The sequence below is a fragment of the Gobio gobio genome (genome assembly GCF_949357685.1).
Source record: "Gobio gobio genome assembly, chromosome: 25".
In the NCBI taxonomy this organism is placed as follows: domain Eukaryota; kingdom Metazoa; phylum Chordata; class Actinopteri; order Cypriniformes; family Gobionidae; genus Gobio; species Gobio gobio.
Genome location: NC_137121.1, coordinates 25020761 through 25297224, shown reverse-complemented (window position 1 = coordinate 25297224; position 276464 = coordinate 25020761). Strand labels below are relative to the sequence as shown.

Genomic DNA, 276464 nt, shown 5'->3' with positions numbered 1-276464 from the left:
CAATCACAAGAAAAACACTAAATCTGACTGTTCCATTTCTTGCTGCACTTATTAATGGTTATATTACAGAATTTCACAGACAGAAGTGTTTGATTAGCATTACAGTTACCAATATTGAAGACAAGAAAATTATGAAATGTCTGTTGGTCTTTTCTAAAAGCTGGCAAATTAAAAATGTGTTTGCTTTACAGAAACTAATGAATGTATGACATTATATTGTGTTCATGGGCATTTGTCAGAGGTGATTTCTGTCTATTATGAGACTGTCTCCACCCTAAAAATACCACGTACCACTAACAATAAATAGCAAGCAGCAAATCATATCACTACCGTTCAAACGTTGAGTCGGAAAGATTCTCTTATGCACACTTAGGCTGTGTTCACACTTGATGTGTTTTTTGACAAGTAAAAAAAAAAAAAAAAAAGTTAAAAAAAAGCTGGCAGCATTTGGTTCAAAATAGCAGCCGAGGGCGTCTTTTTTTTTGTTGCTATAACAACAGCTGCAACAAGAAAAATGTAACTGAATTACTTTTTGTACTTTTTGAATTAGTAATGCAGAGATACAAAATGTTGAGAAAGAGAAAGTTGGCTCTTGCATTGGCTTTTGAAGTTAACGGGGAGGAGAATGTCGGTTCACAACGACGTTTGTGGGTGCACAACATTATATGGGGAAGAAAACAGTATGGTTGCTTACAATAATTCAGTCCAGGAGCTCCGGTTGAATGATGCACGGTTTGCTCCGACAATAGCACAATTAGTCGATCTACCGGCACCGTCTCCATTTTTCTTGTTGTTATGGAAACGAGTCAGGTCTTTCTACTCTCTTGTCATTGATCAGCTGTCAAAAAGGCGGTTTTAGCAGAAAAATTTAACTTTTTCAACTTGAAAAGACGCTCTGAGCTGCAGAAAAAGACGTCCTTATGCTGTATTTGTTTGATTAAAAATACAGTAAAAACAGTAATATTGTGAAATGTTTCTACAATTTTAAATAACGTTTTCTATTTAAATAATTTTTAAATGTAATTTAGTATTGAATTTTCAGCATCATTACTCCAGTCTTCAGTGTCACATGATCCTTCAGAAATCATTTTAATAGGATGATTTGCTGCACAAAAAAACATTTCTTATTATTATCAGTGTTTGAAACAGTTGTGCTGCTTCATATTTTTATGGAAACCGTGATACATACAGGATTCTTTTTTTAATAGAAAGTTCAAAAGAACAGCATTTACAGTGGGGCAAAAAAGTATTTAGTCAGCCACCAATTGTGCAAGTTCTCCCACTTAAAAAGATGAGAGAGGCCTGTAATTGTCATCATAGGTACACTTCAACTATGAGACAGAATGAGAAAAAAAAAATCCAGAAAATTACATTTATTTGCAAATTATGGTGGAAAATAAGTATTTGGTCACCTACAAAAAAGCAAGATCTCTGGCTCTCACAGACCTGTAACTTCTTCTTTAAGAGGCTCCTCTGTCCTCCACTTGTTACCTGTATTAATGGCACCTGTTTGAACTCGTTATCAGTATAAAAGACCTGTCCACAACCTCAAACAGTCAGACTCCAAAGAGCTGTCAAAGGACACCAGAAACAAAATTGTAGACCTGCACCAGGCTGAAGACTGAATCTGCAATAGGTAAGCAGCTTGGTGTGAAGAAATCAACTGTGGGAGCAATTATTAGAAAATGGAAGACATACAAGACCACTGATAATCTCCCTCGATCTGGGGCTCCACACAAGATCTCACCCCGTGGGGTCAAAATGATCACAAGAACGGTGAGCAAAAATCCCAGAACCACACGGGGGGACCTAGTGAATGACCTGCAGAGAGCTGGGACCAAAGTAACAAAGGCTACCATCAGTAACACACTACGCCGCCAGGGACTCAAATCCTGCAGGGCCAGATGTGTCCCCCTGCTTAAGCTGTATATGTCCCGGCCCATCTGAAGTTTGCTAGAGAGCATTTGGATGATCCAGAAGAGGATTGTGAGAATGTCATATGGTCAAATGAAACCAAAATAGAACTTTTTGGTAAAAAACTGAACTTGTCGTGTTTGGAGGAGAAAGAATGCTGAGTTGCATCCAAAGAACACCACACCTACTGTGAAGCATGGGGGTGGAAACATCATGCTTTGGGGCTGTTTTTCTGCAAAGGGACCAGGACGACTGATCCGTGTAAAGGAAAGAATGAATGGGGCCATGTATCATGAGATTTTGAGTAAAAACCTCCTTCCATCAGCAAGGGCATTGAAGATGAAACGTGGCTGGGTCTTTCAGCATGACAATGATCCCAAACACACCGCCCGGGCAACGAAGGAGTGGCTTCGTAAGAAGCATTTCAAGGTCCTGGAGTGGCCTAGCCAGTCTCCAGATCTCAACCCCATAGAAAATCTTTGGAGGGAGCTGAAAATCCGTGTTTCCCAGCGACAGCCCCAAAACATCACTGCTCTAGAGGAGATCTGCATGAAGGAATGGGCCAAACTACCAGCAACAGAGTGTAAAAACCTTGTGGAGACTTACAGAAAACGTTTGACCTCTGTCATTGCCAACAAAGGGTATATAACAAAGTATCGAGATTAACTTGTTATTGACCAAATACTTATTTTCCACCATAATTTGCAAATAAAATCTTTAAAAATCAGACAATGTGCTTTTCTGGATTTTTCTCATTCTGTCTCTTATAGTTGAAGTGTACCTATGATGAAAATTACAGGTCTCTCTCATCTTTTTAAGTGGGAGAACTTGCACAATTTTTGCCCCACTGTATTTGAAATGTACTTTTTGTGCAATATTATAAATGTCTTTCCTATCACACCTTTAAATCAGTTTTATGCATCCTTGCTGAATATCTATTTCTTTCAAAAAACAAACAAACAAACATTCTTACTAACCCCAAACGTTTGAACGATAGTTTAAAATGAGAAGCATATAAATGCTGCACACAAGAAGACTCGTCAGGAGTTTCACATCATCAATCCGTGACACGTTCAGTGACTGTGAGCTACATTTACATGCAGGATTGAAATGGTGGCTAGCAAACAAAAACAATCTCTAATTTTGATCATGACTTGTCTAGAAAAGAAAACGGGGGAAAAAAGATGATGATGTGTGGAGTAAGTGGTGGTTTGTTGTTGCCTCACTAGTTGTGTCTTCAGGTTCTGCACTCCTATTGGTTTTCCTATTGCTTTCCTGTAGCTCAAAAGGTAGAGTGTGGCGCTAGCAATGCCAAGGTCATGGGTCCGATTCCCAGGGAAAGCAAGTGTACCTTGAATGCAATGTAAGTCGCTTTGGATAAAAGCGTCTGCCAAATGCAATAGGTTATTGGGGTTATTGGTTTTTGATTTGGCAGCCAATCTTCCTACACTGCCAAAATTGTCAATAAAATATGATCGCAACAGTCATTAAAGCTACACTATGTAACTTTTCCGTCCACTAGAGGTCGCCTGTTCAAAACAAAGGCGTAGTTTGATGACGGCACGTTTGAGCGCAGAATCTTGGGACATGTGGTCTTCACCTCACAGCCTGTGGAAAAGAGTCAGGATAGGACTCGGGCAGAAATCATGTTCATGGATGCGATTATTAACATTACTGTAGTATGAAGCAGAGCAGGAGCGAGTGTTGTGGAGCTGAGCAAGGCCGCAGGAGGGATTGAAGAGCGGGACTGTTATTATGGCATAGTCGCTGGCGGGACTTTTATTATGACACGGTCGCCGGCGGCACTTCCTCTTCTCCAGTGCGGAGTGTGAGGTAACGCAGCTCTGTTTATCGTATTAGATATATCTGAGTGTGTTGAAAAGGAAGTTATGACGTTCGCTCGGCGGCTGCTATGACACTTGTTCACACTGCAGTGAGAGTAAAGTGTTTCACTGAATAAAACCGGAGACCGAGGGTGACGCAGATATGACGCAATCGACAGGCGACTCCCTCACACGCATAGCTCACACGTCCCGGTTCCTCGGTTAAAATAGCAATTTCTCACGATTTACAAATAGTTGAAAACATTTGGGATATTCTAAGTACTCAACTGAACAAAATATATAACACTGGCCTAGTGGTTTCTGGATGTTTTACTGCAAAAATCCTACATAGTTCACCTTTAATCGGCTGACGGTGAACATGTCAAACTAGGAATCAAAGACTTCAGAGTTTGTCCTAGGAACTGATGAATCTTTTAGGATTCTCAAAATTTGACTCAGATGGTCAAATCATGGCCGACAGTGTGTAGTTGTGAAAATACTGAAAATAGTTCCCATTCATATGCAATCAATGCTTTCAGTACAGACAGACATTAACAGACTGAAAGATACATTGTTTATTAATCCCATGTGGAATCACAAGAGTCTATTTTATATATTATTATATTTTCTGAAAACAAAAAATGAATTGGATATAAATAATAGACAGATGTTGACACTTTTTTAAATTGTTGTCCTCAGTAGAAAGTAATTATGGGTTTCTCCCACACAAGAAAATTGTGTAAATTTGTAAATCTTAATTATGACATAAAAGGTTGAAATTATGACACTAGCGCTTTGAATTTACTTTGATCGTTTAAAAATATGTTCTATTTAGTATGAATATGGGTAGCATGAAGAAAATTTGGATGTACTACATCTGCCATGTTCTTATGGTCACGAGACCTTACCAGCGTCAGTCACGTCCCTTCACTTCCATTCATAAATCCTCTCCGTGGCCTCATGAGATGGTAAAGTGTCCTGTTAATGCGCACTTCATAATATCACCGGAAGTAGTAGGTCATCTGGGTAATTCTCACCTACTGTTTTATTGAATACCAGTATGTATTTGGACTTTTGGCGTACCGTTTTAGCATACTATATAATAGGGAAGTATTCGATTTCAGACACAAGTCATTTCAGCAGAAGTCATAAGATGAAAAGTCAAAACTATGACAAAAAAAGTAAAAACTATGACATAAAAAAACTCTTTGAGCTTCCAATCTCACTGACAGGTCTAATTTAACATTTATACTTAGATTAATCTACTGGATTAAAATAATCAGTCCTTAAAGGGGTACTTCACCGCTGGAAAGATGAATGTGTATTTAAATTGGGTCATTTATGTAGTAGAAATGTGAAATTATTTTAGAAGTTGGTGCCTTCTAGACTGAGAAAAGCCAGAAAACGTATTTTTGGCTCATATGGAACATGAACATTTTAGTAACTAACATTAACCAAGGTTAATAACAGCTGAAAAAAATTAACTGAGTTAGGTCATGTTAGTTAATGCATTGACTAATGTTAACAAATGAGACCTTATCGTAAAGTGTTACCAATATGTGTAATATAAAAATATTTTTATTGTAAAGTTCCAAAACATGCAAAAAATGTTTGTCCAAGTATGCAGAGCAGTAGATGTGTTTTCTCAACAGATGTCAGTCTGGTGGGTGTGTTTGTGTATTTCTGTGACATAAATGATCCAGTGTTCAGTAACAGGACAGATAACTTACCTCTTGCTCTCTGGCATAGTCTTCCTGATCAAACTCCTCTTCCTCCTGCTGGGTCTGCAAAGCAGCACTGTCAAAGTCAATGGACATCCTGCTGACCTGAGAGGAGAAATGACACACCTGAGACAGGAAATGACAGCAATCTGTTCACTTACACTTCATTTAACCAGTCTAACTGATAAAAACCGAGACCAACTGCTTTCCTATATGTGCGTGTACGTATGTAGCATCATAAAACATTGTTAATGATACATAGACATTATATAAAGTTTCTCTGCGACCCATGATACGTTATTCGCAGCAGTAGCTCGTTCATTTAGCACTAGTTTATAGGAACTTCCGTATACAAACGGTATGTGTTCTTAAATAGTCTCTGCTTACCTTTAAAGCCTTTCAAGAGTCGCCACTGAGCTACATTAACACAATAATCCCAAATGAAGAGCTTCTATGAGGAACATTACAGTGTCTCGGTGAGCTCACGAGCTCAGTATTGATATGAAATTACACGAGTATGATAAATAAACGGTCAGCGAATGTCTGTCCAGCCGTTACAGATGGTAAAACTAGTTTATTCCGGGTTAAAAGCGATATTACAGTAAATATATTGATAACAGTGTATGTCCATTGAAACATGGCGCTCTAAACAGCGGCAAAAGTCCTGGGTTCTGAATGGCTGACGGGAGGGACGACGTCATGTGAACGTTACAGCCAATGGTTACGGCATATCATGTGTCAACCAAAATAACAGCTCTTTTTGACAAATGTGTTTTCTCAATCACGGTAATGAAATAATCATAATAATAATGACGTTACTTACGGAATATCACGTGTCAACCCAAAAAACAACGAAAAACGTTTTTTGACAGAAATGTATTTTCGGTAATGTAATCTTAATCATAATAATAATAATGACGTTGCTTACGGCATATCATGTCAACCCCCCAAAAAACACCACTTTTTGACAGAAATGTATTTTCTCAATCACGGTAATGTAATAATCATAATAAAAATAATAATAAATAATAATAACGTTACTATTTTTTTTCTTTTTTAAGGTGCGTATACAATTTATAAGGTCTATGGTGCGTGCAATATTTATAATAATAACATTAAATAATAAATAAAGTTATTGGAAAGTTCCAAAACATGCAAAAGTAAGTGAAATCCCGTATTTTGTTTATACATTTATTAGTTCTGGGGAAAAATTATTTGTGATCATTCGCATCCAAAATAAAAGTTTGTGTTTACATAATATATGTGTGTGTACTGTGTATAATTATTATATATATTATATATTAAAAACACACACGTACATATTTAAGATATGTTTGCATGTATATCTGTATATATAATTTGTCTTATTTATATATAATTTTTTTATTATAAAAAGATTTCTTAAATATATACATTCATGTGTGTGTATTTATATATACATAATTATACACAGTACACACATATATTATGTAAAATAAACACAAACTTTTATTTTGGATGCGATTAATCACAATTAATATTTCCCCAGCACTAAAAATAATATAGATAATGAATATCAATATGGTTTATGTGTATAATTATTTTATATACTTTAATAAATACTCATATTATATATTGTTTACAAACATTGTGTAAAATATAAGTTTTATTTGGGCGTATAGTGTATTTCTGTGATCTGATCAGTGTTGCCACAGTTACTTTGAAAAAGTAACTTAGTTACTTTACAGATTACTTGATTTTAAAAGTAACTAAGTTACTTTACAGATTACTTGATTTTTAAAGTAACTAAGTTAGATTACAAGTTACTTTATTAGTTACATTCATCAGTTGCCGACAACACCTCTGCAGCCTCAACATAGAAATGACAACCGTTTTTGCCAACACTTTATTGGAAAGTGCATTTTTAATAGTAACGTCAACAATGTATCTCCTGAAATTGTATCTCCAAAAAAAATATTTTGACTAATTTTATAAAATCTAAACATGTTAATGAAAAGGTACAAATTACTTTGTGTTCTTATTAAATACATTTATGAAAAACAATTTAAATTTATTTTTTTAATTTATATTTATATATGAATATAAATAATTATATGGGCCTACACAAATAATATAAAATTACAAGATTTATAGTTTATTGTAAACCTGATGTGCAGCTCTGTAAAGGGACAACAATTATATGATCGATACGTGAGAACAATATATTTTTTAATAATCTTTAAGTGCACAAAACTATGAAAATATATGAAACGCTTCAAAACGGAGCGGCAACAAAGCGCTTATGCGCATCCCGTGTGCAGAATGATGCGCTTAAAGCAACATGGAATCAGAGGGCGCAGTGCAGCGCGAGTGCACATTGAAAAGTTCACGGCATAAAGAGAAGATGAGCGTTGAGCGCACAAATCCTAGTCTACTATGTATATCGGTCCAAACATTCACTGATTATTTGTTTCTTCACAGTTTTAAATTCCGGTTATTGTGCGTGTGATGCTAATTAATAGTCCTTGTGTTGTCACCTGGGTAGCTCGAGCACAACATCTTTCAGAAACCGCTAGATAAACTCCAGCAAGATAAATTATTTTATCAACATATCAAGTATTATAACGGGAATATTTCATATGGAGTGAGCTTTACCGAGCAGCTGCTGACTGGAACCGAACGCGACGCGCAGTTTTGCTGAACGGAGAATGATTGAGCTACAGCGGAGGAAAGACATACATTCAGCTATGGAATGGCTTTAGATGACTTTGTAGGCTGCTAGCAAATAATAATATGTGAATAATGATTGCTGAAGGATAATGTGACAATATATATTTCTGATGATTATTTATGATCACGACATGCCTAATCTGAGCAAGTGACTGCCTGTCTTGAGACGGAGTGGCTGCCTCGTAATTCTCCTCTATGCAGGAAAACCCCTGCTGAGACTCAACAAGAAAGCAAAAATATATATTTTTAGTAAGGAAAATGACAAAAATAGTAACGCACAGTGACTTGGATAAGTTACTTTAATCTGATTACTGGTTTGGAAATAGTAACGCGTTAGATTACTCGTTACTGGAAAAAGTGGTCAGATTAGGGTAACGCGTTACTAAGTAACGCGTTACTGGCATCACTGGATCTGATTAATAATTAATCTGTAAATTCAGCTGTTTTTTTTAAATCAGATGAAATATTGTCTGTATGTGAAAGCTGTATAATGTTGTTCTGTGTTCTTGAGATACATTTCATTGCTTATCACCACATAAAATCATAAACCATTAAGACACATTTTCCGCTGAAGCAACAAATGCATTCTTTATTTTTGTTGTTGAAAAGTGAAACAGAAGAGCTCAGACAGCATTAAAGTTTCAACAGATCTGTAAAGTTTGGTGAGGAATTCTAGCAATGACTGCACTTTCGATACGCATGTGCTGCGGTGCAACTGCATAAAACTCAAATGAACCTTATGCAAACCAGGTAAAACATGCTGACTCTAACAAGAGACAGTTCAACAGATAAATGACTCGATTTCACACAGCACATCTTCACGCTTTCCATTTAAAAACAAACATATGCCTTTTAAATGTCTGCCAAGTGCCAATATGTGTTATTGAAGTAACATTTTTTCAGATGGTGCAAACATATTCATATTAGAGACCAAACAAATCAGTACAGCAGACATCCTGAGGGAACTTCTGCTTTGTTAAAGGGACAGTTCACCCAAAAATGAAGTCATCATTTACTCAACCTCAGGTTGTTCCAAACCTGTATGAGTTTCTTTGTTCTGCTGAACACAAAAGAAGATATTTGGAAGAATGTTGGACAGTTGATGGGTCCCATTGCCTTCCAATGGGTGCCGTCAATCTTCTTTTGTGCTCAGCTGAAGAAAGAAACTCATACAGGTTTGGAGTAAATGATGACAACAATTTTATGTATGGGTGAACTGTCCCTTCAAGGACATTTAAAACTGACTTAAGTGATTACAGCTGTAAAAATACAAACTAGCCAAATGACGCTCCCCCTTCATGTCAATCTGTAATCGGGGGAGTAAAGGGCTTGAAAGTAGTTAGTCACTGACAGCCTCGAATCGACCGGCTGCCTGATGGGTGAATTTGTTCTCCAGGATCGTCAGTGTCAAATCAAGCCAGTTTGCTCACAATGGCCTGGTTGAGAGAGTTCAGCTGATTGGTCCATCTGTCCAGAGCAGTGTATCGGGCTCCGCCTCTTTTCTGGTGATCGAGCTCCAACAGCTGATTGACCTGGTCAATTCTACCGTTGATTGTGCTGAAAGAAAGACATCAGATTTAGACACTATTTGCGAACTAATTTGTACATTTACTTTCTTTTTTAAAATCTATACTCGGTTAAACTTACTTATCTAAAATACACTGCACAAGCAAGCTTTCCACATCTGAAACATCAATATTCAATTCCTAAAGCAAAACAGGGACATGTTATAAGCATGTTACAATTCATACAATTGCATAATATATGACAAATAAAACAATATAATACATTATTATATTATAATACATTATATAACAGCATAATATAATACTGCCTAATCTAATATACACAGATCAGGCATAACATTATGACTAATATTGTTGGTCCCCTTTTGCTGCCCTGACCCGTCGAGGCATGAACTCCACTAGACCCCTGAAGGTGTGCTGTGGTGTCTGGCAATAAGATGTTAGCAGCAGATCTTTTAAGTCCTGGAAGTTGTGAGGTGGGGCCTCCATGGATCGGACTTGTTTGTTCAGCACATCTCACAGATGCTCGATTGGATTGAGATCTGGGGAATTTGAGGCCAAGTCAACACCTCAAACTCGTTGTTGTGCTCCTCAAAGCATTCCTGAACCATTTTTGCTTTGTGTCAGGACGCATTATCCTGTGAAAGAGCCACAGCCACCAGGGAATACCGTTTCCATGAAAGGGTGTACATGGTCTGCAACAATGCTTAGGTAGGTGTTATGTGTCAAAGTAACATCCACATGAATGGCAGGACCCAAAGGTTTCCCAGCAGAACATTTCCCAAAGCATCACACTGCCTCTGCCGGCTTGCCTTCTTCCCATAGTGCATCCTGGTGCCATGTGTTCCCCAGGTAAGCCCAGTAGTGCAGTTCTGATGCTCACGATGTTCTAGTCGTCTAACCATCACAATTTGGCCGTTGTCAAACTTGCTCAAATCCTTGTTTGCCCATTTTTCCTGCTTCTAACACATCAACTTTGAGGACAAAATGTTCACTTGCTGCCTAATATATCCCACCCACTAACAGGTGCCGTGATGAAGAGATAATCAGTGTTATTCACTTCACCTGTCATAATGTTATGCCTGATCGGTGTAATATTGCATTCTAAAATATAGCATAATATAATAATACTGCACAATTTAATATAATATAGCATAATATAATATTGCATAATAATGTGATAAATATATAAAAAAGATTTACCTTTGAAATAAATGGTATGTGTATCCTAGTGTAAGGCTTAATCAATTTGATGAGCACTTGCGTTCTTATGTTCCGTAACAATTCTGAAGGTAAAAGGAAAAATAAAAATAAATATGTACTTATAGATTCCACATGTGATGTATGAGGTTTATGAAATAAGTAGAATATGTACAAGGAAGCCAAAGCCACCCCAAACTGACCCTCGATATGTTCTCTGATGAAGGGGTCGTCCATTATGTTGCTGTGATTCGTCTTTAGGATTTTCTCAAATTCTGTGATGTCATTGTTCTGGTAGGAACTAGAAACAAATTTTTTTTTGACTGCATTTATTTTATATAGCGCTTTTAACACACTCTACGGCCACAATTTATACGTAATTAATACAACGAAATGAAAAATTCAAAATAGAGTTAAATAGAACAGGACCGAATAAATTAAGAAATGAAAAGTACGTACGTACCTTACTAGGTTTGTCATTGCTAGGATTTCAGGATCATTTTTGTAAGGTTTTGCCTAAACCACATAGAAAGAATCAGGTTTTTTTTGTTATATTATAGACCACAAGATTTTACTTTCTTATGAACAGGCCCAGACAGAATCTACAGTGTTATGCTTTTCTGCACTGATTTGAGGGGAAAATAAGTTGCTTTTCATATTGAAATGACGCTACGTGAAACAGAGTACAACATGCTTATTGGTCAATGGAAGCAAATTCACCCAAATATGTAATAAATGAACAGGCACGGATAAAGAATGTGTAGAATTGTGTAATTGATGGTTAGATTCCATGTGGGCCTGTGCATGACTACCACCGTATACCTCTTGAGAATCAAATGGGTTGATTCCAGACTTCATCAGCATGTTGGCCAAGACCAGGTACTTCAGACAAGTGGTTCGCCTGGGGCTTCCAGACTCGTCATAGTTTTTGAACGCCTCGAAAAAGTCTGTATGTGCCTTCTCGAACTCGCCCTCCCTCAGGTGCATTTTACCGCCACATTCTAAAGGGAACAGGTCACAAATAAAAAAATTTATGAAAAAAATTTGAAAAAATTTGAAAAAAGTTATACACAAAACAAAAAGCCAAACCAAATCGGTTACCAAATTGTACATAAACTAAAACAAACTTTCCAATTATACACAAAACAAAATGAAACAAATCAACAAACAGTCTTACTATACACAACAACAAAAAAACCTTTCCAATTGTACACAAAAAACAAAATAAAACCAAACAAACTTTCTTATACACAAAACAAATCTATCGAATTGTACACAAAACGGAAAAAAGCAAACCACCTTTCCAATTGTACACAAAAACTAAAAAAAACTAAAAGCCAAACCAAATCGGTTTCCAATTGTACATAAACTAAAACAAACAATCTTTCCAATTATACACAAAACGAAAAATCAACAAACATTCTTATTATACATTTAAAAAAAAACTTTCCAATTGTACACAAAAAAATAAATAACAAAACCAAACAAACATTCTTATACACAAAACAAATCCATCGAATTGTACACAAAACTGAAAAAAGCAAACAACCTTTTCAATTGTACACAAACAAAATCTTTCCAATTGTACACAAAAAACAAAATAACAAAACCAAACAAACATTCTTATACACAAAACAAAACCCAAATCTATCGAATTGTACACAAAACGGAAAAAAAAGCAAACAAACACTCATTCTTAAAACCAAAACAAAAAACTCTTTCCAATTGTATACCAAAAACTAAATAACACAAAACAAAAACAAACATTCTTATGCAAACTAAAAACTTTACAATTGTACACAAAAACAAACAAACATTCTTATTATACACAAAACAAAAACAAACTTTCCAGTTGTACACAAAAAATGATCTAAAACAAAAACAAACAAACATTCTTATTCTTAAAACCAAAACAAAATCTTTACAATTGTACACAGAAAGAACAAAATTATTATTATACACAAAACAAACAAAAACAAACTAACTTTCCAATTGCACAAAATTAATACATAAAAACAAAAACTAATTATACATAAAACAAAAACGCATGTCTTCATCAAAAAAGTCGATTAAAAGAGTGTAAATACCTCTGATGACTCCCATGATGAGAGGGTGCGGGATGGCTGATTTAATGTGTAACGACTGCTCATAGAGGGCTTTCAGTTTCTTGTTGTTTTTCTGTGCCGTGTACATCTGGATCTCCAAAGCATAGATCTCCAGCAGCTGAGTGCCCTTCTTCAAGTCGTCCTCTCCGTCATCCGTCTAATTAAGAACATCAATCTGTTTCAGAACCGCACACAAGACATCTGAAGCAGGTTCTCTCATTGATGCGACACTGATCATTTACTCTACCTGACATGACTGGTGCAGTTGCCTGAGGATTTTCTGGAGCTTTCCAAACTCTTCTCTTTCCAGGTACAACTTTCCCAACTACATGAAACAGAGGAGCAGAAGTTAGCAATATTCTTGAATTACCGCTGGACTTATCGTCAATATTAACGGGCATTGCATTAACAGAATTATTATCATAGTATTGTGAACATCTATAATATAAAACAGATTATTTAAATACACAATGCACAGCCACAGAACAAACCTTGGTGTTAGTTTTAAACCAAAGTCTGTCATTTTTGGCATCTTTTAAAGCTTCCAGTGTGGTCTCATAAAACTCTTGTAGCAAGTCCATCTGGAAACAAAAGTGAAAAGATAAATATTACCTCATTATCTTTAATAACAATGAGCTTTAATTTTTATATATATATATATAGTGTGTATGTGTGTGTTTGTATATATATATTAGGGCTGTCACAATATCAGATTTTGCAAACCACGGTTTATCGTGGCCAAAAGAATACACACTAACGATTTATTGCGATATTTATAGAAACAAAAAACAATGTTATCAGTCAAATTCATTTGTGTTTTGCTTTCTATTTTTAGCCAATGAATCACACTATTACATACAACAGTTACAACAACTGAGACTCTGGCTTTCTCTGGCTTCTTTGACACTGCCTAAGAAATAGGAGAGAGAGAGAGAGAAAATACTGTCAAGTTCAACAGTATTATAAATAAGCTTTAAACACAACTAATACCTTAACCTGTTAACTTGCGTCCCCCATTAGGAACCCAAATCCTAGAAATGGCATACCCAAATTAAAATACATAGCTCAAGAAGCCTTTGTAGAATATCCTGGCTCTTCCAAGCTTTATAATGGGAGTGAATGGCGGTCCAGATTTTGAAGTCCAAGAAAGTGCATCCATCCATCATAAAAGTAATTCATACGGCTCCGGGGGGTTAATAAAGGCCTTCTGAAGCGAAGTGATGGGTTTACACAAGCCGATTTACACCAAAAGAGTAATCTCTTATATCGAAATCCTCAGAAATTTCTCTTTAAAAATTCTCTATTCTTCTGATTCGTGACTGGTGATTTGTTTTGCTCTTTTCTCTGCACAACCGCATTCGTCAATACGTCAGGTCAGAGGTCACTCTTCCGTCAGAACTAGACTCATGTACGGCCGTTACCGGAAGCCAGTGATTAGCGTTAATAAAGTTATAAAAATAGATATTTTTCTTAAACTCATCTCTTCGCTTCTGAAGACCTTTATTAACCCCCCCGGAGCCGTGTGGATTACTATTATGATGGATGGATGCACTTTTCTGGACTTTAAAATCAGGAACGCCATTCACTGCCATTATAAAGCTGGGAAGAGCCAGGCTATTTATAGATATAACTCTGACAGTCTTTGGGTGAAAGAAGAGAGTCATATACACCTAGCATGGCTTGAGGGTGAGTAAATTATGGGATAATTTTCATTTTTGGGTGAACTATCTCTTTAATTAACACAATATCGATATTTCATGTTTTGAATATCACGATTATCGTCAATAGCGGTATATTGTGACACCCCTAATATATATATAACTGAACACAGCAGTTTAAAATGTATTAAATACCTGTTTGGAGGTTGAGATATAATCTAGAATAGAGTTGATGGATTTCTCAGAGTAATTTCTGGTGACAGCACTCCTAATATATGTCAAAAGCTGTTTGTACCGGTTCATCATTTCAGGAAAATTTGTCTGTAAAAAGAAGGGGAAAAAAACGATTCAAATAATCAGATTTTATACTAGTGTATCATTCATTTTTATAGTATTATTTTACATTTAATTTGCTATAAAGAAAAGTTAGACAATACAGAAAATAAGAATAATATTACTTATTAAATCTTACATCATAATATATCAGAATCCAACCCTCTACAATGCGAGTAAATCACTCGCATATGCGACTAAACCTTCACTCTGGGCGACTAAATAATGTCTATCATTAGCCATTGGCTAATAAATTCTCAGATTTGATTCGCCATTGTGTGTGTTAGAGGCTAAGTATAAGTTTAGGATGGATATATATTTTACTCGCTGAACACTCTGACTGAGCTCTTGAGTTTTTCCCTCCATCAAGAGAACTACTATTTCAATTCAGCTCAATAGACGCGAGGGTACCTGTACTTGGCGTACCGTAAACTTTAGTGTGAAGACGCACGACACGCCGCTCGCACACGCAAGGAGAGAGAGAGCGAGAGTCTTACATACCACGTTGAATTGACACGTTACATGTAAAAGAGATTCTTTGTTGTATTTTAATGTCAAAATAACGCAGCTTTTAAGAACAAGCAGAAGATATGCCCGTTTCTCCGGTATGTGGGCGGAACTAATACGCAAATTGCTTATCTATTACTATCTTTTTTTTTTTTTTTACAGAAACACTGGACCAACAATATCTTAAGCACCACCACAAGTCCTAAATTCAAATATATGCATTCATATATAACCAAGGTTTAGTTCTAAAAAATTACTAAGGCTCTATCATTAAATAGTACTTGATTATCATATCATCATAATATAATGCTGGGAAGACTGATGTTAAGAGTATACATTCAGATATTTAAAAAGCTGTGCCATTTTACGAAGATAAGCTGATTTGGTGGAATCATATATCAGTCTGGGTAGTAAACTAAAAACAAAATACCAGCCAGCGGCGATTCTATTGCCAAGGAGTGCGTAGAGGGTTGGAATCAGAATATATAACTGAATTAAATATGACTTAAAATGTATTATTATACAATATAATCTGCAACTATAGTTACACACCAGTTTGAAGTTGATCTTAATCATCTGTTTCAATGCTTTGAAGCCCCATTCTCCTTTCTCACCCTCCAGTTCCAGCACCTGCAAAACAGAAAACCGTGATTATTACACATATCCAAAGGTGCAGGACGGATCCAGAGACACCGAAAGCGTCCAACCTTCTGAAAGCTGCTCAGGGCTGCTTTAGGATCATCTTCTTTGAGGGCTTTGGAGTTGTAGTACTGATTCTCCAAATCCACATTCGGTTCAGAGTTGCTGTCCTCAGAGTATTCCTGAAGTGAACCCAAACAAATGGCAATTTAACAAGTCTTTGCCTGAAGGAACATCTTGAAGGATATTGTATAGCTTAATTGTGCATGATTATGTTATGCTTATGACAACAGCATAACAGCAATTATGTTAAGAGTATTTACAACTGTACATCTTGTATACGCAATAATCTATTTTACATCAAACTGAAATCAGATATCATGCAGTTTCATAACTAGCAGCTATAACGTTAATTTGGTCAACTTCACATGGAAGTTACCAATACAGAACATAAGAGGTTCTCCATCAGGAATTGGGTTTGTAAATACATCGCATTTATTACACAACTTCAAATGGAACAACTTAAAGAAGGCTGTCATATTTGTTGACTACATCTTTGCAGTGTTAGCAAACTAGCCACCTGCTAAACAACTCCATTGTGAAATTAAGTCCGTATAAACACGCTAAACAAAATGTATTGCTGTCGCTACGTCTGCTTAGCATCGGATTACATGCATTTACAGTTGCGTTTATTTTAGGCAGCCTTACCAAGTCATAATCCTCTTCATCATCGCACATGAAATCATCTTCCATGTCAGACATTTTGACCGGAGAGAGAGACTCTTACCCACAATGCACCCCGGCAACGCGTTATGACATCACGTCGCGTGCGCGCGCAGCTCCGATTCCTTCCGAGTTTTTCCGAATCCAGCGAATGAGGAATCCGTGTCGGTTTCTTCCGTGTTGTTTAGGCGCATGATTCCGGGTATGACAGTCAGCTGACGGCAGGGTGTCAGTCCACTCCTGCACAGCGTACTTACTGCGAAACAAAGATTAAAACAGTATAATGGCCGCAATTCCGCCGAGAATAAAGGTGCTGCTCAGTGGAAATGAAAGGTAAGTTGCGACTGTTCGGAAAACTTCGGTTGTGTATGAATGGAGTCAACTCGTCACGTCGATTTAAATCCTTTTTTTTTCGTTTTAACTTTTCGCTTTTGTTTGCGTTAGACATACACTTTCCCCTCTTTTTTGATAGGTTGCAGAAACTGAAAGAAGCTTTTCATGGAAAATATGGACGAGCGCCTCTCTTCTACGCTCGTGCTCCAGGGAGGGTGAATTTGATTGGTGGGTTGCAAGCGGCGTGTAAACATAACAAACAGACATACAGTCAACACTGCATTTTATGTTTGATCATAAATCTGATAATTTCCAGGTGAGCATATAGATTATTGTGGCTATGCTGTCCTTCCCATGGCGATAGAGCAGAATATTCTCGCTGCAGTTTCTGTCAGTGACTCCCAAACCATCCAGCTGGCCAACACTAACCCCAAATACAGGTGAGTAACTGTGTTCTTCATATCCAGTTCTTCACAAGTTAACCACTCACGTTTGGTCAACAAATATTATTAATACATTAATTCAATTACCCATTCACTTAATCCTTCACTCACTCATTCTTATTCACTCACTCAGTCACTCACTAATTGTATTAATTCATTCATTTACTCATTCACTTATTCATTCACTCATTCATGATTCACTCATTCATTCATTCACTCAGCCATCATTCACTCACTCAATTCATTCATTCATTAATTTAACTCACTCACTCACTCACTCACTCACTCACTCACTCAATGACTCATTTAATTAATTCACTCGTTTATTAATTCATTCACTCATTTATTAATTCATTCACTCACTCATTAATTCATTCACTCATCCATTATTCACTCACTCATCCATTATTCACTCGCCCATTCATTCACTCACTCACTGACTCATTTCATTAATTCACTCACTTACTCATTCATTCATTCATTCACTCACTCACTGACTCATTTAATTCATTCATTCACTCACTCACTCACTCACTCACTCACTCACTCAATGACTCACTCACTCAATGACTCATTTAATTAATTCACTCGTTTATTAATTCATTCACTCATTTATTAATTCATTCACTCATCCATTATTCACTCACTCAATTTATTCACTCGCCCATTCATTCACTCACTCACTGACTCATTTAATGAATTCACTCACTCACTCACTCACTCAATTCATTCACACACTCACTGACTCATTTAATTAATTCACTCAATTAATTCACTCACTCACTCATTCACACACTCACTGACTCATTTAATTCACTCACTCATTCACACACTCACTGATTCATTTAATTCACTCACTCACTCACTCATTCACACACTCACTGACTCATTTAATTCACTCACTCAATTCATTCACTCACTCACTCATTCACACACTCACTGACTCATTTAATTCACTCACTCAATTCATTCACTCACTCACTCATTCACACACTCACTGACTCATTTAATTCACTCACTCAATTCATTCACTCACTCACTCATTCACACACTCACTGACTCATTTAATTCATTCACTCAATTCATTCACTCACTCACTCACTCACTCACTCATTCACACACTCACTGATTCATTTAATTCACTCACTCACTCACTCATTCACTCACTCACTCACTCACTCACTCACTCATTCACTCACTGACTCATTTAATTCACTCACTCAATTAATTCACTCACTCACTCATTCACTCACTGACTCATTTAATTCATTCACACACTCACTGACTCATTTAATTAATTAATTCACTCACTGACCCATTTAATTCACTCACTCATTTAATAATTAATTCACTCACTCAATTCATTCACTCATTCACACACTCACTGACTCATTTAATTCATTCACTCAATTCATTCACTCACTCACTCACTCACTCACTCATTCACACACTCACTGATTCATTTAATTCACTCACTCATTCACTCACTCACTCACTCACTCACTCACTCACTCACTCACTCACTCACTCACTCACTCACTCACTCACTCACTCATTCATTCATTCATTCACTCACTGACTCATTTAATTCACTCACTCAATTAATTCACTCACTCACTCATTCACTCACTGACTCATTTAATTCATTCACACACTCACTGACTCATTTAATTAATTAATTCACTCACTGACCCATTTAATTCACTCACTCATTTAATAATTAATTCACTCACTCAATTAATTCACTCATTCACACACTCACTGACTCATTTAATTCATTCACTCAATTCGTTCACTCACTCACTCACTCACTCATTCATTCATTCACTCACTGACTCATTTAATTCACTCACTCAATTCGTTCACTCACTCACTCACTCATTCATTCATTCACTCACTGACTCATTTAATTCACTCACTCACTCATTCACACACTCACTGACTCATTTAATTCACTCACTCAATTCGTTCACTCACTCACTCACTCATTCATTCATTCACTCACTGACTCATTTAATTCACTCACTCACTCATTCACACACTCACTGACTCATTTAATTCATTCACTCAATTCGTTCACTCACTCACTCACTCACTCATTCATTCATTCACTCACTGACTCATTTAATTCACTCACTCACTCATTCACACACTCACTGACTCATTTAATTAATTAATTCACTCACTCAATTCATTCACTGACTCATTTAATTAATTAATTCACTCACTCAATTCATTCACTCACTCATTTATTAATTATTCACTCACTCAATTCATTCACTCACTCGTTTATTAATTAATTCACTCACTCAGTAATTTACTCATTCACTCAATCACTGACTCTTTATTAATTCACTCAGTAATTTACTCATTCACTCACTCTTTATTAATTCACTCAGTAATTTACTCATTCACTCACTCTTTATTAATTCACTCAGTAATTTACTCATTCACTCACTCTTTATTAATTCACTCAGTAATTTACTCATTCACTCACTCTTTATTAATTCACTTGGTAATTTACTCATTCACTCACTCATTTATATATTCACTCACTCCCTTATTCACTCACTCTTTATTAATTCACTCAGTAATTTACTCATTCACTCACTCTTTATTAATTAACTCAGTAATTTACTCATTCACTCACTCATGTATTAATTCACTCACTCCCTCATTCACTCACTCTTTATTAATTCACTCAGTAATTTACTCATTCACTCACTCTTTATTAATTCACTCAGTAATTTACTCATTCACTCACTCTTTATTAATTAACTCAGTAATTTACTCATTCACTCACTCATGTATTAATTCACTCACTCCCTCATTCACTCACTCTTTATTAATTCACTCAGTAATTTACTCATTCACTCACTCATTTATTCATTCACTCACTCTTTATTAATTCACTCAGTAATTTACTCATTCACTCACTCATGTATTAATTCACTCACTCCCTCATTCACTCACTCTTTATTAATTCACTCAGTAATTTACTCATTCACTCACTCATTTATTCATTCACTCACTCTTTATTAATTCACTCAGTAATTTACTCATTCACTCACTCATTTATTCATTCACTCACTCCCTCATTCACTCACTCTTTATTAATTCACTCAGTAATTTACTCATTCACTCACTCTTTATTAATTCACTCAGTAATTTACTCATTCACTCACTCTTTATTAATTCACTCAGTAATTTACTCATTCATTTATTCACTCCCTCACTCTTTATTAATTAACTCAGTAATTTACTCATTCACTCATTCATTTATTCACTCCCTCACTCTTTATTAATTCACTCAGTAATTTACTCATTCACTCACTCATTTATTTATTCACTCACTCCCTCATTCACTCACTCTTTATTAATTCACTCAGTAATTTACTCTTTCATTCACTCACTCTCTCCCTCATTCATTATTCACTCACTCTTTATTAATTCACTCAGTAATTTACTCTTTCATTCACTCACTCTCTCCCTCATTCATTATTCACTCACTCTTTATTAATTCACTCAGTAATTTACTCATTCATTCACTCACTCTCTCCCTCATTCATTATTCACTCACTCTTTATTAATTCACTCAGTAATTTACTCATTCATTCACTCACTCTCTCCCTCATTCATTATTCACTCACTCTTTATTAATTCACTCAGTAATTTACTCATTCATTCACTCACTCTCTCCCTCATTCATTATTTATTCACTCACTCATGTATGAATTCATACATTAATCACTCACTCACTTATTAATTTGTTCATTCATTCACTCACTCATTTCTTTCTTTCATTCTTTCAGTGATTTCACTGTGTCTGTGGATGGCATCACCATTGACAGAGATAATCCTCAATGGCACTATTACTTCCTCTGTGGAGTGAGAGGAATCCAGGTGGGGTGTTTATTAATATCACATATTGCATGCTTGCATTATAATCATAGTCATTTGACCCTTGACCTTGTGTATGCAGGAGCACTTGAGCTTGTCTTCATTGGCAGGGATGTGTTGTGTGGTAGATGGGACTATCCCGGCCAGCTCAGGGCTTTCCAGCTCCAGTGCCCTGGTGTGCTGTGCCGGTCTGGTCACTATGGAGGCTAATCAGAAGTCTCTTTCTAAGGTAGTCCTTAATGTAAATCCTCTAACGTGCATTACATACAACTGCTGCTTATCATAGATGCTCTTGCTTCGATTTCATTTCAGGTGACTCTCGCAGAGACGTGTGCCAAGTGTGAGCGTTATATTGGCACTGAGGGGGGAGGGATGGATCAGTCCATTTCTTTCCTGGCAGAGGAGGGAAAAGTAAGACGTGTATTTCATATTTGTTCTAACAATATACGTGGTACTTAATTCATTTTTTGGTATAAGGGTCGATGGCTTTGTGTGTGTGTGTGTGTGTATGTGTGTGTGTGTGTGATTGCATCTAATTTATTCAAATATACATTAAAAAAGCAGTTCATAATACAATGAACAAATATACATTTTCTATGATGAACATATTACATTTATTTATAATATATTGTTGGGGGAATAGTCAAGTTTTCAGGGTTTTGCATCTTGATATTATAATGCCTCATTAAAGGAACACGCCACTTTTTTGGAAAATAGGCTCATTTTCCAACTCCCCTAGAGTTAAACAGTTGAGTTTTACCGTTTTCGAATCCATTCAGCCGATCTCTGGGTCTGGCAGTAGCACTTTTAGCATAGCTTAGCATAGATCATTGAATCTGATTAGACCGTTAGCATCTCGCTCAAAAATGACCAAAGAGTTTCAATTTTTTTTCCTATTTAAAACTTGACTCTTCTGTAGTTACACCGTGTACTAAGACCGACGGGAAATTAAAAGTTGTGATTTTCTAGGCCGATATGGCTAGGAACTATTCTCTCATTCTGGCGTAATAATCCTTGGGTACAGCAGGCGCAATGATATTACGCAGCGCCTGAAAATAGTCCCCAACACGCTCTCTGTGCAAGCAGGTTGTCACAGTGCTGTGTAATATCATTGCGCTGCTGCACTCATGTTACGGCACAAATTTCCTTGATTATTACGCCGGAATGAGAGAATAGTTCCTAGCCATACCGGCCTAGAAAATCACAACTTTTCATTTCCCGTCGGTCTTAGTACACGATGTAACTACAGAAGAGTCAAGTTTTAAATAGGAAAAATATCTAAACTCTTTGGTCATTTTTTTGAGCGAGATGCTAACGGTCTAATCAGATTCAATGATCTATGCTAAGCTATGCTAAAAGTGCTACCGCCAGACCCAGAGATCGGCTGAATGGATTTAAAAACGGTAAAACTCAACTGTTTAACTCTAGGGGAGTTGGAAAATGAGCCTATTTCCCAAAAAAGTGGAGCGTTCCTTTAAAACGATAAAGTAAAAAAAAAAAATAATTTTAAGCTGTTACTTGTTAAAAATGTCATATAGTACAACCACCCAAATAACTTGGCGTTTATGAATGAAAAAGTAGTGATATTTGTTTAAAATTGTTTTACTTTTGAAAATAAAGAAATCATAATAATTAAATATAATATTTAAATATAATATATTTAAAAATATTTTTATATGAAATAATGATTAAAATGTGTACACTTACATGTATTAAAGGTGTAAGGAAAATGTGTTTTTACTTTTATTATGTTTGGTTACACCACATGATATTTTTCTTTTGCATTTTTTTATGCAAATAGTACATTTCTAAGGCACACATGTTTTAAGGTAGAATTTAAAAATTTTTTTTTTATATTTTCTTATTTGTTATTGACACATTTGTTATCAGACTGTCAAAACTGTTTGTGTTTAACACTGTGCAACTACATTACAAATGTGTTTTTGATGATTTAGCTCAATTTTACATTTGTTTTCCTCTCAAGGCAAAGCTGATCGAGTTTAATCCGCTGCGAGCCACAGACGTGAGGTTGCCCGACGGGGCGTTCTTTGTAATCGCCAACTGTTGTGTGGAGATGAACAAGGCGGCCTCATCTCACTTCAACATGAGGGTGGTGGAGTGCCGCATTGCCACAAAGGTCTGAACGTCAGGGATGCATCCAGAATAATGGTTTAGTCTTTATAATATAAGAATTTTTGCAAAGTATACTACAGTTAAAAGTTTGGGGTTGTTAAGATATTTTTTAATGCTTTTGAAAATTCATTCTACTCACCAATATTGTGAAATGTTTTTACAATTTAAAATAATTATGGCTGAATAAGCTGAATTTTCAGCATCTGCAAAACTTGGGTTGTTTGGTCATAAGACCCCAGAGGTAGCTTAAAGGCTGCGAGTATATTTAACTTTATTTACAGTAGGTGGCACTGCAACCAAATGTATGTGATATGATTTTCAGGGCCACAATAAGATCTCAAATAATGACTCACTTTTTGATCTGCCTTTAATTTTGTTGAAATTGACCCCAAAATTGGCACCTGATTTAAATCAACCAATCTATAGATTTAAATACAGAAGCAGTTAAATAATAATTAGGCTTTGGTGATTGGCCACTAATAATTATTGGTAATGCACCAGGCACTCACACACATTCTCAAAAGTTTCCATCATAATTTCAGACCTTTGCATTAGTATATTGATGGTAGATCATGTGGATGTTGAATGGTCCGGTGTGCAGATGCTGGCTAAAGCGCGAGGTGCGGACTGGCAGCGTCTGCTGAAGCTGGGCGACCTGCAGAAGGAGCTGCAGGCGAGTCTGGAGGAGATGCTGGAGCTGCTGGAGGAGGTGCTGCACCCTGAGCCGTACAGCAGAGAGGAGATCTGCACCACTCTGGGCATCAGCGCCCAACAGCTGTGTCAAGACATCCTCAGCGCCAACACACAACAAGGTGAGAGACCGGCTGAAGACAACAGGAGGTCAAAACCACTCTGTTTACTTTCTTGATAAATGTTCTGGTCTTACTCGTTATTCATTCTTAGTTCATGCTAACTAATGTTGTGAACTAATATAACAAATTAAACCTTATTGTATAAAGTGTTACCAATTTTCATATTTAAAAAATCATATTTATATTAGCAAATATTCTAAATAATAATATGGTTACACTTTACAATAGAGTGCAACAATTGAGAATCTATTAATTTCCTTCATTGGGAAATAGATTTTTAACGATAACTTATAACCTACTGTGACTTCTGAGATTGTTAAAATTGTATATGCTTTTGTTGAAGCCATCTGTTTGCATTTTCAACTTAATTTTAAAACAATCATGTTTAACAGCAGAATCTGTGGTGGAAAAACTACATTACCCATGATTCTGCAAGGAAATCTCCACCAATCAGAGAGCCTCTCAATCCCCTCTCAGCTATGAAAATACTTGCATATTTTGCAATACGTTTAAATATAGTGCTTCTATGGTCAACTCTATAATGAGTAGTTTTATATTTCACAACCATTTTTAATTTGATTGTCATTTGCAATGCTTCATGGGATTGTAGTTCTTTTCTTCACTAAAGCCGTTCACAAGTTCAGTCTTGTCCCTTTTGTCTTTTATCAAATATAATTTTGTTCAAATAAAAGTTCGTAATGTTGTGCTTCACCTAGTAGCTGGTTGGCTTGGTTCATGGCTTAAAACGCTTTAACAGAGACTTTAAAAAAAATCCCAATGGGAAAAATGTATGTAAAAAATACTTCTGGAGCCGACACTGCTGAAAAAGCGGGCGCTAAAGCATAAATACTTGTCAATTTTAGCATTTACTAATAAATTATTAAAATCAAAAGTTGTTAACTAACGGGGCCTTATTGTAAAGTGTTACCAATATTATATATTATTGCTGAGACCAATTGAGATTTTGCACTACATCCTCTTCTGTTTGTTCCTCAGCGACTCAGTTTAAATTGTACCAGCGTGCCAGACACGTGTACGGCGAGGCTGCCCGCGTCCTGCAGTTTAAGGCCGTGTGCGACTCTTCCCCTGCCAACTCCGTTTCTCAGCTGGGCGACCTGATGAACCGAAGCCATGCCAGCTGCAGAGACCTGTACGAGTGCAGCTGCCCTGAGCTGGACCAGCTGGTGGACATATGTCTGTGAGTGAAAGCGCAGTCAGCTGATCATGATAATATTACACATTATACACTAATGGATACAATGGACAAAACATTTCTGTGGGGTTTTTCTTTTCACATACACTACTGGTCAAAGTTTGGATATATATATATATATATATATACAGTGAGGAAAATAATAGTATTTGAACACCCTGCTATTTTGCAAGTTCTCCCACTTAGAAATCATGGAGGGATCTGAAATTGTCATCGTAGGTGCATGTCCACTGTGAGAGTCATAATCTAAAAATAAAAATACAGAAATCACAATGTATGATTTTTTAACTATTTATTTGTATGATACAGCTGCAAATAAGTATTTGAACACCTGTCTATCAGCTAGAATTCTGACCCTCAAAGACCTGTTAGTCTGCCTTTAAAATGTCCACCTCCACTCCATTTATTATCCTAAATTAGACGCACCTGTTTGAGGTCGTTAGCTGCATAAAGACACCTGTCCACCCCATACAATCAGTAAGAATCCAACTACTAACATGGCCAAGACCAAAGAGCTGTCCAAAGACACTAGAGACAAAATTGTACACCTCCACAAGGCTGGAAAGGGCTACTGGGAAATTGCCAAGCAGCTTGGTGAAAAAAGGTCCACTGTTGGAGCAATCATTAGAAAATGGAAGAAGCTAAACATGACTGTCAATCTCCCTCGGACTGGAGCTCCATGCAAGATCTCACCTCGTGGGGTCTCAATGATCCTAAGAAAGGTGAGAAATCAGCCCAGAACTACACGGGAGGAGCTGGTCAATGACCTGAAAAGAGCTCGGACCACCGTTTCCAAGGTTACTGTTGGTAATACACTAAGACGTCATGGTTTGAAATCATGCATGGCACGGAAGGTTCCCCTGCTTAAACCAGCACATGTCCAGGCCCGTCTTAAGTTTGCCAATGACCATTTGGATGATCCAGAGGAGTCATGGGAGAAAGTCATGTGGTCAAATGAGACCAAAATAGAACTTTTTGGTCATAATTCCACTAAACGTGTTTGGAGGAAGAAGAATAATGAGCACCATCCCAAGAACACCATCCCTACTGTGAAGCATGGGGGTGGTAGCATCATGCTTTGGGGGTGTTTTTCTGCACATGGGACAGGGTGACTGCACTGTATTAAGGAGAGGATGACCGGGGCCATGTGTTGCCAGATTTTGGGGAACAACCTCCTTCCCTCAGTTAGAGCATTGAAGATGGGTCGAGGCTGGGTCTTCCAACATGACAATGACCTGAAGCACACAGCCAGAATAACCAAGGAGTGGCTCTGTAAGAAGCATATCACGGTTCTGGGGTGGCCTAGCCAGTCTCCAAACCTAAACCCAATAGAGAATCTTTGGAGGGAGCTCAAACTCCGTGTTTCTCAGCGACAGGCCAGAAACCTGACTGATCTAGAGAAGATCTGTGTGGAGGAGTGGGCCAAAATCCCTCCTGCAGTGCAAACCTGGTGAAAAACTACAGGAAATGTTTGACCTCTGTAATTGCAAACAAAGGCTACTGTACCAAATATTAACATTGATTTTCTCAGGTGTTCAAACACTTATTTGCAGCTGTATCATACAAATAAATAGTTAAAAAATCATACATTGTGATTTCTGGATTTTTTCTCTCACAGTGGACATGCACCTACGATGACAATTTCAGACCCCTCCATGATTTCTAAGTGGGAGAACTTGCAAAATAGCAGGGTGTTCAAATACTTATTTTCCTCACTGTATATATATATACATCTAGTGCCTTCTCAAGGAAATAGGCCTAATCCATATTACATGCAAATATAACAAAATCTGACATTAAAAAGTGTGAATATATGTATATTGTTATAATGTTACATCATTATAAATGTTACATTTTAGCCAGGTTACATGTTAAATATTTATATTTCAAATAAATGCTGTTCTTTCAAACTTTCTATTCATCAAAGAATCCTGAAAAAAATGCACAGAAATATATAGTTTCCACGGAAATATTAAGCAGCACAACTGTTTTCAACATTGATAATAATCATAAATGTTTCTTGAGCATCAAATCATCATATTAGAATGATTTCTGAAGGATCATGTGACACTGAAGCCTGGAGTAATGATGCTGAAAATTCACCTTTGATCACAGGAATAAATTATGTTTGAACATAAAACAGTTTTAAATGAATTTTTTGTTTTGTTTTATTTTATTGATTTATTTTATAATTCTATTATAATTTTGTATTATTATTTAATGACTGATTTAAAAAAAATTTTTTTTTAATGTATCTTTGGTGAGCATAAGAGACTTCTTTCTAAAACATTAAATTACATTAAACAATTAGACAGTTAATTAACTTTTGACCAGTAGTGCATTTCTCATGTGACGCCGAAGTAGTTTAAACAGAATGAGTCACACCTCTGAGCGTCTGTGCCAAACGAATGGAAATTGCCCAAGTCTGTAATGAATTGGAGTTTTAGCTAAACATCTTCCTCCTCCTTTCACAGGCAGGCGGGCGCCGTGGGGTCGAGGTTAACTGGAGCTGGATGGGGAGGTTGCACGGTTTCCATGGTACCCGGGGAACGGATAGATTCTTTTCTCCAAACCGTGAGAGAACGTTATTACGTCCCTGACGCCCGTCGATCCGCTCTGGAAAAGCAGAGTTTATTTGTGACAAAGCCGGGAGGAGGGGCGGCAATTTTCATAGAGGAATGAAAAGTAGCGGGGCAATCTTCTCTCATTTTAGCCACACAATCAAGCCTGTGGCCTCAGAAACAGGAGGTTGTGCGTAAAATGGCAAATCCGATGAAAGGGAAACAAGACTTTATTAAGTCCGAATGGGCATTTTCACTCTGTACGTTTTGAAAGAATGAAGAAATCAGCATTCTGATCATTTTATACCCGGTTTGAGGTTGTCAGGGCACTAATGTACCAAAAATCACTCCAAACATTCCTACTTTGAAAGCGTCATTCAAGATCAATATTCAACTGGTTACATTTAATAAAAACATCTCAATGCTTCCAAGCCTCATCATTTACTTTTTTCATTTATTAATAAACAAGTCATTAGTGGTGTTTAGTTTACTATGGTAAGCAGTAAACATCACTATTACTGTTGCTCATGCTTACGTTTAGGGATTCAAACAAACTTGAACTTAAACTGAAAAGGTGCTTTTAGATTTACCTGGCGAAATCATTTCAATAGGAATCTACGAACAGGTATGTGGATTCGCCGCATTGACAATAGACAATTGACCTTTTTTGCTCATGAAATTTCCCGAAATTTTCACAAATGTGACCTTGCATCTTTAGACACAGACTGCATCAAAGCAGAACTACCACCTAGCAACACCCTGGCAACCGCTCAAAACACCTCACCAACTGCTTAAGGGGGGGGGGGTCTAATGCTATTTCATGCATTCTGATGAGCTGGACGCATGACAGAGTATTTCTGTGCCAAATACACTCCTTCAGGATTCAAATTCATTTCGGAAAGTTCGTTTCGTTTTGAGTATGGCCCTGTATGATGTCATAAAGGGCGGAATTCCTTGTATGGGCACTTCTTCCAGATAAGTGCGTGTACACATCAACCAGCGGTGCGTTTCCCGAAAGCATCAATAGTCGACTATGGTCGCAAGTTCTGTCGTTATCAGCATAGTTCAACGAGTCTGTGTTTCCAAAAACCATAGTTGTGTGCACAGTTTCTTGTTTGCATAACATGTGGACTTAGGGTGCGTTCACACTTGTAGTTCGGTTCGTTTGGTCCAGACCAAAAAACAAAAACAAAGTATATAGTCCTGGTCCGCTTGGCGTTCACACTGGCATTTTTAACAGCGAACCTAAAGTTACCGTACCAAAGGCATAGGGATACGGTCACAACCTGATTGGTTGGCTTTTAAGACGTATATTGCACGACGGAGCTTGCTTGCCGAACATTCAAAACAATGCTGTGTGCTGGATTAAACGGCATCATTTTATGCGTGTACATATGGTTTTATTTTTAACATCTGAGAACTCACAAAGAGCTCATAAAATGTTCAAAACATTCAAAACAGCAGCAGGATTTCCTCTGTTGTATGCAGAAACGAAGATCTGCATATATTGATGAGGCACTTTACCTCCTCGTTGCCACTACTCATTTTGGATACACCGATCTTTCCGCATCGTCAAATCAGCTGACTTGTAGCGTCGCATCTTGTGACATCACGTCCTGTTTTTGGTTCGTTTACATGTCTTTGGTCCGTGTTGCGTTCATATATCAATCGAACCACACCAGAGTTCGTTTGGAAGCGGACCGAGACCCGTCTTTTTAGCAGTCTCGGTCAGCTTGTTTGGTGCGCACCAGGGTTCGGATGGCAGCGTTCACATATGTTCAAATGAACCACACTAATCGAGCAATCGCACCAGGGTTCGTTTTAATCGAACCAAACATTACAAGTGTGAACGCACCCTTAATAAATCCTTAACCTTGAGCAAAATAAGCAAGCTGACATTCAGTACAATCTATATTACATTTACATTTATGCATTTAGCAGACGCTTTTATCCAAAGCGACTTACAACTTGGGGGTACACGAAGCGATTGGTCATGAAGAGTCGAGTAAGCGCAACAAGTGCCTGAAATACTGAGACCGTGTACATTGCTCAGTGTAGCACAGGCTAGAGTAGGGAGGGAAAAAAGGGGGAGAAAGAGGAAAGGAACGTTTTTTTTAAGTGGTCACGGAAGAGCTGAGTTTTAGTTGACTTTTGAATGTTGTCAATGATTCTGCGTTTCGGATTGGCGTTGGGAAGATCGTTCCACCAGCTGGGAACGTTGAATTAAATTGTTCTGGAAAGGGATTTTTTGCCTCTCTGTGATGGTACCACAAGCCGTCGCTCCTTAGCTGAGCGAAGGCTTCTGGTGGAAAGCCTGGTACTTCTGGTACTTATTATCTATATCTTTTATTTCGAATACATACAAATGTCATTTACGTCTTTTAGTTTGTCAAGAGATTTAAAGCACCGTTTTTAAAGCGTGCGCATGTGCGTATGTGCTCTAGTATGTAAGGACGGACCAATGATTGAATCTGGAAATAAGGCAAAAAAAAATGTAATTTGTCCTCAGATGCCATGTTCATAATTTATAGCAAAAAATCTAGCATTAATTCAACCTTAAAAGGATTCATTAAAATAAGTTCTTACTCCACCACCTACGTGACATCATTTACCAACGCGGTTGAACGACAAATTTGCGACAATACGGTTTGAGGAAACAGTCGTCAGTAGCTAGTGGATTTCTTCACTATGGTAGTTAAGCAGTGAGTTACGTTGTTGTACGGGAAACGCACCCCAGACCGAGAGCAAGAGCGCGTCCATCAACGAGCTTCGTTCGGGTTATGGAAGCCGTCGGCAGCGCTGTCATTTTGTTTTTAGACCACAAAATCAACAATGTCACTAAAGAAGTGTGTTTCTGGTTGTGAGGGAAAGATAACTATGTTCAGCTTCCCAAATAACCCAGTGTTAAGGAAACAGTGGATGCAGTTTGTTTTTCCGGAGCAGCAACGGAGTTCTGCAAGTGTGTTTGTTTGTTTGTTGTGAATGAAACTGCATCAAATGTCTGTGTTTTGTTGGCATTCGGTGTTGTAAGTGCATATAATGTGAACAACATGAACGTGTAGGGAATCCAAAGTTATCCAGGGATAATGCCATGATGTAGTGTGTGTGTATGCTCGTGACTCTTTAGCTCCGCCCTCTGCACGCCTGCACAAGCTCGGCTGTTTTCGGAAAGAATCGGTACAGCGTATCTGTCTTTTATAAATCTGATAAAACTAAAGACTCTTCTGAGATATGAAGGATGCAGTACTACTCTATAGGTACTCGAGATTTACATGAGATTGGCAGAAAACAATCGGCAAACAATCCATTTTTAAATAAATTAAACAATGGCCATTTAATGCATATCATATAAAAAATGACAATGACTTGTATAAAATTCCATGCATTTAAATAAAAACAATAAACAATCTGCATGGTCTTTGTGACAAAATTGCACAGCAGGAAAATCTAATACATTCGCCATATATATATATATATATTTAACATAACATTAAATTAACATCAACTGTACATTCATAAAAAGGAAATGTTGCACGACGCCCCTCGTCGAATAAATTATTTTATAAAATATTATCTACGTTAAAGTAGGCAATGAGGGCAATGAACAGCTAATATGCCTGAAAAAAAGTAATACCAAAAAAACAATGGTGATACATTCGACACGACAAACAGAACTAAAAGTACTTCCTTTGATGAAAGGAAAAACAAAAAGGCACAAAAATTCCTTCGGTAAAGGATCGTTTGAAAGAAATGCCCACTTTATAGACCTTTGTAGTAGATAGATGTGGAATTCTAGAAGTTTAAACGTGTAAATGCTTCAGTCTATCGCTTGATGGAAGGCACGACTCAATACTCAGTATAAACTCATGCAAAAGCACTAACTACGGTGTGAATTATGGACAAGTGTGGAATGTTTGTACACTTTCTTTGAAGAGGTATATTTAAAAAGAAAATTTGGCATTTTAAAAGCTAGAGCTTGCTTTGCAATGCAAACGTACGATTAACAGCCAATGCATTGATTTCGCACATTCCTAATTGTTACTACTCATCCAGTAGCACGATGCATTTGGGCGCACTTTAGTAAACTGTTGGTATCGATGCAACTTCCAGGTCTTTAAAACATATCCGTATTAAATATGCACTGCAGATGGCTGTATCTGTGTTTATAACAAAACAAGAGGTATTATTTCACACACTTGCACATATTTGCTTCCTTATGCCTTGTTAGTCTTGTCATTTGTGTTTAAACGTGTGCAGGCTTAACGTTTCAGAGGCCTAAAACATTCGCAGATGCATAAAGGGAAGTTCTTAGAACTCGAAAAATACAAAAACGGTGCCTTTCCGAGAAACCGTTTGAATCTGTGCCAGAAGAGGTGAGACTACAAAATGAGTCTGAGGTTAATTTTTCAAATTCAATGAACGGGTGCCTTGACAGATTTGCATGAGAGTGAAAATTAGGTGAAGGAAATCTGTGCTTCATTGTGCTGGCTCTTTGGAGTCTCCTGTGCATGTGTGGCCATCTCTGGGAGCCCAGAGTGTGTCTGACCAGAATCCATTATCATTTTCTCACATTAAAGATGGGCGCTTTCTTCTGTAGAGGAAGAAATACGGCCCTTTATCTGTCCTCAAAGTCTTCCACTGTTACCTCTTGATTCTGGACACTTTCCCTCCTAAATCCAGAGGTGGTTGAGGTGGTCTCTGCCGCATTGGTGGCGTTGTTCGCCCTTCTGTTTTTCCCCAGGCTGGTGTCGGCAGGGCCTCTCGTGGGGGAGGACAGCGGGTATGTGGAAGTAGAGGATGTGGGTACCTTCATGTTCTTGCCGGAGGTGATGAGTTCTCCGTATCCCTGCTGGTGGGCGAAAGCGTACGCCGAGCGCCGAGAACTCGTCCTGCGGACTCTCCTGAGGTTCTGCTCTTGAGGACCCTGCCGTCTAGTGGCCTGCTGAAGTAAACGCACCTGCGGGAGAGCAAACGGTTTCAACAGCTCATTAGGATGTACACTACCCCTCAAAAGTTCGATTTTTCTCTTTTTAAAGGGATAGTTCACCCAAAAATGAAAATGACCCCATGATTTACTCACCCTCAAGCCATCCTAGGTGTATATGACTTTCTTCTTTCAGACGAAAACGAACTGAGTTATATTAAAAATGTCCTGGCTCTTCAAAGCTTTATAATGAGAGTGAATGGCTGTTACTGTTTTGAAGTCCATAAAAGTGCGTCTATCCATCATATAACTGCTCCAAACGGCTTCGGGGGGTTATTAAAGGCCTTCTGAAGTGAAGCGATGGGTTTGTGTAGGAAAAATATCCATATTTAAAACTTTATTGACTAAAATAACTAGCTTCCGGCGGTCAGCGGTACACAAGTCGGCCTGCGCTAAAAGAGTAACCCCTGACGCGATGTACAGGAGCATCGCAAGCTTTGACGCGTCTCGCGGATAGGGCTGGGCAACAAACTCAAGCCCCCTTCTCTTATATCGAAAAATTCTTGTTTTAGACTCTAATTCATGACTGGTGTTTTGTTTTGCTCTATCCTCTGCGCTTCTGCGTTCATCAATACGCATGCGTCAAGGGTTCAAGGTGCAAGTCGACTTGCGTACCGCTGACCGCCGGAAGCTAGTTATTTTAGTCTATAAAGTTTTAAATATGGACATTTTTCTTACACAAATTTGTTTCGCTTCAGAAGGCCTTTATTAACCCCCCGGGAGCCGTGTGGAACAGTTATATGATGGATAGATGCACTTTTATGGACTTCAAAAATGATCCAACAGTCACTGCCATTATAAAGCTCGGAAGAACCAGGACTTTTTTAATATAACTCAGATTTTGTTTGACTGAAAGAAGAATGTCATACACCTAGGATGACTTGAGGGTGAGTAAATCATGGGATAATTTTCATTTTTGGGTGAACTATCCCTTTAAGAAAGAAATTAATACTCAGCAAGGTTGCATTAAATTGATCAAAAGTGTCAATAAAGACATTTGTAATGTAACATATTTCTATTTCAAATAAATGCTATTCTTTAACACGTGATGTTTTATTAACAAATTTCGGGAAGAGCACGTTCAGACAATTAAACCTAATTAAACAAGTGGAGCACATTAAGTTAATCAATTTAATCAATGATAAGAAGTGTATATATACAGCAGATTTACCTTCTTTCGTTGACAGTATTTTAGCATCCCTCCACCACCCCATCTCCTCACTTTGATTGAATAAACTCTTATTAGACGTCAACACAATCCATAATACCTTGCAGTCTAGTTCTAGACTATCTCTATCACGGGGTGGATACTCTGGGATCGGGCCAAAAATGACAAGCCCAGGGCTCAAAATATGAAGCAGCACAACTGTTTTCGACCATCAAATCAGCATATTAGAATGACTTCTGAAGGATTGTTAAACTGAGCACTAAAGGAATACAAAATGAAAAGTGGTGATTGTGACTTTTTATCTCAGAATTGCGAGTTATAAAGTCAGAATTACGAGATATAAACTCGCAATTGTGAAATAAAAAGTTGCACTGTTTTTTTTGGTTCTAGTTTCCATAGAAAACAGTTCTTTTAAATTGTAAAAATATTTTACAATATTACTACTTTTGTTGTATTTTTGATCAAATATATGCAGCCTTGTTGAGCAGAAGAGTCTCAAAAACATTTAAAAGATCTTCACGACCCCAAGTTTTTGAACAGTAGTGTATTCACTCTTTCATAAGGACATATTCATAATTTTTTTCTTCCCACAAGACATGTGCATGCAGTAACCTTGTCAGTCTGTGTGGGATAGAGGTCAGCCTTGATGAATCGGACCGCCACCATGGGCATTATACACACGACTGTGGTGAGGAGGATGACCAGCCACACAATCTTCTGATTCAGAGAGTTACGTGCTGTACCTACAATCAAACAAAAAAGTGTTTAACTTCAGTCATTTGAAAAAGCTGTTTTGTTGTACACAGGACGGTGGCCACCATGTTGAGATCACATGATCAGTTGAAGACTACTAGCTAATGTCTGACTCTGGGTCGGAGAATGATAACTAAATGCTGAGAATATGGTTTTCACAATGGAATCTAAATGTGATGCTATGAATGATCCACACCAGTAGATGTCAGTATGAAGTCCAAGACCAACTGCTTTGGTTGTTTAGGAATTAAAATACATATATACACCGATTCGGCATAACATTATGACCGGTGAAGTGAATAACACTGATTATCTCTTCATCACGGCACCTGTTAGTGGGTGGGATATATTAGGCAGCAAGTGAACATTTTGTCCTCAAAGTTGATGTGTTAGAAGCAGACAAATGGGCAAGCATACGGATTTGAGGGCCAAATTGTTATGGCATCTTCAAAACTGCAGCTCTTGCGGGGTGTTCCCGGTCTGCAGTGGTCAGTATCTATCAAAAGTGGTCCAAGGAAGGAGCAGTGGTGAACCGCTGAAAGGGTCATGGGCGGCCAAGGCTCATTGATGCCCGTGGGGAGCAAAGGCTGGCCCGTGTGGTCCGATCAAACAGACGAGCTACTGTAGCTCAAATTGCTCAAGAAGTTAATGCTGGTTCTGATAGAAAGGTGTCCGAATACACAGTGCATCACAGTTTGTTGCATATGCGCATAGTGCAGACCAGTCAGGGTGCCCATGCTGACCCCTGTCCACCACTGAAAGAGCCAACAGTGGGCATGTGAGCATCAGAACTGGATTACGGAGCATGGCCTGGTCTGATGAATCACGGTTTCTTTTACATCACGTGGATGGCCGGGTGCATGTGCGTCGCTTACACGGGGAACACATGGCACCAGGATGCACTATGGGAAGAAGGCAAGCCGGCGAAGGCAGTGTGATGCTGGGAAATCTTGGGTCCTGCCATTCATGTGGATGTTACACGTACCACCTACCTAAGCATTGTTCCAGACCATGTTCACCCTTTCATGGAAACGGTATTCACTGGTGGCTGTGGCCTCTTTCACAGGATAATGCGTCCTGACTCAAAGCAAAAATGGTTCAGGAATGGTTTGAGGAGCACGAGTTTGAGGTGTTGACTTGGCCCCCAAATTCCCCAGATCTCAATCCAATCGAGCATCTGTGGGATGTGCTGAACAAACAAGTCCGATCCATGGAGGCCCCACCTCACAACTTACAGGACTTAAAGGATCTGTTACTAACATCTTATTGTCAGATACCACAGCACACCTTCAGGGGTCTAGTGCAGTCCATGCATCGACGGGTCAGGGCTGTTTTGACAGCAAAAGGGGGACCAACACAATATTAGGTCATAATGTTATGCCTGATCGGTGTATACGACTAAACAATAAATAAATATTTAGCACATCTCTTAATGCATTTAAATTCTTACCTATGTAAGGAAACTGGTTCGGGAATATGGTAAAAATGCCGTCACTGTGCAATGCAAAAAGGATTGCAAAGTAAACAGCTAGACTGCCCCATATAAAGAAATGGTTCACAGCGGTCCAGTAGTTGGTGTCAAGCCCAATCTGAAACAAATGATTTGCATTATGATTTTTTCATGTCAATTAAGTAAATTTCTCTTTTTTAATATGTAATGTGGGTAAATGTGCTTGGATGTCATGAAAATAATGTAAAACATTTTAATGATACATTTATTAAAGCACCTTTATTAAACAAAATAAAAATGTTTAGTTCTTAAATTCATCTGTGTTAAAGTTAAGGTTAAAATCTATCTTGTAGAATGCTCAGTCGAGAGAAATTCAATTAAATGAGAAAAAAGAAAAACAGTAACTTTTCGTAGTTTATTTCTGAAGTAGTTATTTTAATGGACACAGCTGTTAAATTGGCTCACCTGTATACTGACCACAATGACCAAAGAGGTTGCTATGGTGACGGCGAAAGCCTGCTGATCAGAGATGTGTGCGCCGTCATCCCGCACAGCGGTCATGAAGGCTCCATATGGGATGAAGAAGAGGATAAAAGAGGTGCAGACCCCCTGCAGCGTACAGGTGAAGAACTTTCTCTTGTTGAAGAGCTGGTTCAGCTGCCCAGGCCTGTACAAGTTTGGATAGCGTAAACTGTACTGCTCGTTGACATCCTGCAAAACCAACAAACTTCATGTTAAAAGGCCAAGATTGCGATTATGTTTGGTGCTGCTACACAATGCAGCTTTCAAGACCAAAAACTGACATCTAGACCAGGCTTACCTGATCAAACAGGCCCATGGCCAGAACAGGAAGTGAGGTATAGACAATGTTGAAGAGTGTGATGAACCACTGGTCATATACCGTCTGCAATGACAAAAACACACACACAATCATATATATATAGGCTGAAATATATATATACAGGCTGAAATATTTACCTGGGCAGAGAATCCACAGAGGAATCCGTACCAGAAATGAACCAGTGTGAAGGCAAAGTTCTTGTAAAAGAAGTAACAGAGGAAGTTGCACATGCGGTGGTAGGACCAGCGCCCGTGGACGAGCAGGAGACGGTGCAGGAAGCGGAACTGGGCAAAGGAATAATCAGAGGCCAACACCGCCTGCATGCCCTCCTGTCCGCTGATGCCCACACCAATGTGGGCCGCTGGGGGAGAGCAGAGACCGTAAGCACACATCTTTACAGATCAAAAAGCCCAGCATATTTCCATAGCAACCACTCCATTAGACCAGCAGTGCATCTACATTGAATATTTCAGCCCTGTGGCGTATACATATCACAAGCACCTGATCATACTGAGCATTAAGAATAAGACAGACAGACAGACAGATAGATAGACAGACAGATAGATAGACAGACAGATAGATAGATAGACAGACAGATAGATAGACAGACAGACAGACAGACAGATAGATAGACAGACAGATAGATTGACAGACAGATAGACAAATAGATAGATTTACATAGATTTACATCATACTGAGCATTAAGAATAAGATAGACAGACAGACAGACATACAGACAGACAGACAGATAAACAGACAGACATATAGATTGACAGACAGACAGATAGACAAACAGACAAATAGATAGATTGATAGAAAGAGACAGATAGATTTACAGATAGACAAACAGACAGATAGACAGATAGATAGATAGATAGATAGATAGATAGATAGATAGATAGATAGATAGATAGATAGATAGATAGATAGATAGATAGATAGATAGATAGATAGATAGATAGATAGATAGATAGATAGATAGATAGATAGATAGATAGATAGATAGATAGATAGATAGATAGAAAGAAAGATAGATAGACGGACAGACAGATAGACAAACAGACAAATAGATAGATTGACAGACAGAGAGATAGACAGACAGACAGATAGATATACAAACAGATAGATATATAGATAGATAGATAGATAGATAGATAGATAGATAGACAGACAGACAGACAGACAGACAGACAGATAGATTGACAGACAGACAGATAGACAAACAGACAAATAGATAGACAGACAGACAGATAGATATACAAACAGACAGATAGATAGATAGATAGATAGATAGATAGATAGATAGATAGATAGATAGATAGATAGATAGATAGATAGATAGATAGATAGATAGATAGATAGATAGATAGATAGATAGATAGATAGATAGATAGATAGATAGATAGATAGATAGATAGAAAGATAGATAGACGGACAGACAGATAGACAAACAGACAAATAGATAGATTGACAGACAGAGAGATAGACAGACAGACAGATAGATAGACAGACAGACAGACAGACAGACAGACAGACAGACAGACAGACAGACAGACAGACAGACAGACAGATAGATAGATAGATAGATAGATAGATAGATAGATAGATAGATAGATAGATAGATAGATAGATAGATAGATAGATAGATAGATAGATAGATAGATGATAGATAGATAGATAGATAGATAGATAGATAGATAGATAGATAGATAGATAGATAGATAGATAGATAGATAGATAGATAGATAGATAGAAAGATAGATAGACGGACAGACAGATAGACAAACAGACAAATAGATAGATTGACAGACAGAGAGATAGACAGACAGACAGACAGACAGACAGATAGATAGATAGATAGATAGACAGACAGACAGACAGACAGATATATAGATAGATAGATAGATAGATAGATAGATAGATAGATAGATAGATAGATAGATAGATAGATAGATAGATAGATAGATAGATAGATAGATAGATAGATAGATAGATAGATAGATAGATAGATAGATAGATAGATAGATAGATAGATAGATAGATAGATAGATAGATAGATAGATAGATAGATAGATAGATCTTACTCTTGATCATACTGACGTCATTGGCTCCGTCTCCGATGGCGAGAGTGACGGCTCGCTTGTGTCTCTTTATGAGCTCAACCACCAGAGCTTTCTGCAGTGGAGTGACCCGACAGCAGATGACTGTCTTACACAGACACGCCACGTCCACCAGGATCTGCTCCAGGTCTGCCTCCAAGGCATGAGCCTTCATGTTAGATCAATACACACAAACCTTACATTTACTGCCATTTATACGCTGTCAGCATGTGTTGGCGGAATCGTTTCAATTAAGTTAATTTATGAGAGTCTGGAGTCAATGTCATTGGCCTCAAGGACAGTTATCCAAGCAAACCCAATTCCAGCCACTCTCTACCTTAAAAACGAATATTTTTCAGTTCTTTTTGAAGACAACGACCATCGTTAGGAGCTTAGCAACACATTATTAAGCAATTTAGTCAAATCCTCTTCAGGACCCAGACCGAGGCCCTTACCAAACTGTGTCCGTTGATGATTAAAGCGTACTCTGCGATGATGGTCTCTTCAAAGACGGAGTCACTTGAGTACAATTCTGTCTTTTCCGTGTCAAGGCCACTGCTGAATTTCTCTCTGCTGGGTCCCACGATTCTCTCTTTAGCAGTCCTTTCCACAAAGCATCAGAAAATGATATTTTATTGTACAATAACGAACATGGTTCATTTGAAAAAATGAGTTGGTTTATGAGTCAAATGTTACCTGAGCTCCTGTTGAACCTCGAGCATGGTGTGACCTGAGATTATAAACACCTCGTTCATGTCGTCTCTGAGCATGTTACACGAGTAGCCGATGTTCATCGCCGTCTCTGCAACCACAGCAGGAGCGAGTCTTCGTTATATTGTGTCAGACAGTGAGCATGTGTCTCAATTACGTTTGAGCAGTCTTCGATGAATGCTATAGGTTCTCATTAGCACTGCTTACCTAGCTTGTCTCCGGTGAGCACCCAGATCTTGATGTTGGCCAAGGTCAGACAGGCAATCGTCTCTGGAACTCCTTCTTGAAGTTTGTCCTCTATGGCTGTAGCACCAAGCAGCTTCAGGGAAATGATAGACATTGTTTCAAAAGCAAACGCAGTATGAACATTGTTGTGAATAACTGAATGATTCATCTGGGATTTGTATTTTCTATAGATAGATAGATTTACCATCATGCCCTGCTCTATTTCTTCATACAAATCCCCAAGTTTTTCTTCTCTGTTATCCAGTGTCGTGCTGGCGAACAGCAGTTTCTTCATCCATTCATCAAACACGTCTTCATCCAGGTCTTTGTACGCCAGTGCTAATGTTCTCAGACCCTCCCCGGCAAACTCCTACCACAGAGAAACAGAGGAAACTCATTTAGAAGAGGGATATATTTATCTCTCACCATGAAACTCAGTCAATTATAATTATATCAAATATTTCTTCTGAGATAATAAGGAGCCCGCTACGCAGTTCTTCCCATCTTTGATCTGATTGCTATCGTTATCCATTAGCTTCTAAAAGCATGCTATTTTTACCCCACTAGCATAGCTTCTCCTGTGACGCGAGTCTTATTGCTCTTAAGCCGTAAATGAGACATGAATAATAGACAGCGTCTCATAATAAGTACAAGCCCATAGGCTGCTTTTAGACTGGCCAGTCGAGCTCTAGACAATAGCGTTATTGTTTCTTTGAATATGGTTTGAGTGGTTGTTTTCATCGATAATATTCAGAGGCTAAAAACTGGATTTTTACCCTTTACCTTATGGTGTTTGCAATAGAAGTACCTTTGTCAAAGTAGCTAATATCAATGCTGACAATAATGTGCAGGCAAGGACTTTAATGAATCACACTGCTTGGAGCCATCAAATGTGTTTGTATAAAGTGTTTTCCATCTGAAAAGCCTACAAGAAACTTAATGGAATAAATCGGAATAAAATAAAGCCCATCTCTACTTAGACCGAGCTTTTAGCCCTGGAGAAAATGAGCCTCGTTTGTATTGATTGCGCCGCTCTGACACTCATGGTGTGCATTTGCTGTAATTTGTCAAGCGGAACGGTGCGTCTACATCTCTAAGTGTCGCGATTCTCAAGCGCTTCAATAGTCAAGCCCTAGAATGGAGTAGAAACAAACACAGAATGAAAACACTTAAAAAATACAAGAATATGCATATTCTGAAGCTTACAATTATTTAGATTTCTAGTGATGCCTGAATTAGGCCAAAGTTTGGTAACAATATCAGTATCAGACGGTAATACCGTGGTACTTCGATACTTTGATATGTGGCACTTGTTTTAGCCTAAACGTACAAAGAATGTAATGTAAATGAAATGGTAAAAGAACATGGAACATGAAATTATGGAGCAACAAACATGGTATCATCACGATAAAGGCCCAAAATATGGGCATAAAGCAACATATTACCATGGTAAACCTCCAACAACATGGTTCAACCATGGTACTACTCTACATCAAAATAACATGCCTAAAAACATGGTATTTCCATTGTACTTTCCCCAAAACAAGGTCTTGCCATGGTGTTGCATCCAAATAAATGAACATAGAACATAGTCTTACAATGGTATCATATCATATATGTAAATAACATGGCAGTACCATGTTAAATTCCCAACAACAAGATTTTACTATGGTACTGCATCCAAATGACATGGTATTACTACTGTATAGTAAATGTCAAAAAACATGGTATCACCATATCAAATGTCCCAAAACACTATCTTCGGTTCAGTGTCACATTCCAAAAAACATGGTATCATTATGGTAAATGCTCAACAACATGGTTTTACAATGGTATTTGCTTCAAATAATGTGGTATTATCACAGCACATGAGCAAAAACATGGTTTTACCATGGTGCTGCATTCAAATAGCATGGTATTACAACAGCACATGCCCCCAAAACAGTGGTTTAAATATGGTTTATGCCCCAAAACATGGTTTTACAATGGTATTGCATTCAAAAAACATATTACCATGGTAAATGCCCAACAACATGGTTTTACAATGGTACTACATCTAAATAATAACATCTTATTACTATAGTAAGTGCCTAAAAACATGGTATTTCCATGGTACCTGCCCCAAAACATGGTGTTGCATCCAAATAATTGCCCAGATCATAGTCTTTCTATGGTACCATTTGTAAATAACATGGTAAAAATCCACAACAACAGTTTTACTATGGTGCTGCATCCAAATGACGATTGCATATGCCTCAAAACATCTTTCCATATTGCATCCAAAAAACATGGCATTAGCATGGTAAATGCTAAACAACATGGGTTTACAACGGTTCTGGTAATGCATCCAAATAGGCTAACATAGTACCACAAAACATGTGGAGGAAACAAGATTAGAGCTATTTTCATCACAAATGCCCCAAAACACGGTTTTACCATGGTATATTCCATCCATATTACAAGGTATTAACATAGTAAATGCCCGACGACATTGTTTTACCATGGTACTACATCCAAATATCGTGGTATTATTATAGTAAATGCCAAAAAACATGGTATTACCATGGCAAATGCCCCAAAACACTGTCTTACTTTGGTATCACATCCAAAAAACATGATATTATTATGGTAAATGCCCTAAACCATGATCTTACCATGGTATTGCATCTAACTCACATGGTATTACCATGGTACTCACAAAAAACATGTGGCACAATAATTTTGGGCATGTATTGTGATGATAAAATCCAAAGAAACAGTAATATCATGGTACTCTTTGGTACATTTTTGTTGGTGGTAGCACACCATAGTACTTTACTGGGGTAGCCTAGAAATCTAGACTCACCCTAGCGGCAGCAAATCTAATTTACAGTCAGGGTAGTCTAGCAACTCTCCGTTGACTTGCGAGTTGCCAATGGTGGGTTCCCAGACATCTTGATGTGGGTCTGGCTTGTCAGGCTAATACAGGGGATCAGCATCCACAACATAGGGACCAGCTAAGCTGATGTTTTCTACAGGGAAGGATTGCTTGCTTCGCAATAGAGACTTACATTAAGGTGCTCTGAGGTAGTAAACATAAGCTCTTCATTAGACGGGTCCAGCCTGTCGAAGACAATTGTGTCGGCTCCTTTTGAGTAAAGCTTTAACTGCCCCTTTGGGTTCCTCACTGCGGAAGAGACAGGAAATGAGAGTGCTACTTCTAAATGTCCAAGTATACAATAAAACAGTTTCAACAGACCAGCCGACTATTGATTCCTCTACGTGAATGAATGAATTATGCATACAGACCCATAAGAGAGAGAATTATGTCAGGGAGGATTCATCGCTTTTGTGAAATATTATAAGCAGCAGACAATACAAGATTGTGACTAAGATTACATAATTTTTTTTTTTTTTTAAATATATATATTTTTGCATTTTTTATTATTTTACTTAAAATGTCATATTCTTGAAGATTTAAAAAAAAAAAAACAGAACTAACCAATGACGCTCATTCTCTTCCGAACGTTGTTGAAGTCTAAAATGGCCAGTAGCTGATAGGTGACCGCCTGACCCATCTCATATAAAGTGATGGTTTCTGGCGTTCGGGACCGGAATACAAAGCCAAAGTTGCGTGCAGCAGTAACCAGGGCTCCTTCATCCGGAGATTGTGCCTGATACACCAGCTCACCTTTAACATGGAATCATTTCAGAGGCATTTCAATCAAATTCCACTCAGAATCTCTTCTGCTGCATATACACTATATTGCCAAACGTTTTGGGACGCCTGCCTTTACATGCACATGAACTTTAAAAACATCCCATTCTTAATCCGTAGGGTTTAATATGGAGTTATCCCACCCTTTGCCGCTGTAACAGCTTCAACTCTTCTGGGAAGGCTTTCTACAAGGTTTAGGAGTGTGTTTATGCAAATTTTTGACCATTCTTCTAGAAGCGCATTTGTGAGGTCAGGCACTGATGTTGGACGAGAAGGCCTGGCTCACAGTCTCCGCTCTAATTCATCCCAAAGGTGTTCTGTCGGGTTGAGGTCAGGACTCTGTGCAGGCCAGTCAAGTTCCTCCACACCAAACTCGCTCATCCATGTCTTTATGGACCTTGCTTTGTGCACTGGTGCGCAGTCATGTTGGAACAGGAAGGGGCCATCCCCAAACTGTCCCCGCAAAGTTGGGAGCATGAAATTGTCCAAAATGTCTTGGGTATGCTGAAGAATTAAGAGTTCCTTTCACTGGAACTAGGGGGCCAAGCCCAACCCCTAAAAAACAATGCAAGTACCCTGCCAGTAGTTCTCCTGCCAACCGCCAAACCCAAACTCGTCCATCGGATTGCCAGACAGAGAAGCGTGATTCGTCACTCCAGAGAACACGTCTCCACTGCTCTAGAGTCCAGTGGCGTCGTGCTTTACACCACTGCATCCGACGCTTTGCATTGCACTTAGTGATGTAAGGCTTGGAAACCCATTCCATGAAGCTCTCTCTGCACTGTTCTTGAGCTAATCTGAAGGCCACACGAAGTTTGGAGGTCTGTAGCTATTGACTCACAGAAAGTTGGCGAGTTCTGCGCACTGTGCACCTCAGCATGCGCTGACCCCGCTCTGTGATTTTACGGGGCCTATCACTTCGTGGCTGAGTTTCTGTTGTTCCCAATTGCTTCCACTTTATTATAATACCACTAACAGTTGACTTTGAAATATTTAGTAGTGAGGAAATTTCATGAATGGACTTATTGCACAGATGGCAGCCTATCACGGTACCACGCTTGAATTCACTGAGCTCCTGAGAGCCTGTTTGTAGAAGCGTCTGCATGCCCAGGTGCTTGAGTTTATACACCTGTGGCCATGGATGTGATTGGAACACCTGAACTCAATGATTTGGAGGGGTGTCCCAATACTTTTGGCAATATAGTGCTACTGGGATATAAAGGTGTTTGTGGTCCAGTTTACCCTCATTTCTCTCTTCTGGCATGACGGTGTGGCAAAGTGCTAACAGACGGAAAAAATCCTGCACCAGAGGCTCTTCCAGCTTGATGGCCTCGACCAAACTGCTGTCATGGTAACGGAATTTCCGGTCCATCAGTGGGTTGAAGGAGAAATCTACGCATGGTGTTTTCTACAAGAGTCAGAGACAAGTGTGACTGCCAAATATGCTTTTTTGTTTATTATATTTTAGAATATATATATATATATGTATTGGGTAGGATTAAGGGATGGATTAAGGGATGTAGAATATGGTCATGCAGAATAGCATTAATATGTGCTTTATAAAATGCTAATAAAATATGTTAGTAATATGAACAGCCGAATGCATAATTTTCCTGTTATCACTGTAAAGCTGACTTTGAAACAATCTATATTGTATAAAGCGCTATATAAATAAAGGTGACTTGACTAATAAGCAACTAGTTAACAGTGAATATTTGTTCCCTAATCTAAAGTGTTACCAAACATTTAAATATAACAATATGAGTAAAGTTTGATGATGCTTGACAAAGCCAGGTCTGAAAGTTTAAAATAACTCAGAGAAAGATGTTACTAGCATGTTTTAGCATGTTGCTAGCATGAATTGGTAGGTTGTTAGCATGATTAGCATGTTACTAGCATGAATTTGCATGTTATTAACACGTTTTAACATTTTGCTAACATGTTTTAACAAATTTCTAACATGAATTAGCATGTTTTTGTCTTTTAAAGCTTTGCTAGTGATAGCTTAAGTACTCTATAAGTCTTTGTGGCAAGCAGTCGAGGCTGAGGGACCGTGAGAACGGGGCGAGGCCGGTGGCATGAGTGATAATGAGCGCCAGCAGCACACCGCACCGGTCTCGTGTCTCACGGAGGAGCTCGGATGCATAAATGGAGGATCAACAACAGTGAAGGACGAGAGAGGACCAGGCCTGGATTTTATGTTGTGTTTTGTTTATGTTTTATTATGTGTGGGCGGCAGTCGTCCATGAGGAGGCTGTCGTTTTTACTTTCAGTTTGTTTATCTATTTATTATGGTGCTTAAACGTTCGCCAGTTCCCGCCTCCTTCTTCCCATAACAACATATCTTGCTACAGTCTTATTGTGCAAAAGTTTTGACACCCCCCCTCAATGAAAGTCTATGCGACTTTTCATAGATTTGATCATCCGTTTAATGAAAATTGTGAGTCGGATCAGTTAGAAAAGAATTAGCACACTGAGTCAGAACAGTCTGAAAGTCTGAGCCGAGTTTGGTGGTTGTAGCTGGAAAACTAAATTATTTTTAAAGTAATATTTTATGCAATTTTTAATGTTTTAATTTTAATAATAATTCATTTAGAAATAATTTTAATAAACAACTGGTTCCATTACCTCTGTAATATCCACTTTATGCCCAGACTCATCATAAACGTCACCTAGACAAACAAAATTACAGCTATTAATAAATATACCCACATGTGTCTATAAGTGTGGATGTATAACAGAAGGCGTTTAATCGTACCGTAGGTCTTCCCATTGATGGAACACTTATTGAAAACCATGATGTTCTGGGTCAGGGTGCCTGTTTTGTCAGAGAAGATGAACTCCACCTGGCCCAGCTCCTCGTTGAGGGTGGTGGTCCGCGCCTCGGCGGGAGTGTCCTTACGGCTGTAGTACATTCGTCTGTCCCAGTTTATAAAGTAACTGTGGCCCAGCCGCAAAACTTCTACGCTGTAATACAGTAAGTTTCATGGTAATGACTAAGTCTACTTTTTTTGTCCTTAAAGGTGCAGTAAGTGATTTCTGAGAAACGCTGTTGAAAAATTAAATCAACACCGAAACAAACTAATTTTGTGAATATTTGCTAGATGTCTGTTCTGTGTGTGTGCTGAAAAATTGTGTTTTACATAGTCCTGGCTATGTAAATAGAAGAATAAAAGTTACTCCGAATGATCCACAGAGCACCAAAACACTTTTGTAGCCAATCAGCAGTAGGGGGCGTGTCCACTCATGATGGGGAAGGAGAGAGTGAGCAAGAGGGAGATTTGTGGAAAGACTGTGGAAAGAGAGATGGATGACATATTACCAAAGAGGAAAAGGTCAGAGGAATATAATTGGAAGAATGGTTATGATCAGGCAAGATCTAGGACGTGTTAATATTGGAAAAGCTTTCCAGCGCTGGAGAGACGTTAGAGAGGTCTGAAAACGGACGGTAAGGTTGCGTTGTTTCTGCTCGATACATGAGTAACATTGGTTTTTGCTTTTTCACAGAACCGTGATATGCTGTTGTTCTGGAATCACAACTGATTCATCCATAAGGCTCTGATGAGGCAGCTGTTAGTGGTTGCCCGCGTTTCCTAGTGTGTTCCTTGTTTTGGGGTGGAGAGGTGTGTTTGTTTGGGTGTCGATTGCAAATATCAACAGTGTCTCTCAGAAATCACTTACTGCACCTTTAATTTATTTATCTGTCAGAATTTGTTTTTGTCTGTACATTTTTGTATAAAAAACAGATACAAATTCAAATTCAAATTCAAACAAAGTTAAGGTTATGACAAAAAGTTAAAATAATAAAAAAAAAAACATAAAAAGTCTCAATTCACAACTTGGCCCTTGTCAAACTCGCTCAAATCCTTACGCTTGCCCATTTGTCTGCTTCTAACTTTGAGGACAAAATGTTCACTTGCTGCCTAATATATCCCACCCACTAACAGGTGCCGTGATGAAGAGATAATCAGTGTTATTCACTTCACCGGTCATAATGTTATGCCTGATCAGTGTACAGTCCTAATTATAAAATTAAAAATCATAAACATTACATACTAAGTCATAATTCTGACATAAAAAAAGTCAAAATTAGGGCAAAAAGTAACAACTGCGAAATAAAAAGCTGATAAAAATTCATAATTAGGACATAAAAAGTCAACTTTCGACTTCAGGACCCGTTTTGACATTGAAATGAAATGTCCAAATTATCCGTAATTAACCATATGTCATAATTATGGTTTCCTTAAGTGGTGGAAATGGCTTCCATACATAGCACGTAAACAATGTCTGAATTTTTGCCAACATTTTTTACAGTAAACAATGGTAGTACTGTGCTGAGTTGCCACTTCATGTTCAATGTAAAATCCAGGTCCTGAAGCGAAACCAGTTTGCCACCACATTGCATGATCGGACCTACCTAACATAAAGTGAGATGGGTACAACAGTGTTAAGGATGATAACGTAGGACCAGAAGGTGAGGAAGCCAGAGAAGACTGCATTGATCGTGAGTTGCTTCCACTGAAGATACGCCCAAAAGTTGCTGCCTACACTCTGCTCCCAAATGGTGTTTCCGATGGCCAGGATGATCCCCATACAGATGAGAAACCCAAAGATCTGGAAAACCAGGAAATATGTCTTATGGATTTGGAATGGCATGAGAGTGAGTAATTGACAGAATTTTCTAAGAAACTCTCACTTTAACACATGCAAAGCGTTTGACAATAACAAAATGAACTGCCCTTTTGAAAGGCTGGCGGCGTGAGTAAGTGAGATGCCACATGTCGATCAGTCCCAGCATGCTGCACACACTCACCCACAGCACTAAGGTGTTCATCAGTTTGTCGATGCTTGTCCTTTTGAACTTCGTCCCCCCACAGTTTTGCATGAGCTTGGTTTGGAGTCCTGACGGAGAAGGAGAAAACCCAGAAGACTCAGAACTCAGACTCAGAGTTCATCTCAGGACAGATCATGGTGTGCGTTAGGAGCTAAGCATAGATAATAACATTAATTACAAGATGAGGCATAAGAACTAGGCAGTCAATATGTCCCTGAGGAACATCTACTCAAGATAGCTAATCAATCGTCTGTGAAAATGCCATTCGGCCAGGACAATTACAGGAGGACTAGTGAAGGGAAACGCACCAGCGAAGATAACCAAGCCGAAGCACCACTCGGTGTTCCGGAGCACACAGCCTCTCAGGAGCAGTTTCTCGTTGTCCAGTGGGTACTTGTTATCTTTCCAGTATAGAGTCCCTGTGAACTTGTCCAGTTTGTTGTTGGGAGGCTCGCAGATGACTTCCCCTGGGAGACACGTTCAAAGACAACATGTAACATTAAGATGAAGCTGGGGTTAATTCAGAAGCAAGTACTGTTTGGTTATTTTTGGTTTATCAATAGCTTTGACTTCTTGAGTCGTCATTTGTCAAACTTATCATTTGACAATCTCACCTATAAGATAATGACACTGCAGATTATCTAACACCGTTGATTCACCAAAAAGAATCACGTAACATAGCAAGTCTTCTAGATTTTAGAAATATAAAAAAACAACAACAGCAATTAGTGCTGTCAGCTCGATTAATCGTGATTAATCGTGATTAATCGAATCTAACATACAATTTTGAATATACTGTATAAATATATATCGGTCAAAAGTTTGAAACACTATTTTTTATGTTTTTGAAAGAAGTCTCATTTGATCAAAAATACAGAAAAACATGTAATATTGTGAAATATTATTACAATTTAAAATAATGGTTTTCTAATGTAATATATTTTAAAATGTCATTTATTATTGAATTTTCAGCATCATTACTCCAGGCTCACATGATCCTTCACAAATCATTATAATATGATTATTCTTCAATGTTGGAAAAAGCTTAATATTTTTTGCAACCTGTGATACTTTTTTCAGGATTCATTGATGAATAAAAAGTAAAAAAGAACAGGATTTATTCAAAATAGAAATCTTTTCTAACAGTATAAATCTTTAATGTCACTTTTTATCAATTAAACACATCCTAGCTGAATAAAAGTATTAATTTTTTTGACCCCAAACTTATGGACGGTAGTGTTTATTGTTACAAAATATTTATATTTTCTATATAATAAATCATCATATTAATATTATTTCTGAAGGATCATGTGACACTGAAAACTGGAGTAATAGAAATAAATTATATATTTTAAAATATATTAAAAATAGAAAACCATTATGTAAAATATAATAATATCTCATAATATTAAAGGTTTTTTTCTGTATTCGTGATCAAATAAATGCAGGCTTGATGAACATAATAGACTTCTTAAAAAAAAAAAAAAAAAATATATATATATATATACAGTCAGGTCCATATATATTGGGACATCGACACAATTCTAATCTTTTTGGCTCTATACACCACCACAATGGATTTGAAATGAAACGACCAAGATGTGCTTTAACTGCAGACTTTTAGCTTTAATTTGAGGGTATTTACATCCAAATCAGGTGAACGGTGTAGGAATTACAACAGTTTGTATATGTGCCTCCCACTTTTTAAGGGACCAAAAGTAATGGGACAGATTAACAATCATAAATCAAACTTTCACTTTTTAATACTTGGTTGCAAATCCTTTGCAGTCAATTACAGCCTGAAGTCTGGAACGCATAGACATCACCAGACGATGGGTTTCATCCCTGGTGATGCTCTGCCAGGCCGCTACTGCAACAGTCTTCAGTTCCTGCTTGTTCTTGGGGCATTTTCCCTTCAGTCTTGTCTTCAGCAAGTGAAATGCATGTTCAATCGTATTCAGGTCAGGTGATTGACTTGGCCATTGCATAACATTCCACTTCTTTCCCCTAAAAAACTTGATGCTTCGCGTCGTGACCGCATCACCACCTCGGGTGTGCATTATCATTCTAATAATTGAACGGCCCGTCGTCAATTATTCCTTACGTGTTGGTTTAGTTTTGTGTCCTCAGTGCATGTGTTTTTCCTGTCTTCCTAGAGTTCATCTCAATCGGGTCCCTAGTTCAGTACTGATGGGGTACTGATGATGGAGTCAGACATATCAATCGCAGAATCTTTCCAGATTATGCTTCAAATGCTCCCTGTTCAGATTAGTTAATGTTCCGTTCTTACTTCTGTTTTAAAGTGGTGGTTCTATTTCTGCATGTTGATCTCTCTCCTGTGTGTTTGTTAATTAGAGTTGTTTATCAAAGTTTTACTGCTGCAACTAGATCCTGCTTGAACGCATTCTTGCTGCAACCATACCGTGACAGTTGTAGTAAATCTGGCCCCAAAGCTCTAAATATTATCCAATGGTTTTTTTGTGTTTTTTTGTGATGATTTGTAAAATGAAAAGCTTTGTGGCAAACAAGCACTTTTATTTTAAAAAAGACATGAAATTACCACTATTTGAGGAGCACTTTGACATTTCCACTCCCCTTTCCTAATATATGGAAAAAGGAAGTCAAAGTCTCAAACAAATAGTTTTCTTCAAATTGTGACTGAAATGCATAGAAAACAAGTTAAGAGAGCTTTTTTTATTATCACTGAAGCTGTCTCAGTTCAGTGTGATTGTGATACTATAGAAGAACAATAGTACATTTAATAAGAGTAGAATATTGACATTTAGAAATATTTCGATTTTTTGCACATCACTGTTGCTAATAAAAGTTAATTTTATCTGCATATCAATTCAAGCTCAGTGCTTTACTGTTAAATTTCCAATAAACAAACATGTAGTTTTATTAGTAACTACACTTAACAAAACAATGCAAAACAATAGTAATTTTATTATTAAATTAACTTTAATTTTCCTCCAGCTCCACCAAATCAGGTGCTGGTGCCACTGCTCTCAGATGTTAGTCTGGAGCCCTGTAGGTGATTCCTTACTGGCCCTCCTTTCTCTTCTTTAGATAAGGGATTTTTGTTGTTTGTACAATCACTAAATTAAAGGCACAGCATAAAAGCCATATCATTTGAACTATGATTCATCTTTGTATTACAAACAATATGGAATGAGTGTGTTCAAATCCCTAATCCTAGTTAGAAGCATTGGCAATAGTGCTAAAGCAATCACTGAATTTTTTTTTTTTTTCCAATTTCACCAATGCAGTGGCTACACTGTAGATTAACTTAAATTAAATCCAAGTGAAAACACTACAAATCTCATTACAGGCGCTCCTTGACAGCTTCGAAAGAAATGCGTGAGCATACCCACGGTCCCGCGAGAGAAAGCCACAGAGATCAATCTAATCAATGTGACACATGCAATAAGTGTTTATGTTTACTCGTGTTGACTCAAGTTCATTTCTGTTGATGGTGCACTAATCGTGTGTTTGAATAAAAGCTTTACCATTAAAGTCTGCAAGCTTCATAGCATCGTCCCCGAGGTCTGAGGTTACAGTCAAGGCTTGGCGCACCTTCAGGTTGGTTTCTCTGTTGGGAAGAGTCGATAGAATGAAAGAAGCTCATGTTCGTGTCATGCTCTCACTGCTGTACAGTCACAAAAAAAATCGAATTTGAGATGCTTGTTTTGGATGTTGAACACGCCCAAAGGGAAGTGAAGCACGCAATATTAGCACGCATTTCACAGAAAACATCTCACCCATCTAGCTCTGCAGTCTCGATATAGCACAGTCCATAGGGCTCACTGCTGGAGAGGAGGAGAAGGTCAGCCTGTAGACAGAAGCCGTGCGAAACTCATAAATCATGTGCTGGATTAGTCCACTCCACTCTTTACACTACAGTGCTATCATCTACTAAAGTCCGCAGATAATGCAGGTCATAATGGGATCGTCAAAATCTTTTTCTGTCAATTTGACGGTTTAGTTGTTGTATTTAGGTGCCAAGACTTTTTTATTTTTTTATTACGCTTCTGGCTGGCTGTCTATGGCAGCCAATAGAACCATATGGTAAAGAAATTGTGAAATTTGGTGCAGTGTTTGTGAAGGTCTAAACATTCCTGATGGCAATTTTGAGATCTGCATCTGCAACCCTGTGGCGCCAACAACGGTACAAACTTCCAACTACATTTCTGCAAATAACTTTTGAACTTTTAACTGGGGGATTCAATAAACTTCTAAGGGGTCCTTAACTCTTTCACTACCATTGACGGATATTTCCGTCATTTATGAGACAACGCTTCCACGCTTTGAAATGTCCGGCTTTCCGTGTTTTCACTGTTATACGGTAGGGGGTGCTATTACACATCTTCTGCAAGAGTACTGAATCTCCTGATCAAAACACATGTGAAGAAGATGCAGAAACAAGCGATAGCATGTGTAAGAAGATGCATATGTAAAATAACGCGATCTCCAACATTAAACAGCATATAAATCAAAACTGCCTATTGTTACTGAATGAAATGTTGACCCAGGACGAGTTATAGGACTGTGCAAGCATTAGGGGTGTTGATGGACTCGATCTACTCCATCTGTGTTTTGATTTAGTCTTTGACAAAAATGCGTTTTCTCAGCTTTTTGTTCAAAATGTTGCTTTTTTTATGAAACGTACCCATTTTCAAGTGTTGATAAAAAAAGAATGCTAGAATAAAACAGGTTTAAAATAAAAAAGAAGTGAGGCTGATCTTTCTTTTGCTATATTACATGTTCAGATATTCATACAACAAGATATATGGGGGCCATGAAATTTTTGTGAAAATGACAAAAAATGCTGGCAGGGGCTGGCAACTTTAAAAAAAAAACGCTGGCAGGGAAAGAGTTAAGATTACTTAAAGGGTTAGTTCACCCAAAAATGAAAATAATGTCTTTTATTACTCACTCTCATGCCGTTCCACACCCGTACGACCTCCAAAACCCCCCAAAATATCAACTTATATAGTGATAACACTGCTTCATGATGCTTCGGAGCGTTATGAATCAGTGTGTCGAATCAGCGGTTCAGAGCGGGATTTCAGCAGTTTGGCACACAATCCGAAACATGATTCAACGCGTGATTCATAACACTCCCAAGCTTCATGAAGCAGAGTTTTGAAATCGGCCATCACTATATAAGTCAATATTTTGGGGGGTTTTGGCGCACCAAAAATATTCTCGTCACTTTATAATATTAATATTGAACCACTGTACTCACATGAACTGATTTAAATCTGTGTTTAGTACATTAATGGATCTTGAGAGAGGAAATGTCATTGCTGGCTATGCAGGCCTCACTGAGCCATCGGATTTCAACACAAATATCTTGATTTGTGTTCCGAAGATGAACGGAGGTCTTACAGGTGTAGAACGGCATGAAGTTGAGTAATAAATGACATTATTTTCATTTTTGGGTGACCTAACCCTTTACATTTTTCAAATTAAACAAAACAAACACATTTAATAAGCTAAAACCACAGAGAATCAATGTTTTTTATTTTAATTCACACCCAACTTTTGGAATTCTACAATTGAAATATTCCAATTTTATCACAATTAGTTAAGTTATTTTAATCTATGGACACTACAAATTTCTGTAAATTAAAAAATTAACACTCTCACAAAAACACAATTTCTGCCTGTGACAATATTTTAGATTTTAGGGGGGAATTACATATATATAAGTGATTTATTTTTATTTAATTAATTATTATTTTAGTTGTTAGTGTTTTATTTTTATACATTGTGCTTTATTTTATTTATATAGACAAAATAATATAAATAGTATACATTTTAATATTGGCCATTTTTCAGCTATAGGTCATAACATGAAAGCAATTATGGACTTATTGCATCAGCCAGAATTGCTAAATTATGTTTTTCGTTAACATCCAACTTTTTAAAACAAAAACAAAACAGATGATCTTCAGACCAGTTTTTATAATTATAATTAATGATTTCATTCCAACAGGAAAAAAAAAAAAAAATGAATTTGACCTGGAAGCGAGTCTGGATCTTGACCATAGATTCAATCAGTATCAGAATAATTTTTGCCAATTAGTTTATAAATAAAGGTTAAACCTGCTCATAAGCCTTGAACCGATTGGCATAAAATAATATGTCTGATGTTGTTCGACTCTATGGATCATGATTAGTACAATGCACATGATGTAATTGCCACATCTGCTATATTTATTATATGTCCCATATTAAAGTTAGCCTGTTTGGCTGTAGAGTATTAGCAAAAGATTCAAACTTACAGCAACAAACTGATTGTTCTCAAGTTTGATGATATCACCCACTCTTACATTCATCCATTTTTCATTTTGCAGTCTGAAAGAGAGATATTTCATTGTGTTTGTTCGGCAACAAATCGTTATTCATTTCCTAAGCATCTCTTAAAGCATTTACAGTTCAATAACTGTATCTCAACAGTAAGATATGCTGCAGAAAATGTTGATATGTGGCATAAATGCACTTACTTTCCTTTGATGAGTACCTGAGACTGCCGGGTGTTGACTTGTTGATCACTTTTATGGCGGAACTAAAAATCCAAAACAGATCAATGACATTAAACATCAGTTTAGTTTATTTCAGGCAGCACATAAACAGTGGCCTGCTGTTGTGAATGCGGTATTCACAGCTGTAATGATAAAAAGATTAGATTAGACAAGAATAGATTCTCACATAGTCATCCGTAGCATCTTTGACAGCTGTGATAGTAAGCACCAACACCAAAGGCACAATGGTGGTGAACCACGAAAGAGAGGAGATTTCTGGAATTAACTAGAACACACAGCAGAGGATTAGTGTTGGGTTACATTGAAGAGATAGTTCACCCCAAAATGAAAAATCTGTCATTATTTATTCACCCTCAGGTCGTTCCAAACCTGAAAGGCTTGCTTTCTTCTGCAGAACACAAAAGATGATATTTTGGACAGTTTTTGTCCATACAGTGAAAGCCCAAACCAACAATGGGCCAAACTGACTTTCATTTTATGGCAAAAAAGTCATTTTTCAAAATATTTTCTTTTGTGTTGTACAGAAGAAAGAAAGTCATACAGGTTTGGAACAACTTTTTCAGTGGCCATTTCTTTGAGTAATGTAGAACCAAATCCATGACATTCAAAATCAAACCATTTTATAAATAAGGCCCGCAGATTTATCGTCAGTCATTTCACAAGTCATCTTAAAAGGCCTGCAAACCTGCAGTATCAGCAGAACAAGGAAGTATGCGTTCGCAAAACGTTGAAACTGCTCGAACAAGTTAATGGGCAGGAAGGTGAAAACGTTGTATTTTGCCGTCTTGATGCGATTGTCCTGGGAAAGAATCATAGAAAAGGAAATTATTCTAACCTTGAAGTTTAATTCTAACTGACAATTACAATACAAGAAAAGTTTCTTTTAAAAGCACATTTTAAAACAACATAAGTTGACCGAAGTGCTTTAAAGTTTCGGGGTGGTAAGATTTTGTAATGTTTTTGAGCATTTTGAACATTTGAAGTCTCTTCTGCTCGCCAAGGCTCATCATTTAATTGATCAAAAATACATTAAAAAACAGTAATATTGTGAAATAGTATTACAATTTAAAATAACTGTTTTCTATTGTAATATATTTTAAAATGCAATTTATTCCTGTGATTAAAGCTGAATTTTCAGCATCACTACTCCAGGCTTCAGTGTCACACGATCCTTTAGAAATCATGTGCTGATTTGCTGATCACCACCGTTTTCAACATTGATTGTTTTAAACACTGCTTAATATTTTTACAATATTCTCTAGTGAATAGAAGTAGTAAACCACTTACACTGCAGTTCAAAAGTTTTTTTTTAATGTTTTTAGAAGAAGTCTCTAATGCTCACCAAGGCTGCATTTATTTGATTAAAAATACCAAACAGTAATATTATGAAATATTATTTGTTTTCTATTTGAATATATTATAAAATGTAATTTATTCCTGTGATCAAAGCTGCATTTTCAGCATCATTACTTGTAATATGTAATCATTACATTCTAATATGATTTGATGCATTTCTGATTATTAGTTTTTTTTTTTTTTATTCTTTGATGAATAGAAAGTTTAAAAGAACAGTATTTATCTGAAATAGAAAGCTTTTGCAACATTGTACTAACGTTCAAAAGTTTTGGGTCAGTAAAATTTTTTTTCTTCTTTTTTTGTGAACGAACTTAAAGAAATTAATACATTTATTAAGCAAGGATGCATTAAATTGATCAAAAGTGACAGTAAAGACATTTATAATGTTACAAAAGATTCTATTTCAAATAAATGCTGTTCTTTTGAACGTTCTATTCATCAAATAATCCTGAAAAAAAATGTTTTACAAAACTGCAAGTCTCTGCAAGTATTCTCGTAAACACATACGGTTATGTCTTAAATGAATGTAAACAGTTAAGAAAGAAATTGGATGTGTATCATTATATTGGATCCGTGCATTTGGTCTTCAATTGACAGCAGCCTAAAATATCTGCTGATGTATAAGTCATGAATGCTAATCAAACAATAAAACACAGCTTTAAAATAGATTAATCTATATTTAATCTATACAGTGAACACTATAGTGTTATTTTACATTTAGGCATAATTATTACATGTCTGTACCTGAATACACTACAGTTAGACCTCACCCCCCATATATATATATATATATATATATATGATTAAAATGATCGAATTTCATAAAAAAAAGTCTAATATTAATACAATTATACAAAAGTAAGCTAATTTAAAATAAGAAATACATAATTTTTAAAAAGCATTTTCTGCTTCAGCCCAGAAATATATTTAGGTGCATCCCTACTAACAATGAATAATTGTATTTTTATTAACTAACATTAAGAAAGATTAATAAATACCGTGGCAAATGTGTTGCACATTAATGCGTAAACTAATGGGACCTCATTGTCAAGTGTTACCAATAAAATACATTTATAGACTTACAGCATAATTGAACCTCTCATTGTACTCCCGGTCGTTGGCTCGAACATGTCGTTCCTCCTCTAGAGTTGAACAGAAGTTTGGTTTAGTAAATTATTGGAAAGAAACACCTGAGGCACCATCAAGTACGTTTCCATAGAAAGCCACAACAGACGTGAACTTTCAAAACAACATGCACTAACACCCAAAACCAACGTGTATCTCCATGTCAGTCTGGATCAGTGTCCAGTTTGTCCACTAAAAAGATACTCCTCAATCTCCTCTTACTTACTTACTGGAAGTGAGAGAGGAGCCATAAATGGGCTCGATATTTTCCAAAGCCACTAACAGCGTTGTCTCAAGAGCGATGGCTATGACATCATCAGTGAAATATCACTCAGTAAAAAAAGAAAGAGTGTAAGTGAGAACCAATCATTGATTCAAGAAGTTTCCATAGAAGTGATCCAGCTCTTCAGCCATGTTTATCATCTTGCCCCTCCCAGTCCCACAAGTCCTTGAAGCTCTACCTTGTCCAGGTGATTTCGAGCGTGGGTTCCAACCTCCTCTCCATGGTGCTAACATCCATAGCCATCGCAGCGCCATTGCCTGCTTGCAATGTCATTCTTTGAGCGGCACAAACAAACGTTCAAGCATTAGATCAAACCCTAACCTCAGTGCAAATCAAATTACTGAGTCATTAACAAGAGTGAGGTGTCTGCTTTCTGTTGGGCAGCCAGTTCATGGAATGCGGCAGACCTACACTTGTCTGTGAGTGCGCGAGATTGAGACGTGTTTTTTCTCAGTCCCGCCTGTGGAATTTCATCGCCTGCAGGGTTTATGCTTATTAGCATAAAACTACTCCTAATCATTTACTAGCTCTGCACTGAGGAGTTAGGGACACGCACAGTTCTTGCCTTTGGAAGACCCAGAAGAATATTTTATTGCTCCGAAGTTGCTCTTTAATTTTTTGCTAATTAAAACTGTTTTAGACATAATGAACAACACTGTGGAGAAATATCATTAAAGTCAGCATGAAGTTGCGATAGACTCTTTTTCCCTGTTGTGACGTACACCGATTAGGCATACAATTATGTGACTAACACTGATTATCTCTTCATCACGGCACCTGTTCGTGGGTGGGATATATTAGGCAGCAAGTGAACATTTTGTCCTCAGAGTTGATGAGAATCAGGAAAAATGGTCAAGCGTAAGGATTTGAGCGAGTTTGACAAGGGCCAAATTGTAAGAGCATCTCCAAAACTGCAGCTCTTGTGGGGTGTTCCCGGTCTGCAGTGGTCAGTATCTATCAAAAGTGGCCCAAGGAAGGAACAGTGGTGAACCGGCGACAGGGTCATGGGCGGCCAAAGCTCATTGAAAAAAAGGGTAAAGCAATAAATTCGATCTAAATAAATAAGATATATATTTATTTTTAATATTAGGTAGTTAATAATCTATTAAATCAATGAAATTAGATTAAAATACTTTTTTTAATGATTAATATAAATAAATACAAATTAGATTAAAATTAAACAAATAAGCAAGAAATAAATAATACATAACAATACATTACTACACTGAGTATAACAAAAATAATAATGTAACTGAAACAAATTTTATATTTATAATATCATTTTTTTGTGTATAAATTTTACTTTCATGAGTGTATATAAAATACCTCACACAGGGATGATCATATTTGGGGGTCCGTGGCATCTAAAAGATTGAAAACCCCTGGTTTAATGCACAACAACACTGAGGTGCAAATAGTATTTGCCTCTATTTATCAAGTATGGGTAACTGCAGCTTGGAGTAATGGGCGTACTGAACGGTATGGGCGTGCCACACGATTTCTCATTGGTCGCGAAAGCTGCGTGTTCTTTTTTTATACCCTTTATCGCTATTGGCCTGTAGATTAAAAGGCAATACATCAAACTTAATCCTATAAGACCAAATTCCATTCTTTTAACGTAAAAACAACGTTAATGATATTAAGAACATTAAAAAAAAAAAAAAAACTTTCAAAAGTATCTTCAGAACCTCTGCATGGCGCGGATTACTGACGTCCTCACCGCGAGCTTAGGTCTAAGTTTATCAACCACCAAAATTAATGATAAAAAATTATTATTCTTTGTTAACGTTAATTTCAACATTTACAAATACACATTAAAATCATTTACTCTGAACATGTACAGCTGTATTTTTTTTTTTTTTTACTAACAAAGATTAATAAATACTGTATCAAATGTATTGCTCACAGTTAATTAATACATTCATGTTAAATGAAACAATGTTTTGCCTAATAGAGAAATAAATAAACAAAAAATAGATAATGACATTAACCAATTTAGCAAACAGACTCTATCCACTAAAGCTCTATCCACTAAAACATTTATTGCAATTACTAAAGCTGCAAGATATAACCGCAAAGGAAATACATGTATTTTAACAAGCTATTGTAATATAGGAAACTGTTCGGCACGCCCATTACTCCAAGCTGCAGATACCCCTGTCACTGTAAAATCCAACAGGGATTCTAACTAACACTTTTTAGTTAACTTAATGTCTTAATTTAATAGTAAAATCTAGTAATCTGTACTATTCACATACTAGTCATTGTTTACTCAGAAAACCCAAGTTAAGATTAATTGATTGTTTGAGTGCCATTTTGTCAAGCAAAAAACAAACACCATCATGGTGATCAGTGTTCACTTTGGTTGAGCACTTGGAACATTCATATTATTTTAACTCTCTTTCTATTGAGGCAGCGATGCAACAAGAAATCAGTTATTTGGTTTCAAAGGAAGAGAAGTAATAAATAGGTTGCTTTTAAAAGTTGACCTAGCTATTTTGATTTAGGCCACCTTTTAAAATGAACCTGTAATATTTCCCTTTTTCATATAATGATCGTTTACAATTTTATTGCTAACACTTACATCATAAACCCCTGTGAAACCAATTTGGGTTGATATATAATCCCTCTGTATTTGTAACAATATCTTCCAGTTGACCATGCTTGAGTCACACACAGATTTCAAAATTCAGCATGCACAACACAACAATGGTAACAACAATGGTAGCTATACTAAGTCAAGAGTAAATCTAAAGTAAACGATCAAGTACTCTCTACAGTTCTTTTTTAGCTACTAGAACTCTTCTGTAAGTGAACTATACTAACTAAGCATTTGTTAGCACAACATACTATTCCTATTTCACTTCACTTGTTTTTTTTAAGGCAATCGGTTTGCATGCTTTTTTTAAGTATTAGATTTTACAGTGTATAAATATCATCTAACTAGCAGATCTCATATGTTTATGGTCTGTGGCTGAAGATGTTGGACCTACTGTTCTACCGCAGGCGGATTTACTGTACAATGTTCTTTGTGTTACTGTAACATCATGATGACGTGAAACATAATCTCAATCGATCGAAATTTGGGGATCTGGGCTGGAGTCCAGTTTATATTTTGCTGAGGGTCACATTATATCATGGCCCGAGATGAACTGCACTGCGGTCACTCCAGACTTCCTCAAGTACTGAACTCCCAGCCATACGTGCTGAACAGGAACTGTTCCCAAGACTTCCGTGATCAAACAGACCATTTTTGCCTGGTGGACTATTCCTATTACATTGAAGACGGGACCCGAAACACTAGAGACCTAAATATCTTACAATCTTTGGGTGGAGCATTAAGGAAACAGCAAGAACACCTTGGAAACTGCATAGCAACAAGCTATAAACAACTCAAAACACCTTGGAAACATAGTATATGAGAGTATAGCAAAACATTTTTTACGTGGGAAAAAAATAGTTTCGGTTTTTTTTTTACCAGACCACAGGATTTAGCAGACTCGTTGTACACAACTTCAAGAAAATCACTTCTGCATTTTTTTGTTGGAAAAAATAACACTCAACCCTTTACCAGAATAGCCTGGTAAGTAATTTCTGCATAATGAATTGGTTCATTGCCTGCTACAGCTTTGTGAAACATGAGAAGTGTTTCCTCATTTAGCTCAGGTGCTACAACCACCATCATCATTAATAATTGAACAGATTCCACACCCAGAGATGCACCAGCTCATTTGCACCAGCGCACAAATGACACATATGGCAAAAAGTCACATACAACTTCCTTAAACTCTAAAAACGAAAAGTTCTTCATTGGTTCAGGTTCTTGAGTTAAAGTCCCAATGAAATCAAAATGGAAGTTTTTTGGCTTTTAGTATGAATATGTCTTACTGTTATCTATAAGCTAGTGTGCTCCAAAACAATGACAACATTCACATTTAAGAGACATAAGTGTTCAAATCTTACAATCTTACAGGATCAATGGTTCTGATGACATCACTCTGACATCAGATTTTCTGTCCAATCAAGCGCTCTCTAGAATCTGAAGCATCACACCCCCTACATTATTAAGCTGTGGCTAAAATCGATCCCTTATTCACACATTTGCTATTTTCTACATGGTGAATGGCACATAGTGCACTAGATAGGGGACAGGGAACGATTCAGACAGTGTAAATATGCTTTCCATTGGGGCGAATTTCACATCTGCTCTGGTCCAGAGACACGATAGTCGACACAGACCAGGAAACATATCGGACACATTTGAATTCTGCTGTATTTTAAAGCGATATGGAGGAGATTAGGAGGAGAAAACTGCGGCTTTAACAAGCTCAACGGCTCTGGCCGAGCTGTGATATAAACTGAATTCTATTGGCTATTTTTAAAAGGGGGAGGAGCTATTACATATGTCCAGCTCTGTCTTCCTATTTCAGTGGAAATGATCAAAAATATGAAAAATCCTGGCACACACACACACACACACACACACTACACCATGGCATTATCCCTGGATAACTTCCGATTCACTAAACGTTCATGTTGTTCCCATTTTATGCACTTACTCACCGATTGCCAACAAAACACAGACATTTGATACAGTTTCATTCACCGCCTGCGGTTTCGACTCATGACCGGGAACAAACAAACACACTTGCAGAACTCCGTTGCTGCTCCGGAAAAACAAACTGCATCCACTGTTTCCTTAAAGCTACACTGTGTGATATTTTCCCCCATCTAGTGGTGAAAAGGTATATGACCATCCAGAGAATATTAGTTTCTGTTCCTCTCAATTCCGATTTCGTTTTAACTCCTACGGTGGCCGATTTAGTCCAAGATTAACATGGCTTCCAGTTCAACCTCGTCCACATTCGACACAATGCCATCAAGTGTTAAAACGCGAAGCTTGAATTCACAGGTATGTCCCTCTTTGGCTTATGTACTTTCAAAATGGAGGGGCAACATGGCGACCTGCATTTGAACCCCTCACCCGTATGTATTTTCAATGGCATATTATAAATTTACGAGAATACTTTATTACTTGAAAGAAGTAAATATACATTAATGAGCACATATATTTGTGAAAGAACTAAGTGTTTTTAGCTAAGAATAAACTAAAAAAGTTACACAGTGTAGCTTTAACGCTGGGTTATTTGGGAAGCTGAACATAGTTATCTTTCCCTCACAACCAGAAACACACTTCTTTAGTGACATTGTTGATTTTGTGGTCTAAAAACAAAATGACAGCGCTGCCGACGGCTTCCATAACCCGAACGAAGCTCTTTGATGGACGTGCTCTTGCGCTCGCTCTGGTTGATGTGCGCACGTGCTCATCTGGGAGAAGTGGCCATACAAGGATTCCCGCCCTTTATGACATCATACAGGGCCATAGAGACAGAGCGACATGCGTCATAATCTGAAGGCCACGCCCACCGGGGGACGACGACAACCGAACGCTCTCCATTGACTTTGCATTGCGTGAAGCGGCATCCTTGTCATTTCGGACTTATAACAAAAAACTGCACAATGTCTAAAAGCGGATATGTGACAAAGTGTACAGCAAACAAGCTAAACAACACCCACAACCAAAAACCCAGTAGTTTTTATAAGCTATTGACCCAAAAAACGAGCGTTTAAGGACAAAAAAGTGGATACAGGCCATTGAGACAGAGCGCGACACGTTATATTACACTGAGAAGTACACACACTGCAGGGGAACATAATCAGAGACAGGAAATATGACATATAAAACTGACATTTGGATATTTGACTTAACAGTGACAACATATTTACTGCACATATAGGTATACTGAGGCATACTGAGTGTCAGGATCCCAAAATGTACCCATTCTTGCAGCTGAAGTATCATGTATTACTGCCTGTATCCACTTTTGTCTCCTTAAACTCTCGGTTTTTTGGGTCGACAGCTTATAAAAAACTTATTTCTGTGTTTTTTATCTTGTTTGCTGTACACTTTGTCACATATCAGCATTGTTCTGTTTTTTGTTATAAGTCCAAAATGACAAGGAGGCGGCTTCACGCAATGCAAAGTCAATGGAGAGCGTTGGATTGCCCCCCCCCCCCAGTGTGGGCGTGGCCTAAATACGCTCTGTCTCTATACATGAAAAAAACGTTCCGAAACGTATTAGCATCCTGAAGGAGTCTTTGTCATACGTCCAACTCGTTTTTTGAAATTGTGGCCATGTTTAGCATGAGTATCTAACTCTTTAACAGAGTCAGAATGCCTGAAATAGCATTAGACCCCCCCCCCCCCCCCCCAACATGTACATCTGCTACAAAATTTATTTTTCTGACGCTAACAGGCTAAAGTCACAGAAATGTTGGTTATAATTTATTTGTAAAAGTTGAGGATGAAGTTTCGCCCTCATGAATTTGCATAAGGGCTTCTTGACAAACATTCAACAATTATGGAAATTACAGTACGAGTGTGTTGCACTACACCAAGCATGCAGAAAATGTTTAACTGACCTCAGTGACTAATACATGGAGGCGTGTGTATTCTTCCTGTTTGTGTAGTTCATCACTCACACACTGATGAAAACTCATGCAACATTCTTACAACACTGGCTTCCCAACCTTCCACTTTCAACATTGGCGTATTACAACAGCTAAGCTCGACACAAAAGTGAAAATCAGAAGTAAAATACCTGCAGGTCTGACGCTCATGTCCCCGCAGTTATGAGTACTAGCGTGTAAGTGATCTCCATCCAGACAGACAGATCATGTTTTTAAAAAGATAGAAAAACTGAACTGCCTCTGCCGCCCAAGGGCAAGAAACGATCTGTGGTTTTTTAGAAGGTCAAGGCAAAACCTTGCGTCATTGGCAGATCCGTTTACCTTTTCCTACCCGTAATCACACACACAGTCGCACATAAACACGTAGTGGCCGTCACGTCAGCATCCCTATAGCAGCAAAGCGTCTACTTTATCTCTGTGGACCAGCACATGAGAGAATAAAGGAGCAGTGAGTGATGTCACAGGAAGAGGACGCTTTGTCCCTTCTTTTTAAAGCACTAATTAACTATTTCTGACGACTAAAACGAGTTTGATTTGTTTGTGTGCAAGTGAAACCAAGAGCAGCAGCAACAATCACACAAGGGGGTGTCATCAAGGTTTCTAGGCAACAAGACCTAAGAAGAGCAGACATGGCATAGTTGAATTATGTGGCTAACAATAAACATATTAAATGCAGAAATTAAGAATTGACTAAGAGAACAGTTCTTTTGTTCCACAGAATTTTGATCTGCAAAACACTGTAATTATCTGGTTGTTCGTGGCGTCTACGGTTGATCATGTGACTAGGTCTCAATTTAGGTTACTGGTAACCAGGTATTTTAGGGTCCAAATTGCGCTATTAACTAGTAGCTTACTAACATGCATATCCATAGGATGGCTGTTTAGTAATACTTATAAAGTAATACTTATAAAGCTCCCCCGAGAAAATGTTTATTTCTCTGATCTACATATGTGCATTTTAAGATGTTCTGAAGGCCAACAAATTAGATAACAGTAGCTTGAAAACCATGTCATTGGGCAGTAGATTATTTGTCTTTCTTATCTCCACATCTCTCTCTTTTCTCTGTTTTTATCTTGCCCAGTCTCTTCCCCTTCTAACGCTGAGCTTTAACTGATATAGTTTTTCCATTTTCGTCAGAGAAGAAAGTAAATATGGTTTACATATTAACATACTGATATTTATATGTTTTATGAATACTTTTCTTAGACACGTTAATTTATTGTTTATTAAAGTTAAGTTTATTAAATTAATTCACAAAATAAATACATTCATTACTTATCTTATGCCCAAAAAAAAAAGCTGAGCTTTTTTATTTATTTACTGAAGGCTACAAATGGAATAATATTAATTTACAATATGTACACATTCATTATTAGGCCTAATCTTATGCCTAATCTGAAGAAAACGGTTTTGTTAATATTTCTTAATTACATTATGAATCACATTGGCCTATTTTCAATTCAAATTGGCGAAATTAGACAAAAGTATTCATTTGCCTGAATATTTTTGTCTTTTGTTTAACCTTTCTGACTTAAAGAAGCAGAGTCTTAGCTTACATTTCTCTCACTTGACGTTGAGTCGTGCTGCTAAAATTCACGTTTAGCCTCAGCAGATTCTGTGAACATAAAGCCAGCCTACTCTGATTTGATTGGTTTTCGGAAGCCCCCCTAAAAAGGGTCTAGAACCGCCCCTGCTGGTAACCTAAAGAGAAGTAACTGTTAAAGTAGTACGGATAAAGAGAAGTAACTGCCCAAGAGAAAGCATCAAATAAAACAAATAAAAAATTATATATATATCTCACACACACACACACACAGACACACACACACACACACACACACACACACACACACACACACACACACACACACACACACACACACACACACACACACACACACACACACACACACACACACACACACACACAGGGAAAAGGTGTTAAGATTATTACTATATGAGACACAAAACCAGTCATAAGTCACACATAAGTATATTTGTGGAAATAGCCAACAATACGTCATTGTATGGGTCAAAATGATCAATTTTTCCTTAATGCCAAACATATTATGTAAAGATCATGTTCCATGAAGATATTTTGTACATTTCCTACTGTAAATATATCAAAATGTAATATTTAACTTTAAAGGCGATTTTCTCAATATTTAGATTTTTTTGCACCCTCAGATTCTAGATTTTCAAATAGTTGCATCGCGGCCAAATATTGTCCAATCCTAACAAACCATACATCAATGGAAAGCTTATTTGTGTATAAATCTCAATTTTTTAAAACGGACCCTTATGACTGGTTTTGTGGTCCAGGGTCACGTGTATATTAAAATTACTATATTTTTTGTGACAATTAAGCCCAAAATCTCATTAGTCTAATACATTTTACATTTCAGTTTTTTGGGAATTTCCATTGTTCTCAATAATGATTCTCATTAGATTCCCTGTAATACTGTAATTAAAAGAAACTGTAAAAAAAAGTGATAATGAGATCATGAGTTTTTTTGCATTATGGTAATTTACTTAATTGTATTAAAAATAATGTCAAAATGTGTTATGCTTCTTTTAAAGGGGTGGTAAACCACGATTTCACTATTCTAACTTTAGCTAGCGTGTAATGTTGCTGCTTGAGCATAAACAACATCTGCAAAGTTACAACGTTCAAAGTTTAAAGCAAAGGGAGATATTTGCTTTTAAAGAAATCAGTTTCTAAGAACTACAGCAAACGGCCAGTAGGCGACTACACACTTTCCTCCAGGGTTGGTGACATCATCAGGCTCAATATTTACATAAACCCCTCCTCCGAGAATATTAAATAAGGGGGGGTGAGGCCATTTTGTATCGCGGCGCTGTTGTGGTTAGTAGGCTGGAGTGTTGTTGCCGCGATGCCGAGGAAACGCTGTTATTTTCATCCGGATTGCAGGTCTGGGGCACTTGCTCTGTTCAGCCTTCCTTGGGACGGGGGTGCGTTGCAGAGTGTTTAACATACAGCATGTTATATGCACGTGTGTATGAGACAGCGGGGAACAGGCACGCGCGGGGCTTCCTGCAGCACATCTCACGGAGGAAAACATCCACCGTCTTCGCGATTTCAATGCCGGATTTGCTGCGTGAAAAAAACACTGCCGGTGCGTGGATGCATGACGCGCGCGCTGCACATTTCACGGAGGACAACACAAACTTCCACAAACTTCGCGAGTTCAATACAGGATATGCACAACGGCTTGTCCTGAAAGCTGGATTTACAAACAGAAGCTGTTTACGGGCCACAACCTGTAAGTCTGATTTATTTTTCATCGATGTGTTTTCCTGTAATAGGTTGTAGCAAGGAAGTAAACAGATGACAACGCTGTTCTGCAAACCAGTCTGTTAAACGCTCATTCATACTTAACGTTATCCGACGAACACCTAACGTTACAAACACTAACGTTAAAATCTCAACAGCGAACCTGGCATTAGTGTAAATGATTCTTTGATTAGAGCTTTTATGTATTGTTTATCTACAGGCACGCTAAACATGGTTCTGTGTGTGATTTGGCTAACTTACTAGTTAAAGCCAGTGCTTAGTGTTCGTTTTGGGTTAGTTCTTGCGACAGATATTTGGCTATAATCGTTCTAAAAATACAAAAGTTAAAGTGCCATTCAGTAGCGATTACAGATCCGCAGTCTTTACTCTCGAGGACTGAACAGGTTCTGCTCGATCATCTTCACTCAAATGTTCTGGGTCTGATTCGGGCTCATATGGTTTTATTGACGCCGTTGTTTCTAATACTGACCAAAGCACAGCCTCCGGTAAAGGTAAGGGGCGTGACGTTTCCGACAAACGTGCACTAGGCGGTTAGCGAATCACAACACACTGGGCCAGCTAACCAATCTGAGCCCACTGCGTATTTTTGAGGGACTGGCTTCATACAACCCGGAAAGCATCAGACCGTTTTACAAGGAGGGACAGAGCAGTGTAGAATAAAGGTCAAATATATGAAAAATAAGGCAATTTTTTTTAAAACGAAGCATGAACACATGTTACAGTGCACCCCACAAACACAGCCAAGCCTTCAAAAGAATGTGTTTTACCACCCCTTTAATAATTCCTCAACAGTTACTTCAAAAGAAATATAAAATGTAAAATATATAAGTATATAACGGATAAAACTGATAAGCTACTGTATCATCAATAAACTGAATCAGTTCTCGACAGGAACAACACATAAAAATAAATTAATATTCACTGGACAATTATGGTTTTAAAGAAATAGTTCACCCAACAATGAAAATGATCCCAAAAGCCATCTTAGGTGTATATGACTTTCTTCTTTCAGACAAACACAGTTAAATAGTATTCTGGCTTTTGAAGCTCCAAAAAGTGCATCCTTCCATCATAAAAGTGCTCCACATGGCTCCGGGGGGTTAATAAAGGCCTTCTGAAGTGAAGCAATGGGTTTTTGTAAGAAAAATATCCATATTTAAAACTTTATATACTATAATCGCTCGTTTCCGCCAACGACCGTATGCACGAATGCTCTGACATTGTTCTTTAAAAATTCTCGTATTAGACCTCTAATTTCGTGACGTTAGCCGTTTTTGAGCATCGGTCGGCCTAGTATTTTTGGTATTCTGCACCGTTGGCTCTAGTCGGACGCCGTTGAGGTTTTTTGGGCCGATTCAGCATGTTGGGCTGTCAGTGTGAGAGAGAACTCTGATTGGCTGTTCAGCTTAGCCATTGAGTCAGTGTATGCTGTTATAATTTTATGTCATCTTACCTGAGCATTCAAATGTACGAATATTTTCATAATAACATGAGCCGATGGAATGAAGAAAGTGATCAGTGTGATTGACATTCAAAATGGTGAGCGAGGGCTGCTTTATTACAGTGCTAGTTTCGGTTTCCCTTTTGAATGACGAAAATAGACTATATATATATATATATATATACACACACACACAAAGGGAAAAGGTGTTAAGGTTATTAATATATGTGGCCTTTGACCACAAAAACAGTCATAAGTCGCACGGGTATATTTGTGGCAATAGCCAACAATACATTGTATGGATCAAAATGATCGAGTTTTCTTTTATGACAAAAATCATTAGGATATTATGTAAAGATCATGTTCCATGAAGATATTTTGAAAATTTTCTACCGTAAATATATCAAAATTTCTTATTAGTAGAAATATGCATTGCTATGGACTTCATTTGGACAACTTTAAAGGCGATTTTCTCAATATTTCGATTTTTTTGCACCCTCAGATTCCAGATTTTCATAGATCATAACAAATCATACAAACCAAAAGCTTATTTATGCATAACTCTCAATTTAAAAAAAAAAAGACCTTTATGACTGGTTTTGTGGTCCAGGGTCACGTGTATATTAATATGACGATTTTTTTATGATGGGTGAATTATGGAATCATTTTAATTTTTGGGTGAAGTATCCCTTTAAAGGAACACACCACTTTTTTAAAAAATAAGCTAATTTTCCAACTCGCCTAGAGTTGAGTTTTACCGTTTTTGAATCCATTCAGCCAATCTCCGGGTCTGACAGTAGAACTTTTAGCATAGCTTAGCATAGATCAATGAATCTGATTAGACCGTAAGCATCACGCTCAAAAATGACCAAAGACCTAGCCATATCGGCGTAGAAAATCGCAACTTTTGATTTTCCGTCGGTCTTAGTAAACGATGTAACTACAGAAGAGTCAAGTTTTAAATATGAAAAATATCGAAACTCTTCTGTCATTTTTTTTGAGTGAGATGCTAACGGTCTAATCAGATTCAATGATCTATGCTAAGCTATGCTAAGAGTGCTACTGCCAGACCCGGAGATCGGCTGAATGGATTCAAAAACAGTAAAACTCAACTGTTTAACTCTAGGGGAGCTGGAAAATGAGCCTATTTTCCAAAAAAGTCCTGGAATGACTTGAATACATACAACATTTCTTAACATGAATGCCAGTATACACTGCCGTTTCAAAAAGTTTTTGATCAGTAAGATTTTTAAAGTCTCTAATGCTCACCAAGGCTGCATTTATTTTATTAAAAATACAACAACAACAAAAAAGTCATATTGTGAAATATTATTAAAATATAAAATAACTGTTTTTTTATTGTAATATATTTTAAAATATAATTTATTCCTGTGATTGAAGCTGAATTTTCAGCATCATTACTACAGTCTTCAGTGTCACATGATCCTTCACAAATCATTCTGATATGACGATTTGCTGCTCAAGAAACATTTGTGATTATTATCAACCGTTTTTTTTAGGATTCTTTGATGAATAGAAAGTTTAAAATAACCATATTTATCTGAAATAGAAAGCTTTTGCAACATTGTACTACCGTTCAAAAGTTTTTGGGTCAGTAAAATTGTTTATTAATTTTTTTGGGAAAGAACTTAAAGAAATTAATAAATGTATGCGTTACATTTATCAAAAGTGACAGTGAAGACATTTATAATGTTACAAAATATTTTATTTCAAATAAATGCTGTTCTATTCATCAAAGAATCCTAAAAAAATGTTTTACACAACTGTTTGCAACATTGATAATAATCATAAATGTTTCTTGAGCAGCAAATCATCATATCAGAATGATTTCTGAAGGATCATGTGACACTGAAGACTGGAGAAATGATGCTCAGCTTTGCATAAATGACATTTTAAAATATATTACAATAGAAAACAGTTATTTTACATTTGAATAATATTTCACAATATTACTGTTTTTTGTATTTTTAATTAAAGAAATGCAGCCTTGGTGAGCAGAAGAGACTCCAAAACTTTTGACCGGCAGTGTATGTGCTTTTAAATATGCAAGATTGCTTGTCCAGCTGTACTAACCAATGTGAACGTCCTTCTTCCAAACTGCCATAACATCAGGCCATCTCCGACGGGTCCTAAGGGTTTCACTGAAAAACATGAAGCCAGTGTGAGTCATTTACCCCATCACACACAATCAGATAAGATCATATTATTAATAGTGATTTTATACAGAGAGGCAGATAAACAGTGACATCTACAAACAAAACACTTTCCTGTAAAGCCATATTGTAATTCATAAAGGCTTGTTTACTTGGATTGCAGTTGATAAGTCACACACACACCAGAGTGTAATTGTCTTTTAAAGTAACACACAGTTCTAGCTTTTTTTAATGTCTGAAGCACACAGCTTGTCTTCCCGCACATCGTCCTAATGAGAACCCAAAGGAGCTGCAGCCAGGAAACCCGTCAGGTCTCTGGGAACACACGCCGTCCACCGGGAACACTGCAGGGATGCTGAAGCTCGCATGCAGTAAACACAGGTGATCCTGAGAAGAGCTGCAAGGCTGCAGTGTCCTGCCATATGGTGGCTTTGCATGACAACGATTTATAGAAAAGGCTTCTATAGGTGGGACATTATACTGAACGTCGATGTGAAAGGCTTCCCTGTTTCGGTGTGAAAATAAACGTAGCATGGAATACCCCAGCACTGCATGTCTCCCTTTTTAACACACCTGATACTGTATATATCATCAGCGCAGCGATAAAAGCTCCAAGACCTGAACTGTAATAAGAAAGACTTCCAAAATATGCCATGTTTGATCACATTTTCCCACTGAAATCAACACTGAAAGTTTGTAAGCAGGACATACTGACTACAGTCCAATATAAAAGTGACTGTAGACTCTCATATACTGACAATCATATCCTCTATACCTATCAATAAATCCGCAAGGGAATGAAAGTATAGAGTATAGAATTAGAAATTATGGAATTAAAATTATATAGGCTAAGAAATATGGATCCAAATATGGTAAAATAATAATTTTACCTAAATTATTTGTTAATTAATTGAGTATATATATGCAATAATTATATTTTAATTAATAATAACAATTATTAATTAATTATTATATAATTATTACACATTATAAGCATATTACAAGATATATTTGAAATAATATAAAATGCTCTTTAAACGTAGTATACTATATAAGTATATATAATACATATATTTTAAATAATAATAATATATTATTATTATAGTTACACATTACAATCATATTAAACTATATATATATATATATATATATATATATATATATATATATATATATATATATATATATATATATATATATATATATATATTTAATCATAGCTAATAATAGTAATTATTTTAATTATTGCATCACCCACATATTAAGCATAAATATGCTTTCTATTTTATATTTATATCTAGTATATAATTTATGTAATATATATAAAATATATTTTATTATATTTTAAAATATTTGTACTGTTTAATTTATGGTAGTGATTTTACAGTAGATTTAATACACTATCTATTACCATTATTCAATGTCCAAATAGATGAATTAACCAGACCCAAGGTAAAATATCTCATCTGTAACCTCAGTTGTACCTTACAGCTCAATAATGGAAAGCCTATAGTCAATTAGTCAACCTTAAGTGGCACAATGATGTAAAATCAGACCGATATTGCAATAAATGGACATTGTATATATAAAATCTGCTACAGAATGCAATAATAAGCCAGTATTATCTCCCTGAATGACACGCGTGCCCGTCAGACAGTCATATATGCTGTAACGCGCATAACTGCGGTTGGTGAAGTACACCTCATTCAACAACAGCACTCTATCAGGATCTATTATTCACAACACACAATGTACAACATGCAGCGCTTACCGGAAACATGCTCCATCCATTCATTTATGGCTCTGCTACGGAGACAGGGCTATAAGAAATTAGGCACGGAAAACACAAGACAGGTCCTCAAAATCTCCCTCCTGCTCTCTCGCGCTCTCGCTCTCTCAACCACACACGAGCGCGCGCGCGCGCACGCATAGATCGTTTTGCGGAAGGTTACAGCTTTTGATCAAAACGTAAACAAGCCGTCAATATATATATATATTGAAGACCGAAACAATTAAGCTGATTGTTTAATGATAATACTACCAATATATATATATTTATTTTTTATTATTATTATTTTTTTTTTAAACAAGCAGCCAAAACATTTCGGTCTTCTTCCAATATAACGGTTATTTCAGTTAATGGCGCAATATTCGAATCACGATCTCTTCATACATGCAGTTATGAATAAGGATAACATATTGTTTGTGTGTTATCACAATGTTTGCACACTTTTTACCTTAAAATGACTGTAAACCAAACCCCAAACAACAGTGTGTAGACAGTAATAACATGTACATAACTATAAATAAATGATTTATTTGTCAACATACCCACTCAAGTTGCATTACAGTGCTTAAGCACCCCCGTAGAACTGGGCCTGTTTGAACAATTTAAAATGTCGGTGGAGAAAGGCATATAGTTAATCATAACATTAATTATACATCATAAATACATCATATAGGCCTAATTCGCCCGCTGTATTGTTAAATCTACCCAATTTTTCATAACAGAAAAATATAACCTGGCTTCTCTTGAGGCTTCAGATGATAGTTAATGATATGCTAAAGCCTGCCCGCACGTTGATGTGATTGGTTACAAGATGCTTTGTGACGTCAGAAACGCCAGTGATTTCCCCATTGACAATCATCTTTATGCTAAGTTTGAATAAAAAAAACTTGAAGCATAACAATTGATTGGTGAATGAAAAAAAATCCCCATTGTTTGTCTATTCATGTCTTTTAATTTCAACTTTTAATGTTCTGGTGTCCTCTACAGAGCAGAGGATACAGCATATAACATAGGATTAAAAATATATATATATATATATTCTAATTTCACAACACCTTTTTTTCTGGTTCTCATGAAGATGATACGTTAAATTGCTATTAACACATTAAAGTTGAATACGGAAGGCGGTCTGACGGAAGCTAGATATTTTACTTTCTAAAGTTTTAAATATGGATATTTTTCTTACACAAAACCATCGATTCACTTCAGAAGGCCTTTATTAACCCCCTGGAGCCGTGTGAAGCACTTTTAAGACTTTTATGCTTTTGAGCTTCAAATTTTGGGCTCCCATTCACTGTGCCATTATAAAGCTTGGAAGAGCCAGGGGACATTTTTTAATGTAACTCTGATTGTATTCGTCTGAAAGAAAAATATAGGCCGACACCTAGGATGGCTTGTTGAGGGTGAGTAGCCTAAATCATGGGGTAATTTTCATTTTTGGGTAAACTATCCCTTTAATACCATAATACCAACCTACATTAGGTGTGATGCATTAATCAGGGTCTTTTTAAAACTTGTTTTGGTTATCTGTGTAAAAATAGAACTTGTATAGACAAATTGGCCTGGTTTCACATTCAGGGATTAAGATTTAGACTAGGCCTCAGTTCAAGGACATTTGAGTAGCTTTTATAAACATGCCTTAGAAAACCATTAATGTGCATCTCGAGACAAAACAATGACACTGACATATTGCTGTAATTCAGTCAGTAATAATGAGGTAACAGTTAACGTTTGATGATAATAATGCAGCAGTTTTGATGGAAATACAGTGGCGTCCCCCACTGGTCGACTACATCATGACATTAACTTTCGTTTGCTACGTGCGTAGAAAGTTCATACAGTACTACCAGTACCTTAAACCGGTCATAGATTGAGCGCTATAAAATAATATTGATCCTGAATGCAGATTTACGGCAGGCACAGATTACATCACCACGCAACGTTACTGACTGTCGAATAATAAAGTCCACGCGTCAAACTGAGCTGAACCAGGAAAACAAACCGCAGCGATACTGTATGTGTATTATTGACAGTTACACGAGCTACAGGTCTGCCACTGACACATCGCCTTGTCTCTGGTAAGAGCTTATTTCACCCGGGTTCAATGTTTGATATGTGTAAATAAGGATTTACTAGTTTACCGTGTATAGGAATTATTTGCATTGTTGTGTCCTGACTTGTACACAAACAGCTCTCTGTTAGCAATTTGACTACGCATGTAGGCTATACAGGTGACTTGAAGTGTAAAAATAATAACTGCAGACGTCCAATTGATGTAATCAGCATATATATCTTGCATTTTCATTCTTAAATGTTATTGATGGGAATTTAAAACAAAAAGGCTCTGTATTGTCAGTGATAGGCTAATGTAATGTTTTTATATAGCCTACTGTACTCTATATGTCTGCAAAATATACTGTCAAGATAGGCTGTCCACTAAATATTTAGAAACAATGATGATGTCCAAAATGCCCTGGAAGGCAGGTTTTGAGACATAAAAACTGCTGTCTAGGTAGACTGCAAGTTGCAATGATGCCCAAAATGCTGTCTAGGTAGACTGCAAGTTGCAATGATGCCCAAAATGTTGTCTAGGTAGGCAGCTTAATAGTTTTTGAGCCACATCCACATAAAATGCCAGGTATCATGACTCAGCTTTAGTTTAACTGTCAGATCTGTTGGGCAGGAATGATAGCAAATATGTTTTTTTATTATGTGACTTCACACAGACGTGAGAACTCTCTCTCTCGTTCTACACACAAAGGACAGCTTTGACAATAACAAGGCGAGTAGATGCTTGCACAATCTCTAAATGTAGCCTATTTTCATTCTTTACATTTTTAAAGATTGAATTACAGTAGCAATTGTAGGCTATTTCAAGAAGACTAGTAGTTACACAATAGTCTGGGAACATAAACTACAAAAAGGGAAGTTTTGAGAACCCGTTATAGCACAACCTTGCTAGTTTTAATGCTTTTAAAGTGTTATGTACAGAGCCTCGATAACATGGCTACAATTTAACTAAATTCAAACAAGGGAACAAATGAATAAAACAAGGCTATGAATTAATACGTCATGGCAACTAATTTTTGAATGGGGCTCTGGATTTATGTGCTGGCTATAATGAATATTTTCACTGGGAACTATTATTTTGTGTGAACAAGATATTGGACCAAAACTACATCAAAATTGGATCAAAATATATATATATATAAAAAATTTTCTTCCTGATTACTATTTTTATTTTTTATTTAATATATTTAAATATATTACGCTGTAATTTGTTCATCTGTGGGGTTTTGTTTTGGTTAATTGTGGTTGACCAAATTAGTTGTCTAACTGTGGTTAAAGCCAAAAGCCAAAGTCAAGGCAAAGTCTGGTCTGCCACTCATAACCACAACACCTTAAGTTGTAAAAAAAAAAAAAAAAAAAAAAAGACATTAATACTTTTATTCAAAAAGGATGTGTTAAATTGATAAAAAGTGATATAAAGATTTTTATTGTTTGAAATTGTGATAGTAAAGTTATATTTCTTTCTTTTTTTCATATAAATTCTGTTCTTTTTAACTTTCTATTCATCAAAGAATCCTGAAAAAGTGTCACAGGTTATAAAAAATATTAAGCGGCAGAACTGTTTCCAACATTGATAATAATCATCATATCAGAATGATTTCTGAAGGATCATGTGACACTGAAGAGTGTAGTAATGATGCTGAAAATTCAGCTTTAATCACAGAAATAAATTACATTTTAAAATATATTCAAATAGAAAACTATTCTTTTAATTTCTAATAATATTTCACTATATTACTGTTTTATTCTGTATTTCTGCATATACAACGTAAATGTATCTATATCCATTCTTTATTATGCACTGTGGTCATTGCAAAGATAGTTTTTGGCTGTAACTTGTTTGCATATTCCCCTCCTCTGGCTTTCTTACAAAAGTGCTCAGCATGGCAGGCGTTCTACACCCACAGATGCTGCTGTTGTCCAGGCAATACTGCAGAGTCGTCTCGGTCATTAACTCACAGATTCACACCGGCTCTGCGCTGGCCGCTAAAGACCACTACAAAGTTCTCGTGCTCGGTGGAGGGAGCGGTGGCATAGCGATGGCCGCACGCCTGAAAAGAAAGGTTGGCGCGGAAAACGTGGCCATCGTGGAGCCTAGTGAGGTATAATGCAGCAGAGCATTTTTAGTTGAACTGCCGCTTTAAGAGACCACCGTGTGTCTGGTTGTTCTTGAGGCGTCATGTACGTCACATACTGGGATTCAGGTTTAACAAGTTCCTATTAGTGCATGTTCCCTGTATGAACATGTACACTACGGTTCAAAAGCTTTGGGGTCTACAGGACTTTTTTGTTGTTTTTAAAGAAATTAATACTTTTATTCAGCAAGGACACATTAAATTGAACATAATTTTATAATATTACAATATAGATGTCTATTTCAAAATAATGCTGTTCTTTCGAGCTTTCTATTCAAAGAGTCCTGAAAAAATATAACATTTCCACAAAATATAACATTGATAATAATAATAAATATAGCTGCGAGCAGCAATTACCAGGGTTTAAGCTCTTTAAGGCCTTTAAGCACATTTGTAAATAGGTATTATGTCTTATTTAGCAAGCATGTAGCCACTTAGATTAGATCATAGATGAAAAAGTCCATTTACAGCCAATACAGGCAATTTACTAAGGAAATATAGTAGTTTTAAAGTTTTAACAGTTATCGAGGTTGAGCCAAAAACCTAGGACTAGTTCGCGAAAAGAAGGTTTTTGAAATAATCTCCAATATTTAATGAACAGTTCGATTGACAGCGGTGATTCTAGAGGCAAAATTGCTCAGAATGAGGATGGTGTGAATGTCGTGTGCGTGTGCGAAAAATTGTGTGATAAACAACACTTTACGCATGTGAAAAACACGAAGGTGGATGATTTTTGACACGCCTCTAGGGCCAGTAGCTCTTCACTGCAGAACACGAGATCCAGGGGGCGGGGTCGGATCCAGATCCAGGGGGTGGAGTTGTGGTAGGTTTAGGGTTGGGGTAGGTGTAGCCTCAGACGTCACGTCACGACACTTAACTGGAAACACTTTTTTGAAGTCGTCATCTGGTTGTTCGGTTGTTGACGGGTGTCGTGATCTTTAACGGTCCACCTGGAAACAAATGCTGTGACACAACCTTCTGGAAGAAAGCCGTCGTGTTTACAACTGTGACAATGAGCGCTTACCAGGATCAACTAAACAAAAGAAGACTATGTAAAGTTTGCGGCTCCATTGTTGCAGTAATATAGCAAAGTATATAAAGTGGGAGGAGTTGGATCTAGATCCGCCCCCTGGATCTTGTGTTCTGCAGTGTTCTCTTTCTAGGGCTGTGAGTCAAACAGTCCCAGAGAGTTTTGTTTCGATCGGCCTGTTAACCTTGTCTTACAGCTGCTCGAACTTCATTGGCCGATGGTGGACGTGTTGTTCGAGGTATGCGAATGGCCTCGTAGACAATCGCGGCACTTTGGATAAAGACACCACATGCCTGTTTTCAAGTCAATCTGTCTGACTGTTACGTAGCTATAGCCCTTTTTGTGTTTTTTCATTTTATAGTGCCACCAAGTGGTCAATCGCTGTGATTTTTTTTCATGTGAATACTGAATTTAGTGAAAGTATCTCATTCTATTTAAAAGTTAAAGGTGAACTATGTAAGATTTTTGCAGTAAAATATCCAAAAACCACTAGGCCAGTGTTATATATTTTGTTCAGTTGAGTACTTAGAATATCCCAAATGTTTCCAACTATTTGTAAATCGTGAGAAATTGCTATTTTAACCAAGGAACCGGGACGTGTGAGCTATGCGTTTCTAGGGAGTCGCCTGTCGATTGCGTCATATCTGCGTTCCCCTCGGTTTCCGGTTTTATTTAGCAGAAACGCTTTACTCTCACTGTAGTGTGAACAAGTGTCATAGCAGCTGCCGAGTGAACGTCATAACTTCCTTTTCAACACATTCAGATATATCTCATACGATAAACAGAGTTGCGTTACCTCATACTCATGACTGGAAAAGAGGAAGTGGTGCCGGCGACCGTGTCATAATAAAAGCCGGCGACTATGCCATAATAACAGTCCCGCTCTTCAATCGCTCCTGCGGCTTTGCTCAGCTCCACAACACTCGGTCCTGCTCTGCTTCATACTACAGTAATGTTAATAATCGCATCCATGAACATGATTTCTGCCCGAGTCCTATCCTGACTCTTTTCCACAGGCTGTGAAGTGAAGACCACATGTCCCAAGATTCTGTGCTCAAACGTGGCGTCATTAAACTACGCCTTTGTTTTGAACAGGCGACCTCTAGTGGACGGAAAAGTTACATAGTGTAGCTGTAAAGCCATTTTAGTAAAAGTGGCCCTGCTCAACTCAAAACATTTTTGCGTCCCTTAGCGACCGTGAATTGAATTGTTTTTTTTTCGATAATTATTAATATTTATACAACAGAGAATCTTTCTGCACTGGTTTTTTTCAGGTCAGGCGAAACCTAGGAGTAGTAAACCTACTAAACTAAACCTACTAGCAAAAATACCTGAAAATTTTGCCTGAGTGACGATCAAATCAGAGACATGTCAACGATATAAAACACTTGAGTCTGCGACAAATGGTTTAGGAGTTATAAACCATTACCGTACACACTTTTGTGTTAAGAATTGTGTTAACTCAAAGTGTTAAGTCTCTACAACTTACGGTTTGGTCTGCCCGATCACTTTTAGGGGTGAATGTTGGTCTTCGGGGATACTAACAATTACAATAGGGTTTCAGCAATATGCACTTGAACCTCTAATAAATGTTTCTTGATCACCAAATCATCATATTAGAATGATTTCTGAAGGATCATGTTACACTGAAGACTGGAGTAATGATGCTGGAAATTCAGCTTTGATCACAGGAATAAATGGTTTATTTCAAATTGTTATAATATTTCCCAATATAACTGTTTTTACTGTACGGTTAATCAAATATATGCATAAGAGACTTTCAAAAACATACAAAAATCTTACCGACCCCAAACTTTTGAACTTCAAAGGCTTGTTATTTTAAAACAAATGATAAACTTTGTGCTGTTTCCTCAATACTCAGCATGACATTTCGTGCATTTTTGACTCCAGAAGCATTACTATCAGCCTATATGGACGTTAGTTGGAGCAGGGGCTAAAACGGTTGCTTCCTCTGAACGATCAACAGAGAGTGTGATACCATCAGGTGTGACTTGGGTCAAGTCCAAAGTGGCAGAATTTGACCCTGAGAACAACACTGTTCGCACAGACTCTGGGAAAAAGGTATGGAATAATATTTGAGTTGATAGTTATGCAATGAACGTGTCTCACAGTGTTGTGAAAAAGCAGTGCTTTTCCGCATATGATTAGTATATAAAAGTGTCTGTTTGACAAGGGCTAGCTCTGAAAGCTGGGGATTTTTGTGGCGTCATTGTGATCCTGCATAAGTTTACATTGCACTTTTATTGAACCGTGAAGGTGTCATTATAAAATAATCGGAGTAGAACATAAACATGTTGCAAAACCAAAAGGGATGTTATATTACCAGTGTTAAATTGCAAGATGATTTAGAATGCGCACTTAAATCAAACTAAACCTAGCTTTAGTATGTTTTACTAATTATATGTAATTAATGTTTTTTCCCTCTCAGATTTCCTATGATTATTTGATTGTAGCTCTTGGGCTTGAGCTGCACTATGAAAAGGTATGTTATGAATGTCATTCATATAGACTGAATTGCTAGTTTTCTTGATGTGTAACCTTTACTGTAGTGCTTATTTTGATTGAGAGTAGTTTTATTATTAACATAGTTTGGGTGTGGTGTCACTGCCACATCAGTCCAGAGGAAGTTTCTAATCTTTATGTCATGTTAATTACATTTGTCTGTCAGGCTTGATATCTAAGTTCAAGTACAATTTCAACCTTTGGATTTTTTAAGTCATACCTGATATATGTAAATTAAAATGAAACTGTACCTGTCGTCACATGGAATAAAATAACTCTGGATTACTAAACTCAGGGCTAAAAACGAACCTGGGTTAACAATTTAAAGTGGTACGTTAGATAGTATTTTCTCAAAGCATCAATCCATTTGAATTCCTTCTGCTTATTACAGATCAAGGGCCTGCCAGAAGGGTTTGAACATCCCAAAATCGGCTCAAACTACTCTGTGGAAACAGTGGAAAAGACGTGGCATGCCTTGAGAAACTTTAAGGAGGGCAATGCTTTGTTCACCTTCCCAAACACTCCCGTCAAATGTGCAGGAGCTCCTCAGAAAATCATGTATCTCTCGGATTCCTTCCTGAGAAAGGTTTAACTCTTCATCTACGCATTGTGTTGTAAATCCCATTGTACATTAATCATCACCTTTTATTAATACACCTACAGAAATATTATGCTATTACAATATTTTTGGACATGTATCATGGTAACACCATGTATTTTGGTACATGTATCATGGCAATACCATGTTTAGTGGGCATGCACAAGGATAATATCAAGTTTTTGGGCATATATGATAAAGTAACAACAGGTAACACCCAAGTTTTTTGGACATGTACCATCATGGTAATACCATGTTTTGTGGTCACAAACAAGGGTAATACCATGTTTTTGGGGGCATATCAGGGTAAAACCGTGTATTTTAGTTCATGTATTATGGCAATAGCATGTTCTGTGGACACAAATAAGGATAAGAAGACGTTTTTGGGCATATATCATATAGTAACAAGTATTTTGGACATTGGATTTAATACGTTTTGTGGACACAAACGAGGGTAATACCATGTTTTTGGGGGGCATATCATGTTAACACTGTGTTTTACATGTACCATGGTACCGCCATGTTTAGTGGATATGCACAAGGATAATATCAAGTTTTTGGGCATATATGATATAGTAACAACAGGTAACACAAATATTTTGGACAGGTAACATGGTAATACCATGTTTTGTGGTCACAAACAAGGGTAATACCATGTTTTTGGGGGCATATCAGGGTAAACCCGTGTATTTTAGTACATGTATTATGGCAATACCATGTTCTGTGGACACAAATAAGGATATGCACAAGGATAATATGGGTTTTTGGGCATATATGATATAGTAACAACATGTTCTGTGGACATGAACAAGGGTAATACCTTGTTTTGGACCAAATATCATGGTAATACCATGTATTTTTTACATGTATCATGGCAATTCCATGTTATGTGGACATGAATAAGGATAATAACATGTTTTTGGGCCAAGTAAAACCCAAGTATTTCGGACATGTACCATTGTAATATCATGTTTTGTGGACACAAACAAGGGTAATACCATGTTTTGGGGCATGTATCATGGCAATACCATGTTTTTTATTATTCGAAGTAGCTGGAGAGTCATGTAAATACCATAGTAAATTAATATCATTCAGTACCATACGTTAACATTTAATACTATCATTGTCCAAATGACCAATATTACTCAAAGAACTGATGTTTTTAATCTTATGTTTTTTTAGACAGGAAAAAGGTCCAAGGCCAACATTATTTTCAACACCTCCTTACCAGTGCTGTTTGGGGTCAAGAAATATGCAGATGCCTTGTGGGAGATTGTGAAGAAACGGGACCTTAATGTAAACCTCAGGCAAAACCTCATCGAGGTCAGGGCAGACAAACAGGAAGCTGTTTTTGAGAATCTGGACAAACCTGGGGAGACAGAGGTTTTCGAGGTAGCCATTGTTAAATTTAAAACATCTTCAGTTCTGGTAGAGGTACACTCACCTAAAGGATTATTAGGAACACCTGTTAAATTTCTCATTAATGCAATTATCTAATCAACCAATCACATGGCAGTTGTTTCAATGCATTTAGGGGTGTGGTCCTGGTCAAGACAATCTCCTGAACTCCAAACTGAATGTCAGAATGGGAAAGAAAGGTGATTTAAGCAATTATGAGCATGGCATGGTTGTTGGTGCCAGACAGGCCGGTCTGAGTATTTCACAATCTGCTCAGTTACTGGGATTTTCACACACAACCATTTCTAGGGTTTACAAAGAATGGTGTGAAAAGGGAAAAACATCCAGTATGCGGCAGTCCTGTGGGCGAAAATGCCTTGTTGATGCTAGAGGTCAGAGGAGAATGGGCCGACTGATTCAAGCTGATAGAAGAGCAACTTTGACTGAAATAACCACTCGTTACAACCGAGGTATGCAGCAAAGCATTTGTGAAGCCACAACACACACAACCTTGAGGCGAATGGGCTACAACAGCAGAAGACCCCACCGGGTACCACTCATCTCCACTACAAATAAGAAAAAGAGGCTACAATTTGCACAAGCTCACCAAAATTGGACAGTTGAAGACCGGAAAAATGTTGCCTGGTCTGATGAGTCTTGAGTTCTGTTGTAGAGTCAGAATTTGGCGTAAACAGAATGAGAACATGGATCCATCATGCCTTGTTACCACTGTGCAGGCTGGTGGTGGTGGTGTAATGGTGTGGGGGATGTTTTCTTGGCACACTTTAGGCCCCTTAGTGCCAATTGGGCATCGTTTAAATGCCACGGCCTACCTGAGCATTGTTTCTGACCATGTCCATCCCTTTATGACCACCATGTACCCATCCTCTGATGGCTACTTCCAGCAGGATAATGCACCATGTCACAAAGCTCGAATCATTTCAAATTAGTTTCTTGAACATGACAATGAGTTCACTGTACTAAAATGGCCCCCACAGTCACCAGATCTCAACCCAATAGAGCATCTTTGGGATGTGGTGGAACGGGAGCTTCGTGCCCTGGATGTGCATCCCACAAATCTCCATCAACTGCAAGATGCTATCCTATCAATATGAGCCAACATTTCTAAAGAATGCTTTCAGCACCTTGTTGAATCAATGCCACGTAGAATTAAGGCAGTTCTGAAGGCGAAAGGGGGTCAAACACAGTATTAGTATGGTGTTCCTAATAATCCTTTAGGTGAGTGTATATTGAGTGTGTCATGTACCCTTCATCTTGGTCATAGTACGAGATGATCCACGTTACCCCTCCGATGGGACCACCTGCAGCGCTGAAAGGCTCCTCATTGGACGATGCGAGCGGCTGGCTGGATATAAATAAGTACAACCTTCAGCATAAGACGTATGCCAATGTATTTGGTATCGGAGACTGCACCAATCTACCCACGTCCAAAACGGCGGCAGCAGTAGGTAAAACACCGAAAAAAAACTCTTCTTTAAATATATTTCTGGTTACACATATTTGTTGATGTGTAATGTGGTGTTCTCTGGGAAAAGTTGGAGATAAGTCCATGCTTTTCTTGTTAATTATCAGTACTCATCAGACAGATTCTAGAACCTGTTTTTCTCGTTTTCCCCCATTAATTAGTAGCTACTTGTGAGGTGATTTTCCATTCGTTTAGAGCCGATTTATGTAATTAACGCTGGTTTCACTGAAATGTAATTTTATTTTTCTGCAGCTGCACAGTCTGCAGTACTCGACCGAACTATCAGCAGAATTCTGAAGAAACAGATACCGGATAAGAAAGTAAGTATGTTTGAGGATAAACATTAATGTGATTTGCCACTGTAGAAGCGCTATACTTTTGCTCCCCCAACTCTATTTCCTGTGTTCCCCAAATGTGCACCACCAGGGGGCGCAGTGTTAAAATAAACAATGACATAACCATACTTCATACAGGCTCTGAGTCTGACATGGATCCAGTCCTAATATAGTGGTGCAGTGATGATGTATTTTTGTTGCATGACTTCAATGTCACCGTCACTAAGCTTTCAGCTCATTCAGTCTTTGTTTAAAAACATTTTCTCCTAAATGCTTGAGTTATAATAGTTGCTAAAGTGAGATTATAAACACAACGAGGCTGACTAGTGAGTAGATGAGTTTCCCTGTTCGGCTGATGACGTTTACTGTCCCAGACAACCTCTATAGTCACATTTAGCCACTTAGTAGCAACCGCCTTTTACAAGAAGATGGAGGGTATTACTGATGACATTTATATTGTTGAATAAAACATGAAAATATATTGAGCTTGTGTTCACCACATACCTTATTTCAGGCATTTAACCAAAAGCCCATTTACTTTGGGACGATGGAACCAGAAGTGCTAAAATGCTAAAACTATTTTTGGGCCACCAGAACAACATTCTATTGCTCTTTAATCCCTACTTTCTGTCCTCTACCATCCGAAAATAAAATAACGGGGGAAAGCACAAAAATAAAAAGATTTAAAATAATTCAGCGTGCTACATCTAATTCTAATGAAACATTTAAATATAAAAATCTAAATAAAAAAGTTGAGATTTTAAAAAAATAAAATTGTCATAAGTAGCTCCTAGACTTTGGTTGATGATCCAAACGCAGCTTCCAAAATCATAATCCATGTAACAGACAGTGGGTCAAAACCAAAGCAAACAATACAAACTAGTGATGGGCGCTTTTGAAACACTGCTTCATGAAGCTTCAAAACCTTAATGAATCAGTGGTTTGGAGCATGTATCAAACTGCCAAAGTCATGTGATTTCAGTAAACAAGGCTTCGCTTCGTCATAACTGTTTGGAAACGTTTCGAAACTTCAATGGTTCACCGCTGGGGGCGACCTCTGTGAACCAATGAATCATGCAGATTCACTGAGATCGCCCCCCAGATGCGAACCATTGAACAAGTCTCTATGGTTTTTACCTGATCTCTGATCAGTTTTATACATTTGTACACATTTTATTTTGACATTAGTATAATTAAAATTAATAGTAGTTAAAGGCACTACATGTTGGATTAACCCCTTAACTGTCACTGTCCCACAGATGGGATGCCCGGCGCTCTTTTTTTGATCGCGTTTTTTTCGTATCATATATTTTAGTAATTATCATAAATTAGGGATCATTTGAAAGCTTACAAACTCAAAACTCATCCTGTGAAAACCGTTTTGAAATCGGACATTGTGTTACCATGGAAACGTTACTCTAAATTATTCTAGCGGGCTCCTCCCCTAGTGGGCGGAGTCATGTTTCATATTACAACAATTATTTTAACTACTTTATAATCAAAATCTTTTCTAATCTTGACAAAACGCATATTGTCGGAAAGGTCTGAGTCTCAAGGGTCCATATTTGGGGACTGTTTTGTGATGGAAGTGATATTTGGACAGAATTTACAGGAAAATGCATCAAAAAAACAATCAATGGAATGTGAATGACACCCGGTGGCTGTGTTTGGTACAGCACCTCAACAAACTCATTTTTGTGATATCAACTTCAAATTTGGAACACAACTTGGTTAGACATATGGCTTTGATTTTATAGTAATTTTCGAGTAAATTCTTTTTTGTAAAATATATATTTTATATGAGATAAAAAATATTTAGTACAGTATTTTTCATTTACAGTAAATTTAAACTTCCATAACTATTTCATATTTTGCTTTCACATCAGCAATAATCTGCAGAGTGTCGTCTTTAAAACGAGACCAAACTTTGGTCCTATATTCCAAAGCATTCTTGAATTACAGCCCTTTAAGTTTGGATAGTGCATTTCCATGTGTATTCTCAAAAAGGGGGGTGACAGTTAAAGGGTTAAAATATCCAAAAACCACTAGAATAATGTTATATATTTTTCTTGACTTGTGTACTTACATTATCCAAGAATGTTTACATCCAGAGAAATAAGCAATTTAACCAGGACATGGACCGTGTGTCGCCTATCAATGATATCATACACGCATTACCCTCAATTTAATTTTGTAGAAACCATGGAAACACCAAAGACGCTTTAATATATTATGTGTTTTATTAAACAGGTGAGCAACTGTTTGGATACATTAATCGACAGAAAACTAATCATTGTTATATAGCTCAACACGGTCTTATTGTTTAAATCTTGTTTACCGTGAGTACCATGTTTTACCATGCCTAATATCGAGCTAGCTTACTGCAGTGTGCAACAAGTGTCTCATAGTAGCCGCCGAGCGAACACACAGAGAAGCATTATAATGTAACTTTCAACACACTCAAATGTATCTAATATGATAAAACATCGCTGCGTTACCCCACATACTCATGAGGGGAAGAAGCGACTGTGGCATAATAAAAGCTCTGCGAAATCAAGGGTTCATCAAGCTACGCCTTTGTTTTGAATGAGCGACCTCTAGTGGCGAAAAATTGTTTAGCTGAGCCATTCATGGAACAAACTAAACAACTAAACAACCCTGAAAATTGATAAAAGAACACATATTACACATATACTTGATATATAATCTTATTAGATGATTAGTTAATTGCATTTGATAGATTTTACTTTCAATAAAACATTTGCAATTGGTTTGTTAACAGTGTTATGATGCATGTTTGGCCTGAGCTTTTGTTGCATTTCCAATTTTATGACCAGCAGGGGTCACCAGCGTGTGGCGTTTCAAACACTTCGAAACAGAGAATCATTTTGCGAAACAATTGATTCGAAGCTTTGTTTCTCCCATCACTAATGCCAACAAGGGAACCAAGATAGTGCTCAGAATTGCAGTGTGACAACAAACAAGACTTCGCAATGAATGACTGAGTTAACTGGGGTTAGAGTAGTGCAGGTGTGACATCACTTTGTAGGCCAAAACATGGAAGCGAGTTAGCATTTTAGCACTTTCGGTTCCCTCGTCCGGAAGTCAATGGTTTTTTGAATGGGATTTTGTTTAAATGGCTGAAATAAGGTCTGTGGTGAGCAAAAGCTTAAAGGATTAGTTCACTTTTAAAGAAACTTTTGCTGATAATTTACTCACCCCCATGTCATCCAAGATGTCCATGTCTTTCTTTCTGCAGTTGAAAAGAAATTAAGGTTTTGGATGAAAACAGTCCAGGGGTTTAACTTCAGTGGGTTTTGGGCTCCAAATGACAGTTTCAGTGCAGCTTCAAAGGGCTTTAAACGATACCAGACGATGAATAAGGGTCTTATCTAGCGAAACGATCCGTTTCTGTGAGAAACCGTGCAGTATTTATGCTATTATTTTACCTCTTAACTGGAGAAACGCGATCGTCTCTGAGTTCCGCCATAACTTCCGGCAAGTAAGGTCAAATTTGATCGTGGTCATAGATATATTGATATTAGATGCCTCATTCTACTGATCCGTGCAGTCGCTAATGAGGCATCTACGTATACATCTATGACCACGATCAAATTTGACCTTACTTGCCGGAAGTTATGGCGGAGCTCAGAGATTAAACGTCGTCACGTGAACAGGTAAACTCAGTCCGCTTTCACTGCCTCATTATGCTCTTATAAACTATTCTAACTCAAACGTTTTGGGAAAATGTTTTGAGATAAAAACTGAAAGAGTTGATGAGTGATGGTGATGTTGAAGTCGAGCAACCGTGGTGTAGTCCGTTTATAGCCTACCTTTAGCTTTTTACTTCTGGCGACTGCATTCAGGCTTTAAATTGAATAAAAGTTGTATTCATTTGTGATAATTATCTTGATGAACAAAACGTGCAAGTATCAAAAACTGTTGTTGATCACAGAGCTTGTTTTTTGCGATAATCCAAAAGCCTATGGGAAAATTCTATTGGGTTTTTCTTGAGGGAACCAGTGGGATGCTAACTGCTGGTTGTGGGGTCATACCTGCAACAAGTTGGCATAATGAGCACAATGGGTTGTGGGAAATGTAGTCCATGATGAGATAACCAAGACAGAAGGAGTGCCCTCTGGTGGAAATCAAGGGCACTCCAGCTGGTGGATATAATGCGTAACATGGAACATTAAGTCCAGTGCATTGCATTGTGGGATAGAGTTATTCCACACAAAGTACTCAGTTGCTGCATCCGAAATCAAATACTTTCCTACAATACAAGTACGCCATAGTATTCGAAAAACCCTACTTCAGCCAAGATACTGCATACGATTGACACTTTACTATCCCATGAGGCCACTGGAGGGGATTTATGAATGAAAGTGAAGTGATGCAACTTATGCTGGTAGGTCACTTGACCATGACAACATGGCAGATGTAGTACGTCCAGATTACATTCATACTACCCATATTCATACTATATAGACTGTACTTTTTTAACAGTCGCCAAGTAAATTCAAATGTAGTCCCTACTCAAGACAGTACACAACTTTGTATGCAGAGAGTGTGTTGTATACTGAACAGATTGGCTAATGTTGTAGTCATGTAGTTGCATTCTTTGCATACTGAAAATATGCATACTATGCACATTATGCATGCCTATATTTTTTAAATACAAATACAAAACTCTCGTAGGGGAAAGAGAGTATAAACATACATGTAATTACAAATGTAGTCAAAATACAAAAGTTAATAACTAAACAGAAAACAACAACAGAACAAAAAAAGAAAAGAAAGGGGCTATTTATAAACACAAGTCATTGTCAAAAAGGCTATTTTTTACTTTCCCCCCCTTCTTTATTCTGACTTTATACACACAATTCTGGCTTTATACACACAATTCTGACTTTATACACACAATTCTGGCTTTATACACACAATTCTGGCTTTATACACACAATTCTGGCTTTATACACACAATTCTGACTTTATACACACAATTCTGACTTTATACACACAATTCTGGCTTTATACACACAATTCTGACTTTATACACACAATTCTGGCTTTATACACACAATTCTGACTTTATACACACAATTCTGGCTTTATACACATAATTCTGACTTTATACACACAATTCTGATTTTATATCACACAATTCAAATCTGACTATCACACAATTCTGACTTTATATCACACAATTCTGACTTTATACACACAATTCTGACTTTATACACACAATTCTGACTTTATACACACAGTTCAAATCGGACTATCACACAATTCTGACTTTATACACACAGTTCAAATCTGACTAACACACAATTCTGACTTTATACACACAATTCTGATTTTATATCACACAATTCAAATCTGACTATCACACAATTCTGACTTTATATCACACAATTCTGACTTTATACACACAATTCTGACTTTATACACACAATTCTGACTTTATACACACAATTCTGGCTTTATACACACAATTCTGACTTTATACACAGTTCAAATCGGACTGTCACACAATTCTGACTTTATACACAGTTCTGACTTTATACACACAATTCTGACTTTATACACACAATTCTGGCTTTATACCACACAATTCTGACTTTATACACACAATTCTGGCTTTATACCACACAATTCTGACTTTATACACACAATTCTGACTTTATACACAGTTCTGACTTTATACACACAATTCTGACTTTATACACACAATTCTGGCTTTATACCACACAATTCTGACTTTATACACAGTTCAAATCGGACTGTCACACAATTCTGACTTTATACACACAATTCTGACTTTATACACACAATTCTGGCTTTATACCACACAATTCAAATCTGACTATATTATGCATGCCTATTACAGAAATAGTAAACGTAGTATGGTGGTATGCTGTTCCAAAAATATCAATTTTTCTTATACAACTACACACAAAAGTAGCAAGCACATATACATAAATAGTGCATACATTGATAAATTAATTACATTATGGATAGCTATACTTATTGCTTACTAATTATTCATATTAAATGCTAATTGTTGTGTGCATGTTGTAGTATGATGGCTACACCTCGTGCCCTCTGGTTACAAGCTACAACACAGTCATCTTGGCAGAATTTGATTATGACGGGCAGCCGCTGGAGACGTTCCCTGTGGACCAGAGTAAAGAGAGCAGGATCATGTACCACATGAAAGCTGATGTCATGCCACATTTGTATTGGCATGGACTTCTCAAGTAAGTGCTGATCACGTACTGATCTCAACTTAACCTTTTGATTACAAGCCTGACATGTTTTTTCTCTTCCTTTTTTTGTTTTTCCTTCCTAAAATAAAGGGGAATTTGGGGAGGCCCAGGACCATACCGGACCATCATGCATTTGGGAATGAAATAGAATACACCTTTAAAGGGAACAGAGTAAAAATGTTTCCCGTTATTAACACATTTCTCTTTGTTGGTGCTTAACTTGCACAAGTGAATATCCAGAGATGTCTGCTTTAAATTATAGGTTGCTAGCTTTGTATAAATTCTAATTACAGTGCTAAAAAAAATGTGTATATGGCATAATCCATGTCCTTGTGATTTAAAAAAAATAACATTATACTTTTGAGTTGTCCATGAATAACCTTTTCATATCATTCAGAAGGCAATACATTTGATGAAAATATGAAAATAAAGAACAGGTTCTTTATGAAGTCTGTATTTTGACTCTTTAAATGTTGAGATAGACGGACGGACGGACGGACGGACGGACGGACGGACGGACGGACGGACGGACGGACGGACAGACAGACAGACAGACAGACAGACAGACAGACAGACAGACAGATAGACAGACAGATAGATAGATAGATAGATAGATAGATAGATAGATAGATAGATAGATAGATAGATAGATAGATAGATAGAACCCCAAATCAGAAAAAGTTGGGACAGTATGGAAAACGCAAAAAAAAGAAAAAAAGAAGTGATTTCTAAATTTACTTTGACTTGTATTTCATTGCAGACAATATGAACACAAAATATTTAATGTTTTGTCTGGTCAACTTCATGTCATTTGTAAATATGCATCCTTTCCTGTCATTCAGACCTGCAACACATTTCAAAAAAAGTTTTTTTTTGCGTTTTCCATACTGTCCCAACTTTTTCTGATTTGGGGTTGTAGATAGATAGATAGACAGACAAATAGATGGATGGATAGACTAACAGATAGATAGACAGATAGATGATAGATAGATATACAGACAGACAGACATACAGATAGTCAGACAGACAGACAGATAGATGATAGATAGATATACAGATAGATAGATACACAAACAAATAGACGGATAGATAGACAGACAGACAAATGGATAGATAGACAGACAGGTGGATAGACAGACAGACAAACAGATGGATGGATAGATAGATATACAGACAGACAGATGGATAGATAGACAGACAGACAGATAGATGGATATACAGACAGATGGATATACAGACAGACAGATATACAGACAGACAAATAGATGGATGGATAGACAGACAGGTGGATAGACAGACAGACAAACAGATGGATGGATAGATAGATATACAGACAGACAGATGGATAGATAGACAGACAGACAGATAGATGGATATACAGACAGATGGATATACAGACAGACAGATATACAGACAGACAAATAGATGGATAGATAGACAGACAGACAGATAGACACACAGACAGACAGATATACAGACAGACAAATAGATGGGTAGATAGACAGACAGATATGTATACAGACAGATGGATAGATAGACAGACAGATAGATAGACACACAGACAGACAGATATACAGACAGATGGATAGATAGACAGACAGACAAATAGATGGATGATAGATAAATAGATAGACAGACAGACAAATAGATGGATGATAGATATATAGATATACAGACAGATGGATAGATAGACAGACAGACAGATAGTCAGACACACAGACAGAAAGATAGACAGACAGATGGATAGATAGACAGTCAGACAGACAGATAGACACACAGACAGACAGATGGATAGATAGACAGACAGATAGATGATAGATAGATATACAGACAGATGGATAGATAGATAAACAGACAGATAGATAGATATACAGACAGATGAATAGATGGATAGATATATAGACAGACAGACAAATAGATAGATCAATTAATCTCAAAAGTGATCATGACAAAAAAGAGACTCAATATTCATTCCCCTATCCTGCAAGTTTGACAATCCTTCTTACCGCCGCCATCCTCCAGTATATATGCGCATGCGCGGCAGTCCACAGCATCATCCGGGTTCTTCGCAAGAATCCCTCTGAGAGGAGGCGGGAAATGGCGTCCCGAGCAGCTGTATCAAATCTATCTGCCGTTCTGTGACTCGCACTCCGCCAGAGAAGTGACCGATAGACACTCGCGCGGGCAGCTTCAGCCGCCGTGGCCAGATCCACAACCATCTCCGGATCGTGTCTTCGCGACCCCTGGCATGTAAGTGTTTAAACCGAACATATTTTGATCACATACAGGCAAAAATAAATATTTAACCCTACGCCACGGTCGCAGTGCTTTGAAATCTCGCGTCTTCACGACTCGCCCCCTCCTTATGTGAGAATATGTTCTTCATGCAGATGAAGACGGTGCAGCGATAATGTTTTATACGGCATTTATACATGTACTAATTTTTTTTTTAAAACGTCATAGGATCAATAAAAACGTATATTTTTCCGTGCGTGTTTACAGCTCAAAAAGGCTCGTGCGCTGGAGAGCGAGCTACGAGACGCAGAGCGCGGGTGTCGCGAGACAGCCAACAAGTCATCTGTTAGCGTTAGCCGCTGACGTTAAAACACCCTCGTGCTCAAATATCCCCATCAAAATAAAACGTGTTGTTAGGACGAAGAAAATTACGCGGGTAGCTCGTCTGTGGTATTGTTTTTCGGGCGACTGTTGTTGGCGATTTTTGTTTTGTTTTGATGTCAAAACCACTAACCGATTGGCTTGCTAACTTGCGCGCGACCATTTTTTGCTTAATAATGCAGCTTGAAAGCGCGAGCTGTGCGAACTGACAATCAAGTAGATGATGATTTTTGTCGCGTATTGTGTTGGTTCATAAATGTTAAACGTTTTACATCACGGAAATGTGCTAGAAATAATCGGCGGGCTAATGGCAAGCTACATTTGTTTAGATTCAACAAGCAAAGAAGGAGACATGATTCGCCCCCGCCCACTTCAGGCGCACTGGAGGAGCGCAGCTCGACACTTTCACTAGTTTGTTTCCACGGCACATACCAATGGTTTTATAACACACAAAATCATAAAAAAAAAAACCCGATTCTTCCATTTCTACATTTAATTCACATCATTATGACATTAGAATATAGTTGATTCCTGTTCGATTGCTGCTGTACTATGTCTATTCTTCTCCAATACACACACACACACACACACACACACACACACACACACACACACACACACACACACACACACACATTATAACAGTCAATTCCCACCAGCACACTCTGCTGTTTTTCAATCTGATTAAATATTTAAGATGCTGTGGTTTAATAGCTCGTTCTAAATATTTAAAATATAGAAAATATTTTATTATGAATCCTGGATGTATTCGAGCTAGCTTTTGGACTGTTATGACACATACATCTAAACCTGGGGTTCCCAATTTTTGTCAGTCAAACCCTGACAAACCTCGAACCCATGTTAAATATTTACCCCCTGAGATTTTAAGTGAATATAAATTCATGGTTTTCTGATGTCGGTTATTGGTCACATGACATGGAAGTAAATAGATAAAATAATTAATTTATTTTTTCCCTGAAGTATTTTATTTTTTACTTTGTAGCTGGACTTTAAAGTGGACTTAACTTGTATTTTTTTATTAATTTTATATTGTTTTAACTTAATTTACAAAAATGAAGACACATATGTTAGCCTACTGTTGTAAATTACAATTCTACTTTAAAATAAATCTACAAAAACTATTATCAACTCACAAAACCCTGTGGTTCCCTCACCAACTCCCAGAGGCTCGTGTATAATAAGCCTATACATTAAAGCTGATAAATAATGGATTATTTAATTAACGCTGTAGTAAAGTGCTTAAGTTTACTGTTGACCATCTTTAGTAGGGATGCACCGATAGGATTTTTTTTTTTTACTTAAATATTACTAATATTTGAATTGTATTACAATTTAAAAGGCATAATTTCAGTAAGGGGAAAAATGCAATGAGGAAAATATTAATGCATTAAAACCTTATTAAAAAAAAAAGTGCATAACGTTTATAAATCAAATTTAATTTTGTAAATTGCATAAGAAATTATGAATGAAACAGCATCATGTGTTTATGTGTAGTTTAATAAAAAGAGCCAAAGTGCCAATCATAGTTATTTTTGCATATAAAACCAAGAGTTGAAGTGGAATGGAAAAAAAGTCCCCAACATGTCGTCTCGAGAGTCGAGACATTGTGTTTTCAAATTTGAACTTCTTTAAACTTTACATGGCTTTCTAAACATGCGGCTCTCTGTTGCGAGACGGGAGTGCAACAATCAAAAATGTCCGTCTAGCGCATGTTTACATAGAAAACAATGGAAAAGCAGCGCAGAAAATGTGTTCTGTGTGAACGGCTTGTTCATGGTTTTGATGTAACCAAGATAGTCTTCGCACTGAGCTTCTCTATTTCTGCAATGATTTGAATGAACATGTTGATTCAACTGGATAGTCTTAAGAAAAACATTAAAGCGCAACAACGACTCTCACATCATCATTGCATCTCGTTCGCCACTGATAAAATTCAAATGCACCGCATTTTGCATTAGAATGTGTTTTTATTTTATTCAATGATTATTTTTAATTCAAATCATAAATTGACAGCCCTACGGTGCATCCCTACCTGACCTAGACAAATACACATCGCATAATTAATTGTCCTTTCCTGAATTCTTATTTCCTTTGAATGAAGTCATTTAATATTTTAAAAATCTAATAATTAATAATCAAATTGAATTCAATGCAAAATTGTAATTTTTTTTATCTATGTTTAAATGATCGCTGGTTGCCTACGCAAGCGACGCCACGAAACTTGGAGAACATGATTATGTGCTCGGACTCGGGTCCGAAAGTGAAGTAGGGATGTGACCATGAGGAAATTTTCCCACTGGTTAATCGACGTGTGACAACACCAGTAATACCGGTATCACTGGCGAGGGCTTTTAAACCGCTAAACGGCCGCTCGGGCATTGAAAATGCGCAATTTACTTTTGGTTTCAGGGCTCCAGAGTCGCATTTTGCGACTAAAATTTGAGTGTGCGATTGAATTTTACATCCAGTCGCACATGTGCGACCAGTAGATTTGCCTGCTGTCGGTACTGGAGAAATGAAGAAAATACACTTACTAATTATAATTGATAGACGTTATGTCTGGCAAATTCTATCTTTGCCAGCCGTTTCTATTTGAGAGAATATTAAACCATTTGTCCGTGATGCATTTTTGCTATTCGCAATCCAGAAGAGAGAGAAAGCGAGCGAGCACTGTCACGTGGAGCTCCAGCGAACACAACACGTCAGTCAGCTTTAATGAGTGACGATGGCCAAGAGAACTACACAAAAGTTTAGTCTGCTTAAACTTTAGGGATGTGCTGTGATATTAATCTAATTTTATTTTCGATTTTGGCTTCCAAGAATTATAAAAAGATGGTATGAGGTAAAACAAAAAGAACAAAAGAAGCTTTTTAAACATAATATATAATGACACTATTCATCATAAAATGTATACAGAGTAGGCCTAATTAGGAAAAGTTGTTTACTATAGTAGTTTAGTATGATTTACTTATTGATTTGTGTCAATAGTAAAGAAAATGAACTTGTATTTATCTGCAAAAGGTTCACATACAGGAGCTTTCAGCATAGTGTTAATGTATAACTAGTCGTCTATTTTGACGATACATGTGCATAAACAACGACTAAAGCTGCCAGAAGTTTTTGCCCAAACTTCAAAGACACATTTAAATTATTAAAGCTAGAGGCATATCTTAACTTTAATGTTACTTTAATCATGTAAACTACCTATATACAACAAGTTATTATGCATATGTGTTTGGAACAGAGCGGAACCAGGTCGCATTAACAGCAGATATATGCAGCCCATAATAAATAAAAGCACGAGACGTACTGGGGTCGGAGAAGAACCCAGGAAAATGTGACCCGTCTGTTGCAATACACGCGCCACGGTTCAGCTGCGCGAGAGAACACTGGCAGCAGGGTTGCCAGGTTTACACAACAAAACCCACCCATTCGTTACTCAAAACTAGCCCAAAACAAGCCCAATCGCGTTTCGGGGAGGTTCTCTGGTAAACATCGCGTTCGGGGGGTTAAATATGTGTGTTTTTTTGCTTCAACCCGCGGACATAAGCCACAGCCCGCGGCAACAGTGTAGAAGTATCCCAATTCCGCGGAAAAAAGCGGACTTGGCAACACTGACTGCAGTGTGAAAGCTCCCGCTCTCCACGCGCACAGCTTCTGCTCTGCCACCGCGCGCAGTGTGAAACCGGCGTTACAGAGCGAACAAAGCACAGTTTTATTCGGCTTCTGTTTAAAGTACTCCCACACTTTTGAATGTCGCGGTCTGGCTTTATATGATAAATGATCATTTTCACTATGCCCGGGAGCAGAAGCTGCCATTATTCTAGATCTTCTGTTTCATTCTAGAACGTAAATAATGTGCCGCCGACGCGTCGACGCATTTCACGCACGTCGACGTATTTTCGTAGTCGACGTCGTCGACGCGTCGTTGCAGCCCTATAGCAGACCTTCTGAATGCCTGCACACTGGTCCATTTACAAATAGATGTTTTATATTTTTGTTCAAACTTTGCGGTTTCTTTTGCTATAGATATTTTACTTTTCAGATTATAAAGCCATGTTATTTATGTTCTTAATTATGTTTTTTTTTTTATATATATAAAAAAAAAAGTATAATAAAAAGAACCGGTAACAATACCGTTAAAGTACCGGATCGGTAAGCAGTATCGGTAAGAGTAGTAATACCATTAAAACCTTAACGATACCCGTCCCTATTAGTAATACAGTGGAAATTAGTAGATTTGGTTAGCATGTTGATTTACGGTGTGCGCCCCTAAAAATTTCTGGTTGTGCCCCTAACATTTTCAGTTGGGGGCCACTGTGCTCCTAGTGAAAAAAGTTAGTCTGGAGCCCTGGGTTTAGAATTAGCGCCAATTCGGGGGCGGGTTGCTTGAATGGTGGGTTCATTAGCCTATTATTCTTATTGAGAAACAACACAACAACAAAACAGTACGATGACAAACTCGCTTAAATAGGCGCCTTTACATTTCGCTTTGAAACCAAATCTTACATCATCTTGTTAGTCAGCTCCTTGCTCTCAAGATGAAGGAAATCTGACTCCTGCTGCTGGTTTGTGTTGCTGATGACTCTCGTTCGGCTCACACTGTATTTAGTCACATTCAGCTTTTTAATTGTAGGGTCTGTTCTCTAACTGAACTAAATTTTTTTACTATAAAAAAAATAACTTGCCCATCGCGGCACCGGTGTTTGCATCCAGACAGTTAAGTCTTCAATAGTTTGTGCCATTGATTGGGTGATGATTTCCCCTCTTTTTGTGGCACTCTTAAAGACAGGCAGTTGGGTGCTGTGGAGACCTTTCTTGTCAACGGCAGCAGGGAAGAGATGTGATTGTTTTCCTTGAGTTGCCATGACTGATCTCCGGAATGGAATTTCCCAACAGCTGAATATCTCGCGTTCAGTGTTATGAATGTAGCCGTATTGAAATGTATGCAAATATGCGTGGTGCTGCTCTGCACCTTTTTCATAGGAGATGAACTGGTTTTGTCTTTTCCAGTCTTACATGTGACTTTTGGGACAATGAGGCTGAGAGTGCGTAAAGCATCTCAGCAGCGGAGCGCCACCCCGTCCGCCCGGACTGCCAAGACAAAGAGGAAGCACTCCGAGGTGGAACACACTTTGCCCTCCGAAGACGGCAAGATGCAGAAGCGAGACACGGGCATTTTCTCCACCATCAAACGGTTCATCAGGGGCAATGCTGTCAAGGTTAGGGTTTGAACTTGTGATTTGAGATGATTTTGTGGAGTCTGCGACACAAGTGCGCTTTGATTTCAGCTGCATTTCTTAATGTCAGGTGGAGACATGCACTCCTGCTAAGAGAAGCCGTGTAGACTGTGATTCGGACAGTAATCTGATCACATCCACTCCGACCGGTGGGAACCTGCCCAGCAGAGCAAACCCCAGAGCCCGCAGGAAAGGCCCTGTCAATGGAGGTAGGAGTGCTGACACTCACAGATAAACAGGCTACTCTTCTTTTAAGAGTTCTGTATGTAAACGACCTTCGTTGTGAACGGTTATGCAGGCTGTCAGCTTTCTATTGGTGTTGAATGTTTCTCGTTTTCTTCTGCTCAGATACCATGACAGGTCAGAGTATACCGGTGAAGCCCAATGGGAAGCTGGAGGTGCAGACAGAAACTCCGAGCAGTCCGCCCCGCACCACCCTCCTGGGAACCATCTTCTCTCCTGTTTTTAGCTTCTTCTCACCCGCCAACAAAAACGGTAAGAGCCTGTGATCGCACTTGTCAGCTGATAAATGTATGTGCCAAAATGGCACAAAGTTAGTCACCTTTTCAGTCCTTTTGATATACAGAAATGTGTAGCATGAAACATAAAATCGATGTTGAGCATATTTATTTTTATAAAAAAAAAAGATTGTTTGTTAACCTTGTTAACTGAATTCCTGAAATAAATGCTCTAAAAATGTGTAAGTTGCAATAACTCGACGACATCTTGAGACAGGCTCTTTAAAAATATATATTCTTTTTAAATACACGTATTAAAATAATCCACTTTAAAGAGCCTTAAGCTTGTAAAGCAGCGGACGACAACTGCAATACATAACGTTTATCATAAACAACATTATTGTGCATTGCTGTGCATGCGGTTATGTAAGGGATGATTTACATCCAGCCGGTTATCATCGCAGAATAAACCCCGACAGAGTGATCAGGAAGCAGAGGTGTCTTGCATCACACTGAAGGAGTTTATTCTGCTTATTGCACGGCTACTTGCCACATAAGTAAATAATTAGACTTGAAATATTGACACGTTGAAATATTTTATTAGCTCTTTAAATGCAAAGCTTCTGCGAAGAAAGCAGCTGTTAGGAAGTGGCAAGTTCAAACTAGACGGACATTTAAGGGAGACAGGACAGTCATTCCACTTATTACAAAGTATTTCACCACATAAGAGATGTTAGTTTGAGATTAAACCATTTTAAAATCATACCTGTTTATCTTTATAATTACAGTGTCGTCTAAAAACAATCGTCGTAAAATGGCAGCTGCTGCGTTTATATGAAAAAAGAGTGATATCTGGATGACATAATTAAAAAATTGTACACAAAATATTGATTTGAGTTGTAATATTTTATAAGCTCACCAAACACAATTTCCACGGAGAAAACATTCCTAGCAAGCGCAAAGAGCCTACTTCAGTTACCCGGATGAGCCTGTGTTATCAGTTTTTACCGGTTGTTATTGAGGAATAACATACCGCTGGACAGCGCGATCAGAATCAAGTCTTCCACAGCACGGCACGATTACTTGGCCTGGAGTTCTCAGCACGGTTGCTAACCATGCCGAACCGTGCTGGTAGAATGTGTGTAGTGACGTCGCCACCCGGGATTGGTCACTTAACTGTTGCCTGGCTACCAGTTTCTCTGTAGCTGGCTATTTGAGCGAAGTAAACACAAGTTAATAATAGAAATATCTGATCATCCTCAATAACGCAGTCACTATTTGCATCTCATACCGTCTGCAAACTCTGAGAGCTCTATTATCAGCCCCACAGTGGAAAATGAAACCATATCCGTACCGGCTGAGCTGGATTGGCACAGATCGGTTAAGCAACATGAACAGTTTGGCTCGACAGAGGAAAAGCAGCTATTGTTTTAGGAACATGAAGATGTCCACAAACCAGATGCAGACCATCAGAGAGGTCCCATTCAAATGTCCAAAGAAGCATGAAGGCCTTTTCTTGTCATAATGTAGAACTAAAATTCAAAGTGCAGCATTTCTGAAGTAAAACAGTTGTGCAGAATTGAGACTCTTCACTGCTGTCGAAAACCTGCTGCAAACTGAAAAATGTACCGTATACCAGTTAAATTTTCATTCCTGTTAAACTGAGTCTTCCTCATCCTCCAGCTACGACGGGCTCTGATTCCCCGGGCCAGGCAGTGGAAGCTGAGGAGATCGTGAAGCAGCTCGAAATGGAGCAGCTCGAGGAAACCCCGACCAGCACTACCACAGACGGCCGAGACCTGACCTTTGACCCTGCACTAAACCCTAGACAGCTGCCTCACGTAGACACAACGGTAGAGGAAGGCGAGATCATCACAGAGGCTGATATGCCTCCGCTAACTGGTGAGTGTCTGGCATGTTTTCCAGCTGTACCGCTGCCTGAAGGTGTCCATCCTCACGTATTCTCTCTTGGTTAGTTGTAGGATCCAACAGCAATTACCCGGATGTCCCGCCATCACCTCCTCCAGAGGGGACTTATGAAGAGGACTGGGAAGTGTTTGACCCGTGAGTCCAATTTCAACATGCTCGAAATCGGACTAACCTCAATATAGACATGCTTGTGTGCTAACTTGCCTCTGTCTTCCAGCTATTTCTTTATCAAACACGTGCCCCCCTTGACTGAAGAGCAGCTCACCCGTAAGCCTGCGCTCCCTCTGAAAACCAGGAGCACGCCCGAGTTCTCCCTCGTCCTGGATCTGGTAAGATCTGGCATTCATCTCTGATCTTAGTAGTTTGATGCAAGCTCTTTTTGATGCAAGGATTAATCCGTCGCTGTGGTTTTATTCCAGGATGAGACGTTGGTCCACTGCAGCCTCAATGAATTGGAAGATGCAGCTTTGACATTTCCTGTGCTTTTCCAAGACGTCATTTACCAGGTACAGGACAAGCATCTCAAACAATGAAGATTTCACAAGCTTTGCATGTAGCTCTGTTTGATTTTGCTTTTTTTATTCCTAAAGGTGTACGTCCGGTTACGACCATTCTTTAGAGAATTCCTGGAACGCATGTCTCAGATTTATGAGGTGAGTCGTTGTCATTTAGTTTTTTTCCAGTACCATAATGCAGTTGATTTATTTAATCTTTGAATAAACATTAAAAAATGTTGAGGTTGTTGTGAAGCACACGTGCAAAATCTCATTAAACAGTTGGGGTGTAACGATACATCATGGCAATATAAAAATGCAACAATATGTATCATTGATGTAAACTATGATTCGTGATATATTTGAGTTTTTGTCCAAGGCTTAGCTTACTAGGGTTGGGTACCGTTCACATTTTAACCTGGTACCGGTACCTTTTTTTGGTGCTTTAGGGATACATCAATAACTGTGCAGAAACTTTAAGTCATTTATAGGCCTGTCACGATAACACATTTTCCTGGACGATAAATTTGCCAAGAAATTATTGCGATAAACAATAATATTGTCGTTCTGAGACCATTTTCATCTAAAATAATGATAATGGCATAATAATGCAGGTACACCTTTTCAAAGATCAATAAACGTTTATTTCTAAAGACTATTTAACACTGAAAACGGAAAGCATTTTAAATATCCACAATAAATGAACAAAACAAATAAAGCAATGGACTCTGCCTGTTAACAAAAAAATGCACTTGAATAAACAGCTGGGAAAACTTTAAAGAATCTTTACATAACCCCATTATAATAAATGTTATTTTTACCTGTGTCTTCCCTGTTAGACATATACAGAAATGTAATAGTTATCAAGCACCTTTCTTAACTGCATAAATGAAATAGATTATTCATCATTAAAGCGACAATTTTTTGTTCGCTTTAGTTCTTTGATGAACATTAATGACAGGCATCATCAGTGCTCCTGTCACTTTAAGAACGGCCGCTGACTAACATGACGCGCTGTCCCGCGCATGTCATTTCCTCACAACTCTTTAAGTTAATTTAAAACGATATTCAACTAGACTCCTAATATGAGAATACTCAAAATTCTCTGTGGTGTTGTTATTGTTTGTTCAAGAGCAAAAGAGAACTCGATGTGAGCAGGAGACTGACGCGAGTCTGTCTACGCGTCGTGTGTGTGTGTCAGTGTCCCTCGATTAGCTGACATGAGACGCAGCTACACTGACACACACACACACACACAGACAGGACATTGACATACAGCACATTCTCTTGTGTCTTGTCGCGCTTAGAAGCAAGTGAAACTGAAAATAGGCTACGTTTTAGATGCTCAAAAACACCATCATCTTCATTAAAACGAATGTGACTAAATGCTGTTACCAGTGCTCAGGTAGGTCTCATATTGCGATCTTCGATCTTGAAATGAGCTGATATAATGCAGCTCATCAGTTGCTTTCATTGACGTGAACTCCGTTAAGTGTGCATATAGCTCAGGCCGGGAATTGAAGATTGGATTTATATTCATTTTGTAGAGAGGTAAGACAAACAGCATGTTTTTTTTTTCTCGATCAGCCCGTTTTGTTTGTGAGCGTCGTTGTCAGCAGCCTGCCTCAGCTTGTAAAAAAATGCCTTTTTAGGCTAAACGTTTTAATTAACATTGTGATGCTTGAAATGTCTCTTGCTTATAATAAAATCCATAGATATAGAACAAGTCCAGTGTATTTGAGAGGCTAAATTGATCAAACATGTGGTTAACTCACTGTCGGCTGCTGGCCGCTGTTACTTAAAAACAAAAAACTTTAATTTAAACAAAAAAATGCATCAAACATTTTTCTAAATTAACTTAATAAAGAAACAAAATATAACTACTTTGACATTAATGGCTGCAACAATGTGTAGGCCTAATAGGGAGGATAAAAAATAGGGAAAAAAACACTTCAGTCGGACGCGGGCTGAAAATTTTGATAAGCTGTCGGACACAGGCCGGGCCAGGGCCTCAGTGCTTGATAATAATAATAAAAAAACCTACTTTAGCTTTTCTTCTAACGCAAAATGTAGCCTATTTCCGATTAGTACTATAAAGCTTTGAAGCAATCAGTGTTGTAAAAAGCGCTAAATAAATGAAGGTGACTTGACATATCATGCATTGTTTTCAACCACATAATGTTTATTTTAGGTTTCAAACATTTAAATACACATAAGTAGGCCTACTAGTAAAACAATACATTTAGAGTTTGTAAAATAGGCCTAAACACTGGTGTCACTAGAAGTAGCAATAACAATCCGTTCAAAAATAATTTGCCGACGTTTTATTCATATCAGATACACATAGTGTAAGTAACTAAAAAGTTTACTCTATTCTTCTCCCAGTTCACCGGTCACTTACTTGCATGTATTTCGGGAGAAACTGATAAATTCATGCGAATCCGACTGACAGGACTCTGAACTGCGACGCAAACAAACATAGGCGCCCATCTCACATTATAGATCAAAATCAAGATCATTTATGAAGGTTTTTAAATGGCAAAACACACTCACTTACACATATTTGAGAATTGGATTATTAGATTTGATGACATGATAAACAAGTTTGTCAAGTTCGTCCGATATATCGGCTGATAGAGATATAGAGATATAGAGATATAGAGATATAGAGATATAGAGATATAGAGATATAGAGATATAGAGATATAGAGATATAGAGATATAGAGATATAGAGATATAGAGATATAGAGATATAGAGATATAGAGATATAGAGATATAGAGATATAGAGATATAGAGATATAGAGATATAGAGATATAGAGATATAGAGATATAGAGATATAGATTTATTTATAGAGATATATATATCTCTATATCTATCAGAAACGCATATAGATTTACATTAGGCCTAGTTATTCATGATCCCTCAGCCTCTCTAAAATAATGTGATAAAACAAACAAGTTTATTTTTAAACTGCATTATGGTCACAACAGAACAGAGCAACATAAAAATATATTAAAGTTCTGATAAATAAAATGTATAAAAACTATGAAACGCCAACACTCATAATGTGGTTGAGCGGTGTTTCGTCCGTTTTTATAATTTTGTCAAATATTCATTTATCGCCATCATAAATGCCGATACCAATAGTTTGGAAAAACTTTGTTGGGGCGATTGGGGACAGGTGGGGCTCGGAACCCTTCACTACCTCCAAAGTGGGGAATGGCAGAAAAAGTTTGAGAAACACTGATATAATGTAACGCTTGGCAAAAATGGATATAAAAACAGACGCTGGAAATTATCGCGCCCGGAAAAATTATCGAGCTCATTTTTTAAATTATTAAATGATTTATAGAAGTGTTATTGACATTTTGCCAGTAACTTTAGCGGTAAAAATGTCGAACAGGAATGGAGAAAGGTGACAAACCTAAACAGGCTAAAATTAGTTTGTTTTTCTTCTTAAAAGCCACAAAATCCGGCAAAACAACTCAAGCAAAGCCAACCTCTTTTGTTTTAAATAGTTGTGTGATGTATAAATAAATGTTGTTTATATTTATTTACCAAATTTACCGGCATGTATCCGTAACACTCCCGCTCTGCAATACTAGTAGTTTCGGGAGGTCTAACACAACCCCCCATTGTGCCTGAAAAAGTCAGCGTGTTCCTTTTAAATAGTCTTTTTGCTGTTTAATATGCACAGACACTAGTCTATATCACCAGATGCGTCTTCTGGGGCCGAAATTTGGTACCGATTGATTTAATGTGAATCGATACTTTCAAGGGCACCGACCGAATTGTGTCGGTACTACCAAGTACCGAGTTCGATACCCAACCCTACAGCTTAGTGTGTTTATAAGGTATAATTCACCCAAAATGTAAATTGTCATGTCATTTAACTTCAAAACACAAATGAACATATTTTTATAAAACCTAAGAGATTTCGGTCTCTCCATTTAAAGTCCATTCCTCTAAAAATGTCATCGTAAAAATAACTAATCAAGTGAGTGGTCTAATCTAATCTGAAGAAACACACTGGCTTTATATGATGAACAGATTTACAACGACGCACATACTGTAGTAAACACGGACGTTCAAATGATTGCGTGACGCACAAAAACAACATGACTGAGTAAATGCAGAATACATTTTTGGGTGAGCATTTACAGTTTGAGAATGAGAGTGTGATGTCACAATGTTCACTCCGCGTTGCATTTCGGGAAGGCGCCGCCATATTGGCAGGATATGCTATCCGTTGTCATGGTTACTTGTGCAGTTTCTTGGGAAAAAATGGAGGAGGAAGCGAAAGAGACTAAATAACTCCGCCAAACTGCTTGACATCAACATCGAAACGTACGACCTGCAACTCAGAATAGACGCTACCACCTCACATACCCTGACATCGTCAATTACCTGGTTTATGGTATCAGTGCCTACACAATGCAAGAGTTCTGATGCGGCTGGGTGCAAGACTTGCAAACCTTTATCAAACATTATTATTTTGATTTGATTGATTTTCATTTTGTTTCCTAAATGCCAAAGCCACCGGAGAAACGTTAATTAAACTTCACTGTTTAAGTCACTGATTTCAGCCCTTCAAAACCATTTCAGCCCAAAAACAAAAATTGAATTTTCGGTAGCTGAATATTCGGGGCATTCCTAGTCTTTGGTGTTTCACTTGCGTGTTCAGTCCTGTCATGCTTTTTTCTCGAGCCCTGATGAATATCCTGTCATTGATGTGGTCTACCGTTTTCACCCAAGACGGGCATTAATGACAAACTTGAATTATCTGCAGATTATTCTCTTCACTGCTTCCAAGAAGGTGTATGCCGACAAGCTGCTGAACATCCTGGATGCTAAAAAACAGTTGGTTAGGTCAGTTGCTTTAAATTATTATTGGATTTCGTCTCAAGTAGCTGCTGTCTCAAAATAAATATAAAAGGTGAAGTTTAATTGCATTAAATTGCAGCTGTGATGGGAACAAATGTCTGCGTTCTCCAGCTGTAAGATGTTTAGAGTGAGTATTAAGCTCAATGTCTTTCGTCTGGTATCTCAGGCACAGATTGTTCCGCGAGCACTGCGTATGCGTCCAAGGCAACTACATCAAAGACCTTAACATCCTCGGGAGGGATCTCTCCAAGACGGTTATCATCGACAACTCTCCTCAGGCTTTTGCCTACCAGGTTGGTGAAGCCGCCTTGAGTTTCACCTTCATTGATGTGCTCTGTGCGGAGTTATTAGTATGTAAAGCTCAGGATGTGCTTCTCTCGTTGCAGCTTTCCAATGGGATCCCCATTGAGAGTTGGTTTGTGGACAAGAATGACAATGAGCTCCTAAAGCTGGTGCCGTTTTTGGAGAAGCTGGTAGAACTGGTATGTGCGTCTTGTCTTTTGTGTGCTGCTTTTAATGATGAAGTATGTGGTTTTTTTTAGGTATTAAAATACTTTCTTCTTAGTTTAATGTGTAAAGACTTAAATTTAAAAAAAAACTAAATTAGGTTTTTTTAGGTTCTATTTTTGTTTTGTATAAATATTACATGCATTTTAATTTTAAATAAGATTTCATTGCAATTGAATTATGAATAATGGTAAAATTATAACATTGATAAAATTATTATTATTATTTTAACTCTCATGATGACACGCTTTAATAATGCAATGTTGGGTTTTATTTTTGATAATACCAGGGCTTTTTAATTTAGCTTTTTTTTTTCTTTGCCAGTATTTACAAGTATTGCTATCCATATTTAATATCATATATAATATCTGTAATCCTGTACCTTCATGAAGTGATGGGTTTTAATTATTGTTGTTTTTAATATTTAATATAAGTGTATTTTAAGATTTCTTTGCAATTTAATTCTGAGGAAATTTCTTATTAATATTTTAAAACTATGCTCTTTTCATTATTTTTCTCGCAAACTTTGTTGTATTTGACTTTATGATTGATTATCCGTACAGTTTTTCTAAGCCAATTTACAGAATAATTCTGTAATAATTCACATACCTTCATTATGTGGTTGGTTTTAAGTGTTTTAAAAAAAAATGTAAATGTACTTTTTATATGATGCATTATAATATTTTGGTGTGAAGACTGATTGATTTCAATTATTTTTAAACATCAGATGTAAATATTGATAAACTGGCTGTCATCTGTAATACCATAATTATCTGCGTCAGGTCAATTTCTGTATCTTTTGGGTTCAGGTGTCACGCACTTTAACTTCGGAATAATTGTACACTCATATCTAAGGTGTGGCGTATACCTGTGTTTTTGCTGACGCGTGTGTGTTTTTATTCAGAACGAGGATGTTCGGCCACACATAAGAGAGAGATTTCGCCTGCATGACCTTCTACCCCCAGACTGAATGTCAAAGAAAACGAACATTTCTTGCCAACTAGACTGTTTTTAAGCAGCGGGGAAAGGAAAATTTGCCACAAACTCTTTGCCATAAGGATTTCAACTACAGACTTGCCTACATGGGTGTTCTTTTATGTGGGGCGGGTGGGAGGGAGGGAGGGAGGGGGGGTATTGGGCTCTGGACTAATGTTTTAAAACAAATGACTTGATGTATGCATATGTTTTCTATACACACACACATTTATGGAGCCGAAGATGATTTCTGATCGGTCGTCCGTCTCTGCTCTGGAGTGGATTCGGACTTTAACGTAAAGCGCTGTGCGGAAGTGGACTCGCGTCACTCCTTTTGGTGCTCAAAGGGACCCTCTGCCCTTCCAGGCCACTGGCTAACTTCAACGAGAATGAGCGGTTGAATATAAATATATAGAACATGAAAATATACATTCAGCTATGTGTGTATATGTATATATAACATTTGTACATATATATTTTTTCCTGTCAAGTTTGTAAAACACAACTTGCCCTTTGGTTTTAATTCATTACGCATTCCTTTTTAGTTCAAGGTGTTTTTTCATAGACAAGCTGGCTTTTTATTAATTTTTTTACTCTAGATTTGATGTATATTTAATGGCCTCTCCGTTTCGCTCTAGCTTTCTGGTGAAGTGTAATCCGGTCACATGGAAAAGCATCTTTGCTCATTTGTAAATCTCGTCTTGTGGTTTCCAGTTACTGACCGCTTACTACCATTTATCCACGTCAGTCCTAATTTGAGGAATTTAACTTTTGTTCTTAGTTTGTTTTTATATACCAGTATAGATGAAATGTAAAATACTGTATGTGCTTTAAATTGCTTTTCTGTGGAAAAAAAAAATAATGCTTTGTCTCTTTCAGAAATGTCCGGTAATTGTAGCACCAGCACATGAACTAGCTTAAATCACTGCAATATTCCCTGTTTTTTTTTTTTCCCCGCAATCCTGCTTTGAAAACTGTTTTAGGAATGATCATGTACAGCTCTACCTACCTCTGAAGGGTAGACCTTCCGTTTCATTCAGTGTTACCCCAATGGTTTTTATTTCCATGGACATTAATACATGATTTTTATGTACCAGCACAATTGGAATTGGTTTTTCTTTGTCGTTTGGATGAAAGTATCACACGTGGCCTATTTTTTTTTTTTTTTTTGTCAGTTAAGCTCATCATAGTTACAACTCATGCTTTTTTTAAAATCAAATTTGGAGTTTAATAGCAATGTTTCAAGTTTTGGGGAAATTTGGTAATACAATCTGGCAGCTCTTGTCAATTTAGGTAAATATTTTCCTCACAAAATGGCAGCTTCTGTTTTGGAAGTATTTACTTTCTGTCAATGGATCACTCAAATAACTTCTTTTGTAATTGCAATGGATGAGACTCTTTGGATGGGATGGTTGTGTGTCTGGTTGCAAATGTCTGTGAAGGATAAGGCCTTTGTTAAAGATAGGTGTAAATTCAATGAATGTATTTCGGTAGCTTTTTCAGCACACTTGGAGCAACAAGAAAACATTCTTTAAATCTTTTCAGATTATGTATCATTTCATATGTATGTGTTTTTCCTGGAAGTTTTGGGTCCTGGACTTTGGTTTAATGAAGCTGACTATTAAAAATAACATCAGCGGTTAGTCACTGAAAACAGCATGCTGGAAGACTGAAATATTAAATTTGCTGTTTTTGCACATTAGCTGTTCAAGCGTTTCGGTCATTAAAAAAAAAAAAAATGTAAAGGTGGAATGTGAAGAGAATTTTTTTTTAGATATAGTTTAGATATAAGTTTTATGTAATAAAAAAAAACACTTTGATACAACTTTTGATGGGAAATTAAAATCATAATCTACAAATAGAATTGTATCTTTTTCTAGAAATGGAGAAAAAAAAAATTTGTGTGTATTTTTATGATAATATATAGTGTGTATGTACATATATAGTACCAGTCAAAGTTTTTGAAAGAAGTCCTTAGGCTCACCAAGGCTGAATTTATTTGATCAAAAATACAGAAAAAACTAATATTGTGAAATATTATTACAATGTAAAATAATGGTTTTATATTTTAATATACTTAAAAATACAATTTATTGATGTGATGCATCATGCAAAACGGAATATTTAGCATCATTAGGCCAGTCTTCAGTCACATGATCCTTCAGAAAAAAAAAAAATATATATATATATATATATATATATATATATATATATATATATATATAATTTAATCTTACAAAATCGAAATAAGTACAATAATTTGTTAAATAATGGTATAATTAATTAATTTATAGTTGTGTGTGTTTATTTCTAATATGGTAATTATATAGCATACCAAATATACATTTTATATTAAACTACATTCTGCTTTGGGCCTAAAATTCACATTTTGCCTATTTCAATTTTAAATCAAAATAAATAATTTCCCCCCATGTGCACACAGTGCTAAAATCATTACCATAGTATATTATTAGAAGTCTATTTGGATTATTTTTAAATATATAGTTAATATGCAATCTACTCTCGCCACCCTGTTATATTATGATACTTTGACTTACATTGCACATCATGCACTAAATATTTCATCAGCCTTTTAGTAAAAGTGTCTAATTTTAGCGTTTTATGTAATTTTTTTGTCAATATATCTTTGATATTATGTTGGACGATATTGGAAGAATAATATCAATCATGTATTATTTATTGTATGATATAAGCAACTACTTATTCTAATAACTGACAACAACAATAGCTTGTAACCATGGTGTTTCTGTTTTGACGGGTCCATGTTGAACGTTGTCTCAGTCCAGTCCTCCAGTCCAGCTGGCGGCGTTACATTATCTCTTGTGCTCTACATGATCCGTGAGTTTTCAGTGTAAAAGAAGAGGAGGCCTGTTTAATTTCTCGCCCTCTGGTTGCGAAGTTGTCGTCCGCTGAAAGTCGCTCGTTTGACACCGGGCTCATGTCGAAGGACGGCCGGCACGATGGGCGCCGTCGCGGCGCGGGTCAGCAGCACCGGTTCGGCCCGAGATCGGGTCAGAGCGGAGACGGCAGAGACAGATCGGCCAGTAACAGCTCTGGATCATCTCATGGAGGAGGGAAAGCCAGGAATACGCCCATCAACATCGCCCTAAAGGTAACAAGCAACGGCTGCCTCAAAACACACTGACCTGCCTACTTAGACAGCATTTTTGGGAAGCATTCTGGACGCTGTGAACGCGCCTGTGAAGCCCAAAGCTGCTGTATAGGTTGGCAGCTGTCAGTGATGGTGTTAGAGCCTTGCCCTTACTGAGTTACTATGGTAACAATGCTCTCCTTTCAAAATACCATAGTTGCTACAATACAAAACTGTAGTAAAGTTTTGATGATGCTGTCATTCTGAAAACTCATCATATCTTTAGTAGTCTGTTAAAGACTGTGTATTATGGTATTTTTTGTAAGAAAATGCTGTCTGGGAAGGTGGTAGTCATCATGTGTATGGGCGATGTAACGTACTCGTGGAGCTTCATTTGTGTAGTTATTCTTCACTTGGCTGTTTTAAGATACATTATGGATCTCTGTTTCCCAGATACACAACAGAAAGGCAGCCCAGTAACACACACAACACAATGCAACTTTTATGCCATGCCATATACATGTTATGTTGCATTACTGTCATAATGCAACATGACTGCATAACAGTCATGCAACACTATTTACATGGCAACATAACAGTAATAATGCAACATGACATTTATATCAATATGACAATAACATGGCACAACAACTTAACAGTAATGTAATGCAACATAACAGTTATATGACATAACACAACATAACATTAAAACGATAATATGTCATGGCTTCATAACAGTAATGCAACACAACATTTACATGACATAACAGTAGCACAGTACAACATACCATATTAACATGACAATAACATGACTACATTTCAATAACACAATGCAACACATTTACACAACATAACAGTAATTCAACACAACATTATATTAACATGACAATGACATGTCATGACTACATAACAGTAATGCAATGCAATATAACATTTACATGACAACATAACAGTAATGCAGCATAGCATTTATATGACATAACAGTATATTAGTAACAACACAACATAACAGTACATACTGTAACATTAACATGACCGCAAAACGGTGCATAACAGTAATACAGTGCAACATAACATTAACACTACGATATTATGACAACATAGCAGTGCATAACGGTAATACCAGTACAACGCAACAAAACGGTACATAACATTAACATGACTGCATAACATTACAGTAATATAACTCATCACATGAACACTGTATATAACATAACAACACTAAATTACATACAGTAATACAACTCAACATAGCATGACATAACAATAACACAAAGTAAAATAACATTACCATAACAGTACATGACAATAACATGATGACACAACTGTACATAATAGCAATACAATGCAACATAACATTTACATAACAAACATAGCAGTGCATAACATTACAGGAACACTCCACTTTTTTTGAAAATAGGCTAATTTTCCAACTCCCCTAGAGTTAAACACTGTTTTCGAATCCATTCAGCCGATCTCCGGGTCTGGCGGTAGCACTTTTAGCATAGCTTAGCATAGATCATTGAATCCGATTAGACCGTTAGCATCTCACTCAAAATATGACCAAAGAGTTTAGATATTTTTCCTATGCAATGATATTATGCAGCGCCTGAAAATAGTCCCCAACACGCTCCCTGTGAGAGCAGGTTGTCATGTCGCTGTGTAATATCATTGCGCCGCTGCACACATGGTACGGCTCAAAGTTCCTTGATTATTACGCCGGAATGAGAGTATAGTTCCTAGCCATATCGGCCTAGAAAATCGTAACTTTTCATTTTCTGTCGGTCTTAGTACACGATGTAACTACAGAAAAGTCAAGTTTTAAATAGGAAAAATATGGAAACTCTTTGGTCATTTTTTTGAGTGAGATGCTAACGGTCTAATCAGATTCAATGATCTATGCTAAGCTATGCTAAAAGTGCTACCGCCAGACCCAGAGATCGGCTGAATGGATTTAAAAACGGTAAAACTCAACTGTTTAACTCTAGGAGAGTTGGAAAATGAGCCTATTTTTTAAAAAAGTGGAGCGTTCCTTTAATAGAGTAACAGCAATACAACTCAACATAACATGACCTAACACATAACATTTAACATATCGCAAAATAACATTACCATAACAGTACATGACGTTAACATGAGAGAACATAACTGTACATAACAGTAAAAAAATGCCATTTACATAACATAACAGTAACACCACACAACTTAACAGTACATAATGGTAACATGGCAACATAACATTACAGTAATACAGCGCAACATAACATTAACATGCATTGAGATAATGCAACATTACACATGTTGCACACAGTGAAGTTGACTAGTTCTGCAACACCCTGAAGGTTTTTTTTTTTTTTTTTGCGATAATGACCGACTGACTTATTTAAATTGCACAGCTACTTGTGAAATAAATAAACACAAAGACATGAAATATTGCTTTGAGTTTAAATGGTTTCCTTGTGTGAAAACAAAGAGAGCACAGAGGCTCCAGGAACACCCTTCGGGCTGTAGACCTGCTCGACTTGTTTATTTTGTGATTTATGACCATCGGATGGTATTTTATTTTGCTTATTATAAAGTTGAATAACAAATAAAGACGTGATCATAAGACTGAGACCGCTCTTGAGCTCAGGCAGCAGTTTGTTGAATTCATTAATTCATAATTTTGTTTTTACAAAATGTAAATATAGAGGGTAAATGTAGAGAGTAAATATTTTCTGTGGAACCGGTTTGTCTGTTTTCGCTTATTCAGATAGAGATGGACGTGTGGACGATGGACGAGTGGTAGTTGACATGAATTTGATATTTGTCCTTTCAGACATGTAGAATACCAATTATAAGAAGCTATGGAATTTCATAATTGAGTGTTCCAGGACTGGAAAAGGTTTTAGTTAATGTTTACATAACTAGACTGAACAAAATCAGACAATTATGGGGGGTCCAAAAACCAGTCAGTGTCTGGTGTGACCACCATTTGCCTCACACCTGTGAGGTGGATGGATTATCTCGGCAAAGGAGAAGTGCTCACTAACACAGATTTAGACAGATTTGTGAACAATATTTGAGAGAAATGGGCCTTTTGTGTACATAGAAAAAGTCTTAGATCTTTGAGTTCAGCTCATGAAAAATGGGGGCAAAAACAAAAGTGTTGCGTTTATAATTTTGTTCAGTGTATTTTCTATTTTATTACATCACCATGTTCTTTTTTTAACATAAAAGTATGTATATTGAAACACACAGGCAAACCAAAAATTATTCAGACACTAGATATAATTTTTTTCTAGTGTGTGCAGGACACTATAGCTCATGTAAGTGAGGATAGCAAAATAAAGTAAACTGTGACATATACCCAAACATTCTTCATACAGTGGACCACCAGTAAAATTGATAAACATTTGGGACCAAAATTATTCAGACATTTTGACCTGACCAGTGTTTTTTTTCTTTAATTGCTAATGCCACCTTTTACTCCACAGACTGAACAAAATTTATGCATTGCTTGGTAATTGGTTGACCTAAATTGGTATTATTGGTATTAAATTGGTATTATCCACACGAAGCCAGAGCTTTCCCTATCCAATCTTTTTTTCCCCTCGTGTCAATAAATATCTGCGTACACACGAGAGCACTGAAACCGACTCAAAACGATGTAGTATACATGCCAGACCAGTATGTGGCGCTGTAATTCTGCTACAGAAATGCACTAAATATGGAGAAGAAGTGTTGTGGCTAGAAGGGATACAGCAATGCTAGGAAGTGAGGCAAAATCTCACGATAAAATAACAATAAATACATTTGCTACTTACCAGATTGTGTTTCATTAACGCCTACACCCAACCCTAAACCTACCCTCACAATAATGCAAATACAGTAATCCACCCTTCGCCGCAAGTTTGATTGACAGGTGATCTGACCAATCACATCGCCGAATCTGCCGGTTTGTCCGACAAAGCAGTCAGGAGAGTTAGTAGATTAACGTTGGTGGACTTGAACTTGGAAAAACGGTGTGTACTGATGTCTTTCCGCAGTTGAAACAACATTTCTTTTAGTGTTCATTCGTGTTTATTTCATGCTTATCAATGAACTACAAGGAAGAGAGAATCGGTTCACGAGCAGCTTTAACTGCGGCGCTACAGCGATCACGACACATTAAAGAGACACAAAACGCTATTTATTGTTTACATTTCTTAAAAAAAATGACAATTTCAAAGTTTAGACTTTGTTTCATATCAAAAGTAACTTGCTCTGTCCTGTCTATCGGCGTGTTGTCAGTGTCCTCTTTGCTCCGCTATGTATTTTCTCTACGTGAGAACGTGTGTGTGGTGTGAGAGCGCCATGGGTTGTCGTCGGACATAGCAACAGTAACTAAACGGGGCGGGTCTTTGCGAACGGTCAATTAATGATGCAATATTGATGTGCGCATGCCCAGTGCCCGTAGTTGTATCCCTTCTAGTCTTTACCGGTGTGGGACGTGGGGTGATGACATCACCGTTTCACAAAATATACTGATTGGCTGTACACACGAAAACGCAAGGGTGTCGTTTTCAGATTTTCATGCTCTCAAATCTCCGGCTCCAACTCTGAGTTCTTGTCATTTTATTACCATTTTATAAACTATAGTGAACAAACTGTGATAATGTGAGAAATGTTTGAAGGTGTCTGAATCAATTTTGGTTTGACTGTACATATTTCTGCAGTGTAAAAACCATGCAAAATTCAGCGTTTGTTTAATGTTTGAGAGCAGATTACCTGAGCAAGTTAGTTATAAAGTAACTGTGTTCTTCCAGTTACTAATTTCATTTCCAGATCAAAGGCAGAGCAGTTTATTTATTCAAAATTTCAAAAGTGGATGCTTTGGCGCCTTTTTCCCCATGGAGCATTTATCCATATTTTACCCTATTTACCCACTTCTGTCTAATACCTATTTAAATCATTTATTTAACCCTCTGGTCCTCTTCGGTCAAAAATGACCAAAACATTTTACGTTTTGAATTTTTTTTTTTTTGGCTTCATCAGAATGGGATGACACTTGGTGACTTTTGTCGCATTAGCTATGTGAACACACAAAAAAAATCATGGAGATGATTCGGTTATGTTAAAGGGTCAGAAAAAAAATAGTCATGCTTGTCTCCTTCGCGGTCAAAATTGACCGACATAGGAAATTAATGGGAAATACGCAAAAATACAAAAACACAGGGAATCTTTTGGTGATACAAACCACAAATCAGTCATGATCCAGAAAAAAAGTGCACAGCAATGTAGGGGTGACTCTAAAATATCAAGTGCAAAATAGACACAACCCCCCCCCCCCCCCCCCCCCCCCACACACACACACACACACACACACACACATATGAACTAGTGTGACTATAACACAGAGCACATGTTTGCAAATGTGTGAAACAAAATGAATAATACAGCCAGAATGCAGTAAAAAAACAAACAGCAAGGAAGAGGTTCGACTCTAAAACATCAAGCTTTCAAAACAGATGCACACACTCATGTAAACACACTCAGAGACACACACACAAACCACAATATAATACCCATATAAATGAACCGGAGTGGCTGTATCAATGTGGTAAAATTGAACCAAAATTCTCAAATAAGAGGTTAAAATAAGATCTATTATGCTATGATAAAACACACCTGTTCATTTTTGTTACATTGTTATTCAATTTTTATGTTATATGTTCAAAATGGTCTCCTCTCTGCTCCGATTTGAATGTAATGCATTTAATGCAAAAACTGACACTTCAAATCAACATGAAACAAACAATCTAAACCTTGACAAAAAGTAGTCTTTGAGAATGTCTAAGTATAAATCCAAATCCACAACTTAATATAAGCATTTATGTCTAAAAACACTAGATAATTTATAAGCCACTTTATATAGTTATATAGGAATCTAGTGGTCAAAGCAGGCCATTACATCCGTTTTTTTCTTTTTTTACTCCCACCAGATGGCACTAATCTACCTTCAAATTTTTTTATTTTGAATTGGGGGGGGGGTGACATTTTAAGGCTTCGGTCCGTTTTGACCAACAAGAAGCCAAGTGTGACCCTTAAACGAAGAGGACCAGAGGGTTAATTAGTATAGAAAAATTTGAATATTACATACCGACATTTTCAGTGTGGTCCTCAAATAGCTGTCATCCTCGCGCCGGTGTCTGTTCCACATCTCGTTGGCACATCTCTGTTTACATCTATATCCCCGGTGTGAGTTATGCACCGCTGAGCTCCAATCGGACGTTGAGTCTACAGCGTCTAATGCAGACGCGCTGACACACTCAGCCCTGCCGCCTCCAGCACATGCTGGACGAGTGGGCGGCCTGCCATGTGCACATGACTGCACAGAGAGAGAGGAGCTCTGCGCGATACTCTGCCAAGCTGTGGAGGGGGACCACACCACAACTAAGACAGCAACACAGTAGCAGCAGAGTCGCTGAGCAGTCGAGACGTTTTAAAGAAAGGCTGTCCCGATTGCCAGAAGAAGGAGTCCGTCCTGCTGATTGACAGAGGCATCCACTCGAGTCCGCAGGAGCCATGCTCAACCAGGGGGCTATTTTTGGTCCAGCTGTCAAATGACGAAGTCATGCCGTTCGTGCAGCAGAGATGCTGGTTAAGGGGGTGAACAGGTTGCCATAAGCAAATTCGATAGCATGTCAGGGCCGGATATGGATGAGGAACCTGCTTACAGACTCTGCTTCTACTCTGTACGTACCTTCTGTCCATCATTCTTTCTGTGTCCCTCGATTTGCTTCTGCATTTAGACGCGCTTGAAACTCTATCCTTGCAGTGGCTTGCAGTTCTCGGTATTGTTATTTGTCCTAAAAAAGCAGTTCTTTGTAGCCGGACATCCTTGTTTTGCAGTTCTGAAGTGCTTGGTTGAAGTGCTTTGGTCTAACCCTAATAACCTCGGGTGTGAAGGGGCCTGCTGGTGATTAGGTGATTCATCTCACGCATGCATAGAGCACTGACCTGAGATCAGATACTAACTTGGTTATTTTGTACCGACGAATGCCAAATCGGCTGCAACCCCCCCCCCCCCCAACCCTACTCCGAGGTGCACGACAAATGTAGACTTGGCCCTTCTGTTGCCAGTCAGCTGCCAGAAACCTGGGAAACCCAGAGTAAATATTTACCATCCAAACGTCCTGCTGACAGGCAACAAGTTAGTTTACTTGCATTTTTGTTCATTACAATATTTTTGTCCATTTCATCCTTATTTTCAGACCTCTAGAGAGTAAAGCTGTGTAATGAACGCTGTTGTCATTGGTTAAGTAGGTCAGTTGTGTATTTTAACCCTGAGGACATATAGAGAACGTGACAGGGGTGGGCAGGGGTATGCTGTTTATGCATGTGTAAAAACCAGTGAGCCTTATGAAATATTCCTCTCTGTGAGGGAATATGACAGACGGGACAGATTTGCGTTTCCATAACAGTGCGAAATGGCCAATGAACAACCAAATAATTAGCTACCGTATATGCAACATTTTCGTTTTTTTTAGAGTGTATCAGTGCAGTGTTGCTCACTATCCAGAGTAGCTAAATTGGGAGTGACAAGATTTTGAGATGCTGAAGGCACTGGTTTTAAAGTCCAACATGTAATTAAGTCAGCAAGTCAACAAATCATTCTTTTTAAAGGTGAGGTCTTGGGGACCCACTGTCCTGTAGAGTTTAGCTCCGTAGGATGAAGATCTACGTTTTAAAGAAAATTCCAGGTTCATTGCAATTTGCAAGTTAAAGGGATAGTTCAACCAAAAATGGAAATTACCCCATGATTTATCCATTCTAGGTGTAGTGTATATGACATTCTTCTTTCAGACGAATACAATTGGAGTTATATTAAAGGAAATGTGGCCAAAACTGGTACTGCAATCACTTTCAAATTACTGTAGAGCGGTGTCTCCCCTCTCCCCCTCCCCCTGACTCGATAGGCGAGAAGATAGGCTGCAGGAACGTAGGCTGCTACAAGGAGCTTCCAATGGCAAGTGACAAGTCCTACACAGTTTTTCTGATTCATAACGAGGTCTTTTAGGTTTCGTAAAGTTTTATTTTTTATCCAAAACGTTTGTAGCTGCAGCTGTGGTAACTAGAGCAGAGCTGGCAACCCGGATGCTGAAACACTACTGACTTCGTGATTGGTAGACAGGTGGAGGGTGGCGCTTCAGGCCAAAACACAACATGTCAACATCAGTTGAGGTCCGCAACTTCACTTTTAAATGACAATATCCTGGCCGGACTACTGTTGTCAGTGATATAAATATTTGAAATTAACATGATTTCTTAATGTTCTTAATGATTTTATGATTCATTGAAATACATTTCTTACATACAGTTCCTTTAACCCTCTGGGGTACTTAGGGTCAAAAATGACCCGAAGCGTTTTATAAATAAAAAAAAAAAAATTGTAGCTTCATCGGTATGGTCCCAAACTTGGTGGCTTTATTGGTACTTGGTATATGAACACCCCAAAAAATTGGGGACAGGATTTGAAAAGTCTAAGTGGTCGTATTAATTTCCTATGGGGGTCATTTTTGACCCGAAGGTCCTGAGTGTGACTTTTTTTTTTTACGACCACTTAGACTTTTCAAATCCTGTGTTCATATACCAAGTACCAATAAAGTCACCAAGTTTCGGACCATTCCGATGAAGCTACTATTTTTTTTATTTTTTTTATAAAATGCAAGATCCACTATAGTGGTAAAAATGTGCTATTGCGTGATTAAAAATACTCAATGTGTCCCCCGGATGCCACCGATCTCATTTAAAAAATTGCTTTCATGAGGCCTAGGCTTGACTCTAAAATGAAATACAGCTTTAATAAAAAAAAAAAAAAATATATATATATATATATATATACAGGGAGTGCAGAATTATTAGGCACGTTGATTTTCTGATCATATTTTTTTCCAGGCACATTTGATCAATTCCAAACCACAGTAATCCTAATAACTACTATTGATTTAGTATTTAATAATGTATAAGTGATATATAATTGTTCATGAAGGCTGGAAATGAAAAACACCTTATATTCAGGTGTGCAGAATTATTAGGCATGTTTTCTTTTACAGATAAATTGAGCCAAAAAAGAGATTTAACTCAGACTGAAAAGTCAAAAAGTATTAAATGCCCATGAGAAGGATGCAATACTAATGCAATACTAGACATTGCAGTTAAGGCATGACCATTGGACAGTGAAATGCTCGTTGGGTCAGCAGGATCTAACAAAAACATGTGGTGAAGAAAAGACACCTGTTAACTGCAAAAGAATTAAGAATTAAGGTGAAGAATTAAGGGTGAAACCATCAGGAACCCTTTAGTCTCCAGCGCCACCATTTTCCAGAGCTGCAACCTACCTGGAGTCTCCAGAAGTGCAAGGTGTCAGGATCTCAGAGACTTCAGTTAGGTAAAGAATGCTAAAAAATGACCCCCACTAAATAAGAATCACAAGCTGAAGTGTTGTAAAATACATGAAGAAGGTTTTTTTATAGGCTTTATAGGTTTTATAGGTTGAGAGTGACTCTTGAAGGACCAGCACCACATCCTCTATTACCACTGTTTGAAGAATTCATCTTCCAGAATCTGGCAGTACGTTTTGGGAGTTCATTTTAGTCCATCCTGAAGTCCGTTTTGCAGAGATGGACTAAAATGAACTCCCAAAACGTACTGCCAGATTCTGGAAGATGAATTCTTCAAACAGTGGTACTAGAGGATGTGGTGCTGGTCCTTCAAGAGTCACTCTCAACCTATCTGTCCATAAAGCCTATAAAAAAACCTTCTTCATGTATTTTACAACACTTCAGCTTGTGATTCTTATTTAGTGGGGGTCATTTTTTAGGATTCTTTACCTAACTGAAGTCTCTGAGATCCTGACACCTTGCACTTCTGGAGACTCCAGGTAGGTTGCAGCTCTGGAAAATGGTGGCGCTGGAGACTAAAGGGTTCCTGATGGTTTCACCCTTAATTCTTCACCTTAATTCTTAATTCTTTTGCGGTTAATAGGTGTCTTTTCTCCGCCACATGTTTTTGTCTGACCCTGCTGACCCAACGAGCATTTCACTGTCCAATGGTCATGCCTTAACTGCAATGTCTAGTATTGCATTAGTATTGCATCCTTCTCATGGGCATTTAATACTTTTTGACTTTTCAGTCTGAGTTAAATCTCTTTTTTGGCTCAATTTATCTGTAAAAGAAAACATGCCTAATAATTCTGCACACCTGAATATACGGTGTTTTTCATTTCCAGCCTTCATGAACAATTATATATCACTTATACATTATTAAATACTAAATCAATAGTAGTTATTAGGATTACTGTGGTTTGGAATTGGTCAAATGTGCCTGGAAAAAAAATATGATCAGAAAATCAACGTGCCTAATAATTCTGCACTCCCTGTATATATATATATATATATATATACAGTTTAAATGATATTTATATACTTATAACATTACTTTTTTTACTTGTCAAACTTAAATTAAAACATTTAATTGGAAAATCAATTATAAGTTTCATTCATCATCATACACAATGTATATAATGAAAATATAAGAAAAGAGGTGTCACTCCTGACATAGATCACTGAGTGCCCACAGCCTAAGCACAGTTAAAAAACATTACAGAAACTTCCAGAAATGTCCAACACAACTGAACATTAAACACTAACATTAACATTTTTCCCTTTACAGAAAAACACATAAAATAACACTTTAATGTAACAACTAAAATGTTGTTTTAACACAACTTAATTAAGTAAACTTCAGTTTTAAATATATTAGATTGATTGAACACAATTAAATTAAGTTTACAAAATTAGATATGTTTAAGTAAAGTGAACAGAATTTAAATGTCATATCTACTGTATGAAGGGCCTGAATAATTTTTTTGAGTGAGCTTTTCTTCAATATTTGATGTATGTTGGAATAAATCCATAATGTTTTTATGACAGCCACCATTTACATGTTTATATTTAAAAAAACAAAAACAAATTGGAGCTGAAACATTATTACTATCATTTGTCATTAAAATGTCATTATTCTAACATTACTGTGAAAAATTCCTTGTGTCCGTGTTGTCCCGATACTGGATTTTTCTAACTTCGATACGATACCTTGAAAAATATTGATTTTTGATACCATGGGGAAAACTTCCGTATATAATGCCATGCAGATATTTTTATTTGTATCTCATAATTTGATAATGTGGGTAATTTTGCAGCAATAGCTTACACAGAGCACAGGGAGGCTTTATTTGAAACTGAACTAAATTTACCAAAAAAAGACTGTAATAAAGTAAAGAGTCAATAATAAAATAAGAACAAATTAGCAAATTGTAAATGATAGCACAAGTAAATAGATTCGAATAAACGAACACATGAAATGAACATGGCTTTAATTTTTTCAGGCTAGCATTCAGGAATGCTAAAGTAAATAAAGGAATACCAGTCTTCATTGTAAAAAGTAAATGCAGATTAATGCTTACAATTAAAGTTACAAGAGTGTTTTGACAACACTAATTTGTATACAAATGAGTTCATTTAAATCTGTATGTACCATATAATGTACCAACTGACAGGGTTCCCAGTATAGTTTACAGCATTAGTTGAGAGATTATTTCGATTTTCTTGAGAAAATTGGCCACGTATTGTACCTGATGTAGTTTATCCAAATGAATGGATATAGAATCAAAATCTAATTGAATTGGAACTTAATTGAATCGCAAGCTTGTAAATTGAAAATCAAATTGAGAAAATTGGCCAATAGCCCTATTACGGTCACGGTTCTGTTAGTTTGGACTTTTTGTGTTTCTCCACCTTCTGCCTGAGTTAATCATTTGTTGTCATGGACACTCATTATGTTCAGCTGTTCACTTATTAATATGCTCATTATCACATGTATATATGCTCAGTTCTGTTTGAGTTGATTTTGTATACTCTGCTCTTGTGGTTTATCCTGTGGATTTATTAAATATTGTTTAACCTTTATCTTCCTCTTCAAGTGCTTTTATACAACCACGTGACAATTATAAACAAATGATTTTAAAGTGACAGCAGACTAATAATTGATATAGTTTTTAATTATACTATAATGTTGAATATCTATCAGTAATGTTTAAAAAATCTATTTCATAGAGACGTCAGTAGCAGTATTAGAATCAGTGATACTGGCCTTCATTCATAAAAATATGCCATTACAACAAATATTTAAAAAAAAGACTGTCTTTATGTTGTTTCTACATTAATTTGGAGAGTAGTGAAATTATTACAATATAAAAATATTAAAAACAGAACAATTTGTGATGTTTTTTTTTTTTTTTAAAGCAGTTGACAACAATTGATGACACCAATCAATTGTATTATAACATTTTTGAAGTGGCCCCATTCACATTTTGGATGTGGACAAGTACAGGGACGTGCACAGGGGGGTTGCTCAGGTTGCCCGGGCAACTGCCCATATGCCCTTCTCGACTCACGTTGCCCTTCCGAGGTGGACAAAAATAAATACAAAAATCGTACAATGGATGCAGAATTTCACGTAGGCATTAAAAAAAAATCGCAAACTCTCATTCACTTCCATATTCGGGCACCCGTCCGAAAGTGAAAGTCAGTAGGGGGGATTCGAAGGGCACACTTTGTTTACGTGGCTGCAGCGCTGCACGCGACCGGCACCTGAGCCTACATGAGCGGCACTAAAAGGAGCATTGTTGCCAGGGTCGCGGTTTTCCCTAAATATTATTTTAAAAAAAGGAGTCGCGGGAAAGGTTACGGAACAAAAATTGCAGGCAAAAAAATATATGAAAATGGAACCGTTTATTAGTTTGTATTGTTCCCCCGGGAATGAATACTTGGCAACAACCGCTGCTGCTTGTGTGCATTTGACATAACCTCATCACACGAGTTATGGTTGTAGTAGAAGCATCGGTTCGGTTGTCCGTGGAAGAACAAGCAGCATTATAAATGGAGAAAAACCATCACTGCAAATGCTTTCTCTCTTTACTGCTGAAATCTATTCAGAAAGGTGGGGAAGAGAGCACAAATGTCTAAAAGAAAACAGCCCTAAGATTGTATATAGTTCTATAGTTCTGTATATATATATATATATATATATATATATATATATATATATATATATATACATACACTATACCAGTCAAAAGTTTGGAAACTGTACTATTTTAATTGTTTTTAAAGAAGTCTCTTCTGCTCACCAAGGCTGCATTTATGTTATTAAAAATACAAAATAAGCTGTAATATTGTGAAATATTACTTAAATGTTAAGTAACTGTTTTCTTTTTGAGTATATTTTAAAATGTAATTTATTCCTGTGATCAATTTAAATTTAATACAGATCAATTTATGATTAATTCAAAGAAATTAATACATTTATTCAGCAAGAATGCATTAAATTGATCAAGTATAGACATTTATAATGTTGCAAAAGCTTTATATTTCAGATCAATGCTTTTTTTTTTAAACTTTCTTTTCATTAAATAATCCTGAAAAAAAGGTGCACAACTGTTATTCAACATTGATAATAATCAGAACTGTTTCTTGAGATATATTATATAATTGCATATATTGCATATTAGAATGATTTCTAAAGGATCATGTGAATCACAGAAATAAATTGTATTTCAAAATATATTCAAATAGAAAAAAGTTAGCCTATTTTAAATTGTAAAAATATTTCACTATAGTACTGTTTTTGCTGTATTTTGGTTCAAATAAACGCAGCCTTGGTGAGCAGAAGAGACTTCTTTCAAAAACAATCAAAATAGTACAGTTAAAAATAGTCAGTTTCCAAACTTTTAATGTATACATACATACATACATACATACATACATACATACATACATACATACATACATACATACATACATACATACATACATACATACATACATACATACATACTGTTGACATGATGTTGAATAACCAGCAATCTTTATATCTCTTGTGCTTGTATGATTTGCCAGTGGTGATAATTTATGGTGACAAGTAAGAAGGTGTGAATTAATGGTATTTATTACAATGATAAATGTCCTTAACTTGGGACAGAATAAGCTCATTTTTGCCAGTTGCTAAAAGCACTACTACTATATATGGGACAAGCATTAAAAAGGGCAAGCACTTGGATATCTTCAATGGCCAGAGTATAGCTTGCACTTTTCTTTTTTTCTCCTTCCAAGTGGTGCTCAAAGTAAAAATAAGCATTTTTGAATGAACGGTTTAAAGGAACAGGCTGACTTTTTGGGACATTAGCTTAATCACCATATCCCCCAGAGTTAGATAAGTCCATACATGCCATTCTCATCTTCGTGCGTGCCATAACTCTGTCTGATGCAACCCACCGCTAGCCTAGCTTAGCACAAAGACTGGAGGTAAATGGCTCCAGCTAGCCTACTGCTCAATAATGCTGGGTACACATCTTATAAGATTTTCAAAATGTGATAGACCACACACATGAGGACAAATAATCCTAGATTGAACCGTTTTGCTCCTATAATGTGTGGTGTGCCATGATGTGACAAAGACAGCACACCACACACGAACAGATTTTCAACCAGAGTCCCGACTGTAAACACAGGAATTCTCGCAAAATCTTGCGAGACTTCAGAATAAGTATGGCGGTGATTGGCACAAATATCAATTTCGATCTTGATTCAATATCAATTCATATAGCCTACTGTACATATAAGGAAAGTGTGCCTTTTTAGCACTATTTTAAACTTTTCTTGGGTAAATTATTTTTGCTTGGAATCATTAATATTCACTTGTGTGTGCTTATGCTATAGGTATCATTAAAAATATTAGGATGTAAATTGTTAACGTTTTAAAATTTCACATTTAAAGAAATCTAGTGTTTGATCATAAATATGTATTTAAATGCAAAACCTAAAAATAAGGAAGCAGTTATGATCTGCAATACTTTGAGCAACCAGACTAGATACATGTATATGTGAGCGCTCCGTGAAGCACGTACATGAGCGTGCACGCCGCCGGGAGATGAGAGCATGTCGGAACTGTTTTTCCACGACTCTGGCTTTAACTTTTATGCCACATTAGCGCCAAAACGCTATATTTATTGTTTGAATTTCGTATTCTAGTTTAAAAGCTTAGACTATAAAGTTTCAAATCAAAAGCAGGGTTGAGAGAAAGAGAGAGAGACACATGAGTGACAGAGAGATGGAGAGAGAGAGCATGGAAAGGAAATGAACGAATACGCTGCGTGTTTTAAATAGCGTTGTGGCGGCCGGTTGATTCTGTGGCGCACCGCCACTAATTAGTCTATGCGTGGGAAACACTGATGTTACAGAGTGAGCTAGATGAGTAATGGTAAAAAAAAAAATCACACTGCTGTTTCTTTATAATTGTTGTCCTCTGGTGTCTCTTGGAAAATAGCTATATTATTCTCTTTGAAATTGCCTTATTAAATAAACTTTAAATGATTGTTTTTATAGTCGGAGTTATAGTCAGTTCATGACTATTTCATCTCTCAGCGTGCTTTCGGATTGAAAATTATTTCGTTTCACGTGAGTGTGCGCGCGTTTGTCCTCGGGGTTCCCCCCACACATCAGGATTTCTGATCGTAAATATTCACGATTCGCGATCGGGACGCTCCGACGTTCTTCCGAGCAGGTTCGGACACTCTTAACACACTTCACACCATAGGAAAATCTGATAAAATAATCTTTAGAACCATCAAGATAATCGGGACATAGCTAGGATTGTCGGAAGGGGGGAAATCGGCCCAAAATCAGCCCGATTATCTTTTGGTGTGTACCCAGCATAAGTGACAAAATAACGCCAACATTTTCCTATTTACATGTTGTGATGTGTATAGTTACATTGTGTACTAAGACCGACGGAAAATTAAAAGTTGTGATTTTCTAGGCCGGTATGGCTTGGAACTATACTCTCATTCCTGCGTAATAATCAAGGAACTTTTCTGCTGTAACATGGGTGCTGCTGCGCAATGATATTACACCGCGTCTGAAAATAGGCTAACTTCCGTCCACATAACCAACGTGACAACCTGCTTGCACAGGGAGCGTGCTGGGCACGGAGATGAGAATGGTATGAATGGACTTCTCTAACTCTGGGGGATACGGTGAATAAGCTAAAGTCCCAAAAAGTCGGCGTGTTCCTTTAATGACTCTCAAAGGCCGCCACTTACTGGCGTAACAATGTAAGCTGCACTGACTGACAGCCTGTCTAGCAGAGATGAGAGACAAGTCCCAGTGCTGATACTGGTAAAATGTCTTGGAAAGCCTCTCATCCACTCAGATTCGAGGATTGGAACTAACTGTTAGACATATAACAATAGACCAATGCTCTTTTATATAGCAAAAAAAAAGAGAAAAGATTGCGATAATATCTCAATATTGAGCCACTCAAAATCACAACAGGGGAAATTCATTCACTGAAATAAGTTTCTTCTAAATTTCTTATGTTTTTCTTCTTGCTACAGGCCTCTTTCCAGCGGTCCAACAGCCATGACAAGGTGAGGAAGATCGTGGCAGAGGAAGGCCGGGCTGCTCGAAACCTCATCGCATGGAGTGTTCCAGTGGAAAGCAAGGAGGAAGAGGGTTAGATCCGAGTCATGCACACATATAATAATTAATGTTGGCATTTGCAATGCTTTATGGGAGATGGGGCGTAGATCCTGAAGTAGCCTACCTAGGGTGAAAAAATACATCAAGTAAATGCTAGGTTGAGATTAGATTTGCGCCCGTGCTATCTAAGAATTTTTATGAGAAATAATATTAGCAGATTTTATATAGAGCTCTTATACTCACCAAGGCTACATTTATTTGATCATAAGTAAAAAATAGTATGCCCCATACGCAACAAACTGCGATGCACTGTGTATTCAGACACCTTTCTATCAGAACCAGCATTAACTTCTTGAGCAATTTGAGCCACAGTAGCTCGTCTGTACAATAGCCTTCGCTCCCCACGTGCATTAATGAGCCTTGGCCGCCCATGACCCTGTTCACCACTGTTCCTTCCTTGGAGCACTTTTGATAGAGACTGACCACTGCAGACCAGGAACACCCCACAAGAGCTGCAGTTTTGGAGATGCTCTGACCCAGTCGTCTAACCATCACAATTTTGCCCTTATCAAACTCGCTCAAATCCTTACACTTGCCCATTTTTCCTGCTTCTAACACATCAACTTTGAGGACAAAATGTTCACTTGCTGCCTAATATATCCCACCCACTAACAGGTGCCGTGATGAAGAGATAATCAGTGTTATTCACTTCACCGGTCATAATGCTATGCCTGATCGGTGTATGTATATGATTCATTGCTTTTACTTGTAGTCATGAGCAGTCTCACATCCCACTCAGCTCAACACCCATCAGGCAACCACTTAAAATGCATCCAGCTTTGTAAAGCGTGTCCATTTGCAAAGCAAATGTAGGCGATGAACAAGTGCTCCAAATCTGTCATCCCCCTCTCGTACCTGTAGTTACAGTACACTCTTTGTCGCAGAGTTTGCGGAATCCTCCTGAGTGTGTATAAGCTGACCCAGATCCTCTGTTTCACTGTCAGCGCTGACAGGTCACCACAGGAGTCTTTTGTTAGTTTGGGACTGCAGTATGTGCTCGGTCGGAGCAAACAGGATTCACCAGTGCCTGCATTCGTCCAGCACTGGGACCGTTTCTGGATCAGGGGTACACTTAATAGTTAGAAGTTCTGATTGAGAATCAGTGTTGACCCCTCATATCCTGATAAAGAGGATTATATTGACTAGAGGAGGCTGATCCTAGATGACTGCAGAAAGCTGATCATGTTCTTATAGATTTTGTATAGACTTTTTGTTACATTATTTTCATGACAATCAGTTATTATTAGCGTTATATAAATGAACTAATTTCTTTTTCAGTTTTTTTTTTTAGTGTTCATTATTTTCATTAATTAGTGTTCATTAATCACAATTTTAAAAAGCATAAATTCAGTACAACATATACTACTCTGATTTAATTGTTTTATTATATGGTGTAAATATTATATTTCAAATTTTATTTATCTATTTAATTATAATATATTTATTTTATTATTCTTACAAAAATAAAACAATTAAATACATAATTAAATATAGTTTAAATAATAAAAAATATAATGATTTTATTTAATAAAAATACAATTATCAAGTAATAAATAAAAAAATTAAATGTGATCAAATAAATTACTTTTATTTGACTGAATTTTTATTTATTTACAAGTGTTTTTAAATGTATTTACATTGCAGTAATGTTAATGGGGTGGATGGATCTTGGGGATCCTAAAAATCGTAATTTTGCATGTTGTTTTTCTGTGCCAGTGCTATTCACAATATATATATTTTTTTAAATAGCATGCATGTAGACAAATATAAAAAGTATTACTATGCTACATTGTAGTAATATAACATCATCTTGGGAATAAAAAACTGTATTTTTTGACTGGCATTTGTTTTATTTTTAAATCTGAAAGTTCAGACTTTGTGTGACTTGGTCTTAAGTTTTATAATTGTTTTGATGTCATTCATCTGAATTTAATAGGTGGAATATTTTGTACAAATAAAGTAATGTGACATTTATCTCCACTGTATTCTTCTGTTCACGTGCAGCTAAAGCAAAGATTCACGTTAACAGCAGCGCAAGAGCTCAGCGAATCAACTCCGGGCTCCACAGGAACAAAAAGCAGGTGCGCATCATTTGTTCGAAATTACTCACCCTCAAGCCATCCTAGGTGTATATGACATTCTTCTTTCAGACAAATAAAATCTGACTTGTATTAAAAATGTCCTGGCTCTTCAAAGCTTTATAATGGGAGCTAATGGCTGTTTCTGTTTTGAAGTCCATAAAAGTGCATCTATCCATCATATAACTGCTCCACACGGCTCCAGGGGGTTAATAAAGGCCTTCTTCTGAAGTGAAGCAATGCGTTTGTGTACGAAAAATATCCATATTTAAAACTTTATAAACCGTAATCTCTAACTTGCGCTAACTCTCATACGCACGTTCACGACAGACTAGCTAAATATTCACAAGAGACTAAAAATATCTATATGTAAATCTTTACAAACTGTAATCTCTAAGTTTTAAATATGGATCTTTTTCCTACACAAACGCATCTATAGGCCTATATTAACCCCCCTGGAACCGTGTGGATTACTTTTATGATGGATGATAGATGCACTTTTATGGACTTTAAAACAGAAACAGCCATTCACTGCCATTATAAAGCTTGGATTAGACAGGACATGTTTTAATATAACTCCGATTGTGTTCGTCTGAAAGAAGAATGTCATATACACCTAGGATGGCTTGAGGGTGAGTAAATCATGGGGTCATTTTCATTTTTTGGTGAACTATCCCTTAAATTAAAACCTACAGTCATCAAAAACACAAATGTGATGCACTACAGTTTCTCATTGTAAAATGTCTCTTTTTGCATCCACAACAAATCTGTTAGTTAAGAAACCTGGATTAATAAAAAACAAATAACCTGAAACATGCATACACTTTGGCCAGTTTACAAATAAAACAAACGGGTCTAAATGAGTTCCCTTTAAAGAAAAGGGATCATTTAAGCAGGAAGCTTTGAATTGGAAAGCTTTTACTCATGTTAAACACTAGGGGGTGACAGAGACCTTTCATTTCATCCTCTTGCTTGTGTGGTTCTAATTTCCATTTTTTTCATGATTTGACCTCAGTGATGGTTAAAACAGCTGTTAGTCCATAAAGTTAAAGGGTTAGTTCACCCAAAAATGAGTCATCAATTACTCGCCCTCATGTTGTTTCAAACCCGTAAGACTTTCATTCATCTTCAGAACACAAATGGAGATCTTTTTGATGAAATCTAAGAGCTCTGTCCTTCCATTGACCACTAAAGAGATGGTAAAACTAACCCATATGAATTGAGCGGTTTAGTGCGAATTTTCTGAAGAGTCACGATCATTTTATATGATTAACATAAACATTAACATAAACCTAAGCTCAACCGAACCTGCTTGACACGTGAGAAGAACAAACCTCATTGGTTCTAAAGCTTGAGCTTCCGTTTACCATATCTGATGTGTGCATTGATGAATGTTTATATGTGAATAAAAGCCTAAATTCAATCTGTACATCATATGAAGCAATCAAGTCTCTTCAGAAAATTTTAACTAAACCGCTCTATACATGTGGATTCGTTTTACGATCTCTTTATGAACTTTTTGAAGCGTCAAAGTGGTACTTGCATAGCTGTCAGTGGAGGGACAGAAATCTCTCAGATTTCATTAGAAATATCTTAATTTGTGTTCTGGCGATGAACGGAAGTCTAACAGGTTTGGAACGACATGAGGGTGAGTAATGATATTTTAATAACAAATGGGGTTCATTTGGTCAAAGAAAGATATGTAGACCATTTGAAATCTCTTCTGCTCTTAACAGAACTTGGCGCTAGACTGCAAAATCGCACCCGGGTCGATACTGGACAAAGGATCTGAGAAAAGCCCCACCAAGACTAGACAGCCACGGAAGGTGGACCTCCGAGCACGATACTGGGCCTTCCTGTTCGACAATCTGCGGAGAGCAGTGGACGAGATCTACGTCACCTGCGAATCCGACCAGAGCGTGGTGGAGTGCAGGGTATGATTAGCATAACACTCGCTATACATGACACGCATTTTTTACCACTTACATATTTATATAATTGTTTTTGTAATTAAAATATAATTTCGGTGTGTGTGTGTGTGTATATAATATAATATAATATAATCTATGGATGCACGTGGGGGGCGAAGGCTGCCCCGCGTGGTCCGATCAAACAGACGAGCAGTTTGTTGCGTATGGGGCTGCATATAGTATTTTTTATATATATATATATATATATATATATATATATATATATATATATATATATATATATATATATATATATATATATATATATATATATATATATATATATATATATATATATATATATATATTTTACACACATATACATGCAAATATTTCTTAATACTTATGTGTATGTGTGTGTATTTATATATACAGTGGCAAGAAAAAGTATGTGAACCACTTGCAGAATCTGTGAAAATGTGAATAATTTTAACAAAATAAAAGAGATCATACAAAATGCATGTTATTTTTTATTTAGTACTGTCCTGAATACGATTTTTTACATAAAAATGTTTACATATAGTCCACAAGACAAAAAAATAGCTGAATCTTTTTTTTAAAATGACCCTGTTCAAAAGTTTATGAACCCTTGATTCTCAATACTGTGTTTCGTTCCCTGGATGATCCACGGCTGTTTTTGTGTTTTGTGACGGTTGTCCCTTGTTTGTCCTGAGCAGTTAAACTGCCCAACGTTCTTCAGAAAAATCCTCCAGGTCCTGCAAATTCTTCAGTTTTCCAGCCTCTTTTGCATATTTGAACCCTTTCTATCAGTGACTGTTTGATTTTGAGATCCATCTTTTCACACTGAGGACAATTGGGGACTCAAACAAAACTATTAAAAAGGTGCAAACATTCACTGATGCATCGTGTTTCCTTTCCAGGGAATGACACACAGTATTGAGAATGAATGGTTCATAAACCTTTGAACGGGGTCTTGTGGACTATATGTAAACCTTTTTATGTAAAATATCTTAGTCAGGACAGTTCTAAATACAAAATAACATGCATTTTGTATGATCTCTTTTATTTAGTTAAAATTATTCACATTCTGCAAGGGGTTCACACACTTTTTCTTGCCTCTTTACATCATGATTATACAAAGTACACACACACATATTATGTAAACACAAACTTTTATTTTGGATGTGATTAATCATTTGACAGCCCTAGTTTATTTATTTTTTGGAGTTGAGACATTTTTGAGCTGGAGGCTGTGGCAGCTTCTGTACTCTCTGACCACTAGAGGGAGTGGAGCACTGTGTTGAACCTCTTCTTCTGCCTCCTCCTCCTCCTTCTCGCATTCCTTTTGTTTTCTGGTTTGTGTCAGAGAGGGGTTTGGTGAGAGAATTATCACTGCACCTCTCCAGGGCCTTTCTGGAGGGAGTGGAGATGGATGACATATGTAAACAAAGGGCCCCCCGCCCCACTCCTTCCGTGTGTGTGTGTGTGTGTGTGTGTGTGAGAGAGGGGGTACGAGGTCTAGGTAATGTCCCAAAACACTTTTTCCACCCCAGGTTCTTTGTTTAGTTTTAGGAAAAGCAAAAAGCTGATTGCAAGACATGTACTACAGTCTGCCACTATGACCAATAACCTCTCAGCACGCAACGATCGCAATAGCGATTCGTCACTTCAAGTTGATCAACAGTGTTTTTGTGTCCGGTCTGGTCTTGGGACCCGTGTCGGCAAACATGCCTTTGAACTGTTAGCTTTGGTTGGCAGAGCCCGTGTCGGGGCACTCACTCTGTTTACCCTGGCAGGTATGGCGCCTGGCTGTATTTGGGCCCATCGTCCACACTCTACACTGCTGGCTCTGATTTATCGATTGGCGTGTAATCTAGAATTATGCTGAGCGTGGTTCGGGCAACCGCTTGAAGCTAACCGGCCCCCTTTGTGGTTACCTTGTTGACAGCGGGCCTGCGCGAATGTGCATAAACACTCCGGCCGCTGTGTTGCTATGTCCGGCGGGCCTGTTCACACTCCCTGGCCCTTTGGTCTGAGTGTATTTGTATGCGTCCATGCTCTGCTCCGGATCTTTAGCTCACTGCCATTTGACAGTAAGGGATTGTCTGACGAGAAACTGTAGGCCTACAGTAGGAAAATGTCCCTTGCAGCTGTTGAAGTCCAGGGCCTTTCACATCCACATAACCGCGCCTTTATGAATGTATAAATCTATGATTCAGCACTTTATTGTCTTGCACATGTACTTTACCAGCACATTCTTCGTAGTACATAGATGCATAAAATGATCATGGCTAATTTTTTGGTCATCATCAGAATTTCACATAAAAAAGCTAAAGGTGCAGTGTGTAGTATTTATGAGGATCTGTTGACAGAAATGCAATTTAATATAGATAACTATGTTTTCAATGGTGTATAAAGACCTTCCATAATGTACCGTTATATTTTTATTACCTTAGAATGAGCCATTTCTATCTACATGCACCGCGGGTCCCCGAAGTCGCCATTTTGCGTCGCCATGTTTCTACAGTAGCCCTAATCGGACAAACTTCTCTTCAGAGCGCTAGTCATTCTCTACTGTCTCAGACGAGTGCGTCGGCCTTCTCTATGTGCTTCGAAAGGGAGGGGTGAGCCGTAGACGGTTGCAATTCGCAACCTCACCGCTAGATGCCGCTAAAATTTACACAGTGCACCTTTAAAGGGACGGTTCACCCAGAAATGAAAATTCCAAGCAGATCTCGCACCCCATTGACTGCCATAGCATTTTTTTTTCTTTATTATGGTAGTCAATGGGGGGCGAGATCTGCTTGGAATTTTCATTTCTGGGTGAACCGTCCCTATAATTTAAAGACATTAAATTTTGTTTACAATTGACCATTTTGTTGCCATTTTAAAGTCCTATAATTTCTAACCTGTACATGAAAGACATTATTCTGCAGAACAAAGGCAGATATGTTTCAACTACATTTTGGTCCATACTAAGTCTATGGGGTCCAAAACTGTCTCTTTAATTAAAATTATTTAAAGACAATACGAAAAAGGCATTTAGCAGAATATTCTATACAAATAAACGAGAGCAGCAATTGATTTTATCCATTGCAGTTTTATTATTTGTGACATTAGGCTGTGACATTTTGGTTAATGTTGTTTTTCCCTGCCCACATGACCTTGATGACATCAGCAGAAAAGTAAAATTAGTTTCCGATTATTACATTGAGATGAAAAAAATGATAAAAATGAACAAATTGCTTATTTTCAGTTTAACATACTGGTGAATCGTGCCTAGTAAAACGTGTTAAATTCATGTTGTGTTCAGGACAGCATTTGCAATAAATAATATTAGCTTATTCAATGCAAAACAAAAAAGTTTGTTTTCCAGCATTCCGTTCCACCTGTGTTTCCTATCCTTTATCCTCTGCCAGTGATGGCTGCTCTGACGCTCTTGATTTGGTCTGGTGGCTTGATTTATTTCCATATTCAAGTAACGCCCACATCTTTAACCCACAGCCCAGAGGACTAATTAGTTCTTATCAGGCCTCTCCCTCGTCCCAGGCCTGATTTATGTCATATCAGCCCATGGACGAGACAACTCTCCTTTCACTTGTGTGAATGTGTGCATGAGAGCGAGTGGTGTAATATTTCAGAATTGTTTTGTTGTGGTTGATGGGTAATTTCATATAATTTTTTCATTAGTTCGAATAACCCAGAGTTAAAAAAAATCTTAAGCATTCTCCTAACAAATGTCTTCAATATGTCTTTTAAAAATAAGCTGAATTGCTTGCTGAATGTGTTAAATATTTTTATGGCACTCAGCTGTTCCCTGTCCACTTGTTCTCCCTCAGCGATTGCATTATGGGTCAGCGTCGTCCTCCGCCATGCCCTGGTGTTGTTAACTAGCCCTAATCAACAGGCCTGCTGTTGGACACATCTTTCACTGGGCCTGACTCCTCTATTAACTAAAAGCACTGTGGACTTCTCCTCGATCGCCACTCCCCCATTACCGCCCATCAATCTCACACACACGCCTGTTTCACAGCATCGCCTGCCTCCCCCACTTAATCCAGAGCATCAGTCATACCGCAGCCCCTGGCCCTGATCTCTATGCACCTAAACCATGTCTCAATGAACAAGGAGGTCTGAGTATTTTCGACTACCTCCTGATATGATGCACATTGCGATACGTCAACACATTGTGATGCATTGCAACTATATCCCAATTGAAACGTGAGGAAAACCGTGTGTCTGCAAGAGAGAGTGAATCTGCAGGATCAGTTTCAGGGTGATCATACTTGGCATGTTTGGTTCAATTGAATAAGTGTGCCATTCGAACCCTGGGGCGCACCCAAAAAGAGGACCGAGACCACTGAAAATATGGGTCTCTGTTCGCTTCCCAACAAACTCTGGTGCGGTTCGACTGAAATATGATCCCAACACGGACCAAAGACATGTAAAAGAAACAAACACGGGACATGATGTCAAGATGCGACCCTAAAAAGCAGCTCCTCTCAGCAGATCTTGGTTTGTGTGTGCGAGACGGAGGGATTTCTGCCGCTGTTTTGACTCTGTTACACATTTTATAAGCTCTTCACAAGTTTTCAGCTGGTCAAAATACCATCATATGTGTGATACGCACATACAACGAGCGCATTTAGTCCAGAGCGCAGCATTGTTTTGGATGTTCGGTAAGTTACGTCGCAAAATATACGCCATAAAAGCCGACCGTTGTGAACATATCCCTATGCCTTTAGGTTCGCTGTTAAAAATGCCAATGTGAACGCTAAGCCGACCAGGACTAAGGGTATGTTCACACTTTTAGTCCTGTTCGCTTGGTTCATTTGGTCCTGGTCCGCTTAGCGTTCAGATTTGTATCATTTTTATCACCGAACCTAAAGATACAGAGCCTAAAGGCAAAGGGATACGTTCACAACCTGATTGGTTGGCTTTTGACGGATTGCCTATTTTGAGATAAAACTTACCGAACATCCAAAACAATGCTTTGTGCTGGGATAAATGCGCTAAGAACTCATGTAGAGCTTATAAAATATGTAAAGGAGTCAAAACAGCGGCAGGAATCCCTCCGTCACACATACAAATGAAGATCTGCTGCGAGGAGACGCGATTCTGATGCCTGTTCCGAACTGTGATGAGCAACATCACAACTATGATGAGAAAAAACAGGTATCATTCGGCCCTTTTTAGGGCGTTTTCACACCTACCTTGTTTGGTCCGGATTTTCGGACTTTTCAGTTTGGTCCGAATCAAAATTGCAGGTGTGAAACCTCCCCCATACCACGGTCCGGACCAAACAGACGAAATTTGGTCCGACGAAAAGAGGTAGTCTCGGTCCGGATCAAACTGAACAAAGGTTCGGTTCGTTTCTAGTGTGAAAGCATTTTCTGTATGGTTCGGACTTTCAGACCATTTACAGGAAGTTCCTGTTTATGTTTAAATATTATAACGTTATTTTTAAATTCAATCTAGGCTACATTGATTATGAAAAGTGAAAATATGCGCAATATGTCAGTAGACAGAAAGTCAGAAATAATTTTGAACGAAATTTTGTATGATTTTGCTTAGAAAGCATTTCTTTAATGGGAATTTCGTTTTGTATAAATTGTATCTTAATTTTAATCAACGTTTAATCAGATAATTGCCTGGATTTAATAAATAAGAAGCAAATAGTCTGTAGCAGACAATAATCACGGGAGCGATCACATGCTTTACACATGAACTTGAGCGCGTCTCAAATAAACCGAAACTCAGCAGGCTACTTGCCTCACAAACATGAGAAATATGTGTATATAAAGCTTGAAATGTCCACTTTTAAACGTAACGAATAAAAAAATAGTAAAGTAATGCGCACTGTTCAATAGTGGCAACCACGATATGCGTCCGTTCATTCAACTTGTCAAAGACGCTGATGTCAGACGCACGTCCGTTTACAAACCAATCAATGTCCAGATGCAGCCCACATAGATGATGACGAGTGGACGCAAGTGCGTCATGTAAAGTTATTTAGTCCGCTGCAATGTGAAACCAAACCAAAACTAACCGAATATATAAAAAGTATCAAAACATGAACTTTGGTTCGGACCTTGGTGCGGACTTTCAGGTGTGAAAACGCCCTTAGGGTCATAATGGCCTGTTTTTGGTTTGTTTACATGTCTTAGGTCCGTGTTTCGTTCATATATAATTCAATCCGAATAAGAGTTCATTTGGAAGCGGACCGAGACCCTTCTTTTCAGACGAACCGAGCGAACCGAACTACAAGTGTGAACACGCCCTCAAACTCTGCTGTGCACTCCACTTTTATCCTGTACGGATCCAGTATTGAACCCTGTGAGAAATGCTAATTTGTAGGTTCTAGATGACCTGCTGCTAAATTAATAGATGTATAGTAAATTATACAAGCACATAAATCAAGACCGATCCAGGCTTGCACCAAGATTTTGGACAGATTTCAACATCTCAGGCAGGTTTCTTGTAATCTTAAGAGTCTGTGGTAGGTCTGGGGTTGTAGACCTGTTCTAATCTGTGTTGTGGCAAGGCTTTGCGACACTCTCTAGCGTCTTTGTTGGAGTCAAGGGATTCCCCAGAGTCCCCACGGCGCTCCCAGATCGAATATCGGATGGACAATGAACATTTCGTCATTCGCTGCACACTCTTTGCCAGTAACTTGAAATGATTACAGCCCCAATCAGATTTGCCAGCCCCCTTTTGCAAAGCTAATTGGTAATTTCAGCTGCACCTCTTGTGGAAGACCACTGAGGCGGGAAAGAGCAGCGGCACTCTTTTTCCTTTTCTTTTTGTCCCCTCCTGGCATTTGAATGGAGTGTTTCTGGAGGGTGGGAGGGTGTGTGAGATGTGCTCCAGTAGCTTCAGATGCCCACTCTTTAGTAGAGACAACAGGGTGTAGGTTTACACCAGCTCCTCAGTGTGAACAAGAATTGGGGGCTCGTCCAGGATTCCGCTTACGGGAGAGTTCACTAGATTCTGCCGGGGGTCCTGGTTGGGGCCCTACTCATTGTTCTTTCAGACATGCCACAAAAGAGACGTCAGGGTGGGAGGACGATCTGCCCCTCTTGCATGGTCAGATCAGGTCTCTGGGGTCACAGCTTTATTTGGAGATGCTCTGTATTCATTCAGTTGTACGTTTGAGGGGTTGTTCCAATGAAAATACTTAGCCTTGACTAATTTAGGACATCTGTTGCCATCGTGGACTTTCTCTTACCTCATAGATCAACCCGATTTAGCAGTTTTTTGCGAGAACATCCTTTCCATTTAGGAATGACTATGCTTTTTTTGTTGGTTGGTTTGTGCTTAAGCACACATCAGAGTTGCATGCAATTCTGTAGTAACTCCCATATCTCATTGAGGCATTTAAAACTGACATCACACACTCTCTCCACCCCCCCAGGAGGTGCTGATGATGTTGGATAACTATGTCCGAGATTTCAAAGCTCTAATTGACTGGATCCAACTACAGGAGAAGCTGGAAAAAACAGATGCTCAGAACAGGTGATTACATGCATGCTCGTACACACACTCACACAAACACACACACACACACACACACACACACACACACACACACACACACACACACACACACACACACACACACACACACACACACACACACACACACACACGGCCTGTCATGATTATAACCTACTCAGACCATGTACTACACACACCCAGCGGTGATTTGAGGTGATCTCAATTAATACAATACAAAACAATACAATTTGATTTATATAGCACATTTAAAAACAACTGGTTTTGACCAAAGTGCTTTACAAAAGCCAAATACAAACAGTAGAATAGAAATGCATAAAACATTAAAGCAAATAAAAGATAATTAAATGGAAAAATATTATTAAAAAACTGGAAAAACCTACATAAAAATCAAGATCACGATCACCCCTGTTTTTAAGTCTAGTTCTAGGAACAAATAGTAGATCAGAGTCCTCCGATCTGATTGATCTTAACTGTGAGGGCGGATGTAATAGTTCAGATAGGTACTGTGGAGCCTGGATCCGCAAAGACAAAATAAACAAATAACAAAACTTTCAAATCAATTCTGTATTTAACCGGTAACCTATGAAGCGAGATCAAAACCGGTGTAATGTGTTCACTTTTAGGCTTCCCTTTGAGGAGCCGTGCTGCAGCTTTTTCAACTAATTGCAAGCGTGAGATGCATATCTGAGGGGCACCAATATATAAAGAGTTACAATAATCTAATCATGATGTTACAAAAGCATGCATAACAGTCTCAAAGTTCTTAGCAGACAAAAAGGGGTTATCCTTGGCTAAAAGACGAAGATGGTAAAAACAGAACTTGACCACAGCTCTTGTCTCCTTATCATATTTTAAGGCTGTCAAGCAAAACCCCCAGATTCCGAACACTGTATGGTAACAGCATATGAAGATCAAAATAATGAGTACTGCGATCATTTGAACCAAACAAGATCATTTCAGTCTTGCTCTCATTAAGACTCAAGAAATCATCACGCTTTAAAAGGCAGGTACATTTTCGTGTCATCAGCATACAGATGAAAAGATACCCCATATCTTGATAAAATAGAACCCAAAGGGAGCATATAAAGATTAAACAGTACCGGGCCAAGCATAGAGCCCTGAGGAACACCAGAGCCCAATTGCATTTCAGATGAAGACTGTTGCCCGATGCAGACAGAATAGCACCATTCTAGCACCAATTAGTAAGGGACCACAACACTGGTACTTTAATTATAGAATAAAAACTTTTAAGTTGTGTGTCAATATGTACAGAACTCCTTAAAGAATTTAAGAATGCGCATCCTTTATAAGCTTATGTGTATTCCCTGCTCCTTGCGTGTTCATTTATAAATTATTTTGATATGCTTTTAGCTGCTAGATATTTGGGTTCTGTTCTGAATCAGTACCTTCCTTTGAATGTTTTACCTTGTTCCTGCAGACCCACATCTTTGGCTTGGGAAGTTCGAAAGATGTCACCAGGGCGACATGTGATGTCCAGCCCCTCTTCAGACCGGATTGTACCATCACCTGGCGTTCGCCGCGCCCTTAATTTTGGGTAGGCCAATCCAGTCGCATTCACCACAATCAGGAACACACAAAAGCATTTCTCTCAAGTACTCACAAGTACTTTCTTTACCAATCCGGAACTTTAGCTCTTATACATTCTTACCAGAGTCACTCTAACCAAACGGGACCACATGGTTCTTCCCCATATGCCATGGTAACACAAAATTTGAAATGATAAAAAATCACACAACTATTGTATTTTTTTCATTTGATTATTGCTATCCAATTACTCAGTACTATATTTTAGGGATGGTTCAAAGTAGGGCTGCAACAACTAATCGATAAAATTGATTATTATCAATAATGAAAATAATCGATAACAAATTTGATCATTGATAAGTCGCGTTTCTCTGCACTGTGCTCGAAAACCATCAGCCAGTCGCGTTGCTTTACAGTAGTGAATGACCCATTTCTATGGACAAAATGCATATGGAAAATAGCAGAGGACACAGAGTGAGACTTTAATGAACGAGCATCAATCAAATGGAGCGCAGTAGAAAAGGAGTGCAATAATTCTGACTTGTTTCAATGAAAAAAAGATTTACTTGCAATTTCAGACATGGTGTATCTGCTTGAATTTGGCTTCAAACCATTATCCCTGCTGGCAATATATTAATTAACACCATCGTCTCGGTTGGCATACTGTGGCGACTCTCAACTCCTACCAGAGGATCAAGAGGCTCCCTGCATTTTTAACTGACAGTGTAAAGGAAGACAATTGATAATCTGATTAAAATGCCACTGAATGCTCTGATGGAGAAATCAATGGCAGATATGATACATATCTTGGCCTCACCACGAGACCGGAAAGACTACGCCCGTCTGGCAGAGGCTGGGAGGAATCGATCCGCAACGGCCTAAGCGTTTTGTTTAATGCGATTTTTGCCGGGTTCTCCTCAGGACTGCGCCTGAGACTGTGGGGGGTGCAGATCTAAGTGTGGTTAAAGACTGCTGAAGCACGGGCATCCATGTCTGTATTACACTGTAATTGGATGCCTCAGGAAATGGATATCGATCAAGACGGAGGGCCCTCAGTCTGAAGTTTCCATTTTAGTTCCCAATGTTTGAGGATGCCCTGTGCAATGATGCACAGCTAGAGCGGGTGGCACGCTGCAGGCATGATGGCTACCAATAGAAAGCGTGACTATTTAATTCTATAGTTAAAATTAATTAATATAATTGTGCCACTGGCGATGAAGAACACCACCTGGCTAGTGTCCACCAGGTCATTTGAATTTGAGACCCCTGGTTTTATATGGCTTGTGTGTGTTTACAGGGGTCCCCCTCCCACTTTGGCCGTGGCACGTCTCTCCCACACTGGACCAAGCTGGGCCGATCGAGTCAAGTCTTCCCAGTCCCATCCTGTCCAAAGTCAAAGTGTTAACATCCCTGTTGAAAAACCAGGTGAGCTGATCTTCTCTATGTACAGTCATTTATTTAAAAACCCAAATGTATTTGTATCATTTGTGTGGTTATGTATACATGTCCTCAATCCTTAGCAAAGAAAGACGCAGAGGGCTGGGAGACCGTGCAGCGTGGGCGTTCCATGAGGCCAAGGGCCAAGGTAAGCCCCGTTCTGGCCCATGTAAGCCCCAAAGACGACAGCGACAAGGAGAACCAGCACATCCAGCCCTCACCCCAGGAGAAATCTCAGGAGGTGAAGGAGCAAGAGCAACCCATACCCCAGGAGCAGACCCAAGAGATGGAAAAGACCTCCGTCATCGAGGTACTGATGTCAACAAGCCACCCTTCATCCATTATTCAGGGCCCAGGGATAAATATGAAGACTCTGTAACATCAGAATGTTTTTGTTTGGTCACAGAGTGTTCATAGATACACTGTCCAGACAGAGCCGTATCAAGTGTACATGCATCGATTTTGTACATGTTTATCAGATTTAATGAGGTTTATTAAATATTGACAATACAGTGTCCTAGATTACATTTGGGGAATATGCCGAAGCCAATAGCGTGGCTGAAAAACCTAGTGAGCTGCCACGTTATCTACTTCCTTTGAAGGCAGCATCCTCACTGAAATAGAACATCATTAGAGACTGATATGGAACGCTCTATGCAGGCAAAAACTCTTAAAAATAGGGCCACTTTATGCGAAGTGCATAAGAGACTTGAGTTTTTCATTATGTTGCTATGCTAATGCTACAACACTGGAATTGGCATAAAACTCGGCTCGGCACGACTCGGCTCTGCTCACTTTACTTTAGCTTGGTTTTGCTTTTTTTTATAGTACGGCTCACTTGGAACCTCAACTGAGGTGGTACTAAAAAACTGTACACCCCCTAGTGGAAAAGTGAGCCGTACCATGCAGTGGAAAAGTGCCATTTTATCCACCTTTTTTTTTTTTTTTTTTTCTTCACTAAGCTTCATACATTTGATGCCATCTTAGAATTTGGCCAACATGGAATGGGAAGCAGCTAAATTAAGTCGCCTAACTTTTTCCCTCACAAAAGCCTTGTCTTGAAATGCTTCCTCTGTAGGCAAGCTCACTAGGTTTTAAAACAGCATGTAGTTGAGACTGTAGTTACTCAAAATGACTTGTTTGCATGCTTGTGGTTTTTGATTGTACAGTTCTTGGTATGCTACACGTTTGTTGTGAAATGCATGATGTTGTGTAATTATTTAGCATGCCGTGTTTCTTTAGTTGTGTTTGTTTTATCTGCCAAATGGTCTGCCATACAGATGTGGCAAGGAGTGTCGTGACATGCATGTGTTCATTCATATTTGTGTATTCATCTGTGTGTACATTGCGCAGCCCCCAGCAGAAAGTATTGAAGAGCCAGGGCAGAGTGTCAGCGCCCCTTCTGAAGAAACGCCACCCCCCACGTCCGACCCCGTGCCACCCCCTACTTCTCTGCCTTCGCAGGCCCAGTGCCCAGACTTGGCTTCCGACCCAGACCCTCCTCCTGTATACCTTTGCAAACTGGAGGAGCTGAGTACTGGGCAAGCCAAAGTAGACCAGGGGACGGAGGGGTCGGTGTGGAAGGTCGCGGCACCATCGGCAAAAGCGGAGGCAGAGGTCTACATTCCCCTGGCAGTGATGACACTGGAGAGCATGCTGGACCCCACAGAACTTTCTACTGTGAGTGCTGAGAGACACAGGCCAGGGTCAGGACTGCCGCCTAAACAAAGTCAATCCCAAAAACCTCCAGGCGAGGCAGGGTTACCCCCTCCCTCCTCCTTTCTCTCAGCAAGTAGGGCGTATATGTGTGTGCGTGATGACGGGGGTGACCGAGTATCCACTGCGAGTAGAGAACAGGAGGGCCCAGTGTTTTCAGAGAGTTCAGACAGTTGCTCAAGTTTTTATTTTAGGCTTATCAAGTGTCCCCTGCACCAGTCAAGTGACTTGACTGATTTCATACCCATGGGCTGTCAATGACCTTGACCTCCCTTTGAGCCTTGACCTCCCAAAATGTTGCTACATTCAAATATGCCACCACACAGGTCCCTTTTACGCGAAAATTGCGCTGTTCCTGGAGCCAATGAGTGGCATATCTGCAGATCTCTGTTTAGATTATTATTGGTTCTTAGTTCAAGAGGAGCAACTGCCAGATTGTCTGTGGAAAAGGGGTATCAAATTGTACAGATACCAGATCAAAATCCAAGTACAATAATCAGATTTCTCTTCAGCAACCAGCCAGCTGCAAAATGGTTTGCTTGAACTTTTCTTCAAGTTCAAGACCATTGATTGGTTTAGCTACTTGACCTACAGATGTATGCCGAATAGCACCTATTTTCTTTTTACACAAGATGGCTGTAGAAATGATATGGCAACTCCTGTTGTGGCGTTCCCCTTGTCTCCCGTCTCACCCTTTCTAAGAGAAACCTCCAAGGGGTTAATTAAGGCTAGACCCACAGCATTTTCTATGAGCTACCGGCTTCCATTACTCAACGGCTGTTGGCCTCTGTACAAAACCTGGTCTGAAACAATGGAGATGGATGAGGTTTAAGCGCTCAGACAAGAGCACAATCTCAGTCATGTCGGAATCCGGAATCATTGCTTCCGAGGTCCAGACACCACCTCACTGGGTGGGTCAGATAAGCCCTGCTCTGTTTAGACTCCAGATCTAAGACCAGCAGGCGCACTGTTGAGAGAAATCCACCTCTTATTATGCTTGTTAGCATGACGTCTGACACTGGCCTCAGCGCAGCCCCGGGTGTCTCCATCTTCTCCCACGGTCATTCTGAAATTGGCACTCGGCATACTGTTCACTCGTCAGGTTCTGAAAGTGGGGGTCAAGTGTTGTGCCCTCCGATGGCAGTGGGTAGGATACTTTTTCCAAAATATTTTGGCAATTTACCAGTCATCACGAGTCATGAAGACCCACAGGTGCACACACGGAAGGAATGCATGAGCGAAAAATTACCCCTTAACAAACCCCTCTTTTGTTACCACCCTAAAATCAGCATAACCCCTCTGCTTACAGGTAGCTGTTCAAAAACACTAGATTCACCTAATGGGGGGTTTACAGCGATAGTTCACCAAAAAATTAAAACTGCCATGACCTTCATGTTGTTTTAAATTGTATTTTGTAGAACACAAAAGAAGATATTTTGCATTTTTTTGTCCGTACAATGAAAGTCAATGGGGTCCAATGTTGTTTATACCCCAATGTTCTTCAAAATATCTTCTTTTGTGACACAGAAGACATGCCAGGCAAATGACCATTGCAATGCCATTATTATGACCATTGGTCACATGACAGTTAAGAACACATAAACGTATTGCAAATATGTTTAGAGTGGTTCTCATTAGCATTTTGACTGAATTTTTTTTTTTTAATCTTAATTGAACATCATTTTACATTACATTACATTAAATTTAAAAAAAATTTTGTTGTAGCATTTTTGTATATATTAATAATAATTCATTCATTTAAATACTTTTAAGTCATCCTGCAACCCCCTGGTTGAGAACCATTGCTTTAAATTGGCCAAATCAAAACAAATATATAATTATTATTTAAAATAAATGTTTAGTTTGTTAGTTAGTTACAGTCAAAAGTTTGGAAATATTACTATTTTTTTATGTTTTTGAAAGAAGTCTCTTCTGCTCATCAATCCTGCATTTATTTGATAAAAAATACAGTAATATTGTGAAATATTATTACAATTTCAAATAATGTTTTCTTTAACAGTGATCCATATATATGTCTGTGATGCAAAACTGAATTTTCAGCATCATTACTCCAGTCTTCAGGGTCACATGATCCTTCAGAAATCATTCTAATATGATGATTTATTATCAATGTTGGAAACAGTTGTGCCGCTTAATATTTTTTTTATAACCTGTTATGCTTTTTTTCAGGATTCTTTGATAAATAAACAGTTAAAAAAAGAATAGCATTTATTTAAAATAGAAATCTTTTGTAACAATATACACTACCGTTTCAAAAGTTTGGGGTTAGTCAAGTCTTTCTTTTTTTGATTATTCAGCAAGAATATGTTAAATTGTTAGAAATATTTCTATTTTTAATAAATGCTGTACATATGAATGAATCCGGAAAAAATATCACACATTCCAAGAAAATATTAAGCAGCAGAACTGTTTCCAACATTGATAATAAATCATCATATTAGAATGATTTCTGAAGGATCATGTGACACTGGAGACTGGAGTAATGATGCTGAAAATTCAGCTTTGCATTACAGAAATAAATTATATTTTAAAATATATTCAATAAAAAAAACATTTTTTAAAAATTGTAATAATATTTCACAATATTACTGCCTTTTTTCTGTATTTGTGATCAAATAAATGCTGGATTGATGAGCATAAGAGACTTCTTTCAAAAACATTAAAAATAGTAATATTTCCAAACTTTTGACAGGTACTGTATATATATTTATACATACATGAACACCCACAAACACACTATAATATAATGTCATCTTACTTAAAACCCTTGATCTGTGTGACACAAGCAAGTCATTCCAAGTTTTGTCAAATGAAGTGAACTACAGATATGTGGAGAGAGCGCAGTGATTTGCTAAAAACATCTTTTAGCCATGATTCTGGTAACATATGAACATGGCCTCTCGTAACTTATTGCTGAAATATGTTGTATCCTACGGAATAAGAATACGATCCCATCCGCTGGTCTTTTTTTGTGGCTGTATGCTGCATGATTTCCTTATGCTTCCTCCCCATGTGTGGTTTTTGTGATTGATTGTGTTTATGGCGTGTGCCTGTATTATCATTTCATTTTGTCTCTGTTTAGTTCCTTAAAACATCTTTTGCATTTTGGAGTTTTGTGGTATGCAGGCTTCCACCAAACATTTAAAATTGGATTGCATTAAATGTTTGAATTTCAGAAATTCAAGTCTAGCCTCATTTCAGATAAAGTGCTGAATTGATTGCAACATGTCTTAATTGAAGTTGTGCTGCCTGGGCATGTGCTCAAAAGCCTGATGTGGCTAACTTGGCGCTGTACTGCACATTTCGTGCCTCTGTTTGGGGTGGTGACTTCAATGGCTCAGTGCGAGTTTGTTGTGCCTGTTGTCAGCCTCAATCCATGGCTGAAGTTTTGGCTAAGAAGGAAGAGCTGGCCGACCGCCTGGAAAAAGCTAACGAAGAGGCAATCGCAAGTGCCATCGCTGAGGAGGAACAGCTGACACGGGAGATCCAAGCGGAGAACAACGAACTGGAGACGGACAATGAAAGCGACTTCTCTGTAAGTCAACAATATGGGTAATGTAATTACAGTGACATACATTTTCTTAGCTTGTGCAGTGTTTTCTGAACTTAGTGTCATTTTTGTTATTTTGCTCTCTTACAGGCAAGTATCGGGAGTGGATGTTGTGGCTTGAACTTAGACTGGAGCGAGATGCTAGCCGATTATGACGGTAATGATGTAATAAACATCTGCATTGCTAAGTTGTACAGTAAATCTATAAATGAACTTTTTCAGCAACATTTATTTTCCACAATATTTACTTGAAAGTAGTTGAAAACGGTGTTGGAAAAGTAATGTGGTACCTTTTTTCATTACATTTTAAAATAATATAACTAACTGCATGTCATCCTTTCAAATTTTTTACTATAGACAAGCATTTTTCCTCTGGACATCATGAAAGTTGTGTCTCTCAATTGACTTAATTTAATCAAATTATAAGAAATGCTTTTCTTGCAACACTGGAGGCTGATAATCTCAAAAGGACAGGTATGATGCATCGGTCTAACACTTCTTGTAAATGTGTAATTGCATCACTTGCTTTTCTGACAGCTCGAGAGCCCTGGCGTCAGAGCACGTCCTGGGGTGACATGGTGGAGGAGGAGCCAGCCCGCCCACCGGGCCATGGCATTCACATGCACGAGAAGCTGTCCTCTCCTTCACGCAAACGGTAACAAACTCACATATTCCCATTTGTTACAGAAGCAGGTAACACTTTATTTCCATGGTCCACTTTAGATATTCTACTAACTATAAGTAACTTGTCAACCGGCAGTCATTAGAGTACCGGTATTAGTAGACTGTCTGCTTAACCCTTCTCCGGTCTTCGGGGTCTTTTCTGACCCCAAAGGATCAGTTTGCTCAAATATAAAAAAAAATTCTCCCTTTTGTCCAAATGGCATGAGATTTTGTACGGTTGTCAACACTCTCTAGATCTACAAATAAAATAATAAATTGGATTGATATCTGTTTTTATGTTCGTGTGACAAAAAAAAGTCACACTCAGGGTCTGCTTAGAAAATGGACAAAATTCATCCTTGAAAAAAGAAACAACACAGAACACGCATACAGAAATGAAGTGGCACACTTCTAGCACTGCATAAAACATCCACAATGCAAAATGATCATGCTCACACACACACACACACACACACACACACACACACACACACACACACACACACACACACACACACACACACACACACACACACACACACACACACAGGAATACATTTGTAATTGCTTGTTATTGCTGTTCAGTTCATTGCATTTTGATGTTCATGTTGTGTATTTTTTACTCAATATGTAATATAACTGTTCATTTCTGTACATTTTTGTTCTGTTACAGTTAGTAACTGAAGTGTAGATTAAATTTGTAGAATTATAAGAAAATCAGATGTTTGAAATAAATGATAAACTCTAAAGACTCCAACTTTTCTCTTGTTCAGGTTTGATTCTAATCATAATGTAACATCATTGAAAAAAATATTTTTTTCAGTACAAAAAAATGCTAAAGTTTGACTAAATTAATTCATTTTAATTGCTGTAATTGTGATTTCATAACATTTAGATATGAATCCAACTGAAAAATACTTGTGAAAAGATGTCTTTCAGTCAGTCAAATATAGCAAATAGTGGAGCTCTGCAGCCATTTACTGGTAAAAGTCTTTTTTTTTTTTTTTTTTTTTTTACTGTATTTTCCAAGATGGGCAAAAATCTCCATGTCAAATTATCCATGTTATCCCCACGAATGAAAGTTAGAAATGTGTGTGTTTTATAAAGTGAATTTTACATAAAAACAATTTATTTGGTGTGAAAATCCATTTAAAAAATATATATTTAAATTTATTTATATAAATTTAAAAATGATTAAAAATACTCCAAAAACTGCACAGATGTTGAGTAAAAACATTAATAAACAGAGTAAAATTACATTTGTTCTAAAAAAAAAAAAAAAAATGTTTTGTTACAAAATTACATTTTGTTGCCTGGGGTCTGTGGAGACCCCAAAGACCCTGAGTGTAATTCCCAAACGAAGACCATACAAGGGTTTTAAAAGATTAGTTCACCCCAAAAAAGAAAATTACCCATGATTTAGCCATATTCAATTTAAGGAAAAAACTTAACTGCAATGATGTTGATGTGGGACGTAGCGTAAGCGTTTTGAACTGCGAGAGGCGTTACACTTTCTTCGTAAGTTGAATATAGAGCCGAATGGATTACTTTTATAATGGATGGATGCACTTTATTGGTCTTCAAATATTGGGCTCCCATTCACTGCCATTATAAAGCTTGGAAGAGCCAGGACATTTTTTAATATAACTCCGATTGAATGTCATACACACATAGGATGACTTGATGGCTTTCTATTGACTGTAAGTAACTTTATAACTACATTTCATTAGAGATATACTGGGTAGATTACTTACAAATTGTAGTCAGTTACTGATTCCAAATTCATAACTTCAAATTAAGACATGACCAAGTCGTCGTCACTAGGTGCCGACTGGGTCACTCAAGACTTACACGGCCGAAGTTCCTTTTCTGTTGGACTCAAATTTTTATGATACTGCTAGAAAAAATGTTTTATTCAGAAACATGTTTTCATGGAATATTTCAGAATGTGTCATTAATATAGTTATTAATATAATTTACATTTTATGGATTGTGATATTGACCATGTGTTTGCTATGTAAATAGCCTCGATGCTAACATGGCATTAAAAATGTAATAAACAAAACAAACTGATTCCAAATTACATTACAAAAATTATAGTTAGTAATGTAATCCATTTACATTACAAATGTAAAGTAATATAATCGGACTACTTTTGGATTACTTTTGACCTAACTCGTTTATCACATTGAATTGAATAGGTTGTTGTACCATATTGATATAAAAATACAAAGTGAAAGAAAATATAAACAACAATGCTTCCGAACTCCCTCGGTAGATAAAAGGGTCTCATTTTCAAGCATAAAACTTCAACATCTGTTTACACCAGTCATTACTCACATACACAGCTACACCACCGCCTCTGTTTTTCCCCGATTGTTCCGCCCGCACAAGCGAGAATCCTTCCAGGTCCAAGGCCGCGTCGGCGATATCCTGGACTAGTCAGTTTAAATACAAGTGTGTATTGCCACGATTTGTCAAATAATTCGCCAGTTTCATTCGTCATTACAGCAAATAGGTCATTCTGATACATTTATCTTTATTTACACAATAATAACCTTTAACATTGTAATTAATATTACTTTTCTATTTAATATTTGTCATGTATGTGTGCTGCTGCGCATCCCTGTGTTTAAAAAGCACTTGCGCGCGTTGTGTACCCACCTATAGGCGCATATTATGCTGCGTTCACACCAAACGCGAATAGAGCGTCAAAATCGCGTCTACCGTGTCTAGTTTGACTCGTGAACATTTTGAATCCATTCGCTCTTCCACAGTGAATTAGACAAGCGTATAAATTGAGCGTTTGAAGCGATATAGACATGCGTTCAAGGCGCTCCAGGAGAAATATGTCATAAAACACCACTCTGCCTCTTTTCATTTTCATTAAAAATATATATTAAGCATTAATAGCCACACAAATGTGGTCCAGGCAACGCCTACATTATCTTCACTGCATGTATATTTAAAGGGGTGGTAAAACACATTCTTTTGAAGGCTTGATTGTGTTTGTGGGGTGCACTGTAACATGTGTTCATGCTTCGTTTTAAAAAAAAATTGCCTTATTTTTCATATATTTGACCTTTATTCTACACTGCTCTGTCCCTCCTTGTAAAACGGTCTGATGCTTTCCGGGTTGTATGAAGCCAGTCCCTCAAAAATACGCGATGGGCTCAGATTGGTTAGCTGGCCCAGTGTGTTGTGATTCGCTAAACGCCTAGTGCACGTTTGTCGGAAACGTCACGCCCCTTACCTGGAGGCTGTGCTTTGGTCAGTGTTAGAAACAACGGCGTCAATAAAACCATACCAATCTGAGCCCGAATCAGACCCAGAACATTTGAGTGAAGATGATCGAGCAGAACCTGTTCAGTCCTCAAGAGTAAAGACTGCGGATCTATAGTGATCGCTACTGAATGGCACTTTAACTTTTGTATTTTTAGAACGATTATAGCCAAATATCTGTCACAAGAACTAACCCAAAACGAACACTAAGCACTGGCTTTACTAGTAAGTTAGCCAAATCACACACAGAACCATGTTTAGCGTGCCTGTAGATAAACAATACATAAAAGCTCTAATCAAAGAATCATTTACACTAATGCCAGGTTCGCTGTTGAGATTTTAACGTTAGTGTTTGTAACGTTAGGTGTTCGTCGGATAACGTTAAGTATGAATGAGCATTTAACAGACTGGTTTGCAGAACAGCGTTGTCATCTGTTTACTTCCTTGCTACAACCTATTACAGGAAAACACATCGATGAAAAATAAATCAGACTTACAGGTTGTGGCCCGTGAACAGCTTCTGTTTGTAAATCCAGCTTTCAGGACAAGCCGTTGTGCATATCCTGTATTGAACTCGCGAAGTTTGTGGAAGTTTGTGTTGTCCTCCGTGAAATGTGCAGCGCGCGCGTCATGCATCCACGCACCGGCAGTGTTTTTTTCACGCAGCTGACGTTGTGCAAATCTGGCATTGAAATCGCGAAGACGGTGGATGTTCTCCTCCGTGGATGTGCTGCAGGAGCCCCGCACGCGCCTGTTCCCCGCTGACTCAAACACACGTGCATATAACATGTTTTATTTTAAACGCTCTGCAACGCACCCCCGTCCCTATGAAGGCTGAACAGAGCAAGTACCCCAGACCTGCAATCCGGATGAAAATAACAGCGTTTCCTTGGCATCGCGGCAACAACACTCCAGCCTACTATACCACAACAGCGCCGCGATACAAAATGGCCTCACCCCCCCTTATTTAATATTCTCGGAGGAGGGGTTTATGTAAATATTGAGCCTGTTGATGTCACCAACCCTGGAGGAATGTCTGTAGTCGCCTAGCGGCCGTTTGCTGTAGTCCTTAGAAACTGATTTCTTTAAAAGCAAATATCTCCCTTTGCTTTAAACTTTGAACGTTGTAACTTTGCAGATGTTGTTTATGCTCAAGCAGCAACATTACACGTTAGCTAAAGTTAGAATAGTGAAATCGTGGTTTACCACCCCTTTAAATCCTTTAAACGTAAAAAATTAAGTTATGAAACTTCTCTTTGTCCTCAGTCAAAACGATTTGGCAGACAACAAATTAGAGATTCATGACACCAAAGATCGGCCGTTAGATCCACACAAGACGCACCACTACAGGACATCAGAGCCAGTGGCAAACGTCAGAAGGACTGGCAGAGGAAAGGCTGCTCTCGCCGGGGTTAATGAGCGCTGAGCGCCCGGTGATCACCTGGATCTCACAACTCCACAAACACAAGATTTTTTTTTTTAAATAGGCGCTCTCTTTATAAATAAACCACAGATTTGAGCTTTAAACAACTACATTCCCACCTGAAAAAGTCTTAAAACTACATTTTGTGACACAATAGTAGTATTTTTTAATTATGCAGGGTTTCTCATCATGTCACTTTACCACGTGACAGCAGCGAGCAGGCTCCTGATTGGTTAACGCGGCGCGAATTGACGCCAAAGTTCAGATTTTTCAACTCGGGCGTCAGACGCGAATTCGATTAAAACGCGTGAATGCACAAAAAGCACCACTCACGCATAACGCGCGTATCGCGCAAGACGCTCAATCCAGTTAGCGCGAATGAGGCGGAATCGCATCCATCGCGCCGCGGGACCTTCCAGACACGCCTTTCCATTGACTTAACATTGAAATCACTCGCTCCTGACGCTCTATTCGCGTTTGGTGTGAACGCAGCATTACTAAAGCGCCCTTTAAATAATACAAAAAATACTGCGCAATGCAACGCCAGGCTGTTTTTTTGCTAGTTTCAACTCGACGCAGTTATCATTTTCATGTCCAGCACCCACGTTGCTCAAATAGCAAATTAACTTGCACCAATCTGTTGGCCCATGGTTGTGCTGGTCTGAAAACGAGGTGTGTTCAGGCGCATTCTTGGTGCGTTGCTATTTTGAGGCAACCGAAAACGACTGCAACACGCCAACAATGCGCCTGAACACACCTCGTTTTCAGACCAGCACACCCATGGGCCAACAGATGGGCGTGAGTGCATTTGCTATTTAAACAACGTGGTGCTGGACGTGGAAATTTAGAACAGCTTCAGGATGAAACTAACAAAAAAACATTGCATTGCGCCGGGTATATGATAGGGCTCAATGTCTTTTGAATAAATGCAAATGATGTATCTTCATTTGAGGGCAGTTCTAAGTATATGAATGTTTGTGGTTTTAGTTGTAATTAATTAATCTAAATATCCATGAGAAAACTGATTGACAACATCTAAACGGGTTTCGCTGTTTGTTATCAGAACCATTGCCGAGTCGAAGAAGAAACACGAAGAGAAGCAACTTAAAGCCCAGCAGCTCCGAGCCAAACTGAGAGAGGAGAAGACCCACAAGCTGCAGAAACTCATGGAAAGAGTATGTTTTCCCTTTAACACCTGCAGACACAGCTCATTTAGCCTCTCCCAGCCTGCCTCGGCCACAGGGGAAAATCCTATTCGCATAGATGTTGAAAGAATCACTTAACAGCCATTTTAGTCGTTCAGGGTGATTCACTCCTGGTGAGACTCATAAAACTGATGTTGGTAAGAATATGTTTGTTTTTGTTCTGCTCCATTCTTGTCGGAGGAGTGAGATCTAAGACATCTTAGATAGAGTATCGCATGTTTATATATCTGCACTTGAAGTGGACCACTAACATGTGTCATTCACACTCCTGACAAGACTTCTGCAGACCGTTTTGTTGGGATTTGATCTTTTCGTGTGCCTCTCTCTTTCACAGGAGAAGGAGGTGAGGAAGTGGAAAGAGGAGCTGTTAGATCAGAGGAGAAAGATGATGGAGGAGAAGCTGCTTCATGCTGAATTCAAACGAGAGCTTCAACTCCAGGCCATCGTGAAGAAAGCACAGGAAGAAGAGGCGAAGGTCAGAAGTTCCTAATATTTGTGAAACAAAGTGATATCACTATTCCTATTGCAGTTCATTCGGAAATCTCTGTGCTAAGAATATATTGGTGATTCGTGTAGGTGAATGAGATCGCATTCATCAACACTCTGGAAGCCCAGAACAAGAGGCACGATGTTCTGGCCAAACTAAACGAATACGAACAACGGCTTAATGAGCTGCAGGAGGAACGCCAGCGGAGGCAGGAAGAAAAACAAGCCAGGGATGAAGCCGTCCAGGTATAGGGCTTGTCTCTTTTGGCCCATCATACGTTTTGTTTCTTATATTTGTTTCATGCTTTAAATGTGCAACTGTGTGATGTTTTTCAGGAGCGCAAGCGGGTATTGGAGGCGGAGCGACAGGCACGTGTGGAGGAGCTTCTGATGAAGAGACGGGAACAAGAGGCTAGAATCGAGCAGCAGCGGCAGGAGAAAGAGAGGGCGAGGGAAGACGCAGCACGAGAGAGAGCCAGGTCAGCATCATGTCCTGCCAAACAGACCAAAATACTGATTCAGCAAAACACAAGGCCAATGCAAAAAACCCCCAAGGGAATAGGCTTTGAGAAACTGCCTGGTTTAGGGAACGTTTTACTTTGTATCCCTTGAAGGGATAGTTCACCCAAAAATGAAAATTCTGTTATCATTTACTCACCCTCATGTTGTTCCAAACCTGTGTGAGTTTATTTTCTTCTGCTGAACAAGAGAAGATATTTTGAAGAATGTCGGTAACCAAACAGTTTTGGGTCCCATTGCCTTTTTCCCCATTATGGAAGTCAATGGGTGCTGTCAACTGTTTGGCTACCGACATTCTTCAAAATATCTTCTTTTGTGTTCAACAGAACAAAGAAACTCATACAGGTTTAGAGGAGTAGTTGAATATGAGTTACTTACCCTAGTTACCATCCCAGGTGTATGTGACATTCTTCTTTCTGATGAACATAATCAGAGTTATATTAATAAATATCCTGACGCTTCCAAGCTTGGCAGTGATAGTTTGATGCTCAAAAAAGCACATCCATCCATCCATCATAAAAGTACTCCACACAGCTCCGGGGGGTTAATAAAGGCCCTCTAAAGCAAAATGATGGGGTTTTGTTAGAAAAATATTAATATTTAAAACTTGAAACAGAACTTCAGACAGACCGCGTTCCGTATTCATCGGCCGGGTGGAGCTGAGGTGCCTGGTTGCTAGCCACGCCCGCCTAGCTCGACCAGTGTTGGGCACGTTACTTTAAAAAAGTAATTAATTATAGTTACTTTTTACAAATAGTTAGTAACTGAGTTACATCATTATAAAACTAACTAATTAGCAGGGAAAGTAACTACTGTGTTACTTGTTTTGTTTTTTCTTTTTTCAAATGTTCAAATATGTCAAATAACTTGGATCCCCCCAATATTAAATATGTTAAATGAATGACTTGGACACTAAATAGAATAAATTATTATTATAAAACATTGTACAATTATTTACACTATTGTAATGTTGCTGTGGGACAATGTGAGCGACAATATTATGTAAATATTATCAGTACTATAGTACCTGGGTTTTTAGCCACTCATTTTGTGGCAGCATGTGATGATGTGAGGCGCTTCATTAGATTAGAGTCTCTCCACGTCGGTGGCAAGTAATTCTTTCTTCCTGGGCATAAGTTGCACATTACATAAACATTCTTACCTTTCACCTCAACGAGGGAAAAGTAGCACTTATACTTCCAGTTTGCGAAAGCTACCTTTGAAGTTGTTGGACTTGCCATCGCTCTGACTCCTCCTGGTCGTTGATGTGTGTGACTGTGCATATGCGTGTCATAGGTGTGTGTGAACTCAACCTATCAACCTCAACCTCTCCAACCCACCAATCATCATCAGTTATGTGTACCACCCCCCCAGCACGCATGGCATGCACGCACGCACGCACGCCCGCACACACACACACACACACACACACACACACACACCAACCAACCAGAGAAAAAAAAGCGCTGCAGGTCCGACTGACAGGGAGCCTGTTCGGATGAAAACAGCTTCAGTTTTTATAACAGCTCAATTATAGTAATGCCGCATTTTATTCTCAGTAACGCTAACGATGTTGTAACGGGAGAAACTAATTCGTTTGATTACTCGTTACTGAAAAAAATAATTCCATTAGTAACGCCGTTTGTCTATAACGCCGTTATTCCCATCACTGAGCTCGACCATAGTGGCAATCCATCTGTCATTCAAGTGGCCACGCCCTTAATTATGCAAAACTTTAATGCTTAATATAATTTAAACGGATGAGTTATAAAACATTCACCCCCCTCACAGATGCCATGAAGGGCAAAATTAGCTCTATAGACCAAAACCACTTTTTGTTTGGAAAAATATTTTTCTGCTGTAAAGTTGGGCATTTTAACACGGGGGAGATACAGATTTGACTCCCTTTTGGAGCCTGTCTCTAGCGGCCAGTGACAGTCGATGAATTGCAGTTTAATTCACTTCCCTGTTGGCTTCAAGAGAGACCACGGGAGGTTACCGCTTGGTTTCAACACTACTAACTAACTCAACCAAGCAGTGTTCATTTTGACAGCACATTTTGATTAAGTTTTAGTCATATTTTAGTCACCTGAATTGTTTTTAGTTTTAGTCTAGTTTTAGTCGACTAAATCTACAGTAGATTTAGTCTCCTAAAATCGAATTAGTTTAGTTAAATTGTAATACATTAAGCGTTTAAGCATTACATAACCGACTGTCACTTGAACTGACATTTTGACATAATTTCTTTTTTTACATTAAAAATACACAAAAGAGAGCTCAATTCACATTTTTGTTTGTTTTTTTAAAAACATCGAAATAGTTTTTATAACTTTGTATTTCTGTTTTAGTTAGTAGGCCATATCAGGTTAAAGGATTAGTTCACTTTCAAATAAACTTTTGCTTATAATTTACTCAACCCCTTGTCATCCAAGATATCCATGTCTTTCTGTCTTCGGTCGAAAAGAATTGAAGATTTTTGATGAAAAGATTTCAGGATATTTGTCTGGTACCGTTTGATGTGGTTTAAAGCCCTTTTGAAGCTGTACTGAACCTCTCATTTGGACCTTGAACCGTATGGGGTCTATTGACTTCCATTATATGGAAAAATATCCTGAAATCTTTTCATCAAAAATCTTAATTTCGACTGAAGACAGAAAGACATGGATATCTTGGATGACAAGGGGGTGAGTAAATTATAAGCAAAAGTTTATTTGAAAGTGAACTAATCCTTTAAGCTAAAGCTTCAAATAAATTTGTTTATATATTTTAATTTCAGTTAACATTTATTTAATTTCAAGTAATGTAAAGTTTTTTTTTTAAATGGTTTTAGTTCACTGTTATAACCCTGATACTTTATTGAATGTGTCAAATACTGGTCTTTCCTCCTGAGTATGACTTAAATGGGTATGAAATTAAATACAGTTTATTATGTAACCAAAAACGAATGTATAATGCTTGACTTTTAATTATTAACAAGCTCGAAGTACACATTGAAGTCTCTGCGCCTTACTATTGCAGTTGCAGGATGCTCATTCTGATGAGGGAGATAAAATATGTCCGTCTCAAACATATTACTATAAACATGGTAAAGTAAACATTGTTATTATTCATCAGCATTAGTTCATAAACAATTGCCTGGCATAAATGTGTGTTATTCATTGATTGTGAGCCGCTCTGGAGCGCTGGATTGGGGATGCGTGAGCCTGTAGAGCGTTTTCCAGCGGTTAGATCCGCACGTTCAAATCAAATGTGCTCATCTGTTACACAGGACATCAGTTCTGACTGGATCTCTTCCCTAATCGCCCCTCCCTAACATTATCGTCTCGTTTTTATTTGTTGACGAAAATTAAAGTTGATTTTCCTCAAAGTTCTCGTCATCCAACACTAGTTTTTATTTAGTTATCGTCTCGTTTTCGTCAGTGAAAAAAGGTTGCTGACGAAAATTATTCGTCAACGAAATGAACACTGTCAACCAGGCCTCGCCCTTTTATTTGTGTATATTCCTTGGGTGGGAATTACTTAAATGAGGAAAATTGTGACATGTTTGTTCCCGGATGAAAACTCAAGACTACAATCGAGGCGTTTCAGGGAGTTCAGAAACAGTGTGCACTGATATAGAGAAGAACTCTCTTCTTTTCATGCTCAAACAGCAACATTACTAACATTACTTTCAACTAAAAAAGTTGAAAAATATGTATATAAAAAAGAATAATAGGTTTTATTTAATATACACACTGCAGGGACCGCGAGGAGCGTTTGGCTGCTCTCAGTGCTGCTCAGCAGGAGGCCATGGAGGAGCTACAGAAGAAAATCCAGATGAAGGTAAACTATCACAATGAATCACGTTTCTGACTGCATTTTCAGTGTTTATCCCCTTTTCCGTAAACCCTGCGCCTTGACAATACTGCTAGAATGTCAAATGTGTTTTCAGCATGACGAGAGCAGCCGTAGACACATGGAGCAGATCGAGCAGAGGAAAGAGAAGGCCGCCGAGCTGAGCAGCGGAAGACACGCCAACACGGACTACGCTCCCAAACTCACCCCTTATGAACGCAAGAAGCAGTGCTCACTCTGTAACTTTGAGGTAGGTGCTGCATTATGGGATTCTCTCTGATCACTTGGATTAGTATTAATATGTTAAGCGCTCCAGACACGAGTGCAACGATTCCTACAAGGATGGACAGTCTGTCTGTGCTGCTTTGCCAGGCAGAGTACATAAAATAGCAGACTACAAGGTGATTCAGAGGATTTTCATAGAGAATGCATGTAAATGAGAATTTAACTGCATTAATTAAACATGAACTCTAGGCGGAGATTAATAGCTGGGCGTGATTATGCTTTTCAAGCGACAGGCAACAAATCTTTGAGTGGCCGCATTTATCTCTGACGTGCCCAGCTTTTACTGCAACTGGGGCCAGACACCTTGGAGCTTCAAACTGACATCAGATTAAGCGCTGGGGAGAATGAAATCTTGTTAAAAATGTCAGATGACCTTGGCCAGGCTCTGACACCAGAGATCATCTTTAGGTCAGCGGGAAGCACTCTAGCTAATGACATTATACACAGACTGTCCTGTGTGGGCTCAACTCCAGGACTCAAAGGAGACAAACAACACGAGCATCCAGATACTGTTGTCCTCACCTGCCATTGGAAAAACTTTCCCACTTTTCTGTTGAATTCTGCTGCGAATTTTTCACTCAGGTCACTTTCATGCGAAGCCACTTTCAGGTTCAGTTCCCTTGGAGTAACATTAGGTTAAAGGAAAGTTCTGTCATGATTTACTCACTCTCGTGTCGTTTCAAGCCTGTGTGAATTTTGTTCTTGTATGGAAAACAAAGATTTAAAAATCTTTCCATTCAGCTCATGTAGATTAATTTCAAACTACCTTTTATGTTCTTTTTGCCATTTGAAAGTTTTGGATCCCGTTGACTTTCATAATATGGACAAAACCATCTCGAATAAATAATTTTTTGTTCCACAGAAGAAAGTTTTAAATGTTTTTTAATGATATGAGGGCGACTTTTCCTTTCATTTTTTTTTAAATCATGGGCACAATAGTGATTTTTTTTTTTTTTTTAGGTTAGAACCCACAACCTTTCAGGTTATAAATTGTAATTTGCTCAACCTCATATTACAAACCTGTATGATGTTTGTCTTCTGCGGAACACAAAAAAGGTAGAAAATGCCATTTGAAAATTTTGGACCCCATTGACTTTCATAATATGGACAAAAACATCTAAAAATAATTCTTTTTTTGTTCCTCAGAAGAAAGTTGTGAATGTTGTTGAGCGATATGAGGGCGAGTAAATTATTTTTGGGCGCTATATTCCTTTAATTGCTTTGATCATGGGCACAACAGTGATATCGTTTCTTTTTTTAGGTTTGAACCCACAACCTTTTAGGTTATCGGAAATGTTTACATCAAAATGAAAATTTTGGTTTACTCAGTGTTGCAGGAACACAAAAAAGGTAGAAAAATATTTCCATTCAGCTCATGTAGATTAATTTCTCCCTACTTTTTATTACTTTTTGCCGTTTCACTTTCATAATATGGACAAAAAAAATCTAAAAATAATTTAAAAAATTGTTCCTCAGTAGAAAGTTAGGGTTAGTTACGACATGAGGGCGAGTAAATTATTTTTGGGTGAAATATTCCTTTAATTGTTTTAATCATGGGCACAATAGTTTCTTTTTTGAGTTTAGAACCCACAACCTTTTAGGTTATCGGAAGACTTCACCTCAAAATGAAGGTTATCATTCGCTCAACCTTATCTTGCAAACCTGTATGATGTTTATCTTCTGCGGAACACAAAAAAAGTAGAAAAATCATTTCATTTAGCTTGTGTAGATTCATTTATTTCCTTCTTGTTTATGTACTTTTTGCCGTTTAAAATAGTTTCTTTTTTGAGGTTTGAGCCCACAAACTTTTAGGTTATCGGAAAAGTTTACCTCAAAATGAAAATTGTCATTTGCTCAACCTCATATTGCAAACCTGTATGATGTTTGTCTTAGGGTAGAAAAATCTTTCCATTCAGCTCGTGTAGATTAATTTCAAACTACCTTTGTCATTTTTGGGTCCCATTAGTCAATAATGGGTTCATAATATGGAATAAAAAATCAAAACATTCTTCAAAATATCATGTTTTGTTCCACAGAAAGAGTCATACAGGTTTTTTAACAATATGAAAGTGAGTGAATTGGGGTTTTTTTTTGGGTGAATTATTCCAAATGCACAAAAGTGATCACCTTTTCTGGGGGTTGAACCTACAACCTTTTCGGTTATCTGAAAAGTTCACTCAAAAATGAAAGTTCAAAGCTCACCCACATGTTGTTCAAAGCCAATTTTTTTCTTTTGTGCAACACAAAAAGAGATGTTTTGATGGTGGTAGTTCAAGATCGGGTTTAAACCGTCAACCTTTTGCTTACCAGCTCAGATCTTTCAGCACTTGGCTACACCAGTGCGGTTTCTCATGCCAAACAGAACCATTACATGAATAATACAGACATTCAATGGGGTAGGAGTCTTATATGCTTTTCACATGACCTCTTGAGTTTTCAGGACAGGTGAGCTGCTCTACAAACTCAAGAGGTGATATTCGAGCTGGTAAAAACAGTGCTTGGGGCGCCGATGCATTCAAAACCAAGGTGTCAAAGCTCTTTAGTCATTTTAGTTATCAGTTATTCATCAGTGTTTTGTGATTTTCTATCTCTTATGCGATATGTCTGTCACCTCTGCAGATGTCTGTCAGGATCAAGGGATCATATTTAGCTTTAAAGGTTTGGGACATATGTCTTTGACACCTGAGAACTGTCAGTCCATGAATGATGCCGAAACGTATTGTGTGGTAGATTGGCATGTTTCTGGCCCATGGCTTTATATTTGGCGAATCGCCTCACATGGTCTCCGGCCTCTGTGTTTGTGTTGCAGATCACCTCTGAGGTCCACCTGTTCAGTCACATTAAGGGTAAGAGGCACCAGCAGGCAGTGCGGGACAGCAGCAGCATTCAAGGGCGGGAGCTGTCGGACGAGGAGGTGGTGAGTTTCCCCCACTAAAAAACACTGAAGAAATCAGGCTTTGTGAGTTTGTGAGATTTTGATGCATATTAAATGTATAAATGACATGTACATCCTAATAAATGTATATATAATATACTTAATAATAATAATAATAATATTTTTTTTGATCATATATATAATATAACAACATACAATAAAATGTAACATTAATTCTGGATCGAATGGGCTTATTTTTCATTATTTAAATGTTTCCCCAAAATGTCTTAAAAAAAAAAAATATTGTTAATTATTATAAATTATACAAACAATTATTATACATTTGTAAAATAACAACAAAATATAACACTTCATCCTAATCTTGAATTATACATATAATGATTCATATTTTTATACATTATATTTATTATACGGTTAAAAACTGTTAATTTCACTCCTGCTCATGTTTCTCACAGGAACACACAAACAGCGCACACACATTCAACTTCATTTTTAGGGTATACATTTCATTTTTATGATTTTGCACATCATTTATCATATCTGTAAAGGTTGAGAGGATCAACACCAACTTTCCCATATTTCCCCTGGTTTGTGGGACCATAAAAGGCTTTGAGCGAATCAACACTAATAGTGTTTGTGTATGTGGCGTGGGGTGAGATCACCCTGCCTTGTCTCTGGGCTTGACAGAGTGCCTCTCCCCTGAACGCGGCTCGTTAAATGCGGGATCTCTCACCGCAATATGAGATTGGCTTTCACACTGGGCTTCTTTGTACGGCTGACAACTGTTGGTGCTATATGTCGCACCTTTGGCCCCTGGACCTCCTTCATTCGAACCTCTTTTTTTTCAGCGAGTAATATTTAAACCCCCAGTGCTGCCTCTAAATCATTAGCCTTGGCCGAAGTCACCTATTTCTCTGCCTGACAGTGTGATAAACACACAGTCGAGCCACCGCGCCGCGTCAGGTGCGGCTGACTTAATGAGGCCTGCCTGAATCGTGGAGCTTGATGTATTTAATTGAATTAACCGTTCACATGGAACTAGTTTTTAAACAGCATTCATTTGGTTTACACAAAAAAGGAAACCGTTTACCTGTGATTTATACGACGCAATCTGTAACAGTCAGCGAAATTAGCAAAATTAGAAACTTCAGGGTGTCTGAACTGTAAATTTGTCCTAGAGTTCATTACCGTGTCCTTGGCTCTTATTGGAAAAGAACTTACTACTAATATTTTTTCTTCTCTAGGAGTTTATAAGCAATATATGTCAAAATGTGCAATTTTGGTAATTCGTTCACAGTTGCTGCGTTTTAAGGAAACCTGGCCACGGGACTTGTTTGGATAGACTTGCCATGGACGCTCCGGTGCTCCTTATTTATGTCTCTGCTCATTTTGGTGTGCAGTATTTCATTCACACAACCGCCAACTATTTTCCAGTCGGCACTTCCATAATTCTTGCCGTTATGAAAGATTTTTAATTAAAACTAAGATGGTTGGCTGAACCGTGCAGAGGTCACTACGTAGTTTTTCAGCGGAAGCGGCTCCAGAGCCTCCGTCTGTCCTCGTATTTAGTCATATTTCGCTATTTAAAAGACTCTGGAGTTAAATTGAAAATACAGCGATTATCAACAGCAATGGATCAGTGTGGCTGCGGGACACTTGGATTGCCTCTTGGACTCTATATTATCCTTTATTGGTTGTCATCTGTTCTGGTTTAATGTGATATATCACCGCTCCAGGCCCGTTGTGTTTGACACATTGGAGCTTTATTTATCCTCAACCTTTGACGCCAGATCAAGAAGAAACACAGCTGAATGTTGAGTTATTCCAGCTAAAATATCACAGTTTTTCAGAGTCATGGCCTAGTGGTTGGCACACAAATGCTCATGGATTTAAGTCCAGACTTGTGTTGTATATTTTATATATAAATGTATTCAATAGAAATATATTATAGGGAACATGTTGAATCTATAAAACATCAAATAATTAATGCACCCGTGCCGCCCCAGACTTACGTAGTTCATCTTACATTTCATACAGTTGATTGGTGACGAACATGAATTAAAGAAACAACTTACTGAGTCGCGAATCCTATAGAATGCAGTTCGAATGTCCCTAAAATTCAAGATATCAAGGCAAAAATGCCTTACATTTTTTTTGTCCCGTATTTCCACCAATCAGGCATAACATTATGACAGGTAAAGTGAATATCACTGATTATCTCTTCATCTCTGCACCTGTTAGTGGGTGGGATATATTAGGCAGCAAGTGAACATTTTGGAAGGAGCAGTGGTGAACCGGCAACAGGGTCATGGGCGGCCAAGGCTCAATGATGCACGTGGGTAGCGAAGGCTGGCCCGTGTGGTCCGATCAAACAGACGAGCTACTGTAGCTCAAATTGCTCGAGAAGTTAATGCTGGTTCTGATAGAAAGGTGTCAGAATACGCAGTGCATCGCAGTTTGTTATGTATGGGGCTGCATAGCCGCAGACCAGTCAGGGTGCCCATGCTGACCCCTGTCCACTGCCGAAAGCGTCAACAGTGGGCATGTGAGCATCAGAACTGGATCACAGAGCCATGGAAGAAGGTGGCCTGGTCTGATGAATCACGGTTTCTTTTACATCGCGTGGATGGCCGGGTGCGCTTACCTGGGGAACACATGGCACCAGGATGCACTATGGGAAGAAGGCAAGCCAGCAGAGGCAGTGTGATGCTTTGGGAAATGTTCTGCTGGGAAACCTTGGGTCCTGCCATCCATGTGGATGTTACTTTGACATGTACCACCTACCTAAGCATTGTTGAAGACCATGTCCACCCTTTCATGGAAACGGTATTCACTGGTGGCTGTGGCTCTTTCAGCAGGATAATGCGTCTTGCCACAAAGCAAAAATGGTTCAGGAATGGTTTGAGGAGCACAACAACGAGTTTGAACAAATTCCCCAGATCTCAATTCAATCGAGCATCTGTGGGATGATCAAGTCCGATCCATGGAGGCCCCACCTCGCAACTTACAGGACTAGCTAACTGCTGCTAACATCTTGGTGCCAGATACCACAGCACACCTTCAGGGGTCTAGTGGAGTCCATGCCTCGACGGGTCAGGGCTGTTTTTTCAGCAAAAGTTGGACCAACACAATATTAGAAAGGTGTTCATAATGTTATGCCTTATCGGTGTATATCATATGATATAGTTAAGCAATATCACACGAGTAACGAGCGCAATGTCACGAGTGCTGTGATTTGTTCCGAACAGCATGAGTGCAAATGTGGTAATGATTTACAACAGTTTAATAAATAAGAAGTTAATATTGTTTTATTTTAGACATAATATTGTCTGTTTTGCTATAGTCTCAATTTTGCCAACCAAAATATTACCTGTAAAGTACTGTTGTGCGTCTATTACTGAATGAATCTGCGTTTTGATCGAATAAAACCGGTGAACCAATGATTCAATGGCCCATTCATAAAGAGAGCCATTTACTTAATTCCTGAATGAATCAGCCGTTTGAACGAATCGAATGAATGAATGACTCAATGACTTTTGCTGTGTCCCAATTCGCCTACTTATACTATGCCTTAAAAGTATGTACTCTTTTTGTGATGAAAAAGTACATACTTTTGAGTGTAAAGCAGAAGAGTACAAGCTTTGGGACATGCTACCGTGTCATACAATTGCGTCTTTGCTCTCTCTCTCGCATCCTGATGCATAATGTGACCATAAACTGGCCTGTCAATCATCTTGCCACAGTTAAAATCCTCCATATTAATGCATAATGAGGCATTTAAGAAGTTAATGGCAAAACGGATCTTTATAAAAGTCCACATTGTTATTGCAGATGAAATATAACACGGATAACATTAAAGCTGCTGTCCGTAACTTTTTTGGTGTTCAAGATTTACAAAAATGTTTTATGTAAAATGTTTACAAACCTTGTTTCCTGAATCATTATGGTACACTTATAATAAGTGTTTATATTGGGACTATTTCAGACCGGACTGGTAGGAAGTGCTGTGGAGGAGCACAGTCCCTGCGTGACTCGCCATAGACATAAACCGAGAGAAGTAGCTCCGGCTGCAATGTTCTTCCCCAAGACGCATGCAGTTCTGTTTATTAACCGCTAGAGCGCAAAAAGTTACACAGCTTAAAAAAAAATATTTTTCATCAGGGTAAACTGATTATTAGTAACTCAAACCATTAAACCTTTCACCGTTGGTCACGCATATCAGCCATGTTTTGTTGTTTGTAGTTCTGAACTGAAAGTACATTTTATAGTGTGCAAGGATACACACATTACGGAAATCTACCAGAAATAGTAGACCATCCGGGGACCAACATACTATGCATTGGGACACACTTATTTTAATCTCGGATACTATTTATAGATAGTATGGATATTGGGACGCAGGGCAACTCATTTAGACAGTTACCGCCACCTACTGGCAGCTTCTTATTTCGAATATCACTTAATAAATAAATAAAAAATCATATTTTGGGGATAGCTTGTCCAAAAATGACAATTCTGTTTATTTATGTTTACTCATCCCCAGGTCATTTCAAACCTGTATGATTTTTTTTTGGTTTTTATAGATTATATTTTGAAGAAAGTTGATAACCAAACTGTCTTGGTCTGTAAATATATAAAATACATATTCAGATGCAGCTTCTGGAAAAAAACAAAAACAAAGTTTATGTGTAATAAATTCTGTTGAATCAAATAATATATATATTTGTTCCTTTTTAAAGCTATTTTTCTTATGTCTATTTAATGCGTTTCTCATTTAACACAATAATGACTTTAAATTATCTTTTTGGGGTAATTTCTCAGCCAAATTTGATGAAAAAGGTAATCTCTTGACAGCCCAGTATTTTATGAAATTGCAAAACTATTCATTATTATCTTAATTATAAATATTACATTTAATAGATCATGCTATAATTCATAATAATAATGTTGTTGTTTTATTTATACCACTAAAACATCCAAGTAGAACTTATCAGTTTGTATATTACTCAAATATAGCAGTCCTTTCCTTCAGTGTTGTAATTAACACAACAAAGTTGTTTTATCGTCCTCAGAGCTCCTTTCAAAACAAAGTCGTCATGCCAAATGATACATCCAAAGTTAGAATGTCATCCTGCAAGGGATGTACAAGTCAAGTTTTTTTGTGTGGGTCGTTGGTTAGTTACCTTATACCTTCTGTCTTTACATTGTACCTGAATGACAAACAGCTGTCTGTTTCACATTGGGGGAAAGCCATCTTTTGCCGGCTCTTTTGTGTCACACAAAAGAGTGGAGGATGGGACATGTATCAGTGTGACGATGAGCGCTTCACCATAGCCCCTGAGCATCGGCGGAGTTGTGATGTTTTGAGTTGTCTCTCATTACGTCCCTCAGAAAGCACTGTGGTTTTTTTCGGGTGTTCAAGCCCACGGGCTGGCCTCTGTCACTTTTTATATCTCTTAAGTCTCCTATTATCACCCTGTGCAAGTGGACACCAGTCCATCACCTGTCCATCGAATTTGATAGGTCGTCATATGTCACATTGTCCTTTTTCAAGAGCATACATTTTTAATGTAGTTTTTTTAAAAAGGAAAGCATCACTATTAATATTGCCGATGCTTAAGAGTTTGTGTTTTCTGAGACATGCTAATATTCATCAAAGTGATCTGACTATTTTCACTGAGTTGTACTTAAGGAAAGACCAAAATCATTTGTGACCCTGGACCACAAAACCAGTCATAAGTCGCACGGGTATATTTGTGGCAATATCCAACCATACATTGTATGGGTCAAAATGATCGAGTTTTCTTTTATGCCAAAAATCATTAGGATATTAAGAAAAGATCATGTTCCATGAAGATATTTTGTAAATGTCCTACCGTAAATATATCGAAAATGTATTATTAGTACGCATGGCTAAGGACTTGGACAACTTTAAAGGTGATTTTCTCAATATTTAGATTTTTTTCCACCCTCAGATTCTAGATTTTCAAATAGTTGTATCTCGTCCAAATATTGTCCTATCCTAACAAACAAAAAGATGTATAAATCTCAATTTCAAAAAAATGTACCCTTATGACTGGTTTTGTGGTCCAGGGTCACAGGGTGTACATTTAGAAAAACTTTTTTTTTTCTGTAAATCCAGAGCAGTGGTGTTACGACGTGATTTTTTTTTTTTACTCTTAAAGTATATTCTTTAATTCAATTCTGATCAAGTCTCAGACTGTTGAAACGATTGACATAATGGTTTTCCGTACTTCGGGTTCACTTCCGCATTATGAGCTTAGCTCCAGCCCTGGTCTCCTCACAGATCTGTTTTTGTGGTGCTCCCCTCTCCTCCAAACCCCTCTTTATAATCTCAAGATGGTGCACGTCTTTGAGGTGTTATAGAAACAATCCCATTAAGTGAACGGGAGGCGAAGTAGATCGCCTTTCAGAGAGATTACTCAACAGATGCCTCTCTGGCCACAGGGAGGCAATGGTTATGACTGCAGGGCTCGACTCCTGTTCCCGAGGGACACGGGGGAGATGCCCCCTCAAGCACACACACACACGATCACTCATCCATTTGAAACACTATATGATGCAAATGTACAGATTTCAAACGGAGGTCCGTATGGCAATTTGTCACATTTGTCTCAAGCTAATTCATTAAGGACAGGTGTCAAGCATTCGAGGTTGTTTTGTGCTGTGGTCGTTAAAACTTTGTTATTGTTCGCTTCGTTATTGTTCAAAGTTAATGGACCCTGTGAAGAGCTGTTGGAAGAAACGGAGAGCCGATGTTTGTGCAAATGTTCAGTTCGCTCCACCTCCTTATGTGTTATTTACTCATCATTATTGAGTACATAACTCGTCCCTTACCATTGGCCCTAGACATGAATGATGCCAATCTGACATGGACGATAAAAAAGGTTAAAAGTCCCAGACTTTTATCCTTTGAGATTTATTTTTGGTGTTTTTGCCTTTATTATGATAGGACAGTAAGCAGACAGGAAGCGAAGTGGGAGAGAGAGGACGGGATTGGGATTGGGAAAGGTCCGCAAGCCATGACTCAAACTAATGTCCTATGTCAAATAGGTCGCCCCAGACTTTTATCTTAAAGGGAGAGTTCACCCAAAATTGAAAATTCTGTCATAATTTACTCACCCTCAATGTCGTTGCAAACCTATGACTTTTTTTTCTGCGGAACAAAGATCTTTTTAATAAAGTTGGGGCCAAATCAACCCCATTGACTTTTATTGTACAGACAAAAAAAGACAAAGTCATACAGGAATGACATGAGCGTGAGCAAATGATTGTATGAACGATCCGTATATGTTTACATGCACCATTGTAATCAAGCTACTGTGGGTTTCATAAAATACATGTTATAATACAGAAATACTTCCTTCCCCCATGGATTCAAATCTCAAGTTGACAGTTGTGGCCAAAGCCTCTGTTACTAATTCTAAAAAGTCACTTTAGAACTAGTAACGAAGGAACGCTGAGTCGCTTAATTGAAGCTTAATGTATTATATAGAGTAGAGTATTATGGTATTTTAAGAGAGAGATCGAATAAACAAGTGTATTACCTGCATTTGATATAGCTTTCATTCTTCAGGTCGATGTCCATAATATTATATCCAGTATAAAAAATCAGTTTGAAGCGCTAAAACAACTTCCTCGTTCCTCCTTCTGACCAGAGACTCACTTATTAAAACAATCTTTGCCGACATCTAATGCTGTAATAATGTAACTTTCTCTGAAGTCCAGATCACAATCATATCACAATCAATACCAAATACTGCATAATATTTATTGAACAACAATATCTAAATTAATAATAGCCATTATAAAAGACACAAGCAAACGGACAAAAGCAGCGCTCTAGTAAAGGATTAAGTTAAATATAGCCTAAAGGCCTGTTCACACCGGGACGATTTTCGCACGCGTTTATCGCCGACGTTTAACGCCTCGGGACTAAACAAAGGGCGCCAATGTGAGTGTGCACACTGACGCGTAAAACGCCAGGCGTAAAAGCGTCATTTTTAAAAAAATGCCTCGGGTTCGTTTTTTTTTTATTTTGACGCGGCACGTTAAAAACTGGCCGACCAATGAGATCAGCGCTTTTGTTCAGGTGCCTGGAGCTGCTGAAGTGACAGTAAAACACGACTGGGTGGCGCTCAAGGACAGAACGGTCTTGCCGAGCACACATTGATACGAAGAAGAAGTAGTAAGTAAACAAAGAAGAAAATGAGCTGCTAATGCTGCTTGCCAGTTAGCAAAAAGTGTGTGAATGGTTTTGGCCATAGACATAAAATATCTGTGGTTTTGGCAAGCACATAAATACTGTCTCTCTTCTTCTTCTGTGTGACAAGCGAGTGTCAGAAGCGTAAAAGTGCCGCAGCACCACCTTGTGTACCGGGAGCGCATCTACTGAATTTGCACGTTCACTCGGCGCATCGGCAGTGAAAATCGATTGGGTGTGAACACTCAAGACGTGCCGAAAAACGCTGGCGATAAGCGCGCGCGATATTCGGCCCGGTGTGTACAGGCCTTTAATAGAAAGTTATGAAACTCAATTTTCCCCTTAACCCCAAGATTGCCCGTTTGATATGTTTAACCACTATCTATATAAGAGCCAGCGGCAAAATCCCGAAGGACTAGCCTAGATGAAGCTGTTCTTTGCGGGTACATGTGCGCTGAATGGACGCTGACGGCCTGGAGCTCGCATCTGTGAAAACGTCAAAAGAAATCGTAAAATAGCTTATATACAAGTCACATTGAGAATTTGAGTTCTAAACAACTTCATTCTCGCCTAAAAAACTGTGACGTGACACAACAACAGTAGTATTTGTAAAAAAGAATATGGTGGATTTGCTCTGCCGCCATGACAATCGTCGCAAGCGGAGTGATACAAACAGTGCAACGTTCCCGTGCTTATTCTGGGGGAATATTGCACAGCTGGAAAAGGTTCGCAGCCAATAAGATTCGTGAACCAGAAAGAACTGTTGTATAAATGACGGTAAACTCTGGAAAGATTCTTCTACCATCGACAGGGCCGAAAACTCCATTGAATAAAATTCATTCTGACAGCTAGTCTACATGTGTAACTGTAACTTGAATGAGGAACCAGGTTATGTATTTGCCTCATCCAGTGCATATACCCACGTTTCTTAAGAGCTCCAGAATCAACCTAGTAGGTTTTTGGCTCCCATTCTCTGTTAGCATACGGCCTCTGAAGTATCGACTCAGAGTGGGAACTCTTATCTATCTCACCCGCTGCTCCCATCCTCCGAGGTGCCGGATGACAGAATAATTGGATAATTGCTTTCTGGCACATGCATCACGTCGTCCGAAATTGAGTTACATCCGTCTTTCTTCCCATGGAAATATCGGCATCATCAGAAAGAGACGGAAAGCTATACCTCTCTCCCCCCTCAGCACTTCCGCTGCCTTAATGCCAGCAGCGAATAGAGGAGATGCCTTCGTAATTGTGGAGCACAATGCCTGGGCCGGGAGGACTCTTCATGCCACACAAAGAGCTTAACACCTGGTCTTTCAATGGAGGTGCTCCACTTTACATCTAGTGTGGGAGTTGAAGCCCTGCCTTTGGACATGTGCTATGTGGAGAGGTCCTGTGGATTTGACGTTTTGATGTTTGATCTCTTCTCTTGTCACTCTGTTCTGACACACCCATGTTTCGTCATTCCATTGTCCTGTAGGGACTTTTCTAGGTGCACGTGGCTTTGAACTCAGAGGTCTATCTGTGGAGCTGTAATGAATGTAATGTGCATTTGTTTTGGCTTAATATGGGCTAGTTAACGCAAACTTTGATTAACCCAAACATTTTTTGCCATTCATTATTACATATTCGGGTCTTGAGCGACCCGGATCTATATCTAACACAGATGGATCTTGACCTGTTGTGATAATATAAAACTCTCCTGACATTAGAGTAACAATTACAGAAGAATAATATAAAGCATATTTTGTTTCCTTTTGGAGCTTGGAAGGGTTCGGTTTGCGCAGATGTTTTATACCATCATCACTGTCCTCGTCAGAGCTCATTTCCCAGTATATTCAGCATCTGTATCATATTCACTCAAATATATTTTCAAAACTATCATTTTCAACATCTTCAAAGTCAATATTTTGATCGCTGACAGCTTCTTCACCAGATCCACCATCAAGTGACAGTGACACTAATATTTGATTGCGTTCAGTTGCTCTGCAGTAAATCGCTGAAATATTTCAAGTTTTGCTGATGGTTCTTCCTACTCTTTTGTTTTCTGCCTGCGGTAACTATGAGTGAAATGTCATATCATTGTGTATCAGACATTGCTAACTTGTGGTCATCAAAGATTAAATTATTGTTGTGCAGATAAAATATACTTACACTGTTACACACCTCGGGTCTTTAGAGACCCTATACAGTTTTTACAAAAAATGAATGGGAAAACAGGCTTTCTTATATAATGTTATTATTTTTTTCTTGTTATATTGTTTATAATGAATAGATGGAAGGGTACTAAGGAGGTTGATGTTTAACTTTAAAAAATAAATGAGGAGGAGGGTAGTGAATGACTTCCCAGGTCACTAAAGACCAGAGGTATGCTTTTAAGGGTTAAGCCATTTCATCCTTTCATGCCTATGAGCACACTTGGCATGTTTGCTTCCAAATGGCTTCCATATTGTTTGTTCCCAATTGATATGTTTGAGTCAACTTAAATTTGATTTATATGCCCTTTTACTGCCCTTCAAGTTAACTAAAACTATTACAGGTAATTGTCAGTAAATTCAAGCTATAATAAGTTTTGGATTAAAAAAACTTAATCAAAAAAGAGAAATGCTGCAATGGCAACTAACTGAAATAAGTTTATGCTACAGTACTAACATTATTAAAGCTCTAATTTAATAAAATAATAACAACTTTCATTTTTATCAAAGTTAAATATAAAAAAAGGTAGTAAAAACGACAAGAGCAAATAACAAAATTACTAAAACTAAAATGAAAACTAAATATAAAAAGTAAAAGCGAATTCAAAATATGGATAAACTTTATAACATTACATAAATAATACTAATACTGGTGTGCACACAAATTCAGAAGCTGTACTGGGGAATTAATACCTTTTAAAAGTAACATCAAATTATTGTATTTCTCTAAAACCTTCCACATTGTGTCTTTTGAAGGGAAAGTAATGTGTTCATTTCCGTGACTTTTTGTCACCATCAGCTTATTTGAAAAAGTAATAAGCTGGTATTATGGTGTAAACTATAAAGGTAACAAAGTTACTTGGTACATCAAAAAAGTAATGTATGTTACTCGTTACATGTTACCCAAACAATGTTTAGAAAACACTTCTCACACTAGCCAAAAAATATCCAAGTATTTACATAATTTGTCTCATAATTTGTAATTTTTTCCCTCAGGAACACCTGTCTCAAAAAAAGTACATCGTAGACATTATGACCGACAGCAGCGTGCCCTCCGACAGTGCAAAAGATGGAGAAGAGAGACAGAAAGCTCGGAAAAAGGCCAAGAAACTGCGAGCACGCATGAACTCAAGGTGATGCGATCACATTCTCTTCTCTCTTTCATTTCTTTATCTCGATCTCTCTCTCCCTCCCTCACACTGTGTGGCTGAAGCGTGGTGCTATTGCTTATGAGAGCTTTATGAGTGACAAGGAGATGGAGAGCAGAGGCGATGTGCATCCTGGCTGTCCACACGGCAACACTGATGAGCTTAATTTATGGCCACTCTCTGTGATTGGGGAGGAAAAAGTGAGAATCGATCTGTTAGCCCCTCCCCACCACTCCCCCACTTTCACCTGTTAAGAGCTTTTCTCCTAATTGGTTGCCACCACGCTGCCAAAACTGAAGGCTTCTCTACTGTACAATAGTATGTTAAAGTATGTGTAAAGCATGCCTGTTTTTCTCTCTTCCAACTATTGATTTTTAAATGAAGTATCAAAGAAAATCAATAGTAATCAACAAATAGGAGCGAACGCGTCTCAGTGTCAGATCCTAGACCTGGGCACTATCAATTTTGCCTCCTGTCACAAGTGTTAGTGTGTGTATGTGTGTGTGTGTCTTGGTGTAAGTAGGAGAGTTAATGTGGTATGTTTGTTTGTCAGTAAGGCTAAAAATGGATTTAACGTCCTCAGAGATGGTTTGACACAACTTTATACGTCCATGCGGGGAGAATGTATGCTACCACCTGCTAATGTTCGGTCTAATTGTGTATTTTGTAAATGTATTCTGTAAGGTTTTTTAGAAAATTATTCACACAATAATAGCAGCACATAAATGAATGGGTGTCGGTTATTTCGCAAATGCAGAGGATGAAAAAATTCAAAACTTGTAGATATAGGTGTTCATAAGTTTTAGTGCAATAGGGTTGCACTTTATTTTACTGTACGTGCACTTGCGTGTCTAAGAAAGTATTGGGTAGTATAATGCAACTACATAAGGTTAGGTTTTAGGGGTACGTTAGTTATTTACCCAGTTATTGTAATTAATTTAATAAGTAGTCATTGTAATTTGTAAGTTTATTGCAAGTCGTAAATTTACATGAATGTTGTTATTGTAGGTTATGAGATTAGAAAGTTGTCGTTTCTGCATACATACTGTATGTTTTACGCAAGTTAATAATAAGTTGTAATTTCGTTAAACAAATTACGATATTTTAATGTTGCTGTTTATGTTGTTCTATTTTCAATAGTTGAACTTTCAACATAAGTAATAATTATGTGTTAGTTAGAATCCATCCATAATCATCCATTCCCAAAACCGCTTATCTTATGTAGAGTCGCAGGAGTTATATGGTAATTTTTTTTATAGTACGTTATGGTCTTTCTGCATTTGTAAGTTGAAATAATTGCTACACGGTAAGTTATGGTATTAGTAAGTTGTAGTAATTGCAACATTGACTTAAGTTGACATTTTATTACAATTTATGCATGCTGAAATTTCGTTAAAGGATTAGTTCACTTTAAAATGAAAATTATCCCATGATTTACTCACCCTCAAGCCATCCTAGGTGTATATGACTTTCTTCTTTCTGATGAACACATTCAGAGTTATATTAATAAATATCCTGACGCTTCGACGCTTTATAATGCCAGTGATGGGGTCCGTTGAGTTTGAAGCTCAAAAAAGTGCATCCATCCATAGTAAAAGTACTCCACACGGCTCCGGGGGGTTAAAAAAGGCCTTCTGAAGCAAATCAATGGGTTTGTGTTAGAAAAATATCCATATTTAAAACTTTATAAAGTAAAATATTTAGCTTCCGGCAGACCACCTTCCGTATTCAACTTGCGTAAAAAGCGTAAGTTGTAGTGTAAGCGCTTTGAACTGCGAGAGGCGTTACACTTTACGGAATGTGGTCTAGAGGAAGCTAGATATTTTACTTTATAAAGTTTTAAATATGCGTAGGTTTCACAAGAAATGTTGACAAAACATGAAACTGTTATCAAGATTTGATTTTTTTTGTAAGTTGTAAATTGTTGTTACATCCCTAGTGGCCTTACAGTAATTGTAATTTCAAGTCTCTCTCCTCTCTCTCTCTTTCGCTCACTCCCTCTCTGTGAAGTCTACTAACAGTCTTGCAGCGTAGAGGAGACCGGCAGTCTGCCCTGCTTCTGAGCTCATTAATATAGAGGTAGCTCAGAGGGCAGAAAACAGCTCTGAGCTTTGGCTGGGAGAGTGACAACATGAGCCTCCTCTGTTCACTGTCACTCCTGTGCTGAGCCCTGCAACACTCACGCTGCGAGGGAAAGAGGGTGAGGAGGAAAGAATGAAAGGGAGAGAACAGGCGCTACACGCTCATAAATCACGGCCGCCCACAGCCCTGGCTTGCTGAGGTTGGCGGCTCCACCGCGGGGTGGAAATGAGCCGTTTTATAGGAGCACAGTGTGGCGTTTGTAAAAACGCTAGAGAGCTTTTCTCAGCCCTCCCAGGTTGCCCTGTCCCCCAGTGTCATTGTTAAGCCCGCTCCGTCCCCGTCAGAGCCGTGGCATGGAAAAAGGCTGTTTAATTTCCTTAGCTGGACCCTGATTTATTCTTCAAATATATGGCTTGTACTCTGTGTGCAAACATGTGTGGTTTTAATTACCATGAAAGTAGCATGTCCGCCCATGTCAGCATTGGATGGACTTTAAACTTTCAGAGGATCTCACTCTTAACTCTTTCCTTCTCTCTCCGATGGCCCTTTCTCTCGTGTATGATGTTTGGCAGGTTGCATTACTTGTCTTTTCCACCGGCTTAAGAACAGAGTGCTCAGTGTGTTGGTCTACCTCAGAGAGGGCGGCACACAAAAGACCCCCTGTTCAGCACTCCCAGAGGCCATCACTTTACTCGCAAATTCAGAAAAAAGTTCCCTTGAGGAGAGTCGGTATGGAAGGTAGGGGAGAGATGGAGGTAATTGAGGAGCTACTGTACAAGGAAACAAGGGATGGATCTCGGAAAAGGTGTGCAAAAGGACACATTGAGGGGAAAGTGGTGGCCTCAAAGGAGGCACTCATGCAAATCTTGCAAACTGGCAAACGGGACACCCCATGGTACGGTCAGTGTGGCAAAGACAAGCATTTAGACTCTTTACGTCCTCTGAGTTCAAATTTTGGCAACACAACGCTGCTTAGACCTGATGTCTGCTGTGAATTCTGCACCAGTTCAGGCTCAGCAAAAGGAAAAATTGTAGAAACATGGTGCCCACAAAGGAGGCACTCGTGAGCACTCTTTTGGAAACGAACAAATGGGACACCATGGTATGGTCCATGTGAATCATCCCGATTAAAGGGGTCCTATTATGCTTTTCCGCTTTTTCAACGTTAGTTAATGTTGCTGTTTGAGCATAATAAAGAACTGCACGGTTACAAAGCTCAAAGTTCACTCCAAAGGGAGATATTTTATTTAACAGAATCCACTTTCCAAGAACTACAACAAACGGCTCGTTTGGACTACAACGCAATTTTTCCCGATCTTATAAAGTCAAAATGTTACTCATTTAAATAATCCGCGTCCATGGAATACACAAAAAAAGGGGACGAGGCCTGGCTGAGCTGCATTAGAGATCATGTTGTCTCTATGTTGAAGAGATGCTGTTTTGTCCACGCCTTTTCCAAAACTTGGCCTTCCTAAGGGTGACGAACTTAGAGTGGTTACATTTGATTTTAAACACTGTTCCTGCACATTACAACCCAAACGTTTATTTGTGTGCTGCACATTTTATGGAGAACAGCTTGTTTTCGTTGCTTTTGTAAGCTCTCGCTGTTGTAAGACGGTTCACCGCTCCTTTGGAAAATTAGCCATGGTTTTGTGATCGATTATGGTTTGTATTACCTTAGTTTTCAGACAAACATCACGATCAAATGGTATCTATAATGTATAAGAAAATTACAAAAAAAAAAAACATACCACTCTAACATCCAGTGAAATCCATGCTTCCATCTTTTTGTCTGTTAACATTGTCAGGGTCTGAATCAGGCTCGAACTGGTTTGAAATTGGCGGCATAATTAATATTTACTCCAGAGAAGAACTCGCCATTGTGGAGGGGCATTTCCCGAACACACGCTTAGCGCTGCCAATCACAACACACTGGGCCAGTTAACCAATCAGCACATTTCATATTTCGGAAGGAGGGGGTTAATCGAAATCGGCTTGTTTGAGCCAGACTGGGGAGAGCTGTAATAATGTAAAGTATGTGACAAATAATGTTTTTTGAAAAATCAAGCATTAAAACCTATTCCAGTACACCCCAAAAACAAAATCAATACTTCGTAAAAGGGCATAATAGAACCCATTTAATTGGTTACGGCATCCAGGATAAACACAAGTACCATTTTGATGGACAATACATCACATACAGTACATCCTCCCTATCTGTTGTAAACAAACACAGTGTCAGCTCACGTGTGACTGTGCTCCTGTGCATACGTAATACTGCGAAAGGGAAGCTCGTACTTCAGACTTCTGGGAATATGCTCAGGACCGTTTGCCGACGCTGTGGATTATAGGTATTAATGTTATAAATAATGTTCAGTTTCTTGAACAGACCAGTCCTCTTCATTTCATAAGACCTCAATGTATCGTCAGGAGCGACAAGTGTTATATATTTTTGCCTGTATGTTTTTTGACTCTCAAAGTGACTGTAGCCATTGACTTGCATTATACGATTCACTAAGGACCACAGTTTCAGCTAAAAAATCTTCTTTACTGTTCTACTGAAGAAAAAAGACACCTACATCTTAGATAACCTGAGGGTGAGTAAATTAACCCCTAGAGGACTGCACAGTTTTGGGGCCATTTAGAAGTTTTGACATGCTCTTGACATTTGTGCTTTTTTTCACTTGCTTATAAACACATTAATGGCAAAAGTGTCATTACATTGTATTCAGCACAAACGGGGCTACCATAATAAATGAGCAACACATGCTTGTATTTTTGAGAGAATAACATTTATGCGTGGCTTTTGAAAAAAAAAAGGAATGAAATAAGGCCACAAAACACATAGTAAATATGTCCACAAGACTTTTGATTAATGGGTGTTGTTGCCTAGAGTTTTTGCTTCAAACTGATGTGAGAATCATTGTGCCTGCTCGTACAAAATTTAAATCAATATATTGTTTTATGCGAAAGACACTTTTTCTTTACAAAGCCCAAATGCGAAGAGGAGTTTGTTTAGGCCTATTATATTTTAAATTATATACAGTACCGGTCAAAAGTTTGGTAACATTACTATTTTTAATGTTTTTAAAAAGAAGTCTCATGCATTTACATTTTTACATTTACATTTATGCATTTAGCAGACGCTTTTATCCAAAGCGACTTACAACTTGGGGGTACAATAAGCGATTGGTTGTGAAGAGTCGATTGAGCGCAACAAGTGCCTGAAATACTTAGTCCGTGTACATTTCTCAGTGTAGCACAGGCTAGAGTAGGGAGGGAAAGAGGAGGAGAAAGTTAATTAATTAATTAAAAAAAACTTTTTTTTAAGAGGTTAAGTGCTCATGGAAGAGATGAGTGCTCAAAAAGCCTGCATCTTTTTGATCAAAAATACAGAAAAACAATAATATTGTGAAATATTATTACAATTAAAATAATATTTTTCTATTTTAATATACTTTAAAATATAAAATCAATTTTGGTGACGTAAAACTGAATTTTCAGCATCATTACTCCAGTCTTCAGTGTCACATGATCCTTCAGAAATCATTCTGATATGTTGATTTAATATCAATGTTGGAAACTGCTGTGCTTCTTAATTTTTTTTTTATGATAAATTAAGTAATGGCTGATGAAAATTCAGCTTTGTATTACAGAATAAATTATATTTTACAGTATATTAAAATAGAAAAACCATTACTTTAAATATAATTTTTCTGTATTTTTGGTCAAATAAATGCATGCTTGATGAGCATGAGAGTTTTCAAAAACATTTATTTGAATATTAATGTGTACAAACGTTTGACTGGTACTGTATTTATAGCATCTGTACAGAAATTTGTGCACAAAAGCTTTGTTGATGTGACACTAGGCTATTTAACAGTAAACACTTCATAATCTATCCAAAACGGGCCAAAGAAATCTTGTCTAAACAGTCTTACGTCTATGACATTTATGTACCGTATTTGTTATATTATAGAGTCTATAAATGTTAATCGGCCGATGGCAGTTTAATACGTCACACAGAGAAATGCAGAACATGCAGGATTCATATTTAAACGTTCTTTTGCGGTTTAATATTCACAAACACTCACAGAATAAACTTACCTCACAATCCTCGGCTGGATCCGCTGCTCATCGAAATTATACAGCTCTTCTTCTGAGGTAAATTATTCCAGGATTATTCCTCACCGCGTCTCAAAATGATGTAAAGTACATGAATCTCACTAAACTTGATGTGGGCAGGGATACTCGCATGGATTGCGTCAGAATTAGCCTTTGAAAAGAACGCACTCTGCGTGGGCTGGGCCGCATTAGCAGATAATAAGGCGCTTGCAAACGACTGACATCTCTCTCTTTTCAAACAGATTACATAAACAGAGAATATTGGTTTTCGATTCGATTTACATTATTTAAAACCTGACATTTCAATGTTTCTTTAGACATGTCTCATGTTTGTGTGACAAGTATTCACTAAGTTACAGTTTATCAAGTATCACAATGGACTTCATTGAGTGAGAGGCGGCAGATCGCGCATCATGTTTACTTTCTTTGTTTTGCAAAAAGCACAACATTTTTGTTTTTATTGTCAGTGTACACAAGTAAAAATACAAACTTAGAATGATGTATAACACTTATATACATGACAAAAATCTTAAAGAGTTATTTGAGTCTCTTACACTGATAAGAAAAAAAGCGAGGTGAAGTTGTCGGCTACTTTGCTGACTCCTGGGAGTACATTTTTGGGTAAACTAACCCTTTAAGTGTGACCTTTGGACTCTTTCCATCGTTGGTGACACAATGCCGCATAGACCGCTGGGAAGTTGTGAATTTGGTTGTAAAGTTGGCAAAGGACAAGGGTGCATATCAGCCACAAAAGAGGTTTTTGTGAGTAAACTGACAAATGGGGCACTCTATAATGCAGACTTGTGGTCTTCACTGTACTGACTGTAAGTTTACATTAAGTGCGACATATAGACCCTTGCAGTCATCTTGATTTGACATGTTGTTGACGTAATACCCCATAGACCGTTGTATGGTTGGCTGCTGTAAATTCCACACTAGTGCAGTCTCGTAGCATCAAGGGTGTTTAGCAGCCACCAAAGGGCCAATTATGAGGAACCATTTCAATCTCGAAGGTAACACCCAATGCTCTTGTGCGCTGCACACTGCCACAAGTCTGCAAGGTCACCTAGTGCAGCATCTGGACTCTTGCCACCCTCGTCTCTTCATTAGTCACCTGCTGTTATGACACCAACATGTGGACGTTATGCAGCATTAAGTCCGTATAAAAGGCAACATCAAGGACACCTAGCGGCCACAATGAGGGAGATTTGTAGGCACCCTTCTAAATCCTAAAATGGCACATGGGACACTCTACAATCTTGTGAACTTCAGGGATACTTGCAAGTGTAGGCCTTTAGATGAGAAGTCGACATCACGTGTTCCATTTGGGACAGGGCCAATGTGTCTGTGCATGTGTAGTTGCCATTAAACTGCGGTTCAGACAATTTCAACTTTTTAAGACACTTGGTCCCTGCTAACCTCAGACCTTTATTTGCCATCAGGTGCATGTAAATCTTTTCAATCTCAGGATGTATCCGATATTTATTCTACATATAACCCCGTATGTACATTTTGTTGAATTTATAGATGGATCCGGCTTCATTCCTCTCAGTGGATATGTTCCACAGGTCACATTTTTCCCTCCCTTTTCCTCATCCCTTTATTCATCATCAGTCAAATTGTCTTCCATTTGATTGAGAGCCTCTCAAATCCAATATTAAATATTGCACCGCTGCCCGACCAAATGTTCTCTGTAATTGGGAGTGCCGAACGCCCGAGTCTCCCATAGCACATTTAAAACGGATACACTGTATTTGTTTTTTTTTTAATCCGTCCGAAGGCATTGACGGTTTTACAGTTGATTGGGGGAGGGGGCCGTCTGCGTCCAGCTTGGGCGGAGGTGAATAGTGGGGCACATCGTGATGAATTGATGATTAGCTCTGCATTGTAGCTTTGTAGCGGCCCCCCCCACTTATAGCTGGTTACTAATATTTATGGTGCCCGGCCCGTTTAATGGGGCCTGCCGCGTTCAGAGATTGATGGTCCGGCGATTGCCCCTCTGTTTAACCCGTGCAGGCGTAAAGCTGTCAAAGAGGAATATTGTAATCTGGAGGATGAGGACGAGGCCAGGTATGGTTCACAATCTTTCCTTGAGCGCTCCGCATCGGCCAGGATCGTTTCACTCCTTTGAAACAGAACACTTCAGAATCAGTCTTCAAAATTCTTAAATAATGCAATAAAACCTAATTGTGTTTATAGTCAATTTATCGTTAAGTGTCTTAATAGTTAAGGAATAAAGGGATCATTACATGGCCTGGTGGCATCTCCAAAGTCCTGTCCTCCACATTAACAAATTTCATTTGAAGTCACTATTCAGTGTCTCCTACAGATCAACTAATTGCTTCAACTAATTACTGTCCCCTGCTGTGAACATTCATGTTATTATTCCTGTTATTATGATACATTTGCAGGATTACATTTTATTTTTATTTTAGGAGAAATGAGAATTTTAATAAAAGTCTAAATATACAGAGTTGAAGTCTAGGGCTGCCCTGACTGAAGATTTTTCTAGACGACTAGTAGTCATTAATTTAAGCAGTTAGTTGACTAATCAGACGTTTATATTAATTTAATGACCTAACCATTATGTGTCAATTAACAAAAGTTACACACAGGTCCATAGCGGACAAACATGTCCATGTCCAAAAACTGTCATAACAATTTTAAGCTTGGAAGCACAGACTTAAGTTTGGTCATGCACACACACAAATTTTTTTTTACACACATACAAACCACACTCTGACATCCGTACCAACACACCCACACAATTATAGCTGCATAATTTATGCAATTGGCTCTGTAATATGCAGAAGCATAAAACAGAAATAAAGCCAATATTTGCTTTAAAGGCCAAACCTGAAAAAATGGCACCATTTGGTTAAAAAATATTAAATTTTGAAGCCTTGCCAACAGAATGAAAGCCTATTAATGAAGATTGCATAATTTTATAGTTAAATGGCCCTTGGATTAAAAGTTCAACGGGGACATTTTTGTCCTTAAGGTCTTGTGTGTAACTATTTTATGTTACTAGTATAAATTATATGTATTAAAGGAAATGGATGTGAAATGGTAAAATTCCAATAAAAATACACCTTTTTTAATACATTTATGCAGTTGGCATTAACACGGGCAAAATGATCAAAAAACTGAAAAAGACAACAAATGTACATGCACAACGGTTAAATATACACTAGGGTTATAAACCATATTGAGCCTTTAATACAGTATATATGTGTAATATATATAGCCTATTCCAAAGTGCCGGCAAAAGTAATGATGATGTGTTGATGACGAGTCAGTGTCGGCTGCAAAGATTGCTCATTGCACCTTTCACGGATTACATAATCAAACAGTATTTGTTTTCTATTTGAATTGGTTCGTTTAAAAGTAGAAATGTCAATGTTTATATAGATATATTTCTATGCGCACAAAGACTGAGACGGCAGAAAGCGCATTCTGTTTGTTTTTATTTTTTGGGGTGATTTTTGCCTTTATTGTGACAGGATAGTATAGAGTGGACCGGGAGAGAGGGGGGACGGGATCGGGAAAGGTCCTCGAGCTGGGACTCGAACTCAGGTTGCCCAAAGCGTAACGGCTCTATATGTTGGCGCGCTGCCCATGAGGCTATCGTCGCTAACTTGTTTTCTTTATTTTACAAAAGCAAACATTTTTGTTCTTATTGTGAGTTTACACGAAAAAAAATAGACCCTTAGTATTAGTATTTTAAGTTGTTTCCACTGTTATCAGAAAAAAATGCAAGTGATTGCGCTGGCACCTCCATGTCATGCAGTGAGTGTTATGATTTAGCTTCCACACTCCACACAAACACTTGGATATGCACCTAATAATAGCACACATTTATCTAGGTTGCCATTAGAGCAGGCATCCAAGTAAAGTTACTACTACATATTTCAGATGATATGTATTTCCTGCCCAACATTCTGTATTTACAGCAAGGACCTACCCAAAAGTTAATGATCTTTTCCTAACGGACGGCGTGACTTCGCCACTTCCTGTAGAGGTTTTTTTTCTGCGACTAAACGATTAATACAATTTTGGTCAACTAAGCCTCTTCTAGTCGACTAACATTTAGTCTAACGTTTAGTCGACTATTATGCTGCGTTCACACCAAACGCGAATAGAGCGTCAGGAGCGAGTGATTTCAATGTTAAGTCAATGGAAAGGCGCGTTGACGCGCGTCTGGAGGTCCTGAGATAGACGCGTTTCACGCGGCGCGATGGACGCGATTCCGCCTCATTCGCGCGGCCAGTTTGCGCGAATGACGCGAATTGGACGCAATTTGCGCGATACGCGCGTTATGCGCGAGTGGTGCTTTTTGTGCATTCATGGGTTTGAAGCTAATTCGCGCCTGACGCCTGAGTTGAAAAATCTGAACTTTGGCGTCAATTCGCGCCGCGTTAACCAATCAGGAGCCTGCTTGCTGCTGTCACGTGGTAAAGTGACGTGATGAGAAAGCCTGCATAATTTAAAAATACTACTATTGTGTTACAAAATGTAGTTTTAAGACTTTTTCAGGTGGGAATGTAGTTGTTTAAAGCTCAAATCTGTGGTTTATTTATAAAGAGAGCGCCTATTTAAAAAAATTAATCTTTGTTGTGAGTTGTGAGATCCAGGTGATCACCGGGCGCTCAGTGCTCATAACCCCGGCGAGAGCAGCCTTTCCTCGGCCAGTCCTTCTGACATTTGCCACTGGCTCTGATGTCCTGTAGTGGTTCGTCTTGTGTGGATCTAACGGCCGATCTTTGGTGTCATGAATCTATAATTTGTTGTCTGCCACATCATTTTGACTGAGGACAAAGAGAAGTTTCATAACTTTATTTTTTAAGGATATTTAAATATACATGCAGTGAAGCTAATGTAGGAGTTGCCTGGACCACATTTGTGTGGCTATTAATGTTTATTATATATTTTTAATGAAAATGAAAAGAGGCAGCATGGTGTTTTATGACATATTTCTCCTGGAGCGCCTTGAACGCGCGTCTATTTCGCTTCAAACGCTCGATTTCTACGTGCGTCCAATTCACTGTGAACGCGCGAATGGATTCAAAATGTTCAAGCGTCCAACTAGACGCGGTAGACACGATTTTGACGCTCTTTTCGCGTTTGGTGTGAACGCAGCATGAGAGTGCGGTTTTCGAAAATACACAGATCAGGCATAACATTATGACCGTGAATTTCACTGATTATCTCCCATCACTGCACCTGTTAGTGGGTGGGATATATTAGGCAGCAAGTGAACATTGAAGTTTGACAAAGGCCAAATTGTGATGGCTAGACGACTGGGTCAGAGCTCTTGTGGGGTGTTCCCGGTCTACAGTGGTCAGTATCTCTCAAAAGTGGTCCAAGGAAGGAACGGTATTCCCTGGTGGCTTTGGCTCTTTCAGCAGGATAATGCGCCCTTCCACAAAGCAAAAATGGTTCAGGAATGGTTTGAGGAGCACAAAAATGAGTTTGAGCCTCCAAATTCCCCAGATGTCAATCAAGCATCTGTGCGATTCGCTGAACAAACAAGTCCGATCCACCTCGCAACTTACAGGACTTAAAGGATCTGTTGCTAACATCTTGGTGCCAGATACCACAGCACACTTTCAGGGTTCTAGTGGAGTTCATGCCTCGACGGGTCAGGGATGTTGGGGGATCAACACAATATTAGGACATAATGATATGCCTAATCGGTGTACGTTGATGGCCAATTACATGTGTTTGTTATTTAGCAGCACATGCCTATAGAGGTTATGCACGTGATGTCACTGTTGGCCGGAGTGACTGTGGTTACACCCACTGAGTGGCAAAAAGATTGAGTGGCAGCATTGGTTTTCAGTGTGAATGCCATGAAAAACACATCTAAAACGGCAAGAGCTCTGAGATTTATGGTACAAACAGATTTGACAAGAAATCTGAGGTGTATTTTTACAGACTGCCGAAAGGTTCGCTGCAATTCACAAAAACAACTGAACTCCAGGCTATCATTTTGTGCCAAGATGTTGAATCTTAGGGTAAAATCATACCATTTATGTTGTATTGTTATATATTGTATTGACAACTCTTCAATTAAATATTTACCATCCTATAGTCTGCATAATTGCATGTTTTTAAATAAACACTGACAAAAACTATAGGGCTGGATGATATGAAAATATATATAACATTGATATACGTGATCACCCGGATTTAGATCTACCTATATTGTGTTTATATAAAGCTCTCACAGGCAAATTTGCTTTATGAATTTCCCCGGCATTAAAATCAGGCTCATATAAATGTTAGGAAACACGATTCCTGGCTGCATGGCAATATCCATGGATCACTGGATCTTTGGTAAGCTGTAAGGAACACTATCGAGTCCAACCTTTAGTTTAATCTGATAATCGTTTGTTTTATGCAGCAGGGAGTTTTGCCACTCAGTCCCGGCTGAGGGGGCGTGTTCCAGCAGGAAAGTGACATCAATGCATACCCTCTATTCCAGTTGGGCTAAACCCAGACTACTTCAGAATTTCAACTCAAACCTAGATTAAACTATTAAAAGTCTTGTGACCACTCAGACATCTCTTTCCGGAAAAGAACGTCAGAGAGCTCAGTTTATCAGCCCCTGAACATCCATCCGTCAAGGTTTTTTTTTTTTTCAGGAGCTGATCGATCACCCTTATCTGACTGAATGGGATGTGTGATTGTCAGGAATTTTGCTCGATGGACCACAACAGTGTACTAGAGCTGACTGACAGCAAACATTATTTTGGTCTGTGACCCATGAGGGGACTAATTCACACCCAACAGCCAATCACCGAATTTATTTAGAAGTTCTGGACTTAAATAGTGTGGCTGTCGGAGTTCAGTATATTCCCTGCTGTGAAACAACATCCTCTGCTGTGATACCTCTCTGAAGACGGAGTGTTTGTGACTCGTTCGTGCTTGTTAGTTTGTGATTGCTGCTAGTGCGGTCCAAAGACTAAATAAACAGTTTGAGGCTCAGCTTGACCTCTTGACATTTTCTTTGTTCAGCATGTCGTCTTATCTCCTCATGTCTTCAGGCTGACAGCCATCGGACTCCTCTGTTTCTCTCTGTCTGTCTTTTTCTCTCCATCTCTTTCTGACAGACTTGTTTGTCTTTCTTTTTCAGGGCTAAGGAGTATGAGACATGCATGGAAGCCAAGTCCCAGACCCCCGACTCTCCTTACAAGGCGAAGTAAGCCAACCTGAGGTCTTCTACGGAGTACTCATGTCTTAATGCTGTCTTTTAAATCCAAACGTTAGAAATTATGCCAGCACTGGGCTTTCCTTAATCAAAGCTTTATAGTTTTGCCCATTAGATGTAATACTATGCAGCATTGATATCCAAGAAGTGTTGTTCAGGGATCTCCTCTTACAGTCTATAATTCTTGCTATTTTGCTCTGTGTGTGGATCAGGTTTTGTTCTTTTGCGCAATGATAGTAAAAACCCGAAATCACCTACACCTGTGTGGCATTCCAGTGGTCCCTGATATTATATAATTTATTTATTTTATTAAAGGTATCTTTTTGAATCAAAAACATGCTGAAAATGCTGATGTTTGGATAAAACATGCAGGTCATATTCACTGTCATTATTAACAAAAAAATTGTTTTATCTCATTGAAATAAAGCTGAAATAATAATAATTATTATATATGACTAAAAATCGTTTTCTTTCATTGAAATAAAGCTGAAATAATAATAATAATTATATATGACTAAAAATCTTTTCTTTCATTGAAATAAAGCTGAAATAATAATAATTATTTATATACTTATACATATAATATTATTATTTCAGCTTTATTTCAATGAAAGAAGACGATTATTATCTATCTATCTATCTATCTATCTATCTATCTATCGATATAGATATATAGATAAATATATTAGTAATTTACTATTTAAAATAAATTAAAGCTAATTACAATTTTTTTTTAAACACTATAATACTATATAAATAATACTAAAATAACACTGGTCATATTTCACACCTAACATCAAAAAGTATGTGTGTATATACTATACTTTAAAGCCAGTACAATAAATACCAAACAAATATCTTGATTATTAAAATTTTGTATAAATTAAATTATACACATTTCACATTACAGTAATTTTAATGTTTTATGTATTATAGTAAAATTATTGTATAATGTTTTTTTTTTTGATGCAGAGGTGTTTTTACATTTAAATCAGAATATTACAGCAAATAACGAACAACTAACTACCTTAATATATAAATGCCTTCCAATTTAAATATCTATTTTCACAGCCAGTAATGAGCATTGGGGAGAATAAATGTGGTTAATTATCATGAAAATAATGCAAAAATACAATTAGGCTCCATTTTAAAATGATTTTGAATGTTTTTGCCCTAATTAGCTTAAAATAAAAACGTAATGTACAAATGGACACCTTTTAAAAACAAATCTTGTATTTATGATTGTTTTGACTGCGTGCGTGTGTTTGTTTCCTTCCAGGCTCCAGCGTCTGGTGAAGGACCTGGTAAAGCAGCAGCAGGGGCAGGACAGTGGCCAGTGGGCCAGTAACAAAGTGTCTGGCCTGGACAGAACCCTGGGAGAAATCTCCCGCATTCTGGAGAAACAGGTTTGTGCATATCTCAAGTTATTATCCATATCTCTGGTGTGTTCTGATTGGGTCATGCCCTCTAAAGTAATTTTAACATTACCTGTGGAGTAACTCCACAGAGTGCAGCACCCTTTCTTGACAAAGCTGGAGATACCAGTAATGACTGAATGGATGTATGTATGCTATCTGTTGTTTAAACTGCTGTTTATCTGTCCATCTTTACTACTGCACAGGGTTCTTCTGGAACTGTAAGCATTTGAGCAGTGTTTAGACCAGTCTTTGTCATTGGCTTGGGGGCTTTATTGTCTGAAGTCTAGTCTATGTGGATTTGAATGTGTATTTGTGCGTGCGTGTGTGTGTGTGTGTGAGTGTGAGTGAAGGAAGGGATTTGACTTGAAGATAAGCCTCTAGGCTGCTCTCAACACCGACTCCACTGAACCGCCGGCTTTGGCTGCCGTCCTCCCCGTCTCGCAGTCTATGCAGAGTATCGCTTTCCATCCCTAACTCTCTGCCCTCGGTTATTTGCTAATGAGGGCCAGGTTAGGTGCTTGTTTTCATTGCTGCAGATGTTATTAATTGGCGGAGATCCCCGTTTGTCAAACAGGCGAACATGTTTCTGAGCGTTTGGCTTGCTACTGTTGTGCATTGTGGTTTTTGAACAAAAATATGTTGGTTTTTCAAAAGTAAATATAATCCAAATGACTTGAGCTAACAAAGGCAGGGAAGCTTTTGAAGATGTATTTTAGTAATCACTTGAGTTTTCTCATATGCCAGCTTGGCACGTCACCACCCACCACGAAAGTGCTCTACTAATATCCCACGATTCAGTATGAGCTGAGAGATTAAATCCATCAATTATAGATTAAAAGAGCTGTTTCCTTTTGGTGTTTTTGATTTTTAAAGACGCTTGATGGAGCTGTTGTGAAGTTTGGTTCCAATTGTTCATTTCCAGAATCACTATGGCGATATTATGTGATCTTAACAATTATTGAGTTTACACATCACAAAATGTACTCTTGAATGTAAACCATTGCGTAATGTTATCTTAAAGTTAGTAAAGTGCCTGAATTTAGTTTGTCTCTGACAAAACACATTTCCAAAGCCACTAGTTTAGGGGTTGCCTAAACAACTAGTTGACTAATCAGTTTTAACTCGAACCCCTGTATAATTAGACTGGTTTCAGGTTCACCTGACCCTAATTGAACCTTAGGGGCTGTTTACATAAGATGCATTTTTACATTAAAAATGGCTAAACGCAGCTCACTGGACAATTGAAACAATGCAAGAGACTCAGATGTGTTTTTAAAAGTTGGATGCTGTGTTTGTGTGTAATGGGACACTCAAGAAAAAAGCTGTACAAGTTGTTTTTCTAAAAGCCCATTCAAACCACAGGCTGTAACAATGAATTTTGATAATTATATGAGAATAGGGAGGTCCACACCACAATTTTAACGATAACGCCACAGAGAAAACATTGACATCCAATCAGAACTTGAAAGAGCTTGAGCATTTAAAGCAGCGGACTACATAACGGTAGTGTGCGCTTATAATAAACAGAACATGATTGTATGTATGGGCTCGTATAAATGTATCGTTATAGTTATCTTTATAATTATTGTTCTTGGTGTGAATGGGACTTAAATGAATAGTTCACCCAAAAATCAAAAAATTACTCAACCACAAGTTGTTTCAAACCTGTATGAATTTACATGTAACATGTACTTACCATAGTAATAACAGTAAATGATGCTTAATTACATGCAAGTAACCCTCAACCAAACCCTAATCCTACCATGACCATATAGTAAGTACTTTGTTCTGCTGAACACAAAAGAAGACATTTTGAAGAACAGTTTCTGTTCCCCATTGACTTCAATAGTATTTTTCCCCTACTATGGAAGTCAATGGGGTCCATCAACTGTTTCGTTCCCCATATTCTTCAAAATATCTTCTTTTGTGTTCAGCAGAAGAAATTAATTCATACACGTTTGGAACAACTTGAGGGTGAATAAATTATGATTTTTGGGTGAACTATCCTATCCCTTTATAGGTTTATTCTTAATAAACACACACACACACACACAAAAAACTAGTCACACTTATTAATTTAACTAGTCAACTATTGTGACCCATCTCCAGTATACTATATATCTCTAGATCAATAAAGGGGAAATGGATTGGTGACACGTCACATTTTGGTAATGAAACGGGACATTTACGGGTTCTGTTGGTGCCATTCAGTAATACACTCATCAAATGAAGGGATGTGTGGTTTGGTGGGTGTGTTTTTGTGGGTGGATGCATGGTGCATTGATGGTGTGCCTGTATTGACCAGTGGGAGGAGATGTTGGTTGTTAATGGTCTTTCAGGAGGGAGAGGAAAAATGTAAGAGACTTAAGAGGGTGGTAAAGCTGAGCTAATGGGCGAGGAGGAGGGCCGAGGGAGGAGAGGAAAGCATAAGCTGCTAGAGAGGAGTGAAGGGGATGTAACAATCAGCCTTAATCCCAAAAATTCAAATTATTGTCCAATTCGGTTTCACAAACAGAATCAGTCAACTTGATTTATAGTTCATTTCAATACAGATGCGTTCCGGGATGCTACCAGTGAAGTCAATAGACATTAAGTTGAAATTAACCCAGCACAATTCTTTTAAAAACCTGTATATTTACACAATATAACAAGGCAGATCTAAAGTAACTTAACACTGTTAATGTAACCAACATGCTCCACATTCCCTTCAACAGATTTTCTTAGATCAGACCTTGTCATCTCATTACCCTCTCCAGGCCCTGTTCTTCTTAGAAATGTCTCTGAATGACAGCTTCTATCAAGAACATGAGTACATTTCTTGTGTACTGTCCCCAAGGCCTCCTACACAAACTCATTCTGGAGTTTTCCGCAGAGACCTTGCTTTAAAGAACTCACGCCGTTTTTGTTTTTGTAAGTTGCTGGAACGGTGAAGTGCTTGTGGAAATGTCAGCTCCTCAGGCTCTTTCTTGTAGCCTTTTGGGAATAAGACTCTCTTAAGAGTACAGTATCTGGACTTCATTTAGACTGTCAGTCAAATCTGTGGATTCCTCTAGCCTGGATCCTGCCATGTCCAGCCAAGGTCTGCACGTCACCAAAACCGAACAAGTCTGTGAACCCTGGTTGTCGAGGCAGTTCCGCTTCTAATCCCAGGACAAAGTCAAATAAATACCCTTCATTGGGAGTCTGCGTACACCCCTTCCCCCTCAGCATCACCTCAAGTCAAGAACGTTTAGATTATTTGACCTAACAAGCATCTCTCATGTCACTGACTCACCTACAGATTTGTTTTTTTTCTCATACCCATATCTGATTCAGTCTCCACTTTCTCCACTAATTCCTCGAACAACACCAGACTCTCCGCGCCCCCTTCTAGCCCCTCAAGCAGTGCAGCCTCCCCCACTCCACTTTCCCCGTGCTGACTTTGCTCGGGCACAGTCTCCGACCTTTGCCCGCCTCTCCCTCTGAGCCCTCTAATGGTTTATTTTGTGTCAAACCAGGTTTCAGTTTGTCTCCGGGAGAACTGGCTGATCGAAGAGCCTTTTTTCCCTTCTTGTTGTTCAGGAATATTCAGGGGAGTTTCTTGTTCCTCTGATCTGAGCTCTCTTACCTTAGCAGAATGAGCTCACGTATTTACATTCTGCCAGGGAGTGTTTGTCACTGCTTTCAAATAAAGACCAGGCCGGGATCAACTGCCTTTATGACACTTGAGGGACTGTCAGGAACATTCTGGGCCTGCTGGGCTAGCCAGTATTTACATTTTCATTTGCCAGCTGTCAGAGGTTGGCTCCCCTTGGTGGCCAACTGGTGGCTAGCTTTACCTGATCAAGAGGCCCAAGTCTGTGGAAAAAAGCACCATGGGGCCCTTCCAACTTTGTACTTGCCCCAATCCATGTTTGATGACTTGGGGTGGAGAAAATGTGCAGCAAATGAAGCTTCGGTTGAGAGTGAAGAAGAAAATTGTTGATTGACTGTGTCAGTGTTGCTTAAACGTGGTTTAATAAGAGGTGAAGTCTGATTTCCGATCCACTAGGTGGCCAATGTTTTTACCTCTTGCCATATGTTTGGCAAATTGCTGAATTGTCTATAGCAGAGGTTCTCCACCCTGGTCCAGGAGTACCCCTAAACACAGCACCTTTTAGATGTCTCCCCAATCAAATAGACCTGATTCAACTCAGCAGCTCATTAGAAGAAACTCAAAGACAAGAAATGGGTGTGTAAGATAAGGGTGATGTCCAAAATGTGCAGTGTATGGCGGGTACACAAGGACCAGGGTCGGGAACCACTGGTCCATGACCTTAATTTATTAAAGTTTTTAGTCATTGTTGTCTTGGTTTGTTCTCTTAGTTTGTTGGTTTTAGGATCATTGAAATGCATGAACAGAACCACATTTTTCAACAAGCCTCTTCATAAAGATGTGTGAGGTGATTGGGTGTTGCCTGTCTGCTGCTGAGGGACAGGTCGAGCTTTAGGAATTAGCTAGCTAGTTTAAAAAAAAACATGGACATAGTTTTTGCATTCCTTCACCATGTGCTGTCAGTAAGGTAATTTTCGAACCCTAATTGCCTAGTAATTCTTTTGTTCCACTTGGCTGTTACTTGTGACTGAAAGAGAGTAGAGGATTCATGTTTCCCCTCAGGTGCATGTATGAAGGGGCATGAAGACAGCTATTAGAAAAGTCAGAAATCCCTAGTGGAAAGAATTGCCCTTGGGTGGCTGATTTTTTGATATCAGCTTGATAATTGAACTAATAATGTTGTGTAGCTTTTCCATATTTTCCGTCAGAAGTTAAAAGAATCACACCATTAGTGATCTTGGCAGTTTGTATAATCCAGAGTTAAAGGTTTATGAGTCTGGCATGCAACCGTTCTCTTGCTAATTTTGGGTTACGTAGCATGTACTGTGTTCCAGTTTGTAACTGACATACACTGACGTTTCTTCCCAAGGTTCCTATTGATTATACTCACTTGTTTCCAATGAACAGTTGGTACCTATTAGGGGCTTTCGCACTGGAGGAATCTTTTCATAGTTCCAAGAACTATTGGCTGAAGTACCCGGATTTTGGCGTTTTCGCACCACAGGAACTAGAAACGATTTTAGTTCTAGGAGCTCGTTTTGGGGGAATTAAATTATCTCCTATTTCAGAGTAGGGTCTAACCCAGCACAATAGGAACTACCACACGTAAGTGTACGCTTATTGGCCGAACGCACATGAAACGCCGGCAACCGCCATTAAAAAGAAAAAGACAGATTATAGTCTATATATTTACTCCAGAAACTAACTCTACGAATATGGAAGACATTGATAGATGGACCTCTCAACCTTTACGCTACAGAGATAATCCAACACAACTTTGAGGGTACCAAGCTAAACATGATTATGTATTTCTGCTAAGCTAGCGACATTGGACATCAACCACATGGCAAACGCTAATACTTTTTCATATACTTCTTTCTTTGTATAACAGTTTTATCTAATAACGTATCAGACAGGACTGTTAAACAGATCGTAAACTAGTGAAGACAAACAATGTAGGAGCTGTGTGCTCAGGCTCTGGCATTCTCATCGCATCAAAATAAAGGTCACAACAACAAGCACAGTTTACGTCACTTCAGAGTTCCTCCTGGCGGAAAAATGGAAAATGTTCCTAGGGGAACTTTTAGTTCTCGGGGAACCACCCTAGTGGCTAGTTCCTAGAACAAAGTTAGAACTACCTGACGCGAAAGCCCCTATTGTTATCCTAAAACTGAACACCTCCTCCCTGAATGTTTCTTGCTTGAAAGGAGCAAGATTATCAGGAGCAAGTTATCTACCAGTGTGTACTTAAATGTGTGCTATTAAAACTGTTGTAAAGACTAACTTATTGCTTTACTGTCTACAGTATTCTTGATGGGGTTTACAGCTTTTTTCCTTTCTTGTAATGTCAGCACAGGCCTCTTCACTAAATAGGAACTGTGTTTATGCTGCTTTGTGTATTTCTATACTACTTCTTGAGAACAAAACACAGAGTTGTACCCCGTCTGCATGCCAGCACTCATATCCATTCTGAGATGTGGAGCTGTCCCTGTAATCGGAGGGGGCATGTTTACATCACTGCGCCACTTGCCAAAAGATGGATGGGCCTAAGACGGAACCTTGGTGAACCCCTCCGTCAATGAACGCCCCAGCCAGTTGTTCTCCATCTGTTGCAAGAAGGGGGATGCAGCATTTTAGGAGCACTCCCCTCCCCCTGACTTTTCATGTTGGCTAATTAGAGTGGTTTGTAGGAGGTGAACACGCAGACACATCCAGCCCTCCCTCCCACTTAACGTGTACCCCACACCCGTACCCTTGTCCTGGCTGACCAGCGGGAAGTGCAGCTGCCTGGCTCTTTGATTAGCCTAGCCTAAAATGGCCACTCTTGTTAGTAATTGGATAAGATTGCTCAAGCTGTATAATTTAGATTTACTCTGCCCCCTCCCTCCTCTCTAACCATCTGATCTGTCTTCAGTTCTTCTGTTTGAATCCCCTATTAGAAAAACGCAGGCTTTCATCCTATTATAGTATCACTGGAGTATTTGTTGAAGGAGGGTGATACACTAGGCCAATCCAACAACAGTCTCACAAGTGGTGTTTTTATATTTGTTGAGGACCTGAATATTTAGGAACAAGCTAAAAAAAAAAAAAAAAAAACTTTTTTTTCTTTTTCTTTTTTGGTCTGTATTTTTTGCAGTGGCATTAAAATGTTTATGTTGCCAAATTGCACAAGTGAAACACAGTCCCTCTTTAGTTATGTTAAGATAGAAATGGCATGTTAACACATTATTCCTGTTTTTGTAGAGGCATGCTGGTTGCAAATAAATAAACTTTTGGGTTTCTCTTCTGACGTGGCCTGCTGAAAAGGCATATAAATGCCAGATTACTGTATTGAGAATGGGAAGCCCCTGGCAGCATGTTAAAATTGCATTTTTGGTAACATTTAGCAGAAGTTCACAACAGTGTATGTCCTATATAAGATTGTCTTTTAATATTGCTGCATAGGTTTTTCAGTTTCCACTTGGGTCAGTCTAATAAAATACAGGTCAGGACTGAGCAGAATCACAAAGGCATGTATAGTATATGTATAGAAATTCGATTTTTCTGGGGGATATTTTTCCTCGGTTTGTGATTTGCCACTTGTTGCCAGGAGTGCAAAATACTTGAGTATTTGTACTTCTTTATTATACTTAAATAAAATGCAAATCATTCAAAATATTATTTTATATTTGATACTTTTACGCAAGTACATTTCAGTTCCAGTTTATTTTCCACCCCTTACAATTTTGTTTAGAACTTTAAAGTACTGTTTTACAGATCATCATGAGCTGCATCTCAACGGTCAAATTCAGAATGTAAAAAGGGTAGCATTTTTTATATTTGGTTCTGTTATTTAAGTAACTAGGCTAGGTACTTTGACTCTTGACATACCCATACTTACTGTAAAGTTAAAGGGGGGTCTAATGCCATTTCATGCATTCTGAACTTATTTACATTGTTTAAGAGTTGGATTCTCATGCTAAACATGCCCATAATAAAACAAAAACGAGTTGGACGTATGACAGAGTATTTCTGTGCCAAATGCACTCCTTCAGGATTCGAATAAGTTTCGGAAAGTTTTTTCCGAGTATGGCCCTGTGACGTCATAAAGGGATTCCTTGTATGGCCACTTCTCCCAGATGAGCGCGTGCACACATCAACCATACCCCTTTTCCACCAAGGCAGTGCTAGAGCTAGTTCAGAGCCAGAGCCAGTTCATAGTTGGTTCGACTGAGGAGATTTCTAAGAACCATTGGCTTTTCCACATGCTGAGAGCCACAACAGAGCCAGGTCTTACGTCACTGTATACGTCTCATCTCTCTCAGCAACGCTAGCGAGGTGTTGCCAAGTCTGCGGTTTTGCCACGGGCTGTTTTTTTCTTGTCCGCGGGTTGAAGCGACCCCAATTATGTAATATTTAGCCCCGGAAATTCGAATTTTAGTAGGCAACCATGCCAAAAAACACATTTTACTCCCAAATGTGATTTTTACCGGGGAAGCCCCCCTGAAACTCGATTGGGCTTGTTTTGAGTAGCAATTGGGCGGGTTTTGTTGTGAAAACCTGGCAACCCTGGGCAGCGGGAAACACAAAGTACACAACAGGCTTGTTAAAGATGCATCGGCGCTGCGCAGACCGATCCACGTATGATATATTTAAAAAAAAAAACGCATGAGTGTATCAAAAGCATAAGGAGTCATATGCTCTCGCTGGACTCGTTGTTATACGGCGATCGGTCTGCACAGCTGTGAACAAGCCTTCCATCAACAATGCAAACGTTGCGTTACTATTGATTCACATGGCTTTACGATCCGACATCGGCATCAAAACACAATGAAAACACAGCGAATCCAACACATTCGTGCAGCTCGCCGTCATTTGTATAGACGGAGATCACAAACGAGCAGCAGCTGTTAGCTCCATTAGCTGCTATTTCAACAATGGCGGATCTCAAGTTTGTGTTCGTCTTTTTGACCCCACCCCCAGCGCCTGACGTAATCGGTTCTTACTTCTAGCCCTGTTCTAGCCCAGCAATGTTTTGGTGCTACTCAAGAACCACTTTTCCTGGCTCGGAGCTGGGGCTTTGGGTGTGGAAACACAAAGAACCGATTTGAAACTAGGCTCTGGCTCCGATCTAGCTCTAGCTCTGCCTTGGTGGAAAAGGGGTACCAGAGCGAGAGCAAGAGCGCGTCCATCAACGAGCTTCGTTTGGGTTACAAAAGCTGCCGGCAGTGCTTTCATTTTGTTTTTAGACCACGAAATCAACAATGTCACTAAAGAAGTGTGTTTCTGGTTGTGAGGGAAAGATAACTATGTTCAGCTTCCCAAATAACCCAGCGTTAAGGAAACAGTGGATGCAGTTTGTTTTTCCGGAGCAGCAACGGAGTTCTGCAAGTGTGTTTGTTTGTTCCCGGTCATGAGTCGAAACCGCAGGCGGTGAATGAAACTGTATCAAATGTCTGTGTTTTGTTGGCATTCGGCACGCAAGTGCATATAATGTGAACAACATGAATGTATAGGGAATCTAAAGTTATCCAGGGATAATATGCCATGATATAGTGTGTGTGTGTGTGTGCGTGCGTGTGTTTGACTCTTTAGCTCCGCCCACTGCACGACTCCACGAGCTTGTCTGTTTTCGGAAAGAATCGGTACAGTGTATCTGTCTTTTTTATAAATGTAACCCTGGACCACAAAACCAGTCATAAGGGTCAGATTTTTTTAATTGAGTTTTATACATCATCTGAAAGCTGAATAAAGCTTTTCATTGATGTATGGTTTGTTAGGATAGGACAGTATTTGGCCGAGAATCTGGAATCTGAGGGTGCAAAAAAATCTAAATATTGAGAAAAATTGCCTTTAAAGTTGTCCAAATTAAGCCCTTAGCAACGCATATTATTAATAATAATAATATTTTTTTATATATAAATTTATGGTAGGAAATTAATATCCTAATGATTTTTGGCATAAAAGAAAAATGTATCATTTTGACCCATACAATGTATTGTTGGCTATTGCCACAAATATACCCGTGCAACTTATGACTGGTTTTGTGGTCCAGGGTCACAAATATGATCGAACTAAAGACCCTTTGGAGATATGAAGGATGCAATAGTACTCTATAGGTACTCAAGATTAAAATGAGAATGTTATAAGTATAATTAGACCACATTATATTTCTCAGTACTTTTTTTACTCTTCTGTCTGTTGCCCAAACAAGGCCTTTCTCCTTACTTTCCATATTGTATTAATTAGAGCCCTTGCTGAGAATTCATGTCATTTAAACTCTTAGTATCTTCATAATCTGATGTTGATCATCTCATCGTCAATCCCTTTCCTGAACTCCTCCAGATTCCAGGTACTTTGCTCAGCATGGGGATCTGTCAATAAGCCAGACAGGGCAAGGTTGAGAGACACCTCCCTCTGGACTGAGTTCCACACGCCATCACAGTACAGGCCCCAGTTAATGCCTCCTAAATAGGCCACCACGAGCGGCCAACCCTCCAGCCTCTGGACCGTTCTGATGGGTGCGCTGCAAACCCACACTATGTACTGTTGCGTCCTGGGTTCGTCATCACGATATAGGCAGCGAGGCACCGCATCCGTCCTCACAGAGCTGTCAGTGAGCTTTTCTTAATCCCAGCCGCTGTTTGAGCGTGTTCCACCTTTCGTGTACCTGACAACAAGCTTGTTCCAATCTCTTAACCCTGGCAGGGGTTCAACCTTCTTTTTGCCACCGGATCTCCAGGAATGAGTCTTTGGCGGCACCTGTGATTGACAGGAGAGGAGCTTATATGTAATTTTGCAAAGCGCTTCCTCTGTTTGCTGCTCAATATGTTCAGGCTTGTTGGCAGCCCCCGCTATCCCCTGAACAAAAACATCTCGAAGTGCCTGACTTTGAGTGCTGTCACATAGCGTACGAGAATCTGACCTCATTATATGAAGTAGGTGCAACGTTCTCTCTTCTCCTATTCTTTGCTCTCCAATCCCGCAAGTAAATGACTCAACTGCTATCAATTTCAAATTCAGAGTTGTTGATTTACGTGTTGTTTTGTGGCAACACCGGGGTCGAACTCATCGGCAACCTCTTACTTCCTTTACTCAAAGCTCGGAGCTGGGGAATTTTGACTCTAAACCGTATGACTCATTTAAAGGGGTTCCACTTTGAACTTGAACGAATTTTATGATGCGAGTAAAAATGTCCCCTCTGTAAACAGTTTGATTTGAGAAGCACGTCAGTTAAATGACTGTTTTACGTCTCTTCTCTCTCAAAGACACTCATTCGCTCCGTATGAGTTTCAGGCACAGTTTGGTTGACCCCCCTCTTAAAAGTTTTACGGCTAGTATCTATGATAACCAACGTCTGAAGGTTGCATTTGAACCTTCCCTCTCCTTAAAATGTGAAAATCTTGAAATAACTTCAAATTCAATGATGTGACGCTCGTATTTGTTGTCCTATTTGTATATAAAATGTTAAATTTTTACAGTGAGCATTTTTTAAATAATTTTTATGGGGAAGGGATACAATTGTCCTGGTATTATAATGAAGAAAAATCTTTATAACAAAGCCTCAAGTAGTGTGGCCTAATCTTTTATTATAATTTATTTTTAATAAGTCTGGCATGTGGTGTGACCAACATGCTGGGAAAAAAAAAACAGGAATCATAGACAGGACTTCTGCAGACCCTCATGACTGTGTCAAGATCCATAGGTTAATTTAGGTTGTGAAATGTCATGTGGTGTAATGTCCAAGATCTGAATTATATTAATGAATAAATAATTCATGATATTTGTGAAATAATTTAACTTTTTACTTTGATGACTATATATTAAAACATGCATTTGAAAATAATGATTAACGTGTACAATCACGTGCATATGCTCACAAGGAAAATATTTCATACACCACATGACATCAAATTGAAATAAAAGTTTTTCAAACATTTCTAAGAACTTTGCACATGTATTTTAAACTACATTAAACTACAAATTTGGTGATACTTTAGTATGGGGCACACATTCACTATTAAATCATTAGTTCACTTCAAAATGAAAATTTCCTAATAATTTACTCACCCCCATCTCATCCAAGATGTTCATGTCTTTCTTTCTTCAGTCATTTCAGAAAAGAAATAACGTTTTTCAAGGAAAACATTCTAGGATCTTCATATAATGGATTTCGATGGCAACCAACGGATTGAAGGTCCAAATCAATGCAGTTTCAAAGGGCTTCAGAGGCTCTGCGACAAGGATAAGGGTCTTATCTAGCGAAACCATCTGTCATTTTCAAGAAAAACATTTTTAAATACTTTTTAACCTCAAACGCGCAACTTCGGAGTTGTGATTCTTCACGACGCATGATGTTGGAAAGGTCACGGCCATGACGTACGAGGAAGTACCAAGCCAGTGCCGAAAAACTCAATCTCATGTTCTCCTCCACCTTTAAAATTTTTGTAAATAGCATTTGATTTAGTCTTTGCACGTTCGTTTTAACACTGGGTCGGTAATTCCACATACGTCATGGACGTGACCTTTCCGACGCGATGTCGTCATACGTTGTGAAGAGGAACAACTCCAAAGTCACACATTTGAGGTTAAAAAGTATATACTTTTTTTTATTTTATGAAAATGACAGATCGCTTCGCTAGATAAGACCCTATTCCTCGTCTGAAATCGTGCAGAGCCTCTGAAGCCCTTCAAAGCCCTTTGAAAATGCCATTAAAATCCATTATATGAAGAAAAATCCTGTAATGTTTTCCTCAAACAACTTAATTTCTTTACGGCTGAAGAATGAAAGACATGAACATCTTGGAAGAGATGGGGGTGAGTAAAATATCAGGAAATGTTCATTTTGAAGTGAACTAATCCTTTAACCACGACTTTTGCCTCAATAAACTCCTAATTTACTGCTTATGAATAGTTAGTTAGATAGTTTTTGTAGTGTTTAAGTATTGGGTAGGATTAAAAGGTTAGTTCACCCAAAAATGAAAATTCTGTCATTAATTACTTACCCTCATGTCGTTCGACACCCGTCAGACCTCCGTTCATCTTCAGAACACAAATGAAGATATTTTAGTTTAAATCTGATGGCTCAGAAAGGCCTCCATTGGCACAATGCACTTTACACTCTCAAGACCCTTAAAAGGTACTAAAGACGTCGTTACAAAGTCCATCTCACTACAGTGGTTCTACAATAACTTTATAAAGCGACGAGAATAGTTTTTGTGCGCAAAAAAACCCTAAATAATGACTTGTATAGTGATGACCGATTTCAAAACACAGCATCATCAAGCTTCGAAGCGTTATGAATCGATTCAGCGGTTTGGATCGCCAAAGTCATGTGATTTCAGCAGTTTGGCGGTTTGACACGCGATCCGAATCATGATTCGACTCGCTGATTCATAACGCTTCGAAGCTTCATGATGCCGTGTTTTGAAATCGGTAATTAAAGTAATTAATGACAGAATTTTCATTTTTGGGTGAACTAACCCTTTAAAGGATGTAGAATAAGGTCATGCACAATAAGGCATTAATATGTGTTTTATAAGTGCCAATACACAGCCAATATACTAGTAATATGCAAGCTAATAAACTAGTTAATGGTGAGAATTGGTCCTTAAAATAAAGTGTTACCAAAGATTTTTTGTGTCGTAGACTTGTGACGTCAAATGTTTCTTGTCCAGTCTAAATTGTGACTCATTCTGTGTATTCCCTAAGCTCTTCTTTGTCAAACCAAGACCACCCCTGCTTTGTGTGCAGATATGTGCGTTTGTTGTCCTGCGTTGGTTTTTGGTTGCTGGGGGGGTTGTGCACTTTTGAGATTTAGCAGGAATTCTTTGGGGATCACTTTGTTTCAAATTTCACTCCAGCTCCACTCTAGAAAGCAGGAGGTGGGCAACGAGAGGATGCCTCCAATGCAAAAACAATGTGATACTTGAGTCTGCTCGCCTCTCCATGTTTGTGACTGTTTCTCTCTCTCTCGCTCTCGCTCTCCCCTCTATCTCTCTTTTTCAGAATAATGCAGATCAGGTAGCGTTTCAGGTAGGAGGGGGTTTGACTGCTCTGGAACAGATCCTACAGGTCGTCACCGCGGCCTCCAGTCCCACTGCGGTCCCCCGTATTCCTCTCAAGTGAGTACTGACTTAAAGATGCACAGGCTCACCTTCACATAATATATATATATTTTTTTCAATAGGGATGTTTTTAAATGTTTATAATAATGTGGCATCTTTAAAATCATAGTGTTTAACAGTGAGACGCAATGGCCAAATTCCTGGCACTAATTTAACTTAAAGTCATGGAACTGAAGTTGTTTTTTTTTTTTCGTCCATTTTTTTGACATATATCCGATTGAAATTGCTTCTCTAACAAGAAAAACATTTAATGTGAGATTTTGTCCAATGGGAATTGATTGGATGGTAATGGTTTGCTATTGGTGGATCTCATGTGATTGACAGTTTGTCCCGCCCTCATGGCAGTAAACGTATCATCAGACAAGAGAAGTGATGTTACCTCAAGAGGGAAGGGAAGTTATTTTGATTAAAGGTTATTAATTAAAAAAATAATAATGAGGATGTGCATGAATAAAGCACTTATAATAAATACTGCAATATTCCCCCAAAAAATGTACTTGATGGTGACTTTAAGTTACACTGCTGTTCAAAAAAAGTTTGATTGGTAAGATTTTTAAAATGTTTTTAGAAGAAGTCTCTTATGCTAAACAAGGCTGCATTTATTTTATATATTAAAACAAATATTGAATATTGTGAAATATTATTAACATGTAAAATAACTGTTTTCTATTGTAATACATTTTAAAATGTAATTTATTTCTGCGATCAAAGCTGAATTTCCAGCATTGTTACTCCAGTCTTCAGTGTCACATGATCCTTCAGAAATCATTCTAATATGATGATTTGCTGCTCAAAAAACATTTGTGATTTATTATCAATGTTCTTACTGATCAACCTGGCTTTTTCAGCAAATACTGAATATATGTATGGCATATGAAATGACAGTAGTTGCGTACCTCAAATCAAAATGTTTTCTTTAGAAGTCATATTTTTACCACTTTCATTGAAGGTAATAGTCAGAAATGCACAGGAAATGATGATGAAATTGTCAGGAATGGGATCAGGAAACTGTCAGGCCACAGCTCTGACTCATTTTTGTTGAAATCTTGCATGAACATACAGTACTTTTAAATACAAAACATGTTTTTTTTTTTTTTTTTGCTTGCTTACAAATATTTAGTCATTTTCTGATCATGATTTGTGGCCTCCTTTCAATCCCACAAAGTGACTCCGGCTCAGCTGTGAAGTCATTTCCCTTCTTTCTTGTGCTCTGCATCACAATAAATTTATAATGAATAAGAATGTTCCTTGTTTATAAAATAAAGCGCATTGCTTTTGAATCATCCATTTTGCAGTCTTCCCTCAGCCCCTCGCTGGTATACAGAAAGCACATTTGTCCTATCCGTCACTTGGAAATGGGAGTCGGGTTTGAATAGTGGGTCTGGAACCAGTGGCGTTGGCCAGTAGATAACCTCAGAGAGCGGCTGTTTTCACTAGAGAGAGCTCCTAATGGACTTCAATAGCCTCTTTGCCTTCCTCATTAGCATTTGCTGTTTTCCAAATCTTCCTTAATGGAGAAATGCTACTTATATTTATAATGCTTTTACAGGCCATCTAGTGTTTATTGATTTTTCTCTCTCATACTCTCACTCTCGTTCTCTGCGCCTCCTTGTCGTTCAGTCATTAATTCCAGAAAATTTGAAGTGGGCCATAATATTATAATGAATTTTTATGAACTTCAGTTTTTGAAGAGGTTGAAACTGCATTGTATTTGATTATAGGGTTAGTTCACACAAAAATGCACATGCTAATGTCATTTCAAACCCAAAAAAGGAGACGTTTTTAATAACGAACTAGTTGCTCTGTTTCATGCATTTACAGTGAATGGGGACATGAGATTTCATGCTTACAAAATGACAAAACTATTTAATATTACAATTGCACTATATTCCAAGTAATCTAAAATTGTACAATAGCTTTCCATGAGGAACAGACAAAAATTTAGATCATTATTCATTTAAATTTAGATCATTTTTGTGTGATTTCTATCATTTTTGTGGGAAATTATCAATGAATTGTGATTTTTCGGTCTGTTCCTCACATAATGTTATATTTCAAAAGACTTGTATATTAGCGCATATGGACTACTTTTATGATACTTTTATTGTTGTTTTGTATCCTTTTTGAAGTTTGAAAGCTCCATTCCTCGTTCATTGTACTGTAATTGCTTGGAAAATGCTGAGCAGCATGTTTGTCTCGTTTTGTGATCTGTGGACGAATGATGAGAGAATTTTAATATTTTGTGAACTGTGACTTTAACCTGTGTGAGTGTGTTTGTGGCATGTTGGGTCAGGCTGTGCAAACACATCTACCGCTATCCTCCTCTCTTGTTTTGAAAGATCCACTTGACACGCTCAGGGGGAGGTAAAGATCTTTGAGGCATTTCTGTCATTCTCTCATGTCCTGTCCAATCAAACGCCGAAGTGGTCCCTCTCTGAGCATAAAAGAGCAGCCTCACTTTCATGACAGAGGTTTTGCTCTGCCTTGACTTGTTGAGAAGTCTCTCTGTGAAGCATGACGCCAAATACAAAGGTTATCAGTAAATAAGTGTTTTATTCTCTAATGTCTCGTTCTGTGCCAGTGCAAGCTTATACTTGCATTCTGATAAACAAAATCATTTTCTAATTCAACTGTCTAGGCAACAGATTCCAAAAATGAAGTAAATGAAATTGCAATTAATTGATTCTACTTTGTTGTTATATTTTTCATTTTATATAATAGTATACGTTCAGAAGGTCTTCCAGGTTTGTGGACCAGCCACTAGTCATGTGACTATCACTGCTAACTGAGACCCACAGCATTTGATCACTAGATTCAGTGTTTTCACAGAATCATTTAACCATGTATTATTGTCTCTTTTGTCTTTCAAACACATTAAAATGTACAAATTAATGTAATTTCATATTTACATGCAATGCAGGGATTCCTCACCTTTTTTGTGAGCACCCCTAAGATTTTAAGTTAACAAGTTAATAGGTCAATAATAAAATTAAATCAAAATAATATTAAAAACTTCACGGTTCTCTGATGTCGGGCATGCAGTTAAAACATTTACTAAAAAATATATTTTTTTAAATATTTGTTTATTTTGATTTGTTTTTGTTTTATAATAATTTATTATTTTTTGTGATGATTTCATTACTTGATAACTTTTCATTAAACTCACGCACAAACCCCAGTCTGGGAAACCATAGTGTAATATTTCATGCACTTCATGTTGTTGATAACAGAATGGAATAGATTTTCATTCTCTTTGTGTTTTTATATCAATACGGTACAAAATTACCCTATTCATATGAATGTAGTAAACAAGTTAGGTCTAAAGTAATCTAAAAAGTAATCCAAAAGTAGTCCGACTACATTACCTAAAATGAGTAACTGACTAATTACAGTTTTTGTCATATGTCGATATCTTGATCAAGCAAAACATTATGAAGTGAATAACGCTAATGATCTCTTCATCATGGCACCTGTTAGTGGGTGGATTATATTAGGCAGCAAGTGAACATTTTGTCCTCAAAGCTGATGTGTTAGGCCGGCTACACACTGCAAGCGTGGCGTGAGCGTGGCGTTTTTGTTGCGTGTCAGTTGCGTGTCAGTTGCGTGTCGTTTTCTATGTCTTTGCACACCAGATACGTGTCAGACGCGGCGTTTTTGCTTCTAGGTGACGTGGTGGAAGGCCTATACTTCATGTTTAACATAAATATGTTTCCTACTGATACAGCAAAGACAATGTCGGCAGTATTGACGGCAAAATAGGCTACAGAATATTTTGTTCTGTATTGACAGGTGCAATATTTGAAAATCGATATTATTATAATTTTTTAAGAATTACAATTATATCTGCATTTATGTCAAAACCTAGAGACTTTCAAACATCAAAATGTCATTTATTAATATGTATTAGTGTCAAAATGACATATAAACATATTTTCCTATTCTATTTTGCCTGGAAACGCTTCCAACACGCTTGCGTGTCGCATGAAAAATAGACGTTGGTTCTATTTCTAGCATGCACACATTTTCGGCTTACGGCTTGCGGCTTACGCAGGCAGTGTGCAAGCTCTAACCTGTTAACATGGGAGCCGAAATGAAAACGGACACGCCACACAGCTGAGACGCTCACGCCACGCTTGCAGTGTGTAGCCGGCCTTAGAAGCAGGAAAAATGGGCAAGCATAAAGATTTGAGCGAGTTTGACAAGGGTCAAATTGTGATAGCTAGACGAGCATCTACAAAACTGCAGCTCTTGTGGGGTGTTCCCGGTCTGCATCTATCAAAAGTGGTTTGGGTCCTGCCATCCGTGTGGATGTTACTTTGACACATACCACCTACCTAAGCATTGTTGTTTCATGGAAACGGTATTCCCTAATGGCTGTGGCCTCTTTCAGCAGGATAATGCTCCCTGCCACAAAGCAAAAATGGTTCGGGATTGGTTTGAGGAGCACAACAGTGAGTTTGAGGTGTTGACTTGGCCTCCAAATTCCCCAGATCTCAATCCAATCGAGCATCTGTGGGATGTGCTGAACAAACAAGTCCGACACAACAAACACTTTGCAACTTACATCTCCAAACATTAAATTCATCTGTGCATGTTCCCCTGTAGTTTTTCACTAAATGACCAGTGAATGAAAAGTATTTAATATATTCTTTATTATTCCCCAATATAACAACAAACAGCATGTTTATCCATGTTGAAAACAGTTGTGTTGTTTAGGATCCTTGCTGAAAAAAAGCATTCATGTATGTATTATATATGTAAATTACAAAATTTGATATATGACCCTGCCCTACATACAAAACATTTTCAGATCAGTGGCACAGTGGTTAGCACTTTTGCATATTGCAATTTTTTTGGTGGTGTCCTAAATTCTGTTTCTCATTCCTTAATCGCCCCATCTCTACCCTTATCACTATCTCTGTGCCCTAAGGCCATACGGTGCTGAACCTGTGATAACCTTTAAGAGGTCAGATCAGGGACGTCACTAGGATTGGAATACAGGGGGGGCTTAGCCCCCAGGGTATTTGTAACTTGCGTTTGCAAAATCTTTGCACTCACATCTAGAGCTACACTGACGTCAACAACCAGTCAAGAAACCAAGATTTTAAGAAGTAAAACGTGACAGACATATCCTCTTCTTCCATTTCTACTCTGTTAAAGAAAAGTTACTGTAATGTTAGCTTTTAGACACATCAAAGCTGATTGGGGAATTTACTTAGGTCAGATTTTGCTCCTGATGAGTTACTATAAGCAATGACTTATATTGTCTGTCTGCTCATGTAGGCTAAATGTATAAAAAGGTAATAGCATACTATATCTAATTCCTCTCTATATAAGATAAGTTGTCCACAGAATGCTATTTAATTACACAGAATCGCATGTATTCAACCCTAAAATACAAATATACCGCTAAACCTAAAATTGAGCTAAACCTATAGGCTACAAATAACACAGCTGTGCAGTTTTCACACCCTATACTAAATTTAACCTATACGATAGCCTAATGAGATAACATTGTTTAATATTTGAATCACAACTTATATAGTATTTTGACATCGACAACCCAAGTGCATTTTACCTCAAACTTGCGACTAGTTAACTTTCTAAATTAGCAATCGCTTCTCGGGTCGACATTAACTCACTGACAAAATTATATTCTGAATTAAAAATATTTTATACCACTTTTTAATGTGTGATTGTGTAAAGGTGTTCACGAGATACCAACCTTTCGCGAACTTGCTTTCAACGTCGAACACTCGTTCTCAAGAAGACGGCGGTGAGCACGGGCTGTGTGTGTGTGTGTGTGTGTGTGTGTGCGTGCGTGCGTGCGTGTGTGTGGGTGTGGGGCGCGCGTGAATGAGAGACGCAGGGAAAGGAGATGCAGCGGAACGTTATTTGCTCTATGAAATACATTGATAAAGACAAAAACTTAGGACATTTAATCCATCATTTTATTTTAGCTAGTTTTGCCAAACACATTATAGATTTGGTTAGTTATCGTTTTTTTGTAATGCCTCGTTTTTATTTTTATTTCAGTTAACGACAACCCACCTAGTTTTCGTTTTTTTCGTTCATTTTCGTAAACGATTATAACCTTGGTAACGGAGATGAATCCTCCAGGCAGTTTCTTGCAGGAGCGCTCCGGTCTGCAACGCTCTGAAAGCTGCCACAGTTCACCAACGAGACGCGATCATCTTAATAGCACAAGGACTCTTTGTACTTCTGTCCAAATACCGACTTTTCGGCTATTTTTTTGTAGCTGGATATATATAATTTGTTGCATCTAAATATGAATGAGGAGGATACGGTTATTGATAAATCAAATTGCTATTGTTGTTCTTATTATCATTTAGGGGGGCTTAGGAACATTTTGGGGTAGCTTCAGCCCCCCTAAAATAGGCCTAACGACGTCCCTGGGTCAGATTATTCCTGCATGTTTCCACCAGCTTCTCAAAGACATGAGTGGAGCTCCAGGTGGCTGTAAACCCAAACTTGCCCTGGTGTTATCTCTGCCTGGCTGCTCCCTCTGGGATATAGGAGAAAGTGTCCAAAAATCATCTACGTCATTGTTAGCCAGCTCCGGGAAATACCGTGAATGACGAACCACAAAAACCTCTTAAATACCAGACTTGCAATTTTACATATAATTGATTAAATTTCCACTAAAAACTGCAAGCTTAGACAATTTGCTGGAAGACAATCTGTCTCCATGAGTTCTTGTCAGCAGTGACTTTTGCTATGGCACCAGGTGTCTGCGAAGGGCACGGCACGAGCAAATACGTGCTAATCGTTCCCCCTCATCTGCGCGCTATAATGGTTGGCTCAGACGCTAACCCTTACAGCAGCACTAGTTTATCTATTTACTGTAATGCTGCGTATCGATCGCCTCCTTTCAGATAAGCTGAGTGATTTACAAAAAAGAACAACTACGGAGATGCCGCTGTAATATTACCCCCATGGGAGAAGGATTCCATCTTGTTAGCATTACATTAATGGGCTAATTCCACAGCGAGGCTCTGTTAATGTCCCTGTGCAACCCTGTGGCTTGGAGCTGAGTGTTTTGGAGGGAATCAACGGCTAAGAAGGAAATGGGGTCGGATGTCTGGAGCAGGAAGGCCATTTTGTTTGCATGAGTAAACCAAGGATAGTGAGCCGCCCCAGGAAACTCATGCAACAACCTGAACATTAAGCCACTCGCTAGCTTTTAAATATTATGAGATTTTGACGTAAAAAGGTGCATTAAATGGTCAGGTCGGTCAGTGCTTGTGTATCTGATTTATTTATTGAATTTGTCAAATGCTTGTTTTTAAAGTTTGACTTGTTCGTTTTTAACTACGTTAATTTAATTATTTTATATAATATTTTAGAAGAGAATTTATTCAAATCAATGAAAATAGTTTGTTAAAGTTTTATAGAAAACCTGTTCAACTGGGAAATTGGAATTCCCTTAACTGCTTTTTCATATTTATACATATTTATTTAAAACATTGGTAACACTTTAGAATAATGGTCATTAGTTAACATTAGTTAATGTATTAACTAACATGAACTAACCATGAGCAGTACATTTGTTACTGTATATGTTTAGAAAAACTTCAATATTAGTGCTGTCAATCGATTAATTTTTTTTACTAATTAATCCCCCCAAAAAATTCTGTAATTAATCATGGAAAATTTGAGTTTTTAATATTAATATATTGTAATAATTTCACATTTACTCTCTAAATTAATGTAGAAACAATATTTGTTGTAATGACATCTTTTTATGAATGAAGGCAGTATCATTGATACTAATACTGCTACTGATGTCTCTATGAAATAGATTTTTAAATTTTTTAATAAACATTAATGATAGACATTCAACATCACAGTATAATTAAAAACTATCAATGTCAACATGTATTAGTCTTTAAAAAATAACTTTTAATTCAAATGAACCTTCCTATTTGTTAGACATATACAGAAATTGAATTATCAAACCCTTTACAGTCTTAACTGCATAAATTATAAATTAAATACAGATTAATCCTTATTAAAGCTACAACTTTCCCTTTTACCTTTGTTCTCTTTGATGAACATTAATGACAGACATCACAGAAAATGGTTTATTAGGCTGCTGTCACTTTAAGATCTGCCGCTGCCGAACATAACACGGATCTGATGCTCTGTCACGCGCATCTCATTTTCTCACAACTCTTAAGTTCATTTAAGACGTTATTTTACTCATTTAAGACTGCTCTTATGAGAATACTCGACAAAACGGCCATTTTGGCTTAATTGTGTGTTATTGTTTGTTCAAGTGATTCTGGCGCGCTGTCTCTGAGCGATACTGGTGCGTGTCTTTCTGTGCGTTGTGTGTGTCACATAGAACACTGTTTGTTCACAGACAGTGCATGAATTGCTTTAAAAGCAATTGCATTAATAAGAGCGTGATCATATAATGTAACGCTAGCCAATGAATGACAGAAAAACAGATGTTGTGTTAGTTAGTCCGTTTCAAGGCAGAATGCAATGTTAAAATTGATACACAAGCACGAGTTGTCATTTTTCTCAATTGTTCCAATCTCTGTTTAGCAGTATGAGGAAACATTTATGTTCAAGAATACAAATGGACTTGAAATTGGTCACATTTTTGAGGACTTGAGGCTCGAGTAAGAAAAGTACTTTGAGACTTAATCTGATGGCTTGGCTCAATTCATTTAAGCACAGATAAACCTTAGATTTAACTGATTTTTTGATGTGTGCACATTTGTTAGTAAGCATCATGTGTTTAAAGAGCAAATTGGTCTATGATGTCATTGCAAACAATGCATTTAATGACATTTCAACCTTTAAATCAGTAGAAGATTATGCCCCAAGCATTGCTTTCAAAATGTTAAGGGAGACCAGTCTTAAAACTGCTATTGTCAGTTGCTATTAGAACTAAATGAGTGCTTATGTTACTGTCACAATGCTGCCGTGTCTAGATTACGACAGAATTAAGACTCAAAACTCAACTCTTATGTCTGGCACACAGTGGGCAGGGTCATTATTACTAAGAATTTTGATTTACTCTCAATATTTATGGAGCTTGTGAATGAATCCAGGAAAAAACAAGTCCCTTGCCTCCCAGTAGGGGCCAGTGCTGAGGAGGAGAGGGATAAGACAAGGCTGTAAGGTGGTCACTGGACCTGAGTGCTGTTCGCGCACAGACCCTCTCTTACAGAATGGAGCTTAATCCAGTCACACTCATCCCTAGAGCCTCACACTCACTCACAAGTCCACAGGTCACTTCTAAACGAGTTTCACAAATGACTTTTAGTAAAACTACTCCTTCTGAACAGCACCAGGAAATCACAGAGGTCTTGCACACAGTGAAATTTCGGAGCACTTGCGACTGCTAAACTGATTGCGTAACTCTGTTCGACTCAGGCTGTCTCACTTTTCTAAGTGGAAGTGAACGCATTGACGCGCCACTGCCTGTCACCTCAACCTCCATGTCACATGATGACTAAATGTGCCCAGTGAAAGCTTCTCACAAGCTCTCTCCAAGTGGTTTCATTTCAGGATGCCATTATGTGGCATGTCTATCTGCGCGCATGTGTGTGCATGCCGTGTGGTGCGTGACAGCTCGCCAAGACTTTTGCCCCAGCTTATGGCCAGCCTTTTGTGGAACGCCGGGCGGAATGGATGTCTTGGAATCATTCAGGATATCAGGAAAGATCAACGGCAGAATCAAATTAAATGTCATTTGGATTGCAGTGAAAGGAAGGATTGTTTGACAGGCGCTTGGAAAACAGATTTGCTCGTCACCTTTTCTCACCGGCTCCAGATCCCTTTTTTAGTTCTTTTTTAACCACTTCCTGTTGAAGAAGTTAGACTGGCAGTCAAAGACTTACTTTACCTTATACGACGGGTGTCAATTCCTGCTCCTGGAGGGACACCTTCCAGCAAAGTTTAGCTATAGCCCTAGTTAAACACACCTGAACAATCTTTTCAGGGTCTTCAGGATCACTAGAAACTTCCTCTGCAGGAAAGTGGCCCTCTAGGTGCAGGATTGGACACCCCCTGCCTTTTGTGAAAATGTATTGTGTGGCACAAGAATATAGATCAAACAGACCTTGCACTGTCAAGCGCTTTGAATAAAAGCGTGAAATGCAAATATAGGGATTATACTGACAGATTTGTAAATGTGAACTACAGGCTCGAAGTGAGAGCATTTTCCTGGTTGATAACCCATTTGCATGGATGACACTAAGAGACCTATTTACTCTCTGGAAATTTTTACTGTCACTAAGAGAACACCTTGGGAACACCTCACAAGGCTTAAGAGGTGGCATTAAAAATAGGTTGCGTAGACGAGGCACTCGTCACCCTCTTCCTGTGATGACCCTTTCCAATGTCCGATCCCTAAATATCAAAGTTGAAGTAACTATTAGCATTGAGACGGAGGAACAATTTAATATGTCTAACAGAAGCATGGTTGAAAGAGAATAACCGCAATATTGACCTGGATGGCTACACCCTTATTAGAGCGGATCGGGACAATAGAACGGGAAAATCAATTGGCTGTGGACTCTATATTTGGATAAAAAGTTAACTGGACAATGTAATCTAAAATATTGGACGATTTGCACCTGAGATTGAGATCATCTCCATTGCAACAAGACCCTTCTATTTACCCTCAAGAGTTTGGGCAGATTACAGTGACTCTTGTCTATGTGCTGGGCCCAAATAATACTGATAGACTTACAAAATGTTTCATTGACGCTTTGGAGAGGTCTGTGGACCAGCCGGTGTTTGTTCTTGGGGACTTTAATACTTGTGATATGTCTGCATGTCTTCCAGCAATATATCACGGTCTATCTGGGACAAATGCTTTGGGAATATTTTGGATGCCTAAAAAGAAGTGTCAAAGCCTGCCCTAGGAAAATCTGAGCATAAAAAGTTGTTCATCTATTGCCGAAATACAGACAGAATATTTAAAGGGAGAAACCTGCTTTACAGAATATACAGCTGAGGTCAGAGGAAAGCATTGAAGAACTTCAAGTTTTGCTTTTGAGATGATAGACTGGCAGGTGTCCTTTGATTTCATGTAAAGATGTTCATGAACTCACAGATGCGGACACATCGTATATACAATATTGTGAAGATGCTGTACAATAATACCTCTAAAGATGGTAGTTTTTTTTCTCTAATTATAAGCCATGGTTAACCAAAGAGTTTATTAACCCTTTAAGACCTAAGGGTATTTTTACAATAAATTTTCCGCCTAGTGTTATTTACTAAAAAAGCTTGTAAAACATCAACCCTGTTGTGCACAGACAATTGACACACCTCTTTTTTTTCAAGACAAGTTGCTCTGTCAGTATATTTGTGTTGCATTGATGTCACCTGAATGTAAAATAAGTTATGGGACCATAAAGACAAATGAAAACATAAAACGGAAATTGAATCACTCAAATATTTATTGAAAACACACACAAATAAATAAAAGCTAAGCATATTTCCTCTGGAAAACAGTTTGTTCAAGTCTTTAGAGTCCTGGAACTCAGGAATAAACATGATAACTTATACAGAACCAAAACTATTTACATTTTTTCCAAAAAAAGTCCAGGCGCTTTTGGCCTCTTTGGATTTTGGATATTTACTGGTGCCAAGCCTCAAAACAGTTCCTATCAGGAACTTCTCCTCAAACTTTCTCCTCAAACTACTAAAAACTGCAGCGCGTCTCTCTCTCTCTCTCTCTCTCCTCAACACTAGCCGTGCGTCTCTCTCTCTTCACAATAAAAGAGCTGTGGTTCATGCGTAATGACGCACACCAACGTGGATGACGGATCAGCCTGTCATTGGTCAAACCCTCATCCAAAATGGCAGCTAGCATCGCGCTAGCGGCAAAAATGACGGAAAATGTATAAATTATGGACATCAAGTGGATATATCTTGGATGTAAGCGTTTTGATTTATTGCTGAACAACTCCAAAAAGATGCACATGTTCCAGGCTGGATAAAAAACCTTCTGTAAAGGCTACAAAGACACCAAAGACACCCCCGTGATGGCTAGCTTGTTAGCTTTCTGCTGGAAAAAACGGTAAGAAAATCGATAAAAGTTTCATGAAATAATATAGATATTTATCGGAGGTGCCGTGTGACGTCGTGGGCGATGCCGTCGGGCTCTGAGGGTTAAAAGTAGTTTGCTTTTATTCAGGGAGTTATTGTGAGAGTTAAAGATAAAGAGAAGGAATTTAGAACTAAAGTAAGGATCGCCAAAATTAATTTTAAGAATACAGTTAAACAGAAATTTTATTTAGCAAATGTAAAGCAAGCATGGGAAGGATTGCATGTAATGATACAGATGGTACAACAAGAGGTGCAAATTTGCAAGATTTAATGAACGCAATAATTTTTATGGAGATTTGATTTTATGGATGCTATAATGAAGACTTGAAGAGGTTCTTAAGCAAATTCCGATAGGTCCAGCACCTTTGTTGCTAGAGAAGAAGGGGGTTGCATGTTTAGCTCGTATTAATGTTAATAAATCCCCTGGCCCTGGTGGCTTAAAGGGGAGGATTGTAAAAGTGTGTGGAAATCAACTCAAAGGGCCCCTTACATAGCTATTTCAGATATTGCTTAATTAGCAAACAGTACCACATACTGTATGTGGAAAATATCTACAATATTTATCTCGAAGACATTGGGGGGAAACGCTAGCTTTTAATACAATGCAGGTTAATTTGCTTTTTAGCATGTCTTTATAATGTGAATATAAATTCTGCATTGATATATTGGATCAAAGTTTTCCTCTCAGATCGACCACAGAGTTTTTATGAATGGCATATTTTTAAATATAAGGGCACCACAGGATTGCGTGCTGTCACCACTCTTATTCTCAGTATATATACCAATAAGCTACAATGGTAACACATCTGGTCTTTTATAAAGTATGTGGATGATATGGTTGTGGTGCAACTTTGTTCAAAGAGTCAATGAGTGAGCAAACTTATTTTAAAAATGTGGTTTTTGAAGACTGGTGCAAATTGAGTAACTTGCAAATAAATGTAATGAAAACAAAAGAGCTGATTCATTCTGGTGTGTCAAATGATTAGGCTGTTGAGATTGTGGAAAGTTTTAGATATTTGGGAATGCATTTGGATACAAGGCTTAGTTTTGGTGAGAATGTAGACAATATTTTAATGAAAGGTTGTTCTTTACGCGTAAACTTAAGAGTTTTGATGTTAGCCAATCCATTTTGGAAATGGTATATAAAAGTCATGTTAAAAGTCACACGTATTTTATTGTTTAGTATTACAGCCTGGTGTGGTAACTTAGGAGTGAGGAATAAGAATAAGTTGCGAAGGATAGGGAGAATGGCAGAAGAAATAATATGACGCCAACAAACACAGCTTGATAAACTGTATTTGCTGGCAATACAAGTGTTGTTTCTGACTCCACACACCCACTTAACTCCGAGTTTGTTATGCTTTCATCTGGAAGAAGGTAGAAGGCCCCACAATTGCTTAAAAATGTGTATAAACATACTTTTATACCAGTGGCAGTTAGAATATTAAATGAAGGGTAAGCAACTCTTTGTGAGAATAACTTTTACTTTGTGTATGGTGTATGTGTATAACTTGTGTAGTGTATTATGTGTATAATTGTGTTCTTATGAGAAGCCAAAGGAGAATTTCCACATTAGTGGACTATAAAATAAAATTCGAACTAACTATGACACCATTTGTGTTACTGCCCATATCCAGGCTTGTCCGTACATTCCACCAAAAATTATTACAAGTTAATTTTGCTCTCCGAGGACAAGATTGTGCTAACGATCAACTCAGACGATCAGAGAAACGTCAACTTTAGGCCAGACAGACAGTCTAGGGGTGATCTCCCCCTCATCTCGAGTTCTTCTTAGCCATCTGCTTCCCTGTCTCTGAGCTAGCCTATGGATTTCAGAATGGGTTAAATGGCCTTAATTCAGTTTCAGAGGTCAGTCCAATGACCCCCATCCAGTCCCGAGCCCACCCAAGCTGATGAGCAACCCTCAGGGGGTGAGGCGAATGGGGATAGAGAAAGGCAAGGTGTAGAGGACGGAGCCCTGTGGCATACCTTCAGCAAGTCTGCACCGCTTGTGTCCATTGACTAATCAGAGGCCCGGATTTTCATGGTTAGCTGGGGTTAAGCCAGTTTGAGTAGGTGAGGAGATCACAGCGCTTATTATCTGCAGCTCTCTAGCGGTTATCTCTTGCCATCTAGCATGCTCTTTCTCTCTATAGCCCCTCTTTTCCTCTTCTATGCAATACAGCGCTATAGAGGCCATCTCCACCGGCTCGCTCGGCAACTTAATCCTATGTCTACAAGATAAAGCTTCATTATGGGCAGATTAACAATATGCCTGTTGTTTATAGACCTGGCCGTGGTCTGGTGGCCTGTGGCAGAGCTCACATCGAGCAGCCTGCCGATGTCAAAACGCAGCTCCTGACAGGGAATCTCGGATCCGCTCAGGTAGAGGAATGCCGCATGCTCACGGTGGCGACCTGGCACATGTGGGTCAGTGTTACATACTCCTCGAGTAACCCGAGACGGACTACAATGGCACTTCACCAAATTGCTCCTCAAAATCTTTGACGCAAGCTGTCATCGTCAAAGGGAGAGGCAGGCAGAGACCGTGCACGGTGGGCCGGTGTTGGATGTCATGCTAATCATCGTCAATTAGAGGAGAGCGAGCTGGAAAAGCACCCAGGTTTATGGCTGGCAGTGGGCTGGGGTGTAAGGATATCCTTTCAAGCAGGACAGTGACAGCTTCTAAGTATTTAACGGGTTTCAAGATGATGGATGGCCTGAAAAAAACCTTCCCATTACTCAAACAGTAGCAGCACAGAGTGTCGAACACAGCCAATTTAGGAGGTAGATAAAGTGAGGTGTCTACATGGAAGCTGACAAAGCTCATATAAAAAACAAAAGATAATGAATGAGCTCTAACCACAACACCACAACTACTGTTTGATTTCACGCTCAGTTAATCGTCAAAAGCTGCAGAATACCTTAGTTATGTCTATACTTGTGTAGCATGAAAGGATAACTCAGATATTTAATTGGTTGAATACCCAACAACATGTCAAGCAAACAGTTGGGGTTAGTTATGACAAGTTCAAGGTTCAATTAACCACCAAAAGCAACAGAATATCACTGTAACATCTACACTATTGTTCTAGCACTGAATGCTATCAAAATCATCTAGAAAAATGAACAAGCACTAGAGAGAGGTATTTGTTTAAAATCTCTGTTAATAATCAAGCAGCACAATAGTTAAAGTAATGTCTAACATGGTTTATAGAGCAGCAGTTAATGATATGCTAAAGCCCGCCCACATGTTGGTGTGATTGGTTACAAGGTAGTTTGTGACGTCAGAAACACCAGTGGTTTCAAACCGCATCTTTGGTTCACTGCAGTTTTAAGGAGAAAATACTCACCAATAGTGTTGACCTTATGAATTTGCACATGGTTTGTCATATTAAACAAGCATATTAAAAACACCACATAGACATATAACAACATTACAAACATGATTTTCACCACAGGGGGTCTTTAAGATGTTAGCAAGTAATTTTGTGAATTTTTAGACAAATTAGACTTAAGTGCAATATTTCAAACTTGTCAAATAACTTCAAGATAAGGCAAACAGTAGCTGTCGTTATCGCCCATTCGTTTTCATACTGTATGTTTAACACTTTAATACATTTTTCATACTAGATTGGTTTAAATGTTCAGTTTCTAGCACTTAATGCATCTGATCAACGAGCACTAGACCGATATACTTGCTTGATAATTTAGTCAAATATTGGATATTGTCATGTTTTTGACAACAAATAGACATGTCAAATCAGTAGCTAGCGCTCATTATGGCTTTTCACACTGCCCTTAACCTTGGGTTATCGTCGTTCTAAACACCGCTTTTAACCCCGGGTAAAGGAGCGCTTCACACTTGTAATTTAAATGCGGAGTTAGCCTGCTTTTTACCCGGCGTTATGAAACCCTGCTCTTTTGCTGTGTTAACCCCACATTGCGGTGCCAACCTTGTACAGTGTGGAATGGAGCGGTGTTAAAATGTTACCGTTGGATGCTTAGCAACAGACAACCAATCGCATACTCAAATTTTTGTACTTTTGACAGTCACCCTACGCATTGCATATAAACAGTAAATTCAGTGTTTGAGAGGAAAAATGTCAAATGCTGAAAGAAAACACAACAATTTGAGTAAAGAAGAGACTTAACCTTTACTTTTTATAGTCCAAAATGGCCATTCGGTATAATCTCGATAGTACAGTCGGCAATACGAGGATGCGCAATGCTAGAGCTTTTATGTAAATATGTTGCGTGCTGTGTTTATCCAATCAATGACACTGACACCGCAAATATGCAAATAAGAATGTTAACCCAGAGTTTAGGAATATACAATGTGAAATGTCAGTTTATGAATACCCAGGATTAATTGTTAACTCGGGGTAAATTATGACTAGCATGAAACAGTTTTGAATGACCCTGGGTTAACTATTTCAAGGCCATTTTTATTGTCAGATATCATCACATTATCCGTAATTGTTTTTCATCATACTGCACAAGTTCATTTATTTAGTGCATTTTTTGACGAGTTTGAAAATAACAGATACAGCAAACAGTAGCTGTAGTTAATGTCATTCTGTAGGTTTAGCACTTCAATAGTTAGAAACGGTTTTCATACTAGACATATTTCAATGTTTTTTTCTAATTATCTGACAATTCGCTACAAGAAGTTAAGTGTGTGATATTTCATTATTTCTGATGATAAGTGAGATATCAAACCTTAGCTGTGGTTAGTGTTCATTTATTGTGACAAACTCAGATTCTGGACCGTCATTTGTATATGTGCATACGTGTTTGATATCTACTGATATCTTAGTAACGTCTAAACCTGTAGCATTTTCCTGTTTTTTTTCTTTTCTTTTTTTTTCTTCTTACCCCAAATGCTCTTATTTGTTTCATACTGGAGTTTCTGTGCAAGCACTGGGGGTTGGTGTTGAGATTTGGCTAGTCGACAGCTGTTTTACACTTTAATAAGATTAGTGCAAAGAAATTAGTTGTGTGCTCTATAATCTGCCGTTTAACCATGCGAGCCACCTGGGGCTGCCCCACCCCCACTGCTCACATTCCTCCCCACGCGTTATTGGTCAGGCATCATATAGCCTCGGCCGTACCTTCAAAACCCTGTGAACGTGCACCTAAGATCAGGTTAACGTGAATCTTTCATGAGCTCATGTGAGTTTGCAGCTCATTAACACTTAAAAAAAAATAGTTTTACATATGTGCTATGTAGCTTAGCTAATTTGAATATGATAGAATTATGCGTTTCTAATCATAAATTTGTTTTATATTCTCACTTTATTTATTTTTTGTTATTTGGAAAATTTTTATACACTTTAATAAATGTATATATACAGTAGACAAGCTCATGAACAATCTGAGCAATTGTTTTTCACACTTGCTAGCACAATTTCAGTCGGCAGTTAATGTATAGTACTACAATAATGTGATAATCTCGTTCTTAAGCCCTCAATCCGCTGTTTATATTTGAGAAGCCAAAGTGAACCTTGACACTGAGGCCTGTCATTCAATCCTCGCCTGGACATTTGACACTTATCCTTTAAAAACGTGCCTAGAAACAATATGGATACCTCAAATTCCATGACAAACACTGATGAGACTTCATTTCCTAACGCAGCCCTACACTGTAAAAAGTGATCAGTTGACTTAACTTAAAAAAGGATGGAGCCCTTTGCCTTAAAATTAAGTAATACACCATACGAAATTGAAAAAATTAAGTTATGTGAACTTGACAATTCCACATAACGCATGAAGTTTATTTACTTAAAAAAAGTAAGGAAACGCATTGCCTTAAAATTAAGTCAACTGATCACTTTTTACAGTGAATCTAAAACTGCTCTGTAAAAAAAATTAAGTATATTAAGTACAATCAACTTGGATGTTTGTCATTTCAACTTAAATTGCATTAAACTGACTTTTTGTGAAAAATTGTGAGTCTTGTATAACTTGTAAAAAAGGTTGAAAATTGCTTCAAAAAACTTATTTCGATGAGTTAAACCAATGTAAAAAACATTGTTTTATAACATTTTATAACTTATTGATCATATCATTTTTTTTACCGTGTGTGAAGAACGCATCTGCGCTTAAAATTCATGGATTTTTAGTTTTCAATATTTGTAGTTTTCATTTAGCCAAAACCTGCTCGCCCCAACAGTCACGTTGATAATATTTGAACGCTTGATGGAAAGAAAGAAAGAAAGAAAAAAATGCTGTTCGAAGTTACACAATTGAAGCTCTGGTGGAAAATCAGTGTGGCTGAGGCAGTGCTGGTCCGCTGCCCAGAGTGCACAGGTTGGAGGGGATCTCACGTTTCCCTTCCCTGACTGAACAGAGCCTGGTGTATCACTCCACTCACCCATGACCATCCGTCCTTCCTTTCCTCCTCCTTTCGCCCCCAAGCTCCGGTATCCTTCTATCAATACAAAAGAAACACTTCACTATTTACGCTTTGGTGAATCAATGTTCCGTTGGCTGTTGCGTATTAATCGAACAAGACCTCTTTCGACACCCTTGTCAACTGCGTTTATCGCCGGCTCGGACGAGGTGAAAACTTGACGATTAATAACGGCGTACATAAAAACAGCTACACCCGATTTTTATAATGGGTCACGATCGAGCGGCTTTGAAAGTGCAAAGCTACGAGGCGTGCGGGGAATACTTGGATCCTTTCCCAGCAGACCAGGCACAATGTTTTCCCTGCGGTCTCATACTGCATGTCTGACGCTTTTACACCGCTATGTCAATATTCGCACCGCTATCTCCCTGATCAGCCCGCCAGTGGGTAAAATATACACTGGTGTTTTTGTCAGTCGGGTGGAAGTTATTGACAGGCCGAGGCCTTCGAGGCTCGTGCTATTTTTATAACGAGTGCCAATACGGTTTGGCTGAAAATGCTGAACAGATGGTGAAGGTTGCGGTGGATATCAAAATGTTTACGGCTGGAAATAAACATGGCCTGGTTTAAAAAAGAAAAGTCAGATTCCATTTGTCCGTACGGCAGATAGGGCCCCGCCACTCTGCTTTGGGATAAAATATACAGTTGTCAGAAAATATTAACTAATGAAGGGGTGGTTGGGAAGAGGGGTGGATGGGGGGTCTGGAGTGGGAGCAGAGTGACTGGTCAGTTATCAGCTACATTAATCTCCTCTCGGGCTGGTGTGGAACAGACAAAATACAGAGGCCTGACTGACTGACAGTGGCTTGCTGGCCCGAAGGCGCTGACGGCTAGACTCTTATCTGAGCCAAGAGAAAACGAGTTGGGGAAAGAGATGGTGGAAACGAGAAAGCAAGGAAGGGGCCAGGCAGATGTTCGGGATCCAGTTCTTCTCCATTTCATCTAATTGAGCCGATTGCAAGATCCCTTAAAAGTAAAGAACTGTGGCAGTACCTTGGTAAAGTGAGAATACCATCGTGCGTGTGTGTGTGTGTTGAATATGTATGTATGTATTATTTAAAAATAGGGTTCCAAAGTTTCCAGAATATCCCTAAATCTTTGGGAATTTTCCAGGATTTTTTGGAAATATTTGAAAAGTTTCTGGAAAAATTGGGAAAATATGGTTGCAAAGTTACCAGAGTTTCCCAACATTTTTGATGGAAACTTTCCAGAATTTCTGGGGAAATATTCGGAAACTTTTAGAACGTTTCTGCAAATCCAAAATCCAAATTTGGGAACTTTCCATTATTTTTTTGGAAATATTTGAAAAGTTTCTGGAAATATTGGGAAATAGGGTTGCAAAGTTTCCAGAATTTCCCTAAATCTTTGGGAACTTTCCAGGATTTTTTGGAAATATTTGAAAAGTTTCTGGAAAAATTGGGAAAATATGGTTGCAAAGTTTCCAGAGTTTCCTAACATTTTTTTTTGGAAACTTTCCAGGATTTTTGGGGAAATATTTGGAAACTTTTAGAGCGTTTCTGAAAATCCAAATCCAAAATCCAAATTTGGGAACTTTTCAGGATTTTTTTGGAAATATTTGAAAAGTTTCTGGAAATATTGGGAAATAGGGTTGCAAAGTTTCCAGAATTTCCCTAAATCTTTGGGAACTTTCCAGGATGTTTTGGAAATATTTGAAAAGTTTCTGGAAAAATTGGGAAAATATGGTTGCAAAGTTTCCAGAGTTTCCCAACAGTTTTTGGAAACTTTCCAGGATTTTTGGGTAAATATTTGGAAACTTTTAGAACGTTTCTGAAAATCCAAAATTCAAATTTGGGAACTTTCCAGGATTTTTTTGGAAATATTTGAAAAGTTTCTGGAAATATTGGGAAATAGGGTTGCAAAGTTTCCAGAATTTCCCTAAATCTTTGGGAACTTTCCAGGATGTTTTGGAAATATTTGAAAAGTTTCTGGAAAAATTGGGAAAATATGGTTGCAAAGTTTCCAGAGTTTCCCAACAGTTTTTGGAAACTTTCCAGGATTTTTGGGTAAATATTTGGAAACTTTTAGAACGTTTCTGAAAATCCAAAATTCAAATTTGGGAACTTTCCAGGATTTTTTTGGAAATATTTGAAAAGTTTCTGGAAATATTGGGAAATAGGGTTGCAAAGTTTCCAGAATTTCCCTAAATCTTTGGGAACTTTCCAGGATGTTTTGGAAATATTTGAAAAGTTTCTGGAAAAATTGGGAAAATATGGTTGCAAAGTTTCCAGAGTTTCCCAACAGTTTTTGGAAACTTTCCAGGATTTTTGGGTAAATATTTGGAAACTTTTAGAACGTTTCTGAAAATCCAAAATTCAAATTTGGGAACTTTCCAGGATTTTTTTGGAAATATTTGAAAAGTTTCTGGAAATATTGGGAAATAGGGTTGTAAAGTTTCCAGAATTTCCCAAAATTTTGGGGAAAGTTTCCAGGATTTTTTGGAAACTTGGTAACACTTTACAATAAGGTTTCGTTAGTTAACACAAGTTAATGTATTAACTAACACGAACTAACCATAAGCAGTACATTTGTTACTGTATTTGTTCATCTTTGTTAACGTTAGTTTATGGTTTGTTCATGTAAGTTCACAATGCATTAACTAATGTTAGCAATATTTTAATAAAGTATTAGTAAATGTTGAAATTAACATTAACAAAGATAAATAAATGCTTTATAAGTGCAGTTCATTATAAGTTCATGTTAACTAATGTTATCGTAAAGTGTTACCGGAAACTTTTGAAAAGTTTCTGGAAATATGAATTATGAGGGGTTTTTTTTGGTTTTGGTTTGCATAAAATACTATTACTTTATACTGGTTTATCTTTAATGTGGTGTTAATTGCATAGTACCTTGTCCCAAAAATACCACAATACTTCCTATACTTCTTTTTTTGTAAGTGATTAAGCCCTCATCAGGCACATCTCATGTTTTATCTTCAACATTACATAAGGAGCTGTTCCTGAGAGAAAATCCCTTGAGCATAATATTCCAAGTGTTGTCATGCTTCTTGGATTGCGTGTGATGTTCACACTCCGAGCTTTAAGTGTCAGTTTCCTCAGATAACCTTACTGTATTACGGCAAAGAACCCGACTCATCTGATTGGCAATCTTTTACACTGCGACTCGGAGTAGCCCTGAAAAGTTTATATGGGGCCTGCTTTGTATCCTGATCATTTAGATGGAAAACTCAAAACAGGAGAAGCCGTCGGCTTTTGAAAACTAATCCCCCCCTCTCTTTCTCTTTAGGTCCCTCTGCGCTGCCGTGAACACGTATTACCTGTCCTGTGCGCACTGCCACAACAACTGTTCCTATGTTCTCTTCAGCAACAAAATTACTTTTCTCATGGACGTACTCCTCCATCAGTTAACAGTGAGTATTAACATTGAGTTTGCCTAATCCTGCTGTTTTGGGGTCTTTATGTGCCATAAATCCAAGTTTTTGTCACTACATTATTGTCATTTAAATGGACATTCGATCATTATTTTCTCATATTGTTCCAAACCTTTATAACTAAAAATATAACTAAAACACACATTAATATCCTGGCCGTCGGTTTCCATAATATACAAGTGAATGAGGACTGAAGCTGTCAAGCTACAAAATGACACAAAAAGCACCATAAAATATCATAAATCTGGTTCATACAATGCTCTATATTTAATGTCTGAAGTTGTACAATAGTTTTATGTGAGGGACAGACCAAAATTAAGGTTTATTATCTCCCCCAAGCTCTTACTGGCTTATTCATGAGAGGAGAAGAGATTCATTCTGAAGTTGATCCAGTTTGCAACACCCATCTGAATGATTCGTTCACAAATTTGACTGATCCGGTTCTCAAGTTCAACTCAATGACTCAATCCAGTTAATTATTAGTGAATGTCAACTAAAATCTCACAAAGGTATCGTATGACTTCAAAAAACGTTGAATATAGCGCATGAGTCACAATGGACTACTGATGATTAATTTTATGGAACTTTTTGAGGCTTGAAAGCACCCATTCATTACAACTGCATGGAAAAGAGTGACCAAGACATTGTTTAAAATGTCTCCTTTTGTATTCCACAGGAGACAGTAAGTCATACGGGTTTGGAACAACATGAATGGGAGGGAGAAAAATGACAGAATTTTCATTTTTGGGGTGAACTAATACTTTTAGGATGCGACTTCCACTTCAGCTTTTAAAGGCCTGAAGTGCTGTTTTGTCATGTTTAAAGGGTCATTTCTGTCTTGTTCATCTTGCCAGAGCATATGTAGCTCATCTACCAGTTTAAAGCAAGCGCCAAAATGGGTTTTAATACATACAACATTGCTCTTGTTTATATGACTCACTGAATCATCTTAAGTTCTGGGAAAGCTCCACTGCTGAATCACATTTCGCATTGATTCTGTCCCTTATTTTTTGTCTGTACCTCGCCGTCTCCCCCAACCCCCCCCCATCCTTCTCTCCCGTCCTTTGATTTTTGGCAAGGGGGTTTTAGAACCAAGCTCACGCTACACTTCAAGCTTTTTAAGATGTCATTGAGACAGAGTATGGAAAGACACACAAATGTCAGTAGGGTTGTGTTTACCAAAGCTCCTCAGTGTTGAACAAAAACACAGTAACAGAAATGTTTTCCACCAAAATCACAACAGGTGCTAACAGAATATATATGCATATATTTATTTATAAATAAATTACAGCACGTATCCCATATATATTTATTTATTTATATTTATATATATATTTATTTATAAATAAATATATAAATAATAAATATATATATAAATAAATTACAGAACGTATCCCATATATATATATATATATATATATATATATATATATATATATATATATATATATATATATATATATATATATATATATATATATATATATATATATATATATATATATATGGGATACGTTCTGTAATTTATTTATAAATAAATAAATAAATATATATGGGATACGTTCTGTAATTTATTTATATATATATTTATTATTTATATATATATTTATTTATAAATATATATATATATTTATTTATTTATTTATAAATAAATTACAGAACGTATCCCATATATATATATTTATTTATTTATAAATAAATTACAGAACGTATCCCATATATATATATATATATATATATATATATATATATATATATATATATATATATATATATATATATATATATATATATATGGGATACGTTCTGTAATTTATTTATATATATATATTTATTATTTATATATTTATTTATAAATAAATATATATATAAATATAAATAAATAAATATATATGGGATACGTGCTGTAATTTATTTATAAATAAATAAATAAATAAATATGGGATACGTTCTGTAATTTATTTATATACATATTTATTATTTATATATTTTTATATATATATATATATATATATATATATATATATATATATATATATATATATATATATATATATATATATATATATATATATATATATATATATATATATATATATATATATAAATAAATAAATAAATAAATAAATAAATAAATAAATTACAGAACGTATCCCATATAATTACTTTTACTGATAATTTACTCACCCCCATGTCATCCAAGATGCCCATGTCTTTCTTTCTAAAGTCGAAAAGAAATTAAGTTTTTTGATGAACACATTCCAGGATTTTTCTCCATATAATGGACTTGCTCCAAACGGTTCAAGATCCAAATGACAGTTTCAGTGCAGCTTCAAAGGGCTTTAAGCGATACCAAACAATGAATAAGGGTCTTATCTATCGAAACGATCCGTTTCTGCAAGAAACCGAGCAGTATTTATGCTATTATTTTACCTCTTATCAGACAAACGTGATCATCTCGGAGCTCCGCCGTAACTTCCGCTAAGTGAGGTCAAAATACGAGCGTGGTCATAGATGTATACGTAGATGCCTCATTAGCTCTCGCACGGATCAGTAGAAGGAGGCATCTGCGATCAATATATCTATGACCAGGCTCGTATTTTGACCTCACTTAGCGGAAGTTATGGCGGAGCTCAGAGATGATCACGTTCGTCTGATAAGACGTAAAATTAATAGCATAAAAACTGCTCGGTTTCTTGCAGAAACTGATCGTTTCGCTAGATAAGACCCTTATTCATCGTCTGGTATCGTTTAAAACCCTTTGATGTAATATGGACCTTGAACCGCTTGGAGCCCATTGAAGTCCATTATATAGAGAAAAATCCTGGAAAGTTTTCATCAAAATTTTTTATTTTGGACTGCTTTTGGACTGCAGAAAGAAAGACATGGACATCTTGGATGACATGGGGTTGAGTAAATTATCAGCAAAAGTTTATCTATATAATATAGACTCACTTTTATTCAACTGTTACTCAATTTTTCAGTTTAACACATTCCATAAATAAAATTCAATTTAAATGCAAATTTATTTGTGAATCATGATGTCTGTGCATGCAGGTTTTACACATAAATAAGTGTGTACAATTAGTAAATGAGAGCCAGTGACTTGTGGGCTTTTGGATGTGTGTTTTCGCAAGAAACATTGGTTCGGCAAATCATTAAGCCACAGTCAGTGTGCGTCCCAGTCTAGAGAGGTAATATTTCCTGGGGGCAAAGGGGTTTATTTCAAATCCAACGCAACCGTAAGTCAGCCCTCTGATTATTTGACATGTGATTGATATAAATGGACAGAATAGTCATCCAAGTGAAGTGAAAAAGTCAGCAAAGAGCAATATTGAAGCTGACCTATGTAGCAGTTTACGTGTGTGTGTGTGTGTGTGTGTGTGTGTGTGTGTGTGTGTGTGTGTGTGTGTGTGTGTGTGTGTGTGTGTGTGTGTGTGTGTGTGTGTGTGTGTGTGTGTGTGTGTGTGTGTGTGTGTGTGTGTGTGTGTGTGTGTGTGTGTGTGTGTGTGTGTGTGTGTGTGTGTGTGTGTGTGTGTGTGTGTGTGTGTGTGTGTGTGTGTGTGTGTGTGTGTGTGGGTGGACTGGTAATCATCACGTTATGGGGACAAAATGTCCCCACAAAGATAGCAATATCCGAAATCCTCATCCTTGTGGGGACATTTTTAGGTCCCCATGAGGAAAACATCTTATAAATCAGACTAAGTGATGTTTTTTGAAAATGTAAAAATGCAGAATGTCTCCTGTGATGGGTAGGTTTAGGGGCAGGGGCAGTGTAGGGGGATAGAATATACGGTATGTACGGTATAAAAACCATTACGCCTATGGAAAGTCCCCATAAAAGATGAAAACCCAACATGTGTGTGTGTGTGTGTGTGTGTGTGTGTGTGTGTGTGTGTGTGTGTGTGTGTGTGTGTGTGTGTGTGTGTGTGTGTGTGTGTGTGTGTGTGTGTGTGTGTGTGTGTGTGTGTGTGTGTGTGTGTGTGTGTGTGTGTGTGTGTGTGTGTGTGTGTGTGTGTGTGTGTGTGTGTGTGTGTGGGTGGACTGGTAATCATCACGTTATGGGGACAAAATGTCCCCACAAAGATAGCAATATCCGAAATCCTCATCCTTGTGGGGACATTTTTAGGTCCCCATGAGGAAAACATCTTATAAATCAGACTAAGTGATGTTTTTTGAAAATGTAAAAATGCAGAATGTCTCCTGTGATGGGTAGGTTTAGGGGCAGGGGCAGTGTAGGGGGATAGAATATACGGTATGTACGGTATAAAAACCATTACGCCTATGGAAAGTCCCCATAAAAGATGAAAACCCAACATGTGTGTGTGTGTGTGTGTGGCCAGTATTGGCATCCACCCTTCCCTTCCCTGTAATTAGATTTTTGGAGAATGTAGCTGGTTTTGCCTGCTCTCTCAGCATACTAACCTACTCCTCTGTAAAAACTGTCATTTTAACATGGGTTGTACCTGTGATAATGTCTGTATGTATTTCTTGTCTTTAATCAATGACCTCTGACTAGTCTTAATACCACCTTAATGCGTTTGACCTTAAAAATGACACATTAAAATGTTCTATATAGCAAAAGACAAAATGGTCATGTTTTGGGAAATTATTATTGTTACAGATTTGTATTTATATTAGACATTCAACATTACAGTATAATTAAAAGCTATATCAATTTCAACATGTATTAGGCTTTAAAAAATAACAACCTTTAAATTTAAGTGAACTTAAAGCAATCTTCACATTAACCCATTATAATAAATGTCATATTTACACGTGGCCTTCATATATAATCAATATACAGAACTGTAATAAAGTTATCAAACACTTTACAGTCTTAACTGCATACATTAAATACAGATTACTCCTTATTAAGGCAACAATTTTCTCTGTTACCTTAGTTCTTTTATTAACATTAATGACAGGTTTATTAGGCTGCTGTCACTTTAAGATCTGTCATGCTTATCTAATTTTCTCACAACTCTTTAAGTTCATTTAAGACGTTATTTAACTCATTTAAGACTGTAAAAAAATGGGCATTTTGGCATAACTCTGTGTTATTGTTTGTTCAAACCAAAAAATATGGACGTACTGTCCGTGACGTCACCCATAGGATTCTGAAGAGCTGTTTTGAAGTGTAAAGTAGGGACGAGCTGGCCGTTGCCATCTTGGCAGCGCCTCATCGCGCGTCACTCCCGGATAACAGAAAATGGGCAAAGTGGCGAGACGTGGGTGGAGCTGAGGTGACGCGATAACTTGCAGACAGCAGATAAATGGCTATCCACCTGTCACTCAAAGTTGCCACGCCCTTAATTATGCAGAACTTTAAGGCTTTATATAATGTAAACGAATGAGTTATAAAAAATAAATTCACCCCCCTCACAGATGTCATGAAGGGCAAAATTAGCCGTATAGACCAAAACCAAAATTTGTACCAGGCTGTAAACATGTTTGTTTCTGCTGTAAAGTTGGGCATTTTAACATGGGGCTCAATGAGATTCTGCTCCCTTCTGGAGCCTGTCCCTAGCGGCCAGTTGAGGAATTACAGTTTAAGTCACTTCCGTATTGGCTTCAAGAGAAACTGCGGGAGGTTGCCGCTTGGTTCAAACCAAGCCTGTAGTGCTTCAGTCAGAAATTGAAGCTTTCGCGCCTCGATCGCCCCCTGGTGGCCGGTCCCAGTATAGCTCCTAAACCCCGCCTCTCCATGTATTTGAATGGGCGCGAGACACACTAAACAATTTAATTACACTTCAAATAATTGTTTCCTAAAGATGGTTTCTGTCATTTTAGGCAGTTTTTATTACAATAATTTCATTTCAAGTGTTCGTTTTTTAAATAAGTTTAGTTTTAGTGAGTTATTTGATGCTATAAAAACGAGGGGTGTGACGTCATGATTGACAGCTGAGATTGACGGCTTCTCTGAATGAACTTGTCACTGAGGCACTAACGGACTTTTTTCTGGATTTTTGGGAGGAGATTGGAGCTTTAGCTTTAATTTCTACACTTCTATAACTGTTTATTTCACACCAACATAATGAATTGTTCTGCATCTGCGAGAGTGTGGGCGGGCTTTTGATAATCGCGCCTCTACTTCCTGTTCTCTACTGCGCAACTCCGGTCCCGAGATCGCTACTGCGCAGACTCGGTCCCAAGATGTCAGCGCCGTGAGCGGGCCTATGAAAGCTTCAACTTTGGTCAGCGGAAGTCAATGAAGTCGCGTCGTCCATATTTTTTTACGGTCTATGGTTCAAACGCGAAGAAGAACTCGATTCTGGTTCGCTGTCTCGATTCTCTTTAGTCTTGTCGCGTTTGAATGGTTTAAAAGCATTTGCATGAATAAGAGCGTGATCATATAATGTATGTCTAGCCAAAGGATAATAGATAAAACGGATTCTGTATTAATTGCGTTAAATATTTTTAAATAATGAATCGCATAATGAATCGCATACCTTAACGCAGTCATTTTGAAAGCACTAATATAAATGCATTTCATATACAAGCAAGCATATTTATTTTTTATTTGATTATTTATATGTATTTGAATCAACAGAGTATATGCAGACTATAAATAAATGTTTTGGCCATAAACTTCTTAGGCAAGAACTCAAACACATGTGAGTATTTGGCAAATGCATTGTATGTGCACGGTCCAGCTCTATTGGCTAAATGTGCATTCTTGCAAGTAGGGAGCTATAAACATGATGACAGCTTTAACTAACTTGCCAGTAAGATTCTCTTTAACCTGTCGCTCTTTTGTGACAATAGTTGACGTGAAATAATGTGATTAAAGAAGAAGTTGGTTTACGTTATGTCCTTGCAAACCTCACTCTTAGACATATACTTTAACTGAGAAACCTATCTCTATGGGACCTGTGTCCCTATCCTTGCCTCCAGTCTCGAGGATTCCTGCCAACGGGAATACATTGCAAAGTTCTCATATGCCCACCATTGGCACCCCACCAGCGACAATGTCGCTTTGAGTTGTAACTACCATTTTATAACCCAGGGCTGATGAATAATAGAGCAGCACCCTTGTAGTTATTTATGCACTAGAGGATCAGGATTCCAACCAAAGATTAATGGCTTACGCGTGGAAACAAAAGAGGACAGGATCCTTTTTATTTGCACCCTCTGCTTTAATTGAACATGTTTTAAAATGCAAGCTGAGGTTTAAATGACCCTGTCTATTGTGCAACAGTGCTGGGCCGGATATTGAGACACCAGCACGGACCATTGTTGAGTGATCTCAAATGTCCGTCAATGCAAAGATTGGTGTAAGAGACAGTCATCCGTCAGTTGAACGGTGTGTTTGCACATTTAAAAAGGTATTTTTAGACCTTTCCAAATCAGTTTCAACCAATGTTTGCTTAGAGTACTGTACATCTTGTAAGGATGCAATTAATAGGATTGTGTTTTTTGTAAACTGCATCAAAAGAAGGATTTGCAGCAGTACAAACTACGATAATGGTGTAAGTTACGGTAACAACACTGTGTATCAAAGCTCCAAACAGAGATCCAACAAAATGCCTACAGTTGTTTGAACATGACTGTAGATTTAGACCTTCCCGTCTTTATAGACATGTTGAGAGTCGTTGACGAAGAGGGTTTCATCTGCAGCTCTTGATGAAACCTGAAAGCTCCAACGTGTCTAGACACCATTGTCTTGCTTCTTGGTAGTCTCAGGGTAGTGACTACAGTTCAACTGACAACTGTCTTTGTTTTTTCTCTCTTCACCAATGATGAATAATGCATCTATACCTGTTTCTGTAGCTCTTCGTGCCTGATGAGGACAACTCCATCTTTGGCCGCAGTGTCAATAAGCAGATCTTTGAGGGTTTGACCACAGGACTTCTGCAGACAGTCGCCACAGTGCTGGGGCAGTTGCACCCACCTATGCTGAATGGAGATGCTCCACGTGTATGCACTCCAGATGCCAAGAGCAGACCTGCCGCCAGCGAGAACTTCAACACACGTACTCAAGATCTCATCAGGTTATTCCTTTATATGCTTTCTTTCCATGACTCTTCCTGATCCAGCATTTTGAATGCTAATCTTATGTCCTTTGTTGGAGTAACACATAACGTGTTTAAATCCAGAGAAATCAGCTATTTTAACCAGTGTTACGGACTGTGTCATTGAGCGCGCCGCCAGGCAATGATGTCATATCCGCCTTTCCCTCGATTTCCAGTTTTACTTTCATAGAAACCAAGGAAACAACAGACGCTTTAATATATTGTGTGTTTTATGAGACCGGTGAGCAACTGTTTGAGTACATTTATCAACAGAAAACCAATCATTTTTATGTAGCACTTGTTTTCTTGATTTTACCACGAGTACAATGTTTGTACCATGCGTCAGAGACAACAATTTAACAATTTAACTTTTAATTTGTAATTTAACAACAGTCATTTAGTCATCCAGTTTTTATTAATATGATATTCTAATATCGATCTAGATTACTGCAAAGCGCAACAAGTCTCTCATACCAGTAACCGAGCGAACGCACAGAGTAACGTTAACATAACTTTCAAATGTATTTAGTATGATTTTTTTTTTTAACCATGTAAAACAGCACTGCGTTACCCAACATACACAAATAGCGGAAGCGTCCGACTGCAGCATAAGCATAAATTAGGCATGCTCATTTCGGTTAATTTTCCCAACCGATAACCGCCTCTCGTTATCCGAATATTAACCGTTAACTGATAAGATTATAATATTGAATTGGTATTAAATAAAAAAACAATTGGCGAGTGTCTATGACTTTTTTTCACTGGTTTATTTTACTGTGCAAACAGCAGCAAACAGAACAGATCAACAACATAACCTGGATTCACACATCACATTTTCACGCACCTGCAGCGTTTTTGACAACAGAGAAAAACAGAATAAAATATAAATAAAAAGAATAAAATAAATAGGCCTACACTAAATATTTTCACTTAAATAATTACCAAACTAAGATGACAAAACGAAAATACACCGAATCCGTTTGAAGCTTTGAAGAACCAGAATCGTCCAAAAAAAGCAGGCCTACCTCAAAACACACCTTGTATGTTGTTGTTGTTTTTTTTTTTTTAAAGTAACATGTCTAAGTGATGTGGGTTAGTCGGCAGAAAACACCCTCTCAAGCACTTACGTCTGGCTCCGCAACGCGAGCCTCCACTGACTGCGGGCGCGCATTGTCCGTTTGGGGACGTGTTTGTACTCGACGCGCTCGCTGTAGTGCTATTCTTTGAAACGACAAAGGCCGTCTCGGAGTAATTGTTCCATAAACCATCAGGAAACAGCGGCGAGAAGAACATACGTGACAATGTTTGCTTTGGTAAACTTTACCAAAGCCACACTACGAAAAGCCTTAAACAAGGCTTCAGATGGCACTGATGCCCCGGGAATACAGAGATAATGCCTTGCTAGAGTGGCCTGCATTCTGTCGAAATGGTTCCACACAGTAGGCCTACTTCTTTTCCATTGCTTCATTTTACGAAATATGTCTGTGTAGACACGTGTGGTTAACAAATACAACATATTTTTCTTTAACCATGCAGCAAAAAAAAAAAAACTGATTTTTTTAATATAATTTTTTTTGTATTAATCGGTCAAAATTCTTACTTTCGGTTAACGGTTAAACGGTCAATATGAGCATCCCTAGCATAAATAAAAGCTCAGAGACCGGTGTTTCGTGCAGGTCTCTCATTAGCATTCGGCTCTCAGCACGTCTTGCTTCATACCACCATAACATTAATTAAACTCTAATACATTTGCTCATTCATGAACATGATTTCTGGCCGAGTCTGTCGGATTTCTTTCCATCGACTGTGGAGGTGAAGACGACAACTCCCATGATTCCACGCTCATTCACGACATCATCGAACTACGCCTTTGTTTTGAATAAGCGACCTCTAGCGCCAAAAATTACATATTGTGCCTTTAACTATTTATATTTTGTATAAATATTTATATTTTCACGGCAATAAATAACTGCTTCAAAGTTTTCAAATTATATGACAATTTTCTCTAATATTATAAAAATAAGCATTTTCTTAGCTGTGGTGAAAACAAATTCATACAAGAGAGCCAATCAAAAGTATCAGAATAGCATTGCTTTACTAAATGGCCTTTAAATGGCCGGAGGCATCGAAAACAGGCAAGGAAACAAATGAATATTATTCAACATTAGATTTTAACAGAAAATATTCAGATGTACCCCCCTTTGTAGTTGTTAAAATTTTCATAAGTAACTATAATTTAATTACACATTTTTTTTCTCAGAAACTGTAACTGATTAGTTACTTTTTTTTCAATTAAATTACCTAACGCCGTCACATGTCAACACCGGTTAGCAACAATATTTTTTGCAATGGGAAATACACAAGGATTTCTCAAGTCCCTTGAGCAGGGAATGGCCTCTTGGAAAGGATCCAGAGGTTATCCCGGTCAGACAATTCAGGAAATTTGTTTAAAAAACTACTCCATTTTAATGACATCATAGTCTTGTAAACATCAGACCAGGCTTTCTGAACTTTTGTTGGGTACAGTATTCTCTGGGATGCACCATCTCTTTCCTAACTTAGCCGGTAACTCCTTCACAAATCTGTGCTCTAAAGTTTTAATTCTCCACATTGGCCAAAATTCCCTTCTGGAAGTGCACGACTTGAAGTTGAACTCAACATGAGAGTAGGGCAGTGCGGAGGAGAGCGCTAGTGCTGGGCTTTCTCCTGCTCTCTGAGGAAAGGCAGACAGCCCGGCCTGCTAAGAATCCCAAGCTTCCCACAATCCCTCAGTGTTCCCTCCCATGATTTGTTTGACACGAGCAGTCTCAAGCCCAGTGCAGTGACCGTGGAGTGACCTTGCAGACATGGCCGGAACGGGCCAAGTAGTGGCTGGATTACCAAAAATAACTGCAGGGATGAAATAAAGTAATTTTAATTTTTCAAACTCCTTGAAAAGGGCTTTGAAAGAGAAAAGAGGACTATAAAAAGAATAATGCTTAAAGCATTAATTTCATTTAATTTGATGTAAGCGGATAAACTCCCTGAATGAGTCGCATTCACATCCGATAGACCTTTGGCTGGACCATCTGATCATGACTGATCACTTTGGCTCTTGTTGCCAGGATGTAGCATCTGAGAGGCTGCACAATGGTGTGTGGAAAGCCGCTTTGTGCTTGAGCCAAACCCAAGAGGAAGATAAAGACATAACAAGGGGCTTTAGTTCAGGTGATGGCCGACCTATTGAGAAGGAGGGGAGGGAGAATTGTAATTGCCTTTGTGTGTGCACACATTTGACTGACAGCCGTAACAAAAGGAGGAATGAGGGAAGTAAGAAAAAGAGAGTGAGGGGAAAAAAGATTTGGGGAGACTGGGAAACCGAGGCTAAAGTAGAGGGTGTGAGATGGAGATCTGCAACTGAGTCAGCTCTTTGCTGCACTGGAGCCACAAAACGCTGGCCCAGACTTCACTGGGAGGTCCAGTGATTGACTGCAAGGAGACTTTAGGCAGTGCTGAAGGTGGGAGAGGGTGGAGGGACGGAATACCTGAGCCATGAGGGAAGAAGGGGGGCTTTCCTCCTTTTTTTTAGATCTGAGCTGGCACACGGAGACACAGCCATCCACTAATACTGTAATTAGGCCTGATTTGTAGCCAGGAGGGTGTGGACTAACACGGTCATAAGACCTTTCATTTGACCAGACAAATTAGAGATATAGACATAATAGGCAGGAGTTGTGGGCTCAGATGAGAGCTCAGATTTCAGACCAAGAGCCTTCTGGATTGCAGTGGGCTTCATGACTGTGAGCTGCCTACATAGACAGCATTTTAAGTAGGGCTTTCCCCTAATAGTCGACTAAACATTAGTCGACTACAAGAGGCTTAAGATTTTATTAGTTGTTTAGTCGCAGAAAAAAATCTGTGAGGGACAGATCGCTAACGGCGGGTCCTTGTGGTAATTGCAGTAATGCCAGGGAGGAAATCCAAACGTTCGCCTATCATCCATCGAACTCAAATATGGCTTATAATTTGAATCATGTAAGTAGCAACTTTACATCGTTAACCTACGTTAACCTAGATAAATGTGCATTATTATTAGGCGCATATCCAAGTGTTTGTGCAGAGTGTGGAAGCTGAAGTATTAGCGCACTTCATGACATGGATGCGCCGGCGCGATCACTTGCATTTCTTTCAACTTAAAATATTTTTTTGTCATACAGATAAGAGTAATACATCATCCCAAAGTTCTACTTATATTTGTGTACACACGCAATATCAACAAAATGTGTTTTTGTAAAATAAATAAAACAAACAGGATGCTGCTTTCTGTCGTCTGGGTCTCATTGTATAGGCTACTTGCCTCACAGACATGAGAAATATATATGTAATGGAGGCCAGCTAGTAGTTGCTGTGCGAGGCTACAACCCCTAATGACTGACGCTAGGGGTTGTAGCCTTTTGCCTCCTTGTTAGAGTGTCCGACTCTCATGCTGGCGGACCCGGGTTCAAGTCCCGCTTGGAGCGGGCAGTTTGAACAGTAGGGGTTACATTGGTGCCGTGACCAGGATGGGAGTGAGGTTTAGGGGGGGTGAGTGTATGAGTGTAACTTAGGCCAGCTAGTAGTTGCTGTGCGAGTAAACCTCACTCCTCTGATCTCAAGAGATGCTCTGACGATAGGGGTTGCAGCCTTTAGCCTCCTTGTTAGAGTGTCCAACGCTCATGCCGGTGGACCCGGGTTCGAGTCCCGCTTTGAGCGGGCGGCTCGAACTGGAGGGGTTACAAATAGAACGCTTGAAATGTCTACTTTTAAATGAACCAATTCTAAACAAAAACAAATACTCACTGATTATGTAATCCATATGAAAGTTGCATTTCTCGAGCGTTTGCTATACTGCAGAGATGACGAGTCAGCATCATCAACTTCATCTTAGCAACAATAGCCGCGTTTCCATTACCCTTCAAATTGCGCAAATTGAAACTGCAAATTGAAAATACACCCAATGGAAACGCGTCAATTTTGCAAAAACTCACATATATCGCAAAAAAGTTTTTACGCTCTCATGAGGTGGTTTTTCAGGCAATTCAAAAAAGGACATTTTCGCAAAACTGCAATGGAAATCGCATTTACAGGTCATCTGGCGTATGTAAAAGTGGACCTTTCTTTACAGATGGCGCTGTGTGTTTGGACAGAAGACGAGGCAGAGTTCTTTATTAAACTCATAAAAGACAAAATAATTACAGGAATACTGGATTCTAAACAGCAAAGAAATGCCACAAATGATCATGAAGACCTTGAAGCAGATATGTGGGCGAAACACCTGATACGGCACACTCAAGTATAAGGGGCTTTCCTTGCCATAAATACTTGGATAACACGAACATCTTCCGTTAAAAATAATGGCTAGTGCGGTGGAGGGGAGGTACATAAACCTACCAACTTACGTGGCATAATTTTTGGAATGACTTATCGCGAGAGGAAAATAAAAGTTTTAGTCGCATAACATCGGTTAATGGAAACGCTGTCATATCGCTGTCATATCAAACTATAATAGTTTTTTATCGACATTTAGAAAATCTTGCAAAAGTTTTGCGTAAATCTGTATCGGAAACATGGCTAATGACTCGTTACTTTTGCTACAACTTTGCGGCAAGCTTTATGCATGTGCTTGAGACGAGTGCAAGGCATATATTCCGCCCCCAGTATATATGTAATTAATTACATTAATATAAATGAGTGATTAATTGGCTAATGGCTTAAATGAACGACTACTAGTCAACTCTTTAGTCGGGGCATCATAGGTGTACTCCCAGTGTGAAGTGTGTTACACAAAGTCCAAAACTATATGCCACTTTTGAAATGCCTCATTGTTGCCCAATTTGAGTCACCTTTGCATATATCCCAGAGGAGGCAATCCCCTAACCTATCATTTTAGCCTAAATCAAATTGATGTTCCACTCAAGAAAATGAGCATGATTAATGTGATTGTCATCCAAATGTTTTCATGTGTGTCTTTAAGTCTGACGCGTTTCGACTTGTTTCCCTCAGCTATGTGGTGAACATGGGCTTGATCGACAAGCTTTACGGCTGTTTCCTGTCCATACAAGGGCCGATTGACGAGAGTCCCAAAATGGCTGCCTTTCTGGAGCAAGCCACTGCTTTCCTCCATGGGATGTGCAAGTTGTGTTTTGCCGTGACTGGACGGTGAGTGGTTTCTTATGTTACTTTACTCCATTTGTCTCCAAAGTAATCTTTCTTTACTTGACATGACCCTGACATGACATTACAAAAAAAAATGTTGTACACTGTTGTACTGGGACTTGTATCATTGTAGTGGTATTCTTTGAATTACTTTATGATGTTAGTTATTTGGGTATGGTAATTATTCATTCCCATAGGGAAAGTTCAATCATACCACCATCACTATCCCATGATACCTCCAAAGTACACACTATTCTTAGTGGTCGCACCCTTCCCAAACATCCCCAGACAAGCAGATAACCTCATTCCTATCTAAATGAATAGGTGAAGTCCACTGTAGTTTTGTTGTTCTGATGTCTGAGGAGGTGCAGACCAGAGACAGCAGCCCCATCAATCAGCAGCTCATTTCCCAGTGTGTGACGTTAGCCCTGCAGAGCCTGTGCTGATAGTCATCTAGCGGCCCGCAGCTCTGTCTCCCTGCACTGTAAACTCCTGCCTGCAGCCCACCCACGTGTGTGTCGGAGTGCGTTTTGTGCATGCACAACTGCTGACAGAGGCTAACCACACTGTCACAGCTTGTGATATCCCGACTTTGACCTATGACCCTGACTTGCAGAAAAGACAGATCACTCTGATGCTGCACTGTTGCTTTCTACATACTTTAAATTGCATTGTAAACATTTTAGGAGTGATTGTTTTCTTTGTACAATGTGATGTTCTGTCTGCAGATTCTGTCTGTGCCTGATAAGGTGTATTAAAAGGTAGTGCTACGTAGAAAGTGCAACGGATGTGTTTCAGAACAATTTGAATGAAATTCTCTTGATCTCCACTGCTTTTATGTCCCAGACTTTAATCTGAATGAGTCTTTGCATTTGCACAAATTCAAATATTACATGCAAGTCCATTCCACTTGGATTTTGGAGTTTCTTCAAAGGTCATAGCTCCACCTCAGTTGGCCAGCTATGTTCTATTCCAGCTGTTGCATGCTATGACGCCACCCAGCTGGTTGTGACAACTCCAGTGTCTCTTCCAACATCCTTTAGCTTCTGACACTGAATATCTGTGAGAAACGCCAGTGCCATTTCTTCTCTTTAATAGTCCTGCTCAGCGACATCTTTCATAATCGAGTCAACGTTCCATTCCGTCATTCTTCACCATGCTGAAGGCCAGGAAGTTGTCCCTTTGTGGTTCGTGTTTGACATTTCCGAGTTGCTCTACTCTCTTGCAGTTGCCAGACCCTGGGATTTGTTCTTACAGCGAGTGCTTTGTATTTCTGTCACCGGCTACCAGTGTATTTGTTGGGATTAAATATTGATAGTCATCAACGGGCAATAATTCAAAGAACCGTTTGTGCTAAGCTAATGATGACGTGTTAACATATGAATTGTGGCATGTGCTGCAATCAAAATGGATTGATATGGTGGTGTATCTGAATGTACTACTTGTTATAGAGCAGGGGTGCTCAATCCTGCATCTGGAGATCTGCCTTCCTGCAAAGTTTATCCCAATGATACTCTAATACACCTTTCTGCAGTCTTTTAAAGTGCCCCTATTATGCTATTTTAAAGGTTCCTAATTTTGGTTTGGAGGTCTCCTACAACAGGTTCACATGCATCAAAGGTAAAAAAAAGCATTAATTTTCTCATAATATACATTGCACATCACCAAATTTTTTTGTTGAATCGGTCTCTTTAAATCCCTCCTTTCCGAGAATCCACCTTGCTCTGATTGGCCAGACGGCCCAGTCTGTTGTAAATGGTCTACCTTTTACAGTGCTTGACGGAAGCTAAATATCCATCACCATAACTGAACTTCAGCTGAGGTTTCCACAGTCCTCAGTGATTGTATACACTGTAAAGACAGTAACAATGACGTCGATTTTACCATATTAGGCTTGCTACGATAGTCGGTGTTGTCGGTGTTACCGGTGTCCAGACTCAACACCGGTTACATCACTTGCCCACCGTGGCACCGCCCCCCGTCTTTTTTATTTTTTTATAGTAATAAAATAATTTAGTTCAGTTAGAGAACAGACAATACAAATAAAAACTGAACGTATCTGCTTAATAAAGCAGGATCCGACCGTGAGTCTAGGCAGCGGCAGGAGTCATTCATCAGATTTAAGAGTGAGGAGCTGACTGTGATGATCGCGGAAGATTTGGTTTCAAATCGAAACGTAAAAGCGCCTATTTAAGGGAGTTTGTCATTTGTTTTGTTGTTGTGTTTTTCATTAAAAATAATAGGCTAATGAACCCACAATTCAAGCAACCCGCAGCCGAATTGGCGCTAATTCAAAACTGAAAGTAAAATGTGCACGGCCGCACAGAGCGCGCATTGTTTACTTTCGCCTGGCTCCGCAGTGCGAGCCTCCGCGCTCCGCGCATTTATTTTTTGCCGCGCGCACCCTCGCGCTCGTGCGGGCGCGTCGAGTATAAACAAGGGGACGAACTGTTATTCATTCATGGCGTGCATCTCAATCAGACTGATCAATGCTTGATCAGTGCCCTGAGTACTGAACTAGGGAACTGAGAGGCACCCATGGCCTCACAGAGCGCGCATTTACAGACGAGCTGTCATTCACGGTGTGCGCGCCCTGGCGCGTTTTCAGTTCAGAGCGGTCGTGTGCATGTTACTTTAGATTTAAAAGCCTCCGCTGGTGATACCGGTATTACCGGTGTTGTCACACATCAATTAACCGGTGGGAAAATTTCCTCACCGTCACATCCCTATACCATATCAATCCGAGCGCGAGTCCGATGATGAAACATCCGAACCTCCATCGCAAGGACGACTTGAGCAGGACTTTTCTCAGTGATATGCTACTCATTTTGAGGTACATTATGAGATGTTGCAGCTGTAATTCCTCACCATCAACATTAACAAGTGAATGTCAACAAACCTATGAGAATATTTCTAATTTATTGCGGTATCAATGTATCAATAGCAGTGCACTAACATGAATGACTGATGTATCATAAACGTTTGTAAAACTAATCTTGCTCCATCCTTTATCTTTACTCAAAGTAGTAATCTGCCTTTAATAGATACAGTTTTAGGTAATAGTGGCCCACAGCTGATTTGGCGAAGTATTTCAGTAAGACAGAGACCTACACAATATGAAACACAAAACTGTCTTTTAAACACCCGGAAGAAATTATAAAAATCAATATTTATTCACACTTACAAGTTGTGATTCTGAGGAGCAAGCTGGTCCAAATAAACTGGGTACTGTCCCTTCTTTCAAGAGCAAGCATTTTGCGAATCCCGCATTGAACTCTGAAATTTGAGAAGCAGTCGTCAGTAAAATGACATTTTTGAGGGCGGGTCAAGTTGTTCGTGGACGGATAATGTACAACATAGGCAGGCATTATACAAATGTATTTTCTAGGGACGTAGAACCATCACGCAGTGGGATTCTAATTACAAACGACACGTTTTGGCGATTCATAGTCAATTCTTTCTTTTGGGAGATGGTACATTTATTTATCATGCACTTTACAACTTTGTAGAACATTTACATTCACAGACAACTAATATTACACACTGCATGAAAGGGTATATTTGAAAAATCATAACGGGGGCACTGGATCCAAATTCTGCAGGAACGTTGATCAGCAGAAGCAAGACTGGGCACAAGACAAGTGGAGACCATGAAAAGGTTTGGGAAATGGCACAGGTCATTTTCGGATGCTGATCCCTTTCCCTCTGAGCACCCTGACTCTATGCGCTAACCACATGGTGTCATGGTTCCAGCAGGGTTTTAGGGACCTTGACTAATTTAGAAACCTATTTTTACCTGAGTCTTTAAATTGCCCTTTTCCCTCCAGAAAATTGTTTCACGGCAAATCAAAGTTCCAGATAAATTTCTTCTCGTCTTTTCTAAATCGAGGAGACACTAACAGCATTACCACAGGTTGAGCTGTAAGCATGGATTAATCAGACGATGCTGATTTGGGGTCAGTAGGTAGACTCAAATTGCCTCTGTCAGGCCTTTCACTTTCATCCCACTCTGCTGTCTCCTGTTTCAGGGTCAGGAGATGTGAAGTACGTCATGCACAGTCACTCTGTGAGAACCAAGTCTTTGTTCCCTCATGTAGACACTGATCATGACTGTCGGTGGATGCTGCCCTTATCATCTGACCTGAGACCAGTTCTGGGGATTTTCTTACGCCGGTTAAGGTTAAACGTGGGTGAGGAGCGCAGAGCTGAGATCAGTCGAACAAGGTGGCTTCCACCCGGAAGCTTATTCCGAGTAGCCGATCTCTTGCGCTTGCTGTGATCTCATTGTCGGGAGTGAGGTTTCCCCCTCACCAAGCTTGACACTCCTTTCCCCCCTTGACTTACCAAAAGGTCTGTTTCCCCTCCAGTGCACTTAGTGTAGTGTTCACAGATGTATCCTCAACTGCAATGTGACACCTTGTAGAACCTTCCCCCTTTGTGCTGTTTAGGGATCAGCCCTTGATACCAATAGCCAGACTCTTGCCGTTGCGGCGGTAACAGAAGATCTCGTCTCAGATCAGCTTAAGGACCGCTTCTGCTCATACCCTCAGGGATATGAAGTTACCAATCCTGCTAATCTGCAGGGTGTTGTCCTGACTAAGACACACAAACATGCTGCTGTAAATCTGGTAAGATGGGTCTTAATTAAATGTGCTGCAACACAAGATGGCCAGAGAGTAAGGTGAGTTTGCATAGTTGTGGAGCCAGTGCTATTGGCTTGACAGATGGTTGTCTAAGTTCCAAGACTTCCCTCTACTTTGGCTCTACTGTTGCTGTGTGGAGCGTTCCAGTATGTTCATTGGTGTATGAGATGTTTGGACGGTCAGCTTCATTGCTTAAATTGGCTAAAATTCCCCAAGATCCACTTGATCAGTCTGTGGTTGGTCACATTTATAGATCCTGTCCTTGCCTTGCCTCTATCTCTCCCTACATTTTAGACATTCAATCTGTTTATCTGTCAATTCAATTCTATCCACCCCTTTATTCTTTGCACTCATTCTATCTATACGTTCTATATACATTCTATACATCTGTCCATCTCTATATATTCTATAAAGTCATTCTATCTAACACATTCTATCCATCTCCATACATTCCATGTTAATTTTTTACATCTGTCCAACACATTCTTTCATTGTCTATACAGTCTACATGTTAATTCTAAAAATCTGCCCCCACCATACATTCTGCGCATTCACTCTATGCATTCGTCTAATGCATTCTGTACATTTTTCAGTGTATTCTTCACATTTATTCTATATCTCGCCACTACATTTCATATTCATGCATTCTATGTATTCATCTTTTCGCCAATGCTCTTCACATTCGTTCTATGAATCTGTCCATAAAATGCTATTAGTCTCTGGACATTCTAGACATTCATTGTATACATCTGTTCATCTCGAATATATTCTTTACATTAACTCTATACATCTGTCCACATTCTTTCATTGTCTATACATTCTACATGTTAATTCTAAACATCTGCCCCCGCCATATTTTCTCTTTCCCTGTACATTCTGCGCATTCACTCTATACATTCGTCTAATGCATTCTTTGCATTTTTCAGTGTATTCTACACATTTATTCTATATCTCTCCACTACATTTCCTATTTTCCTCTTTGTATTCCTCTTTTCACCAATGCTCTTCACATTCATTCTATGAATCTCCCCATAAGATTCTATCAGTCTCTCTGGACATTCAATACATTCTTCTTTGTATACATCTGTTCATCTCTCTAATACATTCTATACATTAATTTATTTTGTTAATGTTATATAGCAGTCTCTCGGTACATTGTATACATTTGTTTTTAATCCTCTAACCATTCAACATTCAAAACATCCATTCGATGCATTTGTCCATCACTCACATTATCCATCACGTTCTACCCATTTTTCTTCATACATTATATACGTCCATTTTATACATCTATAGGATCCCCATTCATTGTTCATGCATTTAAATTTGAATGCATCTGTTTATCTCAGTCCATCTCTGTATACATTCTGCCCATCACATTCTACCATTGTCTATTCATTCTACATGTTAATTCTAAACATCTGCCCCCGTCATATTTGATCTTTCTCTGTACATTCATACACAACACATTCTGTCCATCTGTCAGTGTATTCTACACATTTATTCTATATCTCGCTACTACATTCTTTCATATTTATGCATTCTATGTATCAATCTTTTCTTCAATGCTCTTCAAATTCATTCTATGAATCTGTCCATAAAATTCTATCAGTCTATCTGGACATTCTATACATTCAGAGTATACATCTGTTCATCACTCTAATACATTCTATACATTCATTTTATGAATCTGTCCACCACATTATAGCTGTCTCTCTGTACATTAGTTTTAATCATCTATCGATTCAACATTCAAGACATGCATTCTATGCATTTGTCTATCGCTCACATATAGCTCACATATAGTCTCCATACATTATATATGTTCATTTTATACATCTATAGGATCCCCTATATATTGTCCATGCATTTAATGCATCTGTTTATCACAGTCCATCTCTGTATACATTCTATACATTTATTCTGTCCGTCACATTCTATCCACCCCTCTACACATTAATTATAGAAAAAAAATGTAATCTTTTTTTATCCTTTTTCCTTCTCCTGTATCTCTTTTTACTTGACCTCACACTTTGATTCTTTCTCTCTGATCTCCAGTCCCTTATCCCGGGCTCAGAAGTGTAAAGTCTTTGCTATCTCTCCTCATATATTTGGCCGCAGCCACCCTCACTGTGTCTCAGTGTTCACTCCTGACTCAGGCAGGGCCAAATGTTACCAGTTAAGCCTATCCGCCCCATAGGCATGCTTCACAGATGGGGCTTGCCTTCGTTATTTATATCAGAATGGACAGGCTCTGGTCTGGCGAGTAAATCTAGAAGCCGTGGGGACCAGACATCTCACACTTCCTACATCCTGGGTCTTCGGTTTTTGCAGCTTAAGCAAGTAACCAGCACCACATCAGGTTCTGTTACATTCAGACAGACCACACCTTTGGCCACCTTTTGCCACACTTCCCCTGTGCGCTGGAATAGACCTGTGCACTGCTGACTTTGTTTGAAAGGCCAGTGATTCAGATTGAAAGGTGCATAAACATGAGGAGCCTTATTTCACTGGTCTGATACATTGGATACAATGAGGAACACCTTTGGCCTTGCTAATAGAATTAGTATATAGAACAGTATTTCTGACCCTGATTTGTTTTTCATTCCTGGAGTGTCAGTCATTAGTTAACGGGTATTACCTGTTGAACAAAGTGGTATTTTGTCCCACATCATGTGTGATTGATCTTGTTTGTTTGTATTTGAGTAAGAGCACATTTCTAAAAAAAAATGTAGGAATGTCTGTTGCTATCTGTTGCCTTCATTTAGGTTATGTTCAGTTTAAAAAAACAAGTATGTAGTATGTATGCAGACTTTCAGTATGGATGAAACACCTGCACAATTTACTACAGAATCTACAATGCATATGTTGGAATTTTTTTATTTTAAGATTATTATAATCAATTTAATTAGATTTTTTTATTGTTGCCAAATACTTAAATTAATTTGTTGTTGTTTATTATTATGGTTATTATTATTACATTATAAATATTTTGGCAGCATAATAAAATTTGTAGATTGGATACATTTCATATTATTATATTTGTATGTTATTTATTTTTACAAAAATATGGACAATGCATAACAATAATCACATTGTAATTCTTTCCATTTCATTTTCATTCACAGTTCTCTGAGTATCTTTGACAACAAACGTCAGGACCCCACCAGTTTGACGGCCCTCCTGCAGAGCACTGATCTGGTGGGCGTCCTCCACATGCTGTACTGCATCCTGCTCCACAGTGCTCCCCCTGAGCCTCTCTCTGCCGGCCCCACGGGCCCACAGGGGCCTTACAGCCCCACCGTCATCCAGGTGGCCCTCCAGGGGTTGCGCTTCCTCAACACCTTCGCCTTGCTGGACCTCTCAGCCTTCCAGGTATTAATTCCGATGTGCCGTTTATATGTGATAGATATGGAAACTTGTTTCCGTCATGGGATAAAAACATTTAAAATTTATTTGCAACTGTTTATCTTGCAATTCTTACTTTTTTCTCAGAATTGTGTGATATACAGTCACAATTGCGAGTTATGTCAGAATTGTGAGAAATGTGCAATTCTGAGAAAAGTGAGGGTTTTTTTTATTAGAATTGGACTCTATAACTTACATATAACTGTTTATATCTCACAATTGTGAGAAAAGGAATCAAAATTGCGAGACAAACTGTCAACTGTGAAGAAAAAAAAAGCCAGAATTGTAGGAGATTAACTGGCTTGCAGTCTCTGCTCTAATTCATCCCAAAGGTGTTCTATCGGGTTGAGGTCAGGACTCTGTGCAGGCCAGTCAAGTTCCTCCACAGCAAACTCGCTCATTCATGTCTTTATGGACCTTGCTTTGTGCACTGGAGCGCAGTCATGCTGGAACAGGAAGGGGCCATCCCCAAACTGTTCCCACAAAGTTGGGAGCATGAAATTGTCCAAAATGTCTTGGTATGCTGAAGCATTAAGAGTTCCTTTCACTGGAACTAAGGGGCCAAGCCCAACCCCTGAAAAACAACCCCCACACCATAATCCCCCCTCCACCAGACTTTACACTCGGCACAATGCAGTCAGAGAAGTACCGTTCTCCTGGCAACCGCCAAACCCAAACTCGTCCATCGGATTGCCAGACAGAGAAGCGTGATTCGTCACTCCAGAGAACACGTCTCCACTGCTCTAGAGTCCAGTTGCGTCGTGCTTTACACCACTGCATCCGACGCTTTGCATTGCACTTGGTGATGTAAGGCTTGGAAACCCATTCCATGAAGCTCTCTCTCCACTGTTCTTGAGCTAATCTGAAGGCCACACGAAGTTTGGAGGTCTGTAGCTATTGACTCTGCAGAAAGTTGGTGACTTCTGCTCACTGTGCACCTCAGCATGCGCTGACCCCGCTCTGTGATTTTACGTGGCCTACCACTTTGTGGCTGATTTTCTGTTGTTCTCAATTGCTTCCACTTTGTTATAATACCACTGACAGTTGACCGTGGAATATTTAGTAGAGAGGAAATTTCACGAATGGACTTATTGCACAGGTGGCAGCCTATCACGGTACCACGCTTGAATTCACTGAGCTCCTGAGAGTGACCCATTCTTTCACAAATGTTGTAGAAGTGTCTGCATGCCTAGGAGCTTGATTTTATACGCCTGTGGCCGTGGAAGTGATTGGAACACCTGAATTCAGTAATTTGGAGGGGTGTCCCAATACTTTTGGCAATATATTGTATCTTGTAATTCTGACTTTATAACTCGCAATTGCGAGTTTATATCTCACACTAGTCAGAATTGCAATATATACTCGCAATTGCGAGGAAAAAAAGTCAGAATTGCAGATTTTTATTTTGCAATTCTGACTTTATTTTTTCACAATTACGAGTTTATATCGAAGTCTGAATTGTGAGAGAAAAAGTTGCAATTAGCTTTTTTTTTTTCACAGATAGATTAATCAAATGGTATAGGGTAATGGTTGAAAAATTTAAATATCAGTGACAATTTTTTGTAGTTTTTTAGGGCCTGAAAAGAAAAAAGAATCTGGCTCAAGTGTTATATAGAGTCCAGGAGACCGTGTTTACTTTCTGAAAAGTACCGCAGCCGTCTGGGTAACTACGCATCTCGTGATGGATAACCTTATTGCTCTGGTCCTGTTTACAATCTGTGATATCCTGCCTCTTTGATTCAAAGCTCTGCGGAAGGATGCGACCATCTTTTTTGTGGTGTCCATCCTGCTTGTAGTTCAAGCCACCCTGTCTGCTGAAAGTAATGCTACACAGCTTGTGTTTTCTTCAAAGAGGTAAACACAGCAGTCAGACCAATGGTTTGGCCTTTAGCTAGTGGTAGATATGTGGCCCCATCCGTCAGACAGACGTTCTGAAAAGTAAAGCAATAAAAAGTTCTTGGGCTTTCATTAATGGTTGCGTTGGTACGTCTGCGCACACAAATGTGGACCGTAAAGACATAACCCTCAAAGCTAATGGTCCAATGCCCTCAGAGCCACTGGTAGGATATCAGTGTTTCTTCACAGAACAAAGTTAACCTGGTGGATGTAAACACACCTGACCTCTGACCCCAGGCCAGCCATGTTGAAAGCTCTGGGTGAGTAATGCGGACAGTGAGTGGCGTAACATGCACAGGCTCCGGTCGTACTTCAGCCGGCATGATAAAGAGACAAGAACGGTATCGCTAGGCTAAATCATCATGTAAACACCTAGGTGTGAACGAGGAGGGTCAGAAACCTATGAATTACTTCAATGTGTTGTTCTAGAAACCTGCACAAACTATTCAAAACAGTTAAGGAATTATTTTTAATTAAAGTCAGTGTTGGGGAGTAACTAGCTAGAGGTTTTGCAGTAAAGTGATTCAAACTCTATTAATTAGTTTGATTAAAAAAACTGTTAATTGATTCATATGTAGAGTTGAGAAATTGGATTCATTTTAGTAAATGGTTAATTTGGACATCTCACAAAAATATAATGATCATTAAAACTATTCAGAGTCTCTGCACATTAGTCCCTGTGTGAACTATTTGATTCAATTCTGTGTTTGTTACTATTTCCATTGTATAAATTAATGTGTTGGTTTGTCTGGATTTAATGTAAATTTACCTTTTTTTGCTGTTTAATTCAGTCATGGAAAACCTTGAAATATCTTGGAAAAAATGATGGAAAATTGTCAAATTTCTCATGTTTGGCTCTAAAATAGTTAATTCACTAGAAACTGCTGTTTATGAGTGTAATCTCTTTACAATGAGTGGTATATTTAAAAAAGTGTAATAACAATAATAGAAAAGAACACCTGGAAATATCATGAAATCATGATCCATTGGTCAAAGGTGTTCTATATACAAGTGACCCTGTATCATCATCCTCTCTACAATTTTAACTTTACAATCATCTTGACACAAGATATGAGGTAGCAGCAGCACTTTTGGACAATGTATTAATATTATTTCATGAGATGATGTGGATGAGAGTCCAACCTGGTGCGTTTTGAACAGGAGAAATGGACCAGGAAAAAAGTCCATGTGAAAGAAGGCGTGGCCTCCGAGCCACACCTACCTATTATGTAATTACCAGGGACCAATGGTAGTACAAAGGTGCTCACAAGCTGGGGCTAACTTTTCCGGAAAGTTTGCTATCGCAAGCTGTTTCGAACTCCCAAATCAAACTCCAAACGAAGTTCATTTTGACCTGATTTTGTCTGAAATGACGTCACATCAAAGTATATCGGGGTCAGTCAAACTGGCTGTGTGAGCCCTATAGACTAGGGGCTGGTTGCACTAGCTTTGCGTAAGTTGACATAAATGGACACCAAGTTACAACTTACACATTGCTAAATATTTTTGCATTGCACCATTTCACTTAGTTGAAGCATAACTCTTCATATAAACTAAATATTTACGTAAGCTTCCGATCAGGAGTAACGGTTGAAATAAAATAGCAGGCAGACTGAATTGCATCTATAAGCTCTTGTTTTACATGACAGACTTCAATTCTTTACACGTACACTCACCTAAAGGATTATTAGGAACACCTGTTCAATTTCTCATTAATGCAATTATCTAATCAACCAATCACATGGCAGTTGCTTCAATGCATTTAGGGTGTGGTCCTGGTCAAGACAATCTCCTGAACTCCAAACTGAGTGTCAGAATGGGAAAGAAAGGAGATTTAAGCAATTTTGAGCGTGGCATGGTTGTTGGCCGGTCTGAGTATTTCACAATCTGCTCAGTTACTGGGATTTTCACGCACAACCATTTCTAGGGTTTACAAAGAATGGTGTGAAAAGGGAAAAACATCCAGTATGCGGCAGTCCTGTGGGCGAAAATGCCTTGTTGATGCTAGAGGTCAGAGGAGAATGGGCCGACTGATTCAAGCTGATAGAAGAGCAACTTTGACTGAAATAACCACTCGTTACAACCGAGGTATGCAGCAAAGCATTTGTGAAGCCACAACACGCACAACCTTGAGGCGGATGGGCTACAACAGCAGAAGACCCCACCGGGTACCACTCATCTCCACTACAAATAGGAAAAAGAGGCTACAATTTGCACAAGCTCACCAAAATTGGACAGTTGAAGACTGGAAAAATGTTGCCTGGTCTGATGAGTCTCGAGTCAGAATTTGGCGTAAACAGAATGAGAACATGGATCCATCATGCCTTGTTACCACTGTGCAGGCTGGTGGTGGTGGTGTAATGGTGTGGGGGATGTTTTCTTGGCACACTTTAGGCCCCTTAGTGCCAATTGGGCATCGTTTAAATGCCACGGCCTACCTGAGCATTGTTTCTGACCATGTCCATCCCTTTATGACCACCATGTACCCATCATCTGATGGCTACTTCCAGCAGGATAATGCACCATGTCACAAAGCTCAAATAATTTCAAATTAGTTTCTTGAACATGACAATGAGTTCACTGTACTAAAATGGCCCCCACAGTCACCAGATCTCAACCCAATAGAGCATCTTTGGGATGTGGTGGAACGGGAGCTTCGTGCCCTGGTGAAGAAATCTCCATCAACTGCAAGATGCTATCCTATCAATATGGGCCAACATTTCTAAAGAATGCTTTCAGCACCTTGTTGAATCAATGCCACGTAGAATTAAGGCAGTTCTGAAGGTGAAAGGGGGTCAAACACAGTATTAGTATGGTGTTCCTAATAATCCTTTAGGTGAGTGTATGTGATAATGCTGACATATACACTTGCTTACATTTTAAGAGAGAAAACATTATGTGAATAGATTACTTTGTCGGCTTTAACACGAACCCGTCCAAAACAGCAAGCCACTGTGTGCATCTGTCCCATGCATGTCAAAGAAAATCATAATTTTGAATGCGTTTTTTTTTGTTTGTTTCAGTATTTATTTATTGACCCTTATTCATTTTGTTTCTAATACTGAATGTTTTTGAATGTCATTTATATATAAAAGCACTTGTTATTTATGATTAAGTATTGTAGTTAATGGAAACGTATTTTTACCGTTAGTTACATGAGGGAAAAGTAGTTCGAATGAAGGATAAACTGAAATTCACGGCATTTAAACACAACTTCTGCTCATGTATTTGAAGGCTACTATTGGATCATTGAGGGTAAACGTAATTTTTTTCTTTAAATAAAAATATATTCCATTCATGGCTGTCAAAGTTAATATTAGAGTGTTAGTGCATGTGATTGTTTTACACTGTTACTTTTTATTTTTGTTTGAAAAATATAGAGAATATTTGTTTTTGTTAGAGACAAATTACTGTATTACTGTACTTCTGTCCAGCATCATATGATTGTCATCCTCTCAAATTAACATTATAATTACACATATTAATTTGAATTAACTACAGAAAAATTATAATCATAATTTAATATTTAAATCAATTGATGGCCTTTCAATAGTGATATGAAAAATCTTTAAAATCTTGAGTAAATGTATCAAAATGTTGATCAGAAACTCATCAGTGTTATTTTAGTTTTATTATACGTAGTTTTTTTTAAATATATTTTTAGTGTTCATTTATTGCTATTTAGGTTTTTATTTTATGTCAGTTTCAGTTAAAATTGTAATTTATCATTTTAACTTAAATTTATTTCAGTTCATTGCCAAGGCAACATTTCTAATTTTCATTTAGTGTAAGTTTTTCATCTAATATTTATGTTTTATTTCAGCTTTATTTCAATTAACATAAATGTTTTAATAGTTTTAGTTGATAATAGTCCTGTACTTCATTTGTTTTAATTACAAAAATTAGCTAATGCTTCTGTAGCCTTGATTCATGATTCTACATCCTAAGAGCGATTCTCAGAGTTGGTTGAATGCTACAGTGGCAAATCAAACAGACTGTCTGTGGTGATGCAAACCCAGCGTCTTACTCCCATTACATATGCTGGGATTGTCAGGTATTGTTGTTTGTGGTTGTTTAGACTCTCCATCCCATAACACTCTCCTACCCAGAAGAAACTGTCGGTAGTTTCAGTGCTGACCCTGAGGCGCTCAGTCATGTTGACATGTTTAATAAATACTGTCTCTAGACCAGCAGATAGCATCTCTTTAGTTGAGGGAATTGGGGGGTCCTGTGGTGGGACTACTGATTCCAGAACCAGGTCGACCTTCACGAGCAAGTTTCTCTTGCGTCTCCTGCGGAGAAAAGAGCGTGTTGTGAGCACCCTCATTGCGTTCCAAACCTGTATGACTTTTTTTTCTGCAGAACACAAAAGGAGATATTTTGAAAAGGCAACCGTCTCCAATGTTATTTTGGACCCCATTGACCTTCTCAGTGGGGTCGGTTCTCCAAAATATCTTTTTATGTTCCTCAGAATTCATACAGTTCTGGAAGGACATAAGAGCGAGTAAATGAATAATCAGTTTTAATTTGTGTGTGATCCATTTCATTAAAAGTGCCAAAATCCCTTTTCATGGCTGTTTGCGTTTCTAATGTGCAGAAAGACTTCTTTTCTAATAACTATTCTCTGATGTGATGCAAGTTTCTGACCTGTGTCTGCTGTTTCCCAGTGTGTTTTAGGAGCGGAGGGTCTCTCTCTGGCCTTCAGACACATTGTGAGTTCTCTGCTGTGGTACTGCTCTCAACAGAGCTCTGAAGAGCTGCTCCATGAGCTCATCATCTGCGTCGGATACTTCACTGTCAACCACCAAGACAACCAGGTGAGATTACCTTCATTATTAGTGTTACATAAAAAACCTGCAAACTAACAGGTTTGTTTTATGAATGCATAAGGTTTCATGATTATAAACTGATGCATTTGATTTTAGGCCCTGTTTACACCTGGTATTAAGATTTTTGGTCAATCGGATCACAAGTAGTTGAGGGAGACACATTCCCGTTTACACCTGGTTTTATTTTGTGTCTTTTGTCCAGGACTTTCTGTCCTGATTTCTTCAAAGGGAGGGTCTAGGGGCGGGTAAATGTATGGTTTTTTTTTTTCAGATCTTTCGATCTAATGGACAAAATAAGCTAACGCAATTTACATATGAACATGACTGGATTCATATGGAGAGCAGCAGCTTTCATTACAGCAGCTGTATTAAGCATTCGTACAAAATATATCCAAACCAAACATACACTACTCTTTTGAGGGGGGTGGGGGGTTGTTTTTATTTAAAATACAATAGATCAAAGATACAAATTATATGAACAGTGCTTTAAGTTTGTGAGGTAGGTCTAACAGTACACTGTAAAAATGAAAAGATCATGAAGGGATCCTGAAGGGACCCTTTCAAATTGTGGCGGTTCTCTGAGGAACCACCCAGGTTTCCTGAGGAACTCTTATTTGAGGCATTGTGTGGAAATTTTACTTATTTATCTTGTTGGTACTATGGTTACCATTAACTTCTATTATAATAAACAAACTGAAAAACTGGTCAGAATACAAAATAAGAATTGTTTATTGTATATTATACATACATTTTAGCACATACACTTGGAAAAAAGCTAGAAATAGGCTAAATAACAATGGATAGAATTTTTTTTATAATACATAACATGAATAATCAACCATTTGTACACAGTAGGGTATACAAGAAAAGACATCTCAACAAAATGCATGTAAATACAAATATATTCCATGTAATAAATCAATGTAAATAAATAATAATAATAAATTGGGGTTAACATCTTGACTGCTATGGAAGCTTTTTTCCGCCACAGAATAAAAAATCAAAAGATAATTGCGACTTTTTATTAAAAAAAATTCTCGCAGTTCGGACTTTTTTTCTCAGAATTGCGAGATATAAACTTTCAAAACAGAACTTTCCCCCTCAGAATTATACTTTATAACTTACAATTGCGACTTTTTTATCTCGCAATTCTGAGCTGCGAGAAAGTCACAATTGAAAGATAAAAATGTGCAATTGCGAGAAAAATTTACTTTTTTTTTGCAATTGCGACTTTAAATCTTATAATTCTGACTTTATAACTCGCAAATGCAACATTTTGAATGGTGAGAAAAAAAGTTCCGGAACTTTGAAAAAGTACTACCTCGCGAGCCGGGCCGTTTTGAGGGGGACATTTTTAGTTGTTAAAATGTCCAAGAAAAGATAAAAAAGCTGTATAATTATCAACTCAAGGCACCAACTAATTCAATATAAAGTAGCACATAGGCTTTAATATTCTAGGACTAAGCTTAACAAATTCTACCCCTCGATCTCCTCTAATTGGCACAAAAGTGAATCTGCCGAGGGCTCTCTGGGACATCTCTTTAGGTCATGCCCGAAACTTTGAGTTTTGGAGCAAAATTTTCAGATTCTACTCTGAGGCATATTCTTGTGACCTCTCCCCTGACCCAGCAATTGCTGTTTTCGGCTGGTCTGACTCTCTTCATGGCTTTGGCCATGAAGCTGTCCAATATGGAATGGTGGGAGCTAAAAAAAGCATCCTTTGTCTATGGAAAAAGGCATTAAAAAAACATTTTTTCTTATTTTTTTCCCATTCTTGTCATTGTCTCTTTGTCCCATGTTGAGCTACTGTAGCTCAAAATGTTGAAGAAGTTAATGCTGGTTCTGATAGAAAGGTGTCAGAATACGCAGTGCATCACAGTTTGTTGTGTATGGGGCTGCATAGCCGCAGACCAGTCAGGACACCCATGCTGACCAGTCCACTGCCGAAAGAGCCAACAGTGGGCATGTGAGCATCAGAACTGGATCACGGAGCAATGGAAGAAGGTGGCCTGGTCTGATGAATCACGTTTTCTTTGACATCACGTGGATGGCCGGGTTCGCTTACCTGGGGAACACATGGCACCAGGATGCACTATGGGAAGAAGACAAGCCGGCGGAGGCAGTGTGATGCTTTGGGAAATGTTCTGCTGGGAAACCTTGGGTCCTGCCATCCATGTGGATGTTACTTTGACATGTACCACCTACTAGGGCTGTGCAATTAATCGAATTTCGATTTCGATTTTGCCTCCCAACGATCACCAAAATAGTACAATCGAGAAAAAACGATTATTTTGCCATGTTCAGTTTTGCAAGAACACTCTTATTTTGTCTTGCGTTCTGAATGAAACGCGCACGCGTTCATCCGCCCCTCCCGAAGCCACAAACTCTCTCAGGTCGAGTCTCGTGTGCATATCATCCGCTGGAATTTAAAAACTCGGCGCGAGTAAAAATGGCAGAAGGAGGGCAGTTACAGCAGCGTTTGGTGAGCAAAAAAGGCAAAACCAACTCCGTTGTCTGGGAACAGTTTGGCTTCGAGGAATCAGACGACGAGCAGAAACATGCTACGTGCAAGATTTTCTACATGGTAGTGGCTGCAACGCAAGGGAACACCACGAATTTGTTTAACCACTTGAAAATTAAACAGAGTGACCTATGACAATCTAATAAAGAAACAAAAACTGACGAGAGCAAGGGTGCCGTGTAAACGTCCTTTTTTCCCCTCATATTTTTCAAATAATTCTCTCTTTGTAAACTTTGTTCAATGCATGCGAGTGCTGCCATATTTTCGAATATGATCAGTCGTTTTCACCGTCGTCACCCGGGTTTAGTGCCTGAAGACGCGAATGAGAAGCCGCGCGCGCTGTGAGGAAATACATCTCTGTGCGCTCATCCGAGAGCGCGCACACGTCTCAGCGCGCAAATATTGAGTTCTCTTTCAAGTCTTGTTCTTGAACGGACAAACTCACACAAAACGTATGTCAACATGTCCATCTTGATGAGTATCCTAGCAGACATAGTCTGTATATGCCTTAAGTGAACTTTATACAGTCGATAAAGACGACGCATATCCGGATTGAATAGCTTTTGTAAGTTTAATAGGATTCATCTTTAATTTATGCACTCAAATATGCAATGTTATTTTACATTTGATACATTTCTGTACCTGAAAACTAATGTTAGACGTACCTGAAAAGCATATCTAGCCGAACCATATTGTTGATCTTATTTATTTGTGGTTATCATTTTTACGTGAATACTTTTATATTTTGATTTGAATATATGTTATATTATTTATTTTAATAGTTCAAAAAGTACAACAAATGTTACAATTTCAATTGAATTGTTGAAAGGTGTATTTTTAATAAATACAACACATTCCCAAAGTCATGTGAAATAATCGTGTTACATAATCGTGATTTCAATATTGACCAAAATAATCGTGATTATGATTTTTTCCATAATCGAGCAGCCCTACCACCTACCTAAGCATTGTTGCAGACCATGTTCACCCTTTCATGGAAACGGTATTCCCTGGTGGCTGTGGCCTCTTTCACAGGATAATGCGCCTGCCACAAAGCAAAAATGGTTCAGGAATGGTTTGAGGAGCACAACAACGAGTTTAAGGTGTTGACCTGGCCTCCAAATTCCCCAGATCTCAATCCAATCGAGCATCTGTGGGATGTGCTGAACAAACATGTCCGATCCATGGAGGCCCCACCTCACAACTTACAGGACTTAAAGGATCTGCTGCTAACATCTTGTTGCCAGATACCACAGCACACCTTCAGGGGTCTAGTGGAGTCCATGCCTCGGCGGGTCAGGGCTGTTTTGGCAGCGAAAGGGGGACCAACACAATATTAGGATATAATCTTATGCCTGGTCTGTGTAAGTCATTAATATTCTTACCTTCTCATAGAGATGTCTTCTATTCAAATTTGTCACAATGCAAATGATTGTCAAGTCACCTTTATTTATATGACGCGTTATACCATACAGATTGTTTCAAAGCAGCTCTACAGTGATAACAGGAAAATGATGCATTTTCGGCTGTTGTTCAGCTGAACTCAATTCACCAATACAACTGAATTAGCAAACTTTGCAAAACACGAAATGTATTTAAATGAACAGCAATTTGCAAGGAGTGCTTCATGCAGTCTCACAAGACTTATTGTAGTACTGTGAAAGATCCTTTCCTCTCCGTCACTGAGGTGTGTATAATGTTTGGTCGTCATTAGATCAAGAGCAGGTGTACTTTTCTCCTTACAAACAACCAACACAATAGCAACAAAAGGAGGCTGTTGAATAATGCAGTGACTTTGCCACCTCTGTTGGCTCTGCACTGTGTAGTAGAAACAGACATTGTTATCCGCCGCCTGGCAGTTGGCCCGTTCTTTGTTCAGCCCTGGTGGAGGGGGAAGGGGGCTGAACTAACCTGGCAGTACAGATCACAGATCAGCCTGGCATGAAGAAGTGGGAGTCCCTGATACCGTTTGCATGCTCCGTTTACCTGGAAGCCGTCGACTGCATGGCAGGTGTGACTACGCCACACTCGGTCGGGTTTTAGTTATGCGTGCATCACGTGGAAAGCTCGTCCGTGACGTCTTAATGTCCCCTCGGGGGACGGGGAAGGGAGGGGTCAGAGTCCTCGCAATTTATGGGCTTCTAATTTAAAACATTTTTGCTCTTAATTAAAGAAACGGCTTCCGTTTTTATAGCCGTTCAGTCCTTCTGCGCTGATGCCATCCAATTTAATTATTTTGATGTAGGTAATTAGCATTTGTTGGCCATTGTTGGCTTGATTTGCATATTATATTGGATAATTGAATGAGGGTTGATGATTGAATTAAGGGGGGGACGTGACAGATGATTGGGCTTTGTGCTCGCATGGGGGAACTTAAACGACGAGCGGGCTGGGAATAACGCCTTGTGAATATTCATATCTTCCCAGCCCACTTTGCTAATTTGAAAAATGCCAGGCCGCAAAGTCTTTAAACTTGTGACTTCCCTCCAGGACACAAGCTGCTGTTTTACGCTGCCATTTGGCTGCACATCAGGGTTTATTATTAAAAACAGCACCAGCACTGGCAGGTGCTCTGGAGAGAGTGAAGCTATTCGGCTGAGATGCATTTTGGACAAAATTCTTGCTAGTAGGTCATGTGCATTTTTTTATGTGTTGGATGCACCTACCACATGTGTGCAGCCATCACGAGCTGGTGTGACGAATTGAGTCGTGGCATCATTTCACACTTTTGGTTGCCTGTTTGCAGGTGGCATGTTGGTAAGCCAACGTTGAGCTGATGAGTTGATCCATTTTCTACCCAGTGTTGCATTTAACCACATTTCCATTTTTTTTTTCTGGGTAGTTCAATCATAACATTATCAGCATCAGTATTAAACATTTTAAGTTTTTATCGTCTGTTTGTCTTTTTTACTTAATTTTTTAACTTTTGGTTTTCCTTTGTCATTTTCCCGTGTGAGTGTGTGTGTCCGTAAGATTTTTTTAAAGAATAATTTTATTCAGCAAGAATTGATCATAAGCGTCATTAAAGAATTGCACATTGTGTTTTAAAGAATCCTGAAAAATGTTGCAGTTTCCACAAAAATGTTAAGCAGCACAACAGTTTTTTTTAACATTATTATAATAATAATAAATGTTTCTTGAGCATCAAATCATCATATTAAAATGATTTCTGAAGGATCATGTGACACTAAAGACTGGAATAATGATGCTGAAAATTCAGCTTTGATCACAGGAATAAATTACATTTTACAATATATAATAAATTATATATATATAAAAAAATATATATATATATATATATATATATTTTTTTTTTTTTTTTTTTTATATATATATATATAATTCATTTATTTTTATTTATTTATTTATTTATTTATTGTCGTATTTAATAATAATACTGTTTTACTGTATTGTTGAACAAATAAATGTACCTATAGTGAGAGACTTTTCAACATTTAAACAAAAACCTACCCAAAACATTTGAACGGGTGTCTGTGTGTTTGTTTATATATTTATATATATTTTTTATATATGTTTATATTAGTGCTGGGCAATCGATTAATCACGATTAATCCAAAATTAGAATTTGTGTTTATATATATATATATATATATATATATATATATATATATATATATATATATATATATATAATATATGTGTACGTACTGTGTATAATTATTATGTATATACAAATGCTCACCCATGCATGTATATATTTAAGAAAAATGTTATTTATATATAAATTATTTATAAGATAAATTATATATATATACATTATATACATGCAAATATGTCTTAAATATATACATGCATGTGTGTGTATTTATATGTACATACCGTAATAATTATACACAGTACACACACATATATTGCGTAAACACAAACTTTTATTTTGGATGCGATTAATCATGATTAATCGATTGCCCAGCACTAATGTTTATATATACTTTTGACCAGTGTATACACACACACACATATGTATATTAAACATTACTATTTTTAATGATTTTATGTGATGCAAAGCTGAATTTACTGCAGTCTTCAGTGTCACATTATCCTTCAGAAATCATTCTAATATGATGATTTATTATCAATGTTGGAAACATTTGTGCTGCTTAATTTTTTTTTTATAACCTGTGATACTTTTTCTGGAGGCTTTGATGAATAAAAAGTTAAAAAGAACAACATTTATTTAAAATATAAATCTTTTCTAACAATAGAAACCTTTACTATTGATTTATATATATACATGCATATACATATATACACACATACACACACGCACACACACACACACACACACACACACACGCGCATATATATAAACATATATAAATGTTATGTATAGTCTTTAACATATTGTTTTTATTTTGATGAAAATGTCAAGGCAGAGAAAAATGACTGCCATGGTTGCCTGCTAAATTTCAAAATCAACCACATTGAGTAATTTTCTCTTCCTTGTTATTTTTCCCATCAGCTAAATATACAGTATGCCTGCAGCAACACCAACCAATCGCGAAAAGCACTTCAACACATTTAAACTGAATTAAATGGCATAAACATCGGCGTAGAACTTGGCACTACGGCCCCGCCCCTCTCCACTCGGATACTTGCCAGTGTCAGGGGCCCTGGTATATATCCACACGGCCCTCGTACAGGATAAATGGAGACTGGCGCGGGAATATTTGACTTTTTCAGACTAATGTAAGCACTGGCAGAAGACAAAGACGGCGCTGACCCTGCTCTGTCTCGCGGTGCTGCGCTCTGATTCAGCCAGCCTGTGTTTACATGTGTGCATCAGAGAAATAATGCAGCTCATAAAGCCAGAGAAAAACTACTGGGGGACATTTGTTCTCTCCACATGGATATTATTCAGACCCTCACCCACAGAGCCATTTAGAGTGTGAGATATGCAGTCATAGCTGATAGGAAGTTTGCTTGTACTCAAGGGGGGCATAAAGGCTTTTGAATGATGGCCAACAGCAAAGAGAAATTCATTTTTATTATGGTTTAAAGTCAACATGAAATCAAAATGTAGCTTGTTTACTATTTTAACACACATTCCTTATTGTGAACAATTCATCAGAGAATGGTAATGCAAATAAAAAAAATGTCTTCGTAATCTTACATTAAAGAAATTACTTTACTAATTTTGCTGGTGTCACATAAACTACTGCTCAAACTGTATTTAAAAAAAAATAGAAAGAAAGAAAGAAAGAAAGAAAGAAAGAAAGAAAGAAAGAAAGAAAGAAAGAGAAAGAAAGAAAGAAAGAAAGAAAGAGAAATGCGTACTGTTATTCAGCAAGAATGCATTCAATTGGTCAAAAATGATGGTATGATGTTACGATTTTTTTTCTCAAATAAATGCTGTTCTTTTGAACTTTCTATTCATCAAAGAAGCCTGAAAAAAAATCTATCAGTTTTCACAAAAAAAATATTAAGCAGCACAACTGTTTTCAATATTGATAATAATCATAAATGTTTCTTGAGCATCAAATTATCATATTAGAATGATTTCTGAAGATCATGTGACACTGAAGACTGGAGTAATGATGCTGAACATTCAGCTTTAGTCACAGGAATAAATTACATTTTACAAAATAATAATATAGAAACTTTTTATGTAAATTGTAATAATATTTCACTTAAATATTAAATAAATGCAGTTTTGGTAAACATTAAGGGACTTCAAACATAAAAAACAACCAAATAATATTTTACAATAGCCAAATATTTATTTACTCATTGTTTTAAGGTACTGGTGTAAATCATGCAACGTTACAGAAATAGCAAATTATTATCATTTTGAAAAATAATTTTTGTATTGACTTTAACATAGTTGACTTTAATGTAGTTACTTTTGTTTGTTACAATTACTTAATGGTGCTAATTCAAATCTAGCTCACATAGTTAGTAGATTCTGTTCGTTATTGTAAATTGAAGAAGGCAAAAATTATTATTTTTAAGTTAAAATGGCCATAATTCACGTTTTTGTTTTGACTCCTGTCCTGACAGTCATCAAACTTCCTCACTCATAGCTTGAAGGTTCTTCCAGGCAAAAATGCTGTTATCTATATACACTTGGTGTTTTAGCGACGATAGCGAGGTGAAGGCTAACAACCCTTTTAGCCCCTTTTAACTTGTAGCCCCTGCACCTCCAAAAGTGCCAGATTGAGCCAATCCACCACACTCACTTGTCCTATCTTCTCACTCCCTTCTTTTTCTCTTTTACGGTTATCTCTCCATCACGTGTATGATTCTTCCCTACAAGTGCAGGTCTATCTCCTTTGCCCTCAAACCCTAGTGTTGTTCCTGGGCTTCTAATCCTAGTTTAACTGATGTTGAAACGCCTCCTTCAACAGTCCATTACCCCAGTTGATAACCCAACCCTCTTTGATTAGATGGACCAGACCACCGTGGGATACGTTTATGGAAATTCACCAAAGTCTTTGATTTTCTTGCAACAGCGATTGTAAATGTGGCAGATGGACAGATGTGATTGACGGCAGTGAGGAATATTTACGCCCTACCTAAAGGGTGAATTCAGGTTGAAATATTTTGTCGATTTTTTCCGGGTTTCGTCCGTTTAATTTTGTTTGTTTGCCCATAAATCTGTCAGAGTTTAGGGCTCCATTTGAATCTAATGCTGTGTTTGAGCATGATCCAGGTCCGAATGGCTTCTTGAGAGGAAGAGTTTATCTTTCGCAGGATCGAAGATGACACTTGATTTATTAAGCAAACAGTAGTAAGTCAGTGATCCTTTGCCAATACACCGGCGAGCGGAGCCGTTTTTATGGTGTTTTCATGACAAAGAAACATTCTTGAGAGATGAAAACCAACAGATCTTTTTTTTGTCTTTTGATTTTATGTTTACGTCCGTGTACCAGTCGCCGTCAGGTTGTCTGGATGGATGGTTAAGAGGGGGCGGTAGGCGTTGTTCAGATAAGGCCTTTCAGCCATAACTTCCTCTTCTGAGTGCTCTCTTTGCATCCTCATTTGTAGGCAGACCTCCTGTCTTATCAGTGGCGTGAACATTCGCTCATCCTCTCGGTTTGGGTCATCTTTAAGGCAGGGCCATAGATTTGTAGTTTCGAAAGAGCAGACATCCCGGGCCCAGCAACATTGCTGAGGTGTCTTGGCAGCATGGGACACTTGCGTCATCTCCTCCCATTTCTATTGAAACAAAACACTTAGGTCAGTTTCACGCTGTACACAAAAGCAACACCGATTTATTACAATGTCCATACAGCTTGACTTTAACACGTGCCAACCCGTCAAAATGAGGGTGTATTTCGGCAGTGGTGTGTAACGCAGTCACACCTACTAGCCACTTTGGCGGGTTAAATTTTATATATAATATGTGCAGTTTTCTTCTTTTAAAAAGAAGCATCTAAAATAATAAACTAAGTGCAATGATACCAGCTGCGCTTTCTTTCTCTCATCTCTCCCACAGCGAGTTACACACAAACCCGCCTCCTCTCACTCGCTCATTTCATTTGCTCTGGATGAACATTGTTGGTGTTACAGGGCTTGAATTTCGCCGTAGGTTTGTGCGTTTTGCACATTATTTGACTCATTCCTGCAGATTTTGTTGCAGATTAAAGCCACCTCTCAGTACCAAATTAAGTTGTTTTTCACTGCTTATTGTGCTTAAACAGTGAAATACACACAAAATAATCTCAAAATGCCGGTCTTGGCGAGTATTCACGTAAACGCAGTCAGTTATGTTTTAAGTGAACGTCAACAGTTGAGAAAGAAAACGCATGTGTAACAGTATAATGGATCCGTGCGTCAGGTCTTAAAGTGTTTTTCCAAATTATGAGATAATATTAAAGATATGTATATGGCAGTTTTTCCCCATGGTATCAATGTCAAAATTGTGGCTAGTAACTTAGCTACACATGCAGTTTGAGTGCTGAGCCTATTTTATCCTGCTTAACACGTTGAACTTTTCAGAAATTATGGATAAAATACTCCACAAACCTATTTAGCACTGTAGTCCTGTGCAATATAGGTGTTTATGAAACAACATAAAATAACTGCTCGTCCATTGGTTAAAAAAGTATTTTAATATGCTAAAATAATTTTTTAAAAATATATAAAACATTCAAATAAATAAAAATAATAAATACAAATTTAATAAATAATATATATGATTTCTTGATGGTCATATTTGTAATAATTCTCAATGGCCAGCTTCCAATAATCATAATCTATTTCCATTATTAAAAAGAAATACCTAGTGCAGTAACTCAGAAATCGCTTTGTTTCCTGGATATAGTCTTAAAGAGCACCTATCATGGCATTTAAAATGTTCCAAATATTGTTTTAGAAGTCCCCAACAACAGTTTTGCATGCATGCAATGACAAAAAAGACTTTAGTTTTCTTATAATATGCATTTATTTTTTTACCTGTTTTGACAGCGATTCTCAAATGATTCCTTTAGTGATTCACTTTTCAAAACCCCGCCTTTACGTGATGCTAATCTGCGGTGATTGGTCCGATGACCCAGTCAGTTGTGATTGGTATAGTCTGTGCAGATATTTTCGGAAACGGAACGCCCATCAAAGTCTTATAGTGACAGTCATTTGTTAATATGTGTCAGGAGTTATGAATATGAAAACCGCGTCGGTACCGTTTGGTTGTAATATGAGCCTCAGCTGATCTCATTCATAAAAAAACTCCTCTATTCTCCTCACGAAGACTTGCGACAAATCAACATCCCTCAGGGCTTTTAGTTCAAAAGTGTGCAGATGAGGAGACATATTGATAGATTCTCATATGTCTGTGTCAAATTTCTAAACAGAGGAGTATTTTTTATTCAATACTTCCTCAAAATGCGCAGATATAGCCTAATCATGAGCGATCGAGTCTCTTATGTGTTGTTTTCAATTCATCCTGGCAGCCGGAGGGCACTCTGTGCACATGTAGTCCATGTACAGACAGACGAAGAAGAACCATGTGCCATAATAGAAGTCCATAATAAAAGCTTCCTGAGATCGCGAAACATACATTTGACGACTAATAAACACACAATCGCGACGATGTATGGTTTGTCTTCAAGCCACTTAGTCTTCAAATGCTCATCCTTGGGCAGATGAAAAAAGTTTGCTTTTGAGTCGCACTTCAGAACACAGCGTCTCGTCGCCATGATGTTTTCTAGTTTTCACTGGCGTCTTGGAGCGCAATAAGTGGGCGTATCGTATTCAAATAACTTGACAAGTTGACGTCATCTAGTCAGAGAAAAAGCTTCGGTCTTCTAACGATTCTTAAAAATGACTCAGAGTCGACTCTTACTTTTGAAAGAAAATAACTATATATACGGTGCACTGTCATATTTCAAACTATGCAGTATGTTTTTGTTCACTTAGATCTATGTTACACACTACATGAAAGGTAAATTTCAAAATTCCATGATAGGTGCTCTTTAATACATTTATTACACTTAAAACATTTTAGATTTCCATGTCCGATAAAGGATTGACACATCTATTTACACCAGTCAGTTCTTTTATCTGAGGACTGTTTTTATAAAGACTTTTTTTGTTGTTGTTGCCATGGCTCCACACAACCCAGCGGCCATCTATTTTACTGTCGGCATTCGTCCCTCCTCTGCCGTCTTATCAAGTCTTCATCAAAGAACAAACTCCTGGCCCACAGGTCTCCTTCCTCTTCACCTTGAGCCGCTCGGAGTGTGCATGTTTGCGTTTCACTGCGTTAACTTTATGCTCCCTTTGTTTTCAGTTGACAGGCCTGGAGTTATGTAATGGGCCGCCCGTAAAAGCGTGGCCCTATATGAAAACTCCAGTGCTCTCTACTTAAGACCAACACTAGACACTAGGCCTTGTCTCTTCCTTTCTTTATGGCCATCTGTGTTAAAGAGGGGGAGGGATCGCTCCGGATTCGCAAGTTCAAACGCCTGCCGTTGCTTTTATGGTGTCAATTGCTGAATGGATACCTCTGCAGACGCTGGTACAGGAGGACTTGGCCGAGCTCCTAATCCAAGTTTGGGGCCGGTTAGGGGCAGGGTCATTTCTCTCGGCCAGGGAGAGGCGGGTGAGTTCACTGGCTGGGTTGGGGCGGTAGGTAACCTCTGCTCTCTCAGTGCTGTACGTCTCCCCTCAGTGGACACTTGAGGGGGGGCTCGTTGTTTAGCTGTGTGAAGATGAAGCACCGCATGCTGAAGGATTATGAGATGGCTGCGTGATTTGTGGGCGGAATGTCTCCGAAACCTCCACCCCCACAGATGGACACGCACTTGTACTCTCTCATGTTGGGAAAGAATGGTTTCACTAACGATTTACACAGATTTGTTGTTAAATGAAACCCATTGAGTGCGTTTACGTATACAACAAAACGCAAATAACAGTCAATATAAGGGGACAAATCAACATATTGACAACTCACCAAAAAATGCTTTTGAAATTAACGTCAATGTCATTTAACTCTTAGGGTGTGTTCACACTTGAAGTTCGGTTTGCTTAGTTTGTTCAGTCCTGGTCCGCTTAGCATTCACATTGGCATTTTTACACTGAACCTAAAGATACCGAACCTTAAAGCATAGGGATATGTACACAACCTGATAGGTCGGCTTTTATTACGTATTGTGTCGAACCAGCTGAGAACTCATGAAGAGCTTATAAAACGTGTAAAGGAGTCAAAACAGCGGCAGGAATCCCTCCGTCACACACACAAACCAAGATCTGCTGCAAGGAGACGCGTTTCTAATGCCTGTACCGAACTGTGATGAGCAACATCACGGCTATGACGGAAAATAAAACGGGTATTCTGGAGCATTTGGTCCTTTTTAGGGTCGCATCTTAGGGTCTTGTCTTTGTTCCGTGTTGGTGTCATATTTCAGTCGAACCGCACCAGAGTTTGTTTGGAATCGGAGCGAGACCCATCTTTTCAGTCCACTTGTTTGGTGCGCACTAGGGTTCAGATGGCAGCATCACACATTTAAATGAACCGCACTGACAGAGCAATCGCACCAGGGTTCATTTTAATCTAAGCAAACATGCCAAGTGTGACCAAAGTGTTTGTCAGACATTTTATACATTGAATAAGCTGACAGAAAGCTGGTAAAGACGTTTGCGTACGAAGTGAATAATTTACATTATTACAAAAAAGAAGTATTTTTTCAAGATGTAATAACTTCCCAATCGATTCCCTGATAGAATATCCTATGAGAAGTTCTTCACATTAATTTACATTACCTTGCAGCTTGTTGCATGACAAGTAATCAGTCCAAGGATCTAAATATCCATTGAAGGTGCCAAGGGTCCATGAGGTAAACGGGTACCCGGTGTCTCTGCAGCATTGTAATTTTTAACAGTGTCATGAATTATAAGAAATGCAGCAGTATCTCTAGCACTCCCTAGTCTTGTCCAGAACTGATGGGAGAGATTGATTCTGTACTCTCTGCGTTTGGCCGAAAAAAGACCCTCCTTCATCTCACCCACCATTCTGACACAACGCAGCTCCTACGCTGAAAACAACCAGATGTTTTGCACCATTTGTTCCATAGTAGCAGAGCAAGAACATTAATTTCAACCTTGCAAAAAGCTTCTGAATCGTGCTGTTTGGTCAACTGAGGCCGGACGATCCGGGACTAGTCTGCACTCCAACTCTTGAGTACCATTAAAGGGCTCCACTGTGGTTTGTTTTAGTTGTTTCGGTCAGGCATCTTTAAACAGTTCCTAATAGAGAGTGACATGAACCTAAAGCCTTTGAACACTGCTGTAGAACTACATTTTAAGGCACTTCACCTTTTAAATGATAAAAGTAGTGAGTTATCACTTTGTTTGTCATGCACTTAAACCCTTGGGGGGTATTATTAAAGCGGAGAATGCAATGGAAAGAGTATTGTTAAGAGTATTTTTAAAATCTTGTAAATCCTGGTAATTTATGTCACCCTTTTCCCAGGGAATGTCACCCCCCTCCTCCCTTATGGTTTGCATTTGGGGCCGAGCAGCAATGGACGGATGTGTGTACCTGTAATAGGGACTGTTTAACGCCCCCCTCCCTCTCTTCATCTTTCTCCCCCAAATCCCTCCAGTCAGGATTTACTGTGGTGACCTCCCAACTCTCTGGTTCCCTTCCCGGGAGCTGAAGGCCTTCCCAGGCTCCCCAACCCAGTCGGAAGCATGTAGCATTTAGAGGCTGTGCCTCTTTTTTTCCCCATCCCAGGCACTGCGTTTAATCAGTCCAAGCCTGCGGTGATTTGGTTTTAATTCTATGGGGTGGGCTGATTTTGACTGTGTGATTGAACGCAGTGATAAATGGGAAGGCAGAGAGGGCTATACACCCAGTACGAACACCATTACTGGTATTACTTCATTTATTAAAGTGGAACCGGGCTTGTTTGCATGTTTTGCACAAGGTTCAACTCCAAAATGTGACCCACAAACATGCATTTCAGCATGTTATAGACCTTAATATAGAATAAATTGTTCTCAAAGGTTGTGACACGAGGTTGCAACCTCAGTGGACAACCAACATTTTTCAGTTTCCCAACGTTTCGTCAAACAGTGCTCTTCTAATAATCTTTGTTGATATACATGAAGGCCATAATTTTGGGCTTCCAGTTCAAAGGCGTAAGAAAAACCTTCTGTTGGTATGAAAAAAAATTAATCCAAAATGGCAGAGATGGGGAAAAATGTTAAATATATATATATTTTATTCAAAATGTACTTTTGTTGATTAAAAACAGTTCAATACCATTTTAAATGGACGGTTTTAACCAATATTTGTGTGCTTTTTTTGAACTTGTCAAAACATGGAGCTGTTAGCATAGCAACATGCTAACACCAAACTCCACTTGTTAAGTTATGATGTAAGAAGTAATGTTTCCAGATCCAGACCTCTACTCGCTTCAATTGAGAATACCATTTCATCTGTTGTTTATGAGCACTATTTATTCATATCTCATCCTGGACACAAATATTTTAACGTTTCTTAAAAGATGAATCATGGTTTGGCCATCTGAGATTTCGGTATGGAGATAAAGGTTGGGATCATGATTCGGTACTGTATTTTGGTGTCGTTTGTTGTTTGGTTTTGACATCTGATAGAGTGTTTGGACCCAAAAACGGTGATGCATGACGTCAGAATTAACAAGCGGATCGAAATCAGTAGCAAATTGAGTCTCATGTGCGCAATTTGTGTAGTCTGAGTATATATAAACCTATATATCCTAAAATTGGCCACTTATTAGGGTTTGTCCACACTAGTTTGGTTTGCTTGATTTGTTTGGTCCGGACCCAAAAAAACAAACATTAGTCCTGGTCCGCTTAGTGTTCACATTGACATTTGAACAGCGAACCTAAAGGCATAGGGATATGTTCACAACGGTCGGCTTTTATTACGTATATTTCGTGATGGAACTTACCGAACATCCAAAACAATGCTGTGCTCTGGACTAAATGTGCTTGTTGTATGTGCGTATCACACATATGATGGTATTTTGATCAACTTCTAAAATGTGTAAAGGAGTCAAAACAGCGTCAGGAATCCTTCCGTCACACACACAAACCAAGATCTGCTGCAAGGAGACGCGATTCTGATCTCTGTACCGAACTGTGATGAGCAACATCAGGGCTATGATGAGAAAAAACAGGTATTCTTGAGCATTCGGTCCTTTTTAGGGTCGCATCTTATGACATCATGTCTCATGTTTGGTTCGTTTAAATGTCTTTGGTCCGTGTTGGGTTCATATTACAGTCGAACCGCACCAGAGTTCGTTTGGAAGCGGACAGAGACCCATATTTTCAGCAGTCTCGGCCCGCATGTTTGGTGCGCACTAGGGTTCAGATGGCAGTCCCACTTATTCAAATGAACCGCATTAACAGAGCAATCGCACCAGGGTTCGTTTTAGTCTAATCAAACATGCCAAGTGTGAACACCCTTAGGTTCTATGTCCGTTTCGATGCTGCCTAGGTAGGAAGTGGATAGCGAGGTTTTGGAACAGAGCTCAAGTGTGTCTTCCCATGGGGCAAATCTGAACCTGTGTGTGTTCAGCGTACATGCTCAGCAGAAGTGGATGAGGCATCCCTGTCTGTGTTTTATGGAGTGTAATTGTGCGCTGGGAGGCACTGCCCTCTATTTCTCCTCTTAATGGCTGTTTGTGTGTTGTTTTAGTGGCAGATTTACGTGTGGGACGGGCAGAGAGGGGCGGGTTGATTTACAGCTGGCTGTGGCTTTGGTCTCACTGGTTGCGTGTGTGTGCGCACTGTCACTGTGTGTGTTCCAGGTGATTGTGCAGTCTGGCCGCCAGCCCAGCGTGCTGCAGAAACTGTGTCAGCTGCCGTTCCAGTATTTCAGCCACCCGCGACTCGTCAAAGTGCTCTTCCCCTCGCTCATCTGCGCCTGCTACAATAACCTGCAGAACAAGGTCATCCTGCAGCAGGAAATGAGCTGTGTGCTGCTGGCCACCTTCATACAGGTAAATCACACCTTCATACACACCATCACTCATGCAATTCACACTGTGTTTCACGAACAGCGATTTGCAACTGCAAGACAATTTTTACTGAAATCTCTGAACACATGGGATTGAAACGACACTTTATTTGCAAACTTATTTTGCGATTTATTTAGATTTTTCACCTAAATGTGCATCTTGGATGGACTCAACTCCACTTCAGTTTTACTCTTTTACTCAACACCTTTGCAAATATGTTCCTAATAGGTTCATCAATAAAAATCGATGTATGCTTTACAAAATTTAAAAGTAAAGTGTATAATTTTTCTGATATTCAAATAACTTTCACATATCCTAGTGAACATGTAGCGTATTTTAGAACAGTCATAAATCGTAACCGTAATTAAAAATAACCATTTTTCAAACAGGCTTCTCTGAACACTTATCCTATCTTCCATTGGCCGAAACAACATAGTCCTGCCCCCAAAATAACCCTATTGGTTCAGCCAATGCACAGTGTTTCACTTTTAAGTGGACTCATTATACAATTCTCACAATTCTGTCTTTTTTTCTCGCAATTACAAGTTTATATCTCATAATTCTGACTTTTTTTCTTGCAATTATGAGCTTAGATCTCTCAATTCTGACTTTTTTCTCGCAATTACAAGTTTATATCTCACAATTCTGACTTTTTTCTTGCAATTATGAGCTTAGATCTCACAATTCTGACTTTTTCCTCGCAATTACGAGTTTATATCTCACAATTCTGACTTTTTTCTCGCAATTACGAGTTTTTATCTCATAATTCTGACTTTTTTTCTCGCAATTGCGAGTTTATATCTCACAATTCTGACTTTTTTCTCACAATTCTGACTTTTTTCATGCAATTGCAACTTTATATCACGCAATTCTGAGAAAAAAGTCTGAATTAAAAAAAATTAATCACACAATAGCAAGAAACAGTCAGAATTCTGAGATACAATTACATAGTAAATGTATTAATTTGGCGTATATACAAAGCGACTTACAGTGCATTTAAGTTATAGGTGTATTCCCTGGGAATCGAACCCATGACCTTTTAGATGCTAGTGCCCCATCACCCCCCTAAAAGAAGCAGCTTCCTTCACTCAGATGGATAGTTTCCTCTGTGTGTTTGAGTGGATTTACCTGCCACTACTTGAGCCTCCTGTAAACACCCTCTCCCTTCATCTTCTTCCTGACAGCGCTCTCCACACTATACCGCCGCTGCCATTACTTACAGAGAGATTAGCTCTTACTCCAACAAAGACAGGGAATCGTCATCTTATTCAAACAATGGAAAGACTAATGATGTCCTGCAACTTGACATCAGTTGCTGAGAATGACAAAAGCTTTATCCACTTTTTCCAAAACTTAATAAAAAAGGAAATTTGGCCCTAAATTTATTTTATCTGAGGTTTGTCATTTCTGCACCACTTTCATAGCCAAACTGAATGGCAAAAGTAATAACCATTTTTCAAACAGTTTGGTCAAAACAATATAGATCTTCCCCCAAAATAACACTTTCAAATTCAGCCAATGCACAGTGTTTCACTTTTAAGTGGAATCATTATACAAATGGTTTACTTTTATTTTTATGTGATTTATGGAAGCTTGTTTCTGCAAGGGGGGAAAAAATCTAAGATAATTGCGACTTTTTATCTCACAATTCTGACTTTTTTGTCACAATTATGAGTTTATATCTGGCGATTCTGACTTTTTTTCTTGAAATTATGATTTTTTTTTTGCAATTATGAGTTTATAACTCGCGATTCTGACTTTTCTCGCAATTATGAGTTAGAATCGTGAGATACAAATGCATAATTGCGAGAAGTCAGAATCGCGAGATACAAACTCATAATTGCAAAAAAACTCATAATTGCAAGAAAAAAGTCAGAATTGTGAGATATAAACTCGTAATTGCGTGAGATACAAACTCATAATTGCGAAAAAAACTCAGAATCGTGAGATACAAATGCATAATTGCGAGAAGTCAGAATCGTGAGATACAGAGTTTTTTCGCAATTATGAGTTTGTATCTCACGCAATTACGAGTTTATATCTCACAATTCTGACTTTTCTCGCAATTATGAGTTTATATCTCACAATTCTGACTTTTCTCGCAATTATGAGTTTATATCTTGCGATTCTGACTTTTCTCACAATTATGAGTTTATATCTCGCGATTCTGACTTTTCTCACAATTATGAGTTTGTATCTCGCAAATTGATTCAGAATTTTTTCTCGCAATTGCGAGTTAATATCACACAATTCTAAGAAAAAAAGTCTGAATTCCAAATTGTGAGATTCACAGTTACCTTTTTTATTTTTTATTCAGTGGTGGAAACAAGCTTTTATAGTGAATATTTATCTGGGATAGGATCATTTCTTTCTCCACAAGAATAAATAATGAAATCTGCTCATTTTGTGTAATCCAGGATTGTGCCACCAATGAGAACCAATCGGACAGCAAAACTTCACAGCCAGGTGAGGACTATATTCACCAAATTTTAGGAAAAACAAGTCATCCATATGGATTCTCGATATATCTTTGCATACACAACTGATGATATCCAGCTTTAGACATATATCGAAAATACGCTTAAATATACATAATATACATTTTAAATTCGATGAATTGTCTAAATGTTTACGATTGTCAAATGGATCCAGAAATCCCCATATTCTGTTCTAAAGTACATTAGTTAAAAATAAAGGGCTTTATTGCTCACTAAAGGATCCTTCTGTCTGGCATTGATTCAAGGCTTTACTTCCTGTGTCAGTATTAAACCTCTGATCTTTCCCCATCAGAGAAGGGCTGGGCTCCTCTGGACTACTGCGAGCTCTCCAACCGCTTCCCTAGAGACCAGTGGGACTCCGCACTTCAGTTCTTCCTCAAGAAGCAGGAGGAGTGAGCGAATGAGTGCAGTCATTTACAGAAGCACATTACACACATTGACAGTAAAACCAAGTGTATATTCCACAATGCAAAACTGTGCTGGAAGGGGTTTAGGGTACAAATGAAGACAGTAATCAGACATTCATCGAAGCCGTCAATCAGTAGTAAGGCATTCCTAGTGGTTATCCAGTAACTGCATATTAACATTTATATTAGCGCACACTGAAAACAAAACTGACTTTTCACACACGTGTGTTTGAGCAATAGAATGTTTACAAAGTTTCATTTACAGGATTTTTAGACACATTCAGTGATTTTGTGTTTCACAAAAAAAGAATCTGTTTCTGAACAGGCGATTTGGTTACTTTAACGGTTGAGTCTGACTGATATTGTATTGTTTTGTAAATAAAAAGGGGAATGAAGTAGAAAAAACAGAAGTCCTCGTTAATTTAGGGAGAATGACGAGTTACCTCATCCGTCGGTTTTATGTTCCAATTTTTTTTCAGTGCATAAAGAGGAAGAATTCTTCCTGTAGCTGACATGTTATGAATTTAAATTTTTGTTGTTGTGTTTCTTTGCTTGTACGCTTTTTTATACTGTAATTTATACACAATTTCAACACATTTTTCCTCGTTAACCTGTTTTCTGTCATTTTCTCAGTGTATTGAAGCACTTAAAAAGTTTAATTTAAGAAACGGATGTTTAATAAAATATTTAATACTGCACAATCAGAGTTATTCTTTTATTTGTTACTGAGGACGAACAGCGTCCAAAATTCAGAGAACACTAAAGAAATTGCAATTATTTTCTTTTTTATTTAATACAAATGTTTTCATTTGTCAATGTAAGTATTTGTGATCTGAAAATGTACATGATTTTCAGAATATCTTAGTATTTGATTTGACTCCCTTTTGCTTTAATAACATGAAGTTTGTCAAACCCGATGATCACGATTTGAGACGTGCTTCGACGGAGGCAAGACCGCCTGTACAAAGAAGTTCAGGTTTGTTTATATGATTAGAGACCTAGAAACAATGCAGCATCTGAAATATTTGTATAACTGTACATCATAATGTTTCTTTGCTTAACATTAGCCTACAACTTTGTTTAAGTCTAGTTCAAATGAATCTCAGACCCTCGATGTGTTCTCACTGTAAGATCCCACTGTAAATTCTAAAAAATGTACATGAAATATATTTTACGATCTCACCATTTTATACTCCCATGCATAATTGTGATGTTATGTAGACGTGTTGAATAGCTATAAGAAATTTTCTCTAAAAAAGTATTAATTTGGAGCATTCATTTATTGATTTTTTTTTGTCAGTTTAATGAAATTTAAGTTGAAATGACTTAAACATGGAAGTTAATTGTACTTAATTTAAGGCATTAACTTTTTACACTATAAAAATAATTGTTGGTATAACTTAAAAAAAGTAAGTAATTTAAGTTCTTTGAAGTTAACAATTTGAGTTAATACAATGGAGATTGGTTTAATCAACAGAAACTCAAAATATTATGTTATCTGAACCACATTATCCAAGTGTATTTGACAACGAAAACATTTTGTGATAAATTATATTTTTACAGTGTACAGTGAAATGCAGGGGAGCTGGAACCTGAAATGTGTAAAAGGGTTGTGGTCTTCGCTGCGGCCCTGGGGCACCACAAACATCCCGCTTCCGTTCCATCCTTCTCTCTCTCACTACACAGTCTTTCTGTCTTTTCTGTACCTGTGTGACTCACAGCTCCTCTGAGTCACTCAATACACTGTGTCAACATGCGCTGGAGCCTCTGGGTCAGACTCACTTCCAGTTTCATAAGAACTTGTAGAAGTTGTGCTGGATGTTCGAATGTGAGGGGGGGAAATACCACTTAAGGTCACTTGGATTGTCAGACCTTTTTAAAACACTGCTTTTAGATTCAATCCTCTAAAATAAACGTGTTTTATGTGAGGTCTAGTTGGTGGGCTTTGAAATTGAAGTGGGTGTATATGTGACAGCTTGAATGGGAGCCGTTTTTATAGAGCATTCCGTTATTTGCCATTCCGAAACCATCTGAGATCTCGACGTTCTCGTGATTTTGGCAGACTGAACTCGAACAGAGGAACTGTGGCCCTTTCCGTCCTGTCAGTTAATGAATCTGTTCAAATCTGATAAATCTGTTGTTTGAATGTCTCTTGCATTCACGGAAATGTTTCTCTTATTTTCTGCATTTCATTAAGAAATGCGGCTTTGAGTGTGTAATGAAGAAACGTGTTTTATGATGGCTTTCTAAAGCATTTAGAGATGCACATAGTTAACCGCGCCATACTAAGAAATACAGATTAATAATGTCATTTTTTCACAAAATGGCGCTTTTCTCAGTGTGGGAATATGTGGAAAATAAAAATGTTATGCAATGGCAAATTTCAGACAATTGTTTTATTTTTGGATGTTTTATTTAAAGACCGTTACATGTGAAAATTAGATTTGTGTTTGCTGCTTGTTTGTAGCCTATATATAGGCTACGTTAAACTTAATATTGTTAAATTAATCATTTAAGCACCGCTTTAATATTTATGTTTTTTCCTAGTTAACTTTCATAAGCCTTGCCAATTTTAGCGGTTTTTATTAAACAACACAATATACGAAATCATTTTTTGACAATTGAATGTTCTTGCAGTGAAATTAAAACAGGTAAAAAAATGGTAGAAAAAAAAGCTCCAAATGTGTTTGACATCTTTTTCCTGTTGTCAGTATCCGATTCCAACATATATAGCTATTTGGATATAAATTATTTCGTTGTATTTAAAGGTTTGAGCTGGTATATTGTGACAGTTTTCAAAATTAATAAGGAATGAATTAAGCTTGCATGTATGAAATGACACAAGGCATTTCCATAAAGGGACATGTAGGCTATTAGTTGTTTAGTTTAGGAGTCAAATGTGTTTTAGGTTGGTTTTTCGATTTA

General features: G+C 38.2%; 6 protein-coding genes across 15 annotated transcripts; 4 read left to right on the top strand and 2 right to left on the bottom strand.

Moving 5' to 3' along the window:
• Nucleotides 1-8736: 8736 nt before the first annotated feature.
• cops2 (COP9 signalosome subunit 2) lies at nucleotides 8737-16988 on the bottom strand. Of its 2 annotated transcripts, XM_079809931.1 has the most exons (14): nucleotides 16844-16988; nucleotides 16204-16317; nucleotides 16049-16126; nucleotides 14852-14977; nucleotides 13858-13908; nucleotides 13490-13579; nucleotides 13246-13323; nucleotides 12981-13155; nucleotides 11716-11894; nucleotides 11357-11409; nucleotides 11097-11194; nucleotides 10897-10979; nucleotides 9815-9873; nucleotides 8737-9724 (listed from the first exon to the last, which is right to left on the bottom strand). In XM_079809931.1, exons 1-14 carry the CDS (start codon nucleotides 16895-16897, stop codon nucleotides 9580-9582), a joined length of 1383 nt encoding a protein of 460 aa, XP_079666057.1. In that variant the 5' UTR covers nucleotides 16898-16988; the 3' UTR covers nucleotides 8737-9579. The 2 variants fall into 2 exon arrangements, with proteins under 2 accessions (XP_079666057.1, XP_079666058.1); XM_079809932.1 differs by lacking the exon at nucleotides 13858-13908 and having other exon boundaries at nucleotides 16844-16966.
• A 41-nt stretch (nucleotides 16989-17029) lies between these two features.
• Nucleotides 17030-28680, top strand: galk2 (galactokinase 2). Its single transcript, XM_079809929.1, has 10 exons — nucleotides 17030-17191; nucleotides 17331-17419; nucleotides 17508-17631; nucleotides 21447-21537; nucleotides 21617-21763; nucleotides 21847-21945; nucleotides 23519-23671; nucleotides 24269-24479; nucleotides 25476-25677; nucleotides 28167-28680. The coding sequence occupies exons 1-10, from the start codon at nucleotides 17142-17144 to the stop codon at nucleotides 28372-28374; spliced, it is 1374 nt and encodes a 457-aa protein (XP_079666055.1). The 5' UTR covers nucleotides 17030-17141; the 3' UTR covers nucleotides 28375-28680.
• Nucleotides 28681-31565: 2885 nt separating this feature from the next.
• Nucleotides 31566-73697, bottom strand: atp8b4 (ATPase phospholipid transporting 8B4). Of its 2 annotated transcripts, XM_079809280.1 has the most exons (29): nucleotides 73565-73625; nucleotides 71714-71781; nucleotides 58509-58604; nucleotides 58006-58064; nucleotides 56252-56365; nucleotides 55733-55831; nucleotides 55528-55589; nucleotides 55306-55378; nucleotides 52777-52847; nucleotides 52525-52607; nucleotides 49324-49482; nucleotides 48995-49083; nucleotides 48599-48795; nucleotides 46940-47148; nucleotides 46810-46853; nucleotides 45424-45589; nucleotides 43966-44154; nucleotides 43535-43650; nucleotides 40690-40854; nucleotides 40467-40578; nucleotides 40245-40350; nucleotides 40004-40151; nucleotides 39534-39717; nucleotides 37587-37810; nucleotides 37429-37512; nucleotides 37074-37319; nucleotides 36609-36747; nucleotides 35018-35148; nucleotides 31566-33210 (listed from the first exon to the last, which is right to left on the bottom strand). In XM_079809280.1, exons 3-29 carry the CDS (start codon nucleotides 58582-58584, stop codon nucleotides 32869-32871), a joined length of 3687 nt encoding a protein of 1228 aa, XP_079665406.1. In that variant the 5' UTR covers nucleotides 58585-58604; nucleotides 71714-71781; nucleotides 73565-73625; the 3' UTR covers nucleotides 31566-32868. The 2 variants fall into 2 exon arrangements, with proteins under 2 accessions (XP_079665406.1, XP_079665405.1); XM_079809279.1 differs by lacking the exon at nucleotides 58509-58604 and having other exon boundaries at nucleotides 73565-73697.
• Nucleotides 73698-75172: 1475 nt separating this feature from the next.
• sqor (sulfide quinone oxidoreductase) lies at nucleotides 75173-91871 on the top strand. 5 transcript variants are annotated; one of them, XM_079809284.1, is made up of 11 exons: nucleotides 75173-75660; nucleotides 76309-76364; nucleotides 77528-77754; nucleotides 80729-80899; nucleotides 81267-81320; nucleotides 81732-81926; nucleotides 83121-83330; nucleotides 84622-84805; nucleotides 85075-85142; nucleotides 91239-91417; nucleotides 91517-91871. In XM_079809284.1, the coding sequence occupies exons 3-11, from the start codon at nucleotides 77536-77538 to the stop codon at nucleotides 91572-91574; spliced, it is 1338 nt and encodes a 445-aa protein (XP_079665410.1). In that variant the 5' UTR covers nucleotides 75173-75660; nucleotides 76309-76364; nucleotides 77528-77535; the 3' UTR covers nucleotides 91575-91871. The 5 variants fall into 5 exon arrangements, with proteins under 5 accessions (XP_079665410.1, XP_079665411.1, XP_079665414.1 ...); XM_079809288.1 differs by having other exon boundaries at nucleotides 75371-75660; nucleotides 77560-77754; XM_079809286.1 differs by having other exon boundaries at nucleotides 75371-75660; nucleotides 77525-77754.
• A 1615-nt stretch (nucleotides 91872-93486) lies between these two features.
• Nucleotides 93487-110280, top strand: ctdspl2a (CTD (carboxy-terminal domain, RNA polymerase II, polypeptide A) small phosphatase like 2a). Its single transcript, XM_079809283.1, has 13 exons — nucleotides 93487-93676; nucleotides 99077-99285; nucleotides 99374-99512; nucleotides 99652-99798; nucleotides 101445-101663; nucleotides 101738-101825; nucleotides 101908-102019; nucleotides 102110-102196; nucleotides 102281-102343; nucleotides 106979-107058; nucleotides 107240-107366; nucleotides 107460-107555; nucleotides 108485-110280. Exons 2-13 carry the CDS (start codon nucleotides 99100-99102, stop codon nucleotides 108548-108550), a joined length of 1410 nt encoding a protein of 469 aa, XP_079665409.1. The 5' UTR covers nucleotides 93487-93676; nucleotides 99077-99099; the 3' UTR covers nucleotides 108551-110280.
• A 1140-nt stretch (nucleotides 110281-111420) lies between these two features.
• Nucleotides 111421-274238, top strand: scaper (S-phase cyclin A-associated protein in the ER). 4 transcript variants are annotated; one of them, XM_079809275.1, is made up of 31 exons: nucleotides 111421-111688; nucleotides 128145-128262; nucleotides 130294-130370; nucleotides 132104-132301; nucleotides 139713-139813; nucleotides 141255-141371; nucleotides 142659-142786; nucleotides 142882-143108; nucleotides 144152-144478; nucleotides 147903-148070; nucleotides 148176-148242; nucleotides 148623-148740; nucleotides 154517-154628; nucleotides 154993-155133; nucleotides 155235-155390; nucleotides 155481-155623; nucleotides 159404-159485; nucleotides 159595-159747; nucleotides 162592-162699; nucleotides 174091-174227; nucleotides 187588-187653; nucleotides 188942-189068; nucleotides 202642-202757; nucleotides 224539-224662; nucleotides 232457-232677; nucleotides 238720-238875; nucleotides 246644-246890; nucleotides 253487-253636; nucleotides 270425-270616; nucleotides 273052-273100; nucleotides 273425-274238. In XM_079809275.1, exons 1-31 carry the CDS (start codon nucleotides 111515-111517, stop codon nucleotides 273526-273528), a joined length of 4404 nt encoding a protein of 1467 aa, XP_079665401.1. In that variant the 5' UTR covers nucleotides 111421-111514; the 3' UTR covers nucleotides 273529-274238. The 4 variants fall into 4 exon arrangements, with proteins under 4 accessions (XP_079665401.1, XP_079665403.1, XP_079665404.1 ...); XM_079809276.1 differs by lacking the exon at nucleotides 111421-111688 and adding an exon at nucleotides 118023-118383; XM_079809277.1 differs by lacking the exon at nucleotides 144152-144478.
• Nucleotides 274239-276464: the final 2226 nt, after the last annotated feature.

What these genes read in the sequence shown, in the direction of transcription:
- cops2 (XM_079809931.1), bottom strand. Translation starts at nt 16,897, where the DNA reads ATGTCTGACATGGAAGATGATTTCATGTGCGATGATGAAGAGGATTAT. An exon ending in TTAAGATCAACTTCAAACTG is followed by an intron (nt 14,978 to 16,048) that starts GTGTGTAACTAT and finishes TTCTTTTTACAG; the next exon opens with ACAAATTTTCCTGAAATGAT. An exon ending in GGTTTAAAACTAACACCAAG is followed by an intron (nt 13,324 to 13,489) that starts GTTTGTTCTGTG and finishes TGTTTCATGTAG; the next exon opens with TTGGGAAAGTTGTACCTGGA.
- galk2 (XM_079809929.1), top strand. Translation starts at nt 17,142, where the DNA reads ATGGCCGCAATTCCGCCGAGAATAAAGGTGCTGCTCAGTGGAAATGAA. An exon ending in AGGGAGGGTGAATTTGATTG is followed by an intron (nt 17,420 to 17,507) that starts GTGGGTTGCAAG and finishes GATAATTTCCAG; the next exon opens with GTGAGCATATAGATTATTGT. An exon ending in AACACTAACCCCAAATACAG is followed by an intron (nt 17,632 to 21,446) that starts GTGAGTAACTGT and finishes TCATTCTTTCAG; the next exon opens with TGATTTCACTGTGTCTGTGG.
- atp8b4 (XM_079809279.1), bottom strand. Translation starts at nt 73,584, where the DNA reads ATGGATGGAGCATGTTTCCG. An exon ending in GAGACTGCAGAGCTAGATGG is followed by an intron (nt 52,608 to 52,776) that starts GTGAGATGTTTT and finishes TCTTCCCAACAG; the next exon opens with AGAAACCAACCTGAAGGTGC. An exon ending in ATCCCACACAGACTGACAAG is followed by an intron (nt 33,211 to 35,017) that starts GTTACTGCATGC and finishes GCTCTCCCGCAG; the next exon opens with GTGCGTTTACTTCAGCAGGC.
- sqor (XM_079809284.1), top strand. Translation starts at nt 77,536, where the DNA reads ATGGCAGGCGTTCTACACCCACAGATGCTGCTGTTGTCCAGGCAATAC. An exon ending in GCACAGACTCTGGGAAAAAG is followed by an intron (nt 80,900 to 81,266) that starts GTATGGAATAAT and finishes TTTCCCTCTCAG; the next exon opens with ATTTCCTATGATTATTTGAT. An exon ending in CGGATTCCTTCCTGAGAAAG is followed by an intron (nt 81,927 to 83,120) that starts GTTTAACTCTTC and finishes ATGTTTTTTTAG; the next exon opens with ACAGGAAAAAGGTCCAAGGC.
- ctdspl2a (XM_079809283.1), top strand. Translation starts at nt 99,100, where the DNA reads ATGAGGCTGAGAGTGCGTAAAGCATCTCAGCAGCGGAGCGCCACCCCG. An exon ending in TGATATGCCTCCGCTAACTG is followed by an intron (nt 101,664 to 101,737) that starts GTGAGTGTCTGG and finishes TCTCTTGGTTAG; the next exon opens with TTGTAGGATCCAACAGCAAT. An exon ending in TGGAGAAGCTGGTAGAACTG is followed by an intron (nt 107,556 to 108,484) that starts GTATGTGCGTCT and finishes GTTTTTATTCAG; the next exon opens with AACGAGGATGTTCGGCCACA.
- scaper (XM_079809275.1), top strand. Translation starts at nt 111,515, where the DNA reads ATGTCGAAGGACGGCCGGCACGATGGGCGCCGTCGCGGCGCGGGTCAG. An exon ending in CACAGGAAGAAGAGGCGAAG is followed by an intron (nt 155,134 to 155,234) that starts GTCAGAAGTTCC and finishes TGATTCGTGTAG; the next exon opens with GTGAATGAGATCGCATTCAT. An exon ending in AGCTGTCGGACGAGGAGGTG is followed by an intron (nt 162,700 to 174,090) that starts GTGAGTTTCCCC and finishes TTTTTCCCTCAG; the next exon opens with GAACACCTGTCTCAAAAAAA.